Source organism: Balaenoptera physalus, assembly GCF_965194825.1.
Source record: "Balaenoptera physalus genome assembly, chromosome: 8".
Classification (NCBI taxonomy): Eukaryota; Metazoa; Chordata; class Mammalia; order Artiodactyla; family Balaenopteridae; genus Balaenoptera; species Balaenoptera physalus.
The window spans coordinates 81,283,260-81,571,617 of NC_138887.1; the positions used below are offsets into that span (position 1 = coordinate 81,283,260).

Genomic DNA, 288,358 nt, shown 5'->3' on the forward strand with positions numbered 1-288,358 from the left:
ACACCATGGAGTCCACATTCTGGCCTTTTTCCAGTTAATCCCACCACACACCCTTCATGCTTGGCTGCACTGGGCAATGATCCCCTAAAATGACAAGTGTTTTTTGTTTTGTTTAGTTTTCTTTTTGGCTGCATTGAGTCTTCTGGGCAATGATCCCCTAAAATGACAAGTGTTTTTTTGTTTTGTTTCATTTTGTTTTTGGCTGCGTTGGGTCTTCATTGCTATGCATGTGGGCTTTCTCTGGTTGCGGTGAGCGGGGGCTACTCTTCGTTGAGGTGCGTGGGCTTCTCTTGTTGCAGAGCACGGGCTCTAGACGCGCGGGCTTCAGTCCTTGTGGCACGTGGGCTCAGTAGCTGTGGTGTACAGCCTGGGTTGCTCTGCGGCATGTGGGATCTTCCCGGACCAGGGATCGAACCCGCGTCCCCTGCATTGGCAGGTAGATTCTTAACCACTGCACCACCAGGGAAGTCCCTACCAAGTGTTTTAATGATGCTATGCCTTTGCTCCTGCCTGAAAACTACTAATTCATCCTTCAAAGTCAAAGGAATTCAATTGTGGCATTTTGTGAAGCTTGTCCTGCCAACACAGCTCTTACACTTTTATTAGAGCACCTAAACAGTCCCCTATGCTAGGATGCGAAGCCTTGAGCCTCAGCTTGTGTTTAATTCATCTTAATACCTACATCTTCTAGCATTGTGCCTGGCACCTCACTGGGTTGAACTGTTAAATGACTATCACCATGTGAGAGAAATTAGAGAATATACTCAATTAAGTCAAAACCTGAACACCTAAAGACAATATCTAAGCATTCCAAACTGCTCAAAGGGTTCCCATTATGTGAAGGTAAAACAGATATAACAAAATTAATATATTGAAAGAAATCATCTTTCTAGCCTATAGTACCTAGAAAAAAATCAAAGTCCAGTTTCTGTGTAGTAAACTAATAAGTAAAAAGACATTCTTTAGGACCCAGTTTGGGAAAGAGAAAACGGTCGTGTATACCTCAGGCTTGGCCCCTTCCTTCTTTCTACACCTAGATTGTGTGTTATCAAGGGCTTTAAAGCCAACAAGTACCTAAATGCCTCCTAGATGCACAACATATTTTCCTAGAAACTGAGGACATTAAAGCAATAGTAGCCAGCATCTGGGCCCTTAAAGCTAAAATCTTTGAGAGAGAAGATTTAGGTGCATAAAATAATGAGAGAACCCATTAGGCACCCAAGCAAATAGCCCAAAGTCTATGAACTGTAAGAAATCTGAGAAGGCAGATCAATAGTGGCCCTCTCAGCACAGGGTTTATTAAAGTGGGATTGGGTGGGGGTGGGGGGGAAGGGGGATGGATTACAGGACATGATTACAATTTAGGTGAGGATTTATGGTGCGTAGCCAGAAAAGAAGACAGTTACAATAAGGCTGTATGTGGCCTCTGATCCAACATCACAAAAGAATTCCCATCACTAATACTCGTGATACAGAATACACATGATACTGACAATAATGAGACATTAACTGAAGGCTCACTCACTATATATATAGTGTGTCAGGCTCTCAGAGCTCTAGGAACACCAGGAGGGGAGTTTGGCAGAGCCACTCAACCAGTGGTATCAAGAACGGTAGCCACCGGAGTCCCCCCTGGGCCAGTAACCCTGCGCTTTGAAGAGACCATTTGCTCATGTCACACAAACGGTATCATTTTCTATGTGTGTCATGACATATAAAAGGTTCAGAAGCACTGAGCTAGTCAATAAAGAGACAGAGCAGGGCTTCCCTAGTGGCGCAGTGGTTTAGAATCTGCCTGCCAATGCAGGGGACACGGGTTCGAGTCCTGGTCTGGGAAGATCCCACATGCCGCGGAGCAACTGGGCCCGTGAGCCACAATTACTGAGCCTGCGCATCTGGAGCCTGTTCTCCGCAACAAGAGAGGCTGCGATAGTGAGAGGCCCGCGCACCGCAATGAAGAGCGGCCCCCGCTTGCCGCAACTAGAGAAAGCCCTCGCACAGAAACGAAGACCCAACACAGCCAAAAATAAATAAATAAATAAATAAATAAATAAATAATTTAAAAAAAAAACAAGAGACAGAGCAACTTTCAGAGAGAACATCATAAAGCAGCAAGGTGATCTAAACCGTGGGATTGCATTAGAATTGTCCGTGCCACTAAATAAAACTAGAGACGTTTGAGTATTAATCCAGGGCTCCTAAATCTGAAACTCCAGGGATTTTTTTTCTAATACCTGAGCGATTCTGATATACAGTCAAGGTTATCACTGGTGCAGAAATGACTGGAGCAAAATCTCCATAGCTGTTCACAAAATTTAATGTAAGAATTGGCTGCTTTGTATTGCACATGTTTTCCGGCAATAATTGGGTCACCTGGGAGCTTATTAGAAATTCAGACTCTCAGGTCCCATCCCAAATCCTCTGAGCCCTCAGGTGATTTATAAACACTTTTAAGGGCAATGTCTCAACACTAACAGCACACTGGAATCACCAGGGAACTTTGAACATTGCTAGATCTAGCACTGGGGATGAGTCTCACATGCAGCCAGGGATGAGAACACTGATCTGGGGGAGGGGGGCGTGTTAAGACTGCATTCCTGGGCCCCCACTCTCAAGAGTTCCTGATTCAACAGATCTCACTTGGGGCTTGGAAATCCACATTTTTAACAATTTTTATTATGAAAAGGCAAATATAAATTCAGAAGATATTCTGAAGGAAAAAGTGTCAAAATCCTGACAGCTAAAAATAAAGATTAAGAAAGGGAAAGAATTAAAATTAAGAATCAAATTCTTTTTTACCTTCCATGGTAAGAAAGTCATTCTTTTTTTTTTTTTTTTTTAATTTTTATTTATTTATTTATTTATTTATTTATGGCTGTGTTGGGTCTTCGTTTCTGTGTGAGGGCTTTCTCCAGTTGCGGCAAGCGGGGGCCACTCTTCATCGCGGTGCGCGGGCCTCTCACTATCGCGGCCTCTCCTGTTGGGGAGCACAGGCTCCAGACGCGCAGGCTCAGTAATTGTGGCTCACGGGCCCAGCTGCTCTGCGGCATGTGGGATCTTCCCAGACCAGGGCTCGAACCCGTGTCCCCTGCATTGGCAGGCAGATTCTCAACCACTGCGCCACCAGGGAAGCCCAGAAAGTCATTCTTAAGAAGAAATATTCCTTAGATTTTATATGACTTATTTAGCTTCAGTCTCATTTTCACCAAATGTGAAATGAGGGGTTTTCACTTGGTTATCTCTATTCCTAGCATGTAATGACCTTGTAGAGCTACAACTACTACTACTAGTACTTAGGACTTCACACTGTCCAAGGGGCCTCCATCGTTATTTTCTGTTTTCCTTTTAGATCTTTCTGCTCCCCAAACTAAAAGCCTTGGCAGGTTTGACTCTTTTGTTTTTTCAATAGGGAAAAAAGGAATGCACTCAATTTATTAATAGAGATATTAAGTCTCAAAGTGAGAAGTAGGACTACTTTAAAATTCCATCACGATTGGAAGAAACTATATAGCTCCTAGGTAGAACTCACAGTGGTCTATGTAATAATGCTTGTAACGCTGACCTTAGTTAATTTGAATCTCCTCCATATATTTGGCATTGAGCAAAATAACACCTTACAACAGTTAGGGAAAAATTAAGAAATTCTCAATTATAATGAATAAGTCTAACAACTCTTTATCAGTTGCAGTTCACAGAGCACTTTCACATATTAAGCAAAAAGATCCAGGAGCCCTTTTGAGGCAAAAATGGCTCTTATCTTCCCATGAGGCCCAAGGTCACACGATTGGGATAAACCAAGGCCTCGCGGATTGCCTGGGTTCTATGCCTCTGGTGCCCTTCTGACTGGAAGCTTAAGCATTAAAAAATGTTAATAAGCACATTTAACCAAAAGGGTACACTGACATAAAGGAGGAAACTTCTTAGAAATAATTTAAAAATCAAGGACAAAGGTTTATGTTGAAGTGAAATTATGAAAACAGAACCTGGAAAATGTATATCACCACCCCCAAACAGTATAAAATTAGGCCTCTAAACAAAGAAGTATACAAAGAAAATTTTCACATTTAAAATATTTATGTATATACATATATTAAAGTAGGCAATACTTAATACAATTACCCAACATATGGGTTTTTAAAGCAATAAATTCTAACTTCCTTTTAAAATCGTATCCTCACATAATATGGACACAAATATTTCTAAATCAAACAGTAACCTACATTACCAATTTCATTAAGTAACTTTCTCCTTACTGAAAAAAAATGCCATTTCAGTTTTTAAAGAACAAGTAGCTAGATAAAATATACACCTGAAATAATACGCTAGCTCATTAAATGTCCCTGAGCAATCATAGTGAAACTGTAAAGCTTTAATAAATCTAATGGAAAAAAAGGTAGAAGCTGCATCTCTTCACTAGAGGGGAAAAAAAAAAAAAAGATTCATATATACACAATATACACCCAGGCCCAGCATATTATTAAGCAAGAGATTTTAACAAGTTCATTAATCAATAAACCATTTAAAGTTTTAAGGCTATGGTTATGGATTCTCAAGGTTATGCATTCTCCCCAAATTGGAAACTGCCCTTGGGTAGCACAATGTTTTGCTTAGCCTTTAAATGATTAAGAAAACTGTGATACTGTTTTTTACTATTTTATTCTGTTTTTCTTTTTTTTTATAACAATGCCAAACAACCAACTAACACAATCAAAAACAATTCAGAATTTAGTAGTTTCCAAAAAAAAGTTATGCAAAGACAAAATGGAGACTGACAGGTTGACCATAAGGATTTAACAATCAGAGCAATTCCCCAAATGAGCATAAGCCACCAAAGTAGTGCTCTTGCTAAAAAAGTTATCAGGTCTTGGAACACATGAGATCATCTTCCCATTAAAGCATCTGTGACAGTTGCCTTAGATTGTAGATCTGAAACCTACGATTTGACAGATGTGCTTAACAAGCCAAGATACCTTAACTTTAATCCCAAACTTCACCCAGTGAACTCACTAGAGATGTCAGACCATTCGCCTGGCCCACTTTAGTTTCCCCACATATAAAACTCCAGGAGTAAAGATGCAATTAAAAAAATGTATATAAAGCTTCTAGTACAGTACACACCTAGCCAGTAATAAGTGTTCAATAAAAGGTAAATGTTAGTAGATAGTGGAAGGTAGTTAAGTAGAAAGCACAGTTTGCCACTGAATATCATTTATTTGCTTTCTTTAAAATCAATATAAAATAGGTAATATGTAAAGGAAGATAATTATCATCATCCAATAATGTGCTCCTAAATGGTTAGTAGAGTTTGCTTCTCAAACCATCACAAACATTCAATATTAAACAATGGGTCATTTCTCATACAAAGATAGCTCTACTGTTAAACGTATGCTTCTCCCCAAAACTTCCCGAAAAAGGGCACATCATTTTCAAAAATCCTCTTATCAACAAAGGTTTCAGTTTCCCATTTAGAATAGTAAAAGCTCAGTCATTTATATTGATTAATTTATGTTTAGGATACATATACATGATTTGTTTTTCAAACTTACCTTAGTTTACCAATAGCACAGTATCTTTGCTATTCATATGTGCTAAAAGATAATGGACTATGCTTCTTTTCAAATGTTCTGTAATTAAAACATTTCACTAATTTAAAAAAAAAAATAAATAAAAAAAAAAATAAAACTCCAGGAGTTAACTTTTAAGTTCTAGATTCCCAGGAAACTTCCATGAAGATCAAAGATGAGAAGAGTGAGGAATCAGGTCTTATTTTTAAAAAACTTTTAAACGTAGTAGAGAACAGTAGCTCTCTGCTAGTTATGTAAGTACTTTATGATTAGTATTAAAACGTGGGGAAAGTATTCTGAGGTGTGACATTTGCAGCACTGAAAGGCTGCACTACAAAAAGCAGTGGTTACTGTTAGGAAGTAATAGGAAAATGCAATGCAGAGCAGTAGTATATTAGGCAAATTTGAGTTGGCGTGAACATACGAATAAAGCCTCACTCTTCTCAATTATAACAATATTCTCAAATTAAACATCTGTCAAGATGGCAAGTTTTCAAAAGTTATTGGCCAAGTGATTTATAAACTGTGTTTTAAGATATAGTTGGTGCTACTGTAAACTAGAAGATAAAATCACCTCCATCCTTGGTCACTACAATGAATCACTCAGAACTTCTGTGACTGATTTTGGTGACTACGCTGTTATGTTCACATTTGCTGCTATGATTAAAATACAAAATGCCATCCAAGAATCAATTACGTGTAGTGAAAGTACTGAAAAACACACTTGATAATTGGTTACTTTGGAAAGGAAGTCAAATATGAGGAAATATGCCAGGAAAACATGAAGATATATGAGCTCTTAAATGCATTCGGGGGCGGGGGGGGGGGAGAGAGTAATAATGCTGAGAAAATGAAAATCAGTATTAAAACAAAAATAAAAGTTACAATAGTTGTAGATTTATGTACTCTAAAAATTAATTCTTCCACTTTTTAAACTTAATCGTACTCAATGATTCTTGAATTATGAAAGATCACCCATGGAGAACTGATCTTTCCTATGAAACAGGACTGCTTTTTATGGGATTAAACAGTAATGTAAAGGTTTTGACCTAGAAAGAGGTATAATTTTTACTAACTTTTATGACTAGTAATCATCAGAATGGTAACTAAAGAAAACTAGCAGACTCTTCCCTGGAAGAATAATGTTCCAATGGTTTGGGCAAAGTATAATATGATGGTAAAAGATGAACTAGCAAAACAAGAATTTAAGACTAAACATAAATTATAAAGCCTATGCTACCCCATTTGGAAGCAAGCACACAGGCTTGTAGTCTCTATGATAATGTAAATATCTCATTAACATAAGCTTTTTTAAGAGACATTATAACATAGCCTAATCTTACACACAAAGTGTGTAAAGCTTACAAAAATAGCTATAGTGCAAATTTTAGCAACATCAAAATACACACATGTAGATAATAAAATTTTATCTGCTTTCAGTATTGATGCCATATTATGGGTCAAAAATCAATCACAAGTTGGTAATATATCCTTATATTTACACAAATTAAACTTATCACATTTGTTATTTATTTGAGCTCTCATGAATACACATATTCAGAACCCTCCTAATTGTATATTTGAATAATAACATATATTTAAGTGATTATAAACATTCTTTAAAGTTAACCACAAGTGTACTTTAGAAAGAAAAAACTGGTCTTAAACAGAGGAAACTCTCTAAAAGCCCAAATACCCATCCAACTCACTGACTTTCGGGGAACTGTATTGGCCCAACATCTATGTATTAACACACTCTCAGGGCTGGTGCTCAGGTGTGTCTAAGTGTCTGTTTGAAAGCCATCCCACAAGATGGCCAGTGGCCCCCGTGCCTCTCGGTTCCTCAGCTTTTCTTGCCCATTAAGCCAACCCCAATATGCTCTTTTTCCACCTCTATTCCCTTATCTCTAGTTATGATCCCTCTCTTCCTTATTTCCCCTGAAGAAGGAAGAAACAAGAAAGCTAATGCTTACTGAGCACTAAATGCTGAGGTTTCTCTGAACTGGACCCTGGGGCTTCATTTCCCTTCTTGCTATACTCACCCTAGAGAAGATGAAATATAAGCATAGCAGTTAAGAGCATGAACTCTGGAGCCACATTGCCTGGGTTCAAGTCCTGACCATTCCACATTCTAGGGGTGACCTTGGGCAAGTTACTTAACATCTGTGTGCCTCAGGTCCCCAATCTGGTAAAATGGGTATGACAATCACAGTGTCATGGTGAGGACTGACTTAATAGTTAAATGAATTTGAGATAAGTCAGTTAATCTAAAATACTTAGAACTATGCCTGGCACAGAGTAAACCCCATATCAGGAGAAGATACTATCATCAATTCCCATGAATTTAATACCACCCATTTGCTGATGATTCCCTGTTTTATGTTCCCACTCAGATCTCTTCTCTTATGTCCCACTGCCTACTTGACATTTCTACTTGGACATCTCACGAATGTCTCAAAGGTAACATGTCCAAGATAGAATTCTTGATCTTTTCCCTTAAATCTGTCCCCTCACCACACCCCTAGTCTTCACCACCTCCGTGAATGCTATTCCAATTAAAGTAACAGACATATCAGATGATAAATGGCAACTCACAGCCCGTTTTGCGAAAACAATAGCGATTAGGAGAAACTATGGCAAACTGGGCTGTCTGTGTCCCCATTTAAAAGAGGGGAGGGGTAGATACACTTAGTTCCAGGGGATTGCTGTCAAGTAGGAATGTCAGCTCTGTAATGCTAGACAGTCTGCTCCTAAAGGGAAGCAGAACATCAGACTTTAAAGCTACTAATGCTTCCCTCCACCTCACCCCACCCCAGATTCTCATTTAATTGGTCTGACGTGTGGCTTAGCTTTCGGGATTTTTTGAAGTTTCCAGGTGACACTAGTATACAGCTAAGGTTGAGAGCCACTAGTCTAGTCCAGGTCTCCCATTTTTACATGTGTACAAACTGAGGCGCAGAGAAGCTAAATGCTTTGCTCAGGCACCAATGAGTTTGAAACAGGTACAGAATCAGAAAACAGTTCCTCTAAAGCAGTGTTTTCAAACTGTGGGTCATAATACTAGATCGTGAAATCAGCTTAATGGTTTATAAACAGAATTAAAAAAAAAAAAAGGACAGAACAGAAAATCAAAATGCACTGTATATTATAGGGTGAGTACAGTGCATGACCTTTTTATTTTAAATGTATGCACATACTGCTCTTAGTCTCCATTTCCCTTTTCAAATCCATTCTCCTCCCTTCTCTGCCTTGTTCCCAGCCCCAGGAGGCTGACCCTACAGAATGATTCAGCTGGGCCCCTTGCCTAAGGATTTCCCGTTGGTCAGCCAGTGAGAGGCACCAGTGGGAGATCAGAGGGTGGGCAGAGTGTCTGGGGTCACTCTTCTTGGGTGATCCTGCCCCCACTCCACAGCTCTCCTTGGGTTCAGCTCCGGAGGAAGCTCCCTTTCCCCTTCAGGCCCAGAGGTGGTAGCACCTTCCCACTGGTGACAAACCCTGGGTGCTTCAGTGTCCTTTGTGGGTTCCTTAAACCTGCTCACACTTTTGAAAATAGGCCACTTGTTAAATCTGTTTCCTGCCAGGACACTGACATAAGCAGTTTGACAGACACAGAGACACATGCATAAACATACAGGGTTGGATTTTCAGAAGTGTGAGCAGTTTAACGTAAATTGTGTTGCTTTCTGCGGGTTGTGGTCAAAAAAGTTAGGAAAACACTGTGTCATGGTTCTTCTTACTACACCACTGCCTCCCCTGGCTGATATAGGGAGCTACTGGGTTGAAACATCTAAAACTAAACCTTTCAAAGACCTTCTTTATGACTGTTACCATTAAATGGTAAATAATGTCTAAAAAAAAGAAAAACATGTTTATTAAAATGAATTTTTTAACAGGGCTTAAGACTGCCCAACAGTGGAAAGGGCCATCCTGGTAGGTAGTGAGTTCCCCATCAGTGCTTCACACACGTGGAGGAGATGAGAGACTAGGGACCCCTAGTCAGCCTCTCTTTAAAAGGTGTGCTTCTATCAGGGAGCCTCAAGTTGTAAAATTTCTTCCAAAACACAAATGAAGCAATTTTTGTCATAGCAAAATCCTGTACTAAAAAACCATACCATGTCAGCTCAGTTCTCACTCATTCTGGGAGGGAAGAAGAGTGAACATGAGGCAGCTTTCAAAAATGTCTAAACTCTGCTCCTCTTTACAGGTTCTGAGAGTACAGATCCAGAGAAAGAACCAAACATTCCAGGTCTGGTTATTCTCCAGAATCATCTTTCAAGCTGCCCCGTGTCCTCATGTAAACGGTTAGCAAGGACAGAAAGTCTCTAGACCTTGGTCTGGTCATCCAACCTCCATCCATCTGATGGCCAGTGTCCAGAGTACATCCAAAAATGTGGGACAGCACCTTCACCGTACCTCTTTCCAATACCCAAAGGGATGAGTCAAGTAAAGTGTCACACTGTTACATTAATACAAAACTTAGGTATGAGCCATTACTAGATCCAAATATAAGCCATCCAATATAAGATTCAAAGGAAATGAAATTACAAGCAAAGAAAATATGCACATAAGAAAATGGCAATAGATATTATTCTATGATTTGTTACTGTAACCTCCCTGAAGGAGTGATGCCGTTCCATATTTTGCTACAAAGTGGTTAATGTTTATAGTAGCTGTCTATTCAAGAAAAATGCAACTTCATTCTGTCACCAGATATCAAATCAATATTATGCTTGTGCTTTTAGTTTAATAGCAACTAAAATTTGTTAAATGTTTTAGATACAAAGTGTCTAGCCATATAGTACCCACCCCTTTTTGTTCTGCTCCTCAGGATGTGCCCTGGAGTAAGTAGGGCAGGTGATAATCCCATGTCACAGAGAAGGCAAGGCTTGCAAAGGAAATAACTTGAAACTTAAACCAAACTTAAACACAGTGAACTGGATCAGGAGCCTCTGTCTCATCCACTGTACCATGCTGCCTCCCCAAGGTGAATTTAACTAACCTGCACACTGGCAAGGTTTTTCAAGCTCGTTACTGAAAAAAAGGAGAAATGTACTGAAAATACTGAATTTCGCTAGGCTTGAATCTACAAGAGAAAAAAAAGTACCCCAAAAGCAATATCAACATTCCTGAGCCCATTAAAATGTGGGTGTGTGTAGGCGCACACACACTGTGATGACTGGCTTTTTATGATTGAGCGGCTGTGATCTCAGGGGAAGCCGATTTGTTGTATTTTATTCCCTGGTCTACACTGAACTCCAAATTCTTTGGGGTCACTAAAGGAATTTGAAAGGACCAAGAGTTAAATAATTCAGTAGCCAAATCCCATTAATGACATTATATAGGAAAGGCAGTGTTACAGCATTTTACTTGCTGACTTAGAAAAATTAGGCCTATTATCCAAACTGCTATAACTTGCCTTATCAGAATGTCGATCAGAAAACAAAGGAAACCTGAAGTCGGTCCACAACATCTGAATGTTTCAACCTTATATTTTCAGCACATCGTTACATATCATCCGTTAGGTCAAGGCAGCGGATGAGGGGGAGCCCTCCATACCAATCTTTCCCAGGTCAGCAGGGTCCCAGCTTGGGCGCCCAAAACACAACACAACCGGGAAGGTGACGTGCGGAAGGGAATCACAAATAAAGTGCCATAGGCGGTGTCTGCAGCCAAGAAGAAAAACAGCACGCCAAAATTTAATTGTAAGTTTAGCAACTTTCTAGAACAGGGGACGTGCTCTTGCTTTGAGTTCAGCGATATCGCTTCCAACCCAAAGCAAACCATTCTCCCGGACAGGAGGCGAGATAACTGGAAGGCTGCCGGCCCGCGCCAATCAGCAGCGTCCAATCTCTTTAGCGCAGACCTGCCAATTCGCGGCCAGGCCGGGCAGCTGTTGATCTCGGGGCCATTTTTTTTTTTTTTTTTTTTTTAAAGCAGAGACAGAGAGCAAGTAGGAAGGGAGCGACGAAGACTGAGCCTAGGAGAGGGAGAGGGAAGGAAGAGGTAAGGATGTCCCAGGAAAAGTCGGAGAGGGCTGCGAACTGGCAGGGACCGACCGGCGGGGCTCGGCGGCGCGGAAGCCGGAGGAGAGCGGAGGGGAAGGGGAGAGGGGCGCCCGTGCCTCAAAGTTCCGCGTCCCGGCGGCGCCCGCGCGCTGGGCTGCTCACCTAGCAGGAGCGTGGTCCAGGTCCGGCCGCGCCCCGAGAGCCGCAGGCCCAGCGCCCCGCGCAGCCCGGCCGCCAAGCGCCCCCCGAGGCCGCCCCCGGCGAGCGGCGAGGCGGGCTCGGCGCGGGGCCCCTTCCTGCCCGCGGCGCCCTTGCGCCGAGGGGACGAGGGCGCGCGCTCGGGCCCGGGCTCCCCGGCGCCGACATCTGGCGCCCCCCTCAGCGGCGACTGCGAGGCGCGGGGTGGCTGGGGCGGCTTGGGGGCCGCCTCCCGGTGCTTGTTCCGCGCCTGCAGGACCATCTTGGCATAGTCGCGCCCGCTCGCTGCGCGCGCCCGGACGGCGGCCGGCGAACGGAGGGCTGGCGGGGCGGCCCCGGCGCCGCTCACTCTCCGGCGGGCGGGCGGAGGGCGGGCCGGTCCCTCCCCGCCGGCGGGGAGGCGGGGAAAGCTGCAAGGCCGGGCGGCGGCTGCCTGCCTGGCGGTGCGGCCAGGAGGCGGCGCCGGACTCGCGCGCCCGCCGCCGCTGCCGCTGCTCCGGTTGTCACGGCGACCGCAGAACGCCGGGGGGCGGGGGCGGGGACACCCTGTGAGCGGCCGCTGTCCCGCTCCCCCCGCCCCTCCGCGCCGGACGCGCGCTCCCGGACAGCCAGCGCGCACGCGCGGACTTCCGGCGAGGGCGGGGGCCGAGCTGGGGCAGCCCGGCGACCCCGGCCCTACGTGGGACCCGCGCAGGGCTCGGCCAGGGCGAGGGCACGGATCGCCTCCCGGGAGCGACTGTCCCTCCCTTTGGGAGCGGCCGGGAAGAAGAAAGGGCCCTCTCGGGTGGGGGCCGCTGGTCGAAGTTTCGGACCCGATTAAGGCTGCAAGTGGACCCCGGGAAAGCCCGCGTGGCCCAAGCAGCTCGTCGCGGGGGCGGCCGGACCGGGGAGGAGGCGCTCGGGAATGACCACGGGGGGGCGCTGTGCGTGCGCTCTGGAGCCTCCGTGGCCCTTGCAGCTGGAAGAAGAGCAGAACAAAGTAGAGCCACTGGGTTACGTTACTCCACAATGTGTGGCCTCGCAGTTTAGAGCGCTGCCGAGTGCAGCTCCCGCATTCACTGATACGACGAGCGGGGCAACCCGATTTAAAATGGCAGCAGAGTATCTCAAGGGGAGCTGTTAAGGGTCGAGACACAAGTGTGTGCCTGACATTAAAACTGAAAACCAGGGTAGGAGCCCAGTTTGAGGGTGATAAAATTGAATGGACCGAGAAGAAAAAATTATCGTATGTTCTGTTAGTTTTAAAAGCTGTAACCTTGTGGCTTGAAAGAAAGCAGAAAAACTTTATTTGCTGTTAAAATACAAAACCTTAGTCGAAAACGCATTTTCTTCCACGTAGCAAGCGGAAGGCATGACTGAAGGAAGCCCAGGAAGACTGGGAAAACCAGGCAGATCCCAGTTACCCTTCTCCCCCCCCCCCACCCTTGCATTCTTTGCACAAAACCCTACAGCCTCGTGGATAACTAAGTTCCTTCCCTTGCCGTGTTAAGTGGGCTTGTTCCAAAAAGTTGTCCTTAATTCCCAATTTTGTAAATCAAGCCACATCGTTCTGATTATCTCCATTGTAATTCCAGGTGCTTCACGAGGCTGTGGATCCTTGCCCTTAAGTTTCTTTGTCCAGTGATTTCGTTATTTAAGGAAGTTCATTAATATCGGCATCCATTCACTGTTATGCCTTTTTAAGGGCAATTAATTATTTTGTAAAGGGAAAAAAATTTGCCATGCTAATTAATAATCCCTCATACTCTATATTTTGTGAATTTGAATTTTCACCTGTCTTTCATCAGAACAGGGAACAACTATTTTTAGACACTGGTTTTTTAAAATTATTGAAGCGATATTACAGAATGCTTGTATTCTGAAATTATGTGTCAGATGGATCCAGTGTGTTTCCCTCTTCGATTCAACTGGTACCATTTTGCCAGAGAAAACACTTGTTGAAAGAATAAATGAGTGATTGAGTGAATGAATGCAGGAGATAACATAGTCAGATGAAGATTAAATATGCTGTGTTCTGTAGTGCAGTTGAAAGTTACTTAGTTCTAGCCCTCCTCTCCCATGGTCTCGAATTTCTAGAAGGCAAAGAAGCTTTCCTACTCAACTTCATATTGTCCCACAGAGCCTAGCCCAGAGCCTGACTGTGAAAATTTGTTGAACTGTATTGAAAGAGGAACACCTATTGTTTAAGCCACACCCAGTGGGTTTTGATCAGATCCACCAGTGCTGAGGAGTCCCTTCTCTTCTTGGCGACCAAGCGGGGGCAGTCTAGCATATTGGTCAAAACACATGGTGACAGTAGGCCCATATTCCAGTCTTTGCTCTGACGTGTACCAACCGTATGACCTTGGCCAAGTTACCAGACCTTTTTGAGGCTCGGTCTCCTCATCCCTAAAATAAGAGTAATAAAAACATCTACCCCACAGATTTGTAAAAATTAAATAAGACAGTATATGTAAGGTATCTAACAATTACTTCCATCAAAGTAATTGCTCGATAAACGTTCAAAGCGGTGGATGCTGTATACGGAGGGTGGCAAGTCTTCTGTCCTCCCGAAGCCTGAAGCTGACACTCCAGAATGGATGTGAAGATGCAGAGGAATAGAGTGCTGAGGGGCAAGGACAGCTGTGTGATGTTTAGACCAGTCCCACACGCTCTGGGCTTCAAGTTTCTCAGCTGTCTGAGCAGTTGCTCCTCCCCTTCAAGTTTCCTGCTTCCCACACATGCTTTACAAAGGATGACCAATTCATGGGTCATTAAGCTTGGATAAAATAGAGGCAACTCCTCTTACTTCTCTCTCCCCTCCCCCCAAGAAAGGAGGATGTTTCACACAGGGAGAGTGGTAGAGCACAAAATGGAATAGTCATGAAAGTTATGTGCCAGATTTCATTTTGTCTTTATACCTCGAGACCCACAAGAGCAGGGAATGCAGTTTATTCATATTCATATCTTTAGGCTAAGGGCTGCCACATAGTGGTGGACGCTAAAGAGAGAGAGAGAAACGGGGTGGGGGGGGGACTGAAAGCTGCTTTAAAAAAAAAAATGTGTGTAGATGATCCTAAGAATTAATTCAAGATTATAATGAATACAGATTAAAGTATTACAATTACTGGCCACCTTTAATGCCTTTTTTCCAGGAGTTCCAGATGTACCAGAAAGGTACTTCCTTATGTGACACTATAGAAATACTGGATCAGAGCAGACAAATTCCGAGGGTAGAAACCCTACAGAGCAACCACTCATGAAGAATCCCTGGTCTGGTCACCGGGGTACAAGCCCAATCCTTTTCTCACTAAAAGCTACATCTTGGGCATTTGAAATAAAAATTTTTAATTAAAAAAATAATTTTGTAAAAGCTTTGGGGATGGAGAAATAGGAAATTTAAAGGAGGAGATGCGAATAAAATAATAAAGACAAGTAAATGCCCCAAAATAAAGCCTAGCGACATTAAAGTATAGGGACCAGGGAAACGTTGTTAAATGGACAATGAAAAGCAAAATTTGGTCAAGGGAAGACTGCCGGGAACCAATTTCCTTATTTCTTTACATTTGCATTTTCAAGGCCCTAATTAAAACTTCCAAATTTCCGCCTTTTCCTCCCACTTGCTCTCCTACCCACAGAGTGACAGCAAAAGGAGGATCTTGACTGTGGCATCTGTTTCTCATTTCCTTGAAGTAGGTCACTTGATCTGTTTATTGCAGAAGTGTCTGGGGGTCAAGTTCTAGATTCTGACAGTTGTGTCCCTCAGCAGTTGCTCATATCAAGAGAGGAACCTGCATAATCCAGGCACACTTCACAGAAACCTAAAATGGGTGCAACAAAGTATATCCGTATAACATTCAACTTTCCACAAAGCCCCAACATTAGCTTGTCACTGTGTTATAATGAATGTATTTCTTTAGTCTCTGGTGAGAACAAATGTAAATTGCTACTTTATTGCTTTTCAGATTTTACCTTCTGTCTTTCTGGTAGCTGACCTTGTAATTTAAACTGTTCATGCTCCAATGGCTGTTCCTGAGAAACTCAGAAAGTTCATTATTAGTCCTAGTTCTAGTGCACTGTCAAGAAACACTCCATTACAGAGGGGCTTGTCTCCCTAAAATGCAGTTCCTGTTACTGAGGGCTTACTATGTCCTTGGTGTCTTAGTGGATTTCAGAGACATTAAAAATTCACATAAAGTCCTTATCCCCAAAGGTCTTACAGTTTCAATGGAGAGTCAGGGTAAGCTAGGAGAAAATATGATTGTGTAGGGAAATGTGTGATTCAGAGCACAAGTACTGAAAGAGTTCCAAAGGGAAGAGACCGCATCTGATATGACTGAGGAGTTTTCAGGGAGGAGATGAAACTTGTCTAGGCCTTGTTGGAACGATAGATCTTGTTTGAACAGAAGGAAACTTGGAAAACACTTTATAGAGAGGGAACAACATATATCCGAAACCCTTGTGTGCCTGGCCCATAGTAAGTGCTAACAGGAACATCTTAAATCCTTTTGGGAATGAGGAAGGGAAGAAACAACTGATGGAAGTTTGAGGAATAAATAAAAGGATTAAAGAGATTGGAGCATGAAATGCTTAGAGTGCCCGGACATGGATCCTGGGTGTCAGAGCCCCCAAATCTATCTACACCTGAGCAGACTCCGTGCCAAATGAGGCTGAGCACCCACCCCTGCCCCCCACACACACACGCGCACGCACACACACACACACACACACACACACACACACACACGGCCTTAGGAACACTGGGAGCCAATGAATCCCACTGTTAGCCTCTAATGTGAACAGGGACTTGCTTGCATCCAGCGGGCCTTTGCTGACTCATAGCCTGAGCCTCCCCCTCACCTGCCGCCAGATGCAGATAAGGTGGGGGACTGATTCATTTGGACATTGAATGGTCAGTCCTCTGAGCCCATTCTCCAGGGTAAGCACCTGGATGTATCACACAATTTATCCTCTCGCCACTAAGCTGTTTCCTCAACCCAACCTTACCTTGTGCTCCCTGAGGCCAACAATCCATCCCTAATACACTCAGCTCATCTCAGTGGTCTGTACCTCTTGGCTCTTTTCAGAGGCCCTTTCTCCTGCAACAGGTTCATTCCCTCATATCTCCACCCCCTTCTTTCCCTGTAGCTCCTTTCTGCCTCCGGAAAGCTCCTCTGAAGCCCTTGTCATCTCTACCCTTCAATCGTTGCTGTCCTCTACAGACTACCTGGTAACACTCCCCCACCATTTACTGTAGCCCTGGCCCCCGGTCTTCTCACTTCCTACTATTGCTGCAAATGACTTGAGCACCTAACACTGAACCTCTCAGCTCCTTGATATCCTCCTCTCTGGTGACCTGCATTCCTACTCCATGTCATCGCCCCACTCCAATGGCCCCATCCTGCTTCTTGTCATCACCTCAATCTGGCTCTGCTCCTGCATTTAAAATCCAGGCAACCCACCTCCAGTGCCTCTAAGTCTCCTTGTTATTCCATCTCAAGTGCCAGGGCCCAGCCCATCACTGCAACTCTCTCTGTCAGGTTCTCCCCCCCGCATTCCCTGCATGTTCCTTCCGTCTCACTCACCTGGCAAAATCCCACTGTCCAACTTTGGATCTATGCCCGTGCTACTGAAGAGTTCTGGAGAAATCCCACAGCTTGGAAGGCAGGAACTCATATGAATTCTTAGATTCCACTGGCAACTGGACCTGAGTGCTGCCCTGAAATCTTCCTTCATTCCCCTGGTACCATTCTCCAGAGCAGATACAGCAAATGTTCGCTAATGCTATGGACTGAATTCCCTCCTCCCCAGATTCATGTGTCAAAACCAAATCCCCAGTGTGATGGTGTTTGAAGATGAGGCCTTTGCGATGTGATTAGAACATGAAGGCAGAACCCGGAGGAATGGGATTAGTGCCCATGAAAGAGACTTAGAACTCCTTCTCCTGCTTCCACCATGTGAGGACACAGCAAAAAGAGGGCCATCTCTGAATGGGGAATGAGGCCCTCACCAGACACTGAATTTCCCAGCACCTTGATCTTGGACTTCCCAGCCTCCAGAACTGTGAGAAATAAACATCTGTTTTTTATAGGCCGCCTAGTCTATGGTATTCTGTTAGAGCAGCCTGAGCTGGTCATGACAGCTAGTCTTGCAAACCTGCCACACCTGTCTCACCAACTCCCATACTCCCAGCGGACAAGGCCTTTCCTCCTACTCCACGGAGAAACTGGACACCATCAGGACTTGCCTCCCTGTCCTCCCATATACCCACAAATTTACCCAAGACCCTCCTTCCTTCCCATCACAAGAAGGAGCCCCTCTTCCATATGCAACCAACCTCTTCTCCAAGCGTTGGTTTACCCCATCCCACCATCTTGGTGCCTCACTCTACCAACTAACTGCTGGGTCATCTCTCTACTGTTTGGGTTGCCTTCCAACAGCCTTAAGCTTGCCCAAGTGACTCCCATCTTAATTAGAACTATCTCCCAAACTAACATCTCCCCAAAACAACAGCCCTCTCCCTCTCCTTGCTTCATTCATAGATATTCCTGGTAGAGTTCCTTATACCCGTCATCTCTGCTTCCTCATTTCCCAGTCAGTCAAGCTCATGGATGTCTGGCATTGTATCTAACATACCACAAAACTGCTCTCATTGAGATCACTAATGACCTCCACGTTGCTAAATTCACAGGACACATGAGTCTTTATCTTGGTATCTGACCACTCCCTTCCTTTGGTTTCTCTGACACACATGTTCTTGGGTTTTGTGTCTCTTTGTTCCTTTTCAGTCTCCCTTGAAGGTCCCTCTTGTTCACTAAATATTGATGTCTCCTAGGGTTTAAAACTGAGCCTTTCCTCCTTTGACTCCATACACATTCCCTGGGCAATCTCATTACTGCCTTTTTGCTGGAGATTTCCAAACATGTGTCTCCAGCCCAGATTTCCTCACTGAGCCTCAAATCCGTATCTCCAACCGCCCATTCGATGCTCATACTGGGATGTCTTTTTGGCACTTCAAACCCCCAAATCCAAATCTGCTTCGTTTCCAGTCTCCTAATCTCAGTGAATGACACCACGATTTTCCCTGTTCCCATATCCAGGGAGTCATCTTTATGTCTTCTCTACTACTTCCAACATCCAATCAATCACAGAATCCTACTGATTCTATCCCATAATTGTCTCTCAAATTCCTTTCTTTCCATCCTCACTGCCGTGGTCCACCATCATTTTCCCATGAGTTTCAGCACCGTCTCCTACCTGGTTGTTTTGCATCTTCTCTTGCTGCCCATCGTTATTCCAGAGAACCATTTCTAATATGCAAATCTGATGTCACTTCTTTTTAAAAAATCATTCAGCACTTCCAAATTCCTAAACATGACTCACTAGGCCTTCATGAACTGTGCTATGTCATACCCTCTCCCTACTTTTTCCTTCTCCAGCCTTATCTCTCACCATTCCCCAACACTCTGTGTCCTCCATCCCCCTGGACTTCTACACATGCCATTCTCTTAAACTGTCATACTTCTGTCCTGCCCAGCCCCTGGCAGCTCTCCTGGATGACTGGCTCATCCTTAACACCTCACTTAGAAATCAGCTCCTGCAGGAACTTTCCTCACCCCTCACCCTGAACCATACAACTAGTAACCTAGACTATCCCCTGTCATATCACTTACCACACTGTCGATTTGCCTGTTTATTTGTCCGACTTCTCTGTTAGGCTGTAATTTTCTTGAGGGAAAGCTCTGTATTAGGTCAGGTTCCCTGAGAAGACTCTAAGATGAAAATTTGCATGCAAGTGGTTTTGGGAGGGGGCACTTTCAAGAACAAAGCCTGTAAGGGAGTGAAGAAAGTGGAATTGGGCAAAGAGAAATTGAACTGCAATGCAATTGTAGCAGAAGCCTCAGCCAATCCAATAGGGAGACCTGGAGTTAGGATGGCCCTTCCCAATCATCCTAAATTGTGGCAAGGATCCCAAGTCTTTGACACCACACCAGCTGGTTACTGGTGGCTGCTTGCAAGAGTGAGCGAAACCTGGGCAGGCAGCTCCACAGGATGTGTACAATGGAAAGCTAGTCCCCAAAGGGACTCAGCAGTGCGCCCTCAGCCACCTACACCCCTGGCTTCAAACCTGAAGGGGAAATCTGGGTAGCATACCACAGTCCCCTCTGCCAACGCCCTGTGGCGTCTCAAGGCCTGACACTCTGCAGGTGCCCATTCTCTTTGTAGGTAAATGACTGAATGTGTGATTAAATGAATTAATTAAACGGTAGAAAACAAGGTTAGTTAGATTAAATGAATTGAGATTTAGAGCCTTATGGAAGGACAAAATTTTCTATTTGAAAACAGTGAACTCTAGTGATCAAAAGATGGATGCGTTATAAATAGGATATGAAAAAATAGCAAGTAGACATGCTCTGAGGATGTAAACTTGTGGCATGAGGGTGGTGGGGATGGCTGAGATGATAGCAGGAAGATGGACAGGGGACAAAGCCCAGGGCCTGAGAGTCTGCTCCTATAACCAGGACAATGGAGTATAGAAGGCCTATAAGAGAATAGTGAGAGCATGACAGGACAAATATGAGACCAGCTAAAATGTTAAACTAACTCTTTGGAAGATATTTATGATTAGGTGTACTTGATCTCATTTATTAGTTATAAGCAGAGATTCACCATTTGAAATGTAAGGACTATAAACTGGATGTAAGTCTAGCCTTCAAAGGTATTCACTATACATTTCTAAACTATAATTATTTTGGATTAATTTTGCAGATATATTTAAAAACTAAGAGATTTAGTTTTTTTACTTCCCAAGCAGCTATTAATTCAACTCAGCTCGTGCCGCTAATCCTGGTTTGTTTTCAGAAACTGACATTAAGAAAATAGCTGGAGACAATTCATTGCCATCTCAAGATGACCCGAAGCCCACAATGCTCAGCAATGCTGGAGTGAAGGAACATCTTACTTTTGCTTGCCGCATAGCTGCATGTGGCTACAGTGTCCATTTTGTCCCAGGCTACAGGTTAGGAAGAAGTAACAGGTAAGGAATCTTTAGCTCTTCAGAGAAAACTGACATGGGTTCCAGCACCTGATTTTGCATCCAGACAACGAACACTGTGTCTGGAGTCAAGGTTTCTCTTACAAGAGCTGAAGTGCAAAGTGCAGTGAGATAGTGCGCTAGCCCTGGCACCTTGCTTGAGGGGCAGTGCAAACCATGCCTGGTTGCTGGAAGCTTTGGGAGGCTATGTGGTACGGATTCTGTGCAGCCTCAGGAGGAATCAAGATCCAGTTGCCATTGGCCCTGAGTTAATGAGAGAAGAGGGGCACAAAGAAAAAGAGCTTATCCCAATCCTTTCTGACCTGCCCCAAATGGCCTATTTGTTGGGTTAGTGGACAAAGGAGCAAGAAGTGGCAGTGTCTGAGCACACAGCCCAAAATTCCATCCTTGGTCCTATGACTGCACATTCCATGGACTCCTATTCATATTTGAGGAGTTTCCGACTCAGGATGGGGGTCACTGGTGATGGGTGCAATGGTGTTAGTGATGCTTTGGGGCCAGTGCTTTTCCTGACACCGTTCAAAGTGTGAAAGTCAGAGAGGGTTAAGCTGGGCCTCCAGATTCCCCTGAACAGATGCCACAACAACCCAGTGATTGGCCCAAGTGTGCGTCTTGCTTTGTGCAGAGTTTTGTCACACTTGGATGTAATATGGCCCTGTGAGCAATTCTGCATGACCCTCTCTGCAGTTCCTCTGGAGCTTATCACAGCACGCTTGATTTACACACAGACTAGATATTTGCTCATCTTTCTTCATCTCCCACCACGAAATAAACACAACCAGGACTTTAAGAAGTTACCTGCGGGCATGGAAAGTCTGATGCGAGTTACTTGATATAACATAGAGAATGACATAATACAAGATCAGCCCTTGATAACAGTCCTGGACAACCAGAGAAATGTTTGGGCATGCTTGAAGTCCACTCCAGCCAGAGTAGATGCACAATGAAATGAGAACATTGGGAAGTTAAAAACTTTTATAATTCCTTATGTATAAAATAAATAAGCTACAAGGATGTATTGTACAGCACAGGAAATATAGCCAATATTTTATAATAATTTCAAATGGAGTATAATCTATAAAAATATTGAATCACTATGTTATACACCTGAAACTAATATAATATTGGATATCAACTATACTTCAATTAAAAAAAACACGTTACAATTCAGCAAGTTAAGTGCAAATGTTAAAAAAAATTATTTCACCTTAACACAACCTTACCATGTTCTAAATTTCTTTTCTTTTGTGACTGTTTGGACAAATGCATGTATTTCAGAAGCCATTGAGTGAATAGGATGGTTGAGGAAGAAAGAGTGTGGTAAGACAAGAAGAGTTCCAAGGACCTTAACAAGGATGGCCCTTGGAATGGAGAGAAGGCAGAGGGAGAGACAGAAGGCAACAAGTTAGGGAACAGGCAGCTCAGTGGAAGCACAGAGGCAGAGATGGCACGGATGTTTGGAGTCCTTCGAGCAGCTGGGTGCAGTGCCTCTGGGAAGCTTCCCTGAACCCCCAGGACAGGCCACCTGCTGAACTCCAAGCCTGCCTCATCACTACTTTGCTCACTGGAGGAGCTCCACCTTCACCAGTTTATTTACTGGGATTCTGTGCACAATTTTATTTTAAAGATAGCACTGCTGCTTTAAAAAGTAAAGTCAAGCAAAATGCCTAGGAAGCTTGTTTAAAATGCAGATGACTGGCCCTTGTCCCTAGAGAAGTTGGGACAAAGCCAAAGGTAGCCTGCCTGTCTAGCCAGGAGGCTCCTGACCACACCTCGTAAAACCTGGCCTGGATGGTGGTTTAAGACTCATTTACTCCATGTGAATTTGTTCTGAGTGTTTGGAGGTCACACTTCCCAGTAAATTAAGATCCTTTCTTTTGCTTCTATTTTGCATTTTTTTAAGACAAATAACTATTTTCTCAAATCCCTCTATTATTAATATTTAATAATCTGTACATTTGAGAAGGACATACTCAGGAGAAGCAAATAAACTGTGCCTATAGAAAAAAAATGGACAAAGCAATAGAGATTCATCTTCACAAAGTTTATCTTTCATCCTTCTTTTTGGAGTCATATTTTGGAAGAATAGCTATTAATGTCCATAATAATTCTTCTTTAGTAGTTTAAGATGGATCTTGGAAATAGGTTTTGAAAATACTGCCAAGAAAATGAGGTAGGTACCAATAGACCATGTACTATTAATAAAACTTTGTTAAAAGGTTACACCGATATATTATTTTGGGTTCTGCCGGAAGCATCTTTGGTGTCACCTGACCCTTTTCTTGGAACCTGAGGTTGGGGGAAGGAGGTACAGGGAATACCCACAGCTGCTCAGTACAGACCCACAGGCCTGCCAGGTCGCACTCTGGAGCTCCGGCAACATTAACATTACCTGGGAGTCTTTAAGAAATGCCAATGCCTAGACCTCACACAGACCAGTGAGATCAGAAAGGACTAGCAGCTGTATCTCTTAGAAGCTCCCCTGGTGACTCTACCAAACGGTGAGGCTGAGACCCAAAACCTTAGGGAAAGAAGGAATTGATCTCTATTTTTATTTCTTAGTTATAAGATAGATTTTTAACATATATTAATTTTTCTTCATGCAGGGTCTGTGCAGTAAAGCAAAAACAATGACATGCAAGGAATGTGGGATGGCATGCTGATCAAAACAGAGAAGTGACTTTGACACATCAGAGGAAGACCTTGTCCATGGCACTGGTCTCTACTTGAATCCCTCTTTTGTAGCCTCTTCAACATTTAGATCAGGTTACAAATGTTAACTTAATCTGCAGAGCACAGTAGTACACAGCACTGGTTGAAAAAGTATTTGGAAATTCAACCTTGAAAGCCAGGGATTCATCTCCTAACTCCTGCTCCTCCCCTCAGCCCAGCCCCGGCTTTCCTACAGCATGGAAACCCTGAACAGGAATCTCCCCTTCCCCCTACACCTACCCTGGACTGGCCAGAGACAGAAAGAGCCTGAAAATGATGGATGTAGGGAAGGAGAAATGAATCAAGGTGCAAGTATGAGAAGCCAGTGAAGAGAGTCATGAAGTATTTTGGAGAAAAGCTCCTTGTGCCAAATCTCATTTTTCCTGGAGCTACCCAAGCCCGAGACACATTTCTGGAGCCAGCCAAGGAAGAGGCCCATGAAATTTTAAGTATCTTGAAAGCAAAAGAAATCCAGGCCGAGGCGTCCTGTGTATTTACATGCAGGCACGGTGCAAAGCAGTAATGATGTATTTGTTCTTTACACCCAAAAACAACATGACTTGTAAAACATCAAGGAAAACCCTCAAAAGAATAAAAGGCTCATAATAACAAATAATAGTAGCCGCTATAAAACTAGCCTTGGCCAGATCTCAGGCACTGTTCTATGTCTTTTATAGACACCATTTAATCCTCACAACAACCTACAAGGTGCATACTTTTATTATCCCCAGTTTAAAAGGGAGAAACCACAGAGATGCTGGGTAACTTGCTCAAGGTCAGAGCTGGTTAGAGATGGAGCTGGGATATGAACCCAGATGGGGCCACTCTGCCTCACGCTTGAGTCTATGCTGTCTTGTGTGGTGGAACATTCATAAAAGACAGACACCGTGAATTGTGGTTTCCTTTAAGAGCTAAAAATTGCTTCCTTCAAAATAAAGGCTATCCAACAATTACAGGCTTTCACAAGAAAGTATGTTCAGGGTAACTGAGTGTGGCATATCATGGGGATTAACTTGAGTTCTCTTTAATTTGTATATTGTTTTCAATATAAGTCATTAGCAGACTTGGGAACTCTATTGTTAGTAACAAAAGACTTGCACCATCACTGACAGCCTGCTGCAACACCCCAGTGAGTTGTGACACCACCAGTGGTGGGAACCACCAGCCTGGAAAATAGGCCTAAGCAGAAAGATATTTATGTGACTGAGTTGGAAAAGGTAGCTGGAAGGTGCATGAAACTAGACATCAGCAGTTAGTGTCAGGCATCCCAGTGTAGTGCCTTTCTGGAAAAGTGGGCAAGAAAAGTAGCTAGCTTTGGAACATACACATTACATTGTTGCAGCTGAGCCTGCAGAGATAAGCTTCAGGGCACCCTGTAGCTGGCCAAGACTGCAGGACAGAAGTCCCAGAAGCCACAGTATTTATTGTATAAGATCAAATCACTCCTGGCTGAGAATTCTCCCCTTTGATACAACAAATGACAGGCACTGGGGGAAGAATGAGCCACTTCTCCCAGGGTTTCTAGAGGCTTCCACTTGGGCATTTTGGCCCCTTGACACCAGGTCAGCTAGGTGACTTTGGTCATGAGTTCATCGCGTTAGCCCTATTTATCCTCCCATTCCCCCCAAAAAGATCTAGCCCAAGAAGTAGTATTATTTCCATTCAACACGTCAAGAAACACAGGCTCCATGGAGGTTTCAAAGCAAACCTGTAAATTCTTTGACACTCTTGCCATCAAGAAGAGGGATCTATATCCCCTCCCCTGGAACACAGGCGTGACTTTTCACACCTCCACAAAAACAATGAGGTGTGACCTGTGAGGCTGGGTCACAAAAGGCCATTGACTTCCACTTGCCACTCTCCTGGGACAAGTACCCCTGAAGCCTGGGCCTTCGTGTAAGAAGTCCAGCTGCCCTGAAGCCACCGTGCTGAAGAGTCCATATGGAGAGACCACACAGTGATAGGGAGAAATGCCTGAGGAGCCCCAGATGTTCTAGCCCCCAGCTGTTTAGGACTCCCCAGACCAGCTGCCAGACATATGAGCGGAGCAGAGTTCAAGAAAACTGGAGCCCAGCCACTGCGTGACTGTAATTGCAGGAGGACCAAAAGCTGCCTAGCTGGGCTCCATCAACCCCCAAACAGTGAAAGATAATACATGCTCATTTGTTTTATGCCACTAAGTTTGGAGTGATTTGCTGTGCAGCAGGCTCTAAGAGAAGTCGCTTTCCAAGACCACTCAGGAACTTCCCAGTGGAGCTGGGGCTGGAATCAGTTCATTCTATTCAGTGCAGTATTAACCAGACAGTTGTGGCCCCTGGGAACCAGACAAGAATAAGGTACTGCCCAAGCCCTCTGCAACTGGGGCCTCCACCTTCCACCTCCTCCTGAAGATAGCTCCTCCTTGCTGGAGGTGGATGAGCCCCACCACCGCTGGTTTCTAGAAGGAATTGGCTTCAGGGCGCTCTGGCTATTCCTCTACACCGTGCTGTGTGCAGGTGGCTTCTGGCACCAAGAGGTGCCAAGCCTGCTGCCAGCCTTGGCTTTCCCTCTAGTCCTTCTCTGATGAGTTGGTTGGCTGTGTTTGCAATTGAAGGCAGACAGTACTGCAAAGGTATGTGGGTATCATACAGCCTGCCTGCAGAATATAGCTTGGCTCTGATGAATTATGTCCAGACCCTGGTCTCACATTTGGCTGGATCTGCAGGAAAAATATGTGTGTTCTGGGCCCCAGCTGATCTTTTAATCTAGCTTCTGTTCTAAAGTAAACATTCTCTGTTAAAATTGCAAACTTTCACCTGCTTCTTCCAAATAGATTGGTAAAAAGGCATAAAATATACAAAAATCATTTTTACTTGTAATAAGCTCAGGGTTGCTGGGTGACCAGCACTCACCCAGCATCCTCGGATTGTCCTGTAAGTCAAACCTGATTTCTATGTTTCCTTTAATCAAGGAATTCCTGTACATAAAGAAGAAGGAGGGGGGCTTCCCTGGTGGTGCAGTGGTTAAGAATTCGCCTGCCAATGCAGGGGACACGGGTTCGAGCCCTGGTCCGGGAAGATCCCACATGCCGCAGAGCAACTAAGCCCGTGCGCCACAGCTACTGAGCCTGTGCTCTAGAGCCCACGAGCCACAACTACTGAAGCCCACGTGCTCTAGAGCCCGTGCTCCGCAACAAGAGAAGCCACCGCAATGAGAAGCTTGCGCACCACAACGAAGAGTAGTCCCTGCTCACCGCAACTAGAGAAAGCCAGCGTACAGCAACAAAGACCCAACACAGCCAAAAATAATAAATAAATTTTAAAAAATAAATTTTTTTTTAAAAAAAGGAGGAGGAAGAGGAGGGAAAGAAAAAGAGGGAGGATTCAGCATTGTGATAAGGAGTAAAAATTTTGTTTAGAATATTATGCATAGTGCCTGGCCCATGATAGAGGCTCAATAAATGCTAATTATTGATCTTTACTATTCTGCCTTATCCTTCCAAGGCTTCTCTACCAGGAGGATACAAATGAGGTCAAACTTACTGGGCGACTTAAATTTCATTGACTGCTTAGCCGCCTCACATCTGCAGGACCTTCAGGCATCCTTCACTGTAAGTTCCATGCCATAGTTCTGGCTATCTTTCTGTTTTTGATTTTTTTCTTTAATTCTATTATGGTCGTACACACTTATTACTGTCAACATACTTAGTGTGTTTTCAATTATTTTTTCAAAGTTTAGGGTTTATTTAATGGCCCAGAATATGGCCCATATAGGTACTTTAAAAGAATGTGACTTTTGCTTTTTTGGAGTGGACTGGCATCTGTTGATAGAATTTCCTTGAGAACCGGTCAGTTTCCTGGTTTTTTGTTAACTCCTTTTAGATTTTATTCTAAACAATTTGGTATTATGTTGTAGGAGTCTGGGTCCTGTTCACATCCTCTGGAGATTTTTGGAGTTTTCCCCAGAAAAATATCTGGAGGATATTGATTTTGTTTGTTTCAGCAACTAATTAACCTCATTAGGTACAAATCACAAGTTCTGCGGAACAGCGGTCTCATCTCAGGTCAGGTCTCAAAGTTGTAGTGATGCTGCTTTGGGTCTGATTCATGCATGTCCAGCTTGGGCATTAAGCCCAGAACTTGTGTTAGTTTGTACACAGAATTAGTGTACAATTCTGGCCTCTCCAGGGTTTCCCGCACACTCTCCAGTTCCCAGGGCCATCGGTACCGGGTTCCTCTGGCTGGAAAGATGGGCTCCTCATAGCATTTATTTGGCTCACTTTGTTCTACAGTTGCATGTGACTGGCACTACATTCAGGGCAAAGCACTGAGGTAAGAGAGAGAAAACAATAATGGAGATTTCTTCCATACTCTTTGGAACACAGAGAACCCTTTTGCCAGATCCTCTGACCAGAGAGACTGAGTTACTTTTTTTTTTTTTTTTTTTTGTCCTCAGTGCTTTAGGTGTTCACGCCACGGCCACTGCCATGAAGTTCCAGACTGGGACCACCTTTGTGTTAGAAGTAGGAGAAAAAGAAGAGGAAAAAATTGAGATGTGTTCCACATTTTTCAGGTTGCAGGGGGCCCCCTTTCTTGCTTTGGTTGAAAAAGGTAGGTTCAGAGTTCTGATGTCTGTGTCTGCTGCCCAGTTCCATAACTGGGGCCACTTTCCCCTGAGAGGAGTGAAATAAAGGAGGAGAAACAACCCAAAATACTGGTTTTTCTTCAATTTTTGACTTTCCTCTTCAACCTCCCTCCTATTGCTTATTTTTTAGATTCCTTAAGTAGTTGTGTTTTGTTGTATTGGTTTTAGCCATAATTAGTGAGAGGAAGAGCGTGTAGAGGGCTTACTTCACCTTGACCAGCAATAGCAGCTGCAGTAACATTAATACCTAATTATTATTGAATTCTATATATAACTTGCATCTCCCTGTCCTTCCTTCTTTGGGAAGGCTTTTAAAAATGCTGAATATGTGGGAATTGTGGAGACATGGGAGTCTGACTTCTGCTTTTGCTAGGAGACGTGCTGAGAACTTCATAAGGGGGGTGCTGTCTGTTAGTCCACATGCAGCTCCTTTGCAAATTGGTAGCTTCAATGTCCCATGAGTCATAATGATCCAGTGTCCCATCCAGTGTTCATATGTGTTTTTGTGTTTATGTTCACATTCTGGAAATATAAGGTGCCTGTGATACTAGGTGTAATTGTTGGTTTATTTGTCTGTTTCCTCCTTGAGGGTCCCTGAGGGCAGAGAATTCATCACTGCCCTCGGAGCTCCTTCCATTTTCTGGCACATGGCAGGACTGTGATCATTTTTTTTAAATAGTATGATGATTTTGCCTTAAAAATAACTTTCAGATTCTTGGCATGAGTGCCAGCAATTTTCTTGTCTGTTAACCACGTCTGAAAATAATAATCTGTCACATATCTCTGAGAACTATCCTGTAATCACAGGCTCTCATTCCTAAGAAAGGGTCAACAGTTCCCAAACATCAGTGTCCTGGAGCTGCCGGACATGGTCACACCGAATATTCTCTACTTCAGAGACAGGTAAACTAACGCCAAGTGTCTCTTTACTCAACCTAAAATTACTAGTCATCATGAAGAAGCTGAAATGGAGAATCTCAGTCAACCCAGACTCATAGTGGCAGTTCTGATCTCAATTGCCCTCAGCTGCCTAGCAGACAGCTCAATATACATTTACAAGCACTCATTTTTATTTTTGCATTAAGACATCACTTAAGAATAGGTTTTAAGGCTTCCTCTGCGTCTCTGGCTGTATTAACGGTGAAATGCATGGTGTGCCATGCTTCACTGCCATCACTGTGCTCCCCCACTGCCATATCATTTCCATCCTATTGTGGAGCAAAAGCCTTAAAAATATTTTTTAGTTTTAAAAAACAAAGCATTTACATTCTGCTGGTTTATGAGTGCAAGGCAATTTTATGTTATTTTCCAAGTCTTTTACATACTTGGGGAACTTTGCCTTCGAGAGAGATCAGCAAGATGTCACATCAACCATTCACCCATGTTCTAAAGTGAGCACCTGCCCTGTGTGGCTGAATGCATATCATTCATCATATCACCAGGAGCAGCTCCACACCCTCAGGAGCTACATGGACTCGCACACACAGCTCATACTGTCAGGAAATTGCCTCAGATGGGCACTTGACTTCCTCCAGAGCATTTTAAATTCCAGCAAATGGGCACTAGTAAACAAGTAAACAGGAAATGCTCAAAGGCCTGTGCCCTTGACTTTCGTTCAACGATAATCCTGTGCTTGACCCAGCAGGGAAGCCTATAGTTTGGACAGCAGAAACCTGAACTTCCTCAAGAGGAAGCAGGATCCCTCAAGTCTGCCAGTAAGCCCGGCACGGAGTCAGCTGTGGGACTCAGGGAGTGTCTGCAGCTCCCCACTGAGTCACTTCTTAATGAGGAATAGAAAGAACAGGAATCCCGCTATGGGCTGGAGCTCCTGGCTGTACAGAATGACCCACGTGCCTGCCTTCCTTTCCCTCTCCACTGTTGTACCAGCCGAGACTCGTTCCCCACCCCGAGGTTCAGCCCTGCCCTGCACCCCCAGGCCTACACACTCAGGCTTACACCAACCCTGAGAAGGTTTGGGATGAGAAGAGCTGGGTCAATTACTTGGTCAGTAATTTTTGAAGGAATTCTTGAGATGATCTTTGGAACCCAATTTCTTTAACTCCAGGGTAAATCTATCTTATTTTTCCCTTGCAAAAGTTCCAAGGCTCTTATTCTCAGCAGCTATTCCTCATCCTTCATTTCTTTCACTACCCGGTCCCAAATATAAAATGACAACTCCTGGGTCCCTTACTTTCTAGATCTCTAGTTTTGTCTACCCATCTAGGGCAGTTTGTTTTTTGTTTGACTGTATCTGTGGATCAGACAGACCTGAATCTAATTTCCAGCCTTGTTCCTCTCTAGCTAAGGGATATTAGGAAGATACTTGACATCTCTGAGATCCAAGTTTCTCACCTGTGAAACATTACTAAGTTGTTCTAAAGATTAAATAGATAATGTACAAAGTGACACAGTGCAGAGTAGGCCTATAAATTATGGCTTATTATTATCATTATTACTATTATTATTTTTAGAAGTATATGCCTGTCCATTTCCTCCATGACTGTTGGCCTGGTTTCCAATCTTCCTCAGATTCACTTTTCTTTTTTCTTTTTATTTTATTGAAGTACAGTTGATTTACAATGCTGTGCCAATCTCTGCTGTACAGCAAAGTGACTTAGTTTCACACATATATACATTCTTTTTTAAATATTCTTTTCCATTATGGTTTATTCCAGGAGACTGGATAGAGTTCCCTGTGCTGTACAGTAGGACCTTGTTGTTTATCCATTCTAAATGTAATAGTTTGCATTTACCGACCCCAAATTCCCAGTCCATCCCTCTCCCTCCCTCTCCCTTGACAACCACAAGTCTGATCCCTGTCAGACTCACCTTTCTTAACCACACATCACTGAGGCCATAATTTAAAGAATCTGTCCTTGGCCCAGCTCTCACATTCAGATTTATTCTTTACTTTCACCTAAACCTGGTGGTTATCCATGGACTACTGGCCCTACCTGAATTACTTTCCCTGCTTTTTCTCTGCCTGACCTGTCCTTTTATTTCCTGAGCCTCTAATTTATTTACACAAGAGAGAAAGATGGCACAGTATAAATTCTGCTTCCCTCAAAGGTAAATATTAATATCTTGTATTATTCAGTAAATGACTGGATGCTGATTGTTGTGCATCCATCTATTAAAACAGTGGAATAAATAAATTGATTGTTCTGTTTTTCTCTACTTAACTGATGAGCTCTTTGTGTCTGAACAGACGTTCACACTATTAAGACTATGGTCAATGGTTTTGTGGATATAACCAATAATGATAAAGTTTTAAATTGTCTTTGGATTTGAGTTAGTTCACATTTACTCTCTGAGATGGAAAGGCCTTTAATGGTACCGCCACATGGAGCATCAGATCGAGATTAGGTAGAGAGGGACCTTACACTGCGTCACAAGAGCAAGACTCCTTGCCTGGGCACTAGAATCATGACTGCATTAGTAGGATGGAGTTATCAATCTATAACACCAGAAAGGAAAGGCTCTTTAATCAACTTTATGAAGATTAAAGTCTCTTTAATCAACTTTATGCAGATAATAGAGTTAAGAATGATTGGACACACATAGAAAGAGAAGTGTAAAAAGTTCATTATAGCATTAACGTGAGCAAAAGTATTTGCAACAACCCTAGGCATTACATTCTCATTTCCCCTCCCTTTAAAGGAGAGGATAGTTCCTTTAAATATGGATCACTCAGCTCCTTCTCTTCGGCATGCCTTGTGTCATTCACGTCCCATGTAGGTCTAAGCTTGATGGCATTCTTTGTGTCAAAACTATTTTTAATGACTGTAAAATCATCAAACTTCAAATTTTAAAGAAAAGAATTTCTATCCTATACATTGCTAACAGGCCCTCCTCCTTTCTCCTCCTTTTCCTCCCTCCCTTCCTTCCTTCCTCCCTTCTTTCCTTCCTTCCTTCCTTCCTTCCTGCCTGCCTGCCTCCCTGCCTCCCTCTCTCCCTTCCTCTCTCCTTTTCCTTCTCACTCTCCTTCTCCTTCTTCTTTATAAAACACATGCTGTTAAGTAGGTGTTATGGGTTGAATTACATCTTTCCGAAATTCATGTGTTGGAGTCCTAACCCCCAGTACCTCAGAATGTGACTATATTTGGAGACACTGTCTTTAAAGAGGTAATTAAAGTAAAATGAGGTCATTAGGGTGGTCCCTAATCCACTATGACTGCTCTTATGAGAATAAGAGATTAGAACACAGAAACATACAGAGGGGAGACCATGTGAAGTCAGAGGGAGAAGACGGCCACCTGTAAGCCCAGGAGAGAGGCCTCAGAAGAAAGCAACCTTGCCAACACTTTGATCTCAGACTTTTAGCCTCCAGAACGGTGAGACAATTAAGTTTCTGTTGTTTAACCCACTCAGTCTGTGGTGCTTTGTTATGGCAGCCCTAGCAAGTTGATACAATAGATATTCCCCGGGGGTGGTCGTTGTGTGTCATTTCACTGCTCTATGTTCTGGTCAAGAATGTCTGTCACCTTCCCTTGTGTGGAAATGGGTCGCCAAAGGGCAAATGCATAGGCAATATTAAAAACATACTATGATCTTGGATCTTTGAGGATTTAGTCCCAGGGATAAGTTAGTGAATATAAAGCTAATGTAAAGTACAGCCAGTAAAATATCAAATGTGCTGTGTGGCACAAGAAGTATTGCAGTGGTTTAGGGAAGAGTTCACATTAAGTGACAAGAAAGGCTCCAAAGTGGGAAGATTTGAGCTGGACTTTCAAACTTAGGTAGGAATTGGTAGTGGAAAGATTGGAGAAAACAAAGAGAAACTAGTGTGAACCAAAATGTGGGCATGCTCAGAAGACAGGGCAAAGTCTTCCGGTTCAATTTGTTTAGATGAGCAGTGGGAGATGAGACTGGAAAGGTAGACCTAGACTGCACTGTGGAAAGGTCTTCAGTGTCAAGTAAAGACATTTGCCCTGTGAAGAGTGGGAAGCAATGGAAAGTTCGGAGCAGAAATGTAGCCTGAATGTATGGCAGCCAGTATTTAGGAAGATTAATCCATTATGAGATAGAAGATGGTACAAAGGGAGGAATTTCTGGATACAGGGGCACAAGGTAAGTTCCTCCCATTGTCCTTATACAAAGTGAAAAGGAAGCTAATGAGGGTTGTGTATCTGAGTAGGAAAGGAAAGGACAAAGCAAGCTTTCCTGAAGGCATCAACAGGAGCTGGCTGCCCATAGGGCTGTAGGAGAGTGAGGTGACTGACCTTTCAAGTTTTGATTGAAAAAGGCCACATTAGCCATTATTATTTCCATTTTACTGATGGAAATATCAAGGCACAGTAGATTTGCCTATGGGTATTCAAATTATCTAAGCCAATGAAAACGAAAGTTCCTACTCATTTGTCCTCATTGGTAGGTAGCCTCTATCACATCTTCTACTGCCATGATCTCACTTTTAAAATATTATCATTAAAGTGTCCCTTCCCAAATAACTCTTGTTGTTTCTTTATTGTTGCAATCTCTGTATGCGTTCACTCATAAATCCTAATCTCTTTTACTCTCAAACCATCACATCTATTATTTTTCATTTTATCAGAGGCATATGGAAGTGGTGATGATCCCCTCAGAAAAAATATATCAGCTGCAACTACCACAAAATAGCTTTTTAGTAAGCACCTACTTTAAAGACTCTCTGATATATATGGCGTTTAATCTCCACAGGAGCCTGTGGGATAGGCAGTATTATCCTCATTTTATAAATGATTAAATGGATGTTCATATGCTTTAAATTACCTAAGGTCAAATGGCTATTAAGTGGCAGAGCCATGGCTCCAACCCAGATCTGCCTGTCCATGCTCTTCCAGCATGACCATTGCTAAGATAGAGAAGAAAGGATCAAGAAGACAATTTGCCATGGTTTTTAGGCTAGTTCTTCAAGGTTACCACTATCTGTCTCTTCTAAGTGTATCCAGGATTTTTTCCCCATTTTTAAAATTGGGTTGTTTGTCTTATTATTGAGTTGCAAGAATTCTTTGTAAGTGCTGGTTACAAGGTCTTTCACATGTATATATTTTTAAAAATATTTTTTAGAGTAGTTTTAGGTTCACAGCAAAATTGAGAGGAAGGTACAGAGATTCCCATATATCCCTGCACCCATACAGGCACAGCCTCCCTCATTATCAACATCCCCCACCAAAGGGGAATATTTATTACAGGTGATGAACCTACATTGACACATCATAATCACTCAAAGTCCATAGTTTACATTAGGGCTCACTCTTGGTATTGTACATTCTATGGATTCGGATAAATATATAATGACTTATATCCATTATTATAGTATTATACTGAGTATTTTCATTGCCCTAAAATCCTCTGTGCTCCATTTATTCATCCCTCTTTCCCCACACCTTTACCCTTGGCAACTACTGAACCTTTTACTGTTTCCATAGTTTTGCCTTTTCCTGGTATCATATTGTTGGAATCATATAGTATGTTGCTTTTTAAGATTAGCTTCTTTCACTTAGGAATATATATTTAAGGTTCCTCTATGCCTTTTCATGGCTCGATAGCTCATTTCTTTCTAGCGCTGAATACTGTTCCATTATCTGGATGTTTATCCATTCACCTACTTAAGGTCATCTTGGTTGCTCCCAAGTTTTGGCAATTATGATTAAAACTGCTATAAACATGTACAGGGTTTTGTGCAGACATAAGCTTTCAGCTCCCTTGGGTAAACACCAAGGTGTGCAATTGCTGGTAAGAGTGTGTTTGTAAGAAATTGCCCAACTGTCTTCCAAAGTGACTGGAGCATTTTGCATTCCCACCAGCAATGAACGAGTCCCTGTTGCTCCATATCCTCACCAGCATTTGGTGCTGTCACTGCTCTGGATTTTGGCCTCTGGGATTTGTTTTAAACATCTATGGTAAGACACACAGACACGGCAATGACTGTCATGAAAAAAGAAGTTTACTCACAGCTCCCAAGAGGAGAGGGCACTCCATGCACCCACATGGAGAAGCATCAAGGCCCATCAGGAGGCAGAGGAAGGTGGGGGGAATGTACGTATGCAAGAGGCTTGCTTGTGGTTTCTGTGGGAAGAAATAGGCAAAGTAGGGTAAATAAGTCTAGGATTGGCTAGTAGACTCTGGGGCATAGGGGCTGTCCCTAGTTGTCTGGTACCTGGCCCTGTGGTGATTAGGGCGGGTGGGTAATGGCCCGGAATCTGAGATCGTATAAAGAAGGACCTGCTGTATGGCACAGGGAACTCGGCTCAATATTCTGTAATAACCTAAATGGGAAAAGAATTTGAAAAAGAGTGGGTACTTGTATGGTTATAACTGAATCACTTTGCTGTACACCTGTAACTAACATATCATTGTTAATCAATTATACTCCAATATAAAGTAAAAATTAAAAAAAATTAAATGAAGGGAGGAAATGGAAAGGAAAATAAAACCATATCTGTATTGCTAAAAAAAAAAAGACACCTGGAGGTATGGACTCAGGATTGGTTAGTTTGCATAGGAAAGGTGTGCTTGCAGTTGTTTGAGATCTCTAGGAATTAGCTAACCCTGGGAGGGAGGGCCTGACCCAGTCCCTCCTGGGTCAGCAAGTCCCCAGATATCAAAGCATCAAAATGTAGAAAATAAAAATCATGGTTAATATACTGTCCTTACCACTGCCCCTTCTGTCACCAGCCATGTAAGAAGTGCTTACAAACTACTTAACTGTGTTAAACTGGATTGAATTCAGGGTCTATGTGTGTTACTAAAAAAAGTCACCAACATAAACTTCTTGAAGGCCTTCCTTGAAAACATATTGAATGGAAACTTCCTTACTTTTCAAATGACTGACAGCATATGCTGCTAGACAGTCTATTTGCTAACCATTTTCACTTTTGTTTTGCAACAATATTTTCATTATTTCATCTATCTCCTAAAATTTCTTGTGAAGATAGACTTCTCTAGAACTCCAGCACTTATGTACTTCCCACCTGAATCTAAGATTTTCTGCCATTTTGACATTTTTGCGTATTTTAAACTGCTTCACTTTTCTCCTCCCCCTGAAGTAAAGGTGTCGGTAGCAATGAGTCATTCACAAATCATGGGCATTTAAGAGCCAAAAGGCCTTAGAGATGATCTGAACTAGAGTGAGTTGCCTGCAAAAGAGGCTTCTGCTGGTCAGGTAAGAGAGAAGTAGCTGCAAACAGAAAAGAAGGAAGGGAAGCCCTCATATTTATCTTCTAATGTCTGATGCTACCATAGACTCAGTTTAAAAAATTGTTATAATGCCAAATTTCTTGCCTTAACAATAATGTTCATTTTCCTGCAGGAGGGGGTGGTTCTAGACAAAACAATGTCTCTTCATTGAGGGTCTCTTTCTACTTCTCTATGACCTTACTTCTGGCTCAGGAGGGCTGTGGACACACCCAGTATGAGGATGGATTTGTGTGCGTGTCAGAAGATTTGTAAGTATGAAATTATCTAACAAAGAATATCATTTCACGTGAGTGTGTGTGAATCCATAATTACAAACCACCTAAGATGAGAAAGCGGCATTAGCTAAAATATTTTAAAGTTGAAGTTTAAGTTTCTTTTCTCTTGGGTGGTGGTAATAGTAGGAAAATAATGCCCAGAAAAAAAATCACCTGTTGTGGTAAGTACAGCCATGGTCAATACAGTGAGCAGTGTTGAAAACCTGGGTAGGTTGAGATTGAATCCCCAGCCTAAGCAGATAATCTGAGAGATTGGTCTCACAAGCCAAGTTTTATACTCTGACTGTCCACGTCATGGCTTTACCCAATTAAGTGAAAAAGAGCTTCTGGGAAGCTGTTCCAACAGGAGGCAACCCAGACAACTACTGTCTTTCGTCTGCATCAACCACCAGCCACCTCCTACCTTTCCCTCCACATCTTCCCCTCTTCCACCATCCCTTCCCTTCTCACCTTGTTTCCAGCAGCAGGAGTGAGAGGTAGGAAGAAGAGCGAGAACTACTTACTAAAGACCCAAGCCAAAAACCTTTGCCTCTGTTTACGTTTTTTACATCTGACTCTCTCAAGGTAAAGTCATCTACAAGAACAGGAATTTAGAAAAATATTTGCAACCTCCATCTAGAAGTAAACCGAAACAGCCACCTTTGCCATTCTCCACCCAACTAGCCTGTGACATTAGGTAAAATTTGTACACAGGACATCAACTCCCTTGATGGTATTCATTTCCATCTGAAAAGCAGTTATTTTTCTTTTTCAATTTGCTTTGCCTTTACTGGTGAGAAGTTAATCAGAAGCCAAACTCTGGAGGCCTGAGATTGTTGGGTTTCTTATTTTACACCTGAAGGGAAAGCCCACTGAGTAAATTCTAAGTTATTTTAAAACTTAAAGCAACATGATACCACTACACTATAGTTACCAGCTATTTTGCAGTATAAGCCATACGGTCATATATTTAGGCTGTGTGCATGTTCTGTTTCCAGCATAATGGCTTTTTAAAATTAAAGACACGGAATTAGCCCTGACCAAAGAAACAACGCAGTAGCAAAGATTCCCCAAGTTGACATAGCAAAATATTGATAACAGACTCCAGAGGGGACAGACAGTCCCTAGGAATAAGGAAAATGTTGAGTGGAGAATAGAAACCCCACCCAGGCAGCAGTTGCTCTGTGCTGTACTGATCTTCAATCAGTTCCTGGACTTTAGCAAGAACAACAAAAAGAACAACAAACAGTTTAACTGGACACTTACTCTGTTTTATATGCTTTACATGTATTACCTCACTTTTTTCTTCAAAAGATATACCTTTATTATCTCCATTTTGTAGATGATAAAACTTTAAAATGCTAAATAAATTGCCCAGCTAGTAAGTGATAGAGCAGGGATTCAAACCCCGTCTTAATTTAGATACTAATATTTTGAACTTGATCCTCAGAGCACCTAATACAGTGTTGGATACTTAAAAATAATTAAGAATATGTTGATCTATTTTGGGGATAATTTAGCTGTATAGTGGGGACAGCAAACAGGAAAAGTGACCTAAAGCGATCACTCATCATTCTATCTTTAAATTTTTCTGGTTATTTTCCACATTATTCCTTCATGCAATATTTACTGAGCTTTTACTATGTGCCAGGTACTGTGCTGGGTGGAAAACAGAAATAAATGACACAAATCCTGCATGTAAGTAGCTCCCAACTCAGTGAAAGACTCCCAAGTGTAATCAGATAAATTATCAAAAAACATGGCAAGTGGGGTGTCATTAGCAGACCATGGAGGAGCTGGTCAGGACCGGCTTCCAGGAGGAGGGGGCTTCTGAGCAGAGATGTGAAGGATGAGCAAGAAGAGGAAGTGGGAGAACAGGTAAGACCCTAGTAGACTGAGAGGAGAGTGTGAGCAGGAAAAAGAGACGCTGGGGATTTCAAGCAGTTCATTGTTGCTGAAGTGAAAGTGCCGTGTTGGGAGTATCAATGGTCCTGAACAGGGACGCAGGGACAAAATTGGACAGAACCTTCTAAGGCGTCGGAGGTGGGAGTTGGGTGGAAGAAATAGCAGAGACGTGGTGGCTAAGGGAGAGAAGCCAGGAATTATTCTTCTATCACTATCTGTGAGATAATCACAACTAAAAAAGTATAGTTTGTGTCCTTGAGTTCTGTTCATTTCTCCCTGGATTTCTCCCATTTTCTATTAAAACACATGCAGACTAGCTCCTTAACACTTTTTGTACCTGTTTCATGACAAATGTTATAATATTTCATAGCCAGCAGATGGCACTAGGCATATATAAACATTTTGTGCACAGTAATTTTTTAGTGGACATTCCCTCCTACTTATTCCAAAAGAAAATTTTTTTATAGTGCAGCAAATCATTTTGTTAAATATGGGGAATAAACATGAACTATATTTCAGCTTAAGATAACTTTGCTTTTCATAATATTGTAGCGAGTGTCTAATAAAGCCCAACTGTTCATTTAAGATAACTGGACTTAGCTAGAGTAATTTTGTGACCAAATTTTGGTGTACTCAGCTTCGATGGTTTGAATGCCTGGCTGCTATGGTTCACAAAGGACTTTTCTCCATTCTGGGAACTCTGAGGTTTGACTAGGGTCCAGGGTGTGAGAAAGACTGGGCATCTGATAAGACATGCAGTCCCCTCTCCTGCCAACAGCTACCGTGATACAGCCCAAAAGGGATCACACTCAGGGCCTCAGTGAGCTTCTAAAAAGAAATTTCCTTGGTGGCACCATCTCTGAGTGGTCAGGAAAATTCATGGAAAACTAGCATGGGTGAAGGACTGAAACTAGGTTTTCCTATAGTCAGTCAGGTTTTTGTTTGTTTTGGTTTTGGTTTTTTGTTTTTTTGTATTTATAAGCCCTGCACACACACAGAATAGCAGCACCTCTCCAGAATCCCCGACAGACTGAGACAAAGGCCTGAACTTGCTCTGCCTGTGATCTGGGCTGGAAATCCGCCTAGGTTAGTTCAGGTTCTCCAGGAAACACGCTGAGATGGAGTAGGGAGGGCAAGAGGCTTATTGGAAGGGGGATCAGCTGTTAGAGGAAGAGGGAGCTGGACTGGGTGGGGAATATTTTAGCAGTGAGGCAGATCTGATACCTGTGACAGGAGGGGCAAGCAAGGAGAGCCTGGGGATCTGACCAGGTCTTGGCTTACTCAGTGAGGAGCTCCAAAGTCCAGCACTGGGCAGAGACGGCCAGGCCCTGGTACCCTGCTATGCCCAGTCACTGGCTGGGGACTGCCCAGAAGAGTGTGACCTTGGCTTGGACGCTAGTGGCAGGTGCAGAAGGGGCTGCAGTTGGAGGCTGTCAGTAAACTGTACTCCTGTAGCTGGACAGTTAGTTTTTTCCCAGAAGAAGATCCAAGGGCTGGTGCACCTTTGTGGCGCCACACTAGCCTAGTTGCAACAATCACTATTCATGTTAAGATCCCCTTTGTATTCCTTATGTCTTTCTAGGATGAAGCTGTGTTAACAGGCTACTTCTTTTCCAGTAGTTGAGGTGCTATTTCTGTACAGATGTTAACTCCTAGATGCTTGGGTCATGATTCGACCCAGAATATTCCATGAAGGGGCCTTCAGCTTCATTTGAAGAATTCTCAATATCCATATATGAATTATACATAGCTCTTTTATGGAATTTTAAAAATAAAAGACCACTGTCTACAAGTGTTCAAAAGTTACAAATGAATTTTTATCTCAGGCAAGCATGATAAGGAAGTCAGTATCTGCAAAGGCTCCTCTAACATAAGGCAAAGTCAAATATAAGTGATTTTGTTATTTGCTCTTTTGGATTAATAATTCTTAGATCTTCCTTGTTAAGAGCCATGTCAAAGTTGACTCAATGTCTGGATCGCATGTGTGGTGCTTTATAATGCACTTCCACGTGGAACATCTTGTTTGATGCCCACAATTCAAGGTATTCAAGGTGAGGAAGGTATTATAACCAATTTACAGATGAAGAAACAGAGCCTAAGAGTTAACAGACTGGAGAGTAAGGCATGTACGACTTTCCACTCCAGAGGCCTAGCTTGCCTTGAGACCCTGCTACTTGCAGGATCTGCTCCTCTCTCTTCAACTTATGGTAAATACCTCGACACCCATGTGCTCTCACTGAACCAAAATGCAGTTCCTGGATTGAGCCACCTCCCTCAATGGTCCTGTGCTGTTGCACATGCTGCCACCTCTGCCTGGAAAGGCCTCCCCGACCCTGGCCCCCTTTACTTGGTTACTTCCTACTTTCCCTTTAAGATCAGATCAAGCAGCACCTCTGCTAGGAAATCTTACATGAAAGGAACCAGTCTTTCCTTCTGTTGTACCCCAGCACCGATCACAGGGTGATCATCACCTGCTATCTGAACAGACTCTTGTACATTGTATCTATACAGCTGGCAAACAACGTATTTTGAAAAGATCAAAGGACTCTTAAGAACTGCATGGCATACAAAGAGTATCACATAGCAAATATTAATACTTGGTTAGATCTCATTTCAAAGAAAAGCAATGTATCCTATTGAATATTACTGAAACTCATGCTAGAAATTTTGCTTTTGAAAAAAAAGCCTCTTAGTGGATATATGCTTCTATGAACTGGGTACACTTTGTATTTTTTCTAGTCTTTGTAGTTAACCACAGGGGGAGAAAAGAAGGTAATTTAACACAATACAAAAGAAACGGGGAGACTAACTTGAGGTTCTAATCAAGGTACTACTGAAAGCTGAGTAATAAAAATCTTGACCTTTGCAAAAAATAAAAACGAATATAATTTGTATTTTTCCTATCTATTAAAGAACATGAATGCTTGATATACAGAGGCTATCAAAGACTCTGATGGGTTGCAAAAACAGAATTCTCATCACATGGAGGCTATCTTAAGGCCATGAAGAAGCTACATTACATTGCACATCTTTTTTTTTTTTAAAGGAATCAAATAATTATTGTGAATTGTAACACAATTTCTATGAATGATGTCTTTCTTCAAAGTCTATGAACCATAATGTAAATTTTTTTCACATTTTCTAGGGAATTATAAGAGTTTCTTTATTTAAAACAAATAAGATGTAATTTTGACTAGAGAAGGGCAGACAGCAGAGGGGAAAATGGTGATAAAATCTTGGGAATTGCAGAGACTGGTATCTATTAACATTTCTAATGATGGAGAGAAGAATCAGACAAGAGTTGTGTTTAATCTGACATACAGCAGTTTTCCAGAAGGGTTTAATATCTTCTCAAAACTTCACATATATTTAAGAATTGCTGCCTTAGCTTTACTAACACTAACATCACAAATTTTCATGCCAAAATTTATTCAATGACATTTGTTACTTATTTTTTAAATAGACTTTGTTTTACAGCAGTTTTTGGTTCACAGCAAAATTGAATGGAAAGTACAGAGACCTCCCATATACCACCTGCCCCAACACACACACTACTTCCCCCATTATCAACATCTCCCACCAAAGTGGTAGATTCGTTACAATTGATGACTCTACATTGATGCATCATTATCACCCAAAGTCCATAGTTTATACTAGGGTACACTCTTGGTGTTTTACATTTCATGGGTTTTAACAAATATATAATAACACATATCCACCACTACAGTATCATACAGAATAGTTTCACTGCCCTAAAAATCCTCTGTGCTCTGTGTATTCATTCTTCCCTCCTCCCTAACCCCTGGAAACCACTGACTTTTTAATTATCTCCAAAATTTTGCCTTTTCCAGAATGTCATATATCAATAGTTGGACTTACCCAGTATATAGCCTTTTCAGATTGGCTTCTTTCACTTAATAATATGCATTTAAGGTTCCTCCATGTCTTTTCACAATAATCGATAGCTCAGTTATTTTCAGTGCTGAATAATATTCCATTTCTGGATGTACCAAAGTTTATCCATTTATGTGCTGAAGGGCATCTTGGTTGCTTCCATGTTCTGGCAATTATGAATAAAGCTACTATAAACATCCATGTGTAGGTGTTTTGTGGACATAGGTTTTCAACTCCTCTAGGTAAATACTACAGAGTGCAATTTCTGTATAATATGGTAAAAGTATGCTTACCAAACTCTCTTCTAAAGTGGCTGTACCATTTGGCATTCCTCCTGGTAATGAATAAGAGTTTCTGTTGCTCCATATTCTTGTCAGCATTTGGTGTTGTTAGTGTTCAGGATTTTGGCCATTCTAACCTCTGTAATTTTTCATATTACTATTACTAAACCCAGAGAATTAAACAGCTTTCAGGAATATATATAAACCAATTTCCACATGAAAGCTGATTCCCAAAACATAGCCAGAACAAGCAAACAGAGACCCAAGAAATTGTAAGTTATTAAGATAAGCTTAGTTATTTTCTGTATGCGTGAACTATTTTCAAGGATTTAGCCATATTTGGTAGAATAGTACATCTACTTAAAGCACTAAAGAAGAGACCAAAGTGAAATGAGTTCTGAAACCAAGGATATAAGTTTGCAAATCTTCTGAATGATGAGGGCTTTGGGTACTAGAAGGTGTACAAATTGCTTGAAGACATGTTAATTCAATGTTTCCCCCAAACACTATCAAACAAATAAAATACATTAACACAATTTCTTTCACCACCAACCACAAAATGTAGGCAAACTTTGTTGATACTATACCTGCCAGGGAAGGAAACCGTGAGAACTGAAAAAAAAAGATTAGTGCTTTCTATGAAAGGGATGTGTTCACAGGGCTTGCTTTTTTGTTGCTGCTGTTGGGGGTACTTAAAGGAAGCACCACATGTACACACACCCACGTGTCCTACATTCTTTTCAAATCCCTATTTTACACTCTAATGCTCTGTGTAATAAAAGCTTCCTCCATGTGGTAAAATGCTTTTTAAGTATTAATAAGTGAATTTTAGATCTTGACAGCCTGGTTTCCCTCCCTCACCTCTAAACTGTTCATGTTTTTATCTCCATTCTTGTTTAATTACTTGTCTATTTTCTCTATATTGCTTTGGCTTTTTATTATGCGTAAACTTATGTTTTACATAAAAAATTACTGATTCTCCACTACCAACATCACAAACCTCATCCTGGGTAAGCAGTTTCAGACTCTGCAGACAGCTCAAATAAGTTTTGTGAATAAATTTCAAAATGATGCCAAGAATAGAGATTGTGAAACTTGTAGATTCATATAGTTTATAGGAAATTATATTCAGTCATTTGACTTGATATTTTAGGGTCATATTCAAAGAATAGAATAAACACTCATAAATACTACAAGTTATAAATGGTATACTCATACTTCAGCAAGTAAAAAAAATGATATTGACATCAACGTACCAAGAATTTAATATTAACAGTAACTTTGTGAGGACGGTATTAGCATTCCCATTTTCTAATGGAAAGGACTTAGCAACAGACAGTAAATTGGGAACCTCAGTTTATATATTCAAGGATTGGGTGACAATCAACTAACATATGATTACTTAGCAGTGATATGCTCTAATGTCTTATTATAAAGAAGCAAGAGTTATAAATTTTAGTTTTTTGAATTAATAACAGTAAAAGTAATGATTAAGGCTTTTCATATACCAACTTTTTAGAAGATACCATAATGTAATTTTAAAGAAGCTATACCACTCTTGAAAGACCATGTATTTTCTTCTCATTACTATCCTGAATTTTCCAACTTTCCCTTAATGAATATGAACTATTTTTATAGAAAAAAATTTTAAATAAGAAAAAATAAAAAATAATAACTCCTTTCTATCCAGTTTGTGCTGTTCAATAAAGGCACTGTCATATCATCTGCCACTTGAAGAAACTAAGTAACACATTGCACAAATGGAAGATCATCTACAATTAGAGAATTTGTTTGACTAGCAGGACCCCAGTCTGATGATGCTTGTTGAAGCACCCTAGAGCTACTGAAAGAGAATCGCGGTTTAAGAACCGCTGATGATCAAAGCCCTACTTTGAAGGGTATAAAATATATCACATTATAAAGTATATGTACATCTTAATTACAAAATGAAAACTTATGTACTTAACACCCAGTTAAGAACTGGAACAGGAGCATTAAAGCACCCAGGGCTCCTCCTGGATTGCATTCTTAGAAGTGATTGCCAGCCTAACTCTTGTATGAATTATGCCTATGCTTTTATTGTTTTGCTACACATATATCTCCTAATATTATTGTTTTGTTTGCTTTTAGGCTATATACAAATACCATATATATTTACACATACATACACACACTACCTTTGATAACTTAGTTTTTTATTCTTAACCTTATATTTGAGATTCATTCCTATTGATGCGTGAACAGATCATTTTCATTCCTGTACGATATTCCATTGTATGGAATTACTTTGTTTTAATTCATTCTATTCGTGGTCCTTTAGGTTGTTTTCAGCTCCCTCCACCAGGTACAAATAATGCTTCCATGAACATTCTTGTATTCGTTTTCCCTGGCATATTTGCACAGGCATTTCTTTAGGGGAAGTTATTGGTTGCAGGGTCTATATACTTTAAAATGTATTAGGTAATAAATTATTTTCCAAGATGGCTGTATCAATATATACTCCTACTACAGTTTAGTGACAGTTCTTGTTGCCCCTTGTTCTCACGAATTCTTATTATTACCAGACTTGTACATTTTGTCATGTGGTATTAATTTGCATTTCCCTATTTTCTTCTAAAAGTTTTAAAGTTCTACCTTTTTCATTTAAGTCCTTGACCCATCTTAATTTGACTTTTGTGCCTGAAGTTATATTCCTACCCATTCTTTTCAGATTTTCCTTTTATGTATCATGGTTAACAGGAATTTTCAAACAGAGATTTTTCTCTTTTCCCTTATCTGTAACCCCACTTCTTTTGAGGAGACTCAAAAGATTTACCAAAGAATATAAACAGAGCTCCAGAGAACATACTTTCTAATAAGAATACAGTGAGTTTTTACTGGACAATAATGGAAGGTATAAAGCTTTACTAGTTCACATGAGGCCCAAAACTGTTGAAAATTTAATAATTCTGCTTTCTGTATCCTATAAAAAGCAGTTCAGATTAGATCAATAATAATGGTTTAAGAAGTTTCATACATAAGACACAATTTACAAAGTTGATGGTGTCCAACCATGAAATTATGATTACTGAATCCTTATCTAAGCAGTGGCAGCATTGAGATTTTTAAACTTGGCATTTAATATTAAATGTGACATACTGCATACAGTATAAAGTATATAGTATAAGTTATAAACTATTTTAGATAGCCTGAAACATAATGTCCAGCCTATTGAGTAGTAAGAATATATACGGCATTTTTATCAACTTTATGGAATACTTAATGACAAGAGAGACTCACCAACAGTGAGTATGTGTAACACAGATGGTCTCAGGGCTAGACTGGGCTTACATAAATGTGGATGAATGTAAAGAGGCAATACATAAGAGGAAATGCAACCATTTACAAACATGAATAGGTATCCAATCACACAAACTATGGAATAAATGCAACTTAAAATAATAATACCATTTTGGGTGTCACAAATTAGCAAAAAATATTTTTAATAAGGCTAACCAATGCTAATGAGTGTTGTGAGATGAGCATTATCATACACTGATTTTTGGTGGTGCATACAATCCTTTTGCAGAGGTAATCTGAGGCGAACTGCATTGAAGGCTTTAAAGGTATCCACATTCTCTTACTGAAATTTAACTTTGTGGAATATACCCTACAGAAACAATCTGAAAATTAAAAAACTTAATGTACTAACATATTCATGGCAGTGTTCTATATATACATCCATGTAGTAGCAAAAATGGAAACAGCTAAACAATGGCTAAGATACAGATATCTATGCATATATTTATATACAAAATAGGATATTATGTAGTCAGTAAAAACAGTCTATATGTAACACTTCCACATTTACTACATGAAGAACAAAACATAAAACTGTTTATGTTAAAAGAGGAAACCAAGGAAAAAAATTATGCCTAAAGGTTGGAAGAAAACAAAGAGATATTAATGATGCCTGGTGAATATTTTTCCCTTCTTTTAAATTTCCTGTTTTTTTCAAAACTAATTTTCTATAATGAGTTTGTATTGCTTGTATAATAGAAACATATAAAATATAAGCATAGTTTTATTATTAAAATTAAAATGAAAAGTACTCAATGATTTTTGATGCAGTGCCTATTAGCAGCAAAAGAGTACAACACACATATTATTCATTGAAGCTGTACATCAACTTCTGACAACTTGATGATGGAGGGAATTGCTGAGCTTGTGCACAACTCACTTCTACCGTGGTTTCAAATAAGTGTGCAAAAATATGACCACAGGAAACTAAGGAAAATGCTTCCTTGCACTGAGGAAAAATCTACCCATCACTCAACCCACAGCATTTGTGCATAGTTTTTCAGATTTCAAAAGAATAAACAATAAAATGTATGCAGGTAAGAATCTAATAGCATAATTTATATAAGAGTAAGCAGTAGTCTGGTATGCTTTTTTTTTTTAATTAATTAATTTATTTTTGGCTGCATTGGGTCTTCGTTGCTGCACACGGGCTTTCTCTAGTTGTGGTGAGTGGGGGCTATTCTCTTTGTTGTGGAGCACAGGCTCTAGGCGTGCGGGCTTCAGTAGCTGTGGCACGCGGGGGCTCAGTGGTTGTGGTGCATGGGCTTATTTGCTCCACGGCATGAGGGATCTTCCCGGACCAGGGCTTGAACCTGTGTCCCCTGCATTGGCAGGCGGATTCTTAACCACTGCGCCACAAGGGAAGCCCCACAGAATTGTTTTAAAATGGCCAAAAAAGATCACTGCCAATGTAAACATGGTCAATACATCCAGGAAACTATGATTTCTACCTTCATATCAGGATGATTTCAATTTTAAAATATGTGTTTAGTAAAGAATGAGGAAAGATAGAAAACACACAAAAGAATCTTCAAGGGCTTTTTTAATTTAAAACATATATAGTACATGAAAATAACAAAAATTCATATTAATACATTATATTTATATGAAACTTGTTTCAGTTAATACAGCTCATCCATTTTTGTTGTTAAATTCTACCAACTTCTTTAAAATGTTGCCTATGAAAAGACCATCCAAAATGTGTCACTTTAATTTCATGAATGTTAGGTGTTATAGCTCTTTTCCTTCTTTGCCCCACACTTACACCAAAATGAATTATCTGAAAATGCTAAAATAAGGCTTTCTTAGTGGCTTAGTGGCTTTGTATTTGTATTAAAATATTTTACAACTATAAAAAGTTGAAAATAATTATATTGGTTTCCCTATATATAAATCCACATAAATATATTTGTATTGCATATTTTATTAGCTAATACAGTTTTTAAAAATATTCTACCAACTTCTTTAAAATACTTCCTATGAAAACATCATCCAAAATCTATTTCAATTTTTATGAATGTTAGGTGTTGTATCTCCTTTCTCTCTTTGCCCCATACTTATGCCAAAACAAATTATCTGAAAATGCAAATATAAATAAAATTTGGTATGCTTTCTTAGCTGTTTTGTATCTTGTATTAAAATATTTTACAAGTATAAAAGTTAAAAATTTTATTGGTTTTCCTGTATATATTATATATATGTAATCTTCTACCTACTGTAAGTGAACTAATCTACAGAATTTAGTCATTTTGTTCTCTCAAATGTAGAGGTCCAAAAAATAAGGGAATTACAAAAATTTCAAGATGATTAAAGCAGATACACATTAAAATACTACAGCTATGGCATATTTAACACCTCTCAATCAGAGAAAGAGAGTGTTTATCTTTCCATTTGGCAACAATATCTTCAAGATAACTATTTACCACTTTTCAAAGCACTACTATCGGGTAGGTTTTATACTGGAAGAGAGGATCTATAAAACATTACTGTCCTCATCCAAAACCAAAAATAAATAAAGGACTTTAAAATATATTAATTATGAAAGATGGTGACCAGAAAAAATGACTATGTCCAATGAGCTATAGGGCTTCAAGATGAGAATGCCTTTGCTTCATTCAAGATCTAGAATCTTCAAATTTCATTTGATAAATTTAACTGGATTTTCTTTTCTGATTATATTTAACCCCTACATTTGGCTGTATACTGTAACAACTTTTATTTTACTTGGATAGTAAAAGAAAAACCACTGAATTCTGAAGACAGATTAATAATCTGTTGAACTCAAACTGAGAACTAATCAGTGAAAAATACTTATCTGGCTGGGTAAATAAATTTAAAGAGATTGAAAACATTACAAAATAAGCTGTTTTTAAAAATACTTAACCTGAAATGATAAAAAAAGTTTTTAAAAGCTATTAAAGATCTTTCCTGAGGGCTACTAAAAGCAAAACAACCTTAATAGACACATGGTTACAAACAAATTTCCTCACAGAGGTAAAGAGGTTGTGATCAGTAACAGGATCTTAAGGAAGTGTCATTTCAGAGACTGCATTAGTCTCTTCTAAGTGGTTTAAAGATTCTGAGCTGGTACATCCTGGAACTAGAGAGAATCCGAAGCAATTCACCTAGTGGGATACAAAAGGACTTACATATCCTTGATTTATTAAATTTCACTGTTCTTTTACATATATTTTTCTTCTTTAAAGCTTTAAGATGATTTACTCATTTATATGACAAGCTTAATAAGGCTGACATTCAATGGAAAACAATGAAATAATTTACCTTTTAGCAATTAGAAAAATTTAAAGCATTTTTATTATCTTCTTTTTAAGGGTCCCTTATTAAAGCTTGTGATTTTTATTAATGTAAATAAACTAAAGTGATTGTTTTTTATGCACCACAGTGTAAAGGGTAGTCTCATTCCCAGTTAACCTTTAACACTCTGTATATACTATTCTGAAACACTGTGGTGAAGTACGGCCTCTCATCCTTGAGCAAGACGCTACATAAGGGAGGGTTAGCTGAGTTGGAAGGGTCTTCCACATCCCAAATTTCAAGCATACTGCAACCAGGCCTGAAAAAAACAGGCACATATATCTGTATTAAAAATGCATTCATATCTAGAAGAAGTATAATTATAAAATATCTCCTAGATTTTTAGAGACTAATTTAATAAATTAAAGATTTTAAAGCATCATTTCAAAAAACGTAAGTTTATAATTTAGAGATAATAAAATGAAAGTACGCTGCATTTTCGTGTTCCACTTAACCAAATAACCAATATACTATTGAATCAAATAATAAGGGCTCAATGCACATTCAGAAATATATATTTAAAAATCCACTTTCAAAGTAAAATATAAATGAATATATTTTCTAAGTGGTATTGCCATCTAAACATAAGGCCCATTTATAGCAGAATGAGACAAAGGAAAATTAATCTAATTCCTGATGAATTTCATATTTCATATTTTTGAGCTTAAATTGACTTGGATTAGCATGAAAACATATATAGTCCAAAGCAGGGCAGAGAAGCTTTTCTGCCAACTTTATTCTCCTCAACTCTTTCCCTTTTGAATGGATTGAATGAAATAATACTTCTCACTAGGCAACAACCCGGCATGAGAGTCATTAAAGGGAAGAAGTCAGGCAAAATTGGTTTCTAATTTTTTAACAGCTATATTGAGGTATAATTTATGTACGATAAAATTCACCCATTTTATGTGTAAGGTTTGATAAGTATGGGCAAATGTATATAGGTGTGTGAGCACCATCATAATCATAACACAGAGAATTTCCATCACCCCAGCGAGTTCCCTTGTAGCCTTTTAGAGTCAGTCCTCTCCCCCAAATATAAACCTAGGCAAGCACTGATCCCCCTTCTGCACTATAGTTTTGCCTTTTTTAGAATATGCTAGATAATGCATATCTAGCATATGTTACATACATGGTTACTCACATGGTAACATTGCTATATTTTCTCCTTCAACCTTTCCTTCATGTATTTGTATTTACAATGCACCTCTTACAGAAAGGCCATAGTTGGGTTTTGCTTTTGTATTCAGTCTGTCAATCTCCGACATTTGATTGGAGTGTTTAGTCCCCATTCACATTTGCAAGTACTGATATGGTTTGATTTAGGGTTGCCACTTTCCTTTTTTTCTTCTATTTGTTTCGTATCTTTTTGATCATCTGTTTCTTTCTTGATTTCTTTTATGTAAAGCAAAAAGGTTTTATTATACCATTCGATTCATCTACTGGCTTATTCGGGTTTTTTTGCTTTGTTTTTTTGCTTTTGCATTTTTCAAGTGGTTTGCTCTAGGGATTACAACAGACATCTTCAATGTATCACAATTTACTTTACATTAAAATTACATTAAAATTGGATTATTTCCAAGGAGGTGTGCCAAGAGGGTGGTGTAGGAAGGCCCTGAGCTCACCCCCTCCCATGGGCACACTAAAATTACAACTATTTACAGAGTAACTATTGATGAGAAAGACCAGAATCTAGCAGAAAAGATCTTATACAACTAAAGATATAAAGAAAGAACCACAATGAGATAGGTAAGTGGGGCAGAGGTGTGGTATAGTCAAGACTCATCATATACCCAGGTGGGTGACCCATAGATGGGAGGATAATTACAATTGCAGAGTTTCTCCCCAAAGAGTGAAGGATCAGAGCCCCACTTTGGGCTCGGGGTCCTATATCAGGAAGATGAGCCCCCAGGATATTCAGCTTTGAAGGCAAGCAGGGTTTACTTTTGGGAAAGACAGAGGGCTGTGGGAAAGAGAATCCACTCTTAAAGGGTACACACAAAATCTCACACACTACAGGACCCAGGGTAGAAGCAGCAATCTGAAAGGAGCTTGGGTCAGACCTTCCTGCTGATTTTGGAGAGTCACCCAGAGAGGCAGGAGGCAACTGGAGCGCACCCTGGGGACGTGGATGCTGGCAGCAGCTATTTTGGGGAGCTTGTTCTACCACGTGGACACTGGTGCTGGTAAGCGCCATTGTGGAATTCTTCCTCTAGCTTATTAGCATCGGACCTGTCCCGACCCACCATCCTGTGGGTACCAGTACTGAGAAGACTCAGGTCAAGCAGCTAGCCTGACACAGCCCCACCCACCAGCAGGCCAACATCAGCTTTGCCACACCCTGGAACCTATAACCAGGTGCCTCGTGATCTGGCCCCACCCACCACTGGCCAGTAGCCTCCGCACAAGGGAGGGCCTGGCAACCAACAGGACTGGGGGCCAGCCACATCTACCAGACCATCCATAGTTCTCAGCCTGCCACAACAGAAGGGCCCACACAGCTGACACAGGGGGCAACCCTAGAGCATGTAGCTCTGGTGACCAGAGGGGAGTGCACTTCTGGGACCCATAGGATGTCTCCTACAGAAGGCCACTTCACCAAGATTGGGAAGTGTAAGCAAACTACCAAATACATAGAAATAATAATGGCAAATTAGGCAAAATGAGGTGACAGAGAAATATGTTCCAATCAAAGGAAAAAGATAAAAACCCTGGAAGAAGAATTAAATGCAGTAGAGATAAGCAATCTACCCAATAAAAAGTTCAAGGTAATGATCACAAAGATGCTCAAAGAACGTGGGAGAAGAATGGATGAACACAGTGAGAAGTTTAACAATGAGATAGAAAATATAAAGAAGAACCAAACAGCTGAATAATACAATAAGTGAAATAAAAAAAATACACTACAAGGAATCGACAGTAGATTAGATGATACAGAGGAATGGAACAGCGAACTGGAAGACAGAGTTATGGATGTCACTGATGCTGAACAGAAAAAAGAAAAAAAAAAATGAATGAGGACAGTTTAAGAGACCTTTGAAACAACATCAAGCATACTAACATTCTCATTTTAGGGGTCCCAGAAGGAGGAGAGAGAGAAAAAGGGGCAGAGAACATATGTGAAGACACAATAGCTGAAAATTTCCCTAACCTGTGAAAGGAAACAGACTTCCAGGTACAGGAAGCACAGAGAGTCCCAAACAGAATCAACCCAAAGAGGTCCACACCAAGACACACTGTAATTAGAATGACAAAAATTAAACATAAAGAGAGATTCTTAAAAGCAGCAAGGGAAAAGCAACAAGTTACCTACAGGTTTTGAGCTATTATGAATAAAACTGCTGTGACACCCTTTCTAGAGAGATGTTTTAATTTCTCTTATTTAAATTCTTCTGAATGGAACTGCTGAGTAATAGGGTAGATGTGTGCTTAAATTTTTTTAAGATTCCTCCAAATAGTTCTCCAAAGTGGTTGTATCATTTTCACTCCCCTTAGCAATGTAAGAGATTTATAATTATTCTGTATCCTCTCCAATGTATGGTATTTTAGTTTTAAAAATTGTATTTATCGGTCAGTCACACATTTTCTTTGGGGAATTACGTCTTTCCAAGTCTTTTGCCCATTTTCAATTGTACAGTCATTTTATTATTAATTTATAGAATTTCTTTATATGAACTATATTTATAAGTCCTTTATCAGATATATGCTTTCCAATATTTTCTTCTAGTCTGTGGCTTGCCTTATTTTCTTAATATCTTTTTGAGGAAAATATTTCAATTTTGATATAACCAATTTATTGCTTTTTTAAATGGTTAGTACTCTGTGTTCTAAGAAATCTTTACAATTTTAGCTCTTACATTTAGTTCTATAATCCATGTAAAGTTAATTTTTGTGTATGGTGTAGTATGGGTCATGGTTTAATTTTTTCCTGTACATTATATCCAGTTAGATCAGCAATATTGTTAAAAGACCCCTTGTTCCATTGAAGTGAAAAATAGTGTTTTAAAATTTTCTTTGTGTTTTTTTTCTTTGACCCATAAATTACCCGTAAGTTTACGGCCTAATTTCCAAATACGCATGGATTTACTAGGTATCTATTTATTATTGTTTTCTATTTTAACTCTGTATGATTTAAAACCTTTTAAACATATTGAGACCATTTTTACAGCCCAGCATATGTTCTCTCTTGGTGAACATTCCACATGCCCTTTAAAAGAATGTGTACTCTGCAGCTGTTTCCTGCAGTGTTCAATAAATGTCAATTGGATCAGGTCATTTGATACTATTTGTTGTTCATCTCTTTCATATGCTTACTGACTTTTTATCTACTGTTCCTAGTAGAGAAAAAAATGTTAACTTTTCCAACTATGATTAAAGCCTTACTTATTTTTTCTTTTAGTTCTACACGTTTTTATTTTGTGTGCTTTGAAGCTCTGTTTAGAGGTATGCATATTTAAAAGTGTTAGATATTTTTGATGAATTAATCCTTTTGTCATCATAAAATGTCCACCTTTATTTGTGATAATATGCCCTGTTTTGAAGTATGTTTTGTCTTAAGCTTTAAATTAAATTAATATGATAAGCATACACATTATGATATTTCTGTTTCTTCTTTTGCAAGATGCTCTTTCTTCCTACACATATTTATTAGATCTTAAAATTAGATAAAAAAATTAGCTACTAAAATTTCCGAACTTAGCTCTTCAAAATCTGTTATAGCCAATTCTTAATTATCCATAGGAGAAATGAAAATTCTTAATGCTAAAATTAATATAACTAAGGACTTCTTAAATCAAGGACACTAAACAAAGGTCTCAAGATATCCATTACACATCTTAGAATTTTATATATTTTTAGAGATTCAAAATTTAGAAACGAAAAAATGTTAATTAGAAATGTTTTCTTATTATGTCCTTTTGAGTTACGGGAAACTTTTCTTATGAGTCTTATAAATCCAACGTAAATCACCTGTAGTAGCAGAATGCTAATATCTGACTTGGCTGTAAATTCAAATCTGTATTTCAGACATCTAATAAAAGTTATCATAAAAACTTGAAGATTATGGAAAAAAGCTACATTTAAGATGTTAAAATGAAAAAATTAGGATAGCAAAATATACTATACTTTTAAAAAATTACATTATGCTTAAATAATAGTATAATTTTAATTTCCTACATGAAATAATTTTAAATAAAATACCAGGGCAACAATTTAATGGAACTAATTTAAAATAAAAATTTTTAAAGAATCAGGACTGCTGTAATAAAGTAAAACATTTGTTGTTTTAAAATATACAATATCATATACCATAGGGCTCATACTCACTTAGTTCTTACAACACACCACGCCTCTTCTAAAATGTAGTAATTCACATGTAACTCCACCAACTTATCTCTCACTTCTTTTGCAGATTTTCGACTATATGCAGAATAAACTATTTTTGTCCGAGCTCTTTAAATTCAAACAAGTTAAAATTTTTTAAAATAAATGACAATAGATTTATTACCAAATTAAAACCTCAATGCTTACTGGATGGAGCATTGATTATATATGACCCCAAATAGCACGAATTATTCTGGGGATAGCAGTTGCCACATTTCTACTTATATTTTGCATGTGCTTAAACTTACAGCAATTTGAATTTTGCAGGTACTGCTTATTAGTGTATAAACCAGTTTAGAGTCTAGAGGTAGGTAGCAGTTCAGAATATAAAATTTGCTTTGCATAATTCATAAAATAATTAATCTGGAACAAATTCAGATAGAGGCTAAACATAGTGAAAATATAGATTTCAGTAGATAATTTCATTCACAGAAACTCTGAAAAGCATATGAGTTGAAGCTGAATGTAGCAAATAGAACAATTAGACAGTGGGCATCTAGGGTAGTAGGCATGTAGAGAAAGCAACTTAACAGAAGCTTAAGAGACAGGGATGGTTACCAAAATATGGTACAACAGATGGTTTAGCCCTAAATGGGGGTTTTTATAAAATCCTGAACAAATTATCAATTATGCATTAGACTTTTCTTAGGATTTCAAGCATACAGAATGCCCAATCTCCACAACCAAACATAAAACTTTAAATAATTTAAAATATTACCTCTAAAAATAAGCCAAAAATACATTAAAAGGAAATGATTACCCAATTACTAGAATGATTAAAATAATTTTTAAAAGTCAGTCATTTAAGGAAAACAAAACTTTCAGACCTCAGTGGAAACCAGAGTTCCCATAATCAGCTAGCAAAAGAGCACCCCAAAGTTTCATAAAAGCATTTAATATAGCAAATTTCATGTAGCTTTTCTCTCTGTTAAAAAAGGCTAATCATGGGCCACCAGTAAGATGAAGAATGGTTTCTTAAACCAGGCAGAGGGGCTGTGGAATCTAGAACAGGGGTTGGCAAACTATGGCCATGAGCCAAATCTATCCCCACTCTTATTACTATTACTTAGGAGTTTCACTGGAACACACACCCACATAAACACACAGAGGCTAGTCATTAATGTGACATATTTTTCACTTTGAGAAAAACTGGGTGTTGCTATTTTCAGTTTTCCGAGGTTTATTAAGGTTACTTTAAATCAACAGGTACGTATTGTAATTTCTGAATGGTTATTATTAACTTCTAGCACAAATATGAGGATAAGAGTGATTGTGTGTGTGTGTGTGCGCGTGTGTGTATAAAAATTTCCCTATTCCTATGAGTCAGTAGAAGTCGTTAGTGTGTCTGGTTGAAGTATTCTATCAGTTGCCCACCTCAAGTCTGCATCCTCATAATGTGGGTGATTCACAATGGGGTGAAGAGTGGAGAGCTTGACACTTGCCATTGTAGGCATGGCACCTGCGAAAACAGCATCTGGAAAACAAGATTATATTCCTTAACAACATGTTTTAAAGAAAACCAAAAGTTACCTATCTGTAATATTTGAACCCAGATTAAGAAAGATGAAGTACATTTAAATAATAATCATTGGCAGCATTCTTTTTCTTCACTTAATATTTACTGATGGTCTACACAATAGCCAACTTTCGTTAAATGTTATCTTGGTGCCAGGAACTGCTAAATACTTTTACTAGGATTATAGAATTTAATTTGCACAGCTTTGAGGTGGGTTCTATGTATTCTTATTTTGTAGATCAGGAAGTTGAGACACAGCAAAGTTAAGTGACTTGCCCAAGACTGCACAGCTAGAAAGTATCAGGGCCCACCCTCTTAACCACTTCACTACAGCATACTACCATGTTCAAGCGCTATACTAAGAGACAGCACTACAAAGACACACAGGACTGGAAAGAACTGTAAAATTTGGTATCTTGTTCCAGTAGTTTAAAGTTCTAGAAACTGGGAGACTATTATAAAGGGCAAGTCTTATGGTACATGTTTTAAAGTGACTTTTGTGGGTTGTGAACTGTAATCCTGAGAACTTTCCAGATAAAAGCATTGTTTTCTTCCCTCAGATCATCTTTAAATATTCATAACTAAGTTTTCTTAGTTTCTGTTTGACTTTATAAATGTATACATTTCATCAAACCACTTCATTACTTGTTAGTAGTACTTTCTGGAATAATAGCTTGTATAAATGTATTGCCTTTTGGTTATAACTAGTCTTACACCAAAATCTACTGTCTGGCTTCAGTTTTAGTTCTGTCTCTTGGGAGACAAAAAGACCAAATGCTTACTTCCTGGCACTCCTGTACAATAAATGATTACATGATTAGGAAGGTTATTGTCATTTTTAATCAGCACAGTAAAATCACTAATAAGAACAAGGCATATTATTCAGATCTACTGTAAATAATTGAATGTTTACTTTCAAATACAATTAAGCATTCTAAATGTAACTTTGGAGACTTCCCTGGTGGCGCAGTGGTTAGGAGTCTGCCTGCCAATGCGGGGGACATGGGTTCGAGCCCTGGTCCGGGAAGATCCCACATGCCACAGAGCAACTAAGCCCGTACGCCACGACTGCTGAGCCTGCGAGCCACAGCTGCTGAGCCCACGTGCCACAGCTGCTGAAGCCCACGTGCCAGGAGCCCATACTCCGCAACAACGGAAGCCACTGCAATGAGAAGCCCGTGCACTGCGACGAAGAGTAGCCCCTGCTCACTACAACTAGAAAAAGCCCACGTGCAGCAACAAAGACCCGATGCAGCCAAAAATAAATAAATATAGCACAGGGAGATCAGCTCTGTGCTTTGTGACCGCCTGGGGGGGTGGGATGGGGAGGGTGGGAGGGAGGGAGATGCGGGAGGGAGGAGCTATAGGAACGTGTGTATATGTGTAGCTGATTCATTTTGTTATAAAGCAGAAACTAACACACCACTGTGAAGCAATTATACTTCAATAAAGATGTTTAAAAAAAAAAAAACTAAAGGTGAAATTTAAAAAAAAAAAAAAAAAAAAAAAGAATCCGCCTGCCAATGCAGGGGACATGGGTTCGAGCCCTGGTCCAGGAAGATCCCACATGCCGCAGAGCAACTAAGCCTGTGCACCGCAACTACTGAGCCTGCGCTCTAGAGCCCGTGAGCCACAACTACTGAGTCTGTGTGCTACAACTCCTGAAGCCCGCACGCCTAGAGCCCGTGCTCTGCAACAAGAGAAGCCACTGCAATGAAAAGCCCACGTACCACAAGGAAGAGTAACCCCTGCTCGCCTCAACTAGAGAAAGCCCACGTGCAGCAACAAAGACCCGACACAGCCAAAAATAAATAAATGAATAAATAAAAAATAATAATAATAAATAAATAAATAAATGGATAAATTTATTTAAAAATAAATAAGTAAATAAATGTAACTTTGCATGAATATCTCTTTATATGCCTTAAATTTGAAAATACATAAATAAATTGAAGTAGACGTGTATTTATTATTGTAAGATTCAATAATTAATGATGAAAAGCTCTTAGACTAGAGCAGGGGTTCTCAACCAGAAGTGATATTGTTTCCTAGAGACACTGACAACTTCTGGAGACATTTCTGGTTAGCACACTGTGGGGGGAGAGGGGCTACTGACATCTATGGGTAGAAGGAAGGAATGCTGCTCAATATGCTGCCAATGCACAGGGTAGCCCCAAATAACAACAGTGCCAAGCTTGAGAAACTCTGGGCTAGAGGGACCCAAAGCTCAGGGCCAGGGTCATCCAGAAGAAACTAGGTAAGCCTGTCCAGCAAGAACTGGAACCACTGAGAAGAAACCATCTATGAAACAGAGAGAAGGGGAGAATACTCCCCAAATGCTTCTTTCCTCTTGGGGGCAAAATAAACATGAGCATGACAGGGAAACAATAGGATCTTTTCTATAATATATTTAAATCCTCACTTAGCTTACTGCATGTATTAGAAAGAAATTATCCCTTTTGACTTGACAGAGCCTCACTAATACATACATGACTTGGTAAGTGGACCACAGGCTGGATATCAGTTCCCACTTGTCCTCCCAACTGAGCACCTTTGTGCTGTGTACAAACTATACAACCTTACATGGTAGACCTGAATGTAAGCTCTAGTCCCACCTTTACTATAAAATTTAATAAAACATGTGGTAACCATGACAGAACTCATAATACAGTGATGAGAAAGATTGGTAAGATCAAAGAAGAGGCAAAAATGAGGTAGGAGTTTGTAGGAGTTATCTCAGAAGGGTAAGTTGCCAAACATAGGCTCTCTCTGCCAAGAACCCAAGACAAACACTGGAACAAAGAAAGACACAAGCAAACATGAAAAGAGCAGGTATCTTTTAAAGCTTTGGAAAAACAGCTGTAAGTGGGGAGGGGCAAGGAGAGTAAAGGGACTAGCTACCTTGTACTATTGTACTACAGGGAAAAAGTCAGTAAAGTGTTAATTCAAAAATTCTGATTAAACTAACCTGGAAGCTCTAAGTGATAAGGCACTGTCACCTACACCCTTTGAAAGTTATAGGCCAAATATCTGAGTTGACGTTCATAAGAGTTTACCTTAATAATAGCTAGTTAGTAAAATGATGACTACCAAATAAGAGATAAGAAGAAACTGGCTCAAGGAGTCACAGGATAAATTTAAATAAACCATAGTGAAGAACTTGTGCCAGAAAAAAATTATGAAACGTCAAAAATTGTCTAGGACAAGACTATAGATTACTTACAGAAAATAGTGTAGAATATATTTATCCTCTGGAAAGGTATTTAAAAGTGAAATGAATATCAATCTGCTTGATATGGTTTTGGATAAAGATAGCAAGAAAAGAAGATAAGCTAAAAGAATATTTTAAAGTATTTAAAAATAGCATGTATACTCATCTTTTTGATATGAATTAGTGAAGAAAACAGAATATCCAAGATTTTAACTCTTCTGCATGTGACTGGTTTTACAGACATGGAGCAGAGAGTAGGCACTGATGGAAGTGATGGGAGGGGTGTTGTTAACCTCCCCACAGTCAAAACTATCTTCTCCAGTGGCCTGTCACAAGGTGTGAAAGTTGTCATTAAAGGTTTTTTTTTTCTTTGAGGTGTCACTGTTATGGTTAAAATACAATAATCTCAGAGTTATAGCACATAACTTGTGAATAATCATTAACTCTTAAAGTCAAGTAAAATTCTTTTTGACAGGTACCTAGGAGGGGTTTAAAGATGACACAAAATCACCTTTTAAAAAGGTTTGATTTGGTGAACACTGCAATTACCATGCTCAAAATCTGTGAAGGTATGAATGCATATGTATTTTAAACTTTTATATATATATATATATACACATACACATATATATGAAATAACTGTACAATATATGCAAATGTATAATAACATATAATAATAATGTGTGCGCATGAGTGTGTGCTAGCTATACATATAACCAAACAGCTACATACCCGGTCTGGTATTGTATTGGATCCACTGTATCAGTTCTTCCTGGGGCAAATTATTAAATTCTCCTATTATGCTCCATTGATTATGGAGGTTTGCACAACCTTGTATTGACATCACTGTTAGAATGCCAAAGATAACATTCTCAAAACGAACTCTCCAAAAAAGCCAGCCAAAGAGCTGAAATGAAAGAAACCAATTATTTATAATTCTTATATGAAGAGTGCTATTAGGCCAATAATAAATTCTCAACCTTCTACCTAAACCAAGGTGGATTACCATTTGATACTAACAATATACAGAATATAATAATCATCACCTATTGTTTAAAAACAGCAAATATTTTGGAATTGGAGTCCAGTTAAAAATGGAGCTTTCTTTCCTCTTAAAAGAAGTAAAGAAGGAATACCTGATCCTTCTAGTACTGATTTACTACCAGGAATTAAGATTAGCAAATCACAATTCTGAAACATCCTGGAACTAAATCCGTAACATCTGGCTGCCTTTTATGGACATCTTGAATAACTAGGGAAACCTCACTAGTATTGACAAGTATATTCCTCTCAGGAATATAAGCATTATGATATTCTAAGGCAAGACACTTACAATCAAGACTAAATAAGGTGTCTCAAGAAGTAACTTGGTCCCAAAATTCTAGCTACTTTGTCTAGCTCTTTTGCATACAGTAACAGAACCCCAGAATTGACAATTTTCCCCACGAATTATCCGAGCCCAACAAGACAATACTAGAGCAATTACACTGAATCTTCTCTAGTATTACAAGAGCACTTGAGGATAGTTTTGACAGGCCAAGAATCTCTTACACTGACCTGAACTTAAAAAAACTATATTTGTGGAGAGGATACTAATAGAGGGGAAAGTCAAAGAATTAACAGCTAAAATCTAGGAATAATTTTCAAAGCTACCTGAATTTGCTTTTCTTACTCTATAATGAATCATGAACTAACATTTTAAATCATTTAAGATAAAAACACCTAGTGTTTTTATGTTTTGGATTACTCAGCAAAGCCATGGTAACTACACCGTAGTTGCTGTAGTGTTATAGTCTAGTTATACAAGAATGAATACCTTACCCGCCGAGAGCATATCAGGGAAGCCATAACACACATGTGAGGTGTCAAAAAGAGCTTCAGCCTCATAATTAAAATGGCAAGGGACGTAAATGCAAACAACTGCAATGTGTGAAAAATTAGCTATAAAAACACAAAACAAAATTAAATTTTCACTTTATATATTTTTAAATTAATATATGTAAAATAAAGTATATTAAAACTATTATTATTCACTAGGACAAGGATATTTTAAGTTAGTAATAAGTCTATTAATATTTATTCATTCATTCAACAAAGATTTATCAAATGCCTGCTATATGCCAGGTACTGTTCTGGGTGCTTTGGATATAGAAGTGAACAAAACAACACTGAGCAATTCCTGTCCTATGAGGCTCACATTTTAGTACATTTACTAAGGAGAAACAGAAAATAGACATAGCAAATAACAAAATCTATCATACAGTCTATCAGAGCAAATAACAAAATCTATCATACAGTCTATCAGAAAGTGGTAAGTGCAATGGAAAGGGAAGCAGAGCCAGGAAAGGAGACTGAAGTGCAGGGTGTGGTGTGAGACCACAGGCAGGAGAAGTTGCAAGTGTAATTAGGATCATCAGAGTGGGCCTCTTCAAAGAGGTGGTATTTGAGCAAGGACCTACACCAGGTGAGAAAGGGAGTCACAGAGACATAAAAATATGGGATGCTTCACAAATTTGTGTCATTCAGTCAGCAACAAAAATCATAACACAAACTAGATTATTTTAGAATTGTATAAATACTTGTACTAATTAGTAGGACACCCCATTTTGATTAAGATGGGGTTCCACTGAGCAAAGGTTTCAAACAAAACTTTTCTAACAGACATATTCATAAAACATCAACAAACTCCTCACTAGAAAAATGGACAAAGAATTAATACAACCAAAAGTAAGCACAACTAAATATTCATGTTCTAATTCACTAATATTCAAACAAATTAAATAGTAAAGATAATATTTTCATGTATAAAATTGACAAATATTAAATTAATAGAGTGTTAGAGAGTATGCCATGAAACACACTGAAATAACTGGTATATTTCTGTAATTTAGCAATATTTATCAAGACCCTAGAAAAGAGCCAACTCCTTTGACTTAAATTTTGGTTCTAGGAATTTAACTTAAGGGAATAATCAAAACACAAAAATGCTTCTACAAAGATGATCGCTGAAGTGAATTTTTCTCAGCAAAAATAGAAACAACCTAAGTGACCAATATAGAGGACTAAGTAAATTACTGCATTTTCACATGTATACAACCATTAAAAGATTACATACTGGAAGATTATTTAATGGCATGGAAAAGTTTTCAGAATATAAAACTCTATACTTACAGAATAATATTAATTCTGTGAAAACCATCTATGTGTGTATATATATGCACAGGGGGAAAAGGCTGTAAGAGAATATACCTAAAAAGTTAAAAGAAATTATTTCTGAATGGTGATTTTTCTGCATTTTTCAAATTTTAAAGACACGTGCTATTCTTATAATCAGAAATACATAATTTATATTTAAAACAGAATGGCAAAAACTGTACCTAAAGCTATCTTTTTTCCTTTTCTAAATGATGTTTGAAAATGGAAAATTTGTTAATTTTTTAAATAATTCTTGAACCTAGAGTTGGAATGTGGAACATTTATTTCAAAATCAATCCTTCATTGTTCTTTAGTCAAACTCACCTTTGGACAAAATCAGGAACACGTTTTGGAGAGAAGACAAGACATCAACACACTTCATCCCCAAATAGGTCCTTTTGTTTAGGGCAACTAAATCACAGATTGGTAGATTATGTGAGCCATCTACTTTAATCATCTATCCAAAACAGGGATCACTTCTATGAATCTATCAACTGAATATTCACTATTTCCTGAAAAGGAATATGCCATAGGAGTACCTATTACAAAGACGGATAGCTGTATATGTTAGAAAATCTTTTCTAAAACTGAACTAATGTTTTCCTGCAACTTCCACACCTCTGGAACTGCACAAAATTGGTGTAAACCCATTTGTGCATGACAGTTCTCGATTACCTAAATACTGTATTATGACTCTGCATTATTCCCACCTTCTACCTTAGAAAGCTTTCTATCTTTAAATATTCAGAAAAATTCAATTATTAGTTGTGTGTTGTCATAATTCTGGTTGCCCTGCTCTGAATGTGGTATACATTGTCCATCGTCTTCTTAAAATGTGGCATCTAGAAACAGACCATAATAGATATGGATAATCAATACAAATACACATCTGAATTCTCCCAGTATTCCTTCCTTTGGTTATCTTGAGCCACAGGATGACACTATCATTTCCTCCCCTAACTTCTGTTACTTCTACTTTAGCAACAATTTCTCATATGACCAAAATCAAATCCAAGGTAGTAATACTCCTTGACTTTCCTCCATCATCTAAAGGCTGAAGGAAGGACTCTGTTTTCACATGGAGACTTGAAAGATCCCCACCATTACCTTGTCTTCCCTGAATGACGCTTTTTGTGGCTGGATGACACAGAATAGCTATCCCAAATGGCATCACTTATGTTTGTTTTCTATTCTCACCCAAATGCTCCTAAGCATTCACTTACTCTCAGGCTACTGACTTTCCATAAAGCTCTCTTGCCATAGTTATTTTATCTTCCATTCTATAAGACAGCCTTCTTTTTAACTACCAAGTGGAGGACAGAAGGCTACAGTCAAAAAGTATAGTACAAAAATCACTATTGTATGTACGCCATTGTCAATCTGGTACCTCTTGCCATATAAAAATTACTAGGAAAATTCTCACAACATTTTTTAGAGGCTGGAAGGAAGGAAGAGAAGCTCAGGAAACTGTTTACTACTCATCTTTGGAATAAGTGAGCCCAACTGGGTAAAATGTGAGGTAGCAGCTACCAAGTAGAATGAAAGCAAGGTCTAACTAAAGCCAGTCCAAATGGCGAGTTGTTCCTGTCAAAACTACCTCCCATGACAGTGTGAAGATATCTTGAGAGCATGCTGAAGAGATGTCCTTCACTGGCACAGTTAACAGGGAGGAGAATATTAGATCTGAAATTCTGATCCAGAAGGCACACTAACTGTAAAAGTGGATATTTACACAATGCTTAACTTATACTAGGCATTATTGTAAGGACCTTACATGTAACTCATATGATCCCATAGCAACCATATGAAGATAAGTACCATTATGATTGCTGTTGTTTTTGTTGTTCCCCAAAAGATGTAAAATAACTTAGCCAATATCACATGCTGAGTAAGTGGAAGAACAAAGATCTGAGTCCAGTCTAGCTTCTGAGTCATTGTCTTTAACTACTACCCTATACTTTCTCTCCGAACAATAAACTATTCAACAACATAGTTCTATTAGTCTGTGAATACAGAAGTGTATAGATTCCCAAAATATGTCACTCAATATCAGTTTCTCAAAAGAAGTAATTCTTCCCCCAAATTCTGTATCATTTCACTTCTTCAACTGAATAGCTCTATATAAGTTCAGATGCCTTCTGCTGTATGTCACAGAAAGCTCTTTGGCTGTAAGTAATAGAAAAACCTTGTTTATAATAGAAAACACAAACTAAACAGGCTTCAAATATAAAGGATCTAGTATAAACTAATCACATAATATAATAAACTAGGGATTAGAAAAATGTGAAGGCTGATGCAGGACTTTTTGTCATGGACAAAATGAGATATGAGTGGGTCAAAAGAATATTCAGGAGTGAATACTCTGAATGTTCTCTCTCCCTAGCCAATCTTCTCACCAGTTCTTCATACTATTAGGACATTCTGGGACTAAATATTGTTCCTAAATCTCTTTCCTTTCTTTTCTTCCCTGTGAATTACTAGGTACTCCTTCACTAATTTCTAAGCCCATAACATAGAAAAGTTGGCTAAAAGAAATAAATTTGATGGAATAAATAAAACACAAATACATTAAATTATGAGGAAAAATCACAACAGTATCCATTAATCTAACAAACTTTAATAATCAATATCATGCCAGTAGGGAGGTAAGTCAGGGGTTAATTTAGTGAGTTGAGGTTTGCAGACTATCCCTGATTCAGAGGGTTAGCACAAAGCAAGGAATTTAGAACTTACCCCCGGTGAAAAAATTATCCTAAGGGATCCTCACCTAATTTTGAAACAAGCTGGAATGTACAATCTTTTGCTATCATATCACATTTAGAGTGAATCAGGGTTTGTGCCTCTCACACCCTATCATCCCTAAGGTGAAAACAGTCCCATCCCAAACCAAACAGATATTTATCAAGTGTGAGTCACAAGTGGAAGTGGGATTAGGAGCCACTTCATTGCTACTGCCCAGAAATCTATCATCTCCTTCCATAAGACCTACTATTTTTAGAAATGTAAATCTCTAATCTGCCTATACATCAGGAGTTTAGCATACCCTCTTTAGTTTGAAAAAATTAAGAGATTTGCTATCACTGTCCTTTTTTTTGGTCAGCTTGACTTCTTATTGCCTTTTAAAAAACCATCTTCTTTACTGCCAACAGACTTAAAGTATTTAAAACTCAGATCTGACCATACCATCTCCAACTTAACAACAAAGTCCAGAATGAAGTCCAGCTTCTTTGCATACAAAGGCATCATAGTCTGAATGCTGCTTTCTTTTCCCATCTTCTTGCCTTTTTTATGCATCAGCAACACTGATTTGCCTGTAGCTCTGGATAAATTTATTACCTTCTGCCTTCTTTGCACGTGTACATCCTTTGACTTTGGTAAGCTCTTCCTCTATAGTCATTTGAAAAGCCTTTCCCTAACTACCCCATCCCTTCCAAACACAGATTTAATCACTTCTTCTTCTGTACTACTTTTGTATCTTCCTTTGTCATTGCACATATAATTATGTGGTCACATTTTTTTCCCTCTACTATACCTTAAATTCCATACAAGCAGAAACCTGGTGTATAGTAGGCACATAATAAAGACTGAACTGATAAATATGCAGAATTAATAGAAAAAAGAAAAATGGGCAAAACAAGGACAAATGGAGAAATGAAAGACAACGAGAAGGTAGCAAACTATGTGAGAAAGAGAGGCAGAAACTTAAGGAATACTATATTTCTAAACAGAGGTGGATTTTAAATATTGTATGATAAATTATGAAGTACGAATGTGTACTAGTAAGTAAAGCTGGATAATGTGACATGCCTGATTTACATAAAAGCAGTTCACATTAGGTGGTATCAGAGTGAATGGCCAACAGCATGGATTTTGCTGCTACACTGCCTGGGTTCATAGTCCTTGGCTCTACAAAGCTAAGGCCACTTTAGCTTTGTGACCTTAGGCAAGTTATCAATACTTAATCTCTCTATGCTACAGTTTTTTTCATCTGTAAAATAAAAAAATAATAGTACTTACATCAATGGGTTGCTGTGAGAATGAAATTATCAAATAACTTCCCCCAAAATGCCCTGCACATAGGAAGCAGTAAGTGCTGACTGCTCCTCTGAGACCACTGGAAATGGATTGCTAGTGGTTAAATGCAAGATTTACTGCAAATTAGCTGTGAGACCTTAGGTAAGCTACTTAATTTCTCTAGGTCTCTAGTCCTTGGCAGAGATCCCTTTGCTCTTTTTCCTAAACACACAGCAAGACTCCATTTCCCAGCCTCCCTGGCAGTCAGGTGTGGCCATGTGCCTGAGTTCTGGCTGTGAGAAGGAAGTGATGTGCATCTATCTTTTCCAGCCTTACAAAGCCTCCGGTGCACAATCTTCATTGTTCTTTCTCCTTTGCTGCCTTGTACACATCAAGCCTGAAAACCATATGTTGAAGATGGCAGAGCCATAGATGGAAGGAGTCTGGGTCCCTCAAATACTGCTTGTTGGAGAACTACCTGCTAATCAGGAACTCCGGTTTTAACCTTATGTGAGCAAAGAATTAAATTTCTACTGATTTAAGTAGAAATGTTAGTGTTTATCTCTGTAACAGCTAATAACATTTATTTAACATAATTTTCTTATTTGCAAAGTGGGAATAATATTATTATGAGAATCAAAACAGTACAGTACATGGCACATAGTAACTATTTAAAAAATATTAGTTATCATCATAAGCTATTCCTATTAAGTTCAAATTCAGTTGCCCTCTCTTGTAAATTTGACCTGCCACTTAAGACTCAAAGTTCTATTACTTAGGAAATTGTATTTCTAGCCAATGAAGATCTTTCTCTTGTGTGTCACAAAATAATTTAGCACCATAAGAAAGGCTATCTTGTTTTGCTCTCCGTTGAAAAATTAGACATATTTGAGGGCAGGAACATCGTTATACCATCTGTTGTATCCTATAACACAGATAAGCTTGTAACTGGTTGACCATCAGGTCTGTGTGTGGCAAAAAGCCACCAGTCACAGGGCCATGGGTACCTACCCTGATGGCCTGTAGCTGATTAGCTCAGTGGGTTAGAAATTAATGTTTGTTATTGTTGAATGAATGAAGGAAGGTAATTTAATTTAATTATACTCTGTAGTCATAAATCAGCCTTCTGGCTGTCAGTTACTACTCTTCAAAACTGAGAGCAGATTAAAAAGTGGGAAGGATGAGCAGAAATTTATTACCAGTGCTGAAGCACTTAAGCACTGATGATGGTGTATCAACAGCAGAGTTATACCTTTGTGAATTATCCTTGAACTAAAATATAATACACAAATCTAGCAGAGATTAAAATGAAAGTTTTACCTCACCATGTTCAAGGAGCTGTCTTCTGGAATAAAACAAAAATATTCTCTATTTACTGACTGTCCATTATACTATGATTACATCAAAATGAACTTCCATTTATTTGTTCTTATATTTTAAATAAATAAATATATAAGTAAATAAAGCTATCAGATAATATTACTAAAAATTATGGCAATTTAAAAGGCATGATTTATAGTCATTCTATTTAAAGTATATCAAAATGCTGTTCTTTGGTTAAGATAAAATGGGTTTTACTGATTGCTGAAGACTGTATCTCTGGAGAGATAAATGAATAAAAAGAATATCTATTAAATATTCAACCATATACAGTATATATAATACTTTATATAAGTACTGCTGTGACTTTGGAGTTGTTTTTATTTTTCACAATTACTAACGTGAACATCCTTGTACTTAAAACTCTGTGAGCATCTCTGAGTATTTCCTTAGGATAAATTTCTAGAATAAAAGTTACTAGGTAAAGCTTATAAATATTTTTAGTTCCACAAAAGTTGTCTAACTAATTTTCTAAATATTTATGTCTAAAAATTTACTAAATTTTTATGGCATACCTACTGTGTTCCAGGCACTGTGCAGTGAACAGTGTGAACAGAATAGATACTGTTCTTATCCTCATAAAATTTATGTTAGATCCAGACGAGAGGTACAAGACTGCTTATTTTATTGCCCATTGTAAAGACTGAATATTTCAGTCTTTGCAGGATAAGAGGACTTCTCATACGGATTTTGGGGTTGGAGAGAGAATTAAGACAGTATAAATAAGAAAGTAAGAAGTATAAGGAAGTTCAGGGGCACACACAGATCCAGAGATTTTTTAAGAAGAGTAGTGGAGGGAAGGCCTCTTAGAATAGTAGTGAAATCACCAAATTATTTTGCCAACCTTGCAAGTCCTTCCTGACTTTACGCAGTCAAAGGTGGAGGTGGGGGTGAATGGATGGGTTCCCACATGTCCTGAAGTCTGCCAGTCACAAAAGACTCCTGTAGTGAGCTATTGCATGTAAGGGAGAGGCCTGGTAGGTAAGTATTATAATCACCAATGACCCCAACAATAAGTACGGATACAAATAAATCTAGTAACTAATTTAGAATATCAATATACAACCAAATCATGAGACACAAATAGGATGAAAGAAAAACATCAAGATCAATGAGCAAGTGAACTGAACTCTCAAGAAAGAGTTAATATAAGGAATAATAGATAGTATTAAATGAAAATTCCAATTATTATCTTCACAGAAGTCTAAGAGGATTCTGCATCCATTCAATTAAAACAAGCTGCAGTAAAAAAGAGCTTTCAGAAATTATGAAAAAAACATATTTGCCTAATTTAAAACCTCCAAAGAAGGTTGAATAGCAGAATTTACACAGCTGAAATTGGTCATTTTGAAGACCCAGTCATAGAATAATCTGAGAATATAAGAAAAAAAGAAATAAAAAATATGATAAAAGCAATAATATATGTTCAAAAAAGAGAGGCTAAAGCAAAAAAAAAAAAAGAGAGAGAGAGAATAACTATCCCCTGAGCTAATGAAAGATTTGAGTGTTCAGATTAAAATGTCCATGAATAAACATATAAATAACAGGGTAGAAATCTTATTTAGGGAATAATGGTTGAAAACTTGCTAACTCTGGGGAGAGATATGGACATCCAAGTAGAGGAGGCTCATACGTGACCTTTCCCAAATTCACTAGATACATTATAATAAAACTGTCAAAATCAAAGACAAAAAATGAACTTGGAAAACAGAAAATCATCTCATATAAGGGAACCCCTGTAAGGCTATCAGCAGATTTCTCAACAGAAACCTTGGAGGCCAGGAGAGAATGGGATATTCAAAGTGCTCAAATAAAAAATCTGTCATCTAAGAATACTTTACCTAGCAAAGCTGTCCTTCAGATGAAGGTGAGAAAGACTTCCCCAGACAAACAAAAGCTGAGGGAGTTCATCATCACTAGACCTGCCTTATAAGAAATGCTAAAGGGAGTCCTTCAAGCTGAAACGAAAGAATGCTAATTAGTAACATGAACACACATGAAAGTATAAAACTTGCTAGTAAAAGTAACTATACAGTCAAATTCAGAATACGCTAATACTGTAGTAGTGGTGTGTAAATCACCTAACTCTAGTATAAAGATAAAAAGACCGAAGCATTAAAAAATAAATATAGCTACAATAATTTATTAATGGATATACAATATAAGAAGATCCACATTGTGACATCAAAAGCATAAAATGGGGACAAGGGAAGTAAAAAGGCAGAATTTTTATATGCAGTTGAAGTTAAGTTGTTATCAGCTTAAAATAGACTCAAAACTATAAGATGTATTATGTAAGCCTCACGATAACCACAAAGTAAAAACCTATAGTAGATACACAGAAGATAGAGGAATCAAAGCATACCACTATGAAAAATCATCAAGTGATAAAGGAAGATAGCATGAGAGGAAGAAAGAAACTACAAAACAGAAAGAAAACAAGATGGCAAAAATAAGTCCTCATCTATCAATAATTACTTTAAGTATAAATTGATTAAATTCTCTAAAGATACAGAGTGGCTAAATGAATAAAAAAAAAAAAAGACCCAATTATGCTGCCTATAAGAGTCTTATTTTACCTTGAAGGATACACATGAAGTAAAAGTGAAGGGATGACAAAAGGTATTCCACACAAATGGAAATGAAAAGAAAGCAGGGGTAAATATATATATATATATATAAAATATATTATATGTATATATAAAATCAGGTGAAACAGACTAAGTTGAAAAATGTAACGATGCAAAGGAGAAAGTCACTATATAATGATAAAGGGGTCACTTCATCAAAAGGATATAGCAATTCTAAATCTATATGCACCCAGCATTAAGACACTTAACTATATTAAGCAAATATTAATAGCTAGGAGAGGAGAAATAGACAGCAGCACAATAATTCCAGGGGACTTAAATACCCAATTTAACATTGGATAGATCATCCAGACAAAAAATCATTGAGGAAATATTGGACTTGAACTACACTTTAGACTAACTGGACCTAAGCATACACACAGTGCACTCTATTCAACAGCAGCAGAGCACACATTCTCCTCAAGCACACATGGAACATTTTCCAGGATAAATCATATGTTAGGTCACAAAACAAGTCTTAACAAATTTAAGATTGAAATCATATCAAGTATCTTTTCTGCCCACAACAGTATGAAATTAGAAGTAGGAGAGCTGGAAAATTCACAAATATAATCCTGAACAATCAATGGGTTAAAGATGAAATCAAAAGGAAATCAGAAAGTATCCTGAAACAAATGAAAATAGAAATACAACATACCAAAATTTATGAGATGCAGCAAAAGCAATTCTAAGAGGGAAGTTTATAGCAATAAATGCTTACATTAAGAAAAAAGAAAGAGTTCAAATAAACAACTTAACTATACATCTCAAGGAACTAGAAGATGAAAAAACTAAGCCCAGAATTAGAAGGAAGAAAATAAACATCAGAGGAGAAATAACTGAAGTAGAGAGAAGAAATAATAGAAAAAAATCAATGAAATAAGAGGTGTTTTTTTTTTTTGAAAAGATAAACAAAATTGACAAGCCTTTAGTTGAACTGAGAAAAAAAGACTCAAATAAAGAAAATCATAAATGCAAGAGAGGACATTACAACTAAATACAAAGAATCATAAGAAACTGTATAAACAATTATAAACCAGCATATGGGACAACCTGGAAGAAATGGATACTTTCCTAGAAACATACAATCTACCAGGACTGAACTGGAAGAAATAGAAACTCTGAACAGACTTAAAACCAGTAAGGAGATTGAATTAGTAATCAAAAGTCTCCCAACAAAAAAAACCTGCAAGACCAGATGGCTTCACTGGAGAATTCTGTCAAACATTTAGACAATAATTAATGCCAATCATTCTCAAACTCTTCCAACAAATTTAAGAGGAAGGAAGACTTCCAAACTCATTTTACAAGGTTAGTATTACCTTGACACTGAAGTAAGACAAGGACAATAAAAATAAAAGAATATTGTAGGCCAATATCCCTGATGAATAAAGATGCCAAAATCCTTAACAAATAGTAGAAACCAAATTCAACATAACATTAAAAGGATCATAAACCATGATCAAGTGGGATTTATCTTTGCAATGCTAGGATGGTTCAACATATACAAATCAATAAATGTGATACACTACATTAACAGAATGAAAGATAAAAATCATGTGCTCATCGCAATAGAGACAGGAAAAGCATTTGACAAAATCCAAAACGCCTTCATGATAAAAACAAAAAAAACTCTCAACAAATTAGGTATAGACAATATAATATAGGCAATATATGACAAGCTCACAGCTAACGTCACACTCAATGGTGAAAAGCTCAAAGTTTTTCCTCTAAGATCGGGAGCAAAACAAGGATGCCCACTCTTGCCATTTATCTTCAACATAGTACTAAAAGTCCTAGACAGGGCAATAAGGCAAGAAAAGGAAACAAAAGGCATCAAAATCAGAAAGGAAGAAATAAAATTGTCCATGTTTGCAGTACCTAGAAATAAATTTAACTGAGGAGAAGACAGACTTGTATACTGAAACTGTAAGACACTGATGAAAGAAATTGAAGAAGACGCAATTAAATGGAGAGATACTCTATGCGTTTGGTTTGGAAAAATTAATGTTGTTAAAATGTCCATACTACCCCAAGTGATCTACAGATTCAATTCAATCCCTAACAAAATTCCAATGACATTTGTCACAGATATAGAAAGAACAATCTTAAAATTCATATGAAACCACAAAAGACCCTGAATTTCCAAAATAATCTTGAGAAAAGCAGAACAAAGCTAGAGGTATTACATTTCCTGATTTCAAACTATATTACAAAGCTATAGTAATCAAAACTGTGAGACTGGCATAAAAAAGACACATAGACCAATGGAACAGAATAGAGAACCCAGTGTTAAACCCATGCATAAATTGCCAATTTATCTTTGACAAAGGCACTAAGAACATGCACAGAGAAAGGACAGCATTTTCAATAAATAATGTTGGGAAAACTGGACAACCACATGCAAAAGAATGAAATTAACTCTTGTCTTACACAATTCACCAAGATTGAGTGGAAATGGATGAAAGGCTTAAATTTAATACTTTAAACCATAAAACTACTATGAGAAAACAAAGGGGAAAAGCTTCTTGACAGTGGTCTTGGTAATGACTTTTTTGGACTTGACACCAAAAGCACAGGCAACAAAAGCAAAAATAAAAAAGGGTGACAATATCAACTTAAAAGCTTTTGCACAAAAAGGAAACAATCAACAGAATGAAAAAGAAACCTACAGAATGGGGGAAAATATTTGCAAACTGTGTACCTGATAAGGGGTTAATATCTGAAGTATCTATATAGAAGGAACTCATACAACTAAATGGCAAAAAAAAAAAAAATCTGATTTTAAAATGGCAAAAAACCTGAACATTTTTCCAAAGAATATACATAAATTGTCAATAAATTGTCAACAGGTACATGAAAATGTGCTCAACATCATTAATTACCAGGGAAATGCAATTCAAAACCACAATGAGATATCACCTCATGTCTATTAGAATGGCTATTATCAAAAAGAAAAGAGATAACAAATGTTGGTGAAGATGTGGAGAAAAGGGAACCTTTGTGGACTGTTGATGGGAATGTAAATTGGTATAACATTGTGTAAAACAGTATGTAGGTTCCGCAAAAAAATAAAATAGAACTACCATATGATCAAGCCATCCCACTGCTGGGAACACATCCAAATGAATAAAAATCCATATCCTGAAGAGATATCTGCACTTTCTAGTCCATTGCAGCATTATTCATCATAGCCAAGACATGGAAACACCCTAAGTGTCTGCTGATGGATGAATGGTGTATTTCTAAAAGCACTGCTGTTGGTCCTTCTAAATCTTAGATCCACCACTTTTGGAACTCTTACCCTTTGAGAGAGTCACAGGATTCTCAAGGCACTTGGCTCCTGCTTCTTCTGACTTACAGCTTACAAAGGGAGAGATACTCCAATATCACAAAGGCATAATTGCTTCTATTAAAAATAACCATGTTTTGGGGAATGGGCTTAAAGGAGAGATGTGAGGTCAGAAACAGCCAACAAAGGGAAGCAGGAAAGAAAGGTACCTAAAATAATAGACCTAAAGAGTAGCACTGGTAGCCTTAGAAGTTGCCAGGAACCAGCTCTTTTGGTGGAGTCACTGTCATTTGTTAATATGTAATCATCTCTACTGTGCAGAAGAGAGTGGAGATTGCTAGACCAACAGAGAGGTGTGAACCATAGAGCATACGCAGAGGAAAGACCAGGGAGTTGAGAATTCTTGATAAGAAACCATAATAGACATTGACCATGGATTCCAGGCTGTGTCAGAAAGCAAACCAGGAATGACGATTAGATTAGAGCAGTTGAGATCTTGGCGCCTTGAGGCAGCTGAAGAACAAACAGATTTAGTGAGCGGGGAGAAGAGGAATGCAAGCATGTGGGTACCAGGTGGGATTTCTTAAAAGGAGCAGTTTCAGGCAATGGCAAGGTCTGGGCTGTGACCACAGAAGCAGAATTGGCAGCATGCAGTTCACCCACTGTCTTCTTCAGGGAGCCTTGCAAATAAGACAGGGTTCTGTTAAGGACATTGTTTAGATTCCAAATTAAAAGTGCCTTATAGCCACCAAGTATTAGAGTGTTATTGTGAAGGGATGTGGGGAGATGGCTTCAGGTCACATGCTTGATGGTCACCTGGCACCTTCCCTGAAGCACTTAAACCTGAATACAAACAACTACTGACCTATATTATCTCAGGAGGTGTTCTATTTAAGAATAATTTCTACCATTATGCCATGAAGAAACTAAAATAACTGTCTCAATTCAAAATGTCATTCTGTTGCTGACACCCAATTCTTACAACCCTTGGTTATTTTTCAATCTTGGATGAAATGCCTGTCAAGATCTCCGTTGGCCTATTGCAAGATGATTTCCCATTGGTTGTTGGTTGATTTGTTTTTTCAGTCAACCAGAGGTTTGGCTGTGGGATTTAGCTGAAAACCCAGGGACTGCTTTAGAGAAGTGAAGATAAGAAGTAGGAACTGAAGTCCCAAACACATGGCTGTGAAAGGCAGCAGAGTGAAGAGTTAAGATCACTGGCTCAGTAGTCAGATCTGGCATCAAACTCGATCTCCACCTGCCAGTTGAGTAGAAGAATCCCATTCTCAGTGTTGTCTTCTGTACTATGAGCTAATAATGTCTACTTTGCTGACTTTTTTTACAAAGATTAGACAAGATCAATTATGTAAAGCACTAAACACAGTTCATTAAACTGTAACATTAGCATTAAAAAAATAAAATAAAATAACCATGTTTTATTAGAGCAATCTTTTCACAGTGCATTCTTGGGAGACAAAAACCTTAACCATCACACCTTGCAACCTGGAGATTTTACGTATTGGAAGAGACACCTCTAGAAGAACTCTCTTCAACCTTGCTGGAAGGGCTCCTATCAGGTACTGCTAACCAACCCTTATGCCACCAGAATCCAAGGAACAGACTCTTGGATTCATGTGACACACCTAAAGAAAGTACAGAACCCTGACTGGACCTGCACATCATCTGGTGACTTGAAAGTAAAGATTTCCCAGAACTGACGTAGATGACATCTGATGAGACAGCTTTCCCAGGATATCCAGGCCAGGACTGTTGGAAGTTTGTCATCAAACTTTTAAGGATGACATAACACTTCAGATGATCACAAATATCTAGGATCTTGATAACATATGAACTTTAGATAAAAAAACACCTGCAAGTACTCCCTCCCACCCTCCTTGTTACTCGCATGTGACCTCAATAGGTTTCCAATCTGTGCGCTTTTCCTCTGATGTGAGACACTACACTCAGGAAAGGTCCTTCCTGGCACTGAGGGACAAAAAGCTGCTGAAACTAGAAAACCTGACTCTTGATCAATGATGCTTTCAGAGAAAGGTCTTGATCAAAAGGGGGAAAGTAAAATAAATTAATAAATAGAAATCTCAATTAAATAGAGTTGGAGACAAGAAAGGGGAATTTTCATGCCCTGTAACAACAGCAGAGTCCAACAGGAGGAAGAAGGATTCCTCTTCTTTCCTGTCAAGGATTCAGCCAATGAAAAGCCACGGACTTTTGGTTTACTATAGCTCTCCCAACTTCGTTTTCCCCTCTATGAAAGTGTTCTCTTCTCCTTGCTGTGCAGGGACTTGCATGTGGCTCACCATGGTTGTAAACCTCAAAGTGCAATCCTCTGGTGACCCCCAATAAACCCATCTTTGTTGGAGAAATATCTGGCAGTCCATTTGTTTTAGGGCAAACAATGAATAAAGAAAATATGGCACATATGTGCAATGGATTATTATTCACCCATAAAAAACAAGGAAATCCTGTCATTTGCAACAACATGGATGAACCTGGAAGGCATTACACTATGTGAAACAGGGAAGACAGGGAAAGACAAATATTTTATGGTATCACTCACATGTGGAATCTAAAAAAGACCAAAAAAAAGTCAGACTCAGAGAGTAGACTGGTGGTTGCCAGGGTCTGGGGACTGGGGGTAATGACGTGATGTTCTTTAAAGGGTACAAACTTTTAGTTATAAGATGAAAGTCTGAGGAAGCAACGTACAGCATAGTGACTATACTTAATAATACTGCATTATATACTTGACATTCGCTAAAAGTGTAGCCCTTAAGTGTTCTCACACACACACAAGGTAACTCTGTGAGGTGCTGGATGTGTTAATTAACTTGGTTGTGGTGATCACTTTACGACATATATGTATATCAAATCATTGTATTGTATACTTTATATATACACATATTTATTTGGCAAAAATGAAAACTATGAAAGAGAATACGGGGAAATACTTTTATGATTTTGATGTGAAGTGTTTCTAAGCACACAAATTAACACAGAAAACACAGCAAGTGTACAGTTGTGACTGTATACAAATTTTAAACTTCTATAAAGCAATGACCATTAATAAACTATATACTGATATCCTAGAATAAACTATGTTATACACATAACAGACAAAAGATTATTGTCTATAATATAAAAAGACACCACAAATCAATTTTCAAATGGTCAAAAAGAAACACAAATAGCCAACAGACATATGGAAAGATGTAAAACTTCACTGGCAAAGACTTGTAAGGTGAGTTACTTTTTAAAAAACTATCAGTTAGAAAATGTTAAAAGTTTAATAACAGTGGTGTTCATGGAGATGCAGAGAAATGGACACTCACCATTATAAGTTCTCAGTATCCATCAAATTATAAAAATTCATACCTTATGGTCTAGCAGTCCCATATCAAATACTTCAAATATTAAATATTCTAAATACTGAAATAAGTGTCCAAATGAATGTGTACAAGGATGTTAATTACTCATAGCACTGGTTGTTATGACAAAAAGATAAATATAATCTAAATGTCCACTGATGTGGGAATGGCTAATTACATGATAGTCACTCGTGATGCTGAACAATAAAACCTGGAGACTACTACAAAGTATGAGGAAGATCTAGGCAGATGCCCAAGACACGCTGTTACATAAAAGTTACAGAATAATACCATTTAAACAGTACATTGGGTTTTCAGAAATGTTTTCTGGAATGATACATACAAAGCCACTTACAATCAGCACAAATTGAGGAGTACATGTAAGAGAGGGGACCATTTCCTCTCTTCTTGATATACTATTTTTTCTGATTGTATGACTAAGCATATAGTTGACTCCTGAACAACATGGAGGTGAGGGGCGCAGTTGAAAGTCCGAGTATAAATTATAGTTGGCCCTCCATATACTTGGTCCCTCCGTATCCCGGGATTCAACCAACCACAGATCTAGTAATAGTGTAGTATTTATTCTTGGAAAAAAATCTGCAAATAAGTGGACCCATGCAGTTCAAATCCATGTTGTTCAACAGTCAACTGTATTAATTTTGTGATTTAAAGGCCACTCTGCCCATAGCCATCACTTTCAGGAATGTAATCGCCAAGAAAGACCTCCTAACTTTGAGCTAAGTATCTTCCTTCCACCAATTGGCTCCCTCAAGTCTGTCATCTTCCACATTATACTCTCTCAAATGTTTGAAGACAGCTGCCATGTACCTCTCAATCTTCTATTATCCAATTAAATATCCCAGGTCTCTTCATGCATTCCTTAAGTGAACAGTTTTCAGGGCTCTAAAAACATTCTTTTTAGAATGTCAAGACATGTTCCCCCAGGCTCCATCTGACCAGAACAAAGTAGAGTGGATCTACTAACCTTCTTGATTTGGAAACAGTTTCAACAAACAAGATGTTACCATTTCAACCATAAGATTCTAATTAGCTCTTCTGGCTACCATACAAAACTGTTTACTGAAAATATAAGCATGGGGTACAGGGTTCATGGAAACTCTCTATTCTATCTTCAGAATTTTTCCGTAAATCTAAAACTGTCCTAAAATAAATTTTATTAAAAATAATCCATCTAATGAACATATCTACAAATATTAAATGTAATCTGAGGTAAAATTTTCCTCAGAAGGAAGTTTTCTTCACAATTCTCATGTCCTATAGCAATGTGTGATTTGAGTTATATTTTGCTCATATTTGTTTATCCCATAATTCTAGTGACTAATAAAACCACAAAGAAATGCAATAAAACAAGCAGTTTTAACAATAATGTAGGAAAAGTTATTTCATGAATATTCAGAAAAACAAGTATGCTTTCTCTGAAAGTTTAAAAAAAAAAAATAGCCAAAATAAAACTTTAGCTTACTTCTGTTTACTGACTTTAAATTGTAGTGGTATATCAAAATTAAACTAAATCAATTTAAACTTTGAGTTAATTCACAAATATAAATCCTTCAAAACAAGTCCAAATGCATAAAAGAGAGACAGCCATAAGAATAATACATTCGGTCTTTTTTTTTTAAGAGGACATCTAAGTTTGGTTCATGTTTCCTTTTGTAATCATAATGCTGAAGTTTAATGTATATTCATTTGGAAAACTGATATTACAGTAAGTTATTTAATAACTGAATATAGTATGGTTTAAAAACAACTATGAAATAATTACCTCAGATAAGTGTTTGCAGATAAGACACATAAAATATCACGAAAAGCCTGTGAATAGAATCAAATCGATGAAATTTCTAAGGAATTAAGTGACTTTTAAAATGGCCTGATTCATTAACAAAAATACCCCCACTAGAAAGAAGTATTTTTATTGTTAAAATGAGTCCTCAGAAACAGTTTAGTTCCAGCTCTACCTCAGGCAAATAATTTCTTGAAGTTGTAACCTCCTTTTCTATTTAAAAAAAAAAAAGTATTGGAGTAAATCTTTCAGCTCTAAAATTCTAAGCTTTTTATATGTGGATAACTTCTTACCAGTGTTTAAGTTTATATTTTACTGGGAGGCAGGTGGGTTGTAGGTGGGGGATTGGTTTCCACAAAGGAGGCAGCTTCCTCCAGGTACTTTCAGAGACTATTTTATCTTGACCTTCTAAGCGAATTAGGAATTTCTCTCTATCTACACAGTCTATATGCCTGCTTCACTCAAACTCCTGATTATTATAAAATTAGCTATGGCGTATCTGCTTGCCTGATCTACCTCAGCCTGAAGTGACTGCTACAGAAGGCTTAAGAGCACTTATCAAAATGGGACTTCCCTGGTGGTCCAGTGGTTAAGACTCTGTGTGGCTCAGCCAAAAAAAAATAATAATAATAAAGTGTACCAGATGATGATGAGAGAGGGAGGAGTGAAGGCAAAAAAAGTGGAAGCTAACTTTGGCCAAAGAAGCTTTAGCAGCAATTACACACAACTTAAGAAATTTACGGGGAACTTAAAATTTTGCACTCTGCATGATATGTGGCTTGTAACTCACAGATAAACATTGAAAAAAATACGTAACAAAATTTCTACTCTAATGTTAAATTAAATCTAAGTTCAGAATTTTTAACTTCTCTCATTGATTCAGGGGCATCCGGCATGGACGAATGTTTCAAGTAATGAAAATGAGATTATCAGTCTTTTTGGCAAGCAAAAGCCTATTCAAAGGTATAGATAATAGAATATATGCATTTATAGGAGTCTAAGATTCAATAGTGTTACAGGAAATCATACTAGACATGCCTTCCTCCTTTCCTTCTCAGAAGTGATTTCACACAAGTGAAAAGTTAAATGAACATCAGAAGTATCCCTGAGGTGGAAAATAAGCCATAACAGGAAAAATAAAGACTGAGGTGTTTATGTGGATGCAGAAAGGAGTTAAGCTTTAATGGCTGCAGGGATGGGTGTGTGTGTGTGTGTGTGTGTGTGTGTGTGTGTGTGTGTGTGTGTGTGTGTGTGTGTGTGTGTGTGTGTACGCATGCGCCTGCTACTGCACGTGCACGGTTTGAGCTGTGGTATGTTTGGGGGCTAGTATTATGTTTATGAGTCTTAGATCTTGTATCTTTATTTTTTAAATAGTTAATAGTAGATCTAGTTATCATCTTCTCCTGTGCTAGATATCTCCCCACTGAACAGTTAATTCTTGCATTAGTCCCCCCCAAGTGGAGCCTTGTAAGAATAACACAAATTGCCATGATGGAATAGAGAAATATGCTAGTGGAGAAAATCTGCAGCTTGAGCTAAGTAGGGCCAAAGCAATGGAAAGCAGCAAACCTGTGTGTAGTTTACCCATTCGTATCTATCCTGACTCTTTGCACGTGGTCCCTAGGGAACTGGATCAAGGGTGAAACAACAGAGATGTACAGGGAGATGCCTTTCTCACTCATAAATTATTCATCTTCTATGTGAAAACAAAGGAGTGAGAAATGTGGGAACTGGAACTACATAGGGAAGATAGGCAATTTGACTTTAAATTTAGAACACTGGCTTCAACAAAACCACACTTCATATGACAGTAGAGAAATCATGTTATTGTTATCTGCTTAAAAGCATAAAATACATACTGACTTAAGGCAGGACAACTTTTAAACAATAAAAATAAAGATGGTTCAAAATTGCTAAAAACTGAGGACCCACTGTCTTTAACCAGACTTTCGGATAAACCACTCCCAGACCAAGAAAATCTTCTAGTGGTATTTTAAACATTATTTCTTCTACTGTGATAACATTTTGTTTTTTTGTGAAAACAGTGAACAGTAGAGAATGATATTTTAATGGCTATACAAATTTCTCCTATTCATGTCTCAAAATGGATCAAGACTTTTTTGAATGTGCTTTATATTTGAAAGATACCAAAGTGGTCATTGTACTTTTCTTTTTTAGTACCTATAACAATTGCAATTATTTAATCATTTGGGAAATTATTTGCTGAATGTTCCCCCTGGCTCAGACTGTGAGTTTCAAGATAGGGCTGGGCTTGTCTTATTTATCTCAATGTACCTACTTTGTTAACGTAGTTCTTAGAACATAGTGGGTAACTGACAAATTTCTTTCCAAAGAATAAGTAAAAATATCTTTTCTAATGTGGCTTTCAGAAAAAAACCCACATAATAATAGATAAAGAAAAATCTGAATAAAAAAAGTTTTTTAGGGAGGGAAGAGTTCATCCTAAAAGCAAGACAGAATTCTGAGCTATCAGCATTAATCTAAGTCCTTGTCTTGAACCCAAAAGCAAGTGAAAAAATTTTTAAATACCTTTTTAAAGATAAAATAAGTAATCACCATAACGATTGGAAGCAACAATGTCTCTGTGTATCTCAGTGGTGTCTGAAATATAGCAAATTATTCAAAATAATTATTTATTAAATTTTACATTAAATGAATGAAAATGTATGTCAAATTGAGTGTCACAATAAGATTTCGTAAAGGTAAAAGATATCTTTGTCATTAACAGACTATATATTTATCGAGTTTCATGTTCTAATACAAGAATCAAAATTATAAAATAGTTACACAAATATATCAAATAGTTTTAACGATAAAAACTATTAAAATTAGCTATGGATATTATTTTTTCCTTTCTTTTGGTTTTATCTTTTCTTTATTTCTATTATATAATAGTAAGTTTAAAATGTGTGTTTACTGATCCCTGGACCCTAGATTATCATTTCCTGGGCTGCAAATTCTATTATTTTCATTTGTGAAACTATAGAACTAACAATGAAGTTACACTAAGTAATTACTGTAAGTATGAGTAAGTACTAAAATAATAGCAGCAGCTAAATAATTCTCGTGAATCGTGATAGAGAGTGATTTACCATGTAACAAAATTATATATTTCTTGAAGGCAGGAATCAAGTCATTTTACTCTTCATAGTCCGACTACAAACTGCCTCACAGATAATTAGTGGTCAATAATTGTTTCTGAATAAATGTATGACTGATTGGATAGATAAGAGAATAATAGATGATTAGTAGTATATCTTTCTTGGCAATGTCTTATTTTAAAAGTTTGTAATATTTGGGATGTTAAGTGAAAAAAACTGAATTTTTAAAAAACAAAAACAAGAATTTGGGTTTATATTTCCTGAGTGGTCTCATACCTCCAACTGACCTAGATTATTAAAAGTAAGTGAACTGTAGTAACAGTAATTGACTACGGGTCATACAGTATATTATGCACTCGCCCTGGTAGGGGCCATTGTTCACTGATTTTACACATAAACCAGGTGAGGAAGGCCATATAATTAGCAAAAGTTACCATAAAAAAATGATAGAGTAAGTAAATTGGGTGTTTCTGAATAAAATTTTTGAGTTTCCGATTAAAGGGAAAACTTAAGAGCAAGAACCCATCATACCTGTAGAAGAGAATAAAAGAAACATTCATACCGCTTTTTCCATGAAGTCAAATTCAGGAGCACAGGTGTAAATTAAAGTATCAAAATCTGTATATCTTAAGATTCTGGCTGCAATAAGGTCACTCAGGCGAATCTGGAAGAAAAAAACAAATTAAAATTACACAAATAATTATAGTTAATAATAATTGGTTTGATGTAATAGTAACAAATTCTACAGAGAAGATAAATCCAAGGTACATGGATGCCTCTCCAAAAAAACAAAAAATACAGTGAACCACATTATGTGCTGAATTATGAAGAAAATTGAAAACAAACAGAAATAGCAAGAGAAATGAAAAGGAAAAAGAAGTTCAGAAAAAGCAAGCAGAGAAGGTGATAATGTAAAGAATGAGCTAAAATCAACATCTGCTGGGCACAAACCACCATGCAGTTGATCATGAGATTTTATAATCAGATCATTTATCAAGAAAAAAACAATTTCAGTTAACTCCTTTCACCACACATTGTAAATCATGAACAAATTTTCCATGCACTGTCATTTTCACAAAGCCTCATACATTGAGCACAATTTTTGGTGCTTCTTGAATTTTTCAGACATACTACATTCAAGCCATTAACTATGAGAGCTATTCTTCAAGAGAATTACAACAACTATACATACTACTTTGATTTAGTTACTTGATCTCAAAGGACTTTAACATAAACACCACCAACCAAATCCAATGTAGAACTATTTTCTACCAATTATTTATTACCTACTTTGGTGAGACAATTATTTTTACACTGCATTCTTAGAAGGCCAGATAAAGAAAAATATTTGGCATGCAAAACATTAACTCAAACTACTTTACAAGGACATAAATTATTATATATCAACTTTGATGATTATCTATGGTTTTCATTTATTCATGATTCCCCTTATCTACCAGTACCAAGGATAATTTACAGTTAACTTTATTTTTCTAATTTAGAATAGGCCTGGTGACTAATTATAATTTAACCAAGCCACTTTAGTTTCAAGTCTTTCTCACAGCTGTCACACAGAAGTCACTTAAGAATACCAAGGGGAGTGTGTGTGTGTGTGTGTGTGTGTGTGTGTGTGTGTGTGTGTGTGTGTGTTTTAGGATTTGTAAAGAGTTGGGTGACAATGTGGAGCAAGGCAAGAAAGAAAATAACAGACCAACTTAATAAATAACTTAGGAGGCCTAAATAAAGTTTACCATAAAATGTATACCCCCTACAGAATAAAAATTTAAGAACAACAAATAAACCTAATAAACCACTCTGCAGATCTAACAATAAATGGCAAATAAATCCTTATATTTTGAAATTTTATTTAACATGAACATGTATGCAGGCTCAATTCTCCTGGATAGTGACAGCACTTGACATTTTAAGAGAGTAACTACTATCTATAATCCCTTGTTAAAGTTGAAGCAATTTCAGCATTAGACAGCATCCTAATTGGAGAGTACTATATAAGGTAAATTTCAGAGTAGATTATTGTATGATACACTCATCTATCCTCATATCCAAACAGAAAGTGCTGAAAAGTCAAAAGTTAAAATCATGCATTGTTTTCTATTCCCAAAACAAACTAGTTAATAGGAACTTTTGCTTTGAAAAGGGCCATTATTTGAGGTATTAGCCTTAAAACAGACAGAAACAACATGCATGAGGGATGTGGTCCATATATTTTCTAGAAGTTGAAAAGACAGAGAATTTTTATCATTCTCTTTATACAAGAAGAACTTTAAAAATATCAAATCACATCTTAATTTTAGTCTATAATTATAAATAAAACTATATTGAATAAATAAAATTTTAAAAAAACTATATTGAGATCTTGAGTTCTATATTGCAAAGCTGAGTACAGACTGTTCATATGTTAACATTTACAATGAATTAATAACTTATTAAACAAACAATTTGTATTTTAACCAAAATATAAACAACTACTTAACGTATTTTTTTCCTAGAAGGCTAAGTCACCATTCATTGATATACTTTCTTCTTAGTGGGTTGAAAAGATCTGCAGGGTATTAGTACTGACTCTGCCAATAACTAGTTTGGGACCTTGAAGAAGGCACTTAACCTCTATAAAATGAAGAGGTTTCATTTAAAAATAGATGGTTTCAAAGTCTTCATCCAACTAAATATTTATAGAAATTCTAATGTTTTAACTAGAAAGTACTTACATGGTCTGAAACACCTAAAATTTTAGATGTCAGAAATTTCAAAATGATTGTCCCACAAAACCAAGCACTACCTTGAATTATCTAGAAAATAAACAAAATAGATAGAAGTCAGAAGACCAAAAGGTCCTTCTTCCTGGAAATTAAACCTCCTGTTAATAAGTCTTAAGTGAAAGGGAAACACAAACTCAAAAAAAAATTTTTTTTAAATATGGTAATGAAAACTACATATTAGAAACTAAGGGATGCATGTAAATCAATGATCAGAAGAAAATTCATGGCCTCATAAACTTTTATCAATAAAAATGAAAGTAAATAAATGAAAAGCTTGACTCAAATATCTAGATAAAGAACAACAAAATAAACAAAACACATGAAAAGAAATATTCAAGGGAAGAATAGTCTATTATATTTAGACCTATGTGCATCCATTTTGTTGTCCTTTACTTCTTCTGGATGTTCTAACATTCCTTCTCTCATCATTTACTTCCTGTTTCAAGGACTTCTATTAATCATTATTTAAGGGTTGTTCTGCTAGCAACAAATTCTTAGTTTTCCTTCATCTGAGAATATGTTTTACTTTCCCCTTCATTCCTAAAAGACACTTTCACTGGATATATAACTTGTGGTTGACAATTCTTTCCAGCATTTACAAATGTTGTGCCACCTCCTTCTGGCTCCCATAGTTTCAGATGAGAAGTCTGCTGTAAATTCGAATCAGTTTTGCCCTAAAGGTAATGCATCATTTCCCTCTGTCTGCTTTCAAGACTTTCTTTGCCTTTAGTTTGCAGAAGTTGAATTATGATGTGTCTTGGCATGGATTTTGTTGGCTTTATCCTGCTTGGGATTAACTCAGTTTCTTGACTCTGTAGAGTTACGTCTTTTACCAAATCTGGAAAGTTCTCAGCCATTACTTCTTTTTTTTTTTTAACATCTTTATTGGAGTATAATTGCGTTACAATGGTATGTTAGTTTCTGCTTTATAACAAAGTGAATCAGTTATACATATACATATGTCCCCATATCTCTTCCCTCTTGCGTCTCCCTCCCTCCCACCCTCCCTATCCCACCCCTCTAGGTGGTCACAAAGCACCGAGCTGATCTCCCTGTGCTATGCGGCTGCTTCCCACTAGCTATCTATTTTATGCCATTACTTCTTCAAATACTTTTTCAGGCCCACTCTCTTTTTCCTCTCCTGTGGAACTTCCATGATACAAATATTAAATCTTCTGTTATTGTCCCACACTTCCCTAAGCCTCTATCATTTTTTTCCAGTTACTTTTCCTCTGTTGTTTAGATTGGGTAATTTCTATTGTTCTATCTTCAAGTACACTAATTGCTTTCTTTGTTATATTCATTCTTCTATGAAGCTCATTCACTGTTTTTTATTTCAGTTACAGTATTTTTCAAGTTATTCTTTTTTAAAAAAAATTCCCAAGTTATTCCTTTTTTTAAAAAAAAAATTTCTATTTCTTTGGTGATATTTTGTTTGCTTCTAGAGTACTTATAATTGCTCACTGAAGTATTTTTATGATGACTGGTTTAAAATTCTTGCCAAATAATCCCAACATCTTACTCATCTGAGTGTTAACATCTCTTTATTGCCTTTTCTCATTCAAGTTGTAATTTTCCTTATCCTTATTACATGATAAGTGGTTTTACACATTTTTTAAAAAAAAATTTAAATTTCAAAAATATTAGATTTATTCAGATACTATGCATTTTTTTCTCCCTAATATATATGGCATATTTTCAAAAATATGGTTTTTGTTTGTTGCCAAAGAGTAGAAATGCAATTAACTTTTGAATATTAATCTTATATCTAGCCATGTTATTGAATTTTTATAATTTCTAGTAATTATTTTGTTTTTTATATAAATAATGATATAATAAATTTTGATTTTTCTTTCCATTTCTTTTCTAATCCTGTTATTTACTTTCTTGCTTTTACATGTTTGAACCTTTAATAAAATGTGGAAAAACATATTTATCTTGATCTTCATAAATGGAATACTCCAAATATCTCTCCTGCAAAACCAATGACTGCTGAAGAATTTTATTGGGTTAAGTAAACTCCCTGCTATTTCTTCTGTGCTAAGAGTTTTTATCATAAATGGGTGTTTAATTTTATGAAATTTATTTTCTGCATCTAATGAGATGATCATAAAGTATTTTTCTCCTTTAATTTGCTAGTGTGATAATTTACATTTATAAATTTTCCAGAAACATCTTTGCACTCCTGGGATGAACCCAATTTGACAAGAATGGATTATCCCTTTTTTTTTTTTTACAAAAACAGGTGTTTTTGTAAGAAAAAGTGTTATTTCACAAAATAGCTTTGCTATTTCTTTCTGATGGTCTTCCATAAAAAAGACATAAGAAAAAAGACATAAAAAAGACATAAAAAGCCAGAATGTCTTCTGCGTTGTTCAGATGACTACCATGACTAATTTCTCCCTTTTGCAAGAGATTGATGGTATTAATTATATCAGTTTTAAAACATAAATATAAGCTGAACATTCATTATATCTTAACTGTTCTCTCCTTAGATTTTTGTTTCTTTGAAATTCTTGACTTGAAAGCATTTTATTCTTTGCAGTCTAAAATTGAAAATATTTAAGACAATAAATTTTCCTCTGAACACAACTTTGGCAGAATTCCCTAAACATCCACAGATACTGCTCTATTTGTTGTCATTTTTCAGTAATTTGTAATTAAAATTTTGACTTCCTTTTGAGTTAAATTATTAAATAAAAATCTTTAAATTTTCTGTTGATTTCTTGGTTTAATCTTTAAAAAAACAAGCTTTGCCAATTTTTCTGAAGTAAAAAAAAATCAAATATTAGAAGGGTCATATTCAATAACAAGTGTATTTTCACCATAGGGGATGGGAGAATGCTTCCAGCAATAAGAAACTGGCAACTCATTCCATTTTGTTTGTTTGTATTCTGAGTGGCTATCTACCCTCTTATCATTTCCAGTTTTACTGTACCAATATAAAATATGTAATCATAGAGTTCTTCAATATGGTAGATTTTATTTTTTAGTAGGAGTACATTAAAGACCTAGAGAAAAAGAATGTCATCTGTCTGATATTATGAGAATTAGTCATTGCAGTGCCTACTTAATAAGGTACTTATTTTACTTTGTAACATAACATACAAATATAGAGGTAATATGGGTCATCCATTTGTACATTTGCAAAAAAGTCAAACAAAGATCAGGTAGTGGCTGAGTTGAAATAAAAAGGGACTGGGAGATTGTAGGGAAAATGTTAAAAGGACAAAAATAATAAGAGTCTAAAGTTGGAAGCCAAAGGAAAGATAGATGATGGATAAATGTAGAGAAAAGAAAAAGGGAAAGTGGGGACAGAACTACAGACTGAGTTATTTTGAAGAGAAGGTTAGTAAACCTAAAGAAAGAAACTCAAAGCAAATAGAAAAAAAAATTAAAAGCAAGGTAGTAGGGTATAGCAGAAGGAAAAGTAAAGAAGAAAGGCCTGAGGGTAGTGCTGAAATAAATGAACTAACTTCTTGAAAATGACTTGTAGATGTCGCTAAGGAGTGTTTCCCACCTTATGTAAGTAGCTATTCATAATATTTACTAACTATAAATCATTCATTTTTAAAGCATATTATCTGTATTCAGTTTATAGAAATAAAAAAGGATTTGAAGAAATTGTGTTAAAAATGTTGAAGCTTACCCAAAAGTGGAGTCCAGATGCACCCAATCTTTGAATTTTATTTCTCTTTAAAATTATCACCTAAAATGCATATGACATAAAATAACACAATTAAATTAAATTAACTTTTTTTAAATTACATTTCAAAAATTACACATTTCAAAAATTACACAGCCACCTCCTTCCATCTTGGCTATAACCAGCCATTTTCCTTCTTAATTGTTGATTTTTCTGAATTTGGACATGGAAAATTTCTTTGGGGTGAAAGCCAAATGCTTTGCGTATCAAAAAGTTGACCCTAGAATCAAGTTAATTCCTCACTGAGTTACTTGGGACGTTTTATGCAGGGCATCTCCTCTGAGGAGATAGATGGTGTGTGGAAGGTATGTCCATGCAAGCGTACATGTAAGTTACCCAGCAAAATTAGTGGTCTAAATTAACATGAAAATCCTTCCTCTCCAAACTCCCAAATATTTTAAAATGTTTAAAAAATATATATCTAACTGAATTTATATAAAAGAAAAGGAACTTTCCAAGTTCCAGAGAAAAGAAGGTGATTTTAAAAAAGTAAAACATTAATTAGGAGAGTTTTTAAGGAGTTGGCAGTTTTTAAGAAGGTCTGTAGAACAGGGTTACAACTATGGGCTTGTATTAAAAGGGAGGGCAGCAGAAGAAGACTTGGGACTATGAAAGGTAAGAAACTGGAATTAAGACTCATGCATACAGCTGGGGTCCTCAAAAACTATACCCCTGGTGCTATCGACTGAATGTGTACGTCCCTCCACCGATCCTGTGTTGAAACCCTAAGCCCCAATGTGACATATTTAGAGGTGGAAACTTTGTGAGGTAATTAGATCATGAAGGTGGGAACCTCATAAATGGGATTAGTGCCTTTCTAAGGACAGACATGAGAGAGATGATCCCTCTCTCCATCATGGGAGGATACAATGAAGATATCTGTCTGCAAATCAAGAAGAGAGTCCTCATCAAAAACTAAATCAGCTGACACCTTGATCTCGGACTTCCCAGCATCTAGAACTGTAAGAAATAGATTTCTGTGTAAGCCACCCATTCTGGTATTTTTGTTATAGCAGCTTGAACTGACAAAGACATGCAGGGACTAGGAATACTCCTCCTATTATCCCTACAAGTTGGTAAGGTATTTGTTTATTCCCAAGTTTGTGTTGGAAAAACAAAAGGCTCCAATGAAAAACAAATCTTAGGCCTGTGTATTACTAAGATTTGGAGGAGAATTTTGCATCATCTAATTGGCCCAAGATGAGCCAGGATTCCTGAACTTCCAACAATAGGAAAATATAAATGTACCAGATTACACAATGCAAAATTGTTTGTAAATGCAAAATACAAGAAATAAACAAAATGCCCAGACTTAGGAGAGTGGTTGAATTATCTATGGAATATGCAGAAGGGAATACTTACTATGAAATTATAAGAAAGAATGAAGATCTCCGTGAACTGATATGTAGTGATATCTAGGAAAGGTTGCTAAGTGATACCCAGAATAGGTTGATAAATCAAAATGCAAAAGACTATAGTATGCTACCTTTTATGTAAGTAGGAGGGGGGATAATAAAATATACATGTAATATTTATTAGTGCAAAAAAGAAAAAAAAAACAACTAAATGGGTAAACCAGAAAACCAATGAGATATCTCACTTATAAGAAATAGATAGGACCAAGGTAAAAAGAAAGGTGGACAGAATGGGGTGGAAGGAATGAGAGGGAGTGACATTTTCTGAGTATAAGATTTGTATATTTCTTATTGTTAGAAACATGGTAATATTTCACTACAAAAATAAATTAAGTAATTAAAATCAATCAGGATGGAACTCCTGCTTCTGGTCAAATTGGTATAACAGGAAACACATTTACTTTCTCATCTGAAACAACTAAGCACTAGCAAAATAGATTATAAGAGACTACTATGAAAAATTAGATGCCAACAAATTATATAGCAAGAAAAAAATGGATTCATTCCTAGATGCATATAATCTACCAAGACAGAATCATGAAGAAACAAAAACTCTGAACATATCTATGACTAGTAAGGATATTGAATCAGTAATCAAAAATCTCTCAACAAAGAAAAACCAGGACCAGTTGGCTTCACTGGTGAATTCTACCAAACATTTATAGAAGAATTAATGTCAGTCCTTCTCAAACTCTTCCAAAAAATTAAAGAGAAAGAAACAATTCCAAGCATACTTCATGAAGCCAGCATGACTCTGATATCAAAGCCAGACAAGGACACTACAAGAAAACTAAACCATAGACAAATATCCCAGGTGAACACAGATGCAAAAATTCTCATTAAAATACTATCAAACTAAATTTAACATCACATTAAATGAATCATACACCATGATCAAGTGATATTTATCTTTGCCATGCTAGGATGGTTCAACATATGTAAATCAATTAATGTGATACACTATGTTAACAGAATAAGGGATAAAAATCACACGATCATTTCAATCAATGCAGAAAAGAATTTGACAAAATTTGACATCCTTTCATGATAAAAACTCTCAACAAACTAAAAATAAAGGGAAAGTATCTCAATATAATAAAGGCTATATCTGAATACACTCAGTGGTGAAAAACTGAACGCTTTTCCTCTAAGATCAGGAACAAGGCAAGGATGTCAACTCCCACCATTTCTATCCAATACAGTACTGAAGTCCTAGTTAGAGCAATTAAGCAAGAAAAAGAAATAAAAGGTATAAAAATTGAGAAGGAAAATGTAAAATTATCTCTGTTCACAGATGGCATGATCTTCTATGTAGAAAACACTAAAGATTCTACATACACACACACACACACACACACAAAGTGTTAGAATAAACAAGTTTTGCAAAGTAGCAGGATACAAACTCAACAAAGAAACTATGTTGCATTTCTATACACTAACAATGAACTATCTAAAAAGGAAATTAAGAAAACAATCTCACTTACAATAGCCTCAAAAAGAATAAAATATTAAGAATAAACATAACCAAAGAGGTGAAAGACTTATACACTGAATACATTGCTGAAAGAAATTAAAGAAGACACAAATGAAAAGACAGTATTTGTCTTTCTCTGTCTGACTTATGTCACATAATTATGCCCTCAAGTTCTATCCATGCTGTCACAGATGGTAGGAAAACCTTTAGCTACCATTTCCAGGGCCCTTCATTTGTGTGAGCCAGACTGAGATCTAATATTATATTCCTTTCATCTGAAGGACCTCCTTTAACATAAAAGTCATAAAGTCTTTATTTTGCCTGCATTTTTGAAAGATATGTTTGCTGGATATAGAATTATAGATAGTATTTTAAAATATTTTAAAGATGCTGCTTGACTGTTTTGTTGCTTGCACTTTTTTCTTATGAAAAATCTGACATCCTTACTCTTTGTTCTTCTGTATTTAACATGTCTTAATTCTCTTGCTACTCCCAAGATTTTTTCTTTATTGCTGATCTTGAACAATTTGATAATATGCTTACTCTAGCTCTATGATTTTTGTATTTGAGATTCACTGATATTCTTCATCTCTGAGATTATAATTTTCAGCAAATTTGGAAAATTTTTGGTCATTATTTCTTCAAATATTTTTCTACTTCCTCCCAACTCCCCTCATTTAGAAATGTACTGTACTTTTCCTATATGAACTGTGAACTGTAAAGGAGGGATTGGAATATCATCATTTTGCAATCCCTACTGAATTAATGGATCTGGTACTAAGCGCTGATCATAAAAAGAGAGGCACCAGATAATATGTGCCTCCTGACTGAAAAACAATACTATATACTTGCCGAAGGAATTAAATCTGAACATGTCCAGGTATTAGACCCAAGTATTAATATAAATACAGAAGACAAAAGAAGATGTAAAGCGGCACCATGAGGATTCAGGAGCAAAATCTAGACCACAGGACCCTTCACATGTTCAGTGACCCAGGTAAAAAAAAATATCCCGGGGAAAAAAACAGGGAGACATATTGGAAACCTATAGATAAAAATAGAAACTTAAGTGATGAAACTATAAAGAAAAGCCTGGAGTGATCACCATAGTCATGATAGTCACTACTGTTTTAGAGCAGCTCAAGGGAGTTATGATTGAGGCAGGTTACATGGAAGGCTTCTAGAATGGTTAGAAAAGTTCTGGTTTTGACTTGATGGTAGTTTAAGGATGTTTGCCAAATAACAGTCCACTAATCAGTACTTATCAGTACTAGTCAGAACTAAGTACATAAAACATTGGTTTTATGAGGTTTTCTACGTCTGTGCTATATTTTAAAATAAAAAATGTTTTCATAAAAAGAGGTGGATGAGCACACTGTTACAAGTCCTCTACTTTGTAATACTGAAAAAGTTTGACAAAATGTTGAAAAGAAAGGGCCTATGTCTTTTGGGAGAGAGAAAGAGGAGAAATTACTTACTGGGAGGCAAAAAAAAAAAAGGTATGGGGAGAAAAAATGTTAAAAACCTACATCTCAAAAGATCCAGTCAATGCACGATACATGGAAAAGTGCTGTATTTTGGTATTTCTGTAGTAAGTTATCATTTCTGGTCATTGAGGAAAGAGAACATCCTAGGAACATTCCAGTGGAGGAGAACATTCCAGGTTCTGGCTTATGAATATCGGAAGTGTGACTATAAGGTAATAAAACTGATTTACGGAACCACCATTCCAAATACAACTCTGAGTGTTATTCCACGAAAGTAAGTCACATGAAGAAACTACACACTTACTATAATTATGTTGCCACTGCTCAAAACAGTTTGGAACTCCTCTTTATAAACTATCTTTAGAGATTATTTCCTTATGGGTACAAGAAAATAGGTCTTATTACTTTGTTGTCACACTATATTTTGATCAAGATCTGTATTACCCAGCCCAATCACCCACCTTATTCACAAGACTTTGGTCGTTTCCAAAAATCAAATCCACCCTTAAAAGACGAAGATTTGCCACCACTGAGGATATTCAAAAGAATGTGCCACAGCCTGTGAAGGCAATTCAGAGGAGTTCCAAAAACGTTTTGGGCAATGGCAGTGTCACTGCAATAAGTATTTAGCCTACTGAAGTGACTTAGAAGGTAATAACTAATTTTTATTATAAATTATGGCATATTTTAAAAAGTAAGTCTTATTACCTTATTATTTAAAAAAAATTTTACTTGGGCATTGCCTTAAAAAGGTACTTTCCTGGGCTTCCCTGGTGGCGCAGTGGTTGAGAATCTGCCTGCCAATGCAGGGCACACGGGTTCGAGCCCTGGTCTGGGAAGATCCCACATGCCGCGGAGCAACTGGGCCCGTGAGCCACGATTGCTGAGCCTGCGCGTCTGGAGCCTGTGCTCCACAACAAAAGAGGCCACAATGGTGAGAGGCCTGCGCACCGCAATGAAGAGTGGCCCCCCTCATGCCACAACTAGAGAAAGCCCTCGCACAGAAACGAAGACCCAACACAGCCAAAAATAAATAAATAAATAAATAAATAAATTAAAAAAAAAGGTACTTTCCTTATATTATTTTTCAAGGATGAGATAGACAAAAGGCATTATCTGGGAAAAATTTTTCATGTGAGCAGTAATCCAGAAAGGGCCTTATTTATTCTCCTTAACCTATATTAAATGGGTAAACTTGCTATTTGACAGGTTAAAAAAAATCTTCACGAGCTTAACAAACACTTACCAATGTCATCAATAGAGACGAAGAATAATAAGAAGATAAATACATTGGATTTCCAAACATCAACACAAAACAAAGGAGAACCGAAACCTGAAAATTGAAGAAAATAAATACATTTTATAGTTATTAGATAGATAGCATAATGCATACTTTGTCTACAGGGATACAGTCATTTCCAATACAAACTTTATTTGCATAAAAAAGATTAATAAATAGATCCTGACCAAGTGATAACAGAATTTCAACACACTGATAGGTTCCAAGTATTTTCAACACCATAAATACTATATAGCAGAATTTTTTTTTCCCTATTTTCAACTTGGTACAAAGAAAACAGGAAAAATCTTATTGTTTCTATTAACTCAATAATGGAGGGATATAATAAGACTTACTTATAACTATTAGTTTTCTAATCTGATTTTTGTTGAACTACTTGAGGATTTCCCTCACTAAGGAAGCTTTATTTTATGTTCTTACCTAAAAGATTTTTATTTTTTATTTTCTTAAGGGATATGTGTTTGGAAACTAATATAAAAAAACAATAATGCAAAAACATAAATTTCACAGAGTGTCATATTCATGGAAAGTGTTAAAAATCTCAGGACTCAGGGAGAAAAGGCAGTTACAAAAGTAGTGACAATAATAATAAAAAAACAAAAAAATTTTTAAAGTTTCAGAGAATACAAAACATCTACAGTCTAGTTGAAAGTATAGTTGCTATAATATGGCATTCAGTTATCCTTCTAAATATTATCAACATCATATGTATTAAATACTACTTGGGAGGAGGTATATAAAACAGTCAACCCTGAGATCTTATTTTAATATATGACTTATAAATATTAAAAATGTTACCAGGTGTACAACAGAAACTAATAAAACATTGTAAAGCAATTATACTCCAATAAAGATATTCAAAAAACTGTCACCATGTTCACATAGATGATCTTCTGAAATTTTTTTGGCTCAATGTACCCCACAACATACATGGGAAATAATGAGGCTATCTGAAATAAAAATATAAAAAAAGCAGAAGTGAAAAAATGTAGAAAAGCATTTCACTATTCATATGCAAAGTAAATATAAGAGGAGAGTTATATTTCCAATAATGATTGTCAAAGTAATGTGAACCAACCTTCTCACTGAGAACTAGAATAGCTCGAAAAAATAATAAAAGTACCTGTATGAAAGTCACAGCTTACTAATACAGCAAAAAAAGAATTAGGAAGCTAAGACCAGAGGAAAAGCGGAAATCTACAGAGATGAGCATGACATTTTGGGTCACTTTTCTTCCAGAGGCATCTGCCAATTCTAATAGAAGCAGATGACTGCCAGCTGAGAGGCAGTTGAGAGATTTCCACACACTTAGCAGTCAGGTAACCCCAAGAATGAGATCTCTGCTAAGTCCCCAAGCTTTGGTTTGGGACTTCAAAGGGTTATACTATAAGAGAGAACCAGAAATCAAAGCAGTGCTCCAAAATACTGAAGCCCACCTTTGAATTATCTCATTCTCTGATGGCATGAAGGAGATTAAAGATTGTTAGTCCCTGTATTTGCCTGCTGGAAACAAATTTAATTTTCTCTGGAAGAAGTTAATATCTTAGTCTCAAATTAACTGTACAATTGTTCATGTACAATGTCTAATACCACATCAAAACTAATCAGATACAGGAGGAGATAAGACATTATCACTAAGACAAAAGAAACAGATCTATGAAGAATCTAAATCTAGTTCAGGGGTCAGCAAACTTTTTATGTAAAAAGCCAGATGGTAAATATGTTAAGACTTGTAGGCCACGTACAGTCTCAATTGTATACTCTTCTTCTTCTTCTACATTTTTTTAAACAATACTATAAAAATGTAAAAACTACTCTTAGCTCACAAACCATGCAAAAACATGTCTGGCATCATCAGACAAAGACTTTATGTTTGACATATGCACAGAAATAACAGATAAGATTGAAAATTCCAGGAGGGGACTGAAAGCCATAAAAAAAAGAACCAAATTAAAAATATACAACTAAATATTACAATAATCAATAATAAGAAGTCAAAGATGGGTTTAAGCAGGTTGAACACAGCCAAACAAAGAAGTGATAAATTGGAAGATAGGTCAGAAGAAAGTATAAAATGACAAAGGGATGAACAACATATGAAAGAACATAAGAGATGCAGAGCATATAGTATAAAGGTCATACTTTACATGTCAGAAAGGGCTGAGGGAATTAAGTAAAATCTATACTTAAAGACATTATACCTGAGAAGCCCCCAAAATCTATAGAAAAAGAATCAAGCACTGACTCATAAAAGTATTAGTAGCCCCTAGCAAGGGATAAGTTAAAACAAACAAAACCCAACCACACATAGGCATGTCATAGTAAAAACGGCTTATAACCAAAGGCAAAGAGAAAACTCTTAAAAAGGGTCTGAGACTAACTGACTTTAAGACTTACTACAAAGCTGCAGTAATCAAGACAGCATGGTACTGGAGAAAAAATAGACAAATTGATCAAAGGAATAAAATAGAGGGTCTAGAAACAGATCCACACAATTATAGGCAACTGAGCTTTGACAACGGCGCAAAATGGAGAAATGACAGTCTTTTCAACAAATAGTGCTGGAAGACTTGGACACGCACACATTAAAAAAAAATAAATCTAGACCTAGATCTTACACCTTTCAAAAAACTGACTCAAGTGTATCTTAGAGCTAAATGTAGAACACAGACTAAAAAACTTCTAAAATATAATATAGGAGAAAATCAAGGTGATCTTATTTGAGGATGAGTTTTTAGCTATGACATCAAAAGCATGATCCATGAAAGAAAAAAACTGATAAACTGAACTTCCTTAAAATTAAAAACCCCAGCTCCACAAAAAACACTATTAAGAAAACTAAAGACAAGCCAGGGACTGTGAGAAAATCTTTGCATAACCCATATCTGATAAAGGTTTGGTATGTAAAATGTACTAAGAACTCTTAAAACTCAGAAATAAGAAAACAAATAACCCAATTTAAAAATGGTCAAAAGATGTGAACAAATAACCTAACCAAAGAATATCTACAGAGGGCAAATAAGCACATGTAAAGATGTTAAATCCAATACTACATTAGGAACTGTAAATTGGAACAAGGAGATACTGCTACACACTTAATAGAATGGCTGAAATCCCAAAACCTGACAAAATCGGCAATTTCTTACAAAACTAAACATAGTCTTACCATACAATCCAACAATCACACTCCTGGGTATTTACCCAATTAAGCTGAAATCTTATGCCCACTCAAAACCTTCACATGAATGTTTAGGGAATCACCAAAGACTGGAAGCCGCCATGATGTCCTTCAAGAGTTGAATGGATAAACAAACTGTGGTACATCCAGACAATGGAATATTATTCATCAATAAAAAGAAATGAGCTACCAAGTCATGAAAAGACATGGAGGAACCTAAAATACATATGGCTAAGGGAAAGAAGTCAGTCTGAAAATGTGACACAACCTATGATTCTAACTATATGACATTTTATTTTGGTTATACTTTATTTCATTAAAAATTGTACAGCTCTACTGTGAATTACAGTATTAACATTTATTTTAGGGGACTGCATTCACAATAATAATTATGACTGGACCCAGGAATTCTTTTCTTTGGGCCTTTGAAAAGTCTCATGCAATTTAACATTTAGTGGTAACCAGATTATGAATTTGTTGTATAAGTAAAACAACAATGGATAATTCATTCAAGAATTCCAAAGAGATTTTTATTTCAAGAGGTGCCAGTTGAAGATGGTAATACTTTCAAGTAATAACCAATTTACCTGAATATAGTTTCCCAGAACTTTGCTTATAACTTAATTGCTTGGAGCTTAAAGTATAGTTTTCTTAGAAACGATGCTATAAATTCAAATCCATTAAATGGATACTAGAGGGCCAATGCTATCTCCACCCTAAAGAAACTTATTTGCTGGTGGTGTGGAAAAAAACGCAAGGACACAAATATCTCTGCAAACTTCGTTTCAACACATTATCAAGTGCCTCATAAAGCAAGCTCAAGCAAGGTCATAGAATCTCAGAGTCAAAGAATGCATAAATTGTTATAAGTATATTCTATAGATCAACTACCCAGAATTTGGGAGTTTGGTGCTAATATCTTACTCTCAAACTTCCTGTCATTTTTTCTTCTCCCAGCGTAAATACCTTACTACCTACCTCCTCCCCCAAAATGGATGGGGAAGGCATAAAGTGGTTCCAACTAAAATTCCAGCTAACAGATAATCAGAACTTTACTGGATTTAAGAAATTTGTCCCTTTTATTAAGCTTAGAGTCTCTACCAAGGATCCCTCTGCTATTTTTTTTCAGCTTTATTGAGATATACTTGACTTAAAACATTGTGCAAGTTTAAGGTGTACAACCTGTTGATTTGATACACATATATTACAGTATTATTACCACTGCAGTGTGAGCTAACACCTTCATCACGTCACGAAATTCTCATTTCATTTTTGTGGTGAGAACATTTAAGATCTACATTCTTACCAAGGTTCAAGTATATAAAACAATAACGTTAACTACAATCTATGTGATAGATCGCCAGAACTTATTCATCTTCTAGTTGCAAGTTTGTACCCTTTGTCCAATATCTTCCTACTTCCCATACCCCTCTGGTCCTGGTAGCCACCATTCAACTCTCTGTTTCTATAAGTTTGGTTTTTTTAGATTCCAAACTAAATACTAATACGTGATACTAATATTATATCCCGTGATATAATACAGTATTTGTCTCTGTCTGACTTATGTCACTTAGCATAATGCCCTCAAGGTCCATCTATGTCCTATGGCAGAATTTCCTTTTTCTCATGGCTGAGTAATACTCCATTGTATATACATGTAGCGCATCTTCTTTATCCATTCATCTGTTGACAGACACTTAGGTTATTTCCATACCTTGGCTATTATGAATAATCCTGCAATAAACATAGAAAGGCAGATAATCTCTTCAATATTCTGTTTTCATTTCCTTTGGATATATACCCAGAAGTGGGATTACTAGAGCATATGGTAGTTCAATTTTAAATTTTTTGAGGAGCCTCCATACTGTTTTCGATAGTGGCTGCACCAATTTACATTTCCACCAACAGTGTACAAGGGTTCCCTTTCCTCCACATCCTCACCAACACTTGTTATCTCTTATTTTGATGATATTAATCTCTTATCAGATATAAGACAAATGAGATTACATCAAAGTAAAAAGCTTCTGCATAGCAAAGGAAACACCAAAAGGGTAAACAGCAACCTATGGAACGGGAGAAAATACCCCATATATCCGATAAGGGGTTATATCCAAAATATATAACGAACTCATATTACTCTAGCAAAAAACTGATAACAATTAAAAAATGGCCAAAGAACTGAACAGCTATTTATCCTAAGAAGGTATACAAATGGTCAACAGATATATGAAAAAACACTCAATATCATTAATCATCAGTGAAACGCAAATCAAAACCACAATGATATATTATCTCACACCTGTTAGGATGGCTATTTTCAAAAAAACAAACGACAAGTATTAGTGAGGATGTGAAAAAAAGGGAATCCTTTCACATTGTTAATGGGAATGCAAAATTATGCAGCTGCTAAGGAAAACAGTATGGAGGTTCCTCAAAAATTAAAAATAGAAATAGCATATGATCCAGCATTTCCACTTCTAAGTATTTATCCAAAGGAATTGAAAACAGGATCTTGAAGAGATATTAGCACTCTCATGTTCACTGCAGCCCTATTCACAATATCCGAGATATGGAAATAGCCTAAATGACAATCAACGGTCGAATGGATTTTAAAATGTTATACACATACAACAGAATAGTATCAGCCTTAAAAGAGAAGGAAATCCTATAACATGCAACAGTATGGATGAGAATATTATGCTGAGTAAATTAAGCCAGTCACAGAAGGACAAATACTGCACGATTCCATTTATCAGAGGTATTTAGAATAGTCAAACTCACAGAAATAGATAACAGAATAGTGATTGCCAAGGGCTGAGGGGAAGAGGAAATGGGAAGTCGCTAATCAACACACATAAGATTTCAGTTATTCAAGATCAATAACTTCTAGAGATCTATTATACAACATGTGTCTATAGATAACAATACCTATATTGTACACTTAAAAATCTATTAAGAGGGTGTATCTCATGTTCAGTGTTCTTACCACACACATACACACAAATACACTTTAAAAAAATTTAAGGCTCATTACATAAAAATAAAAGGACTATATAACAACTGTGCACATAATGATGTTCCATCAAAATGTTTAAAGCAAGAATTTACACAGCTATACAGACAAATCACTGTTATAATGGAAGACTTCAACACATTCCTCCTCTAGTAACTGAAAGCAAACAAAAATAGTAGAAATCTAAAAGATTAGAATAATACAATTAACAAACTTTGCTTAACATACGTAGAACCCCATATCTAACAAATATAATCAATCTTTTAAAATGCAACAAAAATAGAAAATACCTGGGAACAAATCTAATGAAAGATCTGTAAGACCTCTAAAAATCTATATTAACATTACTGATAGAAATTAAGAACTAAATAAGTAGATATATATCATGTTCTTTGATCAGAAGACAATATTTTAAAGATCTTAAAAATTTTTATTTACTGCAATCACACTTATTGTCAAACTGAAAAGGAAAGGAATACAGTATGTATATAAATTTGGGGATGGGGACAAGCATAAATATAGGTTTTTAAGAGACACTGTGAGAAAGTGTGTCCAGCTCATTTAATAAAATAACTATAGTTGTTAAAAGGAAGTTCATAAATTTACTTTGTGAAGAAAATTAATCTTGACACTAATTATGAAAAATGTTATCATACAGATTCTTATGTAGAAAAGCAATTAGGTAATACAGTAGACAATTAATTATGGTTTTACAAAAGGTACAGAAGTACTCTTTAAATGCATATTTCTTTTATTAATGCTTCATGAAAACTGAAGGCATTTTAGTAAGGAAATAAGACAACATAGCCAAGCGTGTGGCCTTCTATAGAAAAGAGTTGAAAGACCCTAGAGATGCAACAAAAATAAATTGGAAAGTGTTGGTGCTCTGAAGTAGGCCGACTTGATTTTAACTTAATCTCTGAGCCTCAGTGTCTTCATCTGTAATCATAAGTTAATAATACCCATGTGCCTGGACTCCTTGAGGATTAAATAAAATAAACTATAATACTGAAGTCTGGTATATGTTAGTCTCCCTTTCCCTCCTCTCATAGACCAATACTGTTAGGATATGCAGATCTAGACCCCCCTTCTTAAACATCATATTTACACTTTGGCTAAAAAAAAAAAAACACTTCACAGGGAAAATTGTGCTTAATAGCTGGACTGTTGCTATTTGAATTGCTGGTTGAAAAGTAAGCTCTCTCATTTAGATACAAGCAGCAGAATCAACATTCTGTTGTGAAAATGTAGAAAACTGACTTCTATTCTTGCCTCCTTTCATCATACTTCTCAAGATAAGTAGTTCTGAGGGTAGGGCAAAATTTGTTTCCATGAAACAATAAAGAGTTTTTAATCTGTTCAAATGCTTGGACCAATTTTGTTCCTGAAATCAGAAATGAGTACAGGCATTTAAAATAAACTTTAAATAAAACTGTGTATAAGGAATGAAACTATAAATCCCTTCTGTAAGTTAACTTCTTCCACCTGATGGGGATTTCAGTATCTGCAAAATAGATAATATCCTGATCATTGCTCAGGATATTATCTATAGCTTGTGAGGAGGAATTAGAGGTCCTTGACTTTGTTTAATGCCTAAACTCTTATTATTTTGTCTTTCTTGATTGTTTTCCTTTGTTTCTGCATTTTCTCACTCCTCTGATTAAATATATTCTTTGGAACTTGGGGAAGGCCTAGGAGGCTAAAGTTTTTCTACAGACAAGAGACAGGTGGAGGGCACGGTGGGGGTTGGTGTCTGTCCCAGGAAGGCCCCATAGGGTCCTCCTTGGTTACTGATATACCACAGTTTAACCATTCACAGATTGAGGGACATTATACTTGCTTCCAGTTTTTGGCTAATAAAAATAAAACTGTTATGAAAATTCAAGCACAAAAAAAAAAAAAAAAAAAAAAAAAAAAAAAAATCCCTTCTGTAAGCTAATTTTTGATTCCCTGTTAGTTTACACATATAGAATAAACTATATTTTAACCACTGTGGCCACAATAAACATTGTCAAACTAATAGAGAGAAATCAACCTGTAGACTGAGTTTAACAACAAGATGCAAGGTCAGACAAAGCTTTCAGAAAGAGAAGCTGACATTTATAGTAAGAGTAGCTGCCTCTACATCCAGTGGAAGAAACATCAACTCCCCTTGGAAAAAACCATTTTGGTGACCTCTTTTAGTTTTGTAGATCAAAGGCAAGCAAGCACTCACTCTTCTTGAACAAAAGGTTTATTTGCCTTGACAAAAAAAATTGTCCTTTCTCAGACCCTTGGTGTGTGAAATTTGATGTTCAGTAAAGACAAAGGAACTGGAAAAAAGTTTCATAAGGAGCTATGAGTCTCCTGGTGGAAAACATTTATGAGACTCACCAATACTTGAACATCTCCAAAACATTAATATAATCCTAATTTGGCAAGACAGAACCCCAAGGAACTTGAAAAACAAACACATTGTGTAGATGATAGAATTCTGAACTTGTGAGCTCACTCACAAGAACTGTACACCAGAACTGCACAGTCTTTTTTTAGGAGAAGCCTAGTTCTACAGACAGCATTTAGCTGATGCTGAAATTCCTTATGACTCAACTCAGCTATCTCAGCACTGCAGGTGTGCTATGAGACATTTACAAGAAAGAAAATGGTGCCACTCATAAGTAAAAGCACGGAGTCCAGGCCAATTTTAGTGTGAAGCACTTGGCATCTATGGCTGTTAGGAGTTTTCTATCTTCAAGGAGGTGAATTTGAGTTCTTGACGTCAATGCAAACCAGGGGGTTTTAAGTTCACACTTGGCCTCTGGTTCATTCAGAAAGCTGTAGGACAGGAAACAGGACTTGTCAGCAGGACAGATTCAGATATTTCTCTTCAGTGGGAGCTCTCAAAGAAGTCTTCATGGTAGCCTCACCCCAGGTGACAGCTCAGGAGCAAAGAAAGAAGATGCACATCACATAAATGCAGAAGCCACTCTGGCTTAGAAGATCCATAACCCATGGAAACTTCTGCAAGGGAAATGACACTTAAAAGAGACACCTCACTTAAGGAAGCCCGAAGTCAAGGCATCCCCCTCAGGAAGAACTTAGCTCACTTACAGTTTCTTCCTCTCGGATGCAATTAGGCAATCACCAAGCAACGTGCCTAGTAACATCATGGTCACACAACACAAGCAAATTTCTAAGGGAAGAGAGCTAGAAGGTTAACTGAGGGTCAAATTCCATGCAGAAGGGGTAAGTTTTGCTAAACAGCAGTGTGGTGGCATTGACTGTGTACCCAGATTTCTGAATCCTCCAGATACAAGTAGTCTCATTTCTGGCTTCAACAGTGAGGCAAAAACATCTAGTCCTGATATTTGGCCCAAATAAATGGCCGATGGGCTTATCGTTGGAAGAGAAACTCCAGGGAGGGAAGAAAATAATCTTCTTATAAGCAGGATGAGGGCATGGAGTCACATTAAATATTAAAAGAGATGTGGCTTTATACATACCCCAAGCAAAGAATCAGTTATATAAAGAAAGAATATGAAATTGACAACCAGTTTTGTATAGATATATTGATACTATCTCTTCCGGAAATAATCTGCATCTCTATCACTTCTGATTTTATAACCTCCTTCCTGCAACTATCCCTTTTACTGTCCTTGGTCATAACAATCTCTCCTACATGAATGGGAATTCTCTAATAAAATATAAGAAAATAGAGCATATTATAAATTAAAATCCAGTTACTGAATAAGTCACAATTTCTCAATTTCTTAAGAATGATAATGCTTTAAGGTCTTCTCACTCCAAATATTCTAGGTTTCTACAACTGTTGCTTGTAATTTTTTTCCTTTGAAATATAGCTAATCCTTGAGTCCTTCAGCCCCATTTCTCAGACAATATGTGCAGGAGACATGAACTAATTTTAACTTTAATTTGTGAAAAATGTAATCAAGAATAAAAGTCTTAGAACACTCCCAGAAAAATAACTTTGAATTATCTTCACGTTAGTATTAAAAAACAAAAACACAAGCAAACAAAACTTTATACGTTAATTCAGAAAACTAAAAGCTGGGAGTTACATCAGCATCATGGCAGCATAAGATGTCCCGCTTTTCTGCCTCCGCCTTTTAATAACTAAAATTTGGCATCCATCCATGAACAAAAGTGCCTCTGTGGAAGTTGCACCATATGCCAAGGGTTCCGGGAGGAGTCTTGCCCACCTATGTATCTGAGAATAGGCAGACAGACCTCAGCACAGGCTGTGGAATAAGCAGGAGCCAGTGAACTAGTCTCAGCTCTTCTCAGCTATGGTTGAAGAAAATCTGGATACTGCTGACTTGGGCAGACACCCACAGACAAGAGAGCCCTGTAGAATCCAGTCTTCCTGAGGAGAGGCTCAAGCACTTCATTGGAGCAAAAATATATATGAGTTTGGATGCACTAGAGAGAGTAAGAGGAACTTTGCCAACACCACCCTATCCCCAAGGTGGCACAGTGAGAGCCTGAACTAGCCAGTGGCAACCTCTCCCATGGGGGAAAGGGAGAATGATGAGTGTGTGCCTGGCATCCCCAGCTATGCAGGACATTGCTGGAAAAAACAATTTCTTTCCCACAGCGCTCAGAGCTGTGTGGTGCGACCTCCTTGACTGGGGCAGGCAGGAGATTGAGAAAGAGGCAAATAAGAATATCAGAGGGCATTAAAAGGATGCAGTTCCTTCTGGTTGTGCTCAGGACTCTGGCAGGAAACCTGCCTACCAGCTGCTGAGAAAACCACCCAAGGATCCCTCCACTTGGCCTGCAGGCACTCTTGACACCTCCTGAGTGTTAAACTCACACCTCTCCCGACTCTGCAGCTGGCTCCTTTTTCATGTTCCTTAGTGTGGCAGTAAGAGTGAGTTCTAGTAGATAAGGAGCTCATGTGAAAAAGAGGCCAGGGGTCTGTGGGCCTGTCTAGAAAAGACATACAAGCCTAATAATTCTGCCACAGAGGGAGCAAGAAGCGTGAAGCAGGTGTATCCATATAAGGTCAGAGAAAAGCCCAGATATAAGCAGGATGAATGAAGAATATATCCCACCTGAAGGCAACCTGAAATGCAAAAACTGCAACACAAAACTTCAAGGAACATGAAGAATCAAGGAAACATGACATCACCAAAAAATCTTAATAGTCCTCCAGTAACCAAACTCTAACAGAATTCTATGATTTACCTGATAAAGAATTCAAAATAGCTGTTTTGTGGAAACTTGATGAGATACAAGAAGACACAGAAATACAATTCAATGAAATCAGGATAACAACACATGAACAACCTGAGAAGATTAACAAAGAGATAAAAATGATTAAAAGAACAAAACAAATTCTGGAACTGAAGAATTCAATGAATGAAATGAAAACTGCAATAGAGTATCAACATCAGAATAGACCAAACAGAAGACGGAACAGTGAGTTAGACAGGAACTTTGAAATACGCTGTCAGAGGATAATGAAGAAAAAAGAATGAAAAAGAGTGAAGAAAGTCTATGTGATTTATATGAAAATATCAAATGATCAAATAAGAGAATCACCGGAGTTCTATGAAAAGAGAGGGAGAAGGGGCAGAAAGTTTATTTAAAGAAATAATAGCTGAGAACTTCCAAACCTATGAAGAGATTTGGACATGCAAGTTCACAAAGCTAATAAATCACCCCATTATTGTAATTGAAAAATACCTTCCCTAAGACACATTATAATGAAACTCAAAAATCAAAGAGAGAATCCTAAAAGCAGCAAAAAAAAAAGGACTGTAACATATAAGGAACCCCCATTACTCTATCAACTATAGTAATCAAAATAGTATGGTACAGGAATAAAGACTAATATACACAGCAATGGAACAGATTGAGTGACCATAAGTAAACCCATGCATATACCGTCAACTAATATTTGACAAGGAAGCCAAGAATACTTAGGGGGAAAAATAATGTCTTCAATAAATGGTGTCAGGAAAACTGGATATTTACATGAAATTGGACTTCTATATTACACCACTCACAAAAATAAACTTAAAATGGATTAAAGACTTAAATATAAGACCTGATGCCATAAAACCCCTAGAAGAAAACTTAGGGAATATGCTCTTTGACCCTCATCTTGGCAATGATTTTTTGGATTGTAACACCAAAAGCAAAAGCAACAAAAGAAAAAATCAACAAGTGAGACTACATCAAACTATTGATAAAAAGCTTCTGCACAGCATAGGAAACAATCAACAAAATGAAAAGGCAACCTATGCAATGGGAGAAAATATTTGCAGATCATATATTAGGTGAAATATTAATATCCAAAATGTATAAAGAACTCATACGACTCAATAATGAAAAAAAAACTGATTAAAAAATGGGTGGAGGAACAATAAATATTTTTCAAAAGAATACATCCAAATGGCCAACAGGTACATGAAAAGACACCCAACATCACTAATCATCAGGGAAATAAAAACAAATCCACAGTAAGATATCCCTCCATACCTATTAGAATGGTTATCATCAAGAAGACAAAAGAAAACAAATGTTGGTGAGGATGTGGAGGAAAGGGAACCCTTGTGCACTGTTAGTAGGAATGTAAATAAATTGGTGGAGCCACTGTGAAAAACACTATGGAGGTTTCTCAAAAAATTTGAAATACCACTACCATATGATCCAGCAATCCCACTTCTGGGTACATATTCCAAAGGAAATGAAAACAGAATATTGAAGAGATATCTACACATCTATGTTTACTGCAGCATTATGCACAATAGCCAAGGTATGGAAACAACCTAAGTGTCCGTCAACAGATGAATGGATAAAGAAGATGTGCTACATATATATATATATATATATATATATATATATATATATATATATATAAATCCTGCCATCTGTGACAACACAGATGGACCTTGAAGGCATTATGCTAAGTGAGATAAGTCAAAGACAAATACTTTATTATATTACTTGTATGTGGAATCTAAAAAAGCCAAACTTGTAAAAACAGAGAGTAGAACGGTGATTATGAGGGGCATGGGGGTGGGGGAATTAGAGAGATGTTGGACAAAGTATACAAACTTGCAACTAGAAGATGAATAAGTTCTGGAGATCTAATGCATAGCATAGTTATTACAGTCAATACCGTATCATATAATTCAAAGTTGCTAAGAGACTAGATCTTAAACGTTCTCACCACAAGAATGAAATAATAATCATGTGACTTGATAGAGGTGTTAACTAACACTATGGTGTTAATCAGGGGATAATCATATTGCAATATATCAAATCAATACATTGTATATCTTAAGCTTACAAAATGTTAATTACATCTCAAAAAAAAAAAAAAACTAAAAGTCTAGTATATCTTTTCAATGGATAGAAAATCATTAAGGCAATATCAAAATTACCCAAGGAGCTAAATTAATACATCTCCTTGCAAGGAAATGATGCACACTAGAAATCTATTCTACTATGTTGGCATATGCAAATAATGAAAACCACAGAAATTCTGTGTTAGTTGTAGACCAAATATAAGGAAGTAAGGCAGAGGGAATACTCTTAACATGCTTTAAACATGCAGCATCAATTAAATTGTGGTTATAACTTCATTCTTTGTAGACAACTGGTAGGACAAGGATTCTTGGCAGAATTTCTCACTGCCAATAAAGAACATCATTACATATTATCAGTGTTTGTTAGTTAGGTGGAAAGGAGTTCTAACGAAAAATCATAGTAGGAAATTTCATCAAAATTGACCTTTTACTCTCTGCTTCCCCAGCTCAGTTTCTTGCCATTAGTTACTTAGTTGTTTGAAGAAACAGGATATGGCCTCAATTCACTGAATAATACCATGATTAAAGCTCTGAGAAACGGTGTCCAGTAAAATTCTGCTCTTCAGACAGAACAGCCAACATTTAGCTGGATTAGAAGCAGAAATCCCCTACCATGAAGAATCAAAGTGGCCCTTACCATGTTGCGCAGCTTGGCAACTAAAATGATTCCTCAGACAAAAGGAAAATCTACAGGCAGGTTTACACAGATCATCTCAAATACCAACAGGAAAAATTATGGATTAAAATAAGAGGAAAAAAAGTCTTTTGCAGGTTTAATATCTGCCTAACTAACCAACACATTAACAGAAGGTAGATTTATATGATTAAAAAAAATCACACATGTATATAAACTTTATAATTATTCCATATTTTGAAAATCTATTAGGGCACAAATATAATCACATTTAAAATTTATCTGTAATGAAAAAGAATATAAAAAGAGAATGTATATATGTGTATAACTGAGTCACTTTGCTGTACAGCAGAAGTTAGCACAATATTGTAAATCAACTATACTTCAATAAAAAAAATTTTTCCTATGGAAACAACCAAGCACATCTTGCATTCAACTTAAATTAATTTAAAATCATCTTACCTGTGTAAAAAGTATAAACTGAGCAAATTGCCAGGGAAGCATAAAAGCAACATTGGAAAGGCAGAGTGCAATAAAATGCTTTTTACTATTGTTCGAGGTCCTTAATGGAGAGAATTGACACCAGTAAGTTTTACTATAAAAGTAGCCTATCATTAAACTGAATGACTAGTTGCAAAATGCTGAAATCTATTGATCCCCTTACCTTTGATGTTAGACAACAAAATATAGTTAACTTTTAAAAGCTCATTAAGAAGAACTTAAAATATTTGGGTTATAAAAATGCTTATAATAAAACAAACAAAATTAGAGCTTTAAATAAAGCATTGTATCTAGTTTATCAGTAGGTATCTTAAACATATAGCACAGGGAATTCGAGTCATTATGTTGTAAACTTTTAATGGAGTATATAATCTGTAAAAATAATGAATCACTATTCTGTATACCTGAAACTAATAAAATATTGTAAATCAACTATATTCAACTAAAAATTTATTTTTCTTTAACGATGCATGACATTAGAAATTTAATACTCCAGCAAGAATGTCAGAAAATAGAATCTGAACTGACCTTGCATACCTCGAGATATTTACACTACATGAGCAGAAATAACTTTCATATACCACCACTTTTATGTTTCAAAAAGCAATGAAGAAAAGTGTAAGTGCTGGTGAAATAATTAGCTAACGACTATGAGAAAAACTTAAAGAAAGAGATTTTAAACAATGACTTTAAAGAAATAATTCTGGAATACAATTAAACTAATGCATATTGAAGTTTAAACTGTCCATTCTGCAATCATGAGATTTATCAGTAACCAATACCTTTTACCACATAGACTTTAGTACCTTTTAGAATATGAAAAAAAGAAATGCACACATTTTGTGTAAATTATAAAACTGTAACTCTTCTTTTTATAAAGGTTGTATTGGATTTCCATAAATTCTTGTACTATGGTATATAAATTTTCAAAAGCAAAATTTTTAATGATATTGTTTAATAATATCACAAAATTTATCACATAAATATTTATCATAATATTTATCACAAAATAAATAGAAGTAATTTATTTTTGAAGTAATTTTAAAAAATAGAGCCTAGATTTAGTAATTATAACAATAAGTTGAAGTAATTTTGAGAAACTTACAATTCAGCTAGTTTCGTTTTATAAATAAAAATTACCTGAGAATCACAGTTAAGATGTACATCTGAAGTACAAGAAATGGATATGAAAAACTTTCCCGGAGAGGTGGTGTCCACATCACCCGAGTAGCCTGAAATCAATAAAATGCTTACCTCACTCTATGTTCCATTGCAATAAACACAATTAATTTAAAAAATCATGGGTGGGCTGGTTTTAGTAATTTTAATACTAGGCTCATTTATTTCTGGATACCTGGTATAGCTCCTCAGTTTTTGGAGTTCTCTTCCAGCACATAGCCATTAGGTAGAGAGCCATTAACTAGCAAGTCCAGAAACAAGTGAAAGATAGACCAGGCCAAACATACGGACACTCGAAGGACAAACAAGTTGATAGGGTTAGGAGCAGTGAGGATTCTGGGAAAGACAAACCAGATCCACATTCCAGGTCTTCAGTGATGACCCTGGGCATCCCAGGGCTTTGGGATTTATACATGCTCAGAAAAATATCTAAACAAATGTCACCTAGGGCATTCACAAACACCAAATGTTTACACATGACAAGTTTAATATGTATAGACACCCATTACAAGTAATTAAGACTGTTTCTGAATTTGTGAAATATACCTTTGAAAGAGTTAACTATAAATTTCTAAAAACAACCAGAAGTATTTGGGATTCACTGATATGATGTATGCAATGAAAGTATTAAATTTTCATGTAGACTTTAAAACTGTTTCCAAAACGTATGGGTGGGAATATTATAAAATTTTATATCAAGAATTCTGAAATTCTAGAAAGAATCTAAACTCTTGCAACCTTGCAACAGTCTTAAAATTTATTGCTCTTCTTCCAGGAAACCAAAATTGTAAACCTCAGAAGGTGAGTTACGGTATGTATAAGAAGGTCAACTCATAGTGTCAGTCATCTGGCATACTCAAAGAAAAGGTCTTGTGTTTATACTAATACACTGGTGACTGACAATGTATTTGTTTGCTTTAAGTTAATATTATTTAAGATACTTATGTATAATTTTTATGATTCCCTTGTCTAATTGATTTTTTAAAATTAACCAAGTATCTACCTTTCCCAATAGTAATGGATAGAGACTTCTACCCTATATAATCTGTGCCATAACATATTACACATTTTGCTTCCAAAAACTAGCAGTCAGATTCTTCCACTTTTCTTGGCCATATCCTCAGCATCTAACACGGACTCTGGCACACGTTTTGTACTTGATATTTTGTTGAATGAATCTATCATATTCTAAAAAAGTTTCCATGAACTCTTTTTAGGTGGACCATGTCTTATTGGGCTGAGTTAGTAAGTTAATTTGTATTTTGAATTCAGCATTTTGTGTAATTGAAAAGGCAGCATGATGTAATACAAAGAAGTGAGGTTTTAGAGCCAGAAAGATGTAGAAGAGGAAACCCAGCTTCATCATGGCGTGAATGTGGAATCTTGAGTATGTAACTTAACCTCTCCAAATTTCAATTTCATATCTTCTACTGTGAGGATAACAGCCACCTCCCTAAAAAGTTTGGTGGGACTGAGATAATGTACATAAAGTGCCTGAACTCAACAAATATAGTACTTCCTTTTTCTACAAAATATATGTAACATATATACATGCTAAAACCAGGCAAGATAGCTCACATCATAAATTCTAATTATTATGTAAAAATGTGGATCAACATGATTAAAACATCAACTTACAACACAAGGTTCTTTAAAATACTGTCAAGTCCTAAGTAATATACAATTAAATACTGTTTTGATGAATACATTTCCTTGTTCCTATACCACCCCTTCTATTTCTACAAATTATTTTCTAGAAAACAAACCTCTCCATGGTTGAAAAAGTAGCATAATACTGTAATTAGACCTCCAAGTTGAGTCCCACTGTAAAAAAAATGTGTACAATCAAAATTCATGTAAAATAGTGAGTTTTTCACAAACTTATCTTAGATTTTAAAATGTCATAGTACTAAACCATATAAAATAACAGTAAAAATTTCAAAAGTACCCATGTAGTTGATGTTTTACTCTTGAACGTACAAGCATACAAAGTGTACATACAAAGTAATCTGAATGTTATTAATTTATATGTAAAATATTTTCTATGTAAAATATTATATGTGAACATAAAATAATTTTTAACAAACAGGCCAGCACTTCAGAGTCTATATTGCATTCTTTGAATATTCTGAGTGGAGGCAAATTTTTGTCATTCCAAATTGGATTTCAGTGACTGAGAGATGAAGAGTCTAACAGTTTCATTTAGCGGTAACTGAACCATCTAAACTACTGCAAATATTCTTTTGTTGAGTCCCAAGAAACAACAATGTAGAATACAAAACTGAGATCAAGGATGGCTGATTATTATCAAAGATTAAAAACCACTTCTTAAAGTTGCCTTTTCTTTAAAGTAGTGTTCATCATTATATACACAGCTTCAGACTCTGAAGACAATAAATACCGGTTGAATGATTGAAAAAAGGAAGGAATGAGTTTAACAAAACAAGCAGAGGAAAGCCAATGGGAAGTAATATACCTTTAACTGATTTTCACTAAGGGAAATTCAAAGGACGCACATCAGAAAAGAAGAAATTGAAAGGAGGAAGGTGTGAGAAGCAAGAACAAATGCTGCATATAGAAACTAGGAACATGAGGATAAATCTAAGGAAGATTTGACAACAAAAAATAACAGTGATGACTGCTGTGGAGGGGTACTAGAAGTACTAAATTATGGTAATAATTATAAGATGCTAGGGGCTGTTTTGAAGTAAAGTGTTCTGAAATTCCTTGTACTGATCAAAAAGGAGAGGAAAGATATCAATTAATTTTAGACTTGATCAAGTTAGATATGCATGTTAACATTTTATCATTAACCACCAAAAGAATAGAAATGGAATATCTACCTTCCAAGTTAGTGCCAGTGCGGGAGGGTGGCCAAGGTAAGAAATAGAAAATTTTCCCCAAATCCCTATTTCTTTTGTTTCTCATATTCTCATATGCCATAGTTTCTAATCTCCTCACAGTTTTGGTGACACTTTTATAGCCAACATATGTTATATCTACATATCCTTCTTAAAGACTGGAGCCTAATAATGTATTTGATATTCTAGAACTGTGTAACCAATTTAGAGAAGACTATCACCTTTTGGGTAGCTCTCCCAATGAAAAATACTAACTTTTAAAATGTCTTAGTCTCGTGTAACATTTTCCATATTTGAAAAAAGCATAATAAATACAAACTGTTTTTTAAACTAGAACATTTTAAAGCCTGTTAACATAATCTAAAAGTAATCCTTTCCCTCAAAATACTGATGAGCTTATGTATTTTTCCTATCTGGCACACATATAGAAAAGTGCATAAAAATTTCTAGATAGCTTATAGAACACTTATAAAGTGGATATTCTTGTATCTACCATATATCATTGAAACAGAAAATTGATCACACCCTGAGACCTCACTTGCCACCCCTTAAGACAGCCACTATCCTGAGTTTTGTGATTACCAATATAACTGCTTCTATATACATATCATACTATCATTTAATCTGTGTTTAAACTTTATACAAATATAAGTATGCAGTATTTTTTAATTTTGTGCATGCCTTGATCCATTCAACATTATATTTGTAAGATTTTTCCATGTTGATGTTTGCAGCTTTAGTTCATTATCATTGTTGTACAGTATTTCACTGTATTAATAAACCTACAATGTGTACACTTCTCTGCTGAAGGACATTTAAGTTGTTTCTAGTTTGGAGCTACTACAAACAATGCTGCTATGTTCTTGTATATATTTTCTGGTGTACATAAAAGAGCTTCTTAGGGCATATTTACTTTAAATTGGAATTGCTGAGTTATAAGGTATCTACTATTACTAGATAATGCACACTGTTTTTCCAAAACAGCTGTACTAACTTATATATCCACCCACCAGGGTTAAAAGTTGCCTTTGTCAATCTAGTAGGTGTGAAATGGTATCTCACTGTGGTTTAAATTAGTATTTTCCCCATAATTAATGATGGTGGTCAATTTTACATATGTTTATTGGCAATCTGGAATTCTTCTGGGAAATGTCTATTCATAAATATTTTGTCCAATTTTCAATTGGGTGGTCTGTCTTCTTAGTCTTTGTCTATCCCCTAGAATATAAATTCCATGAGGACAGGGATTGTTTGTTTTGTTTTGTTTTCCTAGCACCTAGAATAGTGCTCCCAGTCACAGTAAGCATTCAAAAAATATTTGTCAAATTAATGAATGCAAGTCTGGATACCACATTGTGTACATGCTTTGCAGTATCTTTTCCCAGCTTGTGGCTTATCTTTTCATTCTATTATATCTTGAGGAACTTAAATTCTTTTCATCAAATTTATCAGTTTTTTTCTTCACGGCTGGACTTTTGTACCTTGTTTAAGAAATCCTTTCTTACCCCCAAGTTACTGATGATAATCTTCTATATAACATTTTAAACATTTTATAATTTTGTCTATCACATTTGAGTTTTTAATCCAACTAGGATTTGTTTTTCATAAGTTCTGACTCTGCTGTGTTCCATATGATCTCCCCATTATTTCAGCACCATTTATTGAGAAGCCTATCCTTACCCACTGATCTGTAATATCCACTTTGTCATATACCAAGTGTATATCAATGTACATTTCTGCTTCTGGGTTCTACTTTATTCCAGTGATCTATTTGTCTGTCTCTATGCCAATATCACATTGTCTTATTTACATTAGCTTTATAACACAGAAATAATTAATGAAGTAAGTTCTCATATTTTCTTCAGGATTGTCTCAACTATTTTAGGCCCTGTGCATTTCTGAATAATTTTAAAATCAGCTTATCAAGGTCAACAAATTTTATCAAGATCACAATTTTTCACTGATTCTGTGCTAGGATTTTTATGCTGAAAACTTCCAAACACAAGGGGTATATATATATATTAATCTCTATAGAAACATAAACCTTATGAAAACTCAGTAATTGTTGAAAGATTAAATCTAGATTTTTCACTTTTAACGTTGTGCAGTTCAAGAACAACATTGTAAAGAAATCTGATGATTCAGTTAAAAATGTATTCTGTTGTCAGAAACAAAATCTGACAAAAGTGTCTTAAATAATATGGATGCTTATTGTATCATTCAACAAGAAAATAAAAGATAAGTGTCTGTTGGCATTGGTTCAGCAGCAGAAGGATGTTAAGGCAGACATATGTGCTATGTTTATGGCCTTTCCCTCATGATCACAAAATGACTGCAATAGCTCCAGGTATCACATCCAGGTAAAAGCAGGAAGATAACAGAAAAGGGGCAGCTGAATCTAACCTTTTGTCAGAAAAGCAAATGCTTTCCTGGAGTAATAACCAAGTCTGATTTCACCTTCTTTTTCACCAGAAAAGCTAGCTCATATGGCTCTCCCAACATGCAATGGAGAGTGGGAAGCAGAATACATGATTGTCATAGTTAACTTCAACCTGTCACCTGAAATTGGGCACCCTGCTACCCCAAACAAAATTGTGGTGCTGTTATCAAGAAAGACAGGCTATCAAATGTAAGTGTCTGCTACAAGTGATATACAATTTATTTTATTGCTTTCTTAATTTCACATGAACAGAGATGAAAATTAGAAATATTAATACTTTGCTACTAATGCCAACCAATGATCCCCTCTAATGTTATAATAATTTTACACATGATCTACAGGTATTTTCATTAAAATCTTTGTTAAGGAATCTTAATTAGCTTAAAAAATATCCCCATAAGGATAAAAGAGGGGCCTTTAAGATATTGTTTTAGCAACAGCTCTACTTTTTGGCTGCATATTTGGCTCAGCTTCTGAAAAAATAAAATCTAAAAGTTTCCTACTATTAGTCCATTAATCTTGTTATTTATCCTTTTAATTTAATCAACAAACGTCAGAAAGTCCTTATTATTCCACTGAAAGATCTTTTAATACAGTAGTCTTACCTCAAGTATGCACCATATATGAAGAACAATCCCATCATTATTCCATTTAAAATAAAAATCACACCAACATAAAAGCAAGCAGGGTCTCCCAATCCTTTAAAAAGACACAGATTATTCGGTATTTAATGAATAAATTACTATACAGCAATTGGGCATAATTATCTCAGTGCTTTGTAATCAAGAGCTCATGAATTTGCTGAAAGCTTTGCTGCTCAGACTGCTGCTCTATTTAATAGTTACATTAGTACTTTCCCCATCCATGAGGCATTATTAGTTACATTTATACTTTTCCCTATTGAAGTGTTGTTATAGTGTAATGATTAGTTGGTGCTTCATTTTATTTAGGTGATGCTGCTATTGTTCCGTATCTAGAACTGTCTGTAGAGCCATTTGATAAATTACAAACGAAAATCCATTGCATTAATTTTATCTTTTGCTAGGCTCTAGGATGAGCAAAATACGGCCCCTGACTTCAAGGAGCAGCTTTAGTCTGTATGGGATAAATTGATCCATTATCATGTATAGCCAGGACCTTAATACTTAATATATCCTGGGTATAAGACAATACATATATATATAATATATTAACACACACACATAATCTACTAGGTACTTTGTAATCATCATCTCACATAATACTCAGAACAAATCTTTGAAATTACTTGGTATGAAAATACGTTTTTTAATGGTTGAGAAAACAACACAGAAAACTTAAGTAACTTGCCAAAAGTTATTTAGCTATAACTGGTGGAGCCAGGATCTAAAGGCTGGCCTTTCTGATTTCTTCTTCTCTGATCATTCCTTTTCAGTCTGTCCTAGTAACTTCTCATCCTTTTACACACCCCCCTTCAATGTTGGACCACCTTAGGCTCTGTCATATACCTTCTTCTTTTCTCAGTCTGCATATTCTCCTTAAGGAAATTCTTCCACTTCCATGGTTCCAATTATCATCTATATACAGATGACTCCAAGTCTACCTTCAGATGAGAACTTTCTTCTTATTCCTGTAGATATGTATATGCAGGTAGCCACTTGACATCTACACTTTGGGGTCTCTCAGGTACCTTGAATTAATAGCAATTCAAACCTGCTACTTTTTAAAAATGTTTCTTACCACTTTGAATGGAGGGACTCAATTAAGCCAGAAACCCAACAGTGTTACATAAATTCATTCTCCTTCCCCTTCCCTATCAAACAATTACCAAATCTTGTCGTTTCTCCTTCCAGCTATCTCTCAAATCCATTCATTTTCCAGTTACCTTTCCTGCAATCACTTGCTGAAAGCAAAACAGTTTCCTACCTGGCCTCACTGAATTCACTTTTGTCCTTTACTAGTGTCTTTTCCATGTAACTGCCGAAATTGTGTTTTGAAAATAAAAATCTGTCAAAATTCTTCAATGAATACACATAAAATCCTTAACTAGTAAATGGTCCTTCATTGTCGGACTCTTGCTTACATTCTAAGCATCATTTCACACCATGTTTTCTTCTCTATCTCTCTGCTCTAAGAAGTCTAGCTCTCTTTCAGTTCTCCCTTGCCTCAGGACTTTGGAAAATGCTGGTTCCTATTCTTGAAACACTTCTTCTAACCCCAGCAATCTTATTTTCCTATTTGTAACATCCACCACAGTTGTAACCGTTAACATCCCTCTTATGTTGCAAACTCTATGAGGGTAAGGTCCCATGTTTACCCCGTTTATCTTGGGGTCCCAAGTGCCAACACTAACCTATCACTTAGTGGCAACTTAATAAATACCATATATGTACATATATAAAGTGATTTTTTCCCATCCCTCAGAAAAGTTTACACCTTCTAAGCTGGTTGAGGCAGTCTCTCAATTCCTTTAGTTTGTACAAAAAAAAAAAAAAGTCTAATTGCCCTCAAATATCTTCTACCAATGCTGTTTTAGACCATGGTTATAAAGACCATCTGAGGGAATCAGTAAAAATGTAAGGGAAACATGGAAATACAAATTTAGGATATATTCTGAGAATTGAATGTTACTGTACACAAGTCAACAAAAATATATTTATAAAACATAATGTTCTAGAGAATATGAAGAAATAAAGAAAAAACAACTGTGTTATGCAAGTAGATACATGTGATTTCAAATAAGAGTTTCAAGGAACAGCATCATGCTAAGATTGTAACAGTGCTAAATTGCAAACATCTTAAATGGAAGTGACAATTACAGATCCTGGAAAACTGTTAGATGATTCGAAAAGCAGTTCTTTGACAAAGATACTGACATAGAAGATGTATATGAAGAGTTTGATTAGAACTATTCATGGACTGTGAGAGCACAAAAACAGTAGAATTTCTAAAGTAATCTATTATATATCTGATTTTTAAATATTTATGCATAACTAAATTTTTACATTAACTATTTATGTTAACTATTACAGGTAGAACTGTGACTATTTAATCTACATCCTCCAAATTTATATATTCAAGCCACCCCAAAGCTTTTTTTGTACCTTCTGAAATGGAGGAATGACTTATAATCAATATGGCCTTACACTGGAGTATATTAATACTCAAATTAAATTCCAAATTAATACTCTTATTAGCAAGTACATTGCCTTCTCAGAAAATTAAAGGGTAAATACACTTTTAGGTGAATCAGTTCTAGACTGTTTTTAAAGAAAAAAAAATCACAGTAGTTTATAATAATTCTTAAAGTGAGTCATAACATTATAAAATGTTTATGTAAACATTAATGACAATACAACAGCATTTTAGGAAGAAACATGCCTTCACAGCTTTGAACTTCATTTAGAGGTTCTACTCTGGTCACATTCCAGCAGGTCTTTGTTTCCAGCCCAAATAAATTCATTATTCCCACAAATATGCGATACCAGAAGGCTATAATCACCTATAAAAGATAAAATCAAAAAGATAATAAAGAAAAATTCAATATCTTCTTAATCATAATTTTTCCAAAATACCATTTTATGATGGTTGCCTTTAACATTATAAACTTTGATGAATTTATTTAAATCATTTCATGTGGGAAACAGTCATTTAAAATTTTATACACACACACTATCAACTAAAGTTATGTATTACTGAGTAATGCACATCTACAAAATTTATGTTGTGATCGACATCTCTGTAATATACTCTTGTAATCAACTCTAACATAATTAATAGTAGCTGTAAAATCAAGCATGAAGTACATAATTATGATAATTAATAGCAAAATACAAAGATTTACAGAAGTATTTCATAACATTTCCCTTAGGTCCTTGAACTTATTTTCTTCATAGTCTAAAAACCAACTCATAGTCTATAAAACCAACTGCACATGGAACAATAGCTCCTGTGCCCATTAAAACTCTGACCAAGCAGATTTAATTAACCAGTACTTCCCAACCTGAAATCTACTTTAAAAAGTTTAAAGACAAGGGAAAATAGCAACAAAAAAATTACAGACAAAATGCTCATGCCTGGGAGATTTTTTAATAAATAATTTTATAGATTTGGGAAAAATAATGCAAAATCATTGGGGAAAGAAGTTAAAAAAAGTAAAGAGGAGTTCAAAGGGAAACTAAAAATAACCTAGAACTACTTTTACTATTTTGGTGATCATCCTTCCAGTCTCTCCCTAGGCATAAAAAACATGTAGCTAGAGTTATTCATTACGTAATATTATATATTATAAGATGTTAATGTAATATACATCACTAAGCAATGTCATAAACATCTTTTCATATATAATATTATTTACTATTTTATCACTTAATTTTATAAGACTGACATTCTGCTTAAATTTATAACTTCTATTCTTGTGTATTTTTCATACATGTACAAAAAATTTCCATATTAAATGTATGTGCAAATTCTAGAATTATACTCCTTTCTGAGATGTCGTTTAATATGGTAGAAAAGCATGACTTTGAAGTCAAAATAGAACAAATGATTCTGACTCTGCAAGGTATGGTTTCTATGGTGTGAAGTAATCCTTCAGCCTCTGAACCTCAGCCACCTCATCTGTAAAATGAGGTTAATATCAATAATAACCATCTTACAAGAGTGATGGGAGATTAGAGCTTATATATATAAGTACTGGCATATAGTAAGCTTTAAATGCTTTTGTCTTTTCAAAATACATTGTTTCAAACTTACACTTTTAGATGAGAAATTAATCTCATCTTTAGAAGAGAAATTAATCTCCTTGTGAACACAAAGTATGGACATTTACTTCAACACTTAAGTACTATATAAGGTCGCAAGCAAATGTAAATCTGCATATTGTATCTATGCAATATGAAAATAAGACTGGACGAGTCCTTGTTGCCTGTCATTTACATGCTTTCAAGTTTTAAAAACAAATGAACTACATTACCATGATTACTTGTTCAAAGCATCAAAGAAGCTGAAAACTGTGCAAATTATTCAATAAATATTTTTAATAAGTAAAAAGAAAAAAATTAGCTAATGTTTTAGAGACCATACTGTTGGAAACTAGTGGAACAAGAAACAGAGATGTAATGACATAAAGTTCCAAAAATAACCCAAAACTAAAAATAATACTTATCAAACAATGGAAAAAATGGGCCTAGTCTAATAAACTAAGTCCTTATCTTATATACACAGAGTAAGTCAACGTTAACTAAAGTTGAAGATTCAACAAATAGGTTTTTTTTTCTTTTTGATTTTTCCATTTACACTAGAATTAGACAGATAATCATTAGAGGGAATAAGGTCAGACTGCTTTTGAAAAGTAAGTTGGGATATAGAGAAAGCTGCTGCAGAAAACTGCTTCTTTCATCTTAGATCTTAGGTAGGTCTATACTATACAACTGTTACTACTACAAATTACACTGAAAAGTACTTATAGAAATTAAAAAAAAAAAAGAAAGAAATTTGGGAAACCCATAAGTACTTTGTAATTAAGTAACAATATTTAAGTATCCAATGGATCAAAGGAGAAATCACATGGGAAATTAGAAAATCACTTAAACTAAATGAAAATGAAAAAAAGGTCAATATTTAAATAATGTAAATTTCCTATTCCTACAAGTACAACTAGAACTCCTGAGAATAATATAAATCAAACACAAGAAGACCCTAAAAGGTAGAGGAAAGAAGGCAAACTAGATAGGAATGTCAGGGCCCAAGGAATGACATGGTAATAGGTTACCTGGACTTACCCTTTGCCTTATTTTCTCAGGTTTGGAGCTAAAGATACTTTGATACTTGATACTGAAACCAATGAAGAAAGTACCAAAAAATTAAACCACATACTAATATCCCTTATAAAGACAGACATAACAAGCCCTAACAAAATATTAGCAAATGGATTTCAGCAATATATAAAAATAATTATATGACATGATCAGATGGGGTTTATTCCAGGATGCAAGACTATTTCAGTATGAAAAAATGAATGTACTCCATCATATTAATGGAACAAAGAAGATAAATTCCACGATCATATCAATTGGTGCAGAAAAAGCATTAGAAAAAATTCAATACCCATTCTGATAAGAACTTACAGAAAAAAACTAGGAATAAGAGAGGAACTACCTCAATCTTATAAAGGTCATGTGCAAAAAAACTTACAGCTAACTTTATACTTAATGGTTAGAGACTGAATGCTTTCTCCCTAAGACCAAGAATGAGGCCTGGATGTCCACATTCACCAGTCTTAATAAACATAGTACTGAAAGTTCTAGCCACTGCAATAAGGTAAATAAGAGAAATAATAGACATACAGGTTAAAAGAAAAAAATAATACTCTATTTGCATATTAAATGACTCACTATGTAGAAAATCCCAACATATGCACAAAAAAAAAAATACTCCTAGAACTAATAAGTGAATTCAGCAAGATTGCAGGGTAAAAGATAAACATACCAAAAAAATCAACTGTATTTCCATGTAGCAATGAACATGCGGGCATCAATATTAAAAATACAATCTCCTTTATCATCATTTAAAAAAACATGAAATATTTAGGTGTATATTTATCAAAACACATACAAGACTTGTATGCTGAAAACTACACAATGCTTTTGAAAGAAACCAAAGAATACCTAAATAAACAAGCGACATACCATGTTCATGAATTAGAGGACTCAATAGCGAAGAGGTCAATTCTCCTCAAATTTATTTACATGTTTAATGTAATTCTTATCAAAGTATCAATAGAATTAGATATAGAAAACATTCTTGTTAAATACACATTAAAAGGCACATGAACTAGCTAAACCAATTTTGAAAAAGAATGAAGTGACAGAAATCAGTTTACCTAATCCAAGACTTACTGTATAGGTACATTAATCAAGACTATATGGTACTGACAGAGGGACAGACACATAAATCAATGGAAGAGAGCAGGGAACACAGAAATAAACCCATAGAAATATACCTAATTTATTGTCACATAGGTGCAAAAGCAATTCAATGAAGAAAAGATAGCCCTTTCAACAACTGGTGTGGAAACTATTGGACATCTATAGGTAAAAAACAACAACAACATAACCTTTACCCAAGTCTCACGTCTCACATCACATAAAGAAATTAATTCAAAATGAAATGGATCACAGATAGAATTCTAATTGCTTTTAGAAAAAAAACAAAATATTTAGCATCTAGGGCTAGGCAAAGAATTCTTAGACTTGACACCAAAAGCACAATCCACAAGAAGAAAAATTGCTAAACTGGACTCCATTAAAATTTTAAAATTTTCTTATGCAAAAGACTCTACTTAAGAGGATGAAAAAACAAGGTATAGACTGGGAGAAAATATTTGCAAACCACATACCTGGCAAAGAAGTAGTACCTAGAATATATAAAGAACATCCTAAGATTCAACATTAAAAAAAAAAAAAACCCAATTAGAAAATTAGCAAAAGACATGAAGACACATTTCACTGAAGAGGGTATACAGATAGCTAATAAACAAAAAAAAAAGGGGTGTTCAACAACATTAGTCATTAGGGAAATGCACATTAAAACTATGATGATAAATCACTACATTCTGATAAATCAGAATGGTTAAAATAAAAAGTAGTGACAACACCAAATGCTGGAGACCTTGTGGAGAAAGTGAATCACTTATACATTCCTGGTAGAAATGTAAAATTGCGTAACCACTCTGGAAAATAGTTTGGCAGTTTCTTATGGTTTATTCCTTTTTTATTGCTGAATTGTATTCCTGGTATGAATGTACCACAGTTTCTTTAACCATTCACATGTCAAAGGACATCTGTGTTGTTTGCAGTTTTGTGCTACAATGTATAAAGCTACAATAAACGTGTATAGGTTTTTGTGTGAACATAAATTTTAATTTCTCTGGGATAAATGTCCTGGAGTACAATTGCTGGATTATATGGTTTACATCTGTAATTTAAAAACTGGAAATAATTTAATATCCATAATAGGGAAATATACAATTAATTTTGGAATTCATAAAATGGTTAAAATTAGAGAAAAATAAACATGTACATACATTTTCAAAAATTCCAAAATAAAATATTGAGGAAAAAGTTGTAGAGTGATATGTTCAGTATGAGAACACTTATGTGAAATTACAAAAACACATAAAACAATCCTTGAAAAAAGAACTGGATGGATATACACATCAAATTCACAATAATGATGCTTGTGAGAATGGGAAAGGAACAAACTTAACTGGGAAGCAGAACAAAGATGACTTTAACTGTATTTATAATGCTTTATTTATTTTAAAATATCAGAAGCAAAAACGATAAAAGAATAGCATTTATTTATTGTAGGTGGTTGACCACACATATTTGCACATTATTCTCTAGCTTCTGCAATTTTAAACATTTTAAAATCAAAATAATAATAATTTTTAAAAGCTATAAAATATGAAGAAAGAAATAAAAAGACTTTTTAACTAATCTGCTGGATTCTGAGATAACTCAAAAGTAGTTCTTACCATGCTGTCAAGTCAGCATTTACCTTCAGAGTTCACAAATTGAATCTACTATATTTTTTCTTCCTTTTTCCGATTTCTAGAATTTGAAGACTATCATAAAATTCATACTTTTTTTAGTATTGGGAAGTATTCATAGATTTCTAGCTATATAACTAAATAAATCTTGCCATATTAATGTATCCCCAAGGTCACTATTCTACTCGTCACTGTCACTGTCCCTTCATGTGATCAGTATGCCCATCCACACGGTCTCTAAAGCCAACAGATGCAACTGACAAAGGATTGATCTCCAAAATACACAAACAGCTCATGCAGCTCAATATTAAAAAACAAACAACCCAATCAAAAAAATGGGCTGGAGGCCTAAATAGACATTTCTCCAAAGAAGACATACAGATGGCCAACAAACATATGAAAAAATGCTCAACATCACTAATTATTAGAAAATGCAAATCAAAACTACAATGAGATATCACCTCACACTGGTCAGAATGGCCATCATGAAAAAATCTACAAACCATAAATGCTGGAGAAGGTGTGGAGAAAAGGGAACCCTCTTGCACAGTTGGTGGGAATGTAAATTGATACAGCCACTATGGAGAACAGTATGGAGGTTCCTTAAAGAACTAAAAATAGAACTACCATATGACCCAGCAATCCCACTACTGGGCATATACCCTGAGAAAACCGTAATTCAAAAAGAGTCATGCACCACGATGTTCACTGCAGCACTATTTACAATAGCCAGGACATGGAAGCAACCTAGGTGTCCATCAACAGATGAATGGATAAAGAAGATGTTGTACATATGTACAATGGAATATTACTCAGCCATAAAAAGGAACGAAATTGGGTCATTTGTAGAGACATGGATGGACCTAGAGACTGTCATACAGAGTGAAGCAAGTCAGAGAGAGAAAAACGAATATTGTATATTAATGCATATATGTGGAATCTGAAAATATTGGTATAGACAATCTTATTTACAAAGCAGAAAAAGAGACACAGATGTAGAGAACAAATGTATGGAGACCAAGGGGGGAAAGGGTGGGTGGGATGAATTGGGAGATTGGGACTGACATATATACTATTGATACTATGTATAAAATAGATAACTAATGAGAACCTACTGTATAGCACAGGGAACTCTACTCAGTGCTATGTGGTGACCTAAATGGGAAGGAAATCCGAAAAAGAAGGGATACATGTATACATATAGCTGATTCACTTTGCTGTACAGTAATAACTAATACAACATTATAAAGCAACTATACTCCAATAAAAATTTTTTAAAAAGAAGCTATTGTACTTACATTTGTATCTATTTTGCTTTTGCCCTGACATTACTTTTCATCAAATCATTCATTTATTGCATTTTATAAAAACAAGGAGGTAATTTGAGGAACACTGATTAAAGAATGCTTCAATAATATCTTCCCATAACGTTTTCTCTGCTGATGTTTTGTAACATATGGTCTTTGTAAATATTGCAGTAGCCATGTACTGCTTTTCACCGAGACTTGCTTGGGGAAAAGAAGAGGAATTTAACAGGATATATTTATGCTAGAATTAGAAAATAATAGATGGAGGTTTAAAAAAAAAATAAAGCCAACAGACCATCTCCATCGAGAATCCTTCTTGGCTCCTTCCCATTTGGCCTATTACGCTGGTCATTAATTCCATACCAAGGTTCTATTCTTTAAGTTCATGTGAGCATAATTTCTGGGGGTTTTAAATTTAGGAGAGGAACTTTTGATACACTGCTCAACTGTAAGGACACATACAATCAATAAACTCTAAAATCCCCTCCTTCCTATAATATCATTGTGCTTACTATTTTTATCTGATAAAGAAGAATCCCTCTACAAATATTTGTCCCCAAATATTGCTTACCTCTGGATAAAGATGGAAGCGTTTCACTGTATTAATTACAAGGGGATATTCAGTGAGCCTGTCATTCATAATCATCCACAGTCCTTCCAAAAATGAAGGTGCTTCAATAATGGTTTTGAAGTAGGAATAATAAAGTCCCTTTAAAAAAGTACAAATTGTCAATGTAAGTAAAATTTGAAAGTATTTATTTTTATAACTCTTTTTAGAACAATTTACTCTGAAAAAAAGAAAAGGATGGATAATAAGACTACCTATTTTCTCCTCGCTAGTGCATTCTTGGATGCAAAAAAGGCATACATTTTCAGGTTATCACTATACTATTCTTTCATATTTTCTGTAGGTTTGAAAAAGAGTTAAAGGGATGGTTAAACATTTTAAGGAGCTTTTCCAACCACACCTTAAAATATGTAAACAATATATTTTTAATTTTACCAAGCCTGATTTTACCCCCACATTATGAGATGCCTGGAGGTTGAGATCTGATGATTTTGGCACAGAGATGACTTCATGTCCTTGTACATGTAGAACTTTGCATAGAGAAAATTACTTCTTTTTCTCCAACTCTTAAGAAATAAGTGACCACAAGAGCATTAGATGGAACTTTGTGCTTTCATCTTACTTCCTAGTTCCATCTATTGGCTCTGCACAAAGTGAAAGCTAACTAAATGTGAACTGACTATTGTTCATGACACAAATGCTGTGTCCTGAAAAAAGGATTACTTTAGTGTATTCCAGCATGTGGAATAATGATTTTATTAGGCTACTAAAAGTGCTGTTTAGTTAAATTCCAAAGATTAACAAAAGCATGTTGTTTCACATTACTTCATCAATTTCCTGCTTTCCTTCCTAAAAAATAAAGGGCCACATAGTTGGTAATACACGCTCCCTCAAAAAACATTAAAAGCAATTTTCAACCCTACACTCATTCCTGCTTCATACAACTATAGGTACTTTATTTTTGATAGACTAAGCAACAATAGTGACTATTAAAATTAAAGATCTAGGGGGCTTCCCTGGTGGTGCAGTGGTTAAGAATCTGCCTGCCAATGCAGGGTACACGGGTTCAAACCCTGGTCCGGGAAGATCCTACATGCCACGGAGCAACTAAGACCGTGCGCCACAACTACTGAGCCTGCGCTCTAGAGCCCATGAGCCACAACTACTTAAGCCTGGGCGCCTACAGCCCGTGCTCCACAACAAGAGAAGCCACCGCAATGAGAAGCCCATGCACTGTAACGAAGAGTAGCACCCGCTCGCTGCAACTAGAGAAAGCCCGCGCGCAGCAATGAAGACCCAACACAGCCAAAAATAAAAATAAATAAATTTATTTTTTAAAAAAGTATAAAAAAAATTAAAGATCTGTTTTAGCTGATGTCTGAAAAAGCATTTACTCATAATTTTGATTAGTACAATAAGTTCATATAAGGATTTTCCCTTTTGCTTATGAGAGAAACAAGGCAATACTACAATGAAAAGATATTTAATATGCATGTCTATACTTAAATAGAAAACATAAATTTTTATTAATAACAGTTATTATTTTGGGGCCAGGTACTGTGCTATGTGCTTCATTCATTTTCGTCTTCCTTCATTTTCAATAAAACCCTGTAAGGCTGGCATTATTTCCAGTTAACAGATGAGACTGAGAATCAAAGTCAACTTACTAGCCATTACGCAAGAAAGCACAGAACTGCTATCTGAATCTAGTGATCTGTCATCAAAGCCCAGACTCTGCCACAGCTATGCTCTTTATTTAATAATATTTTATATCCTGTCTTTGGAAATACCTATAATAAAAATTCAAATGCCATACAAATGCTAACACACTCAATTCTTCAAAGCTTTAAGTGGCTATATGGTGAGACTTAAAAAGCAATGGCTGAGATACCTAGAGTAGGCAAATTTATAGAGACAGGAAGTAGAATAGAGGTCACCAAGCAGCTAGGTAAGGAGTGAGTGTGAGTGCGGAGTTAATTGTTCAGCAGGTACAGTCTGTTTGGGATAATAAAGTTCTGGAGATGGATGGTGGTGATGGTTGCACAACAACATAAGTGTATTTAATGCCACAGAACTGTATACTTTAAAATAGTTGAAATGGTAAATTTTTCTAATTTTTTTAATTAAAATTTTTTATTTTAATTTAGCCACAATTAAAACCAAAGAACAAAAGTAGTGGCTAAACAGTCAGGAGAGCCAGTTTCAATTCTTCTCTTGGCCCCTAACTAGCTGATCTGGAAGACAGTCCTGGTCTCTCTTAATTGTAAATTTCTGCAATTCTGGCATTCTTTTTCCCATTTAACCCCCATAACAATTATGTGAAATACATATGGTAGATAGCATTATCTCCATTTTATAGGTTAGGTGTCAAAAAAACAGAAAGCATTATATCAAAAGTTGTCTCTTAAAAGAAATTATCTTGAAATCAAGAGAGCTAAAAAAAAATTTAAAGAGCCAGATAAAACATGGGATCTCCCAACTCCACCGTAAGAGAAAGCAATTTCTGATCATTTTGGTAGCCCTGTATCACTTCTTAAACCTTGTCTTTGTTTTCCTTCTTGCTCAGCTATTAAAATTGATCTTTATTATCTTCAAAAGGAGTCTGCCTTAGGAGAGGAGGAGAATGAGGTAAAAGAAAAAGAATCCTGAAACACTTTTTTTGTTACATATGTTTTATTTTTTAGATTTCATACATAAGTGATAAAAGAGTATTTGTCTTTCTCTGACTTATTTCACTAAGCGTAATACTCTCTAGGACTACCCACGTTGTTGCAAATGGCAGAATTTCATTATTTTTATGGTTAATATCCCATTGCATATATATATATATATATATATATTACATCTTCTTTATCTATTCATCTGTTGATGGACACTTGGGTTGCTTCCATATCTTGGCTATTGTAAATAATGCTGCCACGAACATTGGGGTGCATGTATCTTTTCAAATCAGTATTTTTGGTTTTTTTTGGATATGTGCCCAGGAGTGGAATTGCCAGATCATATGGTAGTTCTATTTTTAGCTTTTGAGGGATCTCCATAATGGCTGCACTGATTTACATTCCCACCAACAGTGTACAAGGGTTCCATTTTCTCCACATCTTCAGCAACATTTGTTATTTGTAGACTTTTTGATGGCAGCCATTCTGACAGGTGTGAGGTGATATCTCATTGTGGTTTTGATTTGCACTTCTCTAATAATTAGTGATGTTGAGCATCTTTTCATGCACCTGTTAGCCATCTGTATGTCTTCTTTGGAAAATGTCTATTCAGGTCTTCTGTCAATTTTTTTAACTTTTTCTTTTATATTGAGTTGTATGAGTTGTTTATGTATTTTGGATATTAACCCCTTATCAGTCATAGCATTTGCAAGTATTTTCTCCCATTCAGTAGCTTGTCTTTAAATTTTGTGGATGGTTTCCTTTGCTTTGAAAAAGATTTTAGGTTTAACTAGACTCTATTTATTTTTACTTTTATTTCTTTTGCCTTAGGAGACAGATCCAAAAAACATATTGCTACAATTTATGTCAAAGAGTGTTCTGCCTATGTTCTCTTCTAGTTTTATGGTTTCAGGTCTTACATTTAGGTCTTTAATCCATTTTGAGTTTATTTTTGTTTATGGTGTGAGGACTAAAACACTTTTTTATTTAAATAATAAACCTACAGGCCAGATTTCAAAAACAAACCTATGGTTACCTAAGGGGAAACGTGGGTGGGGAGAGATAAACTAGGAACCTGGGATTAACATACACACATTACTATACATAAAATAGATAACCAACAGGACCTATTGTATAGCACAGAGAACTCTACTCATATTCTGTAATAATCTACATGGGTAAAGAATCTCAGAATGAATATATGTATACATATAACTGAATCAGTTTGCTGTACACCTGAAACTAACACAACATTGTAAATCAACTATATTCCGATAAAATTTTTTTAAAAAACAGCAAAAATAAAACAAAATAAACCTATAGGCTATAGCTTGAGAAACAGTGCAATTCACCAAAAATTCATTTCAGTTCCTAATAAATTTCCACCTTATAGTCTCACTATTCTTAAACTACAAATGAATTCATTAGAAGAAAGAACCTAACCATTTCAGTGCGAAAAGTCATCTCCCGTTCCAAGGATGAGAGGTGAGAAAAATGACGATCATTTTCAAAAAGCGTTATTAAATGTATCCTAGAAGAAAAATAACATGTTTCAAAAATAGCACTAAAATAACTATTATAAACAAAGTATGAAAGCCATAAAAAGACAAAGAATAAATTTTTATAATAAATATTGAGATAATTTTTTAACTTGCTAATTTGTATATTTTTAGGCATTTATAAGCTAGCATTATTAGCACACAGCTGAAATTCCTTAACTCCCTGGTTCCTAATCTTAATTGTATATCTAAAACTCCTGCAGATCTCATCACCCTTCCTCCCACTCCAGGCCTCTAAATCAGAACAGAAGCATGTTTTTGTCTGTTAGGTTTCACAAGTGTTTCCAATGTACCAGGTTTGGGGAATGCCTCTAACTGTTGAAAAGCTTTGGAATATAATTTTAAATAAAATTATTTTAGGTTAAAGCAATTTTTAAATAAGAATAATACTACATAAAGTGCCAAAGAACACAGGACTGTACTTTGAGATAGTTTATTAATGCAACTTAAAAAAACAGCTGTAGGTACTGAAAACATGAGCATATGTGACAAGTTATAGTCAGCAATTATGCTATCCTTAATTTACATAGTAGATGCTTTCGAATGAAGTACAAAATAAATCAAAATTCCATATAGCAACCCTATCTTTCACTCACCTTCATTTACACATAGGACACATGCCACGGTACCAACAGCTGTAGGAAATGTTTCTTACCATTACAGCCTTAGTTCTAACATCGAAATCTCCCTGCAGAATAATGATCAGAAGAGCACTGTCCCAACAGGATGTGGGGCAGATCCCATTCTTCCCAATAGTAGAAATCCTTGAGCTCAGGTAGAAATGAAGATATGTCAGAGGAAAAATATTATTATTTTACATATAGTTTTTACAAATATATCATTTGTGTAAAATTATGTGCAGATGTGTGCATACTGAAAGGCTCATTTAATTTGTATTACCATCACAGAGTGTTTATCTTCATTTCTACCTGATTTCCAATTGACAGGTGTTACTAAAACTTTCTCTCTAAGTTTGTCACTAACAACACTCAATTACTATAAAATGAGGAAGCTTTTTACATGAAATAAACATGAGAAGTACACTATAAAAGCTAGATATTTAAGAAATATAGTGGTGAATCCTTTGATAAAGCAAAAATATTTTAATTCATAAGTTACTATTCCCCTAATGCATCCATTTATAAATGTTGCTTCACATGAGGTTTTAAAAAAGGTAATATATATACATATATATATATATGTAAACTGGTGCACATACAGATGTTCTATACACATAACAAGCAGTTACTGTTTTATTATATGCAAACAGCAATGGCAATTTTTAATCCAAATGTTTTCATTTATTTCAAACTGAAACTAATCTTACCAGTGCAAAATTGCCACAAAGGCAGCTGGAAAAAGAAGAAAAGAAAAAAGTCATTAAAAGCTGCTTCATTATAATACACCTTTAAAACAACTATTTAATAATTTTTAAAACAAACATTGCACTGTTGAAAGTTCCCAATCATGCTTCTCCAGCTCTTTTTCCATATTCTTACTATCCTGAGCTCATTCCTACCACTCTTCAGTATTTCTCAGATTTACTAGTTTTATGCCACGATCAGCAAACTATGGCCCATGGTCTGTTTTTGTATTGTCTGCAAGCTAAAAATATTTGTTAAATTTTTTAAGGGTTATAAAAATAAGGAAGAAGAACAGGTAACAGAGACCATATGTGGCCTGTGAAGCTTAAAATATTTACCACTTGGGTCTTTATAGAAAAAGTATATATTCGCTACATATGTTAACTTTCTATCTAATACATACATAATATACTCTGAACCACTTTAAAATTAAACCTATACCTTCCCTCTCAACTCAAAACAGATGCCCCTCTGATAAGGTTTCATTAACTCTTAAGATACACAGAGAATGCCCTATTCAACTATACTTGTATCCTCTTTCTTATTCTCCAGACAATTACTCTTAAAAATGATATTTAAGGAAAAGATCAAATATCCTACTAAGTCCATCTAGCTTTCCAAAAACCCTCAAAATATTTGTGCGCCTCTCCCTCCTCATACTCCACATTCCACACCTGATAAAATGGTAAGGTGTAATGACGCCAATACTGTAAATGCAAATAAGTGCTTATCACAGTTCCTTTCAAAGTTGTGATAAAAAGCCTGTCTCCTGGGCCCCCGTATCCTGTCTCTGTCAATCTCACCTCTGATAGTGACCCAACCTTATACTTTACTGAAACAAAGATCATTTAATGCAAGCACTCCCAAAGTCTCTTATATCCACTTCAACATTTCTCTACATAGTAATCTTTGCTTTTCTATTCTCTACCATCTCAGAAGAGGAAGCATCTCTTCTTTTCAACAGTTAGCACCTCAAATTTGTGCCTTTAATTTCATCCTTCCCAATTACTCCAAGACTGCACTATCAAGTATTCCGTCTCTTGGAACCTTAATCTCACCCTCTCCCCTTGGTTCTTCCCTTCAGCCTTTAATTTTCCTAGGCCTTAAAACACTTCTCTTGATGTAGTAGCCCTTCCAACTACGAAATATTCTCTCCTCCACCCCCTGCCATTATCTGACAAGATGCTTAGCCAACTTCTTTCTTCTAAGTTCCTATAACTCTTTTAAATGACCAATGATCAGTTAGTTATCAACATCAATGGCCTCTTTCACTTCTCCTGCTTTTCAATCTCTCTGTAGCATTTGACCAGATTCTTAGATTTCTTCCTCTGTTATCTTCCATCATACCAACTCTTTCTGACCATTTTGTTTTTATATGCTTATCTATCTGGTTTTCCTTCTCCTCTCACCTCTTAAAACTAAGTATAACGTGTTTTCTCAAATAGCTTTACTTTGCCCTCTTTTCTCTCTTGGAAATCTCACTCAATCTTAACGTTTCAACTCACTTCCACATGGATAATTCCCAAATCTGCACTCCTCATGCCTGAACAAATGTTCTCTCTCCCTCTCCTCACACTCTTTTCCTCTTCTACCTCACTACCTACCCAGTTCCTCTCAAGTTGTTGCCATCAACTTTCACCTCTGTCCTCTCTTCTCCATTCCTACTGTTGCTACCCTGATTAAGACCACTATTGCCTGGATTCCAGCATCCAATTATTTTTTATGCTTCTTTTCTCAGTCCATATCCAGTCCATTTTACACAATGCTGTCAAATTACTCTCTGAAGCACGCTTCTGAGCATGTCACTCTATTTAAAAATCATTCAATGCCAACATCGTTAATGTACTAAATGTCACAAAATTGTTCACTTTAAAAATGGTTAATTATATGTTATATGCATTTCACCTCATTAAAAAATTATTTTCCTAAAGAAAAGAATCGATCGGTGCCTCCCTACAGAATGAAGTCCAAATGCCTTAAACCTAGGCTTGAATTGACTCCCCATGGCTGGTCCCAACCAACCTTTTGAACTTCCTACTTCCTCTTCTTTTTGTACCCTTACTCTGCTTTCATATTTTCTTACTTCCATGACTCTGATTATGCTGTTCTATAGGCCTCTAAACTTGTTCTCTGCTTCATGCATCCAAATATCAGCCTTTTGGTCACAATTCAAATCCCACCTTTTCCTAAAAGTCTTATCTGATCTCATTTCCCACTTCTCATCCTCCAGTATTAGTTCACTCTTTTGAACTCTCATAGCACTTAATATACTCAGTCATCATTTCACCCAACATTGACTGAGTGCCTTCAATGTGCCAGTCATGGGTGCACCAGGGCTTGTGTTTGGGCAAAACACCTTTGTATTCAAGACCATGTTGATTCTGGATGTGGAATGTATCTGTTTCCATAATTAGACATCTGACAAAATCTAAATATGAACCCCCATCTATTATTTCTCAAGTATTTTCAACACACCCCAAATGTGGACATTCATTCTACTTTAATTAACATTAGCAGTCAACTTATGATAGAAATCACAGTAACTTACATTAAGAGACATTTATCTATGTTTCAATACACATCAGCAGCCAGTCTGACCAAAGACTAGGCTCAAAACTGATTTTAATGAAACAGCAATATTTAAGTTACGTCTTCAGCTATAGAAAATGAGAAATACAAATAAACATCTTCCAAGTGCTTAAATAAGAAAATTTAAGCATCAAAGCTCCTCAGCAAGATGAAAATAAATGGAAAACATGGGGAAATATATTGCCTAATGTGACTCTATTTCCGCTATTAAAGATTCTCAACTCATTAAAATAACCAACAGTTTATTTTGCTTTATTCAAGGTGCAGAAAAAGATGTCTGACCTCTCCCCCCGAAAAAGCTACCCTATCATTTTCACAACTTGTGATAAATGGCTGCCTTAAGATGACATTTTGTTGGTGACACATGAAGTGATCACTGTTCCTGAAAACCCTTGAAAATGTTTTAAAAGAACTTAAAAAGAACTTTAAAAGAAGGGGGCTGGAAATTCTTGTCAGCGATTTTCCAGAGATTGGACCTCGCCATTATTGCTGCTAGACTTGCTTGTTAAACTGATCTGCAAGATTCACCAAAACCACTTCCAACCCGAGGCTCAGAGGGCCCGCGAGTCCCTCGGATGCGAGCCTACCGCGCGGGAGTGCTGGGCCTCGGGCCGTCGGGGCTCCTGCCGAGGGCTTTCCCCGGTCGACTCTGCTCACCTATGCCGAGGGTCATCCTGCCCGTGAACTGACATCTCCGCAATACATGCATCTTGTTGCGGAGCTGCTCCATGAAACAGCTGAGGAATTGAAAGCGGCCGAGAAGAACGGTCCTTGCGACCACCTCCATTTGCAGGCAATTCTGCGCGTTCAGGTTTCGGGTCCTCCGCGGCGAGTACTCCCGGGCGCCCCCTGGCAGGTTCACCCCGCATGCGGGCAAAGGCCGCTCCGGCTTTTTCACCTCCTCCTTCGGCTCCTCGTCCAACTCCGGCTCCCCGGCTCCGGTGGCCCGGCGCCGCCGCCGCCTAGACTGCGTGGAGCGGGGAGAGTGCGACGGCTCTGAGGCCGCTTCTTTGAGCTTATTCCTCGTTTGCCCGACCATTTTCTCATAGTCCCTGTTCGGATGGAGCTGGTACTCTCTCCGGCGCAGGCCCGGCCGACTCGGGCGAGGTCCGCAGAAGTCTGGCTCGGCTCGCAGCCTCAACGACTAGTCCCCGCCGCCGTTGCCGGCCACCGGGTAGTCAAGGCGACCGCGAAACCTGGAAGGAGGGCGGCGTGAGGCCCAGGCTGCCCCGCGCGGCCGGTGCGCCGCCCACGCGTGCAGCCCCACGTGCGCAGGCCCTGCGCGCAGCCCGGCGCGCATCCTCCCACGTGCGCCTCCACGTGTACAGCCCAAAGTAAGCGGACTCCGCGCAGCGCCCCACGCGCGTCTCCCCACGCGTATCCTCTCACGTGCGCCGCCCAGCTCACCGCTGCCCTACGCTGCTGGTGGACAAGTCTGAGGAACTTTCTTCGACTTTAGGCTTAGCTTTGTTATTTTTACCAAAAGGTTGTCTGTCTCGAGGTTATTAAAGGGAAAGGAGCTCTCAATTGAAAGAAAGAACCGTAGAAAGAGAGTGAGGGAAGGAAGTGGGCGCCTGTGATGCACCTGGCACTTATTAGGAGCGTCTCTTCTCGCCTCCTTGGAACACTTAGCATTGAGCACTCAGTCCGTCTCCTACGCCGAGGCAGTGGCCCGAGGCCGCAGGCAGCAGGTGGCAGAGCAGGCGTCAGCCCGGTGAGTCTAACCCCAGAGCCTCTGGTTGACGCGAATTCGGTGATGTCCCCTTTGAGGACAGCGCTTATTAATCTATTCTAAAGTGAAATTGTGTCCCCAACAAGGTTGCTCAGAATTCGTCAGCGGTTGAGCGCGGAGTTGCGCTCAGCAGTCTCCCCCTTCTGAACCAGGGAGCACCCAGGACCACGTGAGAGGGGAGCCCCATAGTCACTGCACAGCCGCACGTGATGCCAGGGCGGCTGGCAAAGATGGACCGGGGCCATTGGCATTTTTCATGTCCTCTGCTACAGTCCAGGCCGCTGGAGCCCGCGCCGCTTCATGTCCCATCTGTTTTATCATGGATCGAACTCCCTAAACCCCTTCTCCCCCATCTAATCTAGGCTCACTGTGGCCAGGTTAATTTTCCGCATGCCACCCCGTTCAGAAATGCTCGTGGCTCCCATTAGCCCACAAATAAAACGTAAACTCCTTGGCTTGTTCGTCGGTACCTTCAGCAAGCTGCCCCAGTCTGCCTTTTCAACTTTAGTTTCCCACGTCCGCGGACACAACTCTTCCTTTCCAGTCATTACAAGTGAGGTCCGCAGTGTGACTCCATAACTATCCGTTTACTTACATGAAAAAGCCCTCCTGTAGCTTTTTCATCCATTTCTGCCTGCCCATCTCAATTCTATCACCTTCCAAGCCCCAGCCCACATTAATTTCCCTACTCTGAAGGTCTAAAGCAGTTACTGACAGTATTATTCACCTTGTCACTTATTTAAATTCGATAAGTGCTGATATTGTTGGTTTGTAAGATTTTCTTCAAGGAGCGTTTCTACATTCCTGGCACTATGTTTGGTGCTTAAAATGTTTTCGCATCTAGGGAATTCCCTGGCGGTCAAGTGGTTAGTACTCCGCGGTTTCGCTGCGAAGGCCAGGGGCCCCCGCGGCGGGGCCAAAAAAAAAAAAAGTTTTAGCATTTAATTCACACGATAACTTTGTACGAATTAGGAAACCGCGGATCAAGGATGTAGTGATTTACCGAACTTTTAACAGCTAATAAATCGTCCAATCCTGAGTTTAAAATACAAGGTACTTATGGGTGGTTGATAAAAATGTATTATTGAGTAAATATGCAAATTCAAAAAAATACCTTATTTTTTCATATGAGTATTTTAATATTGTTTTTGGAGTGCAGTGATTTTGTTTCCCTTTAATAAAAAGGGAATTGTAGAATTATGTTAGATTCATAAAGTGAATTGGGTGGATTTGCACCTTTTTGTATGTATTAGAACATCTGGTTCTGGAGCCTTTTTATTTTTCTTTAGTCTTTACGTTTCCTTCATTATTAATGGTGTGTTTACATTGTCTACTACTTCTGGTATCAATTTGGGCAATTTATATTTTCCAATAGACGTTTCAAGTCAGCTGAATTATACACCCTACTTTTACCTGAAATTGATATGGCCATCTGTGCCTTTTCTAAAAATCAGTGTTTTCCCAGTTAATCTGTTTATCCTTCAACTCTCTGTGATTTTAATAGATGTGTTTATTTTAAGTTATATCTTGTTGAATATTTTAAAAGGTAATCTGAGGGTCCTTGTTGATAAATTATTCATTTAAGTGATTTTATAAGTTTTATGTCTTTGTTTTTCATGAGGAGTGGGTATTTTTGTGGGAAGTAAGGAGTGGCTGCTACTGGAATGTTGGCCAGATGTCACTTTTAGTGACATTTTCTTGTACAACTTTGAACTGGACTTTCTGATTTTGGTCTCCTTCTTTTCAATCTATTTTGCCTATTTCTTATGTTTCCCTGTTTTGTGAATTTGTTTGTTTCTTGGAGTTTCCAGTTGTCTTTTGGATCACTCCATGTCCTAATAGAATAAAGCATATTCTTTCCGTTGGTCTAGCCCTTGAAAGTACAAATCTGGTCATTTTTGGCATTTAAAAAATAATTTTTATAATAATGTTCATTGTTCTATTATTTATATAATTGAAAATTAGAAGTAACCTCCATGTCAAACAATGAATTACAGAACACTGATAACAGTGAAGCATTACTAAATTGACTAAAGTCGTTTTGAATGAATATTTAACAACATAGGAAAATACTCATGATATAGTGTTAAAGGTAAAATAAGCAGGATATATATGATTCAGATACATAGTAAACACATAGAATTAACTGTGTTCCATACTGCATTCTAAATCTTTTACATAGAGGACTCATATATGCAAGATTACCAGTGCGTGACCTTTAGCCAGTAACTTAACTGCTCTAATATTTATCTCCCGATCTGAAAAATGCTGAAGTACCTAGTAAAACATAGTAAAGCATCTAAAAAAGTATATGCTTAATTTTAAAATTATTACTATATATTGGGGACTTCCCTGGCAGTCCAGTGGTTTAGACTCTGCGCTCCCACTGCAGGGGGCACAGGTTCAATCCCTGGTGGGGGAACTGAGCTCCCACAGGCCACACAGCGTGGCCAAAAAATAAAATAAAATAAAGTAATTACTATATCTTGCTCTAGAGTGACCATATTCAGAGTATACTGATGAGTATTATTTCCAATTAATGTTTTGCTCACCTGGATTTTTGTCATTAAGTTATATGTTAGTTCTATTATTAAACAGTAATACGAGTTGAAGGTTCACTAGTTAACTCAGAAAACTGAGAGACAGTTGCCTAAATAATTTTGCATTCTCTCAGTAAGGAGAGGGATAGATTGTGTATGTGAGGGAAAACATGGCGCTCAGTTTTATTCGCTTGAATAGAATCATGGCAAGTTTTCATCTTTTATAACTTCTCTAACAGTGTTCACTTATTTTGAGCTAGTTATTTTGAACAGTTATTTAAGTCATATTTTAGCTTTATGCTTATTAATGACAGTGACTTAAATCAGTATGCCTGATACTTATTCTACGGTGAACTGACAATTAAAATAGTGCATTATAATTTGATATAATGCAATGTATTCTCAAATTATTTTTTCCTCTTTGAGATGAAGATACCTTGTGATTTAGTAAATTGTTTCTCTTACATAGAGATTTTCCAGTCATCTATATTGAAAAGTTGTCTCTGTTTTTCTCTTTTAGTAAAACAATTGCTAATTTTTACCCCAAAATGCAATGAAACTGTATAACCAGCAGATGGCAATAACGACTTGTAAATCAGAATTTTAAAAATTTACAGAAGTTTTTAAGTTCATTTTTAAAAAGAAAAATATCACTGTTCTTGTAATATATCAGTTAACTAAATATGAAGTGTAGGGAAATTCCAAGTATAATCCATCATAAAAATAATTACATTGCATATTTCATGTATCAAAATAATTAAGATATTCATTGTGGTCAGTGGTTGGTTTTCCAAATAATAATGACTTTGCTTTCATTGATTCAGAAAGTTTTTAATCAAATTTAAGTGTTTTAACTTTGCGCAAATACATAGACATAAATTTAAGTGGATAGCTGAGTTACATCTATAACTAGCTTGGTTATATGGATCAGGAAAGATAGAGGTAATTCAGTGAATATCATTTTGAAAATGTTTAATTTTCCACTTGTAAGTTGATAATTTAAAGTACTAATTTCACTTTAACAGATAATCTGCATACAAGATAGGGTTTTATTTGTGCTGTTTCACAGTTTCTTATACATTAAAGTACTTTTTTTCTCTATTATGGTACAAAGAGTTGGAATTGGCATCAAAGTGTTTATCTCTAGTCTGTCATCATCAGTCCCAAAAATGGTAGCAAAATTCTTAGAATCTCATGATTATGCTAACTATAAGTGAACCACATATCCAAGATTTTTTCTGAGCATTTTGATTTAGTAATTTTATTCATTTCAATTAAGAAGTTTTAAAAAGATGAACTGAATGGGATTCATTTTTTTAATACTTTTGCAAGAATTCCTATAAATTCACAAAGATGAAAAAATTTCTGTTTATTCATGTATCTCTATTCTTGTCTCAAAAATAGAATAACCATAGGTATAGGCTTCTTGGTGGCTATTTGTTTTCTAATTGGTCTGTTTTATATGTTAAAAGATTCTTTCAAATTCTTCTTCAGCAAGTTGCTTCCACTAAAAGTCTTTGCATATGTATATTTTATAAAACAGCTGCTTCAGTCTAAAACCATTACATATCTCAGATTGATTCATTTTTAAATAGTGCATTTGCTGCTATTGAATTACTTTATATAGCCTGTTTAAATTCTAGTTGGATGCAGGTGCTTTTTCATAGAAGAAAATGGAAAGTCACCGAGTTGCAGTGAAGCATACAGTTTGAATGTAAATGCATCTGTATATGACAGTTTGCATAAAACTGCCTTTTCATCCATGGGAGAAAAGGTATCTGTAATAAGTTGGAATTTCTTAGAGTTCTAGTCTACTTTCTGTGTCCATGAGGGTCCTATTCTCCTTTTAAAACTGTAGCTCTCTCAGCCACCCATACTGTTTAGTTCCCCAGATGTGTATCAGATGAAATGAGATCCCCTTGACCTTGAACAGCCTTATATAGGCATGTGTCATTCAGAGGAAGGAAGGTAATCCATTAATTAATTGGGAGAATTCCTTCCCCTCCCACATGGAGAGACTGCCTAATTGCATAAGATATGCACACTGATTTGAGCAGAAGGGTACTCAGTAATCATTTTTAAATGACTTAACCAGTATATACACAAGCACATACATGAATATTTATACCAGACCCCAAAAGTCAATTTTTCCTTGAACCCAGTGGTGATAGTTCCATGAACAAACTCCAACATATTGAGATTTTTAAAAATTTACCACCAAAGTAACTAATACAAGAATTACTACATTCAATATAAATAAGCAAAAGTCTTAGACTATATTAAAGAATGAACTGTATTGTATGTATGGGCAGGTTAAATACAAAATATAGCAAAAACAGAAATGAAACATAAGGCACCTGTGTGCTATGTTTTATATCACATAATATTTTAGATTGACTTAAGATTTAACTTTGATCATGACATAGTGGTCAAGAAATACCACAGTAGGTTATGAGCCAGTATGTTTTGGGCAGTTTACTTCTCTAGCTCTGATTTCTTCAACTATGAAATAAAGACTTCGGACTACATGGCCTTATTAAAGTCTTTTAAACTTATTTGATTGTAGTTAGTATTTGAACGTATGTTTAGGTAGCTGGAAAAATATACCTAATGAGTCATCAGTGCCCTGTACCAAACTCCCTTCTTAACAGTGCTTCTCTTCTCTCCTCATCTATCTCCAGCTATGTGTTCTGATTCCACCTTTATGGTCTTACTCTCTGCAATCTACCCCACAATTTTTCCCCATCCTGTCCTTTAGTTGCTACACCTCTCACTGCCAACTCAGATGAATTAAGCCTATCTCTCTCTACCTATTCAGGCAGCCCCAACCCGGCCTCCACCTGATCTCTGTTCTGGTTCCTCCCTGATTCCACTTGCTTTCCAGTCTCTTAAGTACAGTGGGCTTCATTGTTCCTATTCTCTAATTACATCTGTCCTTTAGGAGCCAAAATGGCGACTGGAGTATAAAGGGAAGGGGAAATGCCCCTAAATAAGTAATAAGTATTTCTATGAAGACCACCAGGCTCTTGCTTTGGGCAGCAGAGTCCTGCTTTCACATAAATATTGACCCATCCTTAAAAGGTAAATGTGGAAGTTTAAAATTTCCTTCTTGTTTTTGCTACAATCTGAAACTCTTCTTGAGACACACTTACCAGTGACAATGTAAAATTCATTAGGAGAAAAATTGTTGAGTTTTGCTTTTATGTTTCTTATTTAAGGTTGCGTACCTGGATTCCGTAAAGGCAACGTAGACCTTAAATTTTTTTTCTTAAAATCTAGAAATTTTTGTTATAGGGGTTAGCACAGTGTCTTAGTTATGAGTACAGACAGGATTTGAGTCCTGGCTATCTCACTTACTGTAGATCTCTGAGCATTTAATTTCTCTAAACCTCAATTTTCTCATACCTCAAATGGGAATAATAATAGCTCCTACCTCATAGAGTTGTTGCAAAGATTAAGTAAGATAATGTATATAAAGTACATAGATATATAGTAAATGTTTTACAAAAGGTAGCAATTATTATCATAGCAAGGCTCAAGATGGAGAAGAAATTATTTATATCATCTTTTTCTTTTCGGGGAGTCCAAAGAACCAGCTACAATTCCTCCTAGGGAAAAAAAAAAAAAATGGAGCTAAAAATAAGCCAATTTAAATTGAGAGCCTAAAACCATACAATGCTATCTAATAGGCAGTATTATCTTCTTTTCACAGATAATAGGCAGTATTATCTTCTTTTCACAGAATTTTGAGGCAGGCAGAAGATTCTAGACTGCTCACTCTTAACTCACAAGTACACAAGATTTAACTCCCCTGGAAGTTCTCAAAGTTGACAAGTTGGGCCCTACGAAATGGAAATAAAATATTTTCTGGATAGCTTTTTCTGTGTTTTAAAGTAACAGCTTTAGTGAGATATGATTCACATACCATAGAATATATTCTTTTAAAGTGTAAGATTCAGTGACTTTAGTATATTCACAATGTTGTGGAACTATCACCACTATCTAAGTCCACATTTTCACTACCCCAAAAAGAAACCCCATACTCATTAGCAGTCATTCCCATTCCTCCTTCCTTCCAGCCCCTAGCAATCTGCTTTCTGTCTCTCTGAATATGCCTCTGCTGGACATTTCATATAAATGGAATCATACAACATGTGGTCTTTGTGTCTGGCTTCATTCACTTACATAGTGTTTTGAAGGTTCATCCATGTTGTAGCATTTATCAGTACTTCAGTTCTTTTTATAGCTAACTAATATTTAATGGTATAGATATACCAAATTTTATCTGTTTACCAGTTGCTGGACATTTGGGTTGTTTCCATTTTTATGGCCATTATGAATAATGCTGCTATGAATATTCATGTACAAGTTTTTACGTGGACATATGTTTTCATTTCTCCTAGGTGTATACCTAGGAGTGGAATTCCTGGGTCATATGGTAACTTTATGTTTAACAACTTTATAAACGGCCAGACTGTTTTCCGAAGCAGCCACATCATTTTATATTCTCACCACCAATGTACAAGGGGTCCAATTTCTTCACATCCTTGCCAACACTTGTTATTGTCCATCATTTTGATTATAGCCATTATAGTGGTGTGAAGTGGTATCTCATTGGCTTTTTTAAATTAATAGACTTTATTTCTTAGGATAGTTTTAGGATTACAGAAAAACTGAGCAGAAAGTACAGAATTCCCATGTATCCCTTCCCCTCCACTGCTGCACACAGTTTTCTCCTGTTATTAACATTTTTTATTAGTGTGGTACGTTTGTTACAATTGAACTAATAATGATACATTATTATTAACTAATGTAACTATACTTTGCATTATGGTTCACTCTTTGAGCTGTACAGTTCTTTGGGCTTTGACAAATGCATCATGTCATGTATTCACCATTATAATATCATACAGAATTGTTTCATCACCCTAAAATGCCTATGTGTTTCACCTATTCATTCCTCCCTCCCTCTTCCCAAACCCCTGGAAACCACTGATCTTTTTACTATCTCCATAGTTTTGCCTTTTCCAGATTGTCATACAGAGTGGCTGTACCATTTTGCATTCTCACCAGCAATAAATGAGAGTTTCTGTTGCTCTTTCTCTTTGTCAGCATTTGGTATTGTTGGTGTTTTGGATTTTAGCCATTCTAACAGGTGTGTAATGGTATCTCATTGTTGTTTTAATTTGCGTTTCCCAAATGACATGTGATGTTGAGCATCTTTTCATGTTTATTTGCCACCTTTACATATTTTTTGGTATGTTGTCTTTCACATAGATCTTTTGCCTATTAAAAACTTAGATTGTTTTCTGATTGATGAGTTTTAACAGGTCTTTGTATATTTGAATACAAGCCCATTATCAGATACGTGTTTTGCAAATATACTCTCCCAGTTGTGGCCAATCCTTTCATTCTCCTAATAGTGTCTTTCATAGAACAGACTTTTTAAAATTTTAATGTAGTCCATCATATTAACTTTCTCTTTAATAGATCTGCTTTTGACGTTGTATCTAAAAAGCCAACGTTATCTAGATTTTCTCCTGTTATCTTCTAGAAGTTTTATAGTTTTGCATTTTACATTTAAGCCTGTGATCCATTTGGGGTTAATTTTTGTGAAAGGTGCAAGGTCTGTATCTAGATCCATTATTTTACATGTGGATATTCAGTTGTTCCGGCATAATTTTTTTCAAAAAAGGTTATAGTTTCTCCACTGAATTGCCTTTGCTCCTTTGTCAGAGATCAGTCGACTGTATTCATATGGGTTTATTATCTGGGCTCTCTATTGTGTTTTGTGGATCTACTTGTCCGTTCTTGCACCAATACCATACTGTCTTTATTAACGTAGTTTTATAGTAAGTTTTGAAGTCGAGTACTGTCAGTCCTCCAACTTTGTTCTTCTTCAATATTTTGTTGGCTGTTCTGGGTCTTTTGCATATAAACTTTGGGATCAGTTTGTTGATAGCCACAAAACTTGGTGGGATTTTGTTTGGGATTGTGGTGAATCTATAAATCAAATTGGTTGTCACTATTGAGTCTACCTATCTGCAAATATGGAATATCTCTCCACTTATTTAGATCTTTGACTTCTTTCATCAGAGTTTTGTAGTGTTCTTCATATAGATCTTGCACATATTTTATTGATACCTAAGTATTTCTTCTTTATTTTTGGTGCTGATATAAATGGTGTTGTATTTTTAATTTCAAATTCCAATTGTTCATTGCTGATATATTAGAAAGCATTTGACTTATTTTTATTAACCTTGTATCCTATGACCTTGTTATAATTGCTTATTAGTTTTATGAGTTTTTTTTTGTTGTTGGAAGTACGTTAATATTATATATATATTTTAAAAATCAGTAAGAAGGAGAGGAAAAAACCTTAAAACTATAAGCAAACTGAACAAATGAACCCAGTTGTATTGCAAGTGAATAACATAACCATATAGGAGAAAAAAACTAAGTAACTGCTAAACATGTCATTTGACTATATACACTTAGTTGAGTAGCAGGGTAAACAACTGCAAACAAATGCTGAACTCTTTTTAGAAGGTTTGTTGTAGTTGTATGAAAGAAGTAGTATGAAATTATTTGGGGTGTATAGTAGAATTGAGTAAATAAATATATTGATGTTGTTGGGAGCCAGGGTTCTCATTGTGGAAGAAGGCAAATACAGATACAGAATGGGGCAAAGCATGGAAAAAAAGATCCTATGGGAGTACATTGGAATTGGAGATACCAGCATACACTCATGATTTCTAATACATTTTATATACACACACACATACGTATATTTGAACATGTGTGCTTACATACATATATATATACTCCTAACATTGTCAGCTGAAAAGGCCTAGAAACATAAGACAATGAGCACATCTGGCATGCAGATATTGGTTACTAATACAGTTTCCCAACTAAAAGGAATTTGGGCTCCTGGTAGAAACTGTTGATTCCAGGGCTGAGGCAGGAAAGGTACAAGATGAGCCTGGAACAGTGTGTTATGCCAGAAATTGAAGAACTTAAAAAAAAAAAGTAAATTAGGGCATGTCAAGAGGACACAGGAGCCAACTTAAGGGGCTCCCAGTGACCAAATCTGGGATGATTTGAGTATCAAGATAACTAAGGATAGTAATAAATTATAAGCCATTGAAAAATAGGAATTCTTTTGCCATGAAAGACAAAGGCTGAGGAAGGATAAGTACCAGATTAAAGGAGACTAAAGAAATTTGACAGCTAAATGCAATAAGTGATTCTGAACTGGATCTGATACTTCTTACTGAAGGAAAATATATGCTACAAAGGACATCATTGGCATCATTTCACAAAATTGGAGTACACATAGTAGGTCACGGTATTGTACCATTGTTAAATTTCCTGAACTTGCTAATTCTATTGTAGATATTTACTGGAATCTTCTTGATTTTAGGAAATAGACTTTGAATTACTTAGGGATAATGCGGCATGATATGTGAAGCTTACTATAGGGATAATAGGGCATGATGTGTGAAGCTTACTATCAAATGTTCAGAAAAACAATTTGTGTGTGTGTGTGTATGCATTCACTACTCAGTATGAATGCAAATGATAAATGGGGCAAAAAGTTAACAATTGGTGAATCTGGGTAGAGAGTATACAGAGTTTCTTTGTACAGTTCTTGCAACTTTTCTATAAGCTGGGAATTATTCCAAATAGAAGATTTTTAAAGGTTGGTGTTTGGCATGCACAAAATATTAAGGGTAATAGAGCAGACTTCTGAAAGCAGAAGGTTTGATAACGTCAAGCATTTTGAAGGACTGTTACGTGGAAGAAGGATTAAGACTTTGAATTTGGCTAATCTTATTTTGTGTCAGTCTGCTTTGTGTAATATTACAGCACATCCAAGAGCTCATGACTAGAATGAGAGGTAGGAGTTATTTAAGCTTTATGGAGTCTTCTATATCATTCAGAACAGAAAAGTGCGAAGACTGGCGCTTCTAAAGATTCTTCCGGTAGAGTGAATGAGTGAAAGGGACTCGGTGTAGGAAAATGGGAACTGGTGGCAACTTGAGAGCAATGTCCTCTCTAAAGACTTTCAAGTGCGATTAAAGACAAAACCACAACCCTGCATAGTACTGCTGTGCGTTGTGTCTGGCCTGGGAGTGGCCAGTTATGATCCCCTGATCTTACCTAATCCTCCTCTTTTTTTTTTTTTCAGGTGAGGAAATGGGTACCAAAAGTCACAAAGTGTGTGAGATAATGAAAGGTGTAAATGTGTGCATGTATATCGAAACACATCATATTTAATGAAAGAAATTAACATCCACACATTTGTACTTTTGTACAATTTTGGGTAATATATAATTTTAAGCTGTTTACAAATAACATGTAATGCTTCAAATATTACATAATGTTGATAATACATTTCTAGCAGAAATAAATATATTGCACTTAAAAAGAACTTCATTAGATGTTACTTTATAGTATTAGGCTTATAACTTCTTTTTTCATAAAACATTTCCCATGCCCTTCCCACCACCCCCAGCACACACACTTCATTACAGTGACTGTTCTCACGCAATTCGTTAAGCAAATGAACACAGCAAACAATAGAACTGTGATAGAGTCTACTAAAGAGGCTAGATCCAATTTTATCCTTTAGGAAATAGAAGACCTTCTTTTAGGTTTCTGAAACTAAGAAAAACAACAACTAAATACAGTATTTTAATGTACCAGAAGTAAAATACAACAAGTTGTATTTTTTGTCCAGATGTACTATTTCACCAAAATGTTTTTATTTTCTTATTATCAGGGGAGGAGATTGGAATTACCTAAGGGAGAGACAGAGAAATAAGGGCCAGAGAATGCTTATGGATTATTTGTCTATCAGATATTTATAAATGAACCTTTGCATATTTAGGCATGCTGAAGAAAGCTAAGTACTGGAATATTTTATTACTGGCATGGAATAGTAGTGAAGAAAGAATGTTATGATTTCCTAAAATTTTAAGAGTTTTTAACCTTCCCTTTGCTTGTTTACATAAAATCCTTACATTCTGAAATAATATAAAAATTTATAAAATCCATCCTCCACCCAAGCCTAGCTCTCTAAAGGAGCCAGCTGAAAATTTTTTCTGTCTAGTCTAAATTTATAGTATAATATTGTTTTGTTTGTAGTAATTATCAATTCCATACACATTTAATAATGAAAACAGTTTTCCTTACTTGGTCAATGGAAGATTGAGTAAAAATACTGTTTTTCTTGCCATATTTTATCCTGCACATTACATAACTGACTTTTTGAACTTTAGTTACTGAGTCATGGCTTGAGTTTGACTGTGTTTTTAATGAGGTGGTAAAGTCACTCCATTTACCTTATTTGAAGCTCATTTTTCTCTGTATAATTCAACTTAAATATAAGCAGGACAGCCTGAAAAGCTAATGTGAAATTCAGAATTGGGATAAATATCCTACTATCTCTATGAAAAATTCATAGGCAGTATGGGATGAAGATGCTTTGCTTCTAAGAATACTTACTCTTGGGCTTTTAGAGGGTTTCCTTTTTATCCCCCAGGGTGGGGCATTGTGGCTGGAGAAGTGCAATTACAGAGATGCAGATAAGGGTGGAGAGAGGAGGTTTTGGAATATCCCACAAAGTCAATGTGACTCTTACACAGGGTGTTTACTAGATGATGCATCATAATCAGGAAGTGTCTTAATATCTCCTACTCTGTGCCCACCTACTATAAATGGTGGTAGACCTTTAAGACAACATACCATTGTTATAAACTCAAAAGGACCAGCAATGTAATATAAATTCATTAATGTAGACCTTGTTACCTAATAATTTGTGATATGTTGGACACAAACTGGATATGTTTATCCTTTATACTGCCAAGGGTGGACAGAGGAGGGGGGAAGATTTACTAAGTAAAAGAAATAAATGAGCTTACTCAGAATTATTGATAAACGTTTTAAAAACATATCACATATGTAGAATCTACTAAGTTATGAATTAATTCTTTTGGGTTAGATAAAGCCATTCTGGCAGGGCCGCTTTTAAGCAGCACTATACGTTAGCCAAGCTTTTTAATACTGTAATATACCTGGGGGGGGACCCTGAATTTATTCCAAATATACCATAGCTCATGCTCTTTATTATTCAGTTGGCTTTGTCCCTAATTATCTAGTTCTTGCAATTGATTTCGGTAAAATAGACTTTAGAGTTTTAAATGTTAAATACCCAAGGAGTTAAGTAATAATCAACAAGCAGAAGAGCTCAGAAGAACCCTGGTGGGGTCATATATCTACCCCTGGTTTCCATGACTAGAGTGACTGATCAGGTTAAGCTCCATTTCACCTGTGTTTCTTCTTTCTTGTTCAAATAACACCAGATACTTAAAAAGTGTATCCAAGAATTTCAGGTGTGATTTTCCAAGAGCATGCTTTGGTGTCTTAGTCTTTGCTCTTCTCTAAGCATGCTATTTTTATTCTTATATTGATTAATTACAAAATAAATTTATGAATTCAGGACGTACTAGCATAAAACCATATTTAACAAAAATATATAAACCTACTTTGAGACACACCAATTGGGAAAAATGTCAAAATAGTATTAAAATGATCCTTTCATGCTCGTTGAAAAGAAAATTCAGATATGGATTTGCTTTAGTAGACCAGTCATTTATTAGGGTATTAAGTAGTATCATGTAAAATAGTATTTACTTTTGTTATTCCTGCTTTAAGTAGCAGTACTCTGTATTAAAAGCACTGACAACAGGTCAACTATTAAACATTAAATCCCTATCCTAAGCTCTGTGGATATTTACTTTAAACATTATGTATAACTACTTTTTTAAAGAAACGCACATCTGTGCTGTGTTTGAAAACAAACTACCTGTGGATACTATAGCATAACATGCAAGAAGTTAGAAATAAGCCTACAGTGTCTGCCATAGGACTTTGAGATGTTTGGTTAACATATGGAGAAGCTAGTGCTTCTCCATAACCAAACCTTGGAATACAGTGGAGAAAGTCAATTGCAAGTTCCAACAATAGCATCACTTAGACAGGCTGTGCCAATTATACCTTGTTTTGTAGGCTGGAAATGCCCAAGAAAGTCATTTGATATGGAAAAGCCTAACATTAAAACAACCAAATAAAATCCCACTTGAGTCTGATGTGATAAGTATATTACATTTGACTTCCAAATACACGTCTACTCTCAGCAGCAAGATTTCCCATCTCTTTGAACAGATTCAATACTTTTGTAGACAGAACGAAGTAGAATGAATATTACATTAAAAACTAAGAATATTGGGGAGCTTTGTGAAGAAGACAGGTTAAATTCTATAGCTAGAATGCATTGTATCTAAAATTGAAGGACTACAAACTTCATTAAACCTCTGTTATTAGGGAAAAGAACTGTTGCAAAATGCCAAATGTACTACCCTGATTGTAAATGCTTAGATATATATGGCTCAAAAATAATACAGATGTTATATATAACTACAATATAGTTAATTACTATTATAAATATTAAAAGAAGGCTTAAGAAGATAGCAAGAGTTGAAAATAAAGTGGATAAATCCTTTAGATTTACTTATAAGCATTTCCAATGTTTCAGTCAGGGTGTCACTGAGTTAACATGCAATTTCATATTATGGACCTAGAAAAATGGTAGAATTACTGAATGTAATACAGTGAGAAAAAAGGGCCAATCAGATAGATGGACACATACCTATTCATGACCAAAGGTTAAGTGGTGGCTATATGGGCATTTCGAATGGTCATTCATAAATCCTTGTCAATCAGTGGCAGCAGCTAATCAAACAACGAAGCAGATTTACTGAAAATGAGAATTTGGCCTGGTGCATTTTAACATCCATAAGGTCTCCCAAAGCTGAAGTAAAAATGAAGGGAGCTTTGGTATCCACGGCAGAAAAATTCCTTTTAGAATAGGGCAACCATCTGTTTATTGTAGTGAAAGAAAGTCTCATGCGTCAAGGTGTAGAGACTTTAAAGTGTCCCTCAGTGAATAAATCAGCAGTGTATTTAGAATGCAGCCCAGAAAAATAAAACCTCAGTTTTATTTGTATATGGAAGATTTTTCCTACATAAATGGCAAGTAATTGCAAGAAAGAGAATTAGAAAGAAAGAAAAGACTGTGAAAAAGAACTTGTCAGGTACTGGCCCTTCAATATTACAGAAAGAACTTTGTGAAGTCATTACCACCTATTCATCCACAAAATAGGATGCATTAGCATTATCTCAGCTCCTTCCCCAGCAAACTAACACAAAGGAAAACTAAACATGCTTAAGCTACAGCACTACAAATACTTCTCTATTGGCTCTCATTTCTATAGGGAGAAATGGACTTCAGTTAGTCATTATGCATTATGGTATGTTATATAGTATTGCCTCTTTGAAGATTCTTTTAACCTGTGGAAAGTAGAAAGAAAACCTATACATGTTGACTTTATACATTACTGCAATGACACAGCATTTTTAACCACTAGGAATAATGCATCTTAAGATTCATCTGCCTTGTATTATTAAACTTTCTTGGTACATTGATATCCAATAGTTGCGGGACTTAGGCTGGCTAAGAACTTTACACTGATTCTCTCTCAAAGCCAAAAGCTGTCCCCCACTACAGATGAATCCTGGTCCATGGTGCTTTCCCTCAGTGGTAGGTTTTATTGTGAGTCCAGCTCTCCTCTTTAATAGGTCCCATGTCTCTTGGAGAGCCCCGGCTCCAACACCCCACGTCCCACCCACCCAACCCTGTCTTATATTTCCATACCCATTTGCACATTCTGGATCTGGATTCTCCTGTTTTTAGAAGAGTCATACAAATGGCGTCATCACAGCAGAGGAATGGCGCAGTCCTTGGATAGCAGCATAGGGCCCCTGCTGAAAGTAGTGATGATACCGGGGCATGTGGAATGAGGGGAATGTCGGGCCACTCCCCTGCATGGAGCTCGCAATGGCCGATGGGGTTAGAGGCATCCCAAGTCGGCTATATGGTGGCAGAGAGCCCTGTATAGGGTGAGGAATGGGTGTCGCTATGGATGCTGTGCTGGTGCCAAGAGCAGTCAGGGACTGTGGGTGCTGAAATCCAGGAAAACTGGATGAAGATGATACCCAGGAACTGAGAGACAAATTATCAGATGTTGTAAAGGCTGATCCTGAAAGGAAAAAAAAAATCTCATTAGACTGGAAACTCTACTTCAGTGTGCAAATCAAGAATTACATTATCTGAACAAATACTGTATGCTAACACATATATATATGGAATCTTAAAAAAAAAAAAAAAAAGGTTCTGAAGAACCTAGGGGCAGGACAGGAATAAAGATGCAGACATAGAGAATGGACTTGAGGACACGGGGAGGGGGAAGGGTAAACTGGGACGAAGTGAGAGAGTGGCGTGGACATATATACACTACCAAATGTAAAATAGATAGCTAGTGGGAAGCAGCTGCATAGCACAGGGAGATCAGCTTGGTGCTTTGTGACCACCTAGAGGGGTGGGATAGGGAGGTTGGGAGGGAGACGCAAGAGGGAGGAGATATGTGGATATATGTATACGTAAAGCTGATTCACTTTGTTATACAGCAGAAACTAACACACCATTGTAAAGCAATTATACTCCAATAAAGATGTTAAAAAAAAAAAGAATTACATTATCTGCAAGGGTCAATTTTATTTTTAAAAATATGTAATAGATCTATAATTTAAAAGAGAGACAGGTTAAATCATGAGGCATATCTAGCTTTCCACACAAAAAGATATCATTTATACCATATATGGAAAAGAGAATTTACTGACTTAACTCAATAGATGGCCTGCATACTCCCTGAGAGTGACCAAAACACTAGCACCCTGCCTGAAGGTAATGACCTGATTCCCTTTAAAGGACTTCCAAATAGCTGATATCTGTCTTAACCTCTGTAGCATCCCTGTAAGTAAGGCTGGACAGACAAGCCTCAACGAAGCTACCTGGTTTCCAAAGCCACTATGAAAACCCACAAGACTGTTTTTCTTTTTTTTTTCTTTAGCTTCTGTAACTCTTTTCTTTTGGAAATGATGAGAACATTTACTATGTTGATTACATTTAAGACAGATACACAAAATCCAAACACATTTTAATATGCCAGTTCTACTCAGCATAGCTGAGTCATGTGGAAACAATAAGCACTGTCAAAAATAAAGCATAAGTACTTAGAAATTACTCTAAAAAGAAATGCATGATACTTATTTGAAGTTTTTCACATGACTCTATTGAAATAGAGATGTAAGGAAAGATTTTAATAATTGGAGACACATGCCATATTCTTGGATGAAAAATAAAAATTTTTTAAAAGTCATTTATTCCCAAATTAATTTATGGGTTGAGTGTAAAGCCAATGAAATGCCAATGTTTTTTCCCTCTTCAACTCGATTCTCAAAATTATCAGGACAAATAATGACAGAATTTTAAATTTTTTAAAATTATAACAAGGATAGATTTTCCCTACCAGATACAAAAATATGTTATCATGTTATAAAAACAAAATAATGCATTTATGAAAATAGCATAGTACTGAGCAAGATGAGAAGCCACATCAATAGAAAAGAACAAATTGTCACAATACAAGATAAAATATATATGTATATTGTATTTATCATATATTTAGTATATAATAATATACTAAATAATAATGGTAATATACATCATTACAAACTATCAGGAATGACAGCTTAGTGTCCATAATTTTTTATTAGATATTTGACAAGTTGCAAGAGTAAGTTTTTCTTATATCACAGTATCCAGAAGTTGAAACAAAAGTTGACACTGAATTTTCCAGTTGTATAATTACTAGTAGCTCATCTGGATTTACCTATAAGAGATGTCATATGTTCTGACTGTTTATGCTATTCCATATCATGAACATAAAAATATGACAGAGGACTCTCCCCATGTGAACATCCCTGTGCCTGGGCACCCCCCTCTGGTTTCTTTTCTCTGGCCTCCCAGATGCAGAGGGCTCCTCTTTGAACATCTGCAGCAGAGGAACTTTTTAGTACTCCGCTATTCTCACCACCTGGGGCACCACCTCTACACAATGTGTTCACTAGGAGAATCTTCTTTTTAAAAGTGTTTTCCATTCTAGTCATTGATCCTAATAAGATATTCCTGATATAAGTAAAATAGATATATTCCCTGATTTTCAGATTGTAAAACTGAGGTTGAGGAAGACTAAGGGGCCACCCCCAAAGTCCAATAGCTCTTTGGTAGTAGATCACAGACAAATAACTCCTGGGCCCTGACTCAGAGGCTCAATGTCCTTTTACTGGAAAACAAACTACAGGAAAGCTTTAGGCAGCATCATCACTTAAGATGCAAAGGCAAAATAATGATCAGCCTCAGGCTGTCCCTTCCTGAAGAGGCTTCTGAAATACTTTGGGGCAGTCTCTCCCCTGAGGGCTAGAAGTCCCATCACCTCCCTGCCCGGCAGCTGCATAGCCCAGAAGCAGTCTTACCTCGATTCTGTGTCGTCTGAACCTCATCCCCCAGCACATCCTCTTCTCCTCCGTAGGTACGGATGGGTGAGCGGGCATAGGAGTGTTTCTGAATCAGGCTCTCCACACTTTCCCTAGATTAGAGAGTGACACATCCTGAGTAAACTAAAAAGCTAAGTACTCAGAGAAGGAGAGGAGTCTTAAAGATGATTTACCAGTCAGTAAAACCATTTTCTCAGCCAAAAGACCACGACTTCAGTAAGGAATCCGCCTTCCAATGCAGGGGACGCAGTTTCTATCCCTGGTCGGGGAACTAAGATCCCACATTCCGCAGGGCAACTAAGCCCACATGCCACAACTACTGAGCTCACTCACGCGTCTCAACTAGAGAGCCCGCGTGCCACAAACTACAGAGCCCATGCGCTCTGGAGCCCATGTGCCACAACTAGAGAAGAGAAAACCCACAGGCCACACGTTTCTAGTGTTCTAGAAAACTAGAGAGAAGCCCGAGCACCACAACGAAGAGCCTGCACATCGCAACTAAGACCCGCCGCAGCCCAATCAATCAATCAATCAATCAATCAATCAATAAATAAATAAATAAATAAATAAATGAAATATATTAAAAAAAAAATGCCACCACTTCAGGGAAACATAACTTTCAAAACATGCATGTTTATTTCATTGTAGATGCCTCAGAAACATGACCTCAGGCATATAAATACAAGAAACCTAACTGGACAGGAGGATAAGGACAATTCCCTGAAATTCTACAAAATTAGGGTCAAAGGTGAACAAGGAGCTATAAAACCTGACCACAGGAATATGGAGTTTAATGATGTGAAAAAATGACTGGTGAATTTACCACAAGGAGCTGCAATCCTGTGACTTCATCAGCTAATGAACACAAAACACTCACCTGATACGAACTGCACTGATTGAGTTCATCTGATGAAATACTGGCCCAAAGTTCAGAATATCATTAGTCATAAAAAAGACTCAATGTTCACTAATAAACCTAGTAAGTGCATAGAGTATATGACAATATGGGTAGTATGGATAGTGGCCACTTTGAGATTCTTGTTGCTTTAAGACTGAAAATTATGGAAAACCTATGAAGGACACATAAAGGGCCACTAGGGAATTTAAGCCCCCAAATAAATCGGTGCATTGTCTTTGTAGATGGTCTTTCTCTTGCAATATAGTCTAAAAACTAAAGAGTGTTGTTAACTTTCAGAACAAAAATTATTTTGGTGTTTGCCAGTTCAACCTGCTGCCATTAAGCGAGAAAAACACCAGATAAGAGGGTTTTTTTAAAATTAATTAATTATTTTGGCTGCATTGGGTCTTCGTTGCTGTGCACAGGCTTTCTCTAGTTGCGGTGAACAGTGGCTACTCTTCATTGTGGTACATGGGCTTCTCGTTGCGGTGGCTTCTCTTGTTGTTGTGGAGCACGGGCTGTAGGCACGCAGGCTTCAGTAGTTGTGGCATGCGGGCTTCAGTAGTTGCGGTACATGGGCTCAGTAGTTGTGGCTCACCGGCTCTAGAGCGCAGGCTCAGTAGTTGTGGCGCACAGGCTTAGTTGCTCCACGGCATGTGGGATCTTCCTAGACCAGGGCTTGAACCCGTGTCCCCTGCATTGGCAGGTGGATTCTTAACCACTGCGCCACCTGGGAAGCCCCCAGCTAGAGTTTAGCCAAATGATTTCTTTGCCAAAAATGGAAGTTAGTAACAGGTTAGCTTATACAGTATACATCCCCAAGAATAGCTGTGGCCTAAAGACCAACATCAAATTAACCACCAAAGGACAAAAAAAGGATTTTTAAAAAGTGTGTTGAGTAAAGGACAAACCGAACACCAAATTTCATCTTGAGGGGATAAGGAAAGCAAATAAAATGTCATAATAACTTTTCAAAATGTAATACTTGTCAACATTTCACAGAGATATACAGACTTTACCTGTGAAAAAATACTAATAGTGAATTTGGTGTTCTAGAAAGCTTGTATACTCATACAGATTAAAGCATTGTGTCATATTATATAGCATGCAAGTGAAGACTTAAAGGTATGCCTAAAAGAAAAATTAATTCTAACAACTACTCAAGTTATATCTTTACTCCCAAAAGGTTTTAAAATAAGCATACAGTACCACCTCATGCAGCCAAAATCACTGGGATCAGGCAAAATCCAGATCCAGTGGATTAACATGTAGGTGTTTAAAAAAATGAGGCCATCCCATATTTATTGATATGGAATGATCACCAAGACATGTTAAGTGAAAAAAGTTAAGTACAGAACAGTGTATAAAGTTTGCTACCATTTGTGAATTTAAAACAAGAAATATGTATGTTTGTATATGCACAATATTTCCAGAATGTTCCAGTTCCCAGAACAGGAAGTGGCCTAGAATAGGTTTTCTCTATAGTGTGGAACTAGGGGCCTACTGGAGCAATGATTCCCAAATTTGTCCCAAATACACTTGAGTTACCTAAAGCTCTTAAAAAAACAACAACTATACTGAGGTAAAATTAATGTACAGTAAGTGGCATATATTTAAATTGTACAATTTGATCGATTTGGGCTTATGTGACCAGTGACACCACCACCACAAGTTAGATAATAAATGTATGTAACACCTCCAAAAGTTTCCTCATGCCCATCATGCTCCCTGGTCTCCACCCCAACATACTTTTCCAAGGAAAACACTAGTATGATTTCTGTTCCTACCCATTAGTTTGTGCCTTCTAAAATTTTTTAAAAATGAAATCGTGCCTTATGTGTATCTTTTTATCTGGCTAAATTACTTTGAGATTCACATATCAATAGTTCATTCTTTCTTATTCTGAGTAGCATTCTATTGTATGGACGTACTATAGTCTATCTGTTTATCTGCTGATGGACATTTGCATTGTTTCTAGTTTTTAACTGTTACACATGCCGCTGCTGCATATATTAATGAATATTTTTAAATATACATATGATTTCCGTTCTTTTGGGAAAATGCCTAGGAGTGGAATTGCTGGATTGTATGGTCGGTATATGTGTAATTTTTCAAGAAACTGCCAACCTATTTTCCAAAGCAGTTGTATCATTTATTTTAGTATTCCCACTCAGCAGTGTATGAGAGTTCCATTCCTCCACATTCTCACCAACACTTGGTGTGATCAGTCTTTTTAATTTTAGCTATTCTAATACACATGTACTAGTATGTCATCATAGTTTTAATTTGCGTTTCCGTAATGACTAAGATGTTGCACATCTTTTTATGTGCTTATTTGCTTCTAGATATTAACTTTGGTAAAACTGTTCAAATATTTTGTTCATTTTAAAAATTAGGTTGTTTCCTTATTATTGAGTTTTGAGATTTCTTTATATATTCGGGATGCTTGTCCTTATAGGATGTATGACTTGCAAATATTTTCTCCCAGGCTGTGGCTTGTCTTTTCATCTTTAACAGTGTCTTTTAAACAGCAGAAGTTTTTAATTTTTATGAAGTCCAATTTATTGTTTGCAATTTTATGGATGCTTTTGCTATACTATCCCAGAATCTTTGCCTAAACCAAGACCATAAAAGTTTCTCTTAATTTTCTTTTCTAGAAGTTCTTATAGTTTTAGGTTTCACATAATGATATAAAATTTGCCTTGAGTTGATTTTGTATAAGCATGAGGTATGGATGGATGTTCATTTTTTGCTTATTGATAGCCAACTATTCCAGCACTATTAGTTGAAAAGATGAGCCCGTCTACCACTGAATTACCACTGCATCTTTGTCAAAAAAAATCTTCTTCCTCTTTTTGCCTTCTTTTAGGTTATATTTTATAATTCCATTTCATCTCCTTTGTTGGGTTTATTATTTATAACTTTTGGTTTTTTAGTGGTTGATTTAGTGTTCACAGTAAATATCTTTAACACATCACAATCTGCTTGGCAAGTGATAGTTACCACTTTAAGTATAAGACTCACAATATTATTACTTTTATTTCTCTCTTCTAACCTTTGTACCATTCTTGTCAAACATTTTACTTTTACAGAAACCCCACACTACACTGTTATTTTTTTGTCTAAACAGTTAATTATATTTTAAAAGATTTGAATAATATGAAAAAGATTGATCTACTTATTCTTGTAGTTACCATTCCCACTGTCCTTCATTCCTTTGAGTAGATCTAGGTTGACATCTGATATAATTCTCCTTCTACCTGAAGGACTTCCTTTAACATATCTGTAGTGCAATTTTGTGTGTCTGAAAGTCTTCATTTTGCTTTTTTTTTTTTTTTTAACATTTTTGCTGGGTATAAATTTCTAGGTGAGCAGACTTTTTTTCTTTCTGTACTTTTAGAAATGTTGCTCCACTGTCTCCTCATTTGCTTTGTTTCTGACTAGAAACCTGCTGTCATCCTTATCTTATGTACTATGTCTTTAATTCCCTGGTTGCTTTCAATATTTTCTACACTGGTTTGGAGCAATTTGATTATGATGTGCCTTGGTGTTATTTCTTTATTTTATTTTATTTTATTTTTTTTTAAATTTTATTTATTTATGGCTGTGTTGGGTCTTAATTTCTGTGCGAGGGCTTTCTCCAGTTGCGGCGAGTGGGGGCCACTCTTCATCGCGGTGCGTGGGCCTCTCAGTATCGCGGCCTCTCTTGTTGCGGAGCACAGGCTCCAGACGCGCAGGCTCAGCATTGTGGCTCACGGGCCTAGTTGCTCCTCGGCATGTGGGATCTTCCCAGACCAGGGCTCGAACCCGTGTCCCCTGCATTAGCAGGCAGATTCTCAACCACTGCGCCACCAGGGAAGCCCTGTGTTATTTCTTAATGCTTCTTGAGCTTGGGTTTGTTGGCCCTCTTTGGATTGTGTGTTTTTAGTTGTCATTAAATTTGGAAAATTTTTGAACATTATTTCTTCAAATATAATTCTTCCTTCATCTCCCCATCCACCTTTTAGGGGCTCCAATTCTCCAGTTACACATATATTAGACTGTTTAAAGTTTCCCCACAACTCACCGATACTCTTCATTTTTTAAAATTTCTCTTTGCTCTGTTTTATTTTGGATAGTTTCTATTGCTGTGTCTTAAAGTTCTCTAATATTTCATCTGCAACATCTAATCTGCCATTAGTCCCATCCAGTGTATCTTTCATTTTATACATTATAGTTTTCATCTTTAGAATTTTGACAACAAGGTCCTAATGTATAGCACAGGGAACTAGATTCAATATCCTGTGATTAAACCATAATAGAATTTTGATTTGGATCACTTGGGCCTCTTCCATGTCTCTACTTAATTTTTGGCTATTTGGAATACAGTTATAATAACTGTTTCAATGTCCTTGTCTGCTAATTGTAATATTTGTGTCAGTTCTGGGTTATTTTCAATTGGTTAATTTATGGGTTATATTTTTCTACTTCTTTGCATTTCTGGTAATTTTTAATTGGATGTCAGACGTGAATTTTATCTTGGTGGTTGCTGGATATTTCTGTATTCTTATAAATATTCTTGAGCTTTGTTCTAGGATATAGTTAAGTTATTTGGAAATAAGTGATCGTTTGGGGTCTTGCTTTCAAGATATGTTAGGTAGAACTGGAATACTGTTTAGTCTAGGACTAATTTTTTTCTCACTATTAAAGCAAAACCCTTCTGAGTATTCTATCAAATGCCCTGCAAATTGCAAGATTTTCCAGTCCATCTAGTTAGAACAGGCATTATTTTTATCCCTGTATGGACACTAGGTACTGTTTCCGCCAATCTTTTCAGGTGCTCCCCTCCCCCCAACCTCTGGTAGTTTCCTCACACATGTGCTAGTCAGCTCCCAGCTGAACACTCAAGAGGGACCCCCTGTAGGACTTTGGTATTCTCTTCTCCTGTGGTGTGTCCTGTGGATTCTCACTGTTTGCTCTCATTGAACTCTCAGCTCTGACTGCTCAACTCAGGGAGTCTGCCAGGCTCAGCCTGTATTCTCCCTCCCTGTGCCATGGCCTAGATACTCTCTCAGACTCTAAGCTGGGTCCATCATAGGGCTCACCTCATTTGTTTCCCATCTTTCAGGGATTACTGTCTTTTGTTGCCTTGTGTCCAGTATCATTTAAAAAAGCATTGTTTCATATATTTTGTGTGTTTCTTAGTTATTTAAGGCAAGAGGTTATATTTGGTCCTTGTTGCTTTACCTTTACCTGAAGCAAAGTCTGTCCTGAGGCTCTTCTAAAAATTCCAAAACCAGGTCATACCCACAGATCAAGTAAATAAGAATCTATGGGGTGGGACACAGGCTTCAGTAATTGGTAAATCTCCCCAGGTGGTTCTAGTGGAGGAGAAGGTGTGTGATGGATACTTTTCTCCATATATGCCTCTGTACCATTTGAACTTTGGACATGTTTATTCAAAATTAATTACAAATCATAAACTATCATAAGAAATGGTAGGGCTTCCCTGGTGGCGCAGTGGTTGAGAATCTGCCTGCCAATGCAGGGGACACGGGTTCGAGCCCTGGTCTTGGAAGATCCCACATGCTGCGGAGCAACTAGGCCTGTGAGCCACAATTACTGAGCCTGTGCGTCTGGAGCCTGTGCTCCACAACAAGAGAGGCCGCGATACTGAGAGGCCCACGCACCGCGATGAAGAGTGGCCCCCACTTGCTGCAACTAGAGAAAGCCCTCGCACAGAAACGAAGACCGAACACAGCCATAAATAAATAAATAAATAAATAAATAAATAAATAAATAAAATTAAAAAAAAAAAAAAAAGAAATGGTAACGTACCAGTGGACAAAAAGAGAAGAACTGCTGGTCTAACGCTGATACTTGGGGAACTTATAATGAATTGATAAAACTCATTATCATGCTGATTTTTATATCAATATAGTAAATGCATTGGAGGCAATGTGGTATATGGGAAATTTCATGGGCTTTAAAGTCACTCATCAAATGGATGAATGGATAGATGAGTTTATGGACCACCTAAAACCATTTTCACATTCTAGTTTTGTTACTTCGTTAATCTCTCTTCATCTATAAATTGGGAAGTCATTCATTCATCCCCCCAAAAATTATTTAGCACCTTTTATGAACAAGGCACTATTCTAGGAATTATGGAGACAGCAGTAAGCAAAACGTAAAAATCCCTGCCTAATGGGGGAGAGGGCTGGGGGAGAGGGAGAAAGATGATAAGAAAAATATGTAGAAAAATGTGTAGCATATTAGATGATGATGATAGTGCTATGGAAAAATAAAAGTAAAGCAAATAATAGTGATAAGAACTATAACTATGAGAATTAAATGAGATAAGGCATTGGAATTGCTCAAAGTGTCTGGCACATAGGAGGTACTCAGTAAATATTAGTGCCCTATAAAAGTATATCTAAAGCAGGTAAAAATTCTATTCTTTTAGATTATATTTTTTTCCAATTTATTTCACCCATATGAATAATCCTAATTCAGAATAACGTGATCCAAACAGGAGGATTTTTCTCAGTGATTGAATGTAAAAGTCAGCAGAAAACTTGAAAAGTACGTTATTTGCAGTTCTATTATAAAATTATACCTATCATAAAGTATAACATTAAGCTTTAATGAGTCCATATCACCTGTTTAAAAGTGTAACCTGATATCTAGGAATAAACCTACCTAAGGAGACAAAAGACCTGTATGCAGAAAATTATAAGACACTGATGAAAGAAATTAAAGATGATACAAATAGATGGAGAGATATACCATGTTCCTGGATTGGAAGAATCAACATTGTGAAAATGACTCTACTACCCAAAGCAATCTACAGATTCAACGCAATCTGTATCAAACTACCACTGGCATTTTTCACAGAACTAGAACAAAAAATTTCACAATTTGTATGGAAACACAAAAGACCCCGAATAGCCAAAGCAATCTTGAGAACGAAAAATGGAGCTGGGGGAATCAGGCTCCCTGACTTCAGACTATATTACAAAGCTTCAGTAATCAAGACAGTTTGGTACTGGCACAAAAACAGAAATATAGATCAATGGAACAGGATAGAAAGCCCAGAGATAAACCCACACACATATGGTCACCTTATCTTTGATAAAGGAGGCAAGCATATACAGTGGAGAAAAGACAGCCTCTTCAATAAGTGGTGCTGGGAAAATTGGACAGGTACATGTAAAAGTATGAAATTAGAACACTCCCTGACACCATGCACAAAAATAAACTCAAAATGGATTAAAGACCTAAGTGTAAGGGCAGACACTATCAAACTCTTAGAGGAAAACATAGGCAGAACACTCTATGACATACATCACAGCAAGATTCTTTTTGACCCAGCTCCCAGAGAAATGGAAATAAGAACACAAATATACAAATGGGACCTAATGAAACTTAAAAGCTTTTGCACAGCAAAGGAAACCGTAAACAAGACCAAAAGACAACCATCAGATTGGGAGAAAATATTTGCAAATGAAGCAACTGACAAAGGATTAATCTCCAAGATTTACAAGCAGCTCATGCAGCTCAATAACAAAAAAACGAACAACCCAATCCAAAAATGGGCAGAAGACCTAAATAGACATTTCTCCAAAGAAGATATACAGATGGCCTACAGACACATGAAAGAATGCTCAACATCATTAATCATTAGAGAAATGCAAATCAAAACTACAATGAGATATCATCTCACACCGGTCAGAATGGCCATCATCAAAAAATCTAGAAACAATAAATGCTGGAGAGGGTGTGGAGGAAAGGGAACACTCTTGCACTGTTGGTGGGAATGTAAATTGATACAGCCACTATGGAGAACAGTATGGAGGTTCCTTAAAAAACTACAAATAGAACTACCATAAGACCCAGCAATCCCACTACTGGGCATATACCTTGAGAAAACCATAGGTCAAAAAGAGTCATGTACCAAAATGTTCATTGCAGCTCTATTTACAATAGCCAGGACATGGAAGCAACCTAAATGTCCATCGACAGATGAATGGATAAAGAAGATGTGGCACATCACATATATACAATGGAATATTACTCAGCCATAAAAAGAAATGAAATGGAGGTATTTGTAATGAGGTGGATAGAGTTAGAGTCTGTCATATAGAGTGAAGTAAGTCAGAAAGAGAAAAACAAATACAGTATGCTAACACATATATACGGAATCTAAGGAAAAAAAAAAAAAAAAAAAGGCCATGAAGAACCTAGTGGCAAGACGGGAATAAAGACACAGACCTACTAGAGAATGGACTTGAGGATATGGGGAGGGGGTGGGGTGAGATGTGACAGGGTAAGAGAGTGTCATGGACATCTATACACTACCAAATGTAAAATAGATAGCTAGTGGGAAGCAGCCGCATAGCACAGGGAGATCAGTTCGGTGCTTTGTGACCACCTAGAGGGGTGGGATGGGGAGGGTGGGAGGGAGGGAGATGCAAGAGGGAAGAGAAATGGGAACATATTGTATATGTATAACTGATTCACTTTGTTATAAAGCAGAAGCTAACACACCATTGTAAGGCAATTATACTTCAATAAAGATGTTTAAAAAAAAAAAAAGTGTAACCTGTTTTTAAAGATCCCGTGAACTTGTTGAATCCCTTGAGTTGGACTTGTTGACATGAAAATATTTTATCATTTACTAAGAGGCATCAGTAAATGCAGAAATTAACAGAAAGGGTAACTTGGCATGACATGGACCCTAACTAATCAATTTGCCAACTGCCATATATTTTAAGCTTTATATGCCCACACTCTGGTAATGTTGGACCCCTGTAGCCTTAACAGCTGAGCCACTTACTCAAGGACTTAATTCACTGTAATATTAGAGCATGACTGTCTTTTTGGGTAACTTGGGTCATTAAGAAGAGCGTCAATTGAGATGAGTAACCCATAATAAAATGACAACTATAGCATACATTCAAGCTGATGTCCTTTCAGTCTAAGCCATGTGTCATACTGTTAATATTTAAAATGAACTTAGAAAAGAATTAGGTGGTCATTTTCATATGAGGAAAGAACTTGTTTCAGATACCCTAGAAAATATTTTCTCTTTGTAAAGTCATAAAGGAATGACCATCAATGGGCTGAAATTATGGATGGTGTATTTCTAAAGTGTATTCTGTTGCCCATCCTAGGCACGTAGACTGCTCTATCCAAGCATTTAAGTTCAAAAGCAGAGTATAGTATCTGCCTCTCTAAAAATGCCCTTATATAAAATCATTTAAACATTTTTCACATATACACAAGAAAAATTGTTTAAATAACACAATGAATCACTGCCTTGTGAAATATTTTGCTTTTCTATACAAAGTACATTATATTTATTTTGTCCTTGGAAGATCACTGGTATCATTACTTATTCTTGTCTCTAAGAGGGAGAAAAAAGGGATTTATTGAAGTGATTTATTTTTGTCAGGCCTGGAAGGGAACTGAAAGCAATGGCAGTTCTTATATAAAGGATGGCATAATTAAATTATTGCCTTTTAAGTGATTGAAAACAGTGGTGCAAATCAGGGCCGTCTCTTCGAAGATGTTACAAAGAATAGACAGCTCATGTTGTTTACCTTATGTCTAATCCCTGTTTCCAGCAGAATGAAAAGTGCGAAGAATTTATTTAGCCTGGAAGACTACTGTGAGGATTTCTGGAATACTGCGCTCTGAACAGTATGGGATGACTCACCTAATGGGTTAAGTGACTTAGGTATTACAAGCTAGGACAGTACCTTGTGATGCTCAGTTCTGTTGTATCCCAAAGCAAGAGACAATAGTTACTTTGGATTTTAATAGATAAGTAAACTGGGTACCATTATTGAAGGTTGGCCTTTCTAATATCTAACACTAAATTATTTTTCTAGGCAAAAAGCGTACATCATTAGGTATCTTTAAGAGATCTCTTCTGACTAATGTGTAACCATCAATTCCAAGACTAATATACATGTGAGAGACACAATCATAGCCAGAAGGTGGGCAAGATACAGGGTAGCTGCAATGATTATGTTGATTCTGCAAAAATGTTCAGAACTATTGGAAGTCATCTGAGCTATTTGTTCAAACTCTAGATAAGCAAAACCAACATACTCTATCAGTATTGAACTGATTACCCTTCCTCTGTCTCTGAAACTAGAGTACAAATTTCTTAATGCTCAAAGCAAAACCCTTTTCCTTCACATTCTCCTTTGCACCATCGCTTTACCCAATATATTCCTCTTTAAATGCACTTACTAGATGGATGGCAATCATGTGTTTGCATGACCACCGTTACCACTACACTGTTGGCCTTTGAACAAGGGAGAGAACAATGCTTACTTTATCTAGGCAGTGGTTCTCAAACTTTAGTGTATTATAGACTGAGTGTGTCCCCCAAATTCATGTTGAAATCTTAATCCCCAATGTGATGATTTTAGGATGTGGGGCCTTTGGTAGACCGTTAGGTCTTAAGTGTGGAGCCCTCATAAATGGGATTAGTACCCTTATGAGAAGAGAAAGGAGAGCTTGCTGTAGCTTTCTGTTCTTCAGCCATGTGAGGACACAGTGAGAAGATAGCTGTCTATGAACCACAAGCAGGTCCTCACCAAAAACTGAATCTGCCAGCACCTTGATCTTAGACTCGCCAGCTTCCAAAACTGTGAGAAATAAATGTCTGTTGTTTAAGCTACTCACAGTCTATGGCATTTTTGTTATAGCAGCCCAACAGACTAAGTGTTCATCAGAATTACCTGGAGGGCTGGTCAAAACACAGATTTTTGGACCCCACCCTAGAGTTTCTAATTTAGTAAGTGTGAAGTATGGCTCGAGAATATTATTTCCAGCGTGTTTCCAGGTAACGCTGATGCTACTGACATGGAGGCCACACTCGGAGAACCACTGCCCTAGTGTAGTGGTTACTGGAACCTGCTTAGCTCGAATCCTAGCCCTGCCACTTGCCAGTTGTGTGCCTTTGGTCAAATTACTTCACTACTCTTTGCCTCAGTTTTCTCATCTGCAAAATGAGGGATATTAATATGACCTCACTCTTAGGGTTATTATTAAGATTTAATGAGTTAAATACACATAGAGAGCTTATATTTGTACTTGGCATATAATAAGTGCTCAATAAATGTTTATAGGTAACAAAATTAAATCACTGTTATTGAGTATCAAAATCATGTGTTCCTAAAGCTGGTTACATAATCATAATCATTTTAGATGAAATTGAGACTTCCAGTTGCTATAACTTGCTATGCTTCATTTAAACCATCCTACAATATACATGTCAGAGAGAAAATTAAATAAAAAGTAAATATTATTTCGATTTACATTCTAACTTTCTCTCTTTCTATACAGACCTGGTAAAAAGCTGCATTCAGGGAGAAAATGTCAGATCCATTAAAATCAAATCTAATTTACAGGAAACAAAATATTTAAAGTTGTCCTTGCTCATCAGTTTGCTCATGTTTACATCATATCTTACTAGGCCTTTGTAAACAACTCCTTGTCACAAAATTTTTCTAAAGATTTATGCAGATAATGTTATAAATTACTGGAAGACAATATATCAGTATTTGTTGCTACAACAAAGTACTTAATAAATGAAAACTTTAGATAATATAATTGGAGATGTATTATAAATCATTAATTTTAATTTGAGAACAGAAATACATTATGCAATACATTTTGGAAAAACAAAATAATCTTTTTAAAAGCTTTTAGATTTTAGCTTATTTTTATTTATGTGACTGAATCCTACTAATTTTTCTTTTCAATAGTAATACACATTTCTGGTTTTATATCATTATTAGCAACTTAAATAAGTAAACTGTACCACTGTGGAAAAAAAAAACTAGTTTCTTAAGTCTAACTGTTGTGACTAGAACAAAGGTCTCATGCAAAGTACAGATTATTCAGCCTCTAAAAATAAACTTTAGTAAATTGTGAGGCAGGGAACAAATATCCTTTAGACACAGATAGAAAGAAAGAAACAAGCAAGAAAAAAAGGAGGACAAATTGTGACCGTAAGTCAATTGTGAATAACTCTGCTACTCTATCAAACCTGCTGATTTGTTTGACACTGTTTTGTAATATAAATGTTTCCTCTTAGAAGCTGTGAATAAATGAGTAACGTTTTAGATGCAGGAACATAGCTTGCTAGTTAAAAGAATTTTGTGGTAACTACTTATATAATTTGAAAAAAAAAAATTTAGTTCTGTTGAAAGTCATCCCTTCCTTTCTGTGGTTGTTGTCACCAGACTATTTTAATTTATTAAATTAATAGATTGTATTTAAAAGCAGACTTTAATCTGGTTGCCAAACAAAATAACTTTCATTTTATGCATACAGTCTTTTATACTAACTCTGTCTTCACTGGAGATGATAAAAAGATGTTTCTTTACTAAGAAGCTGTGCGATCAGATTCCTTATCTGTGTCTGGGCTTTGCTTTCTCCTATAAAATGAGGGTGTGGTAGGGAAATGGTGGGCTGGATTAGATGAGCTCTAAGATCCATTATGGCTCTAACAATTTATGAGTCTATAAATATATAAACAGAATTAAAATTAAAAAGAGCCATTTTGAAAAAGTCCAGTACTAGTTGCAAAGAACCCTGAGTTCTAACCCCAAATCTTCTACTAATTGTGTGATCTGGCAGATCACTCTCTGGGCCCTACTTGCCTCATTGGTATAATGACAGAGAAACTGGTTGGCTCCCCAAATCACTCCAGCCTTAAAATAAATAAAGCAGAGACCATTGTTACTACCTTTTGCCATTTGCTTTCTTTAGTATTTTTACTTTCGAATAGCCTGCCTCTCACATGGTGGCTGCCTTTAACATCCAGGGTTTTTTGTTTGTTTGTTTGTTTTAGCTGACTTCATTGAAATTATGTTTCACTTTTACTTTATTACAGACACTGCATAATCTACTTTGTAAGAGTCTCTATAATACTCAAGTATAGTTGTATTTATGAAAGATTAAGGGAATTAGCAAACTAAGTTATGAGCCATAACCATTTCACTATTCACTAGGCTGAAGTTTAATCCATTTATTTTCTAAGGCAATACAATGCTCCCCCCCCATATATATATTCCTCTGCTTTGCATAAATCAGTTATACTGGTTTTCTTCTAAAGATAGAATATAAGAGTGATATGTGAACTTATGTTGTCAGCTATTTGGGTAACAACTATTAGGTTGGACTAATCAGTTCATGACATGCATGACTTCTTCAGGAGCCCTGATTGTCAGAATTTTCTTTTTTCCAAAGCTAGCTAGAATACTTAGAAGAAAGCCCAGATACCAGCAGGTATCCTAAACAGGGGAAGGTGAAGATGAGGAGGAGAGATGAACTAAGTACACAAAAGTATACTGCAGAAAGTCTTATTCTGGACCGCACTTTAAGAAAAAAAGTGACTAATATGTCCACAATTCAAAGGTAGAGGAGAAGTTTTTAAAGAAATGTCTCTACTATAGGACATCTGGAGAGAGCACTGAGCAGGACATCCATTCAGCTTCCCATTGAGTCCACCAAAATGATGCAAGTGCCAGCTGTCTGGATGGGACCCATGATGTAGAGAAGGAAAATCCATATAATCCTTACATTTCATTTCACCATGAATTTCCTCTTCTCTGCCTCTAAGGTCATCAGCAGAGCTTCTGACAATTTAAAATTTATTCCATTGGCAAGCTCACTAGAAGTTAGTATAGGGAGGGTCTTGGATTGTACTCCAAGGACTCCTCATTCTAAGGAAGCATGAGGTACAAGAGGAACAAATGAATAATGTTTCAGAAGACTGATGCCACCTTCTTTCTGTCCCTTCACATCATCTATGAGCGAAAGAAATAAGAAGGCAACATGTCCAGATAATCCTCTGGGAACTGGGCATCCCCTTCTGCCCTTTGATCAAGGACAATAAGAACAAAAGAAAAAGAACGAAATCTTTTGATCATTCCAGAAAACAGGCTGTCACTTATATGGGAAAGAATATCAGATTGTCATCAGAGTTTGACAGCCATAGTTTATTCCAGGAGACAGTGAAGTAACAACATATCTAAAATATGGCAAGAAAGAAAATGTGATGCAAGGATTGTGTATACCAAGTCAAACTGACTTTCACAAATGAAGGCCACAGACTGTTATGTTCATGCAAAAGACAAGGAATTTTGGTCCCACTATAGCCTTTCTTGAGGAACCAAGTAGAAAATGAACTTCAGACAACCAAAACACTGGAGAGACACTGACATAAGATGCATCAGGGGCATTAAATATATATTTACTTATAGAACTAAGACTAAACTATGGTTATAAGAAAGGATATAGTATGTAATGACTGTTCTCTGACAAGGTAGATGAGAAACAGTTCTCAAAAATGGGGGGGGAGAATGGGGAAAGAACATGATAAGTAGAATAAAGTTGTTGATTATATATGTTTATTAACTGGGATTAAAAGGATGTTACTTCAAATCAGATGCTGAAAAAGAGGGAAAGTAGAGGGGAAGAAAAAAAGAAGTTACTAGTTAATTTCAATATTGCTTCTAGGAGGGGACTTAAAGAAAATTAGAAAGAGGGAGAGTAGGCGTTCTTAACAGATATTAGTGTAAAGGAAAACAGAACAAGAGTATGAATCTTGCTAGTTACCAAAAAAAAAGTATAAAAAAAAAGGTTGCTAATAAAATAGACCACATAGTAAAAGATTATTTATATAAAATACTTGTATATCTATTTAAATATAACAAAACAATATGACACAACTGAGCCCAAACATATTACTATATACATTACATGTATATTATATACTTACAGATATACATATATGTAATATAATACTAATGTACAGTGTTACATAAAAAACAAGGTGAAAATGTATAGAGTTAAAATTTAAGAAAAAGAAGCATATATAAACATGTATCTGCTTATATTAAAAAACATAATGGAAGGATAAACAATGCTTTTTCTTTTTAATAGTTACCGATAGGAGAGGGAAGAAATAGGATGGAGGAGATACAGAATTTTGACCGCCTTTGAATAAGCCATGTTCTGTAGATTTATCTTGAAACCTTGTAAATCATGTATTAAATAACCATATAAGAAAATCATACTTTTTTAAATTCCAAAAAATAAAAAATACAATAAAACAAATGAACCTAAATGTGTATCATTAGGTTGGTGGTATGACCAAAAAACAAAACAAAACAAAACTTAAAAAAAACACAACACTCTAGTATCAACAGAATCTACACTACGGACAAAAAGAACCACAAAAAGATTTTTAACTATTTTTAGTTGGCACACTGTTGGAGATATGCTGACATACATATTCTGAGATTGCTATGCTTCTTTCTCTATGCTGTGAGATAAAGCAAAGGAGCAATGACAGAATATTGTCATTCCTGGTGTTACTGAGAACTAGAGGCTCAGCATGAGAGAAAAGAAGTACAGAGAAAAGGTCAGAGAGGTTAAGTAAAAACTTTATCATCCTGAATTGAAATAGAAAGTATTAGTATGAACTCAAGTAGGATTTTACCTCTAAAGTACATGTGAGTGTGCACACACATATCCTTCAAACTGAGGACAGAGACTATCTCTGGGGAGGGGGATTCTGAGAAGTGGAGGCTCACATTTGACTTATTTAAAGTTTGAGTACTGGATTCTTACACATTTTAAATATCACATTTTTCCATTTTAAAATGCAAATTTGGGAAATATTAGTAAAAGTATTTTCTAATTCCTTAACAATAAACTGGATGATGTTTTAGGAGTCTCTCTAACACCAGCTTTCCCAAATGCCTTTTATACTGTTCTCTAAAGGCCCTGCAAGTTTTCTCTGAAAGAGGAAAAAAAATTACAACCTATTTTTCAGTTATTCATTATAGTTGAGGCACAAGATTAGACGATGGATAAAAATAGCATAGATAATTGAAATTTACAGAGAATCTTAGAAAGTATGCATCTCTGAAGTTATTACTCTGTCATCCTACTCTGTCATCTTTCTTCTGGCTTGAACTACAGGTGCTAAAATGACCCTAAGGCATGTCTCAAAAACTACCATTGTAAAGAGAGGAAGGATAAGGTGTTGGCAGAGGTCAGATCTCGCCAGCTTTGTCAATTAGCATCACCATATGGGCCTCAAAATGAAATTCTGAGTTTCTTCATTTTAAATACCATCCTAAGGAGGTAAAATTTCTGGGTAGGAGTTTTCCTTGCTGCCAACATTTCCACAGCCCCTTAAAGCTCTAAGCCTGTGATCAGCAAACTTACTCTGTAAAGGCCTGGTAGAAAATAGCTTAAGCTTTGCAGGCCTTAGGATCTCTGTCAGATATACTCATCTCTGTCACTGTAGCATGAAAGCAGCCACATACAATACATAAATTGAAAAATGTGACTGTCCTGCAATAAAACTTTATAGACAATAAATTTTAATTTTATATTATTTTTGCATGTCACAAAATGTTATTCTTTATAATTTTTTCAACCATTTAAAATGTGAAGACCATTCTTCGCTTGTGGGCTATACCAAACAGGTGGCAGACAGCAGGGTTTGCCAACCCCTGCTCCAAGCTATTTACCTGATTAGAGGTGGGCCCCACTCACCCCACACTGCTCTTCATGAAAACCTTACTGCCTCAGAAACTCCACAAGCCAGCTTAGAGCTATGTTAGAACCAACACTGCTTTCTTTCTAGCACCAGAAGTCATTATTTAAGACCTAGGAATTATCCATAAACTGTGAACCTCTTTAGCAAACCTGCCAAAATGCTTGCTGCTCCATGGCTTGACGCAGATAAAACTATAAATTTCCAGAATAGCAGATTTGCAACTTTGTTTCCTGAAGTTTTCTTCTTCATCTAAACTAATAGTGTTTGAGCTCTGAGCAAGAAGGCCTGATTCCCTCTGGGCTTGTGTCCAAATTTTATGTGTTTGAAAGTTTTGTTCAGTCCCAGGGAGTTTTAAACATATTTTATAGAGACTCTCAGTGTGAAGGGAGAGTGCCAAGTGCATAGTCTGACATTTTAGCCACAGGAAAGGAGTGAGGGAAGCATCAAACAGCGTGCGGTTCATCGCTGTACAGGGAGGAAAGCTACTTGGGGGGATGGGGAAGAAACGAAAAGCCCTCTGTCAGAGCTTCACCTAAACCCCACCTTGGAGCAGCAGAGATTAATGATAAAGGCAGATCTTTGAGCAGTTGATGAGAAGCAGATTCTTAACACTGCTGGAGGCCATGAGGAAGGGATCCCACAGCAGCACGCCCTCAGCTAGCACACTGTGGTCTTGGTACACTGAAGGGTGTGGGGCTAATGACCACCACCGGCCCTGGAGGAGGGCCATGAGGTTGCTTTGCTGGGCATGGAGAGGGGACAGCTGATTTCCAGCTGCTGAGGCAGACAGGGTAATATAATCAATGCAAAGTTAAAACTCCCTTTTCCAAGGCTATCTCCACCTACCTGCAACAACTTCCTAACCCAAACAGAATAATTTTATTTCCAAATTGGCACACTCACAGTAAGTTTAAATTATTACCCCTTCTTCAGTCTGCACCTGCAAGATTAAACAAAGAGCCACATGATTTTATTCACAATTAATCTCAGCTCCTAACGCTAAACAAACAGACATCCCATTCTATACATGAGCTAGAGAAAGGAAATTGGAATTACAAAAAACTCAGCAATTCAAAAGAAGAAAACTAATTTTTAAAAACAGAACAAGTGTTCTCTTTTGAAACAGACTTGTTCCAAGAAACAAATATTTTAAGTCTCTAATTTGTAGTTTCAAGTTTTTAGTGAGATTTAAGAAGACCCTACACTAATAAAGCAGGGACTAGCAGGCATGAAAAGGAAACAATCTGGAAATGTAAAAGGATACTTGAAAGTGACAAAATAATAATTACCACATTTTAAAAGAACTCAGTAAGGACAGCAAACAGCATACCGGATGCTGTAGAAAACAGCATCAACAAATTAGAAGACTCATATAGGAAATTCTTCCAATATCAGAGTAAACAGTTAAAGAAGTAAAAATTATTAAACAAAAGATGAAAGAAATAGGGAATAGATTCAGGAGTTGTAACATTTATATAATAGGAATTTTAGTAGGTCTGAATAGAGCAGAACAATTAGAAGCAAAAAGAATGAGGAAGAGGAGAAAAAAAAAGAACAAGAAGAAAACTTTCCTGAGATGAGTAACGACTTGAGTTTTCAATTGGAAGCGCTCAGTTATATTGTGAATACGAATGAAAAAAATTTACAACTGAACAAATACTGGTACAATTTCTGAATTTCAAAGGAAACTTTCTAAAAGCATTTTTATCAGATAGGAAAAAAAGGTAATTTTCCAACAAAGGAAAGACAGTGAGTTTAGCATCAGCTTTTACTCTATCTACAGTATTTAAAAACTAGATGACAAAGGAAGGTTGAAAGAGTTCTGAGGAGAAAGACAGTGACGCTAGTCAGGTTATAATAATGGCAACAGATCCTCTCAGATATGTATGAACTGATAAAGAGGGTCGGTCACCCATATATCCTTCCGCAACCAATTACTCAACATTTATCAACAACTGAGAATAAAGTCAGAACACAATTCCAGTAATCAGAGTATAATAGAAGAAATGAGCATTAAACAATGAAATGAGTATGACTAGAATTAAATTTAAATGATCGTGGTTGATGTATTTGTGATCCTTACATAAACATTAAGAAAAAGAATTGAAAAAGAAGATAAGATACATGAATAAAAAGCTGGATTTTAAATCCCAGATTTTTTAAACCAAAACTATAGGTTGAGGGAGGGGCAGTACAAGGAAAAAATCACATACTAAGTATCTCCTGTTTTACAAGAAAAGAAAATGTATAGTTTCATTCCTAACAATAACAGAGAAATATCAATTTTACAATTATGTCTTTCAGAATTTAAAAGCATAATTATATTTAAAAGAAATATAATGAACATTAAAGAAAGGACTTTGGTTTCAGACAAACTAACCTGGGTGTGAGGCTCAGCTGTCACAAATTACCATATGTGAATTTGAATAAAGTATTAATCTCTTTAAGCTTCAGCTTAATAGGGATGATAGTCATTCTTTATTATAGAATTATAGGGATGATAATCATTCTTTATTATAGAATTATTTTGAAGTGTAGCTGAAATAAAATGTGTCAACTGCATAGCTCACTGGCTGACACCTGGTGGCTGTGGAATGTTAACTGTAATAAAAGCGGGGTGGGGTGGGGGGTGGTGCCGGGACTTGATAAATTTAACAAAAGACAGGAAGAGAAAATAAGGGGTAAAACAAATAGCTGAATTAAACAGAAAGCAGAAATAGTTAGAAAGAAGCAATACCAAACATATCAGTGGTCATAATACTTGGAGATAGATTAAATTTTTCGACTAAAACACAAAGACCTTCAGACAAATTTTTAAAAATACAGATACTCTGTATGACATTTTTAAAGACACAGCATTATTTATGCAACAAATATTTGAGTGTTTACTATGTACCAGGCACTATTCTAGGTTCTGGGGATATAGTAGGAAGCAAAAAGACAAGGCATTGGACCAATCAGATATTGGGGGCTGCATAATCTAGGCAGAGGGTAAGTAAGTATAAAGGCCCTAACTGGGGCTAAGATGGGCCTGGGCATGTTCAAAGGAAAGTGAGCAAGACAAAGGTAGGTGAGTTCAGAGAGATAACTGGGAGGGCTGGAATCAGATTCTGTGGGACCTTTCAGGCCTTGTCTGGACTTTGGATTTTACTGTGAATGGGAAGATGAGTCACTCTGAGCAAGAGTGATGTGATCTGACTTCCTTTCTTTGATAAGATCATTCTGATTGGTGAACTGAAAATGGACTTAAGAACAGTAAGAGTGGGAGTAGAAAGATCAATTAGAAAATTAATGTAATAATTCAGGAAAGAGATGATATTGTCCTAGATAAGAGTGGTAGCAGTGGGAATGGTAAGAAGTAGTTGGACTCCTCTGGATATAGTTAGAATGATTAGTTGCCTGCATGTGGAAAGAGAAAGAGGGGCCAGCAAGGGTGACACCCAGTCTTTTGGCTGGAGCAATGGGAGGGATGCAGCTGAGAAGGGAACTGTAAGAGGAGAGCAGGTGTAGAAGAGTGTGGTTGGGCGTCCTGTTGTAGATGTGAGGTACCCTTAGCAGAGATGGAAAAGTAAAAGAAATAGCCAGCCAGAGCTTTGACTCTAGAGAGGCCAGAACCAGAGATGTAAATTTGATAGTAGTCAGCATATAATGGCATTTAAAGGCATGAAACTGGTGATATCACCCAGGAAGGGGATGCGAACTGAGAAGAGAAGAGGTCCAAGGACTAAGGCCTGGAACACATTACTGTTTACAGATGGAGGACAAGGGGAAGAACCAACAAGGGGATGGAGAAAGAATGGCCAATGGAGTAGAATAAAAACCAGAGATTGTGAGAGATCTTGGAAGCAAAGAGGAAAAAGGGAGAGAATAAACAACAGTGTCAAACCCTGGTAATAGGTGAAGTAAGATAGGACTGAGAATTGACCATTGTGGTTAGCAATGGGGAGTTCACTGGTGACCTGGACAGAGGAGGACTGGTGGGGTAGTGCGGGTGAAACTCTAAATGACAGGGTAGAAGAGACAAAGGGAAGAGAGGAACTGAGAAGAGAATACACACAACTCTTTTTAAGGAGCTTTACTATTAGAAGGAGTAGAAAACTGGGAAAATCAGTAACTCAAGAGACACATGGCATCAAGAGAAGGTTGTTTTTTACTTAATGAAAGAAATGTCAAGATATTTGTTTGATTATGCAAGAGAAAGAGGGGTCTATTGCTGTAGGGACAAAGATTTTTAAAAATTGAAAGGCAAATAAAAGCAAAAAATGTTAAGGTATACCAATATAAGATGAGACAAAGTAGAACTCAAGACAGGCATTAAATGGGATAGAAGTAAATGATCATTTGACTGATAAATTATGGAACAAACTAAGAAAGTAGTTAAAGAAGTATTCCTCAAAAGAATAGTGCAACCAGATGAATTTATGGGCAAGACTGTAAAGTATAACTTCTTTGGATTTAAACTGATCAAACAATAAAAACAAGGAAGATATTTCAGTTTATTCAAACAAACTAGCAGAAACCTGATATCAAAAACTGACAGAGAAGGAAAGAAGAAACAAAGTATATCTGTGTTATGAAGACTGATACAAAAAGTCTTAAATAAAATATGAGTAAGTTAAATCCAGCAATATATTACAAGAAAAACAGATAAAATCCAGATAGGATATATTCCAGAAACACAAGGATGGCTCAACATAGACAGTATGACTAGAATTAATCATATTGTTATTTAAAAGTAGAAAAATAATTAAAATTGTCTCAGTGGATGTTAAAAGAGCATTTAATATAAATTCAGTTAACATTCAGGATAGCAAAAAATTCTTAATTTAGGCATACCTCAATATGATAAAGCATATCAATCTGAAACCAACAGCCAATGAAAACCATATATAATGATAAAACACGAGGCATTACTAAATAAGTCAAGAACAAGAGAAAATGCTAACTATCATCACTTTTTAATAGTATTCCGGAAATTTTAGTCAGTGTAATAAAACAAGAAAAAGACATTGTTAAAGGCGTAAATCCTAGAACGAAAACAACAAAATGATCAGTTTTGCAAATGATATAGAAATCTAAGTGGTTAAGTCAAGAGACTAAAAGGAAAAATTGTTAAAACTAATTTTTTTAAGTTCAGTAAATTGGCAGGATGCCAAAGACATATAGGAATCAATAGCTTTTTACAGACTAGACAGATTTCTAATTAAAAATTCTATTTTCAAAAGCAAGCCCTCTCCCACCAAAAAAAAAAAACCTTCTAGTACATTCTAGACAAAAGGTAACGTGAGCCACATATGTAATTTTTAATAGTCTAGTTGTCACATTTTAAAAAAGTGAAATTAATTTTAGTATTTTATTTAACCCAGTATGTCTCTAAAATATTATTTCAACATGTAATCAATATCCTAAAACTATTGTTGAGATACTTTCAGTCTTTTTTTCATACTAAACCCTAAAAATCAGTGTTTGGTTTTTTTGTTGTTTGTTTTTTTGTTTTTGTTTTGTTTTTTGGTGCCTGTGGTATTTCTTAATATGGAATAGCCACATTTCAAGTCCTCACTAGCCATCTGTGGCCAGTGGCTATTGAACTGGACAATGTAGCTATGTGCCTAAGAAATTGTGTAGGACTTATAAACTTGAAAATACCAAAACTTCTAAAGAACATAAGAAGAGGTTTCAGTAAAAAGACAAACATATGACATACTCCTAGAAGTCTCATTACTGTAAAGATATCATTTTTCTCCCCAAATTATTATATAAATTTAACACAAGCCCAATCAAAATTCCAATGACATTTTTTGCGAAGACTGGACAAAATTACAGAGACTGGAAGCATAAATGTCAAAGAATGTCAAGAAAATTTGAAAATGACAAGAAAAAAGATCTGGAGTTGTCATATCAGATATCTACCTATCATCAAATATTTATATATTATACCAATTTACCAAAATTATAATAATATAATACTGGCAGATCAATAAAGAGACTAAAAACAACTATAAGTAAGAATTTAGTATATGATAAAGGGCACATTTTTTAAAAGTGGGAAGGAATATGTTAGTAAATACATAGTTTTGGGGCCACTTATAAAAAATATACAATGACATCTATTTTATATTTTATACAAAATCAATACTGCATGAGTTAAGTATTTAAATAAAAACCTAGAAAGCAATAAAATGATAGAAAATCTGTAGTTGAATATTTACCTAGTTATGTTTTTTTGGACTAGAGAATCTTTTTAAGATAGAAATCATAAAGAGAACAATACATTTGGCGATAAAATATTCTATTTATCAAAAACATAAGTAAAAAGCTAATTTCAAACAGATAAAATAATTCCAACATATATGAACAATAAAAATATTAATACATAAAAATAGCTTTTATAGATGAATAAGAGAAAAGATGAACAATCCAAAAGAATAAAACAATGGGCAAAGGACATAAATAGGTCAATTTATAAAAGAGAAATACAGAGTTTCACCTATCAAATTGGCAAAGATAACAAGATGATGATCATGTTTCACAAGGGTGCAAAGAAATGGACACTCTTGATCATGACATGGACAATCTTTCTTGAAGGAAACCTGGCAGTATATATGAAAAGCCTTTAAAACATGCATATCTTTCCATTTATATGAGGTACCTAAACTAGACAAATTCATTGAGACAGAAGGTAGAATAGACATTACCAGGGGCTGTGGAGAGGAGGAGTAGAGAGTTACTGTTTAATGGGTACAGATATTTTGTTTGGGATGTTGGAAACGTTCTGGAAATGGATATGGTGATGGTTGTATAACATTGTGAGTGTACTTAATGCCACTGAATTATACACTTAAAAATGTTCAAAATGCATATTTTACCACAATTTAAAAAAATTCCATTGCGTGACTATAAAAATTTATTAAACCATTCTCCTATTGTTGAACATTCAGGTTTTCCCCATAACTTAACAATTAAAAATAACATTATGGTTAAAATAATGTGTATCCTTTTACACAGCATTTTTATTTGTTAGTATTTATCCTATAGTAATAATGAGTAATATGTGTAAAGATATACATTTTACTTCCTGGCACTGTTTGTAATAACAAAGAGTGGGAAACCTAAGTAACTAACATTATAGGATTGGTCAAATTATTGTACACAATGGAAAATTAGACAGCCATTAAAAAGTATACTACAGACATACCTATTGATATTAAGGGGAAAATGATTAAAAATAGTGCGTGTGGTAAACTTCAAAGGAAGTTAATGTTCATATGTGCATAGGAAAGTATCTGGAAGAATATATGTTTTTGCCAGTGGTTATCTCTGAGTGAATGGGATTTTGTTACTTTTTTTTATGCTCTTTTTCTTGCTTGTCAGTATTTTTCTGCAATAAGCATGAACTCTAATTGTAAAAAACAAAGCAAACAAACAAACAAAAAAACCTAACAGAAGAAACTTAATTTTGAACATTTAAATATCTTCATAGTAATTTCTCCTTTCTCAGAAGTAATACCATGCCTTCACTTACTATACAAAGTGCCCCTTCCCTCCCCACAAAAGAAAAACCAACTGATAGAGTATCTGTAAGTTATTATATGGCACCAGCAGATAATTCTTTCCCTGAACTAAATAACTATAAATTAGATTATATTAAGAAATCCCTTTGAGCTTTTGATTTGCTTCTTGGCTGTCCATTGTAGGTATATGTGCAAAGCATCTAATGAAAACACTGTCTACTTTTGGTAATGAGATGAGTTGCCTTTTATAAATGAGGGAGATGCTGTCCCTGGGAGAAGGCTGCACATGAAGTATGTAAGACATTCAGGTATCTGAATGGAACCTCATAAAATGAGAGCAAGAAAACCAGAATGCCCTTTAGAGTATCCTCAAAGCTTGTGCAGATGTAGAAAGAAGAATACTGTGAGTTTAGAGGTATAAGGCAAACAGATCCAATCCTAAAGGCATTTTTGTTTGGGTGTCCCACACAGTAGCTGTAAATCTGGAACAGGAAACTTGAAATCATTAAGGTCACATATTTATAACATCATATTCAATTAGGTTAGAAAAGTGCAATTTCTGTCATCATGTCCTAAAAAGATGTGTTTTTCTCTCAGATCTCTTATTAAAAAAAGCTCTCTATATTGTTACAAATAGGGCTGTTTTCAGTCAGTTACAAGGAGCAATTCAATTACTAGATGGTTTAGTGCAGTAACTGACTCCAGACTAATTTAATTTCTTTAGGTCTCCAAAGATCAATTGATCTGATTTGTCCCATCCCCAAAGGCTGCTTAGAAAAAATTCAGACTGAAATACCTGGAAATGAAATCCAAAACCTTGTCCAATTTCACACTACTTAGGTCATCTTGCAAACTTGCAGCTAGTCACATAAGATGCTCTCTTGGCCCTCAGACCATTGAAAGCTTCTTAGCTTCATGTACATGTGAGTGTTCCCCACATCAGGATGTTTATAAAATAAGTGAAAAATGTGGCTGCATGTGTTATCAAATCCGTCGCTCTAAAGGGTAGTGAGTCTGGGTACTTGTCTCTCATAAGCACAAGTGCAACAAAAGGGGCTATTTTTACTCTAGGAGTAGTTTATTAAGACTGTTAAAAGTAGCTTAGATGGGGTAAAACTATGCTCATCTAATAAAATATAATTATTTTACATTTTGAGATTTAGAAGTGCTTTCATAAATGTCATCTTACATGGTTCTCATAATAAACCTTTGAAGTAAGCAGGGTTATTTTCTCCATTTTCTAGATGAGGAAGCAGACTCAGGGGTTAGGTGACTTCTCTAGGATCACTCAGGCAGGAAAAGGCAGAGCTGGGACTCTAACCCATGACTTTGTCTCTATATACCATGCTCACCCACTGATTTGAGACAGAAGATATGATGCCCACTGTAAAAACACATCACTTACTTCCCAACTGAGCCACTGTTTTCATTTTTGCCTGACCCCTGACTAGAACGGAGAAAAAGTTCACATATTAAAATCCCACTTGCATAAACCCAGTCTGAATCAGTACCTCTGGCACTCCAGAAATAGGAGATTAAAAAAGGCCACACCTAAATGCAAGTACCCTTTGTAAATGGACTCCTTTGTCACCCATGCTGCTGATACCACTTTCTCACTGACTTGGGTCTTATGACCTATTTGCACGCCTATGTCCCACCTAATTGGAGAGTTATCTCCTTGCCATCTCTCTGCATTTTGCAATGGATTTTCAACAAGCTCAAGTTTCTTTCCCTGATCTCTCAATACCCCACAATCACTTGTCAAGCACTCCAACTAATTAATCTTTTCTACTCAGATGCCACAGTTCTACCCAACTTTCAGTCTCTCCTGCTGGATACTCTGTCTCCCCACCGAGCTTCTATATCTGTTCCCACCAGTCAAAACCACACGCCTATGCTCTGCCATTTGGGAAGGATGAGGGAAGGATAAGACAGATGTTGCTAAAACATGTAATTATCCTTTAATTTGAGTTTCCAGGACAGGTTAGAGAGAAGTGCTGAGGTCAGATGTGACCATGTGGTAGGTAACAAAGAGTGTGGCAGAAACACGTAGCAGTTGGTAGGGAAATCACACAAAGATTTGGAGATAAAGTAAACCAGAGGGCTGGTAGCTAGGGTACCCCACCTGTCAATAAAGATTCCAGGCCACATAAAAGATTAGATACAGAAGATGAGTAAGATCTGACGACCTAATGTGTGAAATGGTGACTATAGTTGGTAACATTGTATTATATAATTCAAATTTGTAAAGAGAGTGGAACTTAAATGTGCTCACCAAAAACAAAACAGAATAAGTACAGAAAGTTACATAGTATGTTTAAGGGATACAAATAATCTTCTCCTTGACAAAACCATTTTTTGACATTCATTTTGGGCAAACTATGCATCTCAATATAGTCATTACTCATCACTTAGACAGTCTCACACTGTGTGAACCATTTTAATTAAATAAAAAGTGGGGTAAATTACGGCACATGATTGTCACTTGCCTTCTTAAAGGTCCTGAGATCTGATAGCTTTCCTATTAAGTATAAGCAGTCTATGCTGTAGGTAAAATATACACCTTGATTTAAATTGCCTCTCCTTGTTTCAGAATTCCAAACTACCTTTATAAGTCTTTATGTTAACAAATATATCCACTTCAGAAGGCAAAGGCTATTAAGATTCTATTTCTCTGTGGATTGCCACTCAAGACATGAAGCTTAATACCATCGAGAGGACTGTGTCTTTGATAACAAAGAAGCCCCGTTGAAAAACTGTCCTGTCCAAAGAAACCACTTCACTCAGAAATTGAGCATAGAATAGATCCAGCTGCAGCAGCTGTCAAAGCTTAAGCAGTTGCATATCTACAGGGTTTATAACTGGAAGGGAAGGTGGGGCAGAGAACTGGAGACTATACAGAGTACTGGAGACTCTATACAGTCAGGTTATGGCTCTTTGGTGTTGAAAGGAGTGTGCTCTTACAAACTAGTGCTTCTCTTTATCTTATCTGGGCAAAAAAGTAAACAGAAAATTCTCATTACCTCTCAATGTCAGTGAGCCTGGAGGAGTCCCGGAATCCTTTGGCAAAAGGGTTACTATCTATTTTCAGCTTGGTTATCTGGAAAGGGAAGAAAGGGTAACAAAACAGTATCATTTCCATGGTCAAGGAAATAAAATCAGAAATAAAAACTTTGTTCATTTTCCATCATGGCACCCCAAGAATATCTTAATGTCTCTCAGTATTGTGATAAAGGTTAAAATTGCTAAGGAAGTTCACAAGAGGCCTAAATTGGGTGGAATGGTCAGAGAAGGCCTCAGAGAGAAGGAAGTAGTTGAGGACAGACTGGTCCTAAAACAGGCTGGAAGTCAATGGATAGAGACAGTTCGAAATGGGGGCCTTTTACAAACAGTGTGGCTGCCGTGTGAAGTATTTAAGAGAGTAGTGAAAGGCTAGAGCTCGACTGGGGAATGGGGAAGCTGTCTAGGAGGCCAGCATTGGTGGGTAATGGGGAATAAAAACAAGAACATTACCTCATGCTGACTTGGCAGCCTCATTTGTTAATACCATGGGTACCTATATATACCATAATGGATACCACAGTAGTAACTTCATGTTCAATACTATATGAAATACCTGACATAAATATATGATATAAAGCTTTCAGCATATAAATTTACCCCTGTTCCCCTTTCCATCTAACTAAATAAGAATCAAATTGGTGGGTCTCTTATTATCCTCCCATATAATGTTACTTACAGACTCTATGCTTATATGGAAAAAAAGTATTTCCTAATAAGAATCATAGTCTGAAGTATTAAGTGTCTATGTTGTGCTAGTCATAATTCGCACAATATTAATGTAGAAAGATCCATTAAAATATATGCACTGCACCTTCACGGAAAAATACGTTAGGTTACAAAGAAAATAAATAAATAAATAAAACACTGATTAAAAGATGCTCTACTTGCAAAATTCCTGAGTGTTAAGAGCTAAAAGGAATGGAGGAGGATTATTGGAATTAGATCCACAGACACCTTTAAAAAGAGTCATAGCTCATTTGTGTCAAAATGAGAACCCACATTCATCTTTGGAAAGAGAGACACACACAGAATAGTCTTAACCTGGAAAAAAAGTTATAGGTTGAGGGAGGCATGCCTTCCTCTTTCAAAGTAAGGAGTAAACACAATCAAAAATATATCTATTTTGAGACATATATATATATATATATATAATAGTTTGAAATACTATTTTGCCAATAAGCAACTTTTCCTTTGATCAGAGTGTATCTACTTTTCATTTTAAACTATTAACATCTAAAGAATTGCTTTTTTCATTACAAAAGAAAGTCCTTTTTTTTACTTTTCAAGTTTTCTTAATGTGAGCTAACCAATGTACAAGCTGCAAAAAGCTATTTACCTCACTTAAAATAGAACTTCCCACACTGTCCTTACCAGAGAGACTGCACTTCTCTATCATTAACACTGGCAAGTTTTAAGATTGATTCTTTGATATTAGTTTTTAAGGGCACTTGACAGTGCCTCAGAAATGCTCATTTTTGTCCCATGCACATTCACTCTGGAGTAGCCAAAAATAAAATTGCTAATTTCCTTATCAGCTTAGTTAATGGAAAATGGTAAACAGTGAAGGAAAGTGTGCATAGAAAGAAATATACAGGAACCACTGAGGTTGCCCCTAAAGTGTGGCCATCAAGAGTTTGTAGAGAACCTTCTCTCAAAGTCAGCCACCCCTTTAATCAAGGGCATGGATTTCTAAAGGGTGAAGTCTATTTTAGCCATTCTTTCAGACTAGGATTTAGTATTAAAGGTCAGTTTTCAGGGCAAAGGCAAAAATTTTTATTTGTTTGAAATAAATTATAAACATCTTCTAAAGCCCAAGCAGTCTATATATTCTAGGATTATAAAACACCAACAAGATTTTTAAATCCTCAGAAACGGGATTTCTTTGATTATCTTTTTCTACTGAATAATCATAAATGAAAATACTTTAGATTTCTAAAGTGCTTTATAGTTCATGAAAACACTTTCACAATAATTTATCAACAGAAATGAGATCACATGGTCCCTAAAATTCCATGGAGCAGGCAGAGGCATACATAGAACTGGAAGTGGTTTAAGTGCCACTAAAGAAGCTGGCACCACATCCCCTGCAGTGTTAGGTGACGTTAAGTGTGAACCAAACCCAGATAAAAGCTTCAAACTGAAACTGTAAAATACAGCAATAAAGTTAAGTCTTCAAGTTCAATTCTTATAAGCTCATTTATAAAAAGTGAATGGATTTGCCAATGGATAAAATTTTCTGGAGACAAAGGCAAATAATATCTGATGGAGAAACTAATTTTGAACGAAGTCCTTTTGCAGCTATCCCTCTAAAATGTGAACCATATCAGGAATTCCCTGGTGGCCCAGTGGTTAGGACTTGACGCTTTCACTGCCGGGTCCCGGGTTCAATCCCTGGTCGGGAAACATCCTGAAAGCCACGCAGTGCAGCCAAAAAAATTTTTTTAAATAAATATAACAAAAAAATGTGAACCATATCAAGCTTTGTTTGAGTCTTTATAAACTAAAAGAATAGAAAATATTATCTATCTGTTACAGTAGTTAAAGAACCACCTTTGATCCACTTTGTCCCTGAAAAGGATTTTGAGAACTGTATTTGTTGTTATTTATATTTCCAGGAGGTAGACTGTTGGCTCAGAATGTGATGATTGTGGAGTTGTCGTAGAAAATAAATATTCTCAGTGTGTGTGTGTGTTAGTTGCTCAATTGATGTGTCACCATATCTAGTATTACTGCCATAACTTTGAATGAGGAAGTGAATCAAATTCAATACAAGTTTTCAGATTTCTTTGGAATTTTCTTTCATTTATTGGAACTTTCTCTTTCCAGTATCTTTTTGGTCCTTCTTTCATCATCCCCAAGAGTATCAATGGTAACTTTTTTACTTTACATTTGATATAATTTCAAACTGTAGGAAAGTTTCAAGAATAGTACAGCGTGTACTCATACAGCTAGATTTACCAGTTGGTTCAGCAGTGATTTAACTTTAGTGTGTTAAGTAGAAAAGGAGCTCAAGAGAGTAACCAGGTACTTACTTTCTCTACAGACTATTTTATCTAATTCCAGGGAAAAAAATTGCTTTTGGAAGTTAGAGAAAAAAAGCTGAATGGATCTCTTACTACTAAAATTGTATGGGGGCCCTGAACTAACCACTACAGTCTTGAACAGGCTTTATGGAGTACCGATTAGCAGTACAGGGACTGTGGGTAGACTTCTTAATGAGCCCCCCGTGCTCACTGTGGTATCACTAGACTCTGAATCTACTGGGGTGCCAACAATAAGCACCCCAGAAATGTTTTTTTTGAACTTTGCTTCAAGGACAAGCAGTCAGAAATATGATTTCATATGTTTACCAGTTATAGACTAGGTGAAATTCTTGAGTCTACATAAAAAGCATTTTGTTTTCTATTTTAAGATAAAGTAATTTTTAAATAGCAAAGTTTTAACATTCTAGTGAATCATGCACTTTTAAAAGGTCAGGCACAGATTTTATTCCATGGATATTTAAATAAAAACCAGTAGTTAATAGAAAGAAATTCATTTCTGCAGATATAGTTTTATATCCCTTTATGAAATTTGGAAGAATGAAAAAGTTACATATTTGAGAACTGATGAGAGAAAGACCTGAGTTATATACAGTGATGTCAGTTGGACATCATTTTCCTAATATAGAATACCTGCAGCTTGTAAAGCTGTTGAACCAGCATCACCCATGTCAAAGGTAAAATTAAAAGGAAGATCCAAAAATAGTCAACTACCAAAAACATATGTAGAGAACCCATGTGAAACTACAAGTATGTCTTTATGATTCAACAACAAATTTTAAAAGCAGCAGTATTTTTCATTTTGTGAGGAAGAAGAATTAACAAGTAAGGACAGCAGTATGTGCTTAAGAAATCCTGTTTCAAGTGTATCTACATACATGCAAATCACTGACTAATTCTGGTCAAAATACACCCGTTTTTTCACGTATTATCTTAATAATATGGAACATAATGCATTTCCTAACCAAACAAATTCATTCTTTCAACATCTCCTTTACAGATAAATATATGTATAAATGGAAGGCAGATTTTGACACTGCCAGCTGCACCAAAGAGAAAGGGACTTTTTCTAGTAGTTATTATTCCATGTGATATCACTGGACTCTGAATATAGCTGGAGTTCCCAGCCACAAGGTGAAATTGGCCCTCAGAGACCATTTCTCCAATTATCAGGAAAAGATCTGTCCAAAGGCATTTAAAAATGAAACCTGACCTACACTTCAACTCTACAGCAATGGCATGCCTGCTCAAAAACAATGTATGACCTTTAAATCTTAAATTATAAAATAGTTTGTTGAAAGTATAATGTATTTAGCTTTAATCTAATAATGTTAAGAAATGCAATCATTTCCTCACAAAAACCAGAGGAAAAAATAGCAAAAAATAGAAAAAAGGTCCCGTTTTCATTACTTACAAATAAAACTACCAGACACAATAAATGAGAAGCTTTTTCACAAATTCTAATGGAAAATTTGATTTGGCTTTTAATATGTATGTAAATAATGTCCTATCCAAAGTTTAAGAGATATAAAGGCGGTCCTAAGTGTGAACTTTTAAATCTTCTTTCTCTCTTTTCTCCCTGTTCTTTGTGCATGAAAATATTCTAATATTTATACTGTACTTAGTACACATTTAATTTGTTTATTTCCTATATATTTATGTTTATTATGGGTAAATCAGTAGACAAGCATGGTAGAGCAGTGAAAAGGCAGTAAATGTGAGGAGGCCTAGAAAGAATCAAGGATAACTTCAGAAAACTGTATAAGACTAATGAAAATACTAACCCCCAAAATGATTTATTCACCCCACGTGAATTTCGATTGGTCTTATGAGGTCTATAAACCATTTGCAAAAATGGCTCATTACTATACCAAATCAAATTTTTGACTATTAATTGAATTTCAAATATATATGTGAGTAGATTTCACGTCACCACTGTGGCTGCCATCTTCTTTGCCTGTAAACTGGGACTAAGAACCAGACCATCTTAGGGAACAACTGTAAGGATCAAATGAGATGCTGTGCATAAACATGCCTTTGGAAATTGTAAGGCACTCTATAAATAAAGCACGTGGTGACTGTTGGACTGTCTCTGGAATGTCCAAAGAGGATTTGCCACCATTTGGATTTTTAAATGTTAGTGGCAACTTTTCAGTGAGATAAATGAATGCACAAATGTTATACTATTTATCTTTAAGTAAAAGCACACACACATACACACACACATATGGCATTGTGCTAGGGATTATGGCTTTAAAGGTGGGTGCACAGAAATAAACTCAGACATGGCAGGATCCACTGAGAAAAGCAGTACTGAATTTAATCACTTATTGTGGGTTATTTAGCAATGAAATGATATATACTAATCATATTAATCGTTACACTTAATGATGCAGTGAAAGCTAGCTAGGCGCTGGTAGGTGGATTTTGAGCCCATTTATAATCTTAATTAGAAATAAACATTTTCAAGAGGAGCAACTAGTGTTGGGATATGTGTTTATTAGAATCTTAAGCCTATTTTAATTTAGCAATATTTTCAAATTCAGTTTCCCAACCTCGACACTGTCAGTGATCATTTTCTTGGCCTTGCAATCCAGCAGGATGCTACCAAAAAGGAGGAGTTAACACCCAGAAGATGGTTCTTTCACTTACCAGATTTGTGACCTTGGGCAAGCGTATTAATCACTCTGAACCTCAGTTTCTTCATCCACAAAATGAGGCTTATGGGGCCTTATCCAGGGGATCAGTGTCAGAATTAAGTGAGATATTGATTAAAAATATAGAGAGATTCTTCTAAATTAAAATAAATCCAAACCATGAACCTTAGGTGGATACTAGTTCAAAGGCGGGGGTGGGGGGGAAGGCTGTAAAGACATTTGTAGGTCCATCCTGAAATTTTTAATATGAACTCAATTTTAGATGTTGTAAAGATATTGTGGTTACAAAATAATCTTATTGTCAGTCTAAACTTGTAGAAGTACTTACAGGTAAAGTATCATGATGCATGCATCTTAGTTTCAAATGATTGCGAGAAGGGGGAAAGTATGTACATGTACAGAGATTGAGAAATGGGGCAGGGGAGGTAAAGCAAATTGGAAAAATGTTAATTGTTGAATCTGGGTGGAGAGTATACGTGGTTCATTTTACCATTTGTTTAACTTTTGGATATTTGAAAATTTTCTAGATAAATGTTGAGTGGAAACAAAAGAATTCAGTGAGGTAATGTCACTAAAGCATATGGCTTCTATTTGAAACAGCTAATGCCAGTGAATATTTTGATTGTCAATATAGGTTGATTACCATCTTGTTACACTGGCTGCTGTCAGTGTGAAGAGCTCCCTGCACACAGCAGGTAAGCAATGAGCACTTGCTGAAAAGAAAAGAAAAGAAATTAACATAAAGAACTGAAACCCTCTAAAAAGGATGTCTTGAATCCATCAGGGTCACAAGCTGACAGGAGGTGAGGTTCCCCTTTCTTGGGTAAAGCTTAGAGGTTAGGCTTTTAAACCTAACTACCTGGATTCATATCTGTGATGGGAGCAGCAGGGTCACATTGGATAAGTTATTTAACTCCATGCCTCCATTCTTTGAACTGTAAAATGCAACACAAAAATACTGTTGTTCCTATCTCATAATATCATTGTGAGGATTAAATAAGACAGTGCACTTTAAATGGTGCCTTGTGCACCCAAATATTAGCTGTTATTATAATTATGTAGATAATAACCTCCTATTCCATGTTCCGTGATATGAAAGGTCCTGCCAATATTTATTCAGGATTGCTCCTTCACCAATTAAACCAAATCTAAGGTGTTACACTTAGAACTTTCCTTAATTTTGTTCTGTCTGTAATTTTCACTAAACAATCCCAAATTACCTATTCTTGCTTTGGTTCCCTTTACAGATAATTCTGATAAAAGCAATGAAGTTTCCATATGACAAGTTTTTATTTCATTCTCAAACATCAGCAGGTTTTCTTATATTAGTATAAATCTGATGTTTCATAATATAAAAGCTACTAATTCAGTTAGTGTAAATTGAATTAAATGTTTCAGGAATCTTTTCTGAACCTGTGATACCTGTATTACATGTATCCTCAAATAAATTAAAAATGGGATTGTTGATGTCAGTGTTCCAGATTCTAAGAGAAGGAGCATTATGTTTTAGGCCTTTGTGGGCTTCACTCTATACCCAAATTTTTAGCTTGGGCATTCTCTGAAAGTTGCCACTCTTGTGTTGTTATCTTAGGGATAGTTAAAAAGTTATAGTACTTTGCTTTTACTTAAAGATAAATAGTATAACATTTGTGCATTCATTTATCTCACTGAAAAGTTGCCACTAACATTTAAAAATCCAAATGGTGGCAAATCCTCTTTGGACATTCCAGAGACAGTCCAACAGTCACCACGTGCTTTATTTATAGAGTGCCTTACAATTTCCAAAGGCATGTTTATGCACAGCATCTCATTTGATCCTTACAGTTGTTCCCTAAGATGGTCTGGTTCTTAGTCCCAGTTTACAGGCAAAGAAGATGGCAGCCACAGTGGTGAAGTGAAATCTACTCAAAGTCATATGGAAATTATAGGTGCTTATGCCTTACAGACACATACCCACTCTGGCCATTTTTCCACATCCCTTCTCTGACTTCCTGTTTCCTCATTTGTGTAGGGCTACCTGGGCTTTCAGTTTCATCTTCTTGCTCTTCCTGAGAGACTCAACACCATATTTCCTTGGTTGACCATCCCACTCTGAGCCATCTGTCAGGCAGCACCTAACAGTTATTCACTCAGAACCAAAATATAACATCAAGACATGAGGAGAGCAAGAGTTCTGGCTACCTATAACCAGTCAAATAAAAGCAAGACACAAAACCCAGAGTAAACGGACAATGTGAGTTCCTTTTACTAAAGTACAGTATATCAAAAGGAATTCTACTTCTGGTCCATTCGGACTGTGGAAAAGTTACTTGTCCTCTCTTAGCTTCAGATTCCTCACTAAAGAATATTACCGTTACCCCCGGCCTTCAAGATTACGCTGACCATGAAAGAAGAATACATGGGGAAGTATCTAACAGCACCCAGTCCTTAGCAACACTTTGATAAATATTTACAGTAGAGTTGGACTAAGCCTTATGGATGAAGAAATGCATAAATTTTAAATATGATTTACAACAGAGAGTAGAAAATATATAACTCAATATTATAAATTAGATATCTTGACATTAATTAAATACACAACTGCTTACATACTACAGTTTATTATCTAAAGAGGCATTTAAGATCATTCTACTAGAATTATCTTACCCTGAAATACAGCTGAATAAATCTCACAAAATATCTAACGTATCAGTAGTTTGGATAGTTGGCTAGCACACTACGTGTGCTAATTTAGCAGAAAAACTGAACTTCTAAATTTTATGAAGCAATGAGTTATGGTTACGCATGTCATGAGGCTCTACCAGAAAGAGAAGGAAGCAGGTAATGTTCTTGAGAAAATTTGAGAAGGCAGATCGGGTCAGGTTTGGGTGGGACATGGGAGCAGTGAACAGCCTGACCACGAGTATAAAGGTTCTAAGAAAGATGGTGTAATACAGACCTTCATAACCTTGAGCCACAGATACTCAACATACTTGGAAGTCCTGGGGCTGATTCTCCATAGCTTTCTCCAAAGTGAATTTCTGTTTTGAGTACTGGGATAGCCCTTCTCTCCAAGAAGATAACTATCCTAAAGCCTTATCTTATTCGGGAAATAAATTGTGAAGGGTATACTCACCAGTTGATTCTGGTAGGCAGTGACCGCCGTAAAAACTGTTTCTGGAAAGATGAATGTTCTGAATTCTTCAGACTTCAGATTGAGTAATGATGCTGTGTGGTCTTTCTTCTTAATGATGTGCACCCGTGGCTGGTACTTATGCATTGAGTTCAAAATTATCTGTAGCAAAGAGTGGGAAGTACAGTACTGGATTTTAAGTACTTATAGTGCTAATAAACAGGCCAAATTACAATGAGGCAAAGAAAGAACCATAAAATCTACAGTGTCAAATGCAGTTTTAAGATTAGGATCTACCCTTTCCATTCTTCAGGCAAATAATTTTCACAAGATACTGCAGAGTATTGTGAGTCACGTTTTACCAAACCAATTGCAAATAATACAGGTTGTTTCAAGTGTCCTTTCTAAAATGACAGAGGAAAAAGTCATCTGGAGGATGTTTATTTTTTAAAAAACGCTTTTTGTTTTTTAGTCTGGTTAGACCAAAGGCAGTATGTCTGTATATTTTCTAAAGTAAGAAATTACATATTTGAGGAGGCTAGATTGTTATTTGGGGCAGTGGGGGGTGAGGGGTGGGTGGCAGATGGGGCAGAGGGAATAAAACAATTTTAAAAGGCAGCGTGGTATAAGGTAGACCTTGGTTGGAATACTGAATCTGCTACTTTCTAGCTTTTTAATCTTGGGCCAAGTGATCTCACCTCTCTTACCTCATTTTCTTAAATGCAAGAACAGTATTAACTTCACAGGGGTTGTGGTGAGGATCAGACGCTGTAACCCTTGTAAATCACATAGCAAATAGGAAGTGCTTAGTAAACTGTATTATTATTATCGTCGTCATCATTTCTGACAACTTCATTGATTCCTGACTTACAGTTACAAACTAAATAAGAATGTTAGTGATGGACGTCTTCCATTCCATAGCTGCTAAAAGTTGCCCGGTACTTAGAGATCAGAAATATACCCTGTTAACAAGGCAGTATTTTTCATGTATCATTTAAATAAAATACAATAATTTACCATTATGAAATTTGAGCAACCAAATTTACTTTCAGATATTAAAGATTTTCCACATCTCCCCCCACCCCGCAACCCAGACAGCTACCTAAATCTACAAAATCGGGTATGTCTTTCCTGGGATAACAGGGCTCACAATGTACGCCCTTCACCCCAAGGGCCTAGCAGAGAGCTTGGCTCTCAGGGGAGGTGTCTGACACATGCTGTGGCAGGACTAGGGTCAATGGCATGCAGTGTTGTTGCTCTCTTGTTCTTTGGCTAACTTGGGTGTGGTGGGTGAGTGTTAACACTGGTTGACTTGAGCAGAGTTAAATACTAGTCACTGTGAGATAACCGATACAGAATCAATCTCTTTCCATGCTGAGATATAAGCCAACAAAGTTACAGGGCATTAACTGGCATTGAATTTTTGAACATGCCATCTTTTTATGATCCCAGACCTGAATAGGAATTACTGAAACAAATGAGACGTTCAAATGAATCAAAATAAACTTAAAAAAAAAAAGTTATCTCTTTGTGTAATGCGTTTATTCCAAGGAGTTCCAAGATATCTGTGCTCAGTCATAAAACTGGGATAAACTTGAAGTGACAGAAGTAAACATTTGCCTTCTAATCCTGATATAAGAAAAACCTGAGCATTCATTATATGTTCTACTAAGAAGATAGAGTTTTCAAATCATACACACACACACACTCACACACACACAATGGGAAAAAACCTAAGCTTTAAATAAGGTCCCCTCTTCCTTATACCACCCCCACGTTAATTTCCTTTAGGAAAGGGTGCTGGACAGACTCAGACCCCAGACTGAGTCTCAGATCCCAGGGCTCCTTGAACCTCTGCTCAAGCTTTCATGGGGCTAAGAAACACTGATAGAAATGTAGACTTTGTTACATCGAAGAAATAAATTCCTGGAAATAAGAAATTTTCCTGGAATGCATCTACAAAGGGGGCTTCTTTAGGACTGATTCAAATAACTTGGCTAAACAACACAGGATCTAAAAATATTTCCTGGTACTTTTCAGAATACACTATTTCTGGTGACAAAGAGTTATATTAAATAATAAAATTTTAAAGCTAAAATGGATATTAGCAACCATCTAAGACTTAAACAATTTGTCAAGGTCTAATCTTAGCATAATCAGACTAGAACCCAGAGCTCCTGAAATATAGCTTAGTGCTATTCCCATCCATGAAGCTGATGCTAAAAGGAAAACATATCAATTCTGGACAACTGATCTCAAAATGAATTCGCAGGTCTTTCTGGAAAAACTCAAACAGTTCTTACAAAAGTTTCACATTGGAAAATACTAGAACCATAAAAAAATTTCATTTCTCTCTGCAAAGATTTCAGTGGAGCCCAAGAAATTTTAGTATGAATGACATTAAGAATGATCATGGGCCTACAGAAAATGTCTCTCAGATACTTCATAAATTTTAACCTGAAAAAAAAAATCTGTCAATGAAAACATCTGAAAGAAAGGACAATTCTGCCAACGTCCTTGAAGGTAAAAAAAGTCAGTTATCTTTTCCAATACATTAAGTAACAGAAGCCTGTTAACCTACTTCCAACATCCCAGCAGTGCCACCAGCAGACTTGTGAGTTAACCTGGTTACTCTGACTTGGTCAAGATAAACAAGATCTCCTGTGGGTATATGGATGGTGGCAGTGCCTGAAGTGATTTACTTGGTTCCAGGTTCAATCCAACCATTAGAAACCACGTCTAGAGCTCTCTCTTATCTATGTGTAACCGTCTTTTTTGAGAAAAGTTTTGAAACTCTTCCTTTAAATTGCATAAATCCAGTAAAAACTAAAACCTTAAGTAACAGGAGCCTTAATAAAGGGGATAAGAGAGAGAATAATTATATCAGAATATCTAAGCCAAGGAAAGCAACTATGAAAATCCCAATGTGCTTTCTGGCAAACGAGGCAAAAAAAGAAACAGTATTCTCCTCATCAAAAAGAAGCATGCATGTCTGTCTAAAGTTTTCTTAGCATAAAATCTAACACAGATTTTAAAAAATGTGAATCTTTATTTAAGAGCATGAAATAACAGCACAGATAGTTCCTTAAAAAGCAGTCTTAGCAAACATGGAAAAGCCTGTGTCAACAGCTATTTGTTCTATTAATTGTTGATAAGAGCTGAGAATTCCAATTTCTCTTTTCTTCAACATTTTAATGAACTCCTTACTGATGTAAAATCAGATTGTTTTGTTTTTAACTGCAAGACTTCATTGTGTTTTAATATTCATAAGGCTCTCTACAGAGGGGATATATAATGAGCTAACAGCACTTTCCCAAATTTATTTGTACATAAAATCCTTTTGTCCCATTGCATCTCACAAGAATGTATTCTATACAACACACTTTGGGAAACCCCCATAGGAGGTCTCAGCCCCATTCCCTTTATGCTGTGTTATCTGATATACCACTGATAGAAATTAGATGTTTAATCCAAGAAATGGGCTGTAGTAACCTCCAAAATGCACATTCCCTTTGTTTAGTTGGTGCAGGTGGTAAAGCAGTTGCAGAAGTAGGAATCCATGGTGCCAGAGGTCCCTGACCCTCTTGCATAGAAATGGCATACAGCATCTCTGTAAATGACCTCTTGACAATAGCAGTCAAGGTTCCCTGTAGAACAAATAAATGTTCTCATAGAATGACTCAGAGCTGGAGGGTGGGAGGGGGAAAGGGAGAGAGGAAGAGACATCGAGAGAGGAAGTTTTATGTGGTTTCTCCATTCCATCCCAGGGAATCCGCATAGTCCAAGCACTGTACTTACATGGCCATGTTGATCCAGTTCATTGTTGGTGAGTTTCACCTTTTCAAAAGACACCATCTGTTTAAGTAGCTGCTCACCAGTAAAAGGAGAGTCTGGATGTACATACAGCCTAAGAAAATTATGAGAGAATTTTATTGAGATTTAAAAAAAAAAAAAATCTCTCTTTGGGTTACAAAATATTCTGATTCTAAAGGAACACAAAAATATCATATAAAGTGAATTTTATTTGCCTCGTATAATCTCAAATTTATAATACAGCAATACCAAAATAATGCTGAAACATCTAAATGTGTTTCTTTGTATACCAATGACTTAAAAGGGGTTATACTAATGGTAGTATATATATGTTAATCCTAATCTCCCAATTTGTCCCACAGGAAGCTCAGCTCAGTGCTCTGTGACGACCTAGATGGGTGGGATGGGGGCGGGGGGAGGGAGGTCCAAGAGGGAGGGGATATATGTATACATATAGCTGATTCACTTCATTGTACAGCAGAAGCTAATGCAACATTATAAAGCAATTATAGTCCAATTAAAAATAAATAAATAAAGTATACTTAATACATTTTCTGTTATTTGCTGAACAAGCCATTTTTTTAAAGGTGGGTTTTTCCCATCGACCTAATCAACTACTGGTCTGCTTCTGTCAAATATAAAATCCTATTGTTGTAGATATTTTCAAAAGAAAGACTAGGTTATAACTAATTGCAAAATGAATTCCTAGTATAAGCACTGCTAAAAAGCAGTGAAGACAAAGAATTTAAAAGAGGAAACAATTCTAGAGAATCTATTCATTTAAACTTGAAGGTGATTCAAATTAAAGTTTGTGTTCTTTATAAACAAGACAGAATAATTTTAATACAGTGACCTGGGGAACTTTTAATAGTCCACAGATCACATAGTGTGTTTGCTTCTCCCGGTACTTTAAATATTACTACTTTCATCATCACCTAGTTAAGTGCTTACTAAGGAGAGTGAAAACAAGTTGGGTAAGCTTCAAATTATTCAATGTATTTATCTGTAAACAGCCTAAGCAAAAAAAAAAAAAAAAAAAAAAAAAAAGGCTTTGATGGGAAAAAATATACTTATCAAGTATTTATCGTTTATTGATCAGCTGCGATGTTCAAGGCAATCTTTTACTCACTGACAGTTAAATGCCTGCACGCTTCACACTAAGTACAACTCTTTGTAAATCACAATCCTAGTATGCACTCAACATAAGCGTTTCTGAAGTCAGGGATATCATAGAACTAATGATAGGGAAAGGAAATATCCTTGATTTAATGGGATAAATTCCTTTATCCATGCAATGGGTTATTTATATCTATATTTTGTGTAGAATCTTTATAACTATCATTAAACAAATATTATGGTTGGGGCAAAGGCAAGGAAAAAAGTTTAAAAACATATTCATGTAAAGAACAAGAAGTCGGGCTTCCCTGGTGGCGCAGTGGTTGAGAATCTGCCTGCCAATGCAGGGGACACGGGTTCGAGCCCTGGTCTGGGAGGATCCCACATGCCGCGGAGCAACTGGGCCCGTGAGCCACAACTACTGAGCCTGCGCGTCTGGAGCCTGTGCTTCGCAACAAGAGAGGCCGCGATAGTGAGAGGCCCGCGCACCGTGATGAAGAGTGGCCCCCACTTGCCACAACTAGAGAAAGCCCTCACACATAAACGAAGACCCAACACAGCCATAAAAAATTAATAAATAAAATAAAATAAAAAATTTAAAAAAAAAAAAAAAAAAAAAAAGAACAAGAAGTCTATGCCGTGGTTTGTCACACAGAGGACTAAGAATAGAAGAATTGGGTGCACGTGCTGCAACTCACAAAGCCCACAAGAAGCAAAGCACAAAACAGGCTGACAGCACTAAAGATTCTTACCAGACCCGTACAAGAACTTAGGTGTTTGTCTGCCTGTTTGTTTGATTTTTTTTTAAAGGAGTGCTCAAAATTGCCTTCCAATTGAAGTATTCTTTGATAACACAACCATAATAGCTTTTCAAGTGTCACCCCTCCAAGGCTATAACTTTATAGGTGCAGTTGTTTTACTAATCAGCACCACATCCTACCCACTCCTCCAAAAAGGTTCAAAAATATTTAAAGTCCTAGAAGTTGATGAGATGGTCCCTCTTTAAGTATCAATTCACCACATATGATAACATTAATAAAGATTAATTTATTTAAATATCAACTACTTTTTAAAAAAAGGAAATGTCCTATATGAAAATATAACATTACTTAGGTCATGTATAATGTCTTGTCCATTATTATGATCAAATGATATTGTCAAGCATCATTTCTTCTGATAAGGAACAGCTGACTGATGAACTTCAGTCTAAAATAAAGTGCTTCAAAGAACTGGAACTGCAAGGAATTTCTACCATCAGTTCAAAAATGATCACCTCCCAAGTTCTTCACCTTTCCATATGGAGCTAGAAAATATAGCACTATGTCTTTTAATAATAATAACAGTTGCTTATATGATCTAGAATATTTCTATCCTGTAATGCACAAAACATTTCAATCTAATATCAATATAAGTAAGCTGAACTAGTATGAATGAAAAAACATACAGGAAGCCCTGCTTCTCTCAAGTCCTCTGGGACTTAAAATTCCAGCAATAGCTTAAACATGCTTCAGTTAAGATAGTGTATTGGTACATGCTTTCCTTTTCCAGCCAGAACAGATTAGTAACATAAACAAGGCATGTCATATTTCCAACTGGCCTGCACCAGTTCCCCATACCTTCAGATAGGAGGAAAAATGTATGCTAAATAAGAGTGATTAACTTCTTAGAGGAAAGACTTAGAGAAAAAAAAAGAAAAGGGGTTTGCTTGTAAAAATGGTTAGGAATCTGCTAAAATACTTCTCTCATTCTCTCTTCTTTCTTCCTCTCTCTCCCCCTTTAAAAAAAAAACTAAATTTTGGAAAGAAGCTCTAGAGTAATGTGAACTGGCTAGTTAATAGTAAATAGTAGAGAACACTAATTATATTCATTTAAATATCTATTGTAAATTTGTAAATCTTGCTCCTTTTTTTTAAAAAAAATCAGTGACATTTAAAAAAAATTTTTAGTCCTAAAAATTATTTAATATGTTATTTAATATATCAGTTTGGAAGGGCTGGGAAGATCTCCTTCCTAGTCTCTTGTGGGAATGGAAAACTTGGAGAGGCTTCTTTTAATCTCTTCTCCAGTATATTTAATATACTGTAAGCTCAATAATATGATCAACCACTAAGTAAGCTTAATATTCCATTTGAACTGTATGTGTAAATTGTGTTGATTCTGTGCCTTGACTTAGACTCCAGACTAGATACTAACAAAGAACCATACTTTGAACCATAACTTCAGAGTTCCTAAACCTGTACATTTAAATAAATTCTTAGCTCTGATATGAACTTCCAATCAATTATAAAAATTGGTCATAAAACAACTTTAAAGCTGTAAGGCTTGGTTTTAGAACCCTAAATGTAAAGTCAGCTAAGATTCATTGTTTGTATTAAAGTATGCAGTTAAGAGTCCTGTTCTTAAACTATTAGTATTCACATAAGTAAGAACTTGCTGGTTTTTTTCCCCCATAATGCTCATTTGGGCAGTAGCAATAAAGGTTTGCATGTGATTTTTAAAACGGAGTTCTCCTGGAAAAACATTACCAATGAACAGCACAAAAACGAACATGTTTTGTTTGGGTCATTACCTAATATATTGAGTAATTTCTCAGTAAAAGAATATTTTTTTAACATCTTTATTGGAGTATAATTGCTTTACAATGGTATGTTAGTTTGTGTTTTATAACAAAGTGAATCAGCTATATATAGACACACATATATCCCCATATCCCCTCCCTCTTGTGTCTCCCTCCTACTCTCCCTATCCCACCCCTTCAGGTGGTCACAAAGCACCGAACTGATCTCCCTGTGCTATGTGGCTGCTTCCCACTAGCTATCTATTTTACATTTGGTAGTGTTTATAAGTCCATGCCACTCTCTCACTTTGTCCCAGCTTACCCTTCCCCCTCCCCGTGTCCTCAAGTCCATTCTCTACGTCTGCGTCTTTATTCCTGTCCTGCCCCTAGGTTTCTCAGAACCTTTTTTTTTTTTTAGATTCCATATATATGTGTTAGCATACGGTATACAATGGAATATTACTCAGCCATAAAAAGAAATGAAATTGAGTTATTTGTAGTGAGGTGGATGGACCTAGAGACTGTCATACAGAGTGAAATAAGTCAGAAAGAGAAAAACAAATTCAGTGGAAGAATATTAACTTGATGTCGAATTACATTTATCCACTAATTATAATGAGGTAAAAAAAGTTTGTTTTTCTTACTTAAAAATCTCTGAGCCTTTTACTGGTCAAAAACAACCACATTTTACCAATATGATATTTACTATGTGAAGTTATAACCACGTTACAACAAATATTTACTATAAGCAACTACTTTACTAAAATGAAGACTTCTGAAAAGGATTTTAGGGCAGCCACTTCATCAGTAGGTTTATTATGTTTGGTGTTAGCCAAATAGAAATGATGGATGCCATATGAAATGGATCCAGATTTCTAATAAATATTCCAATTGAAATTTAAGAAAAACTTTGAAATGAATTATGACGAAGATAAAATTAAAGGCAATGTTCTGCATACAAACTCTTGCCTTTCTCAGAGACTAACCCATATTTTGTGTAGTTAATCCTGGAGTGTCTGGGCTTGGAAAGCTCTCTTACCAGAACTCACGGCTTTAAAAACAGACCTGCTTAAAATTCAAACAACCAGGGCAGGAGACATTCTGCCAGCAAGGTTAATACAAATTTTGCTTGGCTGGAAAATCTGGAGGCACAAACCTGGCTGGCAGCGGAGGGTCCGCCTTGCCAGCCACCAGCCAGGAGGACCGGTGGTAGGCATAGCGGTACCTCTTGTTGTCCACAGGGACGATGTCCATCAGTACTATGTACTTGGCCTCAGAATCCACGCCGGAAAAGGACACACGGATGGTAGGAAACATCCTCCTGACACAGTGAGACAAAGAGAATCACCCGAATTAGAGAGGGAGGAAAAGGGTCCGCCTTCCCTCCCTACCCAGCCCCCAAACTCTTTGTGTTTCCTGTAAAGCCATTCAGGGATGTGAATACGGAGACTGACCTTCTCCCGAGCCTAGATAATCTTAAGTGTCATCTCTGTAGGAGTCCTCATTAATACCCAAAGGTCTGCAATTAGGGAAAATCCTGTGCTAAATCATCAGGCCCATTAGGCTCCCAGACCAAAATCTCCAGAGCAGACGGAGTCCTATAACCTCCTTGCCTTGCAGGGAGAAAACTTACTCTTGCCTTAGTAGAAAGCCAGAGCAGGGTTCTCAAGTTGAGTTTCGTTTCGGAAGACTCTGGGCGGTGCGTCCCAGAGTCCTGACAGCTGGAGCAGTCAGGCGCCAAGGGGCCACCGACCCCCAGAGCCTTAGCCCCAGTCCCAGGAGCAGCCTGCACCTGGGACTTCCTGCCTGCCCTGAGTCAGCCCACTGCGGCACCAAGGGGCCCCCTGCACCAGAGCTCCTTCCTACCGGGAGTGTGGTCGTTTCAAATTTCATTCTTCCTCCCAGGTTTTCATTTTAGTTTTTAATGGGAGCTTCTGCAAATTGAGGCTGATAAAAGGGAAGCCGCCTGCCTCCCTCACAGCACCCAGCAGCCCGCCCTGTACCCCGGCACGAGCTGAGTTCCTGCTTCCCTCCAGATGCCGACCCTGCACCCAGAAGCCCTCCCAGGCTGCAGGGGGCCAGAGATCCCAGTCCCATGCCCTTAGGGCAGGGGTGGGGCTTCCCACTGCCAGATTCCAAGAAAGCAAATGCCTGGACATCTGTCTCAGCAGCTCTTTCCAAAAGCAAGTCTGCCGAAAGAAACCCTCCTTGAGCGAAGCTTCCTCTTGGAGCTCAGGACCAGTAGAGATTCACCCAGTTCCTGGAAACTCCCTCTGCCACCCAGGGCACTATTCCCTTCTCCCCACTCCTCACCCAACAAGCCCCCCTACAACCTGCCAGACTTGGTGATGATCATCTCCGTGCCCAGCTCGTGGAATTTGTCCCAGAGCTCCTTGGTCTCCAGGCTGCAGGCAATTTTGGCCATTTCCTCACTGGGGATGATGGGGGTGGTGGGGATCAGCGGCTCAGTGCACAGAGAGGAGGAGGATGGGCTGCTGTTGCCCGCGACGCTGCCACCAAACTCCCCGTGAGCATCTAGGCTGGTCAGCTCACCCAGGGGCTGAGCGCAGGACGACTTCTCGACAAATTGTTCTGCAGGCAAAGAGAATTGAAAATGACAGCTAATTCTGTCAAGAAAAGATACAGGAAGGAGAACAGCGCAACTGAAATAGGTTCCTGCATTTGACTTTGGAAAAGTTACGCACAGAATCTCCGGGAGGGCAGCAATAACCCATCACTATATAAATTAAGCCTGAAATTCCTGTGAAGTGACATGGCTCCTGCTTGCTTACGGAACCAAATGAGTGAGTTTTAGAACCATGGTTTGTTACCACCATTACTGAAACCCACTCTGGAGAATAGAAATGCGAGGAGTGGATAAAGGGAAAGGCATGATCATAAAGAATTAAAAGCAAGCAGTCCTGTTGTTATCCCTCCCATGTTCTAGACTTCACAGCTTGTGGGCTCTAGTGCCAGTTCTCCCTCATTGACAAAGGGGACACTTTTCTGCAGGGAGATCAAGGGAGTGAAGAAATCAGCACCTTCCTCACTTTGAGAGAAACTTCCCTTCCCTCCTGGAGTCCCCTCCCCATAAGAGAAAGTGAAAAAGGGGTGTTGGGGGGGTTAAAAAAATTAAGTCACTTCGCTTCTCTGCCTGGCTCCCAGTTTCCTAGGCTTTCAGATGTTACATTAGGGCATTTTTATAATTTCCCTCCCAGCCTGAGAGCTTATGAAAGACTAGCATATTTATTGCTTGTTAAATCACAGGAGTACAATCTCTGGGCCAATTTTTTGGACTGGGCTTGAAACAAGTACTTGAGGGATGATATGTGTATTTCTCTCTCTCTCTCAAGAACGTTTTGGAAGTGAGCAAAAGAACCCCAAACCCAGAAGAGCAGAGTATTAAAGTAGGAAGAACAGTTTGCCATCTACCATCAAGCTGAAACACCACTGCATACGAACCAAACATCCTCCCCCACAGATGATAAGGGCCTGGGACTACACCAGTCACTTTGATGGAATACAGGGGGAGCTCTGTAATTGTCCCAATTATCTTGCATCCTTTAAAAAAGAAACTACTTGAATCCGCAATGTGAAACTGAACTTCAAACAGCTCTGTTCTAAGTGCCCTCAAGGAATTGAAACAAGTTATATATATATATATATATATATATATATATATATATATATATACACATACACATACACATATACATACACACGCATGCACACACACACACATACGTACACACGCACACATATAATGTTTTATTTCTCATATTTCTCTTTTGACTTGGGGCAGGCAAGCAGGAAGTAGAAAATTTTTACCTTCTTTTCTCTTAAAATAATAATCCAATTCATGGAAGCATTTTAAATTAAGAATAACCAAATTAATTATCCTTCTGTTTTCAAATTCAAAGAGAACCATGCCATGGCAAAATCATATTTTTTACTAATGTTTTCAGAAACACATTCACATAACATCTGTATAGGGAATTAACAAGTAGCCTTAGAAATTTTCTGACAATTGAAAAACACAAATGCTGTAAGCTCCAGACTAACCAGTGGGTCAGGGTTGGGAAGTGGAGGAAGAAGAAAATGATACAGAAATGCTCTAACACAATGTTATATGTCAATTATATCTCAATTTTTAAAAAAATTAATGATCTAGTCATCTGAGGTGGTTCTTCTGAGTAGATTTAACGTGTTTAAATGAGCAGTAATGAGACACTTGTGACTCCCACCCTACAGTTTCTTCAGCATCTCGCTAGTGTTTCATTCTCTCTTAACAGGTATTTCACGTGCAGGAGTCCTTGGCTTACAGCTGCTAATTGTGCTCTGTTGAACTGGCCCCTGAAAGGGACTAGAATGCCTTCTGGTTGTTTTTGGAGCCGGTCTCAAAAGCCCCAGGGGAGGGAGGATGCTCATTTTACAGACTGGGGTAAGGGTGGAGGTGCTGAGAGCTGTGAATGGTTTTATAGTTTAGAATTCAGAGGAAGGTGGGTTTTTTCTCAGGAAAGTAGAGAAGGAAGCAATGTTGCAATGACAGTGGAGCTGAAGCTGGCATGTTTCCCAGTCTACTGTCTGTACTTCTGTCAGGAATTTTAACCTGAAATCCTCTTTTCCTGCTAGCTACCAAACTGTAATGGGGGCATTTATAAAGAATTCAGAGGCCCCCTAAATAGGAGCGGATAATGTTGGGAAGTGCCATAAACGTAACTTAGAAATTGGTGGTGAATTTTTTTCTAAACAGTTGGAGTTTGTCTGATTGGTTGTTTCCATTTCTTTGGCAGGTTTAGATTTACCCAGGAGGATAGGTGGCAAGAACCAGGGAAAGGGAGTGAAAACCTTGGAAGAGAGACTTTTTGACATGTTTTCTGGAGATCATCCGGTTTCCTTTTCCTTGGTTCTAAGTTGCTGCAGGGATTTTAGTTCTCTCTTCTCTCTCTGCCCAGGCCCCTTATTTTTCATCTCTAACATTTCATCTTTTATATTATTATTGTTGTTTCAAAGTGTGAGATGTTAAAATGTTGAGAAGGACAGGGAGAAGGAAGAAAAAAATTGATGAGAGTTTAAAAGTTATTTAAAATATTACCCTAAGTTCGCTGTTTGATGCTTTCCACAGTTTTAGGGCTATCAGATGATCAGGATGTGGAATAGTGATTACCTGGGGACCCAAGAGGTGATGATGAGAACACTTCTTTCTCCCTCAGTTGTAAAGGGACTTAAAACACTTATCTCCAGCAGTTTCTTTCCCACACAATTCACTCGTGGTAAGGGGAATATAGTCCCTTTTTTCCCTTTACTCTGAGAGTAGTGTCTTCTATAAATGGTAAAGGTTGTTAAATAAACAGTATAGCTAAAAGTTGAGGAATCTGGGAAATGGTAACTGGCTAATGTTTTTGCCAACCTCCACTGATGTCTTACAGATAAGTCTAGAGCTTCTGTGAAGAAAATGGTTCATGCGGGGACAACTGGCTTATTCTACGGCACTTGACAGTTGTCTTAAGGAGCTGACTTTGTGTAGTCTATTCAAGTCGGGGGAAAAACAAAATTAAACTAGTTTCTTGTGAAGTCAGAGTCTCCTTGGTTTCAAATGCACAAGCAGGTGTTACACGCATCGTAAATCCTGTTGAGTCTTTAAAAGGGGTTTTATTATTATTTATCCCCTAAATGTTTTTATCCCAACAAAGTTACACACACCGGATGTCCGACTTGACATAAGGATCCTAGACAAATAGGGAAAGCGACTAGCGATATACGTACGAGATAGGAAACCGGTTGCATTTAACAGACTGTGAAGTCCCCAAAGAATTCGGGCCTAAGAGAAAAAAAAATCTCCGGCCCGCAACGTATAGTCTATGGCCTGAGGGTCAGAGCTGCCGCGAGCCGGGAAAGGTGGCCACCCTCGAGAGCCTCCTGAAGCTAGGGAACAGAGGGACAGACAAATGTGCAGCACTCCCATGCCTGCGCACCCCGACGGTCTAGCACCCGACTTACCCAGTGGTTTGATAGTGTTCTCCGTAGCTTCCTTCTCTTTGGAGCCGCCGCTCGACATCAGCGCGGCGATGGAGAAGGCGTTGGCCCTGGAGGAAAGCTGGGGCTTGGGCGACGCCGTGAACTCCATGGCCCCTAGTGCGCGGTCCTGGCCAGGGACCTGGCCTGCCGAACTGCCGTCCAGCTTCCCCAAGAGAGACAGAGACTGAAACACAGCGGAAAGTTTCCAAGTGCAATCACAGGGGAGTCGGGGACTCTAGATGAGTCAGCCCCAACCTCCCGAGAGCTCCACACCGGCCTCTCCTTTCCCCCACCGCAAGAGCCTCGAGCCGCAGAGACTTCAAACTAGTCGGAGAGGACCAACCACGGTCTCAGCTAGGTGTGCAAGCACCGGGACGCTCCGTAGGACCACAGGCTGTGCCTCCGGAAGCTAGAGACGGGCATCAGCTGCGCAAAGCCCAGGGGTCCTGCAGCACCCACTCCACGTCTTTCCTCCCTCCCCACTCTGGGGACAGTCGGAGCGGCCGAGCGCAGCTAAAATGGGGCGGTTGCCTGGGAGCGGGAGCGTAGCCGTGCGAGCGCGGCGGGGCGCGGAGGACACTGCGCCCGGGCGTTCGCCGCCCTGCGCCTTAATTTGCTGGCAGCTGCGATCCCGGCGGCCCGCAGCCAGTCAGCGCCGCCACACGTCACCGCTTCCTGATTCCGCCGCCGGGGGCGGGGCCGCGGGGCCGGGTGGGGAGGGCGCGCCCGGGGCGCGGCGCCCGCGTGGCCTCGCTCAGCAGCCGGCTGGAGCATGGCACCCGTTCGGGGAATGGGGTGACACCACCAGGCTGGCGCAGCGGTCGCGGACTCAGCCGGCCTGGTCTCGCAGTCCAGGAGTGAGAAGGAGGTGATCGCTGTCGGGAGGGGACATTTTGGTCGCGTCCTAAGACCTGGGATCTCGGGAACGTAGACCAGAAGAAGCCTCGGGGAGTTTTTGCTCCTTCCATTCTTTTTCTTACTGGTGCTCAAAGTTGCAAAAGAAAGTTAGCGCTAAGTAGGGCAGAAACCGACGCCGTAGAGCTGGCGCCAGTGGGCCAGAGCCCATTCGCCGGGCAGCACCCAGGGCTGGGTCCCTGCACTCGTTGGGCTCCAAAATCTGGCTGCTAGACAGTGGGGCTGGAGAGATGCAGCCCTGCAAAAGATACGCTAAGTGAGGGCTGTGAGCATTTGGCAAAGGATGATCTCAGAACCACGGCTTCTTCTGCACACCGGTGCGCCTCTCATTCAGGGTTTCTGTTCTCGAGAGGGACTCTCGAAAATCGGGCCTTGACCGAGGGGAAGGCGAGGGGCAGACGCCGTGCCGGGGGTGGGGCGCGGCACCCTGCTGGGACCACGCGACGCGCAGTTGGAGAGTGCGAGCCTCACAGCTCCCGGGCTTGGGGGACACGGAACCTTCAGCCTTCACAAACTCAGTTGCGACCTGGACTTCCCACGGCCTTATGGGGGTCGTCTTGTTGGCCTTGTTCAGCTTGAATAACTTAAATTCTCCGAATTCGTAGGGTAATCCGCCTCACTCGGAGCCGTGTAAACTTAGGCTGACACACACACTCAAGCTGTACATGTAAATATTTGCGCTCCTTTCCAGTCAGACGGTTTGGCGATTAGGAGCCTCTTGGTGGGTCTTGAAAGGAAAAAAGAAAAAAGAAAAAGAAAGAAAGGAAAGCAGCTCCCATTTCCCACCAGCGTTTTTCTCTCTCCACGGCACACACATTCCCCATCCCCTGAAATAAACTTATGGGGGAAAAAAACCTGAAAGTCAAAAGTTGAAATCGTCCATGTAAGTAACAAGATGACAGCTGGGAGACTCGTGATTTAAGCCTGTCTTGTCACCGTGTATCAATAGTTTCTAACAATGTACTGCATGAGATTTCTGATATTAGTCTCGATGTACAGAGAGTGTATGTAAATTAGGGGGAAATTTGTAAAACTATAGACTTTTGTGCTGGAAGGGATTTACGCCGTCTTCCAGCCCATGTCCATTTGCTTTGAGAGTGAGAAACCGGGTCTGGCTGGCAGGGTGGTGCATCTCCCCTAAAATCGGCCCAGCCGGCTAGAGGCGCAGACCTGCACTCCAGGCGAAGATTTTGATCACACCCGGGCCCTGCAGCTGTGCCTGGGCTATTCACGGGCGATCCACAGTAGAGTAACGCAGGCTGAGAATGCTTTTAGATTAAACTTTGGTAAGAATAGAGGCTAAACCACTGCATGCGCCTACAGATTCTTTCCTATTCTTGAGTCTTTGGTCCTTTGCTGTTTTTGGACAGCCCAGACCCTTGGGTTAATAAAGCTTCCCCCCCCAACACACACCCTATCTCAGTCAATGCAACAGTGACATTTCCCTTGTTTGAATGTAAGGCGCAAGCTTGTCCCTCTCCCGTCTCAAGTGCTCACTGTTTGGCCAGGAAGGGAGATTTCTGTCATGAAGTTTTTTGGGGGCACGAGGTGGGGGGTTGTTTGTTTTGGGTGAGTGATGTCATAGTCTAGAACTTTATGCTTCAACTGGGCATCGAAGATCTTATTTGCTGGTTTCAGTTTTCATATGAGGAAACATACCTTTTATCTTAACGGTTCAGGCTGGAATTTGAATAATTTCATGACAGGGACATTTTTAGAAAAATTGGCGGAACACGGGGAAAAATGATTTGCCCCCAATCAGTTTCCACTTTTCCAATTGCCCACGCGGCCTTAGCCCAATTCTGGGTCTCTGGTGGGCAGCGAACTTTGACTGTTCATCCTACTGCAGGCAAAATAGGAAGCTAAGCTAGCGTGTGCGGAGGCAGGCGGCACACCACAGGAATTAAAAGGGCCACTTTAAACAAATTCGGGCTCTAGAGGTGAGCCGTTTGGGGATCCCTAAAAAGTGATGCATCTCGTTGGTGTTGAAACCGCGGCAATAAAATGTATACTACAACATAATTATCAGGGGCACACTGTCCCTTCTCTTAGATTTATTGCCTCTGCAAATCAATACCGTGCTATAAAAACGGGGATCCAGTACTTGGCAGAGAGGCGCCGTCACAGGGTGATTCAAAGCCCACCCGAAGAGGAGATCGCCCAGTTCTGAGGTCCCTTCAAAACCCAGGTGTTAGCGTGGGTTAACAGGTAAAGCCACCTAGGGGGTTGGAACAAAGCAATCACATTAACACTTCCCTGCAGGCCCTTCTCTGGCTGACTTCAGGAGGGCGGAGGCGACTCTTGGACACCGGAAAGTGCCTTGCACTTGGAGAAGGCTTTGAATCTTGACTTTAGCCCACTTTAGCCCTCCCTGAGACTCGGTACAGGTTACCTAAATTTCTCAAAGCCTTAGTTTCATCATCTACATTAAAATAGACCAATAATTTATTCCTACCTAGAATATCGTTCTGTGGATTAAACGGGATAAGGTGCGTAAAGCGCCTAAACAGTTACCCCAATATAAGTAAACCATGAGTACAGCATTTTATTATATTTAATTTTGAGCTGCAATTTCGCGATCTCAGAGATCTTTCCTTCGCGTGCTCACGTACCGGTAGCTGTGTAGACAGTTTTGGAATGTACGGATTGGGGTCACATTGTGGTAATGGACCATTATTTACATCTTGCTAAACTTTGGAGCCTAGGAATTAAAATTTGGGGTTATATGTCTGAGTCTGGTTATACGGAGTTTGATTATATGGAGGACTGGAAGATGTTTCTTTATACACACTACCGTTTCAAATTGTCATTTGTAGTCTCCGGAACTCAAAAGTTGGTCGACCCCAGAACTGTGCAGGAAGAAACGGTTTCACGATTTTGGCCAATAGCCCCTCGCTTAATGGACGTTAGCACTAACGCAGAACCCTCCGCTGACAACGGTAGGGACCCTCCACCCGCGTGGGACGACTGCGCCCGGAGCGGCACGACCCGGTGCCACACCAAGAGCACCGCCTGGTACCCGAGGGCGAGAAAGGAGACCCGCTTCTCAACGCAAGGGCAGCTCTACTCCCGAGATCTCGTCTGCATCCTGTTTTCTGCTCTTTTTGGTAAACTCCTTAAAAGCAAAAGAAAAGGGCTTCGGTGCTTTTGGATTCCTAAATTCGGTGTACCGAACAAGAAAGACACCCGAAGCAGCGTAGGGAGCGCGGCCGCAGCCCCCTGGAAGCCGGTGCTACACGTCCCGGCGGCGCGCCGTGAGCAGCGCGCATCCCTGGGCTGAGTAGGGAGCGCGCGGCGCAGCCTCTGATTTCACTGTGCGGCGAGGGGAGTGGTCTGAGCCTTTCCTCGGAGGAACCCGGACCAAGGCTCAAATGCACATCCTGACGGAGTTAAGTTTTTTTGAACCCAAGTGGTCCCCGAGAAGCGCCCCCTCCAGTCCCGGCCTCAAGAACGGGCCCGGAACGTCCGGAGCTCAGGTCCACCCCGGAGGCCCCAGGGCCGGGCGACTCGAGGCGCCTTCGCCCAATTCCGGTTCTAAGGGCGAAGCATAGATCAGCTCCTCGAGGGGCGCGGCCAGAGTGTCATCCGGCGGGTGTGTGTGTGTGTGTGTGTGTGTGTGTGTGAGCGCGCGCGCGCCCAAGCGGCCCGGGACTTCACACTGGCGCCCGGCTGTGGAACCCAGGAAAGGGATGTCTTGTGGGCCTAAGGCAGGTTGCGCCCATCTCCAGGGCCTACGCCCTCAGATAGTGAAGGGAAAAATCTTTCCGGGCCAGAGCCCCCGGCACTGCGACGTTGCCGGCCGGGCTTCAAGCTCGAGGAGGTCTGCGTCTGTGGGTGCGCGCCACCGCCCGGCTGCGGGAACTTGCACGCCCGGGGCCTTCTCCGGTTCCTGTCGCGTGGAGCCACCGGGCCCACGGGCAGAGATCAGGCGCGGGGCCTCAGAGCTCCTCACAGGCTGATCCCTTAGGGTCGCGACCCTCCTGCGCCTTCTCTCGACCACTCGCATGCAGGTTTGTTCCGCAGGAGCTCTAGACTGCAGGGACCGACCCTAGGCGCCCCAGGCCTCCTCCTGACCAGGGCAGAACTCGTACATTAGAATTGGGTGCAAAACTCGCATCGTGATCCCAAGAACAGCAGAGAAATCTCTTCTGACCCTGTGGACGAGGAATCCAGACCTGCTCTCTCCTACCGCTCCTCCACCTTCCTTCGTCCTCCTCCATACGGGCTCCTGCCCTCCTTTTCCAATCCTCCTCTTGGGACGTCGTCGCCTTCCCTCTCTCAACCGCCTGGCTGCTGACCAATCCTGTGTTTAACACTTAGATATTTCGTACATCATGAGTTTTTGCATGAATTTTGATCTTTCAAATTACTGCATTGAAATATTATTTCTTTATTAGTTTTTTTGGCACCCCCTTAAATTTTAGGCTCTCATCCTAGTCTTGGCCGGGTCAGGAAGGTTAAGAATTTGATCGAAATTATACTGATAATAATCAGTAGAGCGATGATTTCCACTCAAATCTCTAGCTTTGAAAGCATCACCCCTGCCATTATCGCGCACACTGGACTGTTTAAGCGGGAACCCCCACTAGGAGGAGGAAAGCGGACAGAGGATGGTCCCCTGCATCAGGATGAAGGTCATCATGGCCGGGTGCCCTGGCCCACCGGTGGGGAGGCGTGGGGCCTGCGTGGATAGGGCACACCACAGCCAGACAGGCGGCCCAAGCGTCCTTCCTGAGCTGTGATTTCTTAGGTGTTTAAAAACAAACTGAAAACTAAATGAGGCAATTTCTGTAAAAGAGCAACCACAGCTGTCTTGTCAGCGCCCCTCCTGTCGCAAAGTAGCGTCGGTTTTGCAGATGTCACCTAATTAAACTTATAGCGATTACCACATTTTGGAAGGTGATCCAGCCTTCCAACAACCAACTGCACCCTGTCCCCTGGGTGATTGCTGGAGCACGTCCTGCCTTCGATTTTCAGGAGCTGGAGCCAGTTGTTTGGTGACAACTTGTCCGGGTCCTTATCAAGAGGTTTGGGAGATCAAGGCGGGGAAGACCCAGGCAGGAAGTAGTCCTACAAGGTATCTGCTGCCAGCCCCCATTTCAAGTCTCCCCAGAAGCAATGTGATTGAAGCTCATTTTATTCCCTTACCCGCGGAGGGCAAAATACACCCAGTAAGGGCTTGGGTGCCTATTCCCAAATGTCAGCATGTTCCAGACGACTTGAAGCATGTATTATGTAAGGGAACAAAGATTTATGCATCTAGTAAAAGATAAAGAATGCAGAGTATTTGTTCATTTATCTAATATTACCTGGTACTTACTTTGGGCTGGGTATTGTGCTAGGTTCCATGAATAGACCAGTGATCAGAACCCTAAAATTTCTGCCTCATGCAACTCACAGTCTGGTGGGAGACACCAATAATAAACACATGAAACCATACACACACAAATAAATAGAAATTGTGATAAAGATTTGAGGAAACAAGGAGCAGAGATACCCAATTCAACCTGTTTATGGCATTCATTCATTGTGGACAAGGCATTGGCTTATTGGGGTGGGGATGGGGCTGGATAATTTGCACATGATCCCTGCCTATCAAGGATTCAAAACGTAGCTGGAGATGTATAAAAGAACATCGATATGAAAAGTATACATTACAGTTTTCTCAACATTGAGCTAAAAGAACTCTTAGGATGTAAGGGCATAAAGGCAGACTAAACAACCGTAATAAAAAAGCTTGCAGAGGAAGGTGTGGAGCCTGGCATTAGAAACACCAGTTTGGGCAAGTGCCTCTGTTTCCATATCTGTAAAATATGGTTTTCTGATGATAATACCTACATCAAGTTTGTTGTGAAGGTTAATGTCCGTGTGAGGGTAAAGATTTTACTATTGGCCAACTCTGGAACTTTGGCGAGGCCCCTTTTCAATTTAATACAAATTACAAATTTGTAATTGATACAAATTAGATCTGATGGAGAACTGTGTCCAAGAGCCCCAGTTTCCACCCTGGAATTGTAAGGAATGTAAGAAACAGCTTTCTCTCTGGAGTCTGTGAAAGGCTCTGGGTCTCACTCGATTTCTATGGTGTAAGAGAAATTCATACTTCACCACTAGGAAGGGGCCAGGTCCCCGGGGATGCTCAGGCACGAGGCCTCTCTGTTGTGAACGCCCTCGCTGGAAAGACTGGAGGTCCACAGATGGCCTTTGGGCTGCATCTTCTTCCATTAACTCACGTAGTTTGAAGGCATTTTGCGTACATTTCAAGTCCTGGATGCTAGTTTTTCAGTGCATTGCAAAGAGCTTCTATTGCACACTTAATATGTGCCGGGCGCTGCACTAGGCTTCCCAAGACATACATAATGTTGATAATAATATCTGTCGGGTAGCATTATCATCTGCATTTTAAAGTTGCAGAAAATGAGGCTTGGAACGTGAAGTAACTCACTTGATCTAGGGCACACGGATAGTTTCATGGTGGAGCGGGAGGCAATCTTGGACTGTGTGACCCAAGTCTTTTAGCTCCGCAGTCTTAACCTCCAACCCATATCGAATGCTATCACTAACTTGGCTAGTTTCCGGTTCTGGAAGCAGAGGCAGTTCGGAGGAAAGGGCTGAATTCTCTGTTTGTATATAGCAGCCCCAGAAACCCGTAAACACCTGCCTGTCTTTGTTGTATGCTCACCGGGCCAGAGAACATTGTTCCTTCAAATGTGGGCAGATGTAACTCGCATGCCCACGGTCCACCCGCCCGGCGTGCCAAACAGAAGGCGGGCCAAGTAAAGGTCTTTCGGTGTCGCACATAGACCGCGAGCCCAGGCGGCCTTTGTCATTATTTCTTCTTTCCTGGGGGTAATTACCGACTAATCTGCAGGTTCCGCGGAGGCGGCGAGGGGGATGGAGGCGGGGCAGGCCCTGGAGATCATGCAGAGCTTGGCTGGAGTCTGCGTACCCCCAAGTATGGGAGGCAGACTTTCAAGTTTTGGAGGTTTGAAGCCAGCTTTGTCCTTTATTGGCCAAGCGACCGTGGGCTATCTGGCTGCTCTGAGCCTTAGTTTCCCTAGCGTGAAGCGGTCGGCTCGCACAGTGCCCGGCGCCGGCTGAGCACACTGGGAGCGGCGGCCCCAGTTACGGAGATGCGATGGCAGGAAGCGGACGCTTTCCTCAACGGAGAGGCGCAGGCTCACCGAGCCCAGGGGTTTGCAAGGCTCACTCTCGCCTCTTGACTCTGGGATCCGCTGGTTCTCTCCCACCAACCCATCCCCTTTGCGGCCGTCATCGGTCCAGACCTCCACCTTGGAGGGGCCACGACAGCCCAGAGTAAAGGGGACAACAGCAATGTATGCTCGACTCCACTAAGTTCCATCACTTGGTGACTCTAGAGGTGGACTCAGATTCCTAAAGATGCTTCCTGAAGTGACGCTGTAAGGGGTCCCTGCGAACGACCGAATGGTGGAGAAGCAGACCCCGACCCGCTTCTCTGCTCGAGGCGCTCGGGCCGCCGTCCCGCACACGCGGCTCCAACCCAGGACCCGGGGCCAGAGACGGTGCCCTCGGCTCCGACCGAGGCAGTCCCTGCGCCTGGGACGCAGACGTCCAAGTTAGAGGCCCCGCCGCTGCCGGTCCCTGCTTAGTCGGCGCGGTGACGGTGGCGCTGGCGGCGGCGGGGGCCTTCCCTTGGCTGCCCCGCCATTTAATCAGGGCTATTATCAGACTCGGCTTGCAGGATGGCGCCGGCCGAGCTTTACCCCCATTAGCGCAGGGCTGGGTGGGGGCTGGGTCCCCAGACTGCCGCCTGTCCCGGCTCAGCTGCAGCGCTTCTGGAGCGCTTTGAGAAAGGCCGAGGCTCGGGGTCTGGCGGCGGCTTGGGCCGTCTCAACACAGCCCTTCTCCGGCTGACAGTTTATTGGACTTTTATTTCCTACCTCCCAACTCGACCCTTTCTAGCTCTTTGGCGTTGGGGCAAATCACTGAACTTCGAAGTCAGAGCCTCAGTTTCTCATCTGTAAAATGGACCTGGATAGATACTTAACTCTAGGTCTTCCTGAAGATAAACTGAGATGATGCATCTTAAGTGTTAGGCGGACCACCTGGCGCGCACAAATGGTGTTAATACTATTATTACACTAGAATTATATCTGCTTTTTTTTTTTTTTTTTAAAAAGCCCTCTCCCCTTTCATTAAAAAAAAGAGGGGGTGGAGAGGGACCAAAGAAGTCCAAAGATTACTTATAGACTTGCTGGTTTTATTCATGACTTGCTGGGTTCAAGTTTCTTCTCTGCCACTTGCTATCTGTGTGACTTTGGGCACTTCACGTCGTCTCTTTGTGCCTCTTTGCCTTAGCTGTAAAATGGATGGAATACTAGGACCTGCGTTATTGGACTGTTGGGCACATTAAATGAGATGATGCATGTAGAATGCTGAGCACAGGGTAGGGTCTCCTTAAGCACAGGTTATTTGTTATTATTAGCAAAGTGTTTTTACAAACCACATTCTTTAGGTTTGTTTTTAATCTTCCTACAAGCAAACAACTGTCTCCTGATGTTAAGGAATATTTACGTCGGGGTTGGGGTGTCAGGTTTAGGGCTGAATGTCAGGTCTGGAAATGCCAGGGAGGGAATCATACAACAGCGTCTTCTAGCCTCCAGAATTCCCTCTTTGTATTCCCATCACAATGCACTATTGACACGGTCCGTTTAAAGGTAAATGTCTGGACAGCAAAATCGGTCACTATTATTTTCAGATGGCAGCTAAAAAATTAGCACTCTCAGCAACCCCAGTATTGTCAGCAGTAGTTTCTAATCAGTAAAATATAATTAGCAAAGTAAGACTAATTATTAAAGTGACCTTCTAAGTAGTGAATGTTTGTGAATGGTCCTTAAGTGGGATGTGCTGGGCACACAGCCCAATACTTAAGGACTGCTCTCAGCTTCAGCCAGCACTAGACTCAGCTCATCAGCTACCCCAAAAGCCTAGTGCTGCTTTTCTTCCTCTGACATGAAGCAAACGGCCCATATAATGATTAAATTGTTTCAAGGGCTTGTATGTGCCTGGCAATATTCTAAGGACCTTACCTATACTATCTCTTTTTTTTTTTTTTTTTTTAATTACACACATGCCATTCTTTCTTTATTTATTTATTTATTTATTTTTATTTTTGGTTGTGTTGGGTCTTCGTTTCTGTGCGAGGGCTTTGTCCAGTTGCGGCAAGCGGGGGCCACTCTTCATCGCGGTGCGCGGGCCTCTCACCGTCGCGGCCTCTCTTGTTGCGGAGCACAGGCTCCAGACGCGCAGGCTCAGTAGTTGTGGCTCACGGGCCTAGTTGCTCCGCGGCACGTGGGATCTTCCCAGACCAGGGCTCAAACCCGTGTCCCCTGCATTGGCAGGCAGATTCTCAACCACTGCGCCACCAGGGAAGCCCCTATATACTATCTCATTTGATCTTCCCCATTTTACAGATGAGGAAACTACGGCACAGAGAGGTTATGTAACTTACTATAAATCACACAGCTAATAGTTGGTGGAGCATAGGTTAGAATTCTTGTTTTCCTTTCTCCTGTGTTCCCATCTCCCAGCACTTTTAGCCCCTACTCTTCTGCAACTCCAAAAGCACTTCAAAACCAATGTGTCTGGAAGAAATCAAGCAAACAACAAACCTCAGAAAGTTCTCTTCTTCTAAGGAGGCACCTAGGGGTGGAGGCTACCATATGTGGCAGGATTCTGAAGACCTTTACTAGTCAGGATGACTTCTTGTCAGTCACTTGTCCTTTATGCCACAATTCACTCTTTTGGAAAATGATTGGATGCTTCTTATATTGTATAACTGCTAGTTATAATGATAACTAACATTTACCTAGGCCTAAGGTATATCAAAATCTGTGGCAGGTGCTTTTATATACATCATTTAATTGTAAAACAGATCTCATAAATTTTATTTGATAATAAATATTGTCTATGTCACAGGGCTTTTATAATGATCCAGTGGGTCACATCATTTGGAAACATTTAAAAAATAAGACGTTATTATAAATGGCTATTGTTTATTTTAAACATTCTGAAAAAAGTACTTTTTTGGACAGTGATTTTTCAATGTGTGGTTCAAAGTCTACCTGAATCCAAAGCACCTAAGAATTTTGTGTATTTCTTGGTTCTACCCTGAGTGACTAGACTCAGGTCCCCTGGTGCCTAACAGGGCAGAGGTGGGTGAAGGAACACACATTTGAACCAAGCACCCCAAAAGGCTCCTGAATTCCTAGTCTTTCTCATGGCACTGCAGTCTTCCTATTGGCCACATTTAGCTTTGGATTTGACCAGAGCTAGTGAGAAACAAGAATGTCCACCTCTTCTGAGAATCCATCTGTGATTAATTAGAAAGTCCCACACTGAAACCTATAACTTTCATCATTTCCCACCACACCTTTAACAGGAGGGGGTGACTTCTGATATGTCTGTTGTTTCTGTCAAGGGTGAATACTAGAAAAGCATGACTGACTCTATGCAAGTTGAGAAAAAAAGAGCCACCAGCAAGTTCCCCCCCATCCCACCCCACCACACACAAACACATTACATAGAGGGCACTGTGGGAGGTGAGGTCCTTAGCTTGGATTACTGCAGCAGGGACCAAGACATTGCAGAATGTGTGAGAAGACCAACAGGGTCACTAAAATTCAGCGCCCCCCCCCATCTTGTGGATGAGGAAATGGAAAATTGAAGCCTAGATCAGGAAGTGACATGCCCAAAATCACCTACACTGTTGGTCATGTCCTTGAACCAGGTTGCCTGACTTCTGCTGACCCTCTGACAGGAGCTTTGCTGAGGGGTAGGAAAGCCTTCTCATTATCTATCATTGGTTTCCTAATTTATGCAGCTACACTCTCTCAGTCATGGCTCACACATATTAGGCTTTGGTGATGCTCATGAAGCCCACATAACTGCTCTAAGAACCGAACCTGAATTCTGCAGCAAGGCCTCATTTGGTCATGAGCATAGAAGAAAACTTGGAGTCCTGCCCTTGGCATCAAGGGTTTGACTTCCAGAGGAGTTCCTTGTCATTTGGGTTGTACAACAGTGATCTTTGGATTTTAAGGTTGACAGGCCGACAGGGTTGATTTGCTCATTTTTGGGGGTGTGGGGTTGGAGGAGGAGGATTTACGTATGACCAGATAAAATGCAAGTATTTGAAATAAAATATTAAGGAAGGGGGTGGAGATAATGTGTGCATCAGTTAGGATTCTATGTTGCTAATAGTGGGAGATTCTTTTCAGCTTAGTTTAACAATAAAGGGAATTTGTTGGCCTACCCATTTAAATAGTTTTGGTGTAGTTTCAGGTGAAGTGTGATTCAAGGCACAGAGGAAACCTCTTTTTCTCATCTCTGGCTTCTTGGTGTTGGTGCTAATTTTTGGCAGGCTTTTTTGGTGGGCGTCACAAGATGACTGTCCCCTGGTCTCATGGCTATGTTCTTCCTTGTTTGCATCTATTAGGAAATAGTCATCAGTAGCATCTTCAGAGAAAGGAGTCCAGAAAATGTCATTAACACCTCATTGGCCCTCGTTTAAGATCATGTGCCTTGAACCCAAACCATGATCCAAGGGATAGGGGTTCACTGATTGGCTTGTTTGGGAGTTTGTAACCCCTGGAATTTGGGGGTAGTGGAAGTCCTCCCAAACCATGTGACTGAGACCAGGGAAGGGGTGACTTCATTAAGGAGAAATGAAATTACTATTGGCCACATTTGAGCTTGGGAAACATTGCTTAAGAAGATTTTTTTCTTTTCAGGAAACCTGGGTTGTGTTTCCCAAAGGAAGCTTTGAGAACCAGGTTGCTTCAAATGTTACTGGCTTTTGTACATCCTTCCAACTAAAAATGTTTTTTTTAACATTTTCAAATGGTTTTAAAAATCAAAAGAATATTATTTTGTGACATGTGAAAATTATATGAAATTCAAATTTCAGTGTCCACAAATAAAGTTTTATTGCAGGGGTTAGCAAACGTTTTCTGTAAAGGGCCATATAGTAAATATTTAGGCTTGCAGGCCATATGGACTTTGTCACAATTATTCATCTCTGCCATTGTAAAATAATAGCAGCCATAGGCAATATGTAAACAAATAAATGTGGCTGTGTTCTGATAAAATTTTATTTATGGATACTGAAATTTGAATGTCTATAATTTTCACATGTCACAACGTATTATTCTTCTATTGATATTTTTAAACCATTTTAAAATGTAAAGACCATTCTTGGCTAGCAGGCTGTATAAAAACAAGTGACTGGTCAGATTTGGCCCACGGGCCATACTTTACAGAACCGTTTTATTGGCTGCCTTTGCAGGACAGGGGCAGAGCAGAGTAGCTGTGACAGAGACCACATGGCCTAGGAAGCCTAAAATATTTACCAGTTGGTCTTTTATAAAAAAAAGTTTGCTGCTGCTTACTCTAGAATGGTACTTCTCATGCTTTAATTTGCATACAAAGCATTTGGGGATCTTGTTAAAATATGGATTCTGATTCTGTAAGTTTGGGTCACCCTGCATTTCAACAAGTTCTGAGATGGACCACATTTGGAGGAGTTTTCAGTCCTTCTTGGGACATCCTATAACAGAAAGCTGAGAGGAACTCCTCTCTCTCCCCACGCCCACTTGTTGAATTAGAACCATGTTTTCAGGGGTCTAAGGATCTGCATATTACATAAACAGATTCTAACTCTGTGGGTTTTTTTGAGAACCATTAATGTAGATGCTTTAACAAAAGTTCAGTGACAAATACATTGAGGACAGGGATTAGCCTAACAGTTGACCTCAGAGCTAGTGAGATTCTGGTGGCTTTTTGTTCAACAAAGGATTAATTCTGTATTTTAAAAAAAATCTATTGATTGTAGCATACAGATTATTTATTTGTTGGTTAATCTCCAAGGAGTGAACACTGATTAGAGCATCTTGATTTCACATGAAGACAGTGATTTAGGCATAATGATTGCTGGCGTACTGGCCCTCGCCCTCCATTTTTCCCATTTCAGTTATGCATTTATGATCTGCCAGATCTATTAATGTACAGATAGGTTTAAAGAGTAAGGATTGGGTTTTTATCTGTTCTTTGTAGTAGCAAGGTAAATTTTCTATAAAACCCCATTAAATCCTTTCTTTGTTGACTTCCTCTTTCCTTTCTCCCTCCATTCTTTCCTTTTCTTGATGGCCATCCATCTTCAGTTCATTGTCTTTATTTCCAACTTTAGCAAACTTCTCAAGCATTAATGTTCCAAAACATGAAGCTTTTATATTAGAGCTAAGAAAAAAAGGGGGGAATGGAGAATCTTTAGCACACATGGGATTTGGGGCTTACAGAATGTAAGGACAGCAAGGAACAGCCAACCTGAGAGCCCAAAAGGGTGGAGACTGAGCAGCTGTGGAAATAGAACACTCACCCCTAATTGAGTGGGGAATCTGTGTTGTGATGTGTGATGTGTCAGACACACTGTTCAAGCAGCATTCACGACACTGTGGGTCACATGAGTGGAAAAGCACCATTCGTTTTCTTCTTTTTTATACTTGCTAATGACTCAAAGCCAGCTTTCTAATTCAATCTGTGCACTTGGTCATATAAGCCAGGCCTGTCAGTACTGTCTGCTTCTTGCGGGAGTGCGATAGGACACTGGGGGATGGAGAGGTGGGTGGAAGCAAACATTCCATTTAAAGTCTGCAGAGAAGTGTTGGGCAGGTTGGGGAACTACTAATCTATTATTAATTTAAGTTATAGTTGCTTCATATTGGACCCTGATGGGTATTTTTATTTTCATATAAATTAGCAGAATTTCTTAGTAAAAGAGAAAACCAAGTAGATGAAAGTTAATAATGATAATTTTTAGAAAAGCTATCTTGAATGTTCTTAAATAGTTAAACTCTTATTTAACCAAACCATGGTGTTGGAGAAAAGCAATATTCTCCTACTAAAAACAAAAACAAAAAAACTAACTTCTCAGGGTTGGGTACAGAGAGGCTTCCATTCTTGGCTTGATGCTTACCATAATGCAGAATGATTAGCCTTCTAGCTTAAAAGGCTGCAGAGTAAAAGAAACCTGAAAATGAAAATCCCCTTAGACCTCTTAGAATAAATTATGCGGATTTGCTAAGTACACAGACTGGCCCTCTTAAAAGGGAGATAACCACTTTAACTATTGCTTTGGAAAGAGAATCCATAAGACCAATTACGAGTCTTATTTTACATTAGTGATTTTACACCAGTAAAAATAACCACCTTAGGTCCTTCACAAGGTGTTGTTTTAAAACAAAAACCAAATGAATTTGGAGTCTGTTTACATTTCAAAGATAAAGCAGCGAAGTGTAGTAAAGAGCCTGCTAGACCAGGGGTCAAAAAACTGCATTCTCCTCACTCCTTCCCAGCAGGCTGTGAACCTCAGACTTTTCCATCTATGAGAGATGGAGAAAAATGTCTGCCCCGCATTCTTCATGGTATTTTTTTTCCTATCAGTTAATTGTGGTAAAAGTTGTGGTACTTTTGTGAGGCACAAGTGAAATTTTAAAAAATATGAAATTTCCCTTTGAAAATTATGAATTCTAGCAAAAGATATTTTGGAAGGTTGAAACAGGTTTATTGAGACTGTAAAAACATTTACATGACTATTTAATATCCAATTATGTTCCATTTTCCTCTTTCCTAGCCTCAGCTTTCTCAAAGTAAAAATTATATATAAAATAATCAGAAAGGGAAGGAAACCGGTCCTTTTTGTTTTGTTTTGTTTTGTTTTTTGTTTTTTTGGCTGTGCCACGTGGCTTGTGGGATCTTAGTTCCCCAATCCATGCCATTGGCAGTGAAAGTGTGGAGTCTTTAACCACTGGATCCCCAGGGAATTCCCTTGGTATTTCTTGATGGCTGATCATAGGTTCTGTGGTAGCCAGCCTCCACGATGGCCCCCAGTGAACCCACCTCCTGGCATCACATCCTTGGGCTGTCCCCTCCTATATTGTTCCAGGGTTGGCCTGTGTGACCAATAGGATACAACAGAAGTGATGGTGTATCACTTCCAAGATGAGGTCATAAAATACTGAAGGTTTCTTGTCTCTGTTTCTGTCTCTGTCTGTCTCTCTGAGCTGTCTCTCTAGGGGGGAGCAAGCTGCCATGTTATGAGCAGCCCTATATAGAAGCCCATGTACTTAGGAATGGAAGTCTCCTGCCAACAGCCAAGCTTAGAAACAGATCCTCCAACCCAAGTCAAGTTTCTAGATGATTCAATATTGCCCAACAGCTTGACTGCAACCCCATGAGAAATCGTGACTTAGAATACCCAGGCAAGCTGCTCCCATATTCCCCACCCTTGGACATAATGTGAAATACTAAATGTTTGTTATTTTAAGATGTTAAGTTTTGGGGTAATTTGTTGTGCAGCAATGAATAACTGATACAGGTTTTAACAGGAAGAGAAAATGTCAGAGATGCAGTTGATGAATTCTTTTAACTAGAGAATTTAACCAAGAAAGCCTGTTGGGCACACATTTCCTTACTCATCAGTTTAGCTCTGATAAGAATTTGAGAGGCAAAATGTCAAGATGTAGTAATTTAATCTAATGAAGTGTGTTTTGATGTTGATGTTGCCCTTGACAGATCATAGCACACAGTTGAGGCAACTGTGCAGCATGAGGAGAAGAGGAGTTCACCAAGACCAACGTGGTTTAGCCAGGCTTTAGTCAGGAAAACAGCCCACGCCAGGTAGCTCAGTAGAGGGAATTTGAGATGGGGATCCAGGCACAGAGATTGAAAAGGCTAAAAAGCCAAACAGAAAATGGGGAGGCAACTCAAATTAGCAATAACAAGAAGTTGCTACCACCCCTGTGATTGGAGAAACCAGGAGCTGTCATGTGCCAGGGACTGGAATGACAGTGCAGGCTACACAGCCAGAGCTGAAACCATAGAGAAAAAGCTGCAATGACAGAGATACTGCCCTAAGTACAGAGAGATGGGGGGAAGTGCTAGGGCCCTGCCCCCTCGGCAGGCCTTAATTGCCCACAAGCCCCACCACTGGCTGGCCGGACCAGAATCCATTTAGAAACAGAACCTTGGAAATATAATTTGCCAGGCTCGTCACCTTGTGAAACAGAGCAGGGGAAGTGTGAGGAATGGATCTGAGAGCAAACAGGCATCCAGCTGGCGCAGTCCACCTCTTCTGCCACTCAACAGCTGTTCTACATTCCCACCCATTTTTATTTCCCAAACAACGTCAACCTCATGCTTCTATTATTCATACAAATGAAGACTCTCACTCTCTTAGGAAGGGGAGACACAAAGTCAAATCAGTCATTTCAGAGTCCACTTCTATCCATTTCAAGGTCTAGAATCACCAGGTGATAAAATCCTTCCCTTTAGGATCACATGTGACTCCTCTGGTCTGGTAATTTATAAACAAGCAGCCACCAAAATTCCTTACACATAATAGAGGAGAAGGAAAAGAAGTTATTGTGTGTGTGTGTATGTGTGTGTACATATTATATCATATCATATTATATTATAATATGTTGTGTATATGGAGGATGACAAAATAGGCGTTATCACTGTAGTCCTCATTTCTGTAACTGATTATCAGGCCATGTTAATATTTATCACTTTCTTTTTCTACCACCCATTTCATGTTCCCTTTGTCCCCAGCTTGCATCTCAGCTAGTCAAGGATTTTTATTTGGTGAGAAGATCTAAAGTTTCATTCTTGAATTTTCTGAGGTCGTAGTGCTATTGCCTTTACTGAATTGCTGTAGTCTTTCATTAAACTTATATAGAAGACATAAGAGGTGTCCCAGTGAATTCTGGTTCTTGAGAGTTCTCCATGCTCCCATTATGTAGCAGCAACCCAGTTTCTCCTTGGTAATTAGGATCTGATGCCTCAACCAGCATTGTACCCCCTTCTCTTCCTGTTTGTTCAGTGCCATAAGGAGCACAGATTCAGAGCCAGATTTAGTAGAATCATTGCTCTGTCTCCCAAGGGAAGCATTTCTCCCCTAGGAACCAAGACCTCTAAATAATCATACCCCAAGGTCTTGGGGTTGGGAAGCTAACACTCTTCAAGGAGTCACTAAGTACAGAGGGGTCATTCCTTTATATCACCTCCTTCCATTCCTTTATATCTAGACTTCTATATTATGGCTATTGGAGAAATAGCACCATATATTGGTTGTGGTTCAGAGTATGTATTACATCCTGAAGGACAGCGTCTGCAGTAGGTAGAATAATGCCACCCCCCACCTCAGCCCCCACCAAGATGCCCACACCCCAGTCCCAGGAATCTGTGAATATGTCAGCCTACATAGCAAAAGAGAATTAACATTACAAGTGGAACTGAAGTTGCTAATAAGCTGATCTTAAGATAGGAAGAGTAGCTTGAACTATCCACGTGGGCCCAGTGTAATCAAAAGGGTCCTTAAAAGTAGAAGAGAGAGGCAGAAGAGAATCAGAAGAGCAGATGTGATGATAGAAGCAAGGTCAGAGTAATGAGATATGACACAGACTCAACTCTCCTTCAGTTGCTTTGAAGAAGGAGGAAGGGAACCAAGAGCCAAGGAATGCAGATAGCTTCTAAAAGCTGGGGAAAGGCAAGGGAATTGATCCTACCCAGAGCTTACAGAAAGGCACGCAACCCTACCAAAGACTTAACACGGGTGAGACCTGTGTCAGACTTCTGAGCTACAGAAATGTAAGATGATAAATTTGCATTGTTTAAGCCACTAAGTTTCTGGTAATTTTTTATAGCAGCAACAAAAAACTAATACAGTACCTCAGTCTTTCAGGGTGTTTATCTCTCAGCAAGTGCTGTGTAGCTGAATCTGCAGTAAGCCATTTACCATCAGGCCAGATGTTTCTGAGTGATAGGCTATATTATAAGATCAGTAAGTTCTATGAGGGTGATTTCATTGCTGGATTTTTCTTGCTATAAAATGAGTTCCTTGGTTAGAAATGTAATGGTGAATTAGTCCCACGGATGGTGGTGTTGGCAGAGGCACTGTGGGCAGAGAATGTAAATTCAGAGTATCCAGGTCAAATTAGATAAGGTTAGGCCCATGACTACCCTCTCCCTGTACCACCGTGGCTGTTCGATACATGGGCCCCTGTTAGTTTTGCATATGGGCCCCACTGAGCAAGCAAGCACTGGGGTGGCTAAGGAAAGAAGACAAATTTCATCCACTGAACAGACCATCTTGTCCGCCTGAATATTAAGAGTCTTCTCTGTAGTAGACGCCCTTTGAAGAGTATTCACATGGGACTCAGATATCTTCCCACTCTATAGCTGTTCTAGGCAAATCAGCTGCATACTCTATATACTTTCTTGTAGTCAACCTCATTCTTTCCAAGCCTTTGATCAGCTGGGCAACTTAACCACTATCTACGAATAAGGGTAGATCCATACCTCAGGACATCTCTCCTTTCAGGCAAAGTGGACAACCAGATGTACTGCTTAAAGATTTTTTTCACAGAAAGTTCCCTTCCCCACTGCCTATAAAGCCACCGTAGAGTGTAACTTTTGGTGTGACAGCTGGAATTCCTAGTTGGACCCAGCTTGTCATGCAGATTTATATGTAAACCAGGCCCAAGTGTTTTCTTCCTTCAGCAACTTCCAACCACGACTTCCTTCAACAAGGAGTCATAGGGGACTCCTCGTGCGTTCCATAGAATTGGACTGAGGGAGAAGTGGTGATGCATTGAAGAAAGTGCCCAGACAGTCTAAGTCAACTACCTGTTCAAACATTTTACTTGAGCCTTCCAGGCCTGCTCAAGCTCAAGCTTATGTATGCCATTCCCACTTGATGATGGATTATTTTCATGTCCACCCTAATTTGTGGCTTGATGGCTCAGGTAACACCCTAGTTCAATATGAGTGGCTCTGTAGTATTAGGTGTTCAGTTTCTTCCAAGGCTGGTAGTAAGTCAGAAGCTCTTCTCAAAAGGAAAAGATCAGCAGAGTGAAACATGGCTATTCCAAAGTTTAGGGGTCTGTGCAGGATCTTTCTATTGTGGCTTACCTCAGAGCCCATACAGCATCCGGATTTGCAACAGGTACTCCCAGCACTAATACATCTGTGACGTCAGAAGATCTGAGTTACAGAGCAGTTTGTATCATACCTTGGAGAAAATAAAGAGCCTCTGAAAACTAGCAATCTAACAGGTAACTCAGTAAAAGACTTGAAGCAGCAATTTGAAATGAGGAGCCTATTGCCTTCAAATTGTGAGGCCCACCAAGCATTGTACCACCAAGTGAGAATCAACTTGTTTTTCATTTTCATCAGAATGTTCCACTTGTCTCTCACCAACATGTTTCTGAACATCTAAAAATGTTTCGAGTGGGCCCATGAATTTTTATGGGATTTTTCTTCTGCTTGCTAGACTGTATGTATCTTACTAAGGCATCTAAGATACTTTCTCTTACTGCTTACCAGGTCGAGTCAACATGATGTTATCAATGTGGTGGACCAACCTGATGTTCTCTGGAATGTCAGCTGATCAAAGTCCCAGTGGACGATACTATGACAAAGAGCAGGAGAGTTGACATAGCCCTGAGGCAAGATAGTGAAGGTGTACTGCTGTTCCTACAAGCTACTGCTTTTAATTGCATCTGCTAATTGATATAGAAGAAAAAGCATTTGTCAAATCATGAGTTGCATAATAAGTACCAGGAGCTCTGTTAAATTTTTCCAGTAAATGTATGCACATCTGAAACACCAATTGCTATTGATATACCACTTTATTAATTTAACAGTTATTTCTGTTGTTCTCCAAATGGAGTCAATCTCTATCTGGCTTTTGCCCAGGCCAAAAAGAGATGGGTTAAAATGGTTAAGTATAGGAATCATCACCCCTGAATTTTTCAACTCTTTGATGCTACTATTAACTGCTGCAATTTCTCCAGATATGTGGTTTTTTGTTCTTTTGTTTTTGGTTTATTATTTTGGTTGAAAGGGGATAATTTGGTTGAAAGGGATAATTCCAGAGTCTTCAACTTGGCCGTTCCTACCATAGTAGTCCTCTTATCAAGTCAGGGAGCCAATGAAGATATTCTTCCAACTCTCTAGTATTATGTCTTTTCCAACTATGCTGTCTCTGAGAAAATAACCACATGGATAGGGAATTAGGCCCTCTAGACCTATTCTAAGACTGACTAGGACCCAAACTCCATTTATCACCTTAGACTTCCATAAACCTCCAACTATGTCCAGTGGATCACAGTGAAATGTAGACTCAAAGCCACTGTCTAATAACTTCTGAAGTGTTGGTATTACTGGCTTTTTTCTCTTCCTGGCACATTGTGGGGATGTGAGCAGGTAATTGAAGAAAACACTGTCAGACCATGTTCACAACTGTTTATAAAGCCTTTAGAGAATTCCTCTCACTTTTCTGGTGGGTTTTAATAAATAATCAAAGGAAATGTGTGTAACTCTTTAGATTATAGTTTATTTATATTCCTTATCTGTGCCCCTTTTCTTATACCATAAAATTATAAGGTCATAAATGTTCTGCAGCCTGTAGATATTTAAATGCTTTTTGTATCCTAACTTTAGAGTATATATAAAATCAGAAATAATGTATTTTGGCAACCTGCTTAGTTGAAATTGTAATGATCAGAAAGGAAATAAATCTGAATGAAGAAAGCACTGGCTAAAAAAACATGGTCACAAACCACTTTGGGGAAGATGTGGAGGAAGATTTACAATATACACTTATGGCAATGGGACCTGCTCTCAGCTCAAATTAAAGGCTCTGGGTCTGCCCAGTGGCTTAAGTTTGGGAACTAGATGAAAGGTCTTTCTTTATCTCATGTTATGGGAAACACAAGTCTGAATTATGCTCATTACACCTACAGTTTTTCTGATGATATAAATCAAGTAATATTTTGCCAGGCAGTCTATTTCATTCCCAGAGGCACCGTCATCAGTTAACCACCATCATACATTCTTATGTGTTTAAACACTCTGCCACTCAGCCGTGCTGCCCATCATGATAATTACACCCACCTTGCTGCCACTTGGCCACTGCTTGTCTGAAATCCCATCATTCCCACTGAAATCAGCACGCCTATTTCAGTGGTAGTATCTCCCACTGCCACTGGATGCTGGTTCTTCCCTCCGCAGTCTTTTTAAAATTCCGTAATAGACTATACTCTAACACCTCCCAGGTACACAGTGGTAGGTTGCCCATAGTAAATTCACTGTGATATATTCATCTCACTAAGCTTTCGGATTCCTTCTTCCACATTATACAAGAAGTTCCAGCATCTTGGTCTCATTGGATATAAGTCATCAGCCTATAGGTTCAGTTATTCAAACAAACAAAATGTTAGAGCCATCTGCAGCCAGGTAAGCTAGAATATTAAATTCAGAAAGTTGGATAAGTGTACCCATATTGATAAATTAGCCTATACTATATTGGTCTAATAATTATTGATTCCCACACAGGTTCCCCAGGTTCTTACTAATATAAATTACCAATAAATTGAAAATGTTCAGTATATAAGCTATATTTTCCCAGAAGAGACTTTACAGTTCTGCTCCTGAGGTGTGCTAGGGTCTGATCTTTTCTCTAGAGCTGGAGGCAATGAGGGAAATGGGGAATGGTTTTGCAAAGAAAAGATATCCCCTGGAAGCAATTTCAAACAGGGAAAACATGCTCTTAACCTTCACGTAAGAGATCTGCTGATGCTGTATACTGAACTTTCAGTAAACCAGTATAATTCCGTTCAAATCTGATCATTAGCTATGTGTGCCCTGTGGCTAGAAGAAATTAAATTTTTTGAGGCTGCTATAGCATGTCTCTGATTCTCTGACCATGCCTTGAGTTGAGAGTTAAATCACTGAACTTATAATTTTATTTCTGTTAGTGTCCCAGCACTATTAGAAATATCCAGCCTATTCCATGATCTTTGCTTTATTTATTAATACCATAATGGTCGGATGCGGCAGCCATTTGATCTCTTAAAGCCTTGCCTTCAACCAGCAGTTCATCATAGGCAACCACATGTAATAACTGAAGTAATCTTGATGTCAGTGTATGCCACATATCATCATTATTCCATTCCCCACCAGCAATGGGTCTCCCTGAACAGTGCAAACACTTCCTAACATTTAACTCCATCAATCCCCTTCCAATCTGTTATGGTATTGTTAACATATATTTTACTTTACATATTCTATGAACTCCACAGACACAATTGCTGTTATTGTTCTAAACAGTATTTTAAAAATTTACCCACACATTTACCTTTTTCCAGTGCTTTCATTCTTTTTCTTAATTGACGTTTTTATTTATTTATTTATTTATTTATTTAAGTTTTTACTGGAGTATAGTTGATTTACAATGTTGTTAGTTTCTGCTGTACAGCAAAGTGAATCAGTTATACATATACATATATCCACTCTTTTTTAGATTCCTTTCCCATATAGGTCATTACAGAGTACTGAGTAGAGTTCCGGTAGGTCCTTATTAGTTACCTATTTTATATATAGTAGTGTGTATGTATATGTCAATCCCCATCTCCCAATTTATCTCTTCCCCCTTTCCCCCCGGTAACCATAAGTTTGTTTTCTATATCTGTGACTCTATTTCTGTTTTGTAAATAAGTTCATTTGTACCATTTTTTTAGATTCCACACATAAGCAATATCATATGATATTTGTCTTTCTCTGTCTGACTTACTTCATTCAGTGTGACAATCTCTAGGTCCATTCATGTTGCTGCAAATAGCATTATTTTGTTCCTTTTTATGGCTGAGTAATATTCCATTGTATATACATACCACATCTTTATCCATTCCTCTGTTGATGGACATTTAGGTTGCTTCCACACTTTCATTCTTCTCTGAAGTTCGCTACTTTCATCTGAGGTTACTTTCCTTTAGTCTGAAGAATTTGTTTTGACATTTTTTTATAGCTCAGGTCTGTTGACAATAAATTTTCTTAGCTCTGTTTGTCTGAAAGTGTCATTATTCATCTTTAATTTTCTTAATAAACTTCAGTTTTTAAACAGTTTTTAGATTTACAGAAATATTGTAAAGATAGTACAGAGTTCCCAAATATACCACACAAAGTTTCCTCTATTATTTACATCTTATATTAGTATGGTACATTTGTTACAAATAATTAACCAGTATTGGTACATTACCATCATCATTCTTATTATTGATATGTTATTATGAACTGAAGTCTTATTCAGATTTCCTTGGTTTTTACCTAGTGTCCCTTTTCTGTTTAGGACCCCATCCAGGATACCACATTTCATTTAGTCATAATTCTCCTCAGTGACCACATTGCTGGTGGGGAATGGGATACTGATGATATGTGGCATATAGTGGTCGTTACAGTTTCACTGTTATTTTCAAAGGTTATTTTCACAAGGTTGGTAGGTTTTTAAAAAATTTAACACTTTCAAGATGTTGTTCCATTATCTTTTAGTATCTATAGTTTTTGATGAAAAGTCAGGCAAAAGTCTCCTGTTGTTCTTGTGGTAATAGAAGTCTGAGTAGGAGTTTCTTGGGCAGGAGAGGGGGTGTATGGATTGGGAAAATGCACAGGGAATGCTTTTGAGGCATAGAAATGTACTGTATGTTGATCTGGGTAGCAGTTACATGAGTGTGTAATCATGTAAAATTAATTGAGCTATTCACATCTGATTTATGCATGGTAAGTATATTATACTTCTAAAAAATATTTTTAAACATCATTTAAAGACAAGTCTTGCTAATATAGTGAGTCTACCAATTTGGATCCAGCTCTCCCTTCTATAACCAACACTAAATATTAATAAATTGAAAAACAGATATAATTATGAATTAAAGGAATTCCTATTTTTATATAACTTGTAAACTGAACTAAGACAGATTGACATTTTTTTGTTTAATGTTATGGTCATGGTAAATAAATAATTTAAATCTTTTTTGGTCAAGAAAAGTATTTTGTAAAACAAACTTGTTGGGGCTTCCCTGGTGGCGCAGTGGTTGAGAGTCTGCCTGCCAATGCAGGGGACACGGGTTCGAGCCCCTGGTCTGGGAAGATCCCACATGCCGCGGAGCAGCTGGGCCCGTGAGCCACAATTACTGAGCCTGCGCGTCTGGAGCCTGTGCTCCGCAACAAGAGAGACCACGATAGTGAGAGGCCCGCGCACCGCGATGAAGAGTGGCCCCCACTTGCCGCAACTGGAGAAAGCCCTCGCACAGAAACGAAGACCCAACACAGCCATAAATAAATAAATAAATAAAATAAATAAACCCAAAGTTTAAAAAAAAAAAAATACAAACTTGTTTTAGGTGATAACATAATTTACTTATATGAATCAGGCTTACTGAACAATAAGGCAATAAATGCTCCAGCTAGACCCCCCTCACATTTACTATACCCTCGAATTATAATCTAAAATTACAATAATTAACAATTACAATAATAAATAACAATAATAAATGACACAGTCAAAAGAACAGAGACAATGGAGTTTAAATCCTGTCTCTATTTCTTGCTGGCTGTGGAAACTTTGTGACTAAGTTACTCTGAACTTCAGTTGTCTTACCTGGACAATGAGGGTAATGAGACTTGTCTCCGAGAGTTATGGCAATGAATAAAATTATATAATATATGTAAAGAATGTGACATCCAATAGATGCTCAATAAGTGGTACCTACTAATAATGACAACGCTTATTATAATAACATTCATAAGATAATTATGGCTTATGCTATTTTTATTACACATATATTTTTCCAGTATCCAAAATATTTTATTACTATCTATTGTGGTTTTATAGATACTATTTATAGTATCTATACTGAAGCAGACAAGCAGTGCTTCTGGATGAATTTCAGACATCATGATTTTTCCTTCCTTTTATTTAACATTCCCTAGGATAATGCTCTTTAAGAACAGTCAATGTAATGCCACAAATGCTGCTAATTGGTGCTAAGGAAATTCTCCTGGATGTACTTATCTCTTGAGTTCATGGTGACAGGTTGGCCAAATGAGATGACTCTATCCCATCTTTTTTTGTCAGATTGAAATAGCAGTGACTTATTAATAAGTGAGGAAAATGATAGCAGCCTTAGAAAGGAAACTTGTTTCTCTATAAGACATGCCCTCCAGATAATCCAAAGTTGTGCAGTGGCAGCATTTGGGGAATTATATGAATCTGGAATTATATGAATTATATAAAATCAAATCCCACCCCAGAATGTTGAATCTCAAGTATGGTATGTATTCAGTAAATGTTTACTGAGTAAATAATCAGTAACTTAGAATGTGCTAGGTACCTGGGGATGCAAAGAAGGGTAGGACTTGACTTCTGCCCTTTGGGGTGTATGACTGAACACCAAGAAGTATAAAAGTAGAATGGGATTAAATTGTAGGAGCTCAGAGAAGAAGGCTGGGGAGGTCTTAAGTGGGATCCAGTTGGAAATGATGGATGAATAGGATTTATATGGGAAGAGAAAATAAGAGAAATTTCAGAGAAGAATGACATAAGAAAGGACAGGTGAAAATAAAAGCATTAAATGCCTAAAAGGTCAGGTTGAGAGCAAATCAAGAAAGGAGAATATTTCATATAGAAAATTTTATTCTGTAGGAATGGAGAGTTGTAAACTTTGCAGATTTTAAATCAACGCAGTAGTAGTGAAAGGAGGGAGAGACGGAGCTGGCATAGTGGATGGGAAACACTGTGGTCATTGATGGTCTAGATCGGGCCACACAGGGACGGATGAGAGAGAATTTTCTAAAGAAGAGCCAGCAGACTTTGATAAATGTTGGTTACAAAGCTGTCTTTCTGGAAAGTGGGTGAGGTTTAGAAGGAGAGCGAAGGCGGAAAGGTAGAAGTCTCAGACAGTTCCCAGTGTTTATACCTTGTTGGATGGAAAAATGACTTTACTCTGTATAGAAACGTGAAAGGGAATAGATGGTGAGTTTGGTTTGAGAGTTTGTGATTTTGTGATTATCAGAACACCTGCAAGCAAATGACCCACAGGCCAGAGTTTGAATGACACAAGACTATGTAAACAGGAATAGAGGTGGCAGTTGCTAGTGTTTCGGGGTAACCTCTAGGGGTCTGTGGTAGGTAAAGGCTTTCAGCACTTGTCCTCCTCACAAACTTTATAAGAAGGCATGGTACAGTGAAAGTGAAGCCTCAGTTAGAGTCATATGAACATTTGTATCAAGCAGGTGCAAAACAGCTATGCAACCTGTTCCTGCAAGCTTGGAGAAGCCCTGTTCTGTCCTTAGGCCTTTTAACAAGCACCTTGCCTGATTCTTTATGAGGTGGATGGAATGATATTCTGATGCCAGGAGCAGCCAACCTTCTGGTCAAATCAGGCAACAGAGTCACGCATTAGGTGTTGGGGGGTAGGGTGGTCACAGAGCAGGCAGAGTGGTAAACTGAGGGTCAGCCACAGAGCTCACTGTACCTCTTCCTGAAAGGGCAGCAGAGCCCATATAATCTCTCTAGCCAACCACACATCATGTACTCTTTTCACTGATTTAAAATGATTTTAACAGCCTTGTGCAAAATAACCCACCCTCTAATTTTATTTTATTTATTTATTTTTTATACAGCAGGTTCTTATTTGTTATCTATTTTATACATATTAGTGTATATATATCAATCCCAATCTCCCAGTTCATCCCACCACCACCCCCAGTCTGCTTTCCCCCCTTGGGGTCCATACGTTTGTTCTCTACATCTGCATCTCTACTTCTGCCTTGCAAACTGGTTCATCTTTACCATTTTTCTAGATTCCACATGTATGTGTTAATATATGACATTTGTTTTTCTCTTTCTGACTTCACTCTGTGTGACAGTCTCTAGGTCCATCCACGTCTCAACAAATGACCCAATTTTGTTCCTTTTTATGGCTGAGTAATATTCCATTGTATATTTGTACCACATCTTCTTTATCCATTCATCTGTTGATGGACATTTAGGTTGCTTCCATGACATGGTTATTGTAAATAGTGCTGCAGTGAACATTGGGGTGCATGAGTCTTTTTGAATTATGGTTTTCTCTGGGTATATGCCCAGTAGTGGGATTGCTGGGTCATATGGTAATTCGATTTTTAGTTTTCTAAGGAACCCCCATACTGTTCTCCATTGTGGCTGTATCAATTTACATTCAAGAGGCTTCCCTTTTCTCCACACCCTCTCCAGCATTTGTTGCTTGTAAATTTTCTGATGATGCCCATTCTAACTGGTGGGAGGGGATATCTCATTGAAGTTTTGATTTGCATTTCTCTAATAATTAGTGATGTTGAGCAGCTTTTCATGTGCCTCTTGGCCATCTGTATGTCTTCATTGAAGAAATGTCTATTTAGGCTTTCTGCCCATTTTTTGATTGGGTTGTTTGTTTTTTTAATATTGAGCTGCAAGAGCTGTTTATATATTTTAGAGATTAATCCTTTGTCCGTTGATTCGTTTGCAAATATTTTCTCCCATTCTGAGGGTTGTCTTTTCGTCTTGTTTATAGTTTCCTTTGTTGTGCAAAAGCTTTTACGTTTCATTAGGTCCCATTTGTTTATTTTTATTTTTATTTCTATTACTCTAGGAGGTGGGTCAAAAAAGATCTTGCTGTGATTTATGTCAAAGAGTGTTCTTCCTTTGTTTTCCTCTAAGAGTTTTATAGTGTCCGGTCTTACATTTAGGTGTTTAATCCATTTTGAGTTTACTTTTGTGTATGGTGTTAGGGAGTGTTCTAATTTCATTCTTTTACATGTAGCTGTCCAGTTTTCCCAGCACCACTTATTGAAGAGACTGTCTTTTCTCCATTGTATATCCTTGCCTGCTTTGTCATAGATTAGTTGACCATAGGTGTGTGAGTTTGTCTCTGGGCTTTCTGTTCTATTGATCTATATTTCTGTTTTTGTGCCAGTACCATACTGTCTTGATTACTGTAGCTTTGAAGTATAGCCTGAAGTCAGGGAGTCTGATTCCTCCAGCTCCATTTTTTACCTCAAGATTGCTTTGGCTATTCGGGGTCTTTTGTGTCTCCATACAAATTTTAAGATTTTTTGTTCTAGTTCTCTAAAAAAAATGCCATTGGTAGTTTGATAGGGATTGCATTGAATCTGTAGATTGCTTTGGGTAGTATAGTCATTTTCACAATATTGATTCTTCCAATCCAAGAACATGGTATATCTCTCAATCTGTTTGTGTCATCTTTGATTTCTTTCATCAGTATCTTATAGTTTTCTGAGTACAGGTCTTTTACCTCCTTAGGTAAGTTTATTCCTAGGTGTTTTATTCTTTTTGTTGCAGTGGTGAATGGGATTGTTTCCTTAACTTCTCTTTCTGATCTTTCATTGTTAGTGTATAGGAATGCAAGACATTTCTGTGCATTAATTTTGTATCCTGCAATTTTACCAAATTCATTGATTAGCTCTAGTAGTTTTCTGGTAGCATCTTTAGGATTCTCTATGTATAGTATCATGTCATCTGCAAACAGTGACAGTTTTACTTTTTCTTTTCCAATTTGGATTCCTTTTATTTCTTTTTCTTCTTTGATTTCTGTGGCTAGGACTTCCAAAACTATGTTGAATAATAGTGGCGAGAGTGGACATCCTTGTCTTGTTCCTGATCTTGGAGGAAATGCTTTCCATTTTTCACCATTGAGAATGATGTTTGCTGTGGGTTTGTCGTATATGGCCTTTATTATGTTGAGGTAGGGTCCCTCTCTTCCCACTTTCTGGAGAGTTTTTATCATAAATGGGTGTTGAATTTTGTCAAAAGCTTCTTCTGCATCTATTGAGATGATCATATGGTTTTTATTCTTCAATTTGTTTATATGGTGTATCACATTGATTGATTTGCGTATATTGAAGAATCCTTGCATCCCTGGGTTAAGTCCCACTTGATCATGGTGTATGATCCTTTTAATGTGTTGTTGGATTCTGTTTGCTAGTATTTCGTTGAGGATTTTTGCATCTGTATTCATCAGTGGTATTGGTCTGTAATTTTCTTTTTTTGTAGTATTTCTGTCGGGTTTTGGTATCAGGGTGATGGTGGCCTCATAGAATGAGTTTGGGAGGGTTCCTTCCTCTGCAATTTTTTGGAAGAGTTTGAGAAAGATGGTTGTTAGCTCTTCTCTAAATGTGTGATCGAATTCACCTGTGAAACCATCTGGTCCTGGTTTGTTGGAAGATTTTTAATCACAGTTTCAATTTCATTACTTGTGATTGGTCAGTTCATATTTTCTATTTCGTCCTGGTTCAGTCTCAGAAGGTTATACCTTTCTAAGAATTTGTCCATTTCTTCCAGGTTGTCCATTTTATTGGCATAGAGTTGCTTGTAGTAGTCTCTTAGGATGCTTTGTATTTCTGTGGTATTTGTTGTAACTTCTCCTTTTTCATTTCTAATTTTATTGATTTGAGTCCTCTCCCTCTTTTTCTTGAAGAGTCTGGCTAAAGGTTTATCAATTTTGTTTATCTTCTCAAAGAACCAGCTTTTAGTTTTATTGATCTTTGCTATTGTTTTCTTTGTTTCTATTTCATTTATTTCTACTCTGATCCTGATGATTTTTTTCCTCTACTAACTTTGGGCTTTATTTGTTCATCTTTCTCTAGTTCCTTTAGGTATAAGCTTAGATTGTTTGTTTGAGATTTTTCTTGTTTCTTGAGATAGGATTGTATTGCTATAAACTACCCTCTTAGAACTGCTTTTTGCTGCATCCCATAGGTTTTGGATCATCATGTTTTCGTTGTCATTTGTCTCTAGGTATTTTTTGATTTCCTCTTTGATTTCTTCAGTGATCTCTTGGTTATTAATGTATTTTTTAGCCTCCATGTGTTTGTGTTTTTTACATTTTTTTCCCTGTAATTCATTTCTAATCTCATAGCATTGTGTTCAGAAAAGATGCTTGATATGATCTCAATTTTCTTAAATTTACCAAGGCTTGATTTGTGACCCAAGATGTGATCTGTCCTGGAGAATGTTCCGTTGCAATTTAGAAGAAAGTGTAATCTGCTGTTTTTGGATGGAATGTCCTGTAAATATCAATTAAATCTATCTGGCCTGTTGTGTCATTTAAAGCTAGTGTTTCCTTATTAATTTTCTCTCTGGATGATCTGTCCATTGTTGTAAATGAGGTGTTAAAGTCCCCCACTATTATTGTGTTACGGTCGATTTCCTCTTTTTTAGCATTTGCCTTATGTATTGAGATGCTCCTATGTTGGGTGCATATGTATTTCCCACCCTCTAATGTAGATTTATATAACAATATTAGAAGTGCTTTTCACACACACACACACACACACGCACACACATACATAAGTGTGGATCCCTAATTAGGATTCTTCACCTGCTAGCTAACCAGCACCAGGGCATAGACTAAAGTTAACCCACGCACACATATACATCACATACAGAAGTATTTTAAAGTATATGACTGCACGGAGAGGCAGTCCAAGGAGGCAAAAGCTGAAACCACATGAGCATCTCTGTCCATGGGAGAGGGGTTACTAGAGGAAAGACACATGGGATGAGAGCATTTCAAGACTAAAGGGGGGGGGGGCAACAACAGGAAATGCATCAAAGAAAAGGGTCATTGAATTGGTGATTAGGTTTGTAATAGGGGATCTTTGGGAGAACAGTTTGCGAGAGTAGTTGGGGCTGAGGCCAGATCACAGGGGTAAGTGTGAGGCTGAGTGGCCAGCAAATGGCAGCAGCAGGTGTGAGCCACCTCTTTGAGAAGTTCCATGCCAACCATGGATCATTTTCCTGGGGCAGGTGAGACATCAGAGTCTGAATATAGAAAGCCGCGTCTTACCCTGGAGCTCCATTTTAATGCTGTCCCGAGGGATTTCTGCAGCCAGGCTACTTTATGATGAGAATCTTTCAGACTTGGGCAAGTCTATGTGGCCTGCCATTTACTAAACATTGGGCAGTGCTATGAAAAAGCTTCAGGGTATAGCATCTCTGTTCCCTTGTAGTATAATTAAGTCTCATCTAGGTGTAGCAATTTCCTTCTCTTCCTTCCTTGGGCAAAGATAGAGTGAGGGTCTCCAGGTGTTGGAGCTGCACAGCTGGCACAACAGAAGCTCTGTCTTCTGGGGCACAGGTGAACTGGGCATGAGAGCAAATGGTTGCAACAAGGTAACACATACAAGAGGTGTGCAGGAGGTCTTGTGGGAATGTTGTATGCGAAGGTTTCCTGGAGAAGATCTTGAAGGATGGGTAGGAATTCATAACCCAGTTAACTAACAAGGTCGGTTAGAATTGATGAAGCATGAGTTTCTTTCTCAGATAGGAAAAAGAGAGTTGGGAAAGCGAAGGGAGGCCAGAGGAAGCGGCGCTTATGTTCCACTTTGTGTACTATTAGACACGCCGTCCACATCTTTGCTTAACAATTTAAGGAGAAAATAAAAGCATGCTTGTGTGCATGTGGCTACGGCAGAGAGTCATTTTACACATATGGACATGAACTCCAAGCAGGAAAATAAATGACTCAAATCACATTAATAGTCATGTGGTTACAATGTGCTTGGGCCAGGAGCTGCCTACAGAGAGAGAAGTGACTTGCCCAAAAAGCTAACACTTGAATAAAACGCAGACGCACAGTGGAAAGCCAGGCCATCCCACTGTGAGAATCCAGGCAGTAACAAGATATCATATCCAGTCGAGGCTTGTCTACCTCAAAGTCTGGGTCTGGACAACCCCTCAGAGTAGGCGTCATTTCTTCAATGCCCGGAGCAAGGTGCTGTGTGGACGTCTTCTCTAATCTTTTCTGATGACAGGCCTGGTGACCTTTGGTGGCACACAAACTCTTTAAGGGAAAAAAAAGTATAAAGTGCAGAAGCCTAAACAATCCAGTTCCCAGGATTAGCAGACCATATCCAGCCTTCACCTTGAATTCTTCATCTTGCTCAGTTTCCCATTAACATGAGACAAGGTATTAAAGAGGTCGGGGTTTTGAACCAGACCAGGGTGCTTGGTTTTCTTTATGGGTCTATCTTTGCAGCATAATTAAAAGCCTCACTTTGCAAATTCATTTGCAGCTTGAGAGACCAAAAAGAAATCTAAAAGTGATGTTCAGAGGAACATTTTGTGGCCTGGAGAGGGGTACTCATGGTATTAATGTGAAGCTACCTGTACCCAGTCCCCTTTCAATAGCATGTCAGGGCACAAAGCCTCCCTTATAAGATCTGACAAGCGTATGTTCTAGAGGAAGCGGAGGGGAAGCTCTCCGTTCATATGACTAATTAGACGGACTTCATGCTGGGTTGCTCTTTTTTGATGCAGGTCCTGGTCCTAATTGTCAATTTGCTCCTCAGAAAGTAAGGTTGAGTTCAAATGCTTATGTGCCCTGTTTTCTTTTAGCATTCCTGACCTGAAACTGATGCGGGGTGACAGGGAACAGACGGGAAAGAGACTTCACGCTGTATTCAGAGTAAACCTTTTCAAGTTCCCCACTAGGAAGACTGGACCACTAGCAGCAGATTCTACAGGCTATGCTTATCAATTAACATGGCTCACACCAGCTGGGAGTTCTGCCCAGGCTCGCACAAGCCTCTCTGATGGGCAGCTAAGCCCAAGTGAAGAGACCAGAGATGCTTATTGGCCAAGTCTGCTTGGATAGTTCTTCAATGGCCAAGGCAGTTACTGGCACAGACATGGCAATGTGTTTGGGGATAATATTGGGAAATGGAGTGTGAGAGATTGATTGCAAGAATGGCTGCAATTCTTTACCCCTCCCTATAGCCGTGCCCTTTGCAATGTTCCTCCTATCAAAAGTTGGGGTCTATTTCCCCACCCTTAAATCTGGGCTGGCCTTTTGATTTGCATTGACCAATTGAATAAGGTGGAAGTGAGTTTATGTCAGCTTCAAGCCCAGATCTTGAGAGGCCTGAGCACTTATGCTCTATCTCTTGAGACAGTGCTATGTGCACAAGTGGAAGGATGTGAGATCATACGAAGCAAGGGTGAAGCATCCCAACTGAGTCCATCCTAGACCATTCCGTGCCCAGCTGACCTACCACCTGACTGTGACGCATGCATGAGCAAGCCCAGCCGAGATCAACCCAGCTTGACGCAGGCCATAAGTACCACCCAGCCAACCTGTAGACTTATGAGCAAAAAGAAATGCTTATTGTTTTAAGTGATTTAACTTTGAGGTGTGTGTGTTAGTTCAAGTACTCTGAGAAGCAGATACCAAGGTGGAATTAGATGTCCAAGAGATTTACCAGATGAAATGCTGCTGAAGGATAAAGAGGAGGGAGACAGAGAAGGTGAGAGCCTTCAGACTGAGACACAGGTCTGACCTCTGTAGAAGGCAGAGGGAAGGAAGGATTGAGTAGTTTGAGTCTCAGACTGCAGCACAGGGCTAAGAAAGTTCTGGCCAGCCTGACCAGGAGTTCTTGAGCCAAAGTCACTGTGAAAGGAACCCCGTGTTTCACAGGAGTGGGTCTGCATTAGCAGGTCCTCTGTGTTCAGTCACTGGAAGTGTGAGTCATACCCTCATTGACTTGGGGATGGATCCAGAAGGGCAGCAGCTGGAGCCATTAATCAGTTATACTCCCCACAGCAGGAAATCTGAGCGGCTTAAGTTGGTTTGTTACCCAGTATTATTGGGGCAACAGATAATTCATACATGGGGCAAATAGGTTTCCGTTCCTCCAGAGATTTTTGTTGTACCCTGAGTTTAACCTGTCTTCGCCCTAAACGTGTCTCTGTGACTAAAAGTAGAGAAGAATCATTTCACTGAATAACATCAAGATTTTCAAAGGTTTTGGCCAACTGTAGCTCCTAGACCAAGAATGTCCTGTTAAAACTGCAATAGACTCAACATTCCGTTCCTCTAGAGGGCATTATTTTGTTCGTTATTTTGCCCAGGAAGGTGTCACACAGTGTTCTCCATGGCATGCTAGGAGGAAACAGTCCTTGGCTAAAAGGCTTTTAATTACCTAGATTTGAAATTGGCTTCAACCTGTGAGATAAAATTTATGGAATATTGTTGTTGATGACAAATCCTTTACATATCTGTGTGGCCTAGATTAGCATGCCTCGTTATTATTGTTTTTATAAAAGCAATTTAATTACTAAGCATTTGTAATCACTATTATTAATTAGTTTTTTATAGATATCTGGGAAGAAGATACAACCTCAAATTCAATTAACATTTATGGAGCTCCTTTTATTGCTAGGCACTTTGCCAGGGACATATTTTATTTGAATTCTCACCTAAACTATGGGAGGTGCTTATCATCTCCGTTTGTCTCAGTGATCACATTGCTAGTAAGTGAAAGAGCACAGGCTTGGAGTTAGGTCCTCTGACTTCATAATTCATGTACTCAACAATCATTCATTGAGCATCCAGAGTATTCTAGGAGCTGTACTATTTGATAGTAATACAAACACAGTTTCTGTTCTTAAATCATCCACAGATTAGTAGGTGAGGCATATACCATCTTTTTCTGTACCTCAGTGAGATGCATGCTATAACTGAGAAAAGCACAGGGCACTTTAGACACTGAGAAATGGAACTTGTTGTGGGCTAATTGTGTTCTCCCAAAATTCATATGTTGAAGTCTGAACTCAGTACTCAGATGTGACTGTATTTGGAGACAGGGCCTTTAAAGAGGTAGTTAAGATGAAATAAGGTCATATGACTAATCCAATATGACTGGTGTCCTTATAAGAAGAGGAGATTAGCCACAGACATGCACATACAGAAGAGAGACCATATGAAGACACAGGGAGATAACAGCCATCTACAAGGCAAGGAGAGAGGCCGCAGAAGAAACCAAACTTGCTGACACCTTGATCTTGGACTTCTAGCCTCTGGAACTGTGAGAAAACAAATCTCTGTTGTTTAAGCCACCCAATCTGTGGTATTTTGTTATGGCAGCCCTAGCAAACGAATACAGCACCTAATTATACTGAGTGGGTTGGGGGGAAAACAGTTACAGGAGGATCTCAAAGAGAGAAGCATCAGGGTGTATAGAGTGAATATGGGACTGAGAGGAGGAAACATGACTTTTAGTCCCTGCCTGGCTATTGTGTCACTGAATAGCCTTCAGCAGGTCACTTCCTTTCTCTGGGAATCAGCTTTCTCATCTGTGAAATGAGAGGATAAGCCTAGAAGAGGGTTGCCCAAAATATGTTTCATGGAACACTGATCCCTTGAGAGACTTCTCAGAAAAAAGGGAGATAGGAAGGTGTCTGTGGTAAGATACATTTGGGAACACTGTACACTATACTCTCTCTTGGGTGTTTATAACACAGAGCGGCGCATTGTAGCTCCTGAGAAGTCCTATTTTATGTAGAATTCACCTAACTTATTTAGCCACAAAACTCCATTTCCACAGTACATTCATTAATACTAATATGGGTTCCAAAGAACCCACACTGAGCAACACAGGCCCAAGTTCCTTATCTCTTTATTTTCCAACTCCAATACTTTAGTGACTTTAAATATTTAAAATAAAATATTAAAAAAATCCCAAATACAGAATCTTCAGAGACTAGGGGTGAGACCTGTGACTTGCAAACCATTGATCCAAAGAGATAGTTCTAACACCAGAAACAAATGGAAAGGAGATGGCATTTATTGGGTTTGTGTTCTCCTGCCTGATATTTTCCTCTTCATTTCTAATATTTAAACCTAGTTCTTTTTTACTGTCTTATTTCTTTAGCAATGTTGAATAATAATGATGATAGTGGAAATGCTTGGCTTGCTTTGGACTTTAATGCAAACACTACAGTGTTTCACTATTAATTTGATGTTGGCTGTTGATCAGAAAAAGCTTTTCTGTACTATGTTAAGGAAATACCTTTTTATTTATAGCTTTTAAAGAGTTTTTAACAGAAGTTCTGTTGTCTTTTAACAAAATCCTTTTTGGCTTTTATAGTGATAATTATACGATCTTTTAGCCTTTGAATTATTAGTGTAACAATTAGTTATGCATTTGATAAAATTACCCTTATATTCTTAGGATAATGGTAAGTTGGTCATGATATAGTATAGTGTGTTGATTTCAAAATTTCAGCTGAATATAATTACTAACATTCAGCTGACTATAATCAGATATATATATTACATGAACATTTAAAACAAAACAGATGTGTGCTATTGAGGGTCTCACCAAATTATACGAGGATACTTTAGTTACCTTACATAATCAAACTGCCCAGCTCTGGTTCAAGGTGATGGCAGTAGTCAACTGTTAATCTATTGGAATATTCAGTAATACATGAATAGAATTTGACAAAACATGGACAATCTCAGAGAGGATCTTCTAAAGAAAATTCTGTCATGCAAATCTCAATTTATATACATTAGTAGTAGGAACAACAAATATTACAGAAAGAGTTGTTTGTTAAGGTCAAATTATAAAATAAAGCCACGAAAAAGGGATTTTTTAAAGGTATGTTAGCAATTATCTTTTGAAAATTCTCCTTATTAACCCCACTTAATAAAATATTGACATAAAAAAATTCTTTTTCTGATAGTTTCAGTTTTAGTTGTGAAAACACCACATCTGATCTCAATTAACAAATACAATTAACCTGTTTCTTGTCACAAGATCCTAGATAAAAAATGTGGTATCTTATCTAAACTTTTTCTGATTGACTTTTAGAATATGTAAAAAACAGAGCTGGGTAGGGACTTCCCTGATGGTCCAGCGGTTAAGAATCCACTTTTCAACGCAGGGGACGTGGGTTCGATCCCTGGTCAGGGAACTAAGATCCCATGTGCCGCAGGGTAACTAAGTCTGCGTGCCACAAATACAGAGTCTCAACAAAGACCCAACACAGCCAAAAGTAAATAAACAAATAAATATAAAAAAAAAAAATACTAAAAAACCCAACAACAACAGATCTGGACTAATTATTATGATAACATAAAGTGGAAAACATCACCAGAACAGATATTCTATATCTCTTATCTTAACAATGTAAAACAAAACAAAGAAAATAAGACACCAAGGGAAATGGCATTAGGCTGATTTATTTGGTAGTTAACCAGTTTACATCAAATTTATTATTGATTTAAATGCTTATTCAAATCTTGATAGTAATACTCAGATACACATCAATGACAGATTATTAATTTATGCTTATGTCAGCAATGTTTCCCATCCATGGAGATAATCAGGCTTTGGAGATCTTCAGAAAAACACCCATTAAGTCCCCTAACATCATTAGCCTCTTAATTTCTCTTACAACCATAGCAATAACCGTGGAGCTCAGCCTGTGCCAAAGCACTGCTGCAGAAGCCATGAAAAAACACCTTCATGGCTTTTACAATCCCAGGAATTCTTGGACAACTTCTTTGCTAAATGAGGAGCATGATGCAATGGATCAAAGAATATTAGGGTTAGAAGGGCCCCTGATTTGCTGTTGATAGCTCAGTCGGCTTTATCACGTGCATTCCCTTATTTGGGGGGACATCACTGGAAGCACTAAAGACAAACACCATATCAAGAAGTTGAAGAAAAGTCTCAGATAACAGTGGAGTTATCTCCACTGTTCTCTTATGTGCAACTGTGTCAGTGAACCCAAGCTAGGTATATTCTCCTATTTGAGAATCACAGAATGCCAGAACTGGGAGTGAACTTAGAGATCCTTTTGTTCCACCAGCTCATTATAAAGTGAGTGCCAGAGTGCTTGAGTGATGTGCTTCCTCACTATGGCAGACTGCCTACGTGCTCATCTGTCTCATTACTTTGACTGCATTTACCAAACTTGTGGTTAGATTAGTGTTATATGACTATCCATGCGATGTGGGCATGAGTGATGTGCGCCATTCTAAACCTGGCACAATCCTCTTCTCTCACTCATTATTTGAATGCAAAGGATGCTGTGGTAGACTCAGGAACTCCTAGAAGATGGAAGCACAAAAAAGACGAAAAGAACTGATACCCCTAAAATATCACATTGAAAGCTGGACACCTAATTGGACCATGACATGGGTGAGAACTATTGTGTTAGGCTACTAAAATTTGGGGAGTTGTTTGTTACAGCAGCTAGTAAAATTATCCTGACTAATACACTGATGGTGTAATTTGGTGGTACAAAACTGTAAACAGGATTTCTAATATCCTGTCCTTGCTCTCAATTACATATCATCCTTTAGGCAGAAATCATTTATCTCCACAGGAATGTTTTTCTTCTTGAACACCTTCCAGGAGAGGAGAAGTTTAACTTTTGCAAAGCTAAAGTGACAAGCTATGGACGTGATCATACTTAAGAGTTCTCAGGTTTTCTCATAGTAGCGTGTATTTTCTTTTCTTTCAGATATAGCTGAGGGGTAGTTGGGCACTTGTCCAATGTGAAACGAACTGTGCTTTTTTTCAGTTTTTAAGACATGGAGGAACTTAGCAATGTTTAGGCACCTCTGGAAACTTCCCAGGAGTCAAGGGAAATGACTCAATCTGCTTGGGGAAGATGGTCTCATCTGCTTTTAGTGATTCCTTTTATTCTTATCATTTGCTTAGAAAATGATTAAGAAGGCCATAGGTGGGGAATATTCCACTTGACTCTCTGGCTTGTTGATTGAACATGGAGCTCATATTAAGCTGTGAATGTTTTATCTCTATAAATTCACAGATGAGCCTGAAAATCATCTTACTTTCATGTTCATGGAGAGATGGAGAGAATGTTTGCTTCTTCTAGCCACTGTGGTAGCCTCACTGTTATACCCCATTGTGCTGGAAAGGGTGAACTCTGATTCTTATTTGGGAATATTGAGCTTTTTTAATGATGTTTCCTGTGGAATTTTTTTTTCTGTCCTTGTTATTTTTTTCTGATATGTTTTTCTGATGTAAATTTTTTTGGACTATGATAAAGGATAATTTGGTTTTAGTCTTTTCATATCACTTATTTTATACCACTTTCTTAGAAAAACAGAACTTTTTGGAAAGAAAAAAATCTTGACAGAGAAAGATGAATATCATATGATATCACTTATATGTGGAATCTAATAAAAAATGATACAAATGAACTTGATGAACACTTTTAACTTGAGTTGACCAACTGACATGTTTTTCAGTTTCCAGATAGATGAGTTCTAATTGGCTTCCTCTGGAGATTACATCGTAATTTTCAAGGGGATTACGAAGCAGTTTGAGCTAAGCCAACATCTATTTGAAGAAGTTAGAAGAAGAACAGCAAAATAAACTCAAATAAAGGAGAAGAAAAGAAATAAATATGAAAACAGAAATTAATAAAATAGAAAACACAGATACAGTAACGAGGATCAACAAAACCAAAAGTTCATTCTTTGAAAAGACTATTAAAATTGATCAAGAAATAAACTGGCAAAACTGACCAAGAAAAACAAGAGAGGTCTCTCTAATTTTCTAATATTTTCATTTCAGGGCTATAATTTTCCTTCGTAAAAACTCTTTTGGCTATAGCCCACAAGTTTTTAAATGTAGATTTTTTGGTTAGCATTATATTCAGATGATTTCTAATTCCACTGTGATTTCTTCTTTGACCCACAGATTACTGAGGAGTATATTTCTTAATTTCCAAACATATGGATACTTTCTAATTTTTCTGTTTATTTCATTGTGGTCAGAGGTCATTCTCCACAGAATTTCAATCACTTAAAATTTTGATGAGATTTTCTTTATGACCTAGTATATATTCCTTTTTTTTTTTTAACGTTCTGTTTGTGCTTGAAGGACATGTGTATGGTTGTGTTCTACATATGTCAGTTGGTTAAAGTATATAATCGGGTTGTTAATGTCTTCTGTGTTCTTCCTGACCTTTCTCTGTCAATAAGGATACAGTAGATTCCAACAACATGATTACTTGTAACAGTTTCTGAGAGAGATGATTGTAGGTTTGTCTCTTTCTCCTCATAGCTCTGTCAAAATTTCTCTTTATATATTTTGAGGCCATATTTTTAGGTGTATATACATTGGTGAACAAACCTTTTATTGTTATATAGTGTATTTTTAATCTCCAGTAACTTTTGTATACCTAAAGTCTACTAGTTTAATATTAACACAGCCACACCAGCTTTCATTTGGTTGTCATTTTCATTGACTATATATGAATATTATATATGTAATTATTTTATGTTCTACCTTTCTTGTTCCTCATGTTTTAGGTATGCATTTTATAAGCCATATATAGTTTTTTCTTTCTTAACTCAGCCTATCTTCATCTATAATTAATATTTATTTCATTCCTTTATGCAGTGAGAAGTATTATAATAGAGTAGTAGGCCTAAATTTGTAAAGAAAAAAAAAATGTAGACCCAGTTTAGCAGCTTGGCCTAGGAGCTGTAAGCAGTAAGACTTGTTTGTAGCTACTGGCTGAGAAAATTGTTCCTGTGTCTCTGGATGGTACCCAAACAAGTCATAAGACAGACAGAGTCCTCTGAGGCATTCCTTTTTTTTTTTTTTTTTTTTGAGAGTCATGTTATCTGACAGAGTACATGAGATGGGAGGCAGGGGTGACCTGCCTGGCCAGCCAGCTCAGGCCCATCCACCCTGGCTCCTTATACACGACAAATGCCAGGGCCAGATTGTCCTGACATCCAGGATGCCCTGAGGGGTGTTCCGTTCTTTCTCTGATCCCCAGTGACTGGAAGCAAAGTGGCCATGTGCAGATTCTCAGCCTTCTGTGCAGATGTGGGGCTGTGGTATAAGAGAGGAGTATTTCCACCTTTGGTGCTTATCTAAGGAGAATTTCCTTCTGAAGGATGACAACATTTTTTTCCCCTCTATCCCAGATTGCAGATCATGATGGCATGATTCCAGCGCTTCATTCTATAGCCTGATAGAAATGATAGTTAGAGCTAATAGAGCTCCCTGTGTAGTCTTGACTATACTATTTATATCCAGTTGTACCTCTGAATCTGTCTCTCGTGCATGGGGCATGAGCACCATGAATAATCCTGCCTCTTTATTCACATTGATCTCCCTTGTATCCTGGCATATATTAAGCACTCTATAAAATGATGGGGACATGAAAAGGGAATAAATAATCTGTATAGTAGCTGTTTTACTGGGGAGTGTGGTAGAGTTAGAGAAAGTCAGTGATATGAGAGAAAGGTTCCTTCACATCTATTTACATGTCTTTTCTTTGGGAACTTTTTCAGGTAAGTTGCCTATTTTATCTTCATTTATTTGGTCTCGTAGGTTTTTACCTTGCTCCTTCATCAGTAACATATTTTTTTGTCGTTTCATTTTTTTTTTTTTTTGATGGGTATTCCTGTATTACTGGTTGTTTGGCCTGAAACATCCAGCACTGGAGTTCGCAGGCAGTTGGATAGAGCTGGGTCTTGGTGCTGAGATATGAGGACCTCTGGGAGACCCCACTCCGATTAATATTCCCTGGGGTCTGAGGTTCTCTGTTAGTCCAGTGGTTTGGACTCAGAGCTCCCACCACAGGTGCTCGGGCCTGACCAACAGCCTGGGAACCAAGATCCCACAAGCTTCATGGCATGGTAAAAAAAAGAAAGAAAGAAAGAAAGAAAAAAAGGAGCAGTACAATATCAAAGAATAAAAAACAAAGTAAAATTAGAAATATAAAAAATATATTAGGAAAAATAAAACTAATTGAAACAACCGGTTGCTGGGGGTTCCTCCCATCCCCTTAGGTGTCCATGGTCCCCCACCGGTGCCGGGTAGGTGCCCTAGTTGTGTGGAGATGCAAATTCTGCATCCTCCTAGTATACCATCTTGACTCCACCCTCCTTTTCTTTGGGAACTTATTGCTGTTAAGAGGTAAGACATGCTGAATTATTGTATATAACTTCAAAGTGGTGTCTTCATTTTGTTCCTAGTTTATAATGGGAATCCTTATTTTTCATGAAATTCTTCTAGCAGTTCTTAGTGTTGTTGCTCCTTCTGAGAGGAGCTGGGGGGCAATAATCATGCAATGTGGCAGCTGCCTGGTTTGTATCTGGTAGAATACAGCCCTCTCCATGATGTTCAGGTTTCAACAGAAGAATGTGTTACCAAGGACCCTGAGCCTTTGGGGCTTGGTTCTTTCTGCCAGGGAAGAGCTAAATGTCTTTTAAGACATAAGCTGCTTTAAAGCAAGGCTATCTCATTTACAACAACTCTGAAAGCTATCCAACAATTGGCTAACATTGCTTGGAACATGGAAAAACTCAACATATCCCCCCCAACCATTTAAATTCTAAAGTGGGATGTGTACCCCTCAACCCAAACCATCACATAATCCTTGAGGCCTATGCCCAGATGAAGACAGATATTTGGCAAAGACGGAAGGGCTACTGGGAACAGAATGGACAGACACAGATGGCTCTTTCTAACTAATGCCTTGAAGGGACTCATGAGATTTTGTTTTGGGTATATAAAATGACTCATTCTAAATTTTGAGTTAATGTGAGGCGGGTAGATGTTGGGGACTCAGTTCTAGTATAATATATGCTTATGTCACATCTTCTGGTTAAAGTAAAAAATAAATCTGGAATGTCCTTTTATGCTCTAAGGCAAGGCAAAGGAGGTAGGACAAAAACTACCATTTGTTCAGTAAAGTTTGGGAATACTCTCAAGGCCTTCCTACCTGGTATGAATTTGAGGCTATTTGAGCCACAGGAACTATTTTGGAGTTGGTCCTCTTCTGCCACTTAGAGGAGGGGAATTCATTCTTGGGATGGAGGACAAAGGGAGATTGATCTTGGACACTGAGATATTAGGAGAGAACTGCAGAGAAGCGGGAGGGTGATAAAGATATTGATAAACAGTAGTACCCAGGGATGTACCCAGGGAAAATGGTCATAAGAAATTAGAATGGTGTGGTGGAGGGAGGGTTACTAATGTCAGTATCTCTCCATGCAAACCCTGTTGGCATCTTTGGAAGGACAACTCTTCTTGGGAGAAGTGCCCTGAACAATGCCCTAGTCCTCGGTACAGTAGCAACCCCTCAGTACAGTAGCACCCCCTAGTCATTGGGTAACAATCAAATATACCCCTACATACTTCTGAATACTCCTTGGGGGATGATATTGTCCTCCATCGAGGGTCACTAGTAGATGTTCAGAAGTCAAGGATCTAGACTGGGCTTTGCTACTATCATAATGTGAGTTTCTGGACAAGTCTTTTAACCTACGTTAGAGCCAGTTAGTTTTCTCATCTGAAAAATTTAAAGGATTGGAAGTTCTATTAGATCTCTTTCAGTTCTTAGAAATCTGTAATTTCTACATTAAAAAAAAAAAGAATGAATGGTCTCCTTGGATTCTACAAAAGAGACTAAGTATACCCCAGAAGCCACAGGAACAAGCTAAGTCTGAGATAATTTTCCCCAAAGAAACTAAACACAGGCAGTGAATTGCAGGCATTGCAGGTCTTCTAGGACTGATGAGAATCTTCTTCCTTCTTATTCATTTTCCCCATAAAACTGTGGCTCATTTCTACTTGTACTGGGTGGAAATGGGAAGGAGATCAAATAAAAAAGGAGAGTAAAAAGCTTCGTGATTTTAAATGAATTTGATGAGAAATACTAATTTATAAAGTCATTGCTTGCCTCCTGTTTATTTCATTTTTAACTTCCCCTCCTCTCTCCCACCTTTTCCCTTCCTCCAAGGGCTAGGCTTTTATCACTGGGATCATTTGATAAAAGTCCTACTTTGCCGTGTGACATTGCAAAAAGGATCTGTGTACCCAGGAACATTCTCACTGTTTACAAAGTATCCATTTTTTGTCTCACTTGCTCTGTAGAGACGTTTCCCCTTGGGGTGTTCTTACTCACTTGAGTGCTTTAAGTCTACATTAATACACTTATTTCAACTAGACCTTTAATCAATATTTCATGGGATGTATTGAGAAGACCCACTTAATCTCTTTTAGTCTCTGCAGGTGTAGGAGTGAGAGAAAGCACTGGCCCTTGAAGACGGGTGTCATTTACACACAAATGAAGATGTTCCTATCGATCATAGGCTTGTTGGGTTAATACTTGTGATGAATCATTTATAGGAAGGGGACAAGGCATCTTATGTTTTACAGAGTGGGACTTTTGGATCCTTAAATATCTATCAGAGTCCCATTACTGAAGGAGTCAAGGATAACCATTGGATTGACCTCCTGGCAAGGAAAAATACTAATAAAAATAAAACAACTTGAATAGGCAGACCAATTGGGGCCACAAATGATTCTGACATTTGTGAACTGGGATATTTTGAAGAGACCTCAGAGTTTATCATCCACAGGCAAATAAAACTCTGTGAATGAGAAAATTGGAGTGGCCTTTGGAAAGGTAACTTATTTTCAGTTATGTTTATATTATGGTGGTAAGTTGCCTGGGACTTGGAACCAGCAGGACTTTGCTCAAATTCTGATTCCTAAACTTATTATCTATATGAATGTGGGCATTTAACTTTACGCTTCTTAAACATCACTTCCTGAGCTGTAAAATGTTTATTTAATAGATCACATATGTTAAGCATTTACTGTGTGCAAGATACTTGTCTAAATTCTTAACATATTTTATTTTTATAATCCTCAAAATAGCCTTAATAGGGAGATATTGTTGATTACTGTAGCTACGTAGTAAGTCTATAAAGTGGAATTTCTTCCACTTTTTTATTCTTTTTCAAAATTATTTTAGCTGTTTTAATTCCTTTGTCTTGTCATATAAATTTTAGAATAAGCTTATCTATACCTATAAAAACCTTGCTGGGATTTTGGCAAGAATTGCATTAAACCTATGAATCAATTTTGGGAGAAATGGCATATTTACTATATTGAGTCTCCTAATCCATGAAAATTGTACATCTGTTTATTTAGATGTTTGATTTCTTTCATCAACTTTTTGTAATTTTCAGCATACAGAGACTGTTCATGTTTTGTTAGATTTATATATAAGTATTTCATTTTGGGGAGTGATTGTATATGGTATTGTGTTTTTAATGTCATTTCTCACATGTTCACTGCTATAGAAATATGGTTGATTTTTGTTTTTTTATTTGTATTCTGCAGTGTTGCTGAACTCAATTAGTTCTATTATTTTTTTTCAGACAATCCTTAGGATTTTCTATGTAGGCAATCATGTTATCTGTGAATAGGGAATGTTTTATTTTTTCCCTTTCCAACCTGTATGCCTTTTAATTTCCTTTTCTTGCCTATTATACTGGCTAAGACTTCCAGTATTATGTTGAATAAAAGTGGTGATGGCCAACATCATGCTTTGTTTCAAATATTGGGGAGAAAACGTTCAGTTTTTCATCAGTAAGTCTACTGTGAGTTATAGGAGTTTGATAGACTCTTTTTATCAAGTTGAGGAAATTCTCCTCTATTTGGAGTTTGCTGAGAGTTTTTATTATAAATGGATGTTGAATTTTCTCCAGTGCTTTTTTCTACCTTATTGATACAATAATATGTTTTCTCTTATTTAGCCTGTTATTATAATGATTGGTATCTAAATGTTGAACCAGCCTTGCATTCCTGGGAAGAATTCCACTTGGTCATACTGTATCATTCTGTTTATATATTACTAGATTTGATTTGTTAATATTTTGTGGACAATTTTTGCATCTATGGTCATGGGAGATATTGCTCATAATGTTTTTGTCTGGTTTTGTTATTGAGATAAAAATTTTAATATTATATTTTTGAGCTGGTATGTGGGAAAGCTATTTATTTTTCCACTTTGTTGTTATATCCAGCTATGTACTTGAAATTTTGTTTCAATTCTAATAACTTTTTAATTTGTTTCTTTTATATTCTAGGTAGACAGTTGTAACTTCTATTTAAAAAAACACTTTGGTCTCTCCCTCTCTCCCAAATTGATACAGTTTTCAGTTGTTCTTGTATATGTGCATTATCTAGTGCCTCTGCAACCCCTGCAACAATCTTAGTAATTTATATTTTTATAAAGATAACATTTCACATTGTATCTGTACATAGTATTTACTAATAAATTTAACCTCCTTCCTATCTGTAGTGATATTTCTTTTTTCATTCCTAATTTTTTACATGTTCTCCCTCTCTCTCTTTCTCCATACTAATCAGACACATCAGAACTTCAACGTTTTTTCCATTTATTCTTTTCTTTAAAATTGAGATATAGATGACATATAACATCATATTAGTTTTAGATGTATAACATAATGATTTGATATATGTCTATATTGTGAAATGATTACCACAATAGTTAACATCTGTCATCATACATAGTTACAATTTCTTTCTTGTGTTGAGAACTTTTAAAATTTATTCTCTTAGCAACTTTCAAATATACAATACATTATCGTTAACTGTAGTCACCATGCTGTACATTACATCCCCAGGGCTTATTTATCTTATAACTGGAAATTTGTACCTTTTGATCACCTTCACTCATTTGCATACCTCCCACTCCCACCTCTGGCAACCACCAATCTGTTCTTGTATTTATAAGTTCAGGATTTTTTAGACTTCACATTAAGTTAAATCATTTGTATTTGTCTATATATCACACTATTTGTCTTTCTTTGAGAACCTTAACTCTTAAATTGACCTTTAGAATAACAGCCTTTGATTTTATAATTATCTACTCTTTTTGGTATTTTGTTTTCTATTTTATTAATTTATGTTATTATTAATTAATCTCTTCCTTATTTTGTTTTTTAGCTTCATTCATTGAACACTTGGTTTATTTATTTTCAGGCTGTTAATTTTTTTTGAGTACTCTTTGGTCACATTTCATAGATATCAAAATGTAGTGTTTTCATTATCATTTATTGCTAAATAGTTTATCATTTCAATTTTTTAAACATCTTTATTGGAGTATAATTGCTTTACAATGGTGTGTTAGTTTCTGCTTTATAACAAAGTGAATCAGTTATACATATACGTATGTCCCCATATCTCTTCCCTCTTCTTTCATCAGTGTCTTACAGTTTTCTGCATACAGGTCTTTTGTCTCCTTAGGTAGGTTTATTCTTAGATATTTTATTCTTTTTGTTGCAATGGTAAATGGGAGTGTTTTCTCAATTTCACTTTCAGATTTTTCATCATTATTGTATAGGAATGCTAGAGATTTCTATGCATTATTTTGTGTCCTGCTACTTTACCAATTCATTGATTAGCTCTAGTAGTTTTCTGGTAGCATCTTTAGGATCCTCTATGTATAGTATCATGTCATCTGCAAACAGTGACAGCTTTATTTCTTATTTTCCGATTTGGATTCCTTTTATTTCTTTTTCTTCTCTGATTGCTGTGGCTAAAACTTCCAAAACTATGTTGAATAATAGTGGTGAGAGTGGGCAACCTTGTCTTGTTCCTGATCTTAGTGGAAATGGTTTCAGTTTTTCACCATTGAGGACGATGTTGGCTGTGGGTTTGTCATATATGTCCTTTATTATGTTGAGGAAAGTTCCCTCTATGCCTACTTTCTGCAGGGTTTTTTTATCATAAATGGGTGTTGAATTTGTCGAAAGCTTTTTCTGCATCTATTGAGATGATCATATGGTTTTTCTCCTTCAGTTTGTTAATCTGGTGTATCCCATTGATTGATTTGCGTATATTGAAGAATCCTTGCATTCCTGGGATAAACCCCACTTGATCATGATGTATGATCCTTTTAATGTGCTGTTGGATTCTGTTTGCTAGTATTTTGTTGAGGATTTCTCCATCTATGTTCATCAGTGATATTGGCCTATACTTTTCTTTTTTTGTGACATCTTTGTCTGGTTTTGGTATCAGGGTGATGGTGGCCTCGTAGAATGAGTTTGGGAGTGTTCCTCCCTCTGCTATATTTTGGAAGAGTTTGAGAAAGATAGGTGTTAGCTCTTCTCTAAATGTTTGATAGAATTCGCCTGTGAAGCCATCTGGTCCTGGGCATTTGTTTGTTGGATGATTTTTAATCACAGTTTCAATTTCAGTGCTTGTGATTGGTCTGTTCATATTTTCTATTTCTTCCTGGTTCATTCTCGGAAGGTTGTGCATTTCTAAGAATTTGTCCATTTCTTCCAGGTTGTCCATTTTGTTGGCATATAATTGCTTGTAGCAATCTCTCATGATCCTTTGTATTTCTGCAGCGTCAGTTGTTACTTCTCCTTTTTCATTTCTAATTCTATTGATTTGAGTCTTCTTCCTTTTTTTCTTGATGAGTCTGGCTAATGGTTTATCAATTTTATTTATCTTCTCAAAGAACCAGCTTTTAGTTTTATTGATCTTTGCTGTAGTTTCCTTCATTTCTTTTTCATTTATTTCTGATCTGATCTTTATGATTTCTTTCCTCTGCTAACTTTGGGGTTTTTTTGTTCTTCTTTCTCTAATTGCTTTAGGTGTAAGGTTAGGTTGTTTATTTGAGATGTTTCTTGTTTCTTGAGGTAGGATTGTATTGCTTATAAACTTCCCTCTTAGAACTGCTTTTGCTGCATCCCATAGGTTTCGGGCCATCGTGTTTTCATTGTCATTTGTTTCTAGGTATTGTTTGATTTCCTCTTTGATTTCTTCAGTGATCTCTTATTAAGTACTGTATTGTTTAGCCTCCATGTGTTTGCATTTTTTACAGATTTTTTCCTGTAATTGATATCTAATCTCATAGCGTTGTGGTAGGAAAAGATACTTGATACGATTTCAATTTTCTTAAATTTACCAAGGCTTGATTTGTGACCCAAGATATGATCTATCCTGGAGAATGTTCCATGAGCACTTGAGAAGATTGTGTATTCTGTTGTTTTTGGATGGAATGTCCTATAAATATCAATTAAGTCCATCTTATTTAATGTATCATTTAAAGCTTGTGTTTCCTTATTTATTTTCATTTTGGATGATCTGTCCATTGGTGAAAGTGGGGTGTTAAAGTCCCCTGCTCTGACTGTGTTACTGTTGATTTCCCCTTTTATGGCTGTTAGTATTTACCTTATGTATTGAGGTGCTCCTATGTTGGGTGCATAAATATTTACAATTGTTATATCTTCTTCTTGGATTGATCCCTTGATCATTATGTAGTGTCCTTCTTTGTCTCTTGTAATAGTCTTTATTTTAACGTCTATTTTGTGTGATATGAGAATTGCTCCTCCAGCTTTCTTTTGATTTCCATTTGCATGGAATATCTTTTTCCATCCCCTCACTTTCAGTCTGTATGTGTCCCTAGGTCTGAAGTGGGTCTCTTATAGACAGCATATATACAGGTCTTGTTTTTGCATCCATTCAGCCAGTCTATGTCTTTTGTTTGGAGCATTTAATCCATTTACATTTAAGGTAATTATCGATATGTATGTTCCTATTCCCATTTTCTTAATTGTTTTGGGTTTGTTATTGTAGGTCTTTTCCTTCTCTTGTGTTTCCTGCCTAGAGAAGTTCCTTTAGCATTTGTTGTAAAGCTGGTTTGGTGGTACTGAATTCTCTTAGCTTTTGTTTGTCTGTAAAGGTTTTAATTTCTCCATCAAATGTGAATGAGTTCCTTGCTGGGTAGAGTAATCTTGGTTGTAGATTTTTCTCCTTCATCACTTTAAATATGTCCTGCCACTCCCTTCTGGCTTGCAGAGTTTCTGCTGAAAGATCAGCTGTTAACTTTATGGGGATTCCCTTGTGTGTTATTTTTTGTTTTTCCCTTGCTGCTTTTAATATTTTTTCTTTGTATTTAATTTTTGATAGTTTGATTAATATGTGTCTTGGCGTGTTTCTCCTTGGAGTTATCCTGTATGGGACTCTCTGTGCTTCCAGGACTTGATTAACTATTTCCTTTCCCATAGTAGGGAAGTTTTCAACTATAATCTCTTCAAATATTTTCTCAGTCCCTTTCCTTTTCTCTTCTTCTTCTGGGACCCCTATAATTTGAATGTTGGTGTGTTTAATGTTGTCCCAGAGGTCTCTGAGACTGTCCTCAATTCTTTTCATTCTTTTTTCTTTATTCTGCTCTGCAGTAGTTATTTCCACTATTTTATCTTCCAGGTCAGTTATCCATTCTTCTGCCTCAGTTATTCTGCTATTGATCCCTTCTAGAGAATTTTTAATTTCATTTATTGTGTTGTTTATCACTGTTTGTTTGCTGTTTAGTTCTTCTAGGTCCTTGTTAAACGTTTCTTGTATTTTCTCCATTCTATTTCCAAGATTTTGGATATCTTTACAATCATTAATCTGAATTCTTTTTCCAGCAGACTGCCTATTTCCTCTTCATTTGTTAGGTCTGGTGGGTTTTGCCTTGCTCCTTCATCCACTGTGTGTTTCTCTGTCTTCTCATTTTGCTTAACTTACTGTGTTTGGGGTCTCCTTTTCGCAGGCTGCAGGTTCGTAGTTTCCGTTGTTTTTGGTGTCTGTCCCCAGTGGCTAAGTTTGGTTCAGTGGGTTGTGTAGGCTTCCTGGTGCAGGGGACTAGTGCCTGTGTTCTGGTGGATGAGGCTGGATCTTCTCTTTCTGGTGGGCAGGTCCACATCTGGTGGTGTGTTTTGGGGTGTCTGTGGCCTTTTTATGATTTTAGACAGCCTCTCTGCTAATGGATGGGGTTGTGTTTCTGTCTTGCTAGTTGTTTGGCATAGGGTGTCCAGCGCTGTAGCTTGCTGGTCATTGAGTGGAGCTGGGTCTTGGCGTTGAGATGGAGATCTGTGGGAGATTTTCGCCGTTTGATATTATGTAGAGCTGGGAGGTCTCTTGTGGACCAGTGTCCTGAACTTGGCTCTCCAACCTCAGAGGCACAGCCCTGACACCTGGTCATGTGGCTGTAGCTAGGAGGCCTCAGTTCCTTGCCACATGGATTTCTCCTTAGGGCTGCTTGAGTATCCTCATGACATGGCAGCTGGCTTACCCCAGGATGAGTGATCCGGCCCGCGGTCCCCAGGACTGTCACAGCTTCGGCTGCTGGGGCCCCTCCAGAGCCGGCAGCCTCAGTGAGCCCGCCCTCCCCTCGGGCTCCGGGGCAGTTCAGTGACGGCGGAGGGAAGAACTATCATTTCAGTTTTGTTTTCTTCTTGCTTCTAACCCCTGCCAACCACTGATCTTTGTACTGTTTCCATAGTTTTGCCTTTTCCAGAATGTTATATAGTTGAGATCGTTCAGTATGCAGCCTTTTCAGATTGGCTTCTTTTACTTAGTAATATGCATTTAAGCTTCCTCCATGTCTTTTCATGACATGATAGTTCATTTCTTCTTAGCACTGAATAATAATCCATTGTCTGGATGTACCGGTTTATTCGTCCATTCACCTACTGAAGGACATCTTGGTTTTTTCCACATTTAGGCAATTATGAATAAAGCTGCTATATATTCTTATGTGGGTTTTTGTGTGAACAGTTTTCATCATCTGCTTAGATACCAATAAGCACAACTGCTGGATCATATAGGAGTATGCCTAGTTTTGTAAGAAACTGCCAGACTGTTTTCCAAAGTGGCTGTGCCATTTTGCATTCCTATCAGCAATGAAGGAGAGTTCCTGATACTCCACATCTTTGCCAACATTTGGTGTTGTCAGTGTTTTGGATTTTGGCCATCTAATAGGTGTGTATTGGTATCTCATTATTGTTTTAATTTGCATTTCCCTAATGACATATGATATGGATTATTTTTTCATATGCTTTTTTTGGTCATCTGTATATCTTCTTTGGTGAGCACTATTTTATTACTCTAATGACTGTTCTTAAACTTTTATGAACATCTGTGGAAATGTATTAATTTCTTAAATTATAAAAGCAACACAAATTGTTATAAAGTTACAGTAGCATGGAAGTCTAAACAGTAAAAGTGAAAGTCCATTACAACCCCTGGAAAAGTTCTTAATGAATATTACACTTTCAGATTTATTGATGCATAAATAAGTGTGATTTTCTGTACAAATATGACTATATTGTACATATGGACTATACTGTACATATGGAATAATATATTTAAGTTTATTTTGCTTTTCCTCTCTACCACCACAAATTTTTGTTTAGTTAAAATCATATTTAATTTTAGTTTGACTGTTTACTTTTGATTTCATATTTTGCCTCAATATTTCCTAACAATTGCCTCAAGTTCACAACCATATTACAATCCTTCAGCCTTTGTTTTTCAGTTATCTTTGCTTATCACCAACCCTTTTATCTCAAGTCTTCCTCTTTGTTCATTTTGTTTGTTTTGCTGAAGAATTTCCTTGCATTTTTTTTTTTGAAAATTGAAGGTACATTTATTTTACCATACACATTAAATGGTAATGTCATTATCTTCTAGCATCCTGTGTTGAAGAAATAAAGTTGAACAGTGTTCAAAAGGTAGTTCCTTCGTAAATAATTTATTCCTTTATTTTCAGGATGAGTTAAGAAATTTGGGGGGATATGTCTAGATAAACATATTTTTTTAATATTTTTGCTCAGCAGTCAATAGTGAAGTCCCAAGTCTTTATTCATCTCAATTATCCTGTATTGTTTCTTTTATTGTTTCCCCTTCTCCAGTCTGTTATCTCTTTCTTCCTTTTATATTAAACGTATCTTCTAAATATATCGTCTAAGTCTTTCTTTGTCATATTTTTATTTCTTTGTTTATTGTTCTATTTTATGGAAAATTTCTTTGCTTTGTATTCCATATCTCTAATTTGGCCTTTGGGTGGTCCTTTTTAATTACTTCAATTTCAAGCATTTCTTTTGAGCAGTTGTTTCCTTATTCTTTGATTTCTTCTTTAAAAATAGCACCTTACAGTACCTTGTTCTTCAGGAGCAAAACATCCTCCTGAAAATTTTGGAGGTTGCTAATTAGAATTTTAAAATTTCACTTTCAAATATAATATCTTTCGTTTTCTTCAGAATTGTTCTTTCTGCCTGTTCATCTTGGCTCTTTCTTTGCTACCCTTGGTTTTTCTCAGATGTTTGGTGATCTTTCATTGCTCATCTAAATTTATAAATGAAAGACTTGGATGATGAGTGTTTGAGGTTGGCATGGATTTCCTTTTTTGTGCGTATCTGTTTTCATAATAGGTTTCTCCCCTGATTGGAAGGAATGAGGAGTGGATGGGCCTGCTGACAGGCATGTTTCTTTTTAGAGTGGATGAGGGAGGCAAGTTGGGGTTCCACACAGTTATCAAAATAAGGAAGATTTTTACCTTGATACTAGAATACTTTAGTGTTTTCATTCCTAGAAAAACTCTCTTTTTCCTACTTACCTTCCCTGCATGATCATTATCTAGGATGAGAATTTCCCGGAGCTCTGTTCTACTTTTCTCTCTTTCCAAACTCAAAAACTGTTAGGACACCCTCTTCCCACAGCCCCTAAAGGCAGACTTCCCACCATGGAAAGTATTCTCAAGGCTTTGTCCTGGTGCTTGTCTCCAGGAGTGGATGGGGACTACAGACCAAGCTGCTCATCAAGCAGTCCCTTAATTGTCCTGAGCATTGCCCCATGGCCAGGATCTCCTCCAGTTTTGATTTGTATTCTCTGCATTTGAAGATTCTAAAACTCTTGGGGTGAACAACTCTCTTCTCCTCAGCAGCCTTTTCCCCTTCCTGTTTTGTGCATAGTGTATTGTACTCTGGTTTCTCTATCAATCTGATCTTATTAGTTTTCTAACTTCTAGAAATTCTCCCAAACGTATGGTCTACTGGTGATATCATTTCCTGTTCCCCAGGTTGTTATAAATTTATTTTTCAATTACATATTTTGTGTCATTTCAAATAGACTTTGGCAGAGAGAGGACGTACATGTGTGTACTTAGCCTGCCATATTAAAATGGAAGTCTTCACCTATTTTTGATCCACAGTTAAGGTTCTACAGGCTAATCAAATGTAATCCGTCACCAGTATGTAGATGCTAGTTTAAATTATCTTTTAGTTTCTAAATGAAATCCCTCAAGCAGGAATTTTATCCTAGGATTCATGGATCCTTAGAGATCAATTAGCCCCTGTGCTCCTAAATAATCTCTAGGGGATTATAGGAGAAAAAACTAGAATAAAGCCCTTCGAAAATATTTTTTCATGGGCTACTTAAAATGGCAATGGACAATTAATGAAAGATAAATAAAATCTAAAACTGCACATTTCAGGAAAACTTTATATAAGGTAACATTTCCCCAACATTATATTATGAGAAAATTTAACATACAGAAAAGTTGAAAGAACTGTACAGGAAACACCTATATACTCACTTAGTTTGGACAATTACAGTTAACTCTGTTTGCTTTATCTCAGATCTATCCATTTCTCTATCCATCAGTAAATTCTTCTTTCCTTTTTGATGAATCTCCAAGGAAGTGGCAGCCATTAGTGCACTTTAAAAGGTACTTTTAAAATAACAGTACATTTTTCCCTGATTGTCCTTCCTCTCATTTCCTTTCTCTCTTTTTGTCATCATATTCTTATGACACTAATAGGTGAGTTTCTCTCTGTATGTAATGTTCTTGTCTGCATGGTTGGCTAATTGGGTGGGTGTTTAGACATGCAAACCAGATTGGCTGCTTTAAGGACCAACAGAAAGCTTACCTTTTCTGCAAAGACTTCTGTAATTGAATGGGTTGACAATCCGTTCTCCTGTGATCTTGGATCATTTTGGCAGGTCTCTGCTATTTATCAGATTGGTATTGTGATTCTTCCTTTATATGAGTGTCTCCCCCCTTGACTATAGGATCCTATATGTGTATGCCTGTGTGTGTTTATGGTTGTGGGGGACAGTGGGTTAGAGACTGGGTCTTGTTCATCTCTGTTCAAGAGTTGAAACAGTTCCTAGAACATACTAAATGAATAAATCAGTTGGTGAGCAAATGAGTCAGTGCTTGCCCACTTTGACTAGACAAATCAGTTCAAAATTGTTTTTATGATCATTGCTTTTTTTTATTAGTTTATCAGGTTAAATGAGAATGATTGCTTTGCTTAAGAGTATTTGCAATCCACATGATCGATATGGTTTGGTGTAGTTCTTAAAGTAGGTGAGAAGATGGTCAAAGTAAGGCTCCTTACATCGTTCTAGACTCAAAGTCAAGAGTAGGTATCACTGTGCAAAAATGGAATCTGTCAAGTTATAATCTCCGATTCCTGGACAAACCTAATGTCATCTTTATTCTGCTTTGTTAGTGTCATCAGAAACTCGTCACAGGCGTGGGTGGACCCTGGGTGGTGCACATGTGCAATAGCGTGCCATGGCGCCATCTCACAGGGCATCCTCGCACATGGGTTTTCTCGCCAGCAGGCGGTGCTGCCCTGATTGCTCTTTGACCTGAGGAATTTCTCAGAGATCTGGAAAGAAACCAGAACGCGGGGCTCCAGATCTGTCTGTCCTCAAAGCCTGTGCTTCTGACCGCTGCTCATCACACCAGCTACAGTTTTGTCAAGTCCTACATGAGAAACCACGCTCAGAGAGGTGAAGTCACTTGCCCAAGATCACACAGCAAGTAAATGGTAGACCTGGCATTCAAATCCAGAGCCTGAGCTCTTAACCTCACATTATAGTTATCATTTGGATTTGCAGATGATCTTCGACAGGAATCAAAGCTCTTTGAGTAATGGCTGATTCTGGATTTGGTCAAGAAATGTACAAAGATGAGACCAGAGGGCAGACAGCAGAAGCAAGAAGAACTACAATCCTGCAGCCTGTGGAACGAAAACCACATTCACAGAAAGATAGACAAAATAAAAAGGAAGAGGACTGTGTACCAGATGAAGGAACAAGCTAAAAACCCAGAAAAACAACTAAATGAAGTGGAGATAGGCAACATTCCAGAAAAAGAATTAAGAATAATGATAGTGAAGATGATCCAGGACCTCAGAAAAGGAATGGAGGCAAAGTTCGAGAAGATGCGAGAAATGTTTAACAAACACCTAGAAGAATTAAAGAACAAACAAACAGAGATGAGCAATACAGTACCTGAAATGAGAAATACTCTAGAAGGAATCAATCGCAGAATAACTGAGGCAGAAGAACGGATAAGTGACCTGGAAGACAGAATGGTGGAATTCACTGCTGCAGAACAGAATAAAGAAAAAAGAATGAAATGAAATGAAGACAGCCTAAGAGACTTCTGGGAGAATATTAAATGCAACAACATTCGCATTTTAGGGGTCCCAGAAAGAAGAGAGAGAGAAAGGACCCAAGAAAATATTTGAAGAGATTATAGTTGAAAACTTCCCTAACATGGGAAAGGAAATAGCCACCCAAGTCCAGGAAGCACAGAGAGTCCCATACAGGATAAAACCAAGGAGAAACATGCCAAGACACATCAAACTGACAAAAATTAAAGAGAAAGAAAAATTATTAAAAGCAACAAGGGAAAAACGAGAAATAACATACAAGGGAACCCCCATAAGGTTAACAGCTGATTTCTCAGCAGAAACTCTACAAGCCAGAAGGGAGTGGCATGATATATTTAAAGTGATGAAAGGGAAGAACCTACAACCAAGACTGCTCTACCCGGCAAGAATCTCATTCAGGTTCGATGGAGAAATCAAAAGCTTTACAGACAAGAAAAAGCTAAGAGAATTCAGTACCACCAAACCAGCTCTACAACAAATGCTAAAGGAACTTCTCTAAGTGGGAAACACAAGAGAAGAAAAGGACCTACAAAAGCAAACCCAAAACAATTAAGAAAATGGTAATAGGAACATACATATCGATAATTACCTTAAATGTGAATGGATTAAATGCTTCAACCAAAAGACACAGGCTTGCTGAAAGGATACAAAAACAAGAACCCTATATAAGCTGTCTACAAGAGACCCACTTCAGACCTAGGGACACATACAGACTGTAAGTGAGGGGATGGAAAAAGATATTCCATGCAAATGGAAATCAAAAGAAAGCTGGAGTAACAATGCTCATATCAGATAAAATAGACTTAAAATAAAGACTGTTACAAGAGACAAGGAAGGACACTACATAATGATCAAGGAGTCACTCCAAGAAGAAGATATAACAATTATAAACATAAATGCACCCAACATAGGAGCACCTCAATACATAAGGCAACTGCTAACAGCTATAAAAGAGGAAATCAACAGTAACACAATAATAGTAGGGGACTTTAACACCTCACTTACAACAATGGACAGATCATCCAGACAGAAAGTTAATAAGGAAACACTACCTTTAAATGACACAATAGGCCAGATAGATTTAATTGATATTAATATGACATTCCATCCAAAAACAGCAGATTACACTTTCTTCTCAAGTGCACATGGAACATTCTCCAGGAGAGATCACATCTTGGGTTACAAATCAAGCCTTGGTAAATTTAAGAAAATTGAAATCATATCAAGCATCTTTTCTGACCACAACACTATGAGATTAGAAATCAATTACAGGGAAAAAAACGTAAAAAACACAAACACATGGAGGCTAAACAATACGTTACTAAATAACCAAGAGATCACTGAAGAAATCAAAGAGGAAATCAGAAAATACCTAGAGACAAATGACAATGAAAACACGATGATCCAAAACCTATGGGATGCAGCAAAAGCAGTTCTAAGAGGGAAGTTTATAGCAATACAATCCTACCTCAAAAACAAGAAAAATCCCAAATAAACAATCTAACCTTACACCTAAAGGAACTAGAGAAAGAAGAACAAGTAAAACCCAAAGTTAGTAGAAGGAAAGAAATCATAAAGATCAGAGCAGAAATAAATGAAATAGAAACAAAGAAAACAATAGCAAAGATCAATAAAACTAAAAGCTGGTTCTTTGAGAAGATAAACAAAATTGATAAACCTTTAGCCAGACTCATCAAGAAAAAGAGGGAGAGGACTCAAATCAATAAAATTAGAAATGAAAAAGGAGAAGTTACAACAAACACCACAGAAATACAAAGCATCCTAAGAGACTACTACAAGTAACTCTGTGCCAATAAATGGACAACCTGGAAGAAATGGACAAATTCTTAGAAAGGTATAACCTTCTGAGACTGAACCAGGACGAAATAGAAAATATGAACTGACCAATCACAAGTAATGACATTGAAACTGTGATTAAAAATCTTCCAACAAACAAAAGTCCAGGACCAGATGGTTTCACAGGTGAATTCCATCAAACATTTAGAGAAGAGCTAACAACCATTCTTCTCAAACTCCTCCAAAAAACTGGAGAGGAAGGAACACTCCCCAACTCATTCTATGAGGCCACCATCACCCTGATACCAAAACCCGACAGAGATACTACAAAAAAAGAAAATTACAGACCAATACCAATGATGAATATAGATGCAAAACTCCTCAACAAAATACTAGCAAACAGAATCCAACAACACATTAAAAGGATCATACACCATGATCAAGTGGGATTTATCCCAGGGATGCGAGGATTCTTCAATATATGCAAATCAATCAGTGTGAAACACCATATAAACAAATTGAAGAATAAAAACCATATGATCATCTCAATAGATGCAGAAAAAGCTTTTGACAAAATTCAACACCCATTTATGATAAAAACTCTCCAGAAAGTGGGCATAGAGGGAACCTACCTCAACATAATAAAGGCCATATATGACAAACCCACAGCAGACATCATTCTCAATGGTGAAAAATGGAAAGCATTTCCTCTAAGATCAGGAACAAGACAAGGATGTCCACTCTCACCACTATTATTCAGCATAGTTTCGGAAGTCCTAGCTACGGCAATCAGAGAAGAAAAAGAAATAAAAGGAATACAAATTGGAAAAGAAAAAGTAAAACTGTTGCTGATTGCAGATGACATGATACTATATGTAGAGAATCCTAAAGATGCCTCCAGAAAACTACTAGAGCTAATCAATGAATGTGGTAAAATTGCAGGATACAAAATTAATGCACAGAAATGTCTTGCATTCCTATACACTAACAATGAAAGATCAGAAAGAGAAATTAAGGAAACAATCCCATTCATCATTGCAACAAAAAGAATAAAACACCTAGGAATAAACCTACCTAAGGAGGTAAAAGACCTATACTCAGAAAACTGTAAGACACTGATGAAAGAAATCAAAGATGACACAAACAGATCGAGAGATATACCATGTCCTTAGATTGGAAGAATTAATATTGTGAAAATGACTGTACTATCCAAAGCAATCTACAGATTCAATGCAGTCCCTATCAAATTACCCATAGCATTTTTTTACAGAACTAGAACAAAAAATCTTAAAATTTGTATGGAGACACAAAAGACCCTGAATAGCCAAAGCAATCTTGAGGGAAAAAAATGGATCTGGAGGAATCAGACTCCTGGACTTCAGACTATACTACAAAGCTACAGTAATCAAGACAATATTGTACTGGCACAAAAACGAAAATATAGATCAATAGGATAGAAAGCCCAGAGGTAAACCCACGCACCTATGGTCAACTAATCTATGACAAAGGAGGCAAGGATAAACAATGGAGAAAAGACAGTGTCTTCAATAAGTAGTACTGGGAAAACTGGTACCTGTAAAAGCTACATGTAAAAGAATGAAATTAGAACACTCCCTAACACCATACACAAAAATAAACTCAAAATGGATTAAACACCTAAATGTAAGACCAGACACTATAAAACTCTTAGAGGAAAACATAGGAAAAACACTCTTTGACATAAATCACAGCAAGATCTTTTTTGACCCACCTCCTAGAGTAATGGAAATAAAAACAAAAATAAACAAATGGGACCTAATGAAACTTAAAAGTTTTTGCACAGGGGGCTTCCCTGGTGGTGCAGTGTTTGAGAATCTGCCTGCCAATTCAGGGGACACGGGTTCGAGACCTGGTCTGGGAAGATCCCACATGCCGCGGAGCAGCTGGGCCCGTGAGCCACAACTACTGAGCCTGCGCGTTTGGAGCCTGTGCTCTGCAACAAGAGAGGCTGCGATAGTGAGAGGCCCGCACACCGCAATGAAGAGTGGCCCCCGCTCGCCGCAACTAGAGAATGCCCTCGCACAGAAACAAAGACCCAACACAGCTAAAAATAATAAATAAATAAATAAATTTATTAAAAAAAAAAAAGCCTTCCCAACCACTGTGCTTTGAAATAAAAAAGCTTTTGCACAGCAAAGGAAGCTATAAACGAGACGAAAAGACAACCCTCAGAATGGGAGAAAATATCTACAAACAAATCAACGGACAAAGGATTAATCTCCAAAATATATAAACAGCTCCTGCAGCTCAATATTAAGAAAACAAACAACCCAATCAAAAAATGGGCAGAAAGCCTAACAGACATTTCTCCAATGAAGACATACAGATGGCCAAGAGGGACATGAAAAGCTGCTCAGCATCACTAATTATTAGAGAAATGCAAATCAAAACTACAATGAGGTATCACCTCACACCGGTTAGAATAGGCATCATCAGAAAATCTACAAACAACAAATGCTGGAGAGGGTGTGGAGAAAAGGAAAGCCCCTTGCACTGTTGGTGGGAATGTAAATTGATACAGCCACTATGGAGAACAGTATGGAGGTTCCTTAGAAAACTAAAAATAGAATTATCATATGATCCAGCAATCCCACTACTGGGCATATACCCAGAGAAAACCATAATTCAAAAAGACACATGCACCCCAATGTTCATTGCAGCACTATTTACAATAGCCAGGTCATGGAAGGCAACCTAAACGCCCATCGACAGACGAATGGATAAAGAAGTTGTGGTACAAATATACAATGGAATATTACTCAGCCATAAAAAGGAACGAAATTGGGTTATTTGTAGAGACATGGATGGACCTAGAGACTGTCATACAGAGTGAAGTCAGTCAGAAAGAGAAAAACAAATGTCGTATATTAACGCATACATGTGGAATCTAGAAAAATGGTACAGATGAACCAGTTTGCAAGGCAGAAATAGACACAGATGTAGAGAACAAACTTATGGACACCATGGGGGGAAAGCGGGCTGGGGGGGTGGTGGTGGGATGAACTGGGAGATTGGGATTGACATATATACACTAGTGTGTATAAAATAGATAACTAATAACCTGCTGTATAAAAAAAATTAAAGAAAAAGAAGTTAGTCACAGTTTTTTCATTGAGAATAACACACATCATACTATTGTAAAGAAGTTGCGTATGATGTTTACTTTTTTCTATTTTTAGAAATTTTCCCTAGATTAATTTTAGTAACTGGTCTAACAATTCCCATCTCAGTAGTGGGAATAAAACCTTGCATCTTGACGCATATCCTCTGTATGTCATGACTTCCTTTGAGCTTACGTGATTCAAGAGCCAGCCCCACAAAGAAACGCAGGGCATGCGTTTAATAGGAACCAACATTTTTTGATGAAATATGATGTGCTTGGCATTGTACTAGGCAGTTTACATTGGTTATTTTTGTCTAAAGTGGCCTCCAATGGAGGGGAAATTGGATTAGCTGGCTGAAATCACTCAGTTGAACTGTCTACATGGCTACTGGTCATTGGCTGCTTGCTGATTTGAGGCTAAGGAACTTTTTCTCCTCTTTAATGTTTGTCTTCGTGATTTAACATCATGCTCAAGAGCAGTGCTAGAGACCAAGCAAGGCCCTCAGGGGATACTGGGCTCACATCAGGATTTACTTTTCAAAACTGAAAGTGCTTCAGAGAGTGCCCTGGTGGGCAAGACCTGGGGAAGACCTCTTTGGTCCAGCTTTTTCTTTTGTTCAAGTCATAGATTCCTGATCTTTTAGCCAAAGGACACAGACCATTTCCCCCTCGTTCTCCTTGCTCTCCACAGGCAGCCTGCAGCCCTTTGGTAGCCCTGGGAGTTCATTTGACCAGATGTAACAAATATGGCTTAGGAGGGGATTAAAGTGTAATTTACCTGGAAGAACACCACGGTCTGGAGTCTTTTCTGAGCCCAGTACACCTGCAGGAACGTCCCAGAAGCCTGCCTCTGTCTTGTGGGACCAACTCACCTCCCAGGCACCACTGGGTGGCTGGGTTCCCCAGGATGCCACTTTAGGACAGTCTGTGCTTGTGGGAGCAGATAAGTGAGCTTAGAGGGGCCTTTTATCAGCTTCTGTGTTCACAGAGGCCAGATGATCTTCAAGGAGTTGCTTAGAGATTTAAAGCACTGATGTGACAAGGATACTTTGATTCCAATGTTCCAGCCCTCTCCCTGCAGCCAGTGTTTATGTAAACTTGAAAAAACCTGCCACTACTGTTCGTCGCCCTCGTTTTTCAACCGTAATGGTAATGACATTCCAAGGACTAGGAGAGATTTAGCATCCTTCAAGTCTGGGGTTAGATTCTCCCTCAGACATGGCATTGGAGTGTCGTAGTCCAGCTCTTGGGAGCACAGGCAGAGCGGACTGCAGGAAACAAGGGAGACTGCTCTCAGATGGAGTTTTGAAATCAGCCCCCGGAAAGCTTTAATTTGTGTATTGATTATTGTTGTATATGCAAAATTCTGACTTAAAAGACTCAAAGTCTCTTTTTGCTTTAATATATGAATCAAAATTCAAGAACTAGAAGTCGTGAGTTTCTCACTGCACCCTGTGATCTCTTTCCCAAGCCTCCATTTCCCCTCACTCCTCTTCCCTCTCAAACTCAGATCCTCTCCTCTCTGTTTTTTAAAATATTTATTTATTTATTTATTTATTTATTTATTTATTTATTTATTTGGCTGCACCGGGTTTTAGTTGTGGCACACGGGATCTTCGTTGCCACGTTCAGTATCTTTAGTTGCGGCATGTGGGCTGTTAGTTATGGCATGCAGGATCTAGCTCCCTGACCAGGGATTGAACCTGGACTCCCTGTGTTGGAAGCATGGAGTCTTAACCACTGGACCCCCAGGGAAGTCCCCTTTCCTCTCTCTTTTATGGCCCTTATTTCCAATAGCAAAGATGGGACTCTGTGAAGGAGAGAGACTTATCCCATCAATACAGATGACAAACCAAAACAACAGAAGGGAATATTAAGAACTGAGACTCTCCCCCTCCAATCAAGGACATATGCTTGCCCTTTGGTCAGCTTGAAGTGCCTCTCCCCGCCTTCCACTTCTAAGGGGCCTTAAATGTCCCTACCATCATCTATTTTTCTTCCTCAGTCAGTCTTTCCTGTAAGAAACCTCGATCATTCAATCCCTATTCCTACTTTTCCTGTAAGAGTAAAGGGAAAAACAAAAGGATTTTGGATGGGGGAATAGAGTTTTGTGTGTGAGAATACAATTTTTTGTCGCTCTTCATTCTTTCCCTAATGAAGGCCCTAAGGATGAAGTTGGTGGGCACCAGGAGACCATATCCTGGTCTTGAGCATCTCAGCCACTTCTTGGGCAGTTCTCTGATCTCTGTTTGGCACCCTCAGTGCCTCTGAAGCCTGGCCCTGGTGTGGTGCTTTGGAGAGCCCTTCCTTCAGGCTGATCATTGGAATGGTGCCGAGGGCTGTGAGCACAGTCACACAGACGAAAGGAACTGGATCCTTTTCCTGGAATCCAGAGCAAGGATCCTGATGGAGACTTTTTCTTCCTCTCGAAGGCTGAGCCTCTGGCAGTCTTCTTTTCCATCTGTCCAGGAAAGCCATCTTTCAACAAATAGAGTTTTAAGAGCTTTTATCCTGCTCTTGCATCCAAGAGCTGGCCCAGAGCATAGCTCTTGGCTTTTCTCAAAACCAGCTCTGTTTGGGAACATGAACTCCATAGGGTTTAGTACATGGATACCGGCATTTTTCAACTTGCCGATCTTAAGTAGAAATTTAGGGGTAGATGCAGGTTTTGTGAGGCTTGAAAGCTTGCACATGACATTTTGAAACCACCAACCTGACGGGAGGTGTGGTGAAGTAGCAGATAGAGTGGAAAGAGACAGCAGTCTTGCAAATCGGGTTAAAATGTCTTACTTCAGCAACTTAAAAAACAAACAACATGTGACCATGTGAGCACATTACGGGTGGTCATCCAAGGCCTAGGAAGGAGCCTGTGCAAGTGAGGAGGCCTGCAGTCCATGCTTCATTAGCTTCATTGTAAATTTGCCTCTGTAGGAATGTTTTCCTCTTAAAAAAATGAAAACACATCCTTCTTGTCCCCCAAACCATATTACTTTATGTTTCTAAAAATGCTTTTCAAGTGATTTTTGCACGATTTGACAATGTATCAATAGCCTAAAAATATTCACGTTTTATCCCAGTAATTCTCCTTTTGGCAATCTAGTCTAAGAAAATTAACTACATTAATGGAAGAGCTTTATGCACAAAGATGTATATTGCAGCATTATTTATAATAACAAAAAAATGGGTAAACTTTAATGACTAACAACATGGGAATGACAAAGTACAATATGATATATTCATCTGTTGGAATATTATACCATCAGTGCCAATGACTTTTCTTTACAAAATGCCTATAATAATCTGGGAAAATGCTAATATACTAATATTATCAGAAAATAGCAGTGCACAAAACTTATATAAACAGTATATATAAACAGCCAATTGATAACATTGTCTTTGAATTTCCAGCTCTTTGGAAATATTCTTGTGTTACACACATCTGACCCCTTGGATCTTTGGAATTTCGAAAATTGAGGACCAACACTGATCACACTAGGAAAAAGTCTCATTTTAAAATATCCTCTGATTTTATATTGTTTTTTAAAGATAATTCTCGGGACTTCCCTGGTGGCACAGTGGTTGGGAATCTGCCTGCCAATGCAGGGGACACGGGTTCGAGCCCTGGTCCAGGAAGATCACACATGCCGTGGAGCAACTAAGCCCGTGTGCCACAACTACTGAGCCTGTGCTCTAGAGCCTGTGAGCCACAACTGCTGAGCCCGCGTGTCTAGAGCCCGTGCTGCACAACAAGAGAAGCCACCACAATGAGAAGCCCATGCACTGCAAGGAAGAGTAGCCTCCGCTCGCCGTAACTAGAGAAAACCTGTGCACAGCAACAAAGACCCAACTCAGCCAAAAATTAATTAATTAATTAATTAAAAAAAACCTTTAAAGTTAATTCTTGATACTAATGGGAAAATGATGAAATCAGCACTTTTATTTATTGCTGATTGAAGAATAATAAACAACATTTTTGGACAGTATTTTGACAATATTAATCCAAAGCCTTAAATGTATTCATACTCTTTGACACAGTAATCCCAATTCTGAGCATCATTAGTAGCAGATGCTGTACTGCTGTGCATAGAAAATGCAAAAGAATCTATAGATTTGGATTAATCAGTGAACGTAGTAAGGTGGCTGCATATACATGTCAATATTCAAACTATTATGAAAATCAATTGTATAGATTGTTAGAAAATGAAATTTCAAAAATATATCATTTACAATAGGATAAAAATAACATCAAATACCTACAAGTATGTCTAATGTGAGATATTCAAGGCTATTACCCAGAAAACTATAAAATATTATTGAAAGAAATTAGAGAAGACCTAAATAAATGGAACTGTACTATGTTCATGGATTGGAAAACTAAATATTTTTAGAAGATGTGTATTCTTTCCCTACCAAACCGATCTATAGATTCAGTGCAATTCCAAGCAAAATCTCAGTGTTTTTATTCTTTCTTTAATTATAAGCTAATTTTAAAGTTTATAAAAAAATGAAAAAAACTAAAGATAGCCAAAACAATCTTGAAGAAGAACAAAGCTGGAGGACTTACTCTACCAGATATCAGAACAGCCAATATGGAGTTATTTGTAGGCATAATTTGTATTAGTATTAAATTATATTAAGCCTCCATTTCTTTCCCCATTACCTTTGTTTTTATTTTTATTAATGGCATGTATTATGTATATTTACATTTTTATTAAAGATATATTTGACTACAAATATTAAGTGTTGTATATGTATGTATACATAGATTTTACCAAACGTTATATGGTCCTATCTGGCTTTATAAATGAAAAATAGCTATTTTTGACAATGATTGGTTAAGTGTGAGTTTTTTCTGATTCATTCCATTTTGTATTTTGTAGATCTTTTCAATTTGAAATTCACTTTCCTCTTTAGGTCTGGAAAATTTCTTTGGTTATTTCTTTGATAATTATCTCCTCTGCACTTATTTGTTCTTGTTCATTTCACTCTTCTCTTAGTGGATGTTAGACCTCCTGGTTTGATGCTCTGTGTCTCTAATCTTTATTGCTCATATTTTTCATCCCTTTGCCTTTTTACTTTTATGCTCTGAGAGATTTTCTAGACTTTTTCCCCAGTGCTTTTATTGAATTTTTATTTCACAATCATATTTTTAATTTCCAAAACTACTTATACCCTGATCATTCCTTCCCCTATTCTTTTTTTTTTTTAATTTATTTATTTTATTTTTTTATTTTTGGCTGTGTTGGGTCTTCGTTTCTGTGCGAGGGCTTTCTCTAGTTGTGGCAAGCGGGGGCCACTCTTCATCGCGGTGCACGGGCCTCTCACTATCGCGGCCTCTCTTGTTGTGGAGCACAGGCTCCAGACACGCAGGCTCAGTAGTTGTGGCTCATGGGCCTAGTTGCTCTGCGGCATGTGGGATCTTCTCAGACCAGGGCTCGAACCTGTGTCCCCTGCATTGGCAGGCAGATTCTCAACCACTGCGCCACCAGGGAAGCCCCCCAATTCTTGATTTGTGGATTAAATAGCTTTTCAAATCTCACTGAGCCTGCTGATTAGATTTATTTTTTAAAATCACTGAACTTGAATTATGTTCATGTTCAGTTTCCCTTGCTCTTTCTCTTTCAAACTGCTTTTTTCCCCTAAAATGTCTGGATACCTTTGAATGTTTGTTGATATTTAAGAGTATGGACTAGGCAGGCAAATCTCTGTACATGGGCATGGGCTTGTTACTGGCAGACATGTCTTTCAGGCGAGCAGTTGGGAAGCTAATTATTCTGCTTCCAAAAGCCAGGATGATGACTGCTTTACTTTTAGGCACTCACACCTCCAATAGTTGCCTTAGTTCACTCCAGATATACTGTAATTTTTTTTTTTTAAAGAAAATTACCCCCTCCTTTTTTTGGCTATGGATAAATGCCTGCCTGCTTGAGATTTGTGCAAGGAGGGAGGTATTTGCTATTTTGTTTATAGTCCGTCACTCATTCCCTGGTTTTCAGCTCTGCTTCTTATTTCCACTCTCGTGTGTGTTCCCTCTGAGTCCAGAGGTTCTGTGGTTCTGCTGCTTTTGGATTCCTGCAGCTTCCTCAAGGTTGCTGTTTCCCCTGCTCTGCTTCAAGCCACTGATGCCCCTGCATTTACTGTCTATCATCTGGAAATTTGTTAAAATCTCTTGTCTGTTGATGAGTATCCTTCTATTCACTTGCTGTTATAGTTTTATACCTTTCTGTTGCTTTACCATCATTTTTCTGAGGACTCAGGAGATGGAGAGTCTATCATGGGAATTTAGTCTGTCATCCTGAAGCCGAATCCTTTAATCTACTTAAGAGGAATCCCTTAAATTCCATGGAAGATGTTTGGTTTAAGCCCAGTTTTGAGAAATAAGTAGAATTTACATAGAAACAGAGGATTGTAGAAGACAGACCAAAGAGAGGACAGGTTTGAACAATAGTGTGGAGATGTGCATTGCCCACGTTAGGTTTGAAGAATAATGAGTGTGTCAGCCTAGCAGGATCCCAGAGTTCCAGGGGGAGAGTCATGGGAAATAAGACTTGAAAAGTAATATGGATTTAGAGTTTTTAGTTCTAGATGGGAAAATTTGGCTTTTTGAGCAGAGCAGAAAAGCAATGAAATCAATATTTTAAAAAGATTTATTTGGCAGGATGCGAAATATGCTTTGGAGGGAGATAGACTGTAGGCAGAGAGCCAGTTAGGAAACAGGTGTAATCATCCATTTGTGAAATGAGGGATGATGGCAGCAGAAAGGAAAATAAGGAAGAGATGGCAAATTAGAAATAAGAATCTATATTACTTAATGACTGATTGGCTATGGAGGATAAGACACCTGTCAGTTTTCAGGACTAATGACTATGGAGAATTACTGGCATTGATGTAGTTGGAAAAGTCATAGGCACCTATCCTATTTACACCTCCTCTCTCTGCTAAGAGTAGGTCACCCACAGTATAATCCTTGTTTCCAGCCTAGGTTTTTACAGGTGGCGATAGCAGTGGTGGTAGTGGTAGTGATGATGGTAGAGATAGTAGTGATGGTGATGGAGGCAGTGGCAGAAATAGTGATGATGGTGGTGATGACAATGTTGAAGGCAGTGGTAGTGGTGGTAGTAATGTGATAGTGGTGATAATTGTGGTAGGGGTTGGGTGCAATCGTGTAGGTGGTAGTGACAGTAGTGATGGAGGTGGTGTTAGTGGCAGCAATAATGGTGGTAATGGAATGGTGCTGGTGGGAATTTTGGAGGGGGATGGTGATGGTGGTGGTGATAGAAGTGGTGGTGATGGTGGTAATGGAAGTAGTGGTAGTAGTGGTTGTGTGATGAGAGTGGTGAAGGTGCAGATGGCTTTAATGATGGGGAGGGGGTGGTATGATGGTAGTCATGGCAAGTGATTATGGTAGGGACTGTGGTGGTGAGGATGGTGGTGGTGATAATGGTGGTGATGAGGATGGAGTGATAGTAGAAGTGATTGTGGTGTGGGTTATTATAGTGATGGAGGGAGTCATAGCAGTGGAAATAACAGCAAAGGTCATGTCCTGGTGACTGTGGTAGGGTGTGGTAGTAGATGGCACATCTTAGCTATGCAGCTATAACTTTAAGTCTTGAATTTACTCTTGTCTACTCACATCATGAATTTAGGAGAACAGGAAAAGGCTTGGTTGTCCACAGAGCTATGTGACCCTGCCCTACCCTTTAGCCACAGCTGTTTAGACTAGAACTGGACATCTGCCTCGGGAAACAATCTAGGCTGGTTGAGCTAAGATGATTTTCAACCTAGAGGTTGAGTTTAACTAAGAGACTAGGAAATTGTAGCTATCAGATGTAGACACTTGAATGGAAGAGACTTGTGGAGTAAGAGCCTGAGTCATCACCATTGCAATGAAATGCTGTGTACCGTTAAGGTTAAGAAAGGGTTCACAAGTTATGAGTAAACAGAAAAGGGCAATGTGCCGATAGAGGCAGGAAATGAAGCAGGGGGGCAGAGAGAAGCAGAAATGAAAGACCAGGCAGCAGCCTCCTTCCTAGCTGACAAGGTCCAGGCCTCATGGGCTCCCAAAGAGACCATTCAAGTCCATTCTGGTTTCAAGTGGTGTATGAGTTTCTGTTCCTTGCAATCAAATATCAGGGACTAAGATATTCATGAAGTTAATTGCTTATTTTTCATGCTGTTTGCAGACTTCAAGGTTACCAGCCCCTAGATACCACTATTAGATGCTTTTGTGTTTGGACCCCTCAACCCTCTACCAGGGAGCTTTTGTATTGGACAGATCATGAACCAAAGAATTGTATTTAACATCAGGTCCATTTCACACAGAGTCCAGGCTTTATTTAATATAATCTATTACTTAATAGTGCCCCCTTGATATTTCAAAATTAGAGTTCCCCCACCCAGGATGTCACATCCTGCTTCTCCATTGGCAGGAATGTCTCTAGACTCTGTCTCTTACAACCTCTTGCTATGTTCTTGTTTCTCTGGCTTGCATTCTCTTGACTTACACCTTGATCCCCCTTCTCTGCCTTCCTTCTTCAGATGCCAGACCTGGACTCTGTCTGACTTTGATTTTGACTCACTCAGAAGATCCTGACTCTGATGTCTCTCTCCCAAGGATGGAAGAGCACAGCTGACTGACAAGCTGGACTTAGACCTGATGCTCTACACTTCTGCCAGGTTGGTGAGAGAGGACTGGAAGGGGTCGGGGGGTGATCTTTATCTACTGAGTACACGTGTCAGGTATTATACAGCCTGTTCGGTCAGCATTACTGCCTTCGTTCTATACGTGATAAACCTGAAGCTCAGAGTGTTAAAGGTGAATGAGTTTATGTAGTGAATGAATGGCAGATCTGGGGTGTGAACCCAAATGTGTTTGACTTCAAAACATGTTTTCCTTTTAAACTGTGCTGACTTGCCAAAGAGGGGATAAAACGAGTCTTAGTCGAGTACTCTGGTAGCACCCTTTAATGACCGTCCAACGTCCATTCTCCCCTTCCTTCTTCATAGCAAAGCCCTGGTTTTATTTGGTATGGAAATATGCTCCCCTAAAAAACTCTATAGTCTAGGCTTCCTGCAGCCAAGGCATAGGCATGTGAAAGCCGATATGATGAAAGTCGAAGGGTTGTGTGGAGCTTCTAGGAAGGCTGCTTAAAGCTTCAAGTTGATCCAGCTGGGAGGTTCTCCCCTTTGCTCTTCTTCTTGCTCAGAATGGAGCTCTGATAACCACCTTGTACATGAGGAGATCCTAAAGGTGGAATCCACATTCTAGGGTAGGGGAGCCTGGGTCCCTGAAGGTAGCAGTGCCGCCATATCAGTTCTGAAATGCCTGCCTCTGCACTCTTATGTGAAGAGATATAAACACCTGTTTTGTTTGAGCTACCTTTATATGCAGTACGATTCAAGCACCTCCTATATGTGAAACACTGTGCTGGCACTTGGACATTTGGTTGCCCACATTTCGGATGAAGACCCTAGGTTCCAGAAAGTTAGAGTAATTAACTTAAGCTCACACAGCTAGTCAAGTGGCATGTCTTGACTTTAGAGCATATTGCTCTAAAGACTAAAGTCTAAATTCCTTAACGTGGCATATGAAATGCCCGTGATCTAACCATTGCCTTTTCTCTTGTCTTACATTTTGTTTTATGCTTTTAAAAATGCTGTTCCCTCTGCCTAGAATTCTCTGCCCCTACTCTTCCTCTGGGAATCTCCTACTCATCCTTTAAGACCTAGTCAAAGTGCTACCTCCTCTGAAGTCTTTCCTAAGCAGCCATCTCATGACATAGGTCTTCCTTCTTCTGTGCCCCTATTGCTCCATGTTATGCCTTATTAAGACATCGTGTTGCATATAGCGTGGTAATTGTCTACACGCCTGTCTCCCTTCTAAAATGCCAGCTTCTTTAGAGGTCAGATCTTTCCATCTCTGTATCCTCACCATTAGTTCACTGCCTAGCACATAAGAAGGAAATTTTTTTTGAATGACTGACTGCCCGAATGAATAAAAGTAGGCATCAAGTTGAATGGTACCTTTTAGTAAACTTCAGGGGCTGAATATCACATACTGAGGCTTATCTCCTCATGTGTCTCCTAAGCCCCCTGGGAAGCATATGAGAGCATGTCACTGCAGGACTGCTTTCACTGGAGACCCATGAGAGCTCATGTCTCCATGGAGACCCTTCAATTCATTCTTTACTCTCATTCCATAGCCCCTGTACCTAAAGAGGATTGTGGCATATTTCCAATTCAAAACATGGTTTTGTTAGGGAATGTGACTGAAAAGATCATAAATGTAGATCTGATTCTTGCTTGAATCCTTTCAAGAAATGGAATCAGTTCTGACACAGCATCCTTTTTCAAGATTTTGAAAACTTTGAATCCATTTTAAACTAGATTGTGATCGACAGACCCACTGGAACATTAGCAAACAGTTAAATACTAATTAGCCAAGTCCCTGCTAATCTCCCAGCTGTCAAAAGCAGAGATAGAGACAAAAGCTTCTATTAAACCTGAGTTGGTCCCTGAGGAGGAAGAGGTCAGAGGGGAGTGTTCAGTCAACTGTGAGATTATATGAATGAAGTCTTAAGTGATAACAATAAAAAACATGCAAATGTCCCTTTACTCATTTAAAAAGACATTATATTGACATGAAAACTCTCCTTTTGTCATTTTACTCTCCCCAATTTCCCCATCATTTAACTGTTACCCATTATTTTTAGGATAAAGTTCTAAACCTTTTCCCTGACTTTCTGCCCCCAAGTAAGATTTCCAGTTGTATTTGTCACTTCCTCCTCTTCTTGGACCTTCTGCTCAAGGCTGAACATGCCCTTAGGTACATAAAGCTGGGGATGATAACTGTGAGATACAAGATGGACAGATACACTGTGGTTGTGAATGGTGGTAGTGGTGGTAGGAGGGGATGGGTATTGAGGGAAGGTGGAGAAAGCTGCCTTTGAAGACCCAAAATGGTCTGCACAAAAAGACTTAAAATCTACTCCTGTGGGCTAGTTCTCTGTTTACACTTCACTGCCCTCCAGTATTTCTCCTAATTGTTTCTCAAAATTCAAGCAAGTGTAACCCAGTATTGTAGCCCAAGTCCCTTATTCAAGTGAAGCCATACTAAAACCTATCTGTCCCCCATCCCATTGCAATAGGAGACTTTTCTTTCACTCCTTGGTATATATGTGGATTTGCAAGGGGAGTGTGGGGGTGAGGTGGGGCAGTGTCCATTTTATATTGTATGAATCTTTTTTTTTTAATATTTATTTATTTATTTATTTTTGGCTGTGTTGGGTCTTTGTTGCTGCATGTGGGCTTTCTCTAGTTGCGGCGAGCGGGGGCTACTCTTCATTGTGGTGCGCGGGCTTCTCATTGCGGTGGCTTCTCTTGTTGAGGAGCACGGGCTCTAGGCACGCGGGCTTCAGTAGTTGTGGCTCGCGGGCTCTAGAGCACAGGCTCAGTAGTTGTGGCGCACGGGCTTAGCTGCTCAGCGGCATGTGGGATCTTCCCAGACCAGGGCTCGAACCCATGTGCCCTGAATTGGCAGGTGGAATCTTAACCACTGTGCCACCAGGGAAGACCCTGTAGGAATCTTTATAAAATTCTCACAGGTATTTGAGAGTCCCAAAAGGTTAACAAACATCAATTTAGAAGAGATTAATGTGAAGAATTAAAACAGAACTTGAAGTATGGTTCGTGGACAACTTATGTTAGGATCAACTGGAGAGCTTGTTTTTAATATAGATCCTTGGACCTCGACTCAGGACTCTTGAGTTAGAAAATCTGGGGTGGGAGCCCCAAAATCTGCATTTAAAAATCCTCCCAGAAGATCTACTTTACCAGATGAGAACCACTGGCTTTAAATGGATCTAGGCCCATGTTTATTGGTATTTTATAATTACCCGTTTTCCTGAATTCTCAAAGTTGAATAGTTAACGCCTTGAGTTTGCCTGAAAGACAATTATATCATCAGAAATAATTATAATTTGTCCTCCTTCTTTCAATTTGTGTGTGTGTGTGTGTGTGTGTGTGTGTTTTCTTCTTGCACTGGCTATGTTGTAGAACAGGGGTTGGCAAACTATGGTCCATAGCCCTAACCTGGCCACCATCTATTTTTGTATGACCCATGAACTAAAACTGGTTTTTACATTTCTAAATGGTTGATCTATAAGTACCTACATAATATCCTCTGTGTTGCCTCTTGGCAGGCAAAGTGTACAATATTTCCTATCTGGCTCTTTACTGAAAAAGTTGGATGACCCACCAGCAAAGAATGAGAGTTCCTGTTACTCTCTGACTGTCAGCATTTGGTATTGTCAGAATTTTTTTTAGCTATTCTAATAGGTGTATAGAAGTGTCTCATTGTGGTTTTAATTTGCATGTTTCTAATGGCTAATGATGTTAAGTATCTTAATGTGTTTATTTGCCATCCACATATCTTCGGTGAAACGTCTGTTCAAATCTTTGGACCATTTTTTAAAAATTGCATTGTTATTTTCTTATTGTTGAGTTCTGAGAGTTCTTTATATATTCTGGATACAAGTCCTATGTCAGAAATATGGTTTGCAAATATTTTGCAAGTATTTATTTTAATTCTATTGAGTGTTTTATGCAGAAGAAAATCTTTTAATTTTAATTAAGTCCAGTTTATCATTAAAATATTTTTTCCATATCATGCTGTTGGTATTATATGCAAGAGCTCTTTGCTTAACCCAAAGTCACAAAAATTTCCCCCTGTGTTTTCTTCTAAAAGTTCTATGGTTTTACAAAATTTTATATTTAGAGCTGTGATCAGTTGAGTTAATGTTATAAGATGTGAGGTAAAATTTGAGTTTCTTTTTTTTTTCTCTTCTTTTTTTTTTGCATATGACTGTTCAGTTATTTCAACAGCATTTTTTAAAGGACTGTTAGTTATCAAAAATAGGTTGACCATATTTATGTGGGTCTCTTTCTGTTTGAGTCCTCCAACTTTACTCTTCTTTTTCAAAGTTGTTTTGGCTATTCTAGTTCATTTGCTTTTCCATATAAATTTTAGAGTCAGCCTGTCTATATCTTCAAAAATCCTGCTGGGATTTTGATTGCAATTGAGTTAAATCTATAGATCAATTTGGGGAAAATTTATATCTTAACTGTGTTGAGTGTTCCAATTCATGAATACAGAATGTATCTTCAATTATTTAGGTCTTCCTTGATATTTCATCAGATTTTGTAGTTTTCAAGATACAGATCCTAAACATGGTTTTAGTTGGGTTTTTTTGTTTGTTTGTTTTGGTTTTATGCCTAAGTTTTCTCTTTTTTTCAAGCTTTAAATAGTATTTAATATTTTTCAGTTTCCAATTGTTGTTGATTGCTAATATATAGAAATACAATTGATTCTTGTACGTTGACCTTGTATCCTGTGATCTTGCTAATAAACTCACTTATTAGTCCTAGGATCTTTTTTGCGTTGAATTTCGTCAAATGCTTTTCCTGCAGCAGTTAATATATGATCATGTGGTTTTTTGCTTTAGTCAGTTAATATGGTAGATTATATTGATTTAATTTTAAATGTTGAGACAGCCTAGTGTTTCTGCAATAAAACCCATTTTTTGGTGATGTATTGGTTCTTTTATTGATTGCTGGAATTTGATTTGATAATGTTTTCTTAAGGACTTTTATCTCTATTTGTAAGAATATATGTATGGCCTTAGTTTTCTTTTCTTGTGCTATCTTTGTCTTGTTTGGTATCAGGTTAATGCTGGCTGCATGAGAGGACTTGGAAAGTGCTTTCCCCTCTTCTATCTTCTAGAAGATATTGTGTAGAATTTCTGCTGTTATTTATTTAAATGTTTGTTAGAATTTACCAATGAAACCATGTGGACTGGGAGCTTTCTTTTTGGGGAGGGTTTAAACTAAATTTTCAATTTCTTCAAGAGACATAGGACTAGTAAGATTCTCTATTTCTTTGTGGATGAATTTTGGTAGTTTGTGGCTTTTAAGGAATTTGACCATTTCATCTAAGCTGTTGAACTTTTATTCATAGGGTTCTTGTAATATTTCCATATTATTCTTTTAATGTCTGTGGAGTCTGTATTGATATTCCCTCTTTCATTTCTGATGTTAGTAATTATTGTCTTCTGTATTTTTTCCTTTCTGTCAATCTGTTCATAGTTTTACCTTTATAATTATTTTTACAATGAATCAGCTTTTGGTTTTATTAATGTTCTCTATTGCTTTTCTCTTTTCAGTTTTATTAATTTCTGCTCTTGTGTTTATTGTTTCCTTTCCTCTACTTGGACATCTGTATTTTAATTTTTATACTAGCACATCTCAATACTTAATCACTTAATTTTGTTTCAATTCAAATGGTTGTAGTATGTCTTCAACCAATTATTTTCAAAGAAAATAACACATATGTCATAAAACTTTTAAAGCCCTGCCTCCCTGAAAATTTCTCTCTGTTGGTCATACATGAAAGCCAGCTTACCTAGGTATAAAATTCTTAGGTAATAACATTTTCTCTTCAAAATCTGTAGATGTGGCTTCACTGTCATCTAGAAGTAGAAATATAGAGGTATCTGAGGCTACCCTTGTTTGCGTTCTGTTGTAAGAAACGGATTTTCCCTCCTGCTAATGACATTTTAAATTTATTTTTGTAGTTTAAATTTTTCCAAGAAGTGGGCCAATTTCCAATAATTTTTACCTGGAGTTTAGTCAGTTCATTTAATCTCCAGGTCTTTCTTCAGCTCAGAAAAGTTATTAGATGATTATTGCTTTATGTAGCTTTTTTGGTTAAGTAATAATTCTGGTCTCTCCATTGTAAATACTATTTGTTATTCAAATGGTGATTTGCCATTCCTTATTCTGTATTTCTATTGACTTCCAAAAGATTTTGTTTTTTAATTATTTCTCTGCAATGTAATACCTTCTTATTTTGTTACCTCTTATTCTCTTGATTTTAGATTTTTTTGAATAGATTTACTCATATTTATTAAGGTTATTTCCTGTTGTACTCTTCTGTATATACCAATTTGTTTTCTGAAATTTTATTCTGAATCTTACAGTAGACATTTCCTACGTTTATGCTTTTGTTCTGAATCTTTATTACATTATTCTTTTTCCTCAGTTTTGCGGTACTTTAAAAAAAGTAAACTTCTGTTGGTTTTCTTCTCTTAGTCACTGTCTAGAACAGGGCCTGGCATATGATAGGGATTCAATGGACATTTGTTTAATGAATTAATCGTGAGGAAAGTGAAATCTTTCTAGACATTGGGTATGTGAATTAACCTTGGCCCTGCTCTTACCCTGTTTATGTGATGGTCTAAGTCCCTTTTCAGATCTACAACTGCAGGCTAATTGATGTGCATAGTTTCCAGTCTAATTCCTAGCTTACAACTAATGTGTCTCTTTTCCATTCAGATGACATCTTTCCCTGTGTCTGACGTTCACTTGTCTGGTACTGATGGAATGCGTGAACAGGCATCATTCCCATGTCTGTCAACTTTCATCCTATGTCTGTGCATATCTTTAATGGTTTCTCATGGTGGTTACCTATCCCATGTACAATGCTCAAATGAAAGCTTCCTACCTGTATTTTCCACCCAATTGATATCTGGCTTTTGCTCTTTGACTGTACGAAGATGTGAAACAGAGCAGAGAGGTTTGTAGGCAGATGTGTTCAGTCATTGAAGGAAAAACTTATGCCCAATTTTCTGGGAGGTACATACTGGAGTCTCTGAATCAGTGGTGGTAAAAAATGCAGTATCATTTTATATTTCATCACTTTTTTGGTATTCCTATTTAATTTATTGAGGAGTTGGACACTATTAAACACAGAGCTACCAGCCAATGCCATTTTGAGCTAGAACTCCATTTCTAGTATATTTTTAAAGTATTAGAATTTATTTTAAAATCCAGCCAGAATCTAGGACATTTATTTTGAATGAATACACATTGCTGTTTTTTCTTATCATATTCACCTCCTTCTACACACTCTTATACATAAATATGCCAAAACTAAATACTCACACTGTGCACTCACTACAGACAGTTGATAAAGGATTTTGAAACAATTTATAAATATTTATTAAAGTAAAATAATAGCAACGGTTGCCAAAAATAGCATCCCATCTAAGTATATTCACAACAGATGATCTCCAAAATCATTTTATGCTGACTCATTTTTTCATTTTATTCTAATGCTGACATGTTATTCTATCCCAGATCACTTCAGAGTTATCAACTGCTCTCCCTCATGAATTCCCAGTCCAATTAGCAAACCCTTATGTATCCTATTACACTATCTTTCACAGTGCTTGCTGAGCTCCAAGTCCAGCACAATCTATTTCTAGTCTGGTTCTTCCCATAGGAATTTTTTGCAATTCTTAAATGGCAGAGAATTTATTTTCAAAATAAAAACTGATAAACAAGTTGTAGAAAAATGTGTATTTTCTTCCCAAGAAAGATTACTTCAAAATGTTGGAAAAACTCAGACTTTTGATTTATCATCTATAATAATCCTGTTTTACACATTGACCATAACCAGTCCCAAACTTTTCCCCTTCATAACTGAGAATAAATAGTTGGGGAAACTCCATAAGCTACAGAACCAAAGGTAGAGAAATGCTCAATTAAAATAAAAATCAGGAAGCCATAGGCTAGATAAATAAATAGGTACGTTTTTCATTTAAAATGTTTTAGCAGCCAGCTTACCGATCAATTCTCCTCACCCTCTTTTGACCCTTTCTTTAAAGCAGTTAACATGGTCTAAGTCATTGCATTTACTGTTGTTAAGTCTGATGTTTTTCTTTGTTTGAACAATGGCTGTAATCATGTTTTCTCAGGTCTCTTAGAAGTTGCACTAATAAGAAGTAGCAGACAGTCCTCTCCCATGCATTCTAAAAGCAGATTTCTCATGTGGCAAGACAAAAAAGGAAAAAAATATCACTTAACATAAAATGAGGCCCTATATCTGAGACCCTGTGAGGTCATGTCTGTACAGCAGATTGGACTCCTGCTTAAGTTTTTCTTATGGAGGCAGGAGTGATTTGGTGATGACATAAAGGGGCACTGATAGGGGACTGTCAACTTTTTCTTAGATGACAAGACTAGTTCAGAAGAACAAAAAAATTATCCAGTCAGCTCCTCCCTGGCTTGCTCAGGGCAAAATGGAGTTGAAACTTGTCTAAATCACCTCCATCTGCCTCCTTTAAAAATAGGTGTTGATGTGAAAATTAAAAGACTCTCTGGTTCTTACCACCAGCACTGCCTTTACTCTCCTCACTGGCAGAAATACAAAGGTGGTCCAATGTGTCTCTTGAAAGTTTATTTCCAAGCTAAACCCCAGATACAGTTGTGCCTACAATACCATCAATTGGCTCATCAAATAAGCAAGCGTGTGTGTGTTTCGGAGGGAAAAAAGGTTAATTTCAAAATTGGCAGAATTTGTCAGGGGGAAATCTGTTTTTGTTTTGTGCAATGCCTTAATGGACCATCTTGTTGTAAAAAGACCCCATAGAGCATGGCCTGAGGTTCAAGTTAGGCAGAGAGAAACAAGCTGCTCTGCCTCCTAAGTCCAGGGTTGGGCTTCCAGAGCAATCTCCGGAAGGAGGATAGCAGGTCCCAGAATAGGGAATGGGGGGTAAGATGACAAAAGACTGGAGAAAGACAGCCTAAGAAAATAGCTGGAGGTTGAAAGCTCAAGAGAAAAGACAGTCACGCAGAAGTTTCCCATGGTAGTTATGATGGAGATACTTTTAAGAACTGAATTGTTTAAAAGCTACTCTTAAGTTCTCATACAGTCGATTCTGTCTTAGTCTTGCTGCAAACCTTGAATTAATGAATTCTGAACCGTTCATTGTTCCTAGGGAAGGTACAAGGTTAGGTTCCTGTGAGCCTCTGGCCACAACATTTTCATCAACTGTCAGTACATAACCTTATTTCATGTGTTTCTGTTTAAAGGCACCTTTTAATATATTTTTGATTCATTAACATTGAACTCATGGCCAATAGCACTATAACTTGTGGTTGAAAGAAGCTCATCTAACACACACATTGCCTCTGTAAGGCACATCAGAGTCTCTTGCACTTAGGAACACTAGACAGCACTTCAACACTATGCTTGAGGGGCATTTTAAACAGTGAAACCACCAACAAAAAGCACAAAAATGTGAAAAAGTGGCAATAAATAGTCTGCACAAAGGACTCTCGTTTACAGTATGAGTTGAAACCAGAAGACAGAGTGTTGCCTTGTTCTCACCTCAGCTGACACTGTGCATGTCGGGTAAGTCAAATATTTTTCCACTCTGCTCATGTCCACGAATAACCATGAAAGCACTGTGAGTATTGATTTGGGGGGTTGCAAAAAAATTTTATCAAGTAAGTGAATTCACAAATGTGGAAACATCAAAAGAGGACCAACTTTATTTTGATATAACCTTTCCTCATGGTGACCCCCAAAGTGTTAGTGTCAGTAAATGCTTACTTTATACCACTTCCCATTGTGTTCATTTAGGAGAAATCAAGGAACAAAGGCAGTGTTCCATAGCTGGGTTGATGTATGTCAGAGTTCCTGATGCCTAGTTAATAATAATTATTGTTGTTATTATTCTTAGTATTTCATAAAGTGGGATATGAGACAGCAACCCTCTTTTCCACATACACCTTATAATTCATACTTCCTTTTCATGATTACTCTTACTATTTTAAAATAGTTTCAAGAAGATGTGGCACATATATACAATGGAATATTACTCAGCCATAAAAAGAAAGGAAACTGAGTTATTTGTAGTGAGGTGGATGGACCTAGAGTCTGTCATACAGAGTGAAGTAAGTCAGAAAGAGAAAAACAAATACCATATGCTAACACATATATATGGAATCTAAAAATTAAAAAATAAAGCTTCTGAAGAACCTAGGGGCAGGACAGGAATAAAGACGTAGATGTAGAGAATGGACTTGAGGACACGGGGAGGAGGAATGGTAAGCTGGGACGAAGTGAGAGAGTGGCATGGACATATATACACTACCAAATGTAAAATAGATGCTAGTGGGAAGCAGCCACATAGCACAGGGAGATCAGCTTGATGCTTTGTGACCACCTAGAGGGGTGGGATAGGGAGGGCGGGAGGGAGACATAAAAGGGAGTGGATATGGAGATATACGTATACATATAGCCGACTCACTTTGTTATTCAGCAGAAACTAACACACAATTGTAAAGCAATTATACTCCAATAAAGATGTTAAAAAAATAAAATAGTTTCAACTATATAAGGGTAGGATGTATGTGTGCATCTGTGTGGGAGGGAAGTGTGCAAAGTGACCTGCTCAGCCTCAGCTCCACAAGGAGGGTCTTAGCACCAGAATCCTTATTTTTATTTACCCCTATTCCTTGATCCTTAATTAATTCTCTGTCACCAATTGTGCAGTTGTGATGAGGACAGCAAATCTCACTTCTTTTAAGAGGCTACTATCAAAAAAAGAACCTTACACAGGGATCCCCTGCTATTTGAAAGTTAGCTATATGCCACTTTGCTCTTATGAAAGACCTTCATCAGTACCTGTTTTTGCTACCCGGAAGAAATTTTCTCTTTTATAAAAAAGAAAAGTGCTTCTTCGCTTTATGTCATTTCTGCTTTACGAAAGTTTCTTAGGAACACTTTACTTTCGGATAGCTGGGGAAACCTGCATTTGTTATTTGCATCTTAGTAAATTCAGCTCTTCATCTACTATCCCATTTAGTAACCCACTTTTCCCTTCTTCCCCTCCCCCCTTTCCTTCCTTCCTTATCCTGGAGTCTCATTCTCCTGCAGGTAACCAATGCTAACAGAAATGCAAGGCTTAATCAAAACACTCATGCCTTCAAGAGAGGGCTGCTCTGCCCTCTCACAGTTCCCTTTGGCGACCCTTTGTTAGGACAAGGAGCTTGTGGCCAAACTTCTAGTCTCAGTCAGAGATTCTGGCAGTTGAGGTCCCAAGCAAATATAGTTGATACACATATAAAACCAAAGTTCAAACTCTTTGTCCAACAAACTTACTCTGGATTGCCACACAGATTGCCTATGTGAGAACCATCTCCAAATATGCTATTAAGTCCACTAAACAAATTCTCTGTTGCCAATTGTGCAGTTGTGATGAGGACAGCAAATTTCCAGTTCTGATATCAGCTTTCTCATCAATGCAATGGGGAAAACAAACAAAAAAACATCGCAGGCTAGATAGAGGTCAGGCCTCTTGGACTCTTCCAAGGTTCTGCCACTACAGGATGGGTAACCTTAGCCAAGTTCTATTACCAGCCTTGGGTTGAAGTTTTGCTCTCTGTAAATTGAAGAGACGGAACTAGGTAAACTTTAAGGTAAGACTGACAAATTTAAAAGGGGAAAGAAGTGTACATGTGTTAAATTTCAGTTAAATTTGTATTTCAGAGAAACAAACAATTTTTTGTGTAAGTACATCCCATTCAATATTTGGAACATACTTATGCTAAAATTTTTTTCTCTGAAATTCAAATGTAGCTGGGTGTCCTGTAGTCTGTCAGGCAACCCTACTACAAGATCCTTCTTAGCACTAAGATTCCAAGATTATTTTTGTGCTGTATCAGTTATGATTCAATCAGGAAAGCAGAACCACTGAGTTATAGAAGAGATTTATTACAAGAATTGCACCTTACACAATTGTGGAAGGAATTGGGGAAGTGAAAGCTCAGGAGGGAAGTTGAAGGATCAAAGAGTCAACAAACCAGTCAATCCAAGAGGCCGAGCACTTCCAGCCACCAAAGCGAAGCACAGGGAGGTCTATGGAAAGCTGTCTCTGTGTAGCTATTACCTCTTAGCACCTGCTGCTAAGTGTCTGTGGGGCTTTGGGGTTCTTGGTGATCCCGTATCTGCCTGACACTCACTGTGAACGACCTTCAGAGAATAACAGCTGCTGCTTCACCTCCATGTCCAAACGTTGTCCATATTCCCCTTTTGACTAACTCTAACTCAGAGCAATGCAGAGAAGAGGCTCGTGGACAACACGGTTCCTGCTTAACCAACTTGATGCAGTACAAATTGTCATACTGAGGAAATCCAGAGGAATCTATTGAAAAGTTATTCGAATTAATAATAGAATTTATCAGGTAACAGGGAGATAAAATAATGGCTTTCCTATATAACAGTGATAATGAGTTGGAAAATATAGTAGGAAAAGTCCCATTTGGCAACTGAAAACATAAAACACTTAGGAATAACATGAACAAGAACTGGGTGGTATCTGTGTGTAACACATTTCACTGCGTTACTCAGGAACATAAAAGCAAATTTGGGTAAATGGAAATGTAAGCCAAGTTCTCTTGCGGAAACTCGGTATTGTAGTGATGTCAATTCTTTATTTAATTTGTAAATGAGGTACAATTCCAGTAAAAATTCCAATAGCATTATTTTTTGAGAACACATCAAAATTATTTTAAAATTCATGTGAAGGAATAAACAAGGGAGACTAACAAAGAAAATTTAGAAAAAGAAGAATAACGAAGGAGGACTTGCCTTAAGAGATGTGAAGAAATGTTGTAAAGTTACAATAAGTAAGACAATACAATACTGGTACCTAAAGAGACAGTCACACCAATTACTGGAATTAAATACTGAGGTTTGATAAAAATGACATTTCAAATCAAGAGATAAAGGATAGATTATTTAATAAATGATATTGGGGCAAATACCTAACTAGCTGGAAAAAATGAAGCTGGAGCTCAAAAGAAATCTAACCAAAATAATTTTCAGATGGCTTTGAGCTGTGAAATATCAGAAAATATAGATAAATATCATGATTACGAGTATATTTAATCTTGGAGTGGCGAAGACTTTTTTTTCTTTTTTTAAAATTTATTTATTTATTTATTTTTGTCTGCATTGGGTCTTCGTTGCTACGCGTGGGCTTTCTCTAGTTGTAGTTGCGGCGGGCGGGCGCTACTCTTCGTTGCGATGCACAGGCTTATTGCAGTGGCTTCTCTTGTTGCAGAGCATGGGCTCTAGGCGCGCAGGCTTCAGTAGTTGCAGCCATGTGGGCTCAGTAGTTGTGGCTTGCGGGCTCTAGAGCGCAGGCTCATTAGTTGTGGTGCACGGGCTTAGTTGTTCTGCGGCATGTGGGATCTTCCCGGACCAGGGCTCAAACCCTTGTCCCCTGCATTGTCAGGCGGATTCTTAACCACTGCACCACCAGGGAAGCCCAGCAAAGGCTTTTTAAAACATGATGCTATGGACAGAAATCATAAAGGAAAGATAATGGATTCACTTTATAAGTATTTTAAATGGTACAGCTGAAAACACACACACACACAAAATGACAAACTGAAAGCATTTGCAATATTTCCCACAAAGGGTTAATATTCTTAATGTCTGTAATTCTTTACAAATAAAGACGATCTTCGAAGAAGAGTTAAAAGATATGAGCAAG

The 288,358-nt window shown here is 37.7% G+C and overlaps 3 protein-coding genes and 1 long non-coding RNA gene across 7 annotated transcripts in view; 1 reads left to right on the plus strand and 3 right to left on the minus strand.

Moving 5' to 3' along the window:
* The window catches only part of DPY19L1 (dpy-19 like C-mannosyltransferase 1), a 245,109-nt gene extending 232,932 nt beyond the window's left edge, over window positions 1-12,177 (minus strand). For all 3 annotated transcript variants that reach the window (XM_082471750.1, XM_082471749.1, XM_082471748.1), the window contains exon 1: window positions 11,732-12,177. In XM_082471750.1, coding sequence (XP_082327876.1) covers window positions 11,732-12,029 — 298 coding nt within the window. In that variant the 5' untranslated portion in view covers window positions 12,030-12,177. The remainder of the gene's footprint in view (window positions 1-11,731) is intronic.
* LOC309665590 lies at window positions 5,683-31,638 on the plus strand. 2 transcript variants are annotated; one of them, XR_014266550.1, is made up of 4 exons: window positions 5,683-11,567; window positions 14,902-15,033; window positions 20,609-20,783; window positions 23,408-26,986. It is a non-coding gene; the product is annotated as an uncharacterized lncRNA (long non-coding RNA). The 2 variants fall into 2 exon arrangements; XR_014266549.1 differs by lacking the exons at window positions 20,609-20,783; window positions 23,408-26,986 and adding an exon at window positions 26,996-31,638.
* Window positions 31,639-42,236: 10,598 nt separating this feature from the next.
* Window positions 42,237-135,304, minus strand: DPY19L2 (dpy-19 like 2). The gene is made up of 22 exons (XM_082471815.1): window positions 134,762-135,304; window positions 131,479-131,503; window positions 130,036-130,123; window positions 125,936-126,073; window positions 118,885-119,005; window positions 116,130-116,223; window positions 111,990-112,047; window positions 110,185-110,276; window positions 109,006-109,105; window positions 95,272-95,349; window positions 94,346-94,432; window positions 88,667-88,726; window positions 84,967-85,047; window positions 82,800-82,901; window positions 81,666-81,737; window positions 79,098-79,144; window positions 67,944-67,968; window positions 61,236-61,355; window positions 60,147-60,321; window positions 56,062-56,161; window positions 54,631-54,756; window positions 42,237-49,564 (listed from the first exon to the last, which is right to left on the minus strand). Exons 1-22 carry the CDS (start codon window positions 135,141-135,143, stop codon window positions 49,408-49,410), a joined length of 2,328 nt encoding a protein of 775 aa, XP_082327941.1. The 5' UTR covers window positions 135,144-135,304; the 3' UTR covers window positions 42,237-49,407.
* A 10,571-nt stretch (window positions 135,305-145,875) lies between these two features.
* TBX20 (T-box transcription factor 20) lies at window positions 145,876-204,858 on the minus strand. Its single transcript, XM_082471999.1, has 8 exons — window positions 204,249-204,858; window positions 200,582-200,840; window positions 199,405-199,569; window positions 194,561-194,669; window positions 190,766-190,924; window positions 181,913-181,989; window positions 153,878-153,990; window positions 145,876-151,542 (listed from the first exon to the last, which is right to left on the minus strand). Exons 1-8 carry the CDS (start codon window positions 204,373-204,375, stop codon window positions 151,202-151,204), a joined length of 1,350 nt encoding a protein of 449 aa, XP_082328125.1. The 5' UTR covers window positions 204,376-204,858; the 3' UTR covers window positions 145,876-151,201.
* Window positions 204,859-288,358: the final 83,500 nt, after the last annotated feature.

Coding starts and splice junctions, on each gene's coding strand:
- DPY19L2 (XM_082471815.1), bottom strand. CDS start 135,143: ATGGTCGGGCAAACGAGGAATAAGCTCAAAGAAGCGGCCTCAGAGCCG. Junction 88,727..94,345: donor CGTCTCTATTGATGACATTG/GTAAGTGTTTGT, acceptor TATGCATTTTAG/GTGATAATTTTAAAGAGAAA. Junction 54,757..56,061: donor TATGAGGATGCAGACTTGAG/GTGGGCAACTGA, acceptor TTGAATTTAAAG/AGCTCGGACAAAAATAGTTT.
- TBX20 (XM_082471999.1), bottom strand. CDS start 204,375: ATGGAGTTCACGGCGTCGCCCAAGCCCCAGCTTTCCTCCAGGGCCAAC. Junction 181,990..190,765: donor CTGCCTACCAGAATCAACTG/GTGAGTATACCC, acceptor TTCCCTTTCCAG/ATAACCAAGCTGAAAATAGA. Junction 151,543..153,877: donor TCAGACGACACAGAATCGAG/GTAAGACTGCTT, acceptor TTTTCCTTTCAG/GATCAGCCTTTACAACATCT.